Source organism: Labeo rohita, chromosome 5, assembly GCF_022985175.1.
Source record: "Labeo rohita strain BAU-BD-2019 chromosome 5, IGBB_LRoh.1.0, whole genome shotgun sequence".
Classification (NCBI taxonomy): domain Eukaryota; kingdom Metazoa; phylum Chordata; class Actinopteri; order Cypriniformes; family Cyprinidae; genus Labeo; species Labeo rohita.
In genome coordinates, this window is record NC_066873.1 from 14083978 (window position 1) to 14372335 (window position 288358).

Below are 288358 nucleotides of genomic sequence, written 5' to 3' on the forward strand. Positions count from 1 at the left end.
CTCTCAGTTTGGTTCACTAGGCTACACAATCATGGGGAAGACTGCTGATCTGACAGTTGTCCAGAAGACAATCATTGACACCCTTCACAAGGAGGGTAAGCCACAAACATTCATTGCCAAAGAAGCTGGCTGTTCACAGAGTGCTGTATCCAAGCATGTTAACAGAAAGCTGAGTGGAAGGAAAAAGTGTGGAAGAAAAAGATGCACAACAAACCGAGAGAACCGCAGCCTTGAGAGACTTGTCAAGCAAAGTCGATTCAAGAATTAGGGTGAACTTCACAAGGAATGGATTGAGGCTGGGGTCAAGGCATCAAGAGCCACCACACACGGAGGTGTCAAGGAGTTTAGCTACAGTTGTATTCCTCTTGTTATGCCACTCCTGAACCACAGACAATGTCAGAGGCGTCTTACCTGGGCTAAGAAGGAGAGGAAATGGACCCCAAAGTCCTCTTTTCAGATGAGAGCAAGTTTTGTATTTAATTTGGAAACCAAGGTCCTAGAGTCTGGAGGAAGGGTGGAGAAGCTCATAGTCCAAGTTGCTTGAAGTCCAATGTTAAGTTTCCACAGTCTGTGATGATTTGGGATGCAATGATTGGTGCTGGTGTTGGTCCACTGTGTTTTTTGAAAACCAAAGTCACTGCATCCGTTTACCATTACATTTTAGAGCACTTTATGCTTCCTTCTGCTGACCAGCTTTTTAAAGATGCTGATTTCATTTTCCAGCAGGATTTGGCACCTGCCCACACTGCCAAAAGCACTAAAAGTTGCTTAAATGACCATAGTGTTGGTGTGCTTGACTGGCCAGCAAACTCACCAGACCTGAACCCCAAAGAGAATCTATGGGGTATTGTCAAGAGGAAAATGAGAAACAAGAGACCAAAAACTGCAGATGAGCTGAAGGCCACTGTCAAAGAAACCTGGGCTCCACCTCAGCAGTGCCATAGACTGATCACCTCCATGCCACGCCGAATAAAGTAATTAAAGCAAAAGGAGCCCCTACCAAGTATTGAGTACATGTACAGTAAATGAACATACTTTCCAGAAGGCCAACAATTCACAATAAATTTTTTTTTTTTTTATTGGTCTTATGAAGTATTCTAATTTATTGAGATTGGTGTGGATTGGTGGGTTTTTGTTAAATGTGAGCCAAAATCATCACAATTAAAAAACCAAAGACTTAAACTACTTCAGTCTGTGTGCACTGAATTTATTTAATACACGAGTTTCACAATTTGAGTTGAATTACTGAAATAAATGAACTTTTCCACGATTCTAATTTATTGAGATGCACCTGTATGCTATGTCTACGTCATACGTTACCTGCTGGAACGCCTTTCTCTCATGAACACACACATGACAGTTAGCGGAAACTAGAGATTACAGTTAAATATGTAAATATGTTTTTCTTATACAAATGCATTGATTCACTTCAAAAGGCCTTTATTAACCCCCGGGAGCTTTGTGAAGTACTATTGTGGTGGATGGATGCATTTTATTTTGCTTCAAAATCTCAACAGCCATTATAAAACTTGAAAGAGCCAGAATATTTTTAATGTAACTCCGACTGTATTCATCTGAAACAAAAAAAGTCATATACATCTAGGACGGCTTGAGGGTGAGTAAATCATGGGGTAATTTTCATTTTTGGGTGAACTATGCCTTTAACACAGTGGATGCATTCGAAATGGACCCATAGTGTGTGTAGACCGCTTGAATCAGCATCAGTTCCAAGAACTAGGCTAAGATCTACCAAAGCTTCCTGTTGCCTGTGAAATTGATGTCAGAATGAAATGTCAGTGGAAAGTGGAACGTCATACACTGGAAATCATATTTTACACTAAAGATAAGAGCAACGGCTAGAGAAGAATTCCAGAAACTCTCCAGCTACAGCTCACAAAGATGACTCGATCATAAGTCATGCGGCAGCAGATAGAGGGAATGTGCTATATGGAGTGTCTCACATATGGTAAAAACATCAAACATACGCTCAAGAACAAAGGCATCTTTCATGACTTGTTTAAAACATGATGGCTGTTGCATTTCATTAATGTCTGACACAGAAGCACCATATGTTACATGTACATGAGTGAGTTAGACTGAATGTGACGGATGATACGAACCTCCCACTACATAAATTCTGTACAGAGCAGATGTGGGAATACTATATACACCTTAAATAAGAAGCAACACATTTAGGCCAAAAAAGTGCACATAGCTACTCAATGCTGTACAAAGCACAAAACCTCAATTTAAGTGCCAATGCAGTAACAGACCACCAGCATTATGTACGCTAGAAATAAACACAGGATGTATCCAATTTTAAAAACTCTATACTTCGACAGTCAGTAAACTCAGTAACTTCCAATCAGGCACAATGCCATTCAAATGCGGTTGGAATCAAATGCAAAACATATAGAATCACGCAAACGATGGCTTTTGTTTTAACACAGAAAAATAACCAGACTCAGACCAGTCATATGTTGTTGATCAAATATATCATCCCAGTATTGTTAACTCTGGCAAATAAGCAGCACCCTGTTCTGAAAACATAGTACCTGTAGCCTCCTTCACCTCTGACTAATGGAAAACTCCAATGGATTGTAACATTAGAGGTCTATTTATCCAAGTCCTGTCAAGTCTCCTCACATTTTATTGCAAGGCAGTGTGAGGTCTTTGGACTTCAGTGGACCCATGTGCTCATGTAACATACAGGGTTATGACACAGATGTCATGACCATGGTAAAACTGAACAGACATTTTGCAGATGCACATTTCGCATGATGATCAGGCACTAAAATTCTGTTTGAAAATGTACATGTTTAGGAAATTCAGACTTACCTGCAGACTGTGCTTGTGCAAACCTCAGACAGCATGTACAGTAAAGAACCATGCAGAGAAAGACAGCTCTCCTGTGAAAAAAAGAGAGAGAAATTAATTACAGTTACAAACTGACCAGAACAAACATTTAGCTGACATTGATATGTAATTTTACAATGTGTTTTGGCAACTTCATGGCTCAATCAATAACATAAACAGTACATAGAACTTAGCAGCTTGAATTTACCTGGAACTATAATGATTTATTTCCAGTCATTTTGATTTAGCTTTTTCTAAAGTTAATTCTCAGGCATTACCCACAGTTTTAAACCACTGGAGAACTATACGGTCAGTGCATCTGAAATAAAAACAGGCTTACACAATGCCGTTCAAATGTTCGGGGTTGCTACATTATTTATGTAAATATTATTTGAAAGAAATCACTTATGCTCACCTGCATTTATTTGATCAAAACAAAACAGTAATATTGTGAAATATGATTACAATTTAAAATAACTGTTTTCTATTTAAATATATATTTAAAAATTATAATTTATTCCTGTGATGGCAAACCTGAAATGTCAGCTTCGTTACTCTAATCTTTAAAGTCACATGATCCTTCAGAAATCATTTTAATGTGCTGATCTGGTGCTCAACAACATTCATTATTATTATCAATGTTGAAAACAGTTCTGCTGCTTACATGTTTCTGCCTGTGATACATTTTTCGAGATTGAAAGTTCAAAAGAACAGTATTTATTTGAAATATTTTGAAATCTGTTAAAACTATCGACTCACTTGTGATCAATTCAATGTGTCTATGCTGAATGAAAGTATTAATGTCTTAAAATAAATCTTACTGACCCAAAACATCTGAGCAGTAGTTTATATCCTGAGAGTTTAATAAAGTTCAAACATTTCCCGCATGAATGCTGACAAGAAATCTGTAATGAAAGTGTATGTGTCCAATTTGTCAAATTAAGCTTAAATCTCCAACCAAACTGTATTGCAACACAAAAAATCAACAATGCCTCTGAGAGAGCCATTTGAAACCAATGAAAGGTCAAACCAAAGACTGGTCTTTTTTCTCTCAGCTACTGAAAGAAAACAAAGTATTGGGATCACATTGTTCCATTCTACACTAAAGCATCACCATATCCATCTAAATTACCAGTCTAGTCAGTGTCCAAAAGCAGTGCTCCATCTGCCTGTAGGCCCAGTAACACTTGGCAGCAGCAGCAATCTTTACTGTAAAGCCTTAACAGCTGTTTCTGCTCAGTAGGCAGTTGAAGCTTATCATCTGCCTGGATGCCAAAAATTTGTGATGCTCCATATAGAATGTGAGTGTTTCCTCTCAATATGCCAAAGCTGTGAAATTCAGAGAGCTTCATTCTTAAGAGTTTTTCATCAATCAGATCAAATAATAAGTGACCCTGGACCACAAAACCAGTCTTAAGTAACACGGGTATATTTGTAGCAATAGCCAAAAATACATTGTATGGGTAAAAATGATCGATTTTTTCTTTTATGCCAAAAATCATTAGGACGGTAAGTAAAGATCATGTTGCATTAAGATATTTTGTACATTTTTGATTAGTAATATGCATTGCTAAGAACTTCATTTGGGCAAGTTTAAAGGTCATTTTATCAATAATTTGATATCAATTTTTTGCACCCTCAGATTCCAGATTTTCAAATAGTTGTATCTCGGCCAAATAACCTATCCTAACAAACCACACATCAATGTTAAGCTTATTTATTCAGTATTCAGATAATGTATAAATCTCAATTTCAAAAAATTGACCCTTATGTTTTGTGGTCCAGGGTCACATATGTATGATCAGTGCTAAGACCATTAAGGTAAAACCCTTTTAAAATATTTAGATTAGTGCTAAACCAATATTGATTCCAGATATAGTTCACCCAAAAATTAAATTCTTCATCATTTCCTCACCATCAAGTTGTTTAGAACCTGTATGAGTTTCTTTTCTGACAGAAAAGAAAGAAACTCACAAAAGAAGATATTTTGAAGAATGTTGGTAACCAAAATTATAGTATGGGTCAATGGCTACCAGCAACGGTTTGGTTACCAGCATTCTTCAAAATATATTATTACAAGTTCAACTGAAAAAAGAAATTTATACAGGTTTGGAACAACATGAGGGTGAGTAAATGACAACACATTTCATTTTTTGGTGTTCTATCGCTTTACATTTGATCTACTAAACCTAAAAAGAAGAAAGAAAGAAAAAAATGTGCACTAGGTTGTTCTGCAATGTCATTAAAATTTTAATGGAGCCTCCAAAAATTGTCTTGACGAGTGCAGTTTTCTTTCCTGTGTTGATGTATTTCCAATTGTAACAGGAAGTTAAGGTTGAAAAGGGCATGCTGAATGCCCATGTCCAAAAATACCCAATATCCTTTAGTTTACAGCTGACAAACGTGATTTTCTATTTGCTATTGCTAGCCAGAGGAGGTATTGGGGAAGATGTTATCATTCTTGCGAGAATTTGAAGACTCTTAGCTGCTAAATTTTTGAAAACATTTAGGAGCACACTGGCATTTAGAGGGCCTTAAACCTAAAACACATGGTTTAAAAGCCAAAAAAGCTCTTATACTGAAGTAATTATTTATAACGAGAGTTGATCAATCTGTACTATGCAGCATGAATTGTTGGTTTAATCATAAGCAAAGGTCGTTTTACACGACTCTTTTCCGCCACTGTGGAGTTCAGTTAAATATTCTTTTTCTGCCCCCATGTGCTGACAGTGTGGATGTGGGGATGGCATTCGTGACTAGATGTTGTACTGTATGTAGTTTTGCTTTAGTCAGCATTTTCAGTCATAGCCACAAGAACTATACGCTTGCCATGCTGCCCCCCTCCCACTCATATCCATTTTCATCCAGTCCAACAATGGAGCATGAAACAGTTCAGAGAGTGCAAGAGAGAGACAGCTCTCATCTAAACACAAGATTTTACCCCGTCACACCTAACAAAGTTTACTATAACGGAAATTGTATCCGAAGGCAATCAAAGTTTGTAACAGCTGATCTCTCTATGCCAATTACACATATGCGAAAAGTTAGAAAATAAGGGAAACTCATATTTTTTCTTAAGGAGCACAGTTTTACAAGGGGGTGAAATATAATTAAAATTAAAATAATGAAATAGTAATAAAAACAATAATTCCACACATATTCACAAGTCTGTGTTACAGTTTTCTGGGTTTTTAGATATTTTTACATCAAGATAAAAATACTGAGTGAAAAATCATGAGAAAATAAACAGCTGACCTGGTCATTCATTCTAGAGACTAAATCAATAAGTAGATCATTTCAACTCTAAAAGACTGGTTACGAAACATAACAAGCTGTTAATTTACTCATTCTAAAACAAACAGGTACAATTTTCCTCAACAAATTCTCTACTTCTGGAGGAAGTCTGTTCAACAAAGTTAAACAAGTTTTCTGTGTCCCATTCATTCATCAAGTTTCCCGAAACTCCAGAATGGACATCATAACGGACCTCCCTTCGTGAACTCATTCTTCCTTATGTAACGGAGCTGACAGCCAGCAGGCTAATTTATGACCCATTTTTTGGTTTGTGTGAAATCTATCTATCTATTGTCATGACATGAGAGCGCTGTACTCACCCCCCGACTCCAGCTGCTTTGAGTCTGGAGTTCGGGGCATTGTCCGGCTCCATCGCGCTTACTTCATTCTTCCTCGGTAGTGTTTGCTGCTGCAGTCAAGACATGACAGAGTTGCCGAATTACTTCCATATCACAATGTTCCTTTAATAGCCGCTGAAGCTCTTAATGCTACACTGTAGTACAATACTACATGCCGTAGTCTTTCCCAAGTGCCAGATGTAGTAGTTTCCAAAGAGAGGAACCTGCGAGGCGCGATGCAGACTTCTCCATCTGACAGCAATAGATCCGATGATGCTGAAAACTGGAAAGTTAAGTCCAAAGCGACACAGACATGACTTGCTGAGGTGAAGTACAAGAGCTTAGTCAAGACGCCGACTAAATCTGAAGTACTTAGTAGGCATGCTGAAGATTTGGGACACTGGAAGCATATTTCCCTCTGTCGCCCTCAGCTGTCTTCTGCGAAAGAAACACTTCGCTCTGGAAACTAGAAGGGATTCAATGGAAGGTGTGTCTTTCCAAAAGGAAACCGTTTATTTTTGCTTTCGTCAAAAATAGAGTGGAAAAAAAACATTGAGGATGAAACAACGTCACAAGACAATTTAAATACAAAGCTGGTAATTTATCACAGATGTGGATCATTCTTCAGCTTGCTTTTTATGCTGATTGTGCTTTTTTTTTTTTTTTTTTTTTTGCTCTTGTGAAATTGTATCTTGTAAAGGGTTGTTTAGCTTTCAACAAAAAGAAATGAGTCCGCAGTATTTTTTAAGTCTTTTATGTCTTTAAGTGCTTTCATTCTGTACACATAAAAAGGAAGTCCACAGTTTGACATGACAGCATATTTCAAATGGAATATATATATATATATATATATAACTCATTTAAAAAGGAAATTACATTATTTACAGACATTTTGAAAAGATTAAAATATAAACTGCACTTTCTGTAACTATTATGAATCCATCTCGCATTTATTTTGGTACTTATTCAGATACATTGTGGTGTGAAATGCAGAATTTATCAATTAAAAACGACTTTTTTGCTGCTACTGACTAATTCATTTTTAACCAAATTTCACATTTATAAGTACAAGAAAAAATAAAACTAACCTTATGGTTTAGGCTACATATACAGAATATAATATACTCTACCAATCAAAAGTTTTTGAACAGTAAGATTTTTAATGTTTTTTTAAAGAAGTCTCTTCTGCTCACCAAGCCTGCATTTATTTGATCCAAAGTACAGCAAAAACAGTAAAATGTTGAATTTTTTTTACTATTTAAAATAACTGTTTTCTATTTGAATATATTTTAAAATGTAATTTATTCCTGTGATTTCAAAGCTGGATTTTTAGCATCATTACTCCAGTCACATGATCTTTCAGAAATCATTCTAAAATAATAATAATAAAAAAAAAAATTATTATTATATTATGTTGAAAACAGCTGAGTAGATTTTTTTTTTCAGAAGACAGCATTTATCTAAAATAGAAATCTTTTGTAACATTATAAATGTCTTTATCATCATTTTTGATCAATTTAAAGCATCCTAGCTAAATAAAAGTATTAATTTCTATAATTACTATAATTTTTATCTATAAATTCTATAATTTCTATAATGTTACAAAAGCTTTTTATTTCAGATAAATGCTAATCTTTGGATCTTTCTATTCACCAAAGAATCCTGAAAAAAAGGTACTCAACTTTTTAAAATGTTGATAATAATAATAAAAATGTTTCTTGAACAGCAAATCAGCATATTAGAATGACATTGAAGACAGGATTAATGATGCTGAAAATGTAGCTCTGATCACAGGAATAAATTACTTTTTTAAATAAATAATAAAAAAAAGCAGTTATTTTAAGATATTTCACAATATTACTGCTTTTGCTGTATTTTGGATCAAATAAATGCAGGCTTGGTGATAATTCTTTCACATTCATAAACAAGATTCATATACATTTTTTTTATTATTATCATATATATTATGTATGTATGTATGTATGTATGTATATATATATATACATACATATATACATAGAGACATAATTTGGGAATCATTGGCAAAGTATGTATTTAGTGTGGGTTTTTCCCACTGGGATGACAACTTTTTTAATGTCATAATCCTGCTCAGATCCTGTGTCTGAATGTAGTAGTGTGATGGTGCCATCCTGTGCTGTGAAATTCCTCCCTCAAAAGGAAAAAAGAAGAAGAAGAAGTAGAAGAAATCCCTGGCCAGGCTGCTTCAAACACAGCTGACAGTATCCAGCCTTGTTCCAACATAGCACACATTCAGCTGTGACACAAGCAGAGTGAACAAAGTAAAAACCAATGATTGAGGCTAGGTGTAACAAAGGCTTTCAAAAATCCAGAACAACACGTGTGTTATCCCTAGCAGTGGTTTTGTATCTTGGCTTGTGCAGCTAATTGAAACCTACCTTAACTTATAACGATTTTGTGAATGCTCCAAAAGTATATTTCCAATGTTTCTGTGCAAGGATACTGGCAAAAAGCCACGTGAGAGAAGGCAACGCCTCTACTTTGCTGTGATTGGCTGATTACTTCGTCTGCTACAATGCTTGCTTCTACTGGCTAGCACGTCAGAAACTGTAAATTGCGTTCGTATTTTAGTGAGCACACAGCTTGGTGAAATTAAAGTGGCACCTGCTGTATTTACCCAGAATTTAATGAGTAATGGGTCCGAAAAGAAAGAGACCGACAGTTCTATTAAAAATGAAAAATATGTTTGATACTTTAATATTGTAATTAAATTTTTTTTATAGAAATGTAAAAATGTTTTAAAACAAACTTGATAATTAATAATACTTGAAGATATTATGGTTTCTTTAAGCAGGTTGTTCCACAACAACAAAAACAGCCATACAATCACGCTGCCACCTTCACAATTTACTACTGTAGATGATGTTCTTATAGTGGAATGCTTTATTTTCTTCACCCAAGGCATAAGAAGACCTATGTCCTCCAAAACTGTTTTATTGTGACTCATCTGTCCTTAAAACAGTATCCCAAAAGTCCTAGCCATCATCAAAATGTTTTTTAGCAAGCATGAGAAGAGCTTTGTTGTTCTTCTTGGTAAGCAGTGGTTTCTTAAAGTTGAGTTATGAACATTGACCCTAGCTGATGCCTGAGAAGCCGTTGGTGAAATTTGACAGTTTGGCCTCTTCTGGGAATAATCTTCTCCATTTAGTGGTAATGGCTCACACAGTGGTTCAGATAAGTCAAAGAACCTTAGAAAAAGGCTTTGTAAATAGATTTTTCAGTTGCTCTGGAATGTTGTTTGATTATGCTGAAGCTTTGTGATGATTTGTCATTCATGAAAAGGTTCAGTACAATTTTAACTCAACATGACAGGTTGCAGCCAAGCCTGACTGTGTTAATCTCCCAAATCCAATTATAAACTCTAACCTGCCTGTTAAATCTTTTAATTGCTGGTTGGATTATAAAATGGGGTAATATTATCAATAATGCAGATATCAGCTAGACTGGCTTAGCTGTGAATGTAAAACTGATGCATATTTTAGCCTTTTACTACCTATCATACAAAGGGAAGCATAAAGATTTTTGTAACTACTTAGAGGTTTGTTTTATTTTAATTTTTGGCAGGAGTATAATAATGGAAGCTTGTTGATTTTATGTCTTATTATCTTAATGGATTTCATAAGTTTAACCTGTGCTTAGAGGGCTTTGTATACAGATATGACAGAGCTGAGGTTGAACTCCATAACAAATGTTGTCCATTAGTAAAATTACAAAATTGCATTCACTTGCATATATTGATGGCAGATGATGTTTATAGTTTGCACCCAGGGCGTTTCCTCCGAGGAGGTAAGGGAGGCAGTGCCTCCTCAAAATATTGGATGAGAAAAAAATTAATAGTACAAAAAGAAAATCTGCAACTCTCTCGCTTCCCCTGAACCCACTGAGTTTTAACAGACCCCCTAAAGTGTGCGGTGAGTTTGGTGGGGTGTAACTGAGAATGAATGGGGGAAAGTCACATGAAAGGAGGCAATGCCTCTATCACAATATAATTAAATATGACTGCTTATGCAAGTTCGCAAATCAGTTTGAATGAACAATATAACGGCCTTCATGGGAAGACTAATTTAAAAAAGTAAGTAAACAACTCACACACTTAGACATAACCACTCTGTTATGTCAAAATAAGACATTAAAATGTAATGAAAACATGGTCTCTGGAAGTTTTTAGTGAGTCATCCTCTGAATGAGTAAAATATAACAGTGCTACATTATTACAGGCCTATAACAGTGCCTTATTATTAACTGCACACTGTAAGACAAAATTAGTGTAACATTTTTTTACACAAACACTCTGTAACAGCAGTAATCACCATTTTAAAAGAATAAGACTTTAACTGCAGCTTTTAAAAAGACCTGAACTTTGGTGAACTTCATGCACAGTACCACCACACAGCTAAAGCATCTGTCTGTGGTACAGCTGTACTCACCAAGTCCACTCCTGTTGGACTATTTATTCTTTCCACATATGTAAACAGGAAAATTGTCTGCTTTCCCACTGAGGTAGATCTACAAAGGGCAGAATCCTAGCCCGGCAATGTTGTTATTGTCTGAATTGTGAATGTACCAGCTGTGACTATTGACCTACTTCCATAACTCCAGGATTTTTAAATGACAAGTTGAGAGTATTGAAGTTCTGAATCGCAATAAGAGGCAGTTTGATCTTCAACAGGAAGTGTGTTTTCACTCAGGATGAAAAATCATAGTATTATGTGTATTTTTAAACATTCATCCCATGAAAACCTGTACTGCTTTTAAAATACGTATCCCTTCCCGTCTGTTTACAGATTTGCTTGACCTGATTATCGGACACTGGAAGCTTACGATGTCAGCTGGATCAGAAGGGCCTATGAAGTGGCTGTTTGTCAGAAAGGCATTTCAGGCATTTGGGGCTGTAAGGTATTTGCATAGATCCTACTTGTGAGAAGGTGTAATGTTGAGCCAAAGTCAAAGAAAAAGGGGTTAGTGTGAGGTCATTTCTCCTTTTGAGTCAGGCTCCTCTAACAGAATCAAAAATGGTGCTCATTTTTACAAATCTCAGTCATGGTTTAAATCTCAATCTGTTTAAACTGACTTAACCTTAACAAATCCACAAGCCATAAAAGCATGACTTCAGTTATTTCTCATATTCAGTTATTGATGGCTTCTATAACTATGTGAAGATTCAAAGAGCAGAATAAAACTTAGTGACTTGATTTTTTTCTTTTGAATAGGTCTTAGTTGTCTTATATTTTAATGCAGCCAAACAAACTTGACAGTAATGAAGAGGTTGATGATTGCTTTGTCTTGAGGAAACTTGGACGTATTCAAGAGTTGAAGCAACTGTTTACGCAAAAATTAAAATGCTGTCTTTAATTACTCACCCTCATTTCATTTCAACCCCATAAGACCTTCGTTCCTCTTCGAAACACAAATTAAGATACTTATGATGAAATCTGAGAGCTTTCTGACCCTGCATACAGAGCAACACAACTACCACGTTTAAGGCCCAGAAAGGTACTAGAGACATTGATAAAAGTCCATGTGACATCAGTGGTTCAACCTTAATTTGATGAAGCTGTGAGAATTCTTTTTGTGTGCAAAGAAAACTAAAATAATTAATTAAACAATTTCTTCTCTTCCGCGTCAGTCTCCAGCATGTGTTTACGAGAGTACCACAACGTATGCGAAAAGTATTCTTGTTGCTTCATAAAATTACGGTTTAACCACCTTTCTGGGCCTTGAGTTTGGTAGTTGCGTTGCTGTCTATGTAGGGTCAGAAACCTCTTGGATTTCATCAAAAATATCTTTATTTATGAAGATTAATGAAGGTCTTATGGGTTTGGAATGACATGAGGGTGAATAATTAATGACAGAATTTAAAATTTTGGGTGAACTAACCCTTTAAGTTGTACAAAGAATAGATTAATTAGATGCTTTGACAATATATATTTATGTTCAATGAAAACATTCAGTAATTTAAATTCTCATTTTCCATCCACATGTTTTTATGGTTCATCATTTCTTACTACATTCTACAACAGTCCTCCCAGTCTAATGAATACATAAATGTTCCTCTCTTTGCTGTAAATTGATCCTTTACAGTGGTCTGTCAAAAATGAGCCATGCGGATTCACATAAAGATCAAGCAGCAGTGAATGGATGAAATGGAAAGAAAGGTTTTTGGAGAATGCCAGAACGTAGTGAAGACCCATGAGACACTGTTGCAGGAAGAAAAGGTTTTCGTTTTTTCCGTAGGCAAATCCAAACAAAGTCTGTAAGAATTTCAACCTTTTCAGAATATGAACCACATCACAGATCAACCTGAATTTATTGTCTATGACTTTCAGTTGGTTTTCTGGCAGCCCAGTAATTGTGTTCAAAATAAATGTAACATTGTCTGGCAGGTCAGCACTCAAAATTCAGGTAATCCTGTTGCTGACTCACATCAGTACCACTCCAAGAAACGATTTAAAATGTAAATTTAACATGGATTTATCATATCTGGATTTGAAACGTAATAACTTTTAATCTCAAATCAGTGATGCAATGCAGAAAAATGCACTTTATCGTTGATTAGAGCTTCTCAGCCACTTCAACATTTCTTCATTTCAGTCTAATCATTTACATAGTCACCCAGGCATAACTTAAACTCTACAAACAGATGAGGACATTGTATCATTTTCCAGTACAGTGATCTAGAGCTAATTGGAATTCATTGGCAGGAAATTCAATTTCAGATTAGCTGTCTGGTAGCTGGAACAAAATTAGGCCCCCTCTATAAAAAATCAGACAGTTCACAAATCCATTATACGACTTCCTATTTCATAGATTTTGAGTTGAATTCATGCCAGTAACGCCATGCTGATAAATCTCACAGATAAACCGCCTCTCTCTCATCTTCACCCAAACCCACATTGAACTCTTCCTGAGAGGTGTGTTTTTCATTAGGCATCTGTCTAGTGCTACCACAGAAATATATTTGGTATAAAAACTTTCTGAATAATGAGTTTACAGAAGAAACAGTAATAGCTTCCTTGGAAAATACACAGGATATTATTGATCCCGCTCGGGTTTAAGAGGATTCGCTTGTTTTGTTGTGGTAACGGAAATATGAATTTGGCTGCTTTAGTTGCACTTGCCCATGAACAAGCTCTGTGTATCAGATTCAAGGCATTCCTCTGAGTGTTTCATCTTGTTGCAGAGCACTTAATGGCTTATTTGGATGTCAGTTATATCTTGGCAGTGACCTGACCTAAACAACAAATGTCTTGTTTGGATTTGGCTGCAGTAATATGCAGTTAGCCACATGCCTTGAAAATGTTCACAGAATCCTTGTGAAAACTGCACTTGCTGCAGTCTGGATTCTGGCCTGTGCATTTTAACAACATACCACGAGTGAAAGGAGCATTTAGATTTTGAGGAAATATATGCTACTTCATACAGTCCCCAGAGGATTTTGACAGATGTTTGTGGTTAAAATAGTACATAATTGTGTGTGTTTATGAGACCAAATACTGTCAAATAAATTTCTTATGACCCTGTGGCATAAGTTAAGCGCGTGCAGTGCTGTATGAGCATATGGACGCTTTCATTTAGAAGGGTTTATTTAAAAGGTTTTTTTTTTTCTCACCTTCATGTCGTTAATTTCTGACTGACTTTTGCATGTGGAACATGAGATTTGAGAAATGAGTTAGATATTTTCAATAAATCAGAAAAAAATTGTCTTATTTATGAAACGGACTGATTGAGGTTCAACTCACTGTCCAATCACAAAGATTAACAGCTCACTGGAGCAGAAGATTAACAGTGAATAACCTTTTTTAACCTGTTTTTGTTTAATATACAAATCTATAAATGGCTTCAGAAGTCCCGGGGCCTGGATTAGAAAAGATCTTCTTAAGAAATAGGTCAAAAATGTCTTAAATTTCAAGAATTCCAAGAAGAATGTTCCTAAGTGCAATTCTTGAAAAATTCTTAAGTTGTTCTCAATTATGTTCTTAAGAACATCTTTTTTTTTTCTTAAGAAGAAAACGGCACTCTTTATCTGATATAAATGCAGTTTCTTGTCAAGTGATTGAGGTGTTTTGTTGTTGGATGTAATAATGAACATAGCAGTCATCATTTACTCCCGATATCTGAGCTGCTAAAGACACAGCGGATTACTTTTGTTTTGGAAGGGAATGCACCCCCGATCTACCTAAATGTGTATAAGTTTGCACAAATCATTTGTGATCCAGCTTTACCTACAGAAGAAGTGAGTATAAGGTTTTTTTATGAATCTTTGCAAATCGCCTTTCCTAATAATGTGCTAGTTAGCAAATTTTGCGGCTAAATGCGGCTAAAGCAAACAATCTTTCAGAGAACTGCTCGTCACCCCACGGAAGACAGGGGCGGGGTGAGCACAGCTCATTAGCATTTAAAGGGACATGCACCGAAACAGGTCGCTGTGATGCATCCGTTTTTGACAAGAAAAAAAATTTTTTTTTTACACTACAATAAAGAAATTTTAACTAAAGTATGTTATAGACTTTTCATCAAAACACTAAAAAATCATATCGACTTGTGGAAAATGGGCATCCGATGACCACTTTAATAGTCCTACTATGTATTATATGTAGCTGGTGTTGCTATAATGCTTAAATATAACACTTAATGAACAATGAACACATAACGATGGACACTTTACTTTCCCATGAGGCCACAGGAGAAGATTTGTGAATGGCAGAGAAGTATCTCCAGATGGCATACGTAAACACACATTTATACTACAGAACATACTTTTGCAGCAGTTGCAAAGTAATTAGTTATTCAAAATAAGTATAATACCTACTCAAGAGTATGTGATTTTGGATGCAACCTTGGAATATAGTTGTATGAACCACTTTTAAAGGGGTCATCAGATGCCCATTTTCTATTTTCATATATTTGGTCACATCATCCATTAGGGTTTTAATGAAAAGTCTATGGTTTCTCAGAGGTAGTGTAAAAAACACCTTTTTTACCTTGTCAAAATCAGCTCTTCAAAAATCAACCTGTTCTGGTCGATGTTGCTTTAAATGTTAATGAGCTCTGCTCACCCTGCCCCTCTCTTCTGTCTGTGGAGTGACAAGCCTGTTTACTTTAGCCGCATCTAGCCGCATTTAGCGACGAAACCTGCAACAACAGAACACCTCAATCGCTTAGGGCCAGTCTTATCTACGTCCCTGTTCCGGCATCGAAAACAATGGCAATCTAACTGTTACAGCTCATTAATGTGGTGCCTCTGTCGGTCACACAGACAAGATCCTGAGAATGGCTTGATCTGAAAAAGGGGAAATTATTTTTACAGATTGAATAAAAACCACTGGGTGGATTTTTATCATTATAGGATGTTTGTGTACACACATTTATGTTCAAACAACATGTAAAAGTAAAATCCGATGACCCCTTTATAAGATTTATTTCACACACAATCAAAGACTGAACTGGTATGATACCATTTCAAACAAAAGTGGGGCAAAACAAAGCTCTTTTGGATTTTGTCATTTTTGTTGTATGTTTAATTTGTTATTGAAAGGAAAGTTTACATGTTCAGCTAACAGTATACTGCTGCAAATGTATTTCAAACTTATTTTTACTCCAAACAAAGAACAAAAAATATTTGCTGTTAGTACACTGGGGAATTTTAAGCTTGAAAACATCAGTTACCATTCAGTGTAATTATATTATATTATGTTATATGTCTTGATGTTGAATAAATGTTAATTTTGGGGTGAATTATGACTTTAACCAACCTTACTTTTGGAAAATAATGTAAAATATAGCAGAATGTTACCAATTTCACTATTTTGCACAAGTTACAAAAGTTTTACAAAGTTTTTTGGTCAAACCTTTTTCCCTAATTATAAGAATAACACATTTCAGACTGATATATCTGTAAAGCTCACACTTGCGTTGTGTTTAACACTAATGCAAGGAATATATTTAGAGTTGAAAATGAGCTCTGCAGGCCCTTTTAGGATGGTGTCTAGCAGCATGAGATTCACAGTTCACAATTACTATATAAAAACAGAAGAGCTTCTACACGAGTCTAGTAAACTGAGGAAGCAAACAGAGACTCTGCTGTCTGCTGTCTCAGCAAACAAAAACACATGCCAACAGAAACTACACAAACACACTCTCCACACCAAGACTCAAAGAAACGCATTTATACTAGCTCACTCACCTTGCTTTTTAGACAACTGTCTGTTGAAAATGCGTGGATTCACTTTCCATGTTCTTACACATCCCTACCATGGAGAGGAATGATGCAAACAAACAGTTGTTTATGTTTTAAAATACCGCAAGTCTTCCTAAACCACATTGGCTTACAGCTTCCACCCAATCTATTTAGTATAGATCCATGAGAAAAAAATCATCTCAGTTCTTTTCTTCACATTTTTGGTTTTGGTATAGATATTTTTTTAAACAAACACATGTTTTTGCTATTTTCCAAGCAGATTTAATTTCTCATTTTGATTTTGAATGTTATGGCAGGAGCCTTTTATTTTAAACTGCTCAAAACCTTTGCATACCCATGAAGGCCATGGATGAAGAGAGCGTACTGTCTCTTGGCACAGAAGTTGAAAAGGCTTTCTCTTCAAAGCAGATTAATTTTTTGAGGTATTAGGATCAGAGCTTTGAATCCAGGAATGCCTCAGAAGTTGGGATCTTATTTCATTGCTTTTAAACTTAAAAAAAAAAAAAAGTTTTGCTTGTTAAGATTAATAAAACATTTTTGACTTGACATTATTAATTGGATTATTTATACTTAAGTGCTACATTGGATTTTTTCCCATATCACCAGTGATGTATCTAAGTTCTTTTGCAAATCCCTAGCAGTCACATGATACGACTGAATATTCACATCTTATTGACCACAATTTCTAGAGCTTTAAACTGACGGCAGACGGTCTGGACTTCATAGCAGCCAAGGACTGCTCAAGAGGACATCTGACTGACAGACAAAGCAACCAATCACAGTTCATTTGTTCAGCATCATATTTAGGGGTGTGAAAATATAGTCAATGTACTTATAATAACAGACTGGCATACAGTTCAATCAATAATGTTATGCAAGGTCTTGTTTATTGCAAAAATGGCACAACAATAGTGCTGTGAAGTTCACATACTTTTGAAGATTTTTAGTTGTGTTTAGTTGATCATGAAAAGCACTCTTTGTCACAGTTGTAAACACAGTGTTCCTTTTCTTCCAGGGGCTTTGTTTCCAGATGGGCCATTAAAGGCATCCTATTATGCTGTTTTACAAAGTCTTGAATTTGTTTTGGGGGTGTGCTAGAACATGCTCTTATGCTTGGTGGATTGAAAAATGCATTATTTTTCACATAATTTACATTATTACAATACCTTTCTCCCCACCCTGGCACAAATGGCTCAATTAGTTCCAGGTTTAATGAAGGCCCGCCTTTTGAAAAACAAAATGTGTTGTGATTTGTTAGCTGTCACACTGCATTGTGATTAACGAACAGCTTAGATGGTGTTTTCATCCTGCTACACCCCTTACCAAAGCAGTTAACTCAAGCTAGATTAAAATGATTTTTACGTTTTAAATATGGATATTTTTCTTACAAAAACACATCAATTCACTACAGGAGGCCTTTATTGACCAACCCAGAGCTGTGTGAGGCACTTTTTATTATGGTTGGATGCACTTTATTGACTTGTTTTGGACTGATGAAGAGAAACACCTGTCAACAATTCGAATTTCCGTAGGTGGGATTTATTTTAATGATTTTCCAATGGACTGCATTGTGATATCATAGCATGCAGAAAAACAAACGCTGCAGTTCAAAGGAGCCATTCATTGTAGATCTTGAAAAGAGATTTTTTAAAAACGAAATATCTCCCTTTGGAGTGGACTTTGAGATTTGTAACTTTGTAGATCTTTTTTATGCCCAAAGATACACACTACGATTTTCGAAACGTGATTGGGCTAGTTTGGTATTGGGGCAGTGTTAATTGCATTGACAAATAATTTCCATCATAATTCTCATCAATTACTTTTTTTACCAACGAAAAAATGCAACAATAATGAAACAAAAACTTGTTTTGAATGACAAAAACTATGACGAAAATCTACTGAAATTTAAGTCAACAAATATAAACGAGATGAAAATGCTAGGGAGGGCTGGTTTAGGAAGAGATTCATTCAGAACGAATCTGCTGCGTGGTCACATGGTTAGATGCATACATTTTAACTGTATTATAACCTATTGATCTATTTGGTGGGACGTAAGCTAGCATACATTTGCTGCGCGTCTCATAAAATGTTCAAAAATGTCAATATCTGGGAGTAAGAAAAGAGCATACAAATGCATGAATTGAGCGCACACACTGAAGCAGCGCCTTTTACACAGCACACAAATACTCTTTTGTGTTTCATGAATGGAGAAATACACACAAAATGATGTCGAATTGTCCGCTTTGACGAGTATTTACGAAAACACATTCAGTTACGTCTTAGGTGAACGTAAACAGTTGGGAGAATATCAGACGTGTATTAATAGATTGCATCCGTGCATCCGGTTTTAAAGGGACAGCTGCCTAATTTAGTTGCTGTTGTCTGTGGCATTGATGTTAGGATAAGGTACTTTCATGCCATGCAGTATGAAATACCTCTAGTTTTGTTTTATGTAGCCCTAATAAAATAAATAAAAAATTATTTAATAGAAAAGAAGGCCATGTTTCTTTTTTTCTTTATGAGAAGAATTTTAATTTAATTTTAATATAAAGGCATTTTGTGTGTCACAGCAGTTAAATCTGTATCTATCATGATAAAATGTAATATCAAACCTATACAGTGAGTTTGGTAATTTTAGAGAAATGCTTAATAAATGCATTACACTGTAACAAAACCCATTAGACTATGACTTAGACTGAATCAAAATTTGCTGTCAAAATTAACACTGTTTTGGGGTAGTTTTGAGTAGCAGTTGGGCAAGTTTTGTTGTGAAAACCTGGCAACACTTCTAACTGTGAATATTATTATGAAAATGTTCAGATATAAATGAATGCCATTTTTTCCCATTATGCCATTATGGGAGAAATGTCATTAGAGATTCTCCATCTCTCACCTGAAGCTTTGAAGGAGACCTGACATGATACTTGATCAGCAGATAAAACGAAAAGGAACTTCCAGACAAAACACAAAGGGTACACTGGTGTTTCTTCCTGGCACAGTTACAACCTCCAGCAGAAATTACTTCTGTGAAAAGCTTTGATCAAAGTTTTTCCAAATGTCCTTGCTGATGGAACAATGTCATGCCATTGCAACGTGAATGTCTGAGACTCATTTAGTTGTCTATGAATCAAGGCATTGTACTCAAGGTTTCAACAGAAGACCCCAGCTTGCTTGTGAATTATATATTGTTGGAAGACTTTCATTCTCGTAAATTTTATTTCAGTTAAAGGTGAAATCACACAGAATAGTGATAATGTGCGTATTTCATCTGAGAAAAAGCTCCCACATTGTTCCATCAAAAACTCTCAGTATTCACACTGTGAATATTTGTCCCAAAAATTACACTTTCATACTGTCATCTCTGATAGATGTGGGTCAGGCGGTGAAAGTACATGAAACAAATAGTATCTCTCAAGTATTTTAGTATGTAATTTTTTTACATCCAAAAGTGGTTTTCATCAACTTTTAATCCATCTCATCATCTATGAACACAACATACACAACCAATCAGGTTCATCAAAATGATGATTTTTCTTTTATGATGTTAACCTAATGGATATACTGTATCAGACTTACAGTCCACTACAACAAATTTCAATGAGATCTCAACCACTAAGGCAAATTCTGATCAAGACCTGTATTTCTGGTCTCCAGGTACGGCTCATTTTACATATCATCCAGCAAATGGTATTTCTCAAATTACCCTGAACCAAAATGAACATCTCACCTTCCAGATGCACGGACAATTCACAGACTTTAAAGACATGAGTGGGAGAATCTGTTGGCTTGTAGCGTAAAGACCGGGTCAATAGCCCAAGCAAATATTTCTCTGAAGTTTTGCCTCCACTGTTTAAACTCCCAAGTAGATGGATCACTGAATAAAGCAATTCATTTAGAATTATTGGAAGCCACCCACATGCTGACCACAAAGTTCCTTCTCTCTGTCCTGCATTGAAGACGTTAGGCTTATTTACTGTACATCCCACCTGCAGTTTAAGTTGTGAAGCACAAGTTAACTGATGATACAACTAAGTTTACAGAGCAGCTGGTCTGTTAGATTCAAGCTCCTGCTGTATGTTGGCCATCAGTGCGGTGCTGATGTAGTTCCCCTCCAGGCTGAGATGCTCAAGGGAACGTTTTCCTCCAGAGCGTAGAGCCTCCAGGAGACACTGTCCTCCAACTTCGCCGAAACCATTAATATCTAAATCTACCTTTCTCAGGGTCTTATTTGATCTCAGCACCTCAGCAAACAGCTTGATACCATTGTCCCCAAGGTTGCTTTCATCTAAGATGATGTGTGTCAGCGTAGTGTTCACTTTTAGGCTTTCGAACAAGACTGTCCAGGCCTCCATGTCTGAACACGATGTCTGTGCCAGGCCTAGATACTGAAGGTGGGAATGATACCTCATAAAAGTGGCCAGCACCCTCAGGCCATCGCTGCCAATGCTGTTTCCACCTAAGTCTAACTCTTTGATCGCAATGCTCACTGGAGGGAAGTGGATCTGTTCAGAGTTTCCATACAGCGCTGCTGTTTTTTCTTGAAGTTCAGCCAATCCACTAAGCAGGGTCTGCACTCCAAGATCGCCAAGTTGGTTTCCAAACAATCTGAAGAAGAAAGAAAATGACCTTCATTATTCATAATGATTTATGACAACTTTCAAGAGTTTTTGTATCAGAGCAGTTCTGTAAAGTCAGCTTATTTTTAGACATGTTTAGAAGGTCTGCATGAAACGTACAGTAGTTCTTTGATCTGTGGTTTGGCCTGCAGAAGGTCTAGTAAAACATTGACTCCAGGGGGTCCGATTTGGTTCAGATTAAGGTTAATCACCGTGACTTCGGATGGGCTTCTCTTGAGCGCTGTTGCCAAACTCTTGAGCAGTTCATTCGTCAGACCTGTGTTTCTTAGTATTAGTTGCTCCACTTCATCAGAATTGCTCAGCACTTCTGTCATGGCATCCATCTGAAGCAACGACAGCAGATTCTTCTAATAATATATTGTTACAGAATATCTAAAAGATTCAGTCTTGTATTCCGTCATGAAATGTGTTAAGAATAACAGTAAATGTCAATAAATACACCAGTTTCCCATGAAAAAAAAGACAATTATTTATTAATATGCTACACCAAATCCTTCTTAATCTCGGAAATCCAGTCAAATCAAACTTAGAGAAAAGGACTATCTGGTTTATTCAATTCTGTGGCTTTCTGCCTATTAAATTTCCTATCTTCTAAAATCAAATTATTGGAATATTAACCGCCTGGTGTATTAACTTGCATATTTTCCAGCTAACACCAAAAAGAATTTAAACTGCTCCGTCATTTTTGATTGGATGCATAAAAGTAATACATCACTTGCATCACTTGTATTACCAGAGGGTTAACCTTGTAGCATAATCTAGTACTCTTGAAACTTACTGACTGTGAAGACTGTATGTTTTATAGAGAGGATATAAGATACTGTTAAGCAGTGTTGGGTGAAGTTACTTTTAAAAGTAATGCATTACAATATTAAGTTACTCCCTAAAAAAGTAACTAATTACGTTACTTAGTTACTTTTTATGGAAAGTAATGCGTTACTTTACTTTTGTTTTACTTTTCAAATCTGGGCAGGGCTTGCTTGTTTGTTTTTAATATAAAAAGTTCTATTTTTGGCAAATGTAAAAGCCTTTTCACACCAAAAGCCTCAGGCTATAAGAAAAGTAAATTCACGTCTGGACAGTAGACCGCAGAGAAAAAAAAATAAATTCAAATCTTCAGCAATAAAAGGAAATCAAATGTTAGATTATCTTGAGTCATTTTTACTCAATAAATGGGGGGGAAAAGTAACTGGCATTACTTATTCGAAAAAAGTAACTCTGATATTTTCTTGTCAATTAAAAAGTAATGCGTTACTTTACTAGTTACTTGGAAAAAGTAATAATATTACGTAACTCACATTACTAATAATGCATTACCCCCAACACTGCTGTTAAGATATAAGAATGTTTAAGTGAAGCCAGACTGATGTAGTGTGACTGTTTTCTTTCTTGGTATGAAATCATGTGATGTCCTTTGCTAAACTGTGCAAAACAGTAGCAGAGCCCAGTAAGACAAGGGCTTAAGACATATCAGCTGTATCTGTAGAAATCTCTGTTGGATCTGATTTGTAGGCGGGGCATTTTAACAATTAATTTTTAGAATTAAGATTACCTGTTTTTGTAAGTCTTGCTCATCAGATGTGGCATCCTCTGCACCTTCATAAAAAATAAAGAGAGAATTTATTGATTGTCATTATGTAAAGAGAACATACTGTATATGTATATTTTTACATGTGTGTCTTTATAAATACTTGATTTTGTTTCTGAAATATTCTTAATCTACATCACTCAAAATTTGAAGGAATATTAGCTGTAGGTATACCACTGTTCTATTAGCATGTTTGACAAAATATCCAAGGCATTTCAGCAATAACCTTTTTTTGGGGGGAAAACACAGTGATCAAAATTAGAGAACAGTAACCACTGTAGCACCATAAATAAGATTACAACTAAAAGTTTGGAGGGTTACAGCTGTCAGAAATTAGTACGTGTAGAGCAGGGTTCCCACGCATCCTGGAAGATCTGGCAAATTGATGACTAATTTTCCAGTCCTGGAAAACACATGGAAAATGATGAAAAATGGAAAATGTCCTGGAAAATCTTGTAGTTGTCCTGGAAAATTATTATTCAAAAAAGCATAAAAAAAAGGAATTGTATATCCTTTAGCCAAGCCCAAAACAAATAATGCTAATAGCAGAAAATGTTCAAACTGACATAAATCGTGACTGGCCAGTTTCTGCTTAATTAGCAGTCAGCTATTTTGTTTTATTTCAGCCGATCTCTGTTCTGGTGTTTACTACGGTAACCAGGGAAATTCTGCATCACTGTTGTTATATTAGCACTGCCTGCTGTCGGAGAATGAATTTATGCTTTCAATCTGTTTTTGTTTCCTGCAGATATTTTTTATGCAGAATAATTGCACAAAGATAAAGTGCGACCATTCTGTTTTTACTTCAGATTTTGAAATTAGAGCAGAAAACTTCTCATGTATGTAGAATCTTTCTTTGGATCGTAGGACTGGGCGATATGGCCAAAGTTTATATCACAACATATTTCTTAATTTCGGCATGATATAATTCTGATATCGATATAAACTACATTTTAAAAAGCCTCAGAATTATTGCAAAGAACGCCCACAACAGATGTCTATACAAACTTCTATTTGTTCTATCTAAAACAATTTTAGAAATAAAAATAGTACAAATAAATTAATGTTCACCTTTTATTTGTATTTATCCTTTAAATACAAATTCATTATCCGCCAGTAAGAGGCGCTTTTGGAGCGGCAGAAACAATGGTTTCCCCAGTAACGGCTGTACACAAAGTAGCGCTGTGCTCATGAACCCTACATTATCAGATAAAATGAAAATAGCATTGAAATTTTTCTGAGGACAGTCGCTTCCCTTCAAAGATACATTAATCTAAAACACCTGCACCATGTTTTGATTTTGAAACGTGCAGCACTCATGTTTGTTTAAAGTCGTCAATCAATGTATGGGGAACACTAGTAATGTATATTGATAATATCGAAAATCATACCACTGTTATTGAAAAATCTTTGAATTATTCAAATATTTGAAGGATACATGCCAATATTTAAAAAAAAATCTTTTTTCAAGCAACCACCACCAGTGCGCAGCATCCATCTGGATGATGCGACGGCAGCCATATTGCGCCAGAATGCCCACCACACACCAGCTTATTGGTGGAGAGGAGATGTGAGTGATGAAGCCAATCAGAATATGGGGTCAGAGGCCAGTGGGCAAATTTGGCCATGAGTTTGGTTACACCCCTACACTTTTCCTGGGATTTTTTTTAATGACCACAGAGAGTCAGGACCTTGGTTTAACATCTCATCCGAAGGACGGTGCTCTTATGACAGTATAGTGTTCCCATCACTACACTGGGGCGTTAGGACCCACACAGACCACAGGCTGAGCACCCCCTGCTGGCCTCACTAACACCTCTTCCAGCAGCAACCTATTTTTCCCAGGAGGTCTCCCATCCAGGTACTGACCAGGCTCAACCCTGCTTAGCTTCAGTGGGTAACCAGTCTTGGGCTGCAGGGTGATATGGCTGCTGAATATGAATTTGTTGTAATATATAATTAAGAGCTCATATTAAAGAGCTTAGTTTATAGTCAATTCAGGGGCCCTACACAGCTTGCGTATTTTGCGTATAGGGAGGATCAGCTCTAACCCTGTCTTCTTGTGCATTTGTCTTACATGGATAACCAGCCTTTTTGGGGGACTTGAATAAATTAGTGTCCTTGCAAACCTTCAATATTCGAGAAATCACAGAGTTGGAATGACCAATTTCTCTTGCAGTGGCTGAAAGGGTCATCCCTTTTGGACAACCTCTTGTTGCAGGGTTTCAGTCACCTTAGAGCAGCTCGCCATCTTTCAGTCTCAGTGAAAATTGGAGTAATGCTGCCAGTTAAATTTTTGTCAAATAATTTAAGAAATTAGCACCAGGGCCAGATTATCACCAATAACTTGGAGGTATCTGTAAGTGTTCTCAATTCTTATTCAGACATCACATTTAAAGGTCATCGGATGCCCATTTTCCACAGGTTGATATAATTCTTTAAGGTCTTAATGAAAAGTTTATAATATACTTTGGTTAAAAATTCTCAGTGGTAGTGTAAAACAACACCCTTTTTACTTTGTTAAAATTAGCTCTTCAAAATTCATCCCATTCTGATGGATTGTCCTTTTAAATGCAAATGAGCTCTGCTCGCCCCGCCCGTCTCTTCTCTCTGTGGAGTGGCGAGCCTGTTTACTTTAGCCGCATTTAGCGCGTTTAGCCATGAAACTTGCTAACTAGCACGTTATTAGGAAAGGTGATTGCAGAGATTCATAAAAAAAACCTTATACTCACTTCTGCTGTAGGTGAAGCTGGATCACGAATGATTTGCGTGAACAGATGCATTTTTGTAGATCGGGAGGCGCATTCCCTTCACAAACAAATGTAATGCACTACATCTTCAGTGGCTCAGATGTCGGGAGTAAATGACGACCACTATGTTCATAGTTAGATCCAGCAACACAACACCTCAAACGCTCAGTCGGAGACATTTTTGTCTAAGTTACATCCCTGCTCCGGCTTCAAAACAATGGAGGTCGGACTGTTACAGCTGATGTAAGGCGGTGTGACGCCACACCGACAGGCATCTGAAAATGACTCAGTTTGAAAAAGGGGATATTATTTTTACAGATTATTTAAATCTGTAAAAATATTTTTATCATTATAGGGTAGGTGTGTACATACACTGCCAACACACATTAATGTTCAAACAACATGTAAAAGTGAGCTTTGTATCCGATGACCCCTTTAATATAATTAATATAACGAATATAGGATATAATTAATTTACGATATATGCTTAAAAACTGGCCTTCTACTCCTTTTAACTTCAAATAGGACTAAGAAGTGATCTTGAAATTAAGGAAATTATAGGCTGTTCTCTAATTTTGATCTCATAGGAAATATTGATCATAAATCAATGGCACACACTGCAGAGCTTCATCTTATCAATCATACCAACCTTGCTTGTTTTTAATTTTAGGTTTCCTTGCTTCGTTGACACTGCTGTCACTTTCCTCACTAAGCTCCACCTCAGATGCTGAGCCGATGGCAGTGAGTCCTGAAGTGAGCTGCTCTTTGATTTTGTTCCTCTCAGACTCTAGCATATAATACAAAATATATATCTATTTCACTTTTCATCAAATGTCTCAGTGTGATAACATCACAAATTGGGTTTTGAGAAATGTTTAATCTATCCTTTGTTGACAGTGTCTGATTGGGAAAAAGATGTCTGTATGTTCCTGCAAGTACATCAACTGTGTCATCTGGTACCCTCAATTAAAACGTTTTGGGTCTTTTTATAATTATTATTCTTATTATTCAGCTGTGAAGCAGTTGTTTTTGCACTGCTGCCAGACTTATTCATTTATTATGAATAATCTTATCTTTTGCTTTATGTCCATCAAGTTTCAAATAAAAATAAGATAATTGACCATATTTATAAAGTATGAAATTCATTATTTTTAAAAATCAGGAGTTTAGATCTTGAGACTAAACTGGGCTTTCTTTGTGACCCTTGTCCCAAGTCGAGTAGCCCGTAGGTAAATTAATGGGACGAATTCTCATGGCCTTAAAATTCACACTAACCTTAGTATATGTTTAGAAACAACGTTTTTGTCATAACCTTTATGGTAAAATGATTGACTCCCACTAAATCAGGCTAAAAGACTCAGGGGAAGCCCTGTCTGTGAGCAATGAGCTGCCGTTCTTGACTCACTGTTTACTTTGAACCACCTCTGTTGGTCTAGGCCTGATTCCAGACCAGCGCTCATTTCAACACATTCTTCATAGAAGTCCCTCAGTCTTCCCCTGTTCCTGCTTTTTCCATTAGATTTCGAAGCATCCACCGTTTTCTCGCCGTCGCGCTTAGTCAAGGTTTTTCCTTCCTGCAATGAATCTTGAGAAATGCAACTGCCTTGATAGTGCTGTCTATAAAATAAAATACAACCTAGTGATTTACAACAAAGCTTTCGTGAGACAACTTCAAAGTTTTACACTGTGCTGGCAAGCAGCTCTATCCAGCGGCCTTGTCCGCTCAGAGGCATAATAAAGAGTGGCGAACCACATCGCTGGAAAAGATTTGCACTCACCTTTATTTTTATTTTCGGTCACTGAATTCTCCTGACCTTGCACGTGTTCTTTTATTGATGTTTGCAGTTGTTCTTTGGTGTTGGAAGGTGGTTTGTCTTCGGGTTCATTGATATTTTTATGCGCTTGCGATTCTTCCACGCTTTTGCCGTGTGGTCCTTTATGGCGTTTGTGAGGTTTTCTTTCTTTTGGAGTGCCATTTACGTCTTCACTGTCTGTTGACAAAGCACCTCCATCTTTAGAGAGCTTTCTGGTCTTCTGCACCGATCTTTCCATTCCAAGAGGGACGAACAAAGGGGAGGAAGGGCACGACTCTATAACACCTGCACAGAAGGCATGATTACCGTCAGACATCTGGGAAATAATGTGCCCTTGTAGATCATTACTTTGAAGAATGCCAGTGGGAAAATCTAACAGCAGTCGCATTAACACCAACCTTCATTAGAATTGATGGCTGGTTGCAAGGCTGGAGCTGGACTATCGATCGCTGGGGTGCCTATTCCGTGCCTTGAATTCACACATCTGAAACAGGAGAAAATGTTTGCAATGGCAAACAATTTGGTGTTGAGAAGCAAACCCTGCTTTAAATCTTTTCTTGATCTTGCATGCCATCATTTCTCACTTGTAGCAGGGTTTTCCTCCATTTAGACGGGTCAGTCTGAAGCAGCTCCTGCGGCCTTGCTGGAAGCCAGGGGCGTATCTGTACTCACAACAGGAACTGATCCTGGCTGCCATGATTCCATTCACGAAGATAGTAGCACTGAAGGGGAAACCTAGATGTCGCTGGGATGTGAACTGAAACTGCTCTATTGGGGGAAAAAAATAAATAAATAAAAAATGTTCATTTTCAAATTCACATACTTTAAAAAAAAAAGTTTATTTTAACATTTTATTATTATTTGTTTTAACATTCATTTATTTATTTTTATCTCTGTAAAATGTATTTTAACTGTATTTATTTATTTATTTGTTTTCAAATGTACTTACCTTGAAAAAAATGTATGTTAATTTGAACAATTTTATTTGTTTTACCATTTATTTATTTATTTATTTTAACTTTGTAAAATGTATTTTAACTTTTTACTAGTTTGTTTGTTAGTTTGAACGTGTATTTTAGTTTGAACGTGTATTTTTACTTTATTATTTATTTGTTTGTTTTCAAATTGTACTTACTTTTTAAAAAATGTTTGTTTTCAGATGTACTTACGTTTTAAAAATTCTTGTTTATTTTAGCATTTTGTTATGTTTTAACATTAATTTATTTTAACTTTGTAAAATGTATTTGAATTTTTTATTTGTTTGTTAGTTGTCACTTTTTTTACTTTCACTTGTTTTCTAAAATGTGTGTGTATGTGTGTATATATATATGAACATTGTATTATTATTTGTTATTTGTTTTAACATTAATTTATTTAAACTTTGGAAAGTGTATTTTAACTGTATTTATTAATTAGTTTGTTTTCAAAAGTACTTTTAAAGAATATGTTTGTTTTAACATTTATTTATTTAAACTTTGTAAAATGTTAAGAATACATTCCCTCGTTTTAATTAAAAGGTCCCACTCGAAGGCCCCCCCGCTTCAGCCTGGGCTCTTATGCATGTGCATACCCTGGATACCCAGTATGTCTTTATTTATTATTAATTAATTTATTTATCTGTTTGTTTGTCTGTTTTCAAAATGTACATACTTTTTTAAAAATGTTTTTATTATTTATTTATTATTATTATAAAAATACATTTATTATTTGTTTTAACATTCACTTATTTATTTTAACTTTGTAAAATGTTTTTTAACTGTATTTATTTGTTTGTTTTCAAATTTCACTTAATTTTTTAAAAATGTATGTTTATTTGACCATTTTCTATTATTATTATAATTTGTTTTAACATTCATTTATTTTTAATTTTGTAAAATGTATTTTAACTTTATTTATTTATTTTCAAATTTACTTTTTAAAAATGTATGTTTATTTGAACATTTTATTATTTGTTTTTAACATTCATTTATTTGTTTTAACTTTGTAAAATGTAATTTATTATATTTATTTATTTGTTTTCAAATGTACTTTTTTGTTTATTTGAACATTTTATTTGTTTTAACATTTGTTTATTTATTCTTTATAAAGTGTATTTTAACTTTATTTATTTATTATTTGTTTGTTTGTTTTCAAAATGTACATACTTTTTTAAAAATGTATGTTTATTTGAACATTTCATTATTTATTTTAACATTCATTTATTTAACTGTTGTTTGTTAGTTTGTTTTTAAAATTCACTTACTTTTTTATAAATGTATTTAAACATTTTCTTTTATTATTATTATTATTATTATTATTTGTATTAACATTCATTTATTTATTTATTTTAACTTTGTAAAATGTATTTTAACTTTTTATTTATTTGTTTGTTTTCAAATTCACATACTTTTTAAAAAGGCATGTTTGTTTGAACATTTTATTATTATTTGTTTTAAAAGTAAATTAGGTAGAAGAGTTTCTTGCTAGTTTCATGTGGCCAGACGTTAGATTTGAGAAAGATATTCCTTGTTTAAAATTAAAGATTATATAATAAAAAGATTATATAAAAAGTATAGGCATAGGAGCTCAAGCAGTGTATTCAGTGTGGTAATAGGATAATGAGCTTTTACCTCCAGGTTGAACAAATCCTTTAAACACACAGATGTTCTCCCCTCCACAGATCTGCTGAAGCACTTTCATCTCATCCTGAGTGTTGCCAGGAAGCCCCTGTCCCAGGTATATCATTGTCACAGTCACATTTGACTTCTTGGACTCTTTCTGTGCTTTAAGGTAACTCTGAAAGACAGAAGTCAAATATTCTTCACATACAAATCATTTAGAAGGCACATTTTTAACAAATACACCAGTGAAGATGTCCTGAAATGGTTTCAAAATGATTTTTCTCCCAGCAAAAGAGACTGTCAATCAGACAGACCGACTGAAACTTATAACTCAACACTTACAACTGGTTCAAAGCTGCAGTGTAATCTCTCAACAGAGCCAGAGCCGACTCACCTGCTTGCTGTTGAAGTCAGGAGCTCTTTGGGAGTTGATAGAGGAGGTGGAGCCGCGGCGTCTGCTGGTGCTGAGATAAGGACATGAGTGACTGAGTCTGGCCCTTGCAGCCTGCAGGTTTGACATCGTTCCTGTGATAGCAGGAAGGTACAAGTCACTCAACTGTCCACTGATCGCTGACTGGCTCGTCTTCTTGGGCTTCACAAAATAAAGCAAAGAATTTCACCATGGGAGAAAAAAGAAGAGTTCTTCACTTGTTACTTGTCAAATGAATTTCTCTGTTGGTGTGAATCACAACATGCAAGTGCTGTATCTGTTGCATTACTTTATAGATTTCCACAGCATTGCTTCCATCCAGCAGAATGAGGCTGCCTTTACGTGTGAAAACGCTATCCAGAGAATTGTGCCATTTGGGAGTCAGAGGCCTTTCGCCTCTACGACCTCGAGGACGAGTCTGCTGTCAAATACAAGAACATTGTTAGTTATGCCGAAATGAGTTTTAACTGGAAGAATAAACAGACAAAAGAAACACGCAATATGATTTCTAACCAAATTAGGCCTATATCCAAATATATGCTAACTATTAGGGCTGAGTAAAAAAAAAATATACAGGTGCATCTCAATAAATTAGAATGTTGTGGAAAAGTTTATTTATTTCAGTAATTCAACTCAAATTGTGAAACTTGTGTATTAAATGCATTCAGTGCACACAGACTGAAGTAGGTTAAGTCTTTGGTTCTTTTAATTGTGATAATTTTGGCTCACATTTAACAAAAACCCACCAATTCATCTCAACAAATTATTATTACCATTATTGGTCTTCTGGAAAGTGTTCATTTACTGTATATGTACTCAATACTTGGTAGCGGCTCCATTTGCTTTAATTACTGCCTCAATTCGGCGTGGCATGGAGGTGATCAGTCTGTGGCACTGCTGAGGTGGTATGGAAGCCCAGGTTTCATTGACAGTGGCCTTCAGCTCATCTGCATTTTTTGGTCTCTTGTTTCTCATTTTCCTCTTGACAATACCCCATAGATTCTCTATGAGGTTCAGGTCTGGTGAGTTTGCTGGCCAGTCAAGCACACCAACACCATGGTCATGGTGCTTTTGGCAGTGTGGGCAGGTGCCAAATCCTGCTGGAAATTGAAATCAGCATCTTTAAAAAGCTGGTCAGCAGAAGGAAGCATGAAGTGCTCTAAAATTTCTTGGTAAACGGGTGCAGTGACTTTCAAAAAACACAGTGGACCAACACCAGCAGATGACATTGCACCCCAAATCATCACAGACTGTGGAAACTTAACACTGGACTTTAAGCAACTCTTTGGACTTTGGACCACTGGGCAACAGTCCCTTTTTTCTTCTCCTTAGCCCAGGTAAGACGCCTCTGACATTGTCTGTGGTTCAGGAGTGACTCAACAAGAGGAATACGACAACTGTAGCCAAATTCCTTGACACGTCTGTATGTGGTGGCTCTTGATGCCTTGACCCCAGCCTCAGTCCATTCCTTGTGAAGTTCACCCAAGTTCTTGAATCGATTTTGCTTGACAAGCCTCTCAAGGCTGCGGTTCTCTCAGTTGGTTGTGCATCTTTTTCTTCCACACTTTTTCTTTTCACTCAACTTTCTGTTAACATGCTTGGATACAGCACTCTGTGAACAGCCAGCTTCTTTGGTAATGAATGTTTGTGGCTTACCCTCCTTGTGAAGGGTGTCAATGATTGTTTTCTGGACGACTGTCAGATCAGCAGTCTTCCCCATGATTGTGTAGCCTAGTGAACCAAACTGAGAGACCATTTTGAAGGCTCAGGAAACCTTTGCAGGTGTTTTGAGTTGATTAGCTGATTGGCATGTCACCATATTCTAATTTGTTGAGACAGTGAATTGGTGGGTTTTTGTTAAATGTGAGCCAAAATCATCACAATTAAAAGAACCAAAGACTTAAACTACTTCAGTCTGTGTGCATTGAATTTATTTAATACACAAGTTTCACAATTTGAGTTAAATTACTGAAATAAACTTTTCTGCAACATTCTAATTTATTGAGATGCACCTGTATATATTGATTTCTCGATTTTAATCGATTCCCATTTTTATGAAACAGTATTGATTCTTAAATCCCAAGAATCGATTAGTCTAGCCTGTTTTCAGTTAATGAACGTAACATTGTAGCAAACCTCCTATCCAATTAATCGTAATAAGCTTTGTGCTCTGTTCCTTTTGATATGAAACCAAGTCTCAGAATTCAAATTCTGCCTATTTTATTACAGTATTCAAACAATAAAGGCTGTTTTGGTGCTGTTTAATGTGGAGTGGCAGATCGCTGTTGCGCCTCAGTTCAAGAGAAGCAGCATGTGAACTGATCATCTCCTCCGCTTTAATAAGTTTCAGCATGAAATAAACATGAATGAATATCCAAAGGTATGTTAAAAGGAGGAGTGCAACTTACTGAAATTCATATCCTGTCTCATGTAATCGCTCAATCAATGTTTTAACCATGCAAAGACCTCAATATAACAGCTTGTAAACAATATGTCAGGAAACATCACATTTACCTCAGAAAAACATATTCTGTGACAATTAACTCATTAGTCAGCTAGAAAAATGAATTCTAGAGAGGAGCATTTTGATAAATATATGCACCATATAACATATTTATTCAGGGGTGCAGCGTCTGCATAAGGGCCCAGACTGATTAGGGGCCCGCAGAGTGGGAGCTTTTGATTAAAACGAGGGAATGTATTCTTAATTTGTGGCATAAATAAATAAATAGTCTGCATGTTATATGGAGGGCTCAGTAATTTCTTGTGTACATTTGTTATGTTGCTGCCGTAGAACTGCATGGTTTTTTAAAACTACATGCAAACGTTGCATTGCCAAGGCCAAATAAAAAAAAGAAAACCTGTGTAGCTAGCTATTTGAGAAGACTGTATCACAACTCTATCACATCTAGCTTCAGCAACACCTGCACCGGTTTAATTGTCTTTCTTTTATTTTAATTTTTTTTTATCAAAAGACTATCAAAAGCATCATTTTTTTTCCATTGAAATACACAAAGCCGCAAGTTAAACTCCAAGGACATTGTGGATGAATTATCCGAAAGATTTTATATTAAATTAAATTAATAAAAAAAGAAAAGAGAGAAACGATTGGTTATCTGACTGATTTATGAAAATAATAATACAGTTTTGGTAAAGTTATATTGTTGGCATTTCTGAAGTTATTTTTATGGCTGTTATGCTATATTTACCAACGATTTTCAAACACTGATTGATCATGAAACATTCGTTTTTATCAAGTTGTTCTGATTTTTTTCACTTAAGTTTTTGGATGCTGTATAGCTAGATTTGAATCATGAATTTGAAGTGTTTAATTCAAGACAACAACACAAGAATCATTCAGTTTCAGCTCTGAGTTTATTGCATTTCATTCAGTATCATTTTATTTATTTATTTTTTTACTCTTTGGTCATTTATTTTCCTCAGTACTTTAAATGTGTTTGATTTCTATCTACTCATAAATATGGTTTATAGCAGGTGTTAACAGTGATTAACAACCATTACTAATGAAGGGCGGGGTCGGGTGGGGTTGCTATAAACCATTAAAGCTCATTTGGTTAGAGAGAATAACGACCCCACTCTCTTGTTGTCAATCACCGTGTCACACCCCCCACCACACACAACGCACTACACCACACCTGGCATTTACGACTCTACCCGGCCCCCCCTGCACACCTACAGACCACCACAGCCCGGCAGGGGGGGGCAACTATACCGACTTCACGTGCGTCTAAATACATGAAGCTGGGTGCAAACTCGTGCCGGTCAGCAGGTAAAGTACCACGATAAAGTACCACCAACTACAGATGAGAACAGGTACATCAACCGCTGAACATCAGCTTTGAACTTAGCAAGAGTCATTTAGAACGCTTCTTTCCAGATCGCTTTAATAGCTCTTTATGACGTTATATTAAGTCGTCTCGGAAGGCCGATTTATTTATTTATTTATTTTTAAATAAGTAATGTCTCCAATATAAAGGACTGCACTGCTGACATATTAGACTATAAACACCAACATAAATGCCAAGAACAAATGTGAAAATCACGTAAAAATGTGATGTAAACAAAGGATAAAATAAAACATTTCTGTATTTATTTTTTAAATATGATTTAGATACATTTTTCGAAAATGTCCTTTCGAAAAATGTATCTAAATTCCCATTTATACCGTCAGCAAAACAGCTTGTGAATAGCTATGTAATGTGATTTACCTCAGAAAAGACAACAATAATGAACTTTGCAGCCCACATTAACCTGTAACGTTTGGGGGCCTCTGCAAATATTTTTGCATATGGGCCTGGGGCTGACTTGCTACAGCACTGTATTTATTATAATTTTTACTGTTCTTTAATGTTTAATTATGTTTGAACAAATCCATCAAGTTTTTATGACAGCCACCATTTAAATGTTTCTATTTCAAATGAAATGCAATTATTTAATTGTAACTTTATTATTATAAAAAGTAATTTATAATAATAATAATAGTGTAATTTAAGCATTTTATATAAATCAGTTAATTTTAACCTTCAATATTATAGTAATGTAGTACCAACTGACTCTCATGTATATTTTACAGCATTAGTTGAGAGATTTTTTTTCCTTGAGAAAATTACTGCACTTGTATATGAATATATATCCAAAAATATTTAATTGAATCAGAAATCCAATTGAATCACATGCTTTTAAATCAGAATGTAATTAAATCATGAAATCTGTGTTAAAACGCAGCCCTACTATGTCATAAACAGTGTGGCTTAACAATTTTTTTTAAATGTATTTAATTTAAGCCTTCCAGTGCTAAAACATGAACATAAAATGTGCTTCAAGCAGTCAGAGAACATATCTTTAATCTTAAAATACATTAATTAGCATTGCTAAAAGCAAATGGACAAAGTATATAAGGGAAACATACTTGATATAAAATATGATCTCAAAGTGTAATGTCTGTGCATATATTTCAGTGACTCTTTATGATGCAAATGAGTGTAATTTTATTTTAAAGGGGTCATCGGATGCCCATTTTCCACAAGTTGATATGATTCTTTAGGGTCTTAATGAAAAGTCTATAACATACTTTGGTTAAAATTTCTCAATGGTAGTGTAAATAACACTTTTTTTACCTTGCCAAAATCAGCTCTGCAACCCTTATACTCACTTCTGCTGTAAGTGAAGCTGGATCACAAATGATTTGTGTGAACATAGACGGATATACAGTGGGTATGGAAAGTATTCAGACCCCCTTAAATTTTTCACTCTTTGTTATATTGCAGCCATTGCTAAAATCATTTAAGTTCATTTTTTTCCTCATTAATGTACACACAGCACCCCATATTGACAGAAAAACACAGAATTGTTGACATTTTTGCAGATTTATTAAAAAAGAAAAACTGAAATATCACATGGTCCTAAGTATTCAGACCCTTTGCTGTGACACTCATATATTTAACTCAGGTGCTGTCCATTTCTTCTGATCATCCTTGAGATGGTTCTACACCTTCATTTGAGTCCAGCTGTGTTTGATTACACTGATTGGACTTGATTAGGAAAGCCACACACCTGTCTATATAAGACCTTACAGCTCACAGTGCATGTCAGAGCAAATGAGAATCATGAGGTCAAAGGAACTGCCTGAAGAGCTCAGAGACAGAATTGTGGCAAGGCACAGATCTGGCCAAGGTTACAAAAAAATTTCTGCTGCACTTAAGGTTCCTAAGAGCACAGTGGCCTCCATAATCCTTAAATGGAAGACGTTTGGGACGACCAGAACCCTTCCTAGAGCTGGCCGTCCAGCCAAACTGAGCTATCGGGGGAGAAGAGCCTTAGTGAGAGAGGTAAAGAAGAACCCAAAGATCACTGTGGCTGAGCTCCAGAGATGCAGTCGGGAGATGGGAGAAAGTTGTAGAAAGTCAACCATCACTGCAGCCCTCCACCAGTCGGTTCTTTATGGCAGAGTGGCCCGACGGAAGCCTCTCCTCAGTGCAAGACACATGAAAGACCGCATGAAGGACTCCAAGATGGTGAGAAATAAGATTCTCTGGTCTGATGAGACCAAGATAGAACATTTTGGCCTTAATTCTAAGCGGTATGTGTGGAGAAAACCAGGCACTGCTCCTCACCTGTCCAATACAGTCCCAACAGTGAAGCATGGTGGTGGCAGCATCATGCTGTGGGGGTGTTTTTCAGCTGCAGGGACAGGACGACTGGTTGCAATCGAGGGAAAGATGAATGTGGCCAAGTACAGGGATATCCTGGACGAAAACCTTCTCCAGAGTGCTCAGGACCTCAGACCAACAAGACAATGACCCTAAGCACACAGCTAAAATAACGAAGGAGTGGCTTCACAACAACTCCGTGACTGTTCTTGAATGGCCCAGCCAGAGCCCTGACTTAAACCCAATTGAGCATCTCTGGAGAGACCTAAAAATGGCTGTCCACCAACGTTTACCATCCAACCTGACAGAACTGGAGAGGATCTGCAAGGAGGAATGGCAGAGGATCCCCAAATCCAGGTGTGAAAAACTTGTTGCATCTTTCTCAAAAAGACTCATGGCTGTATTAGATCAAAAGGGTGCTTCTACTAAATACTGAGCAAAGGGTCTGAATACTTAGGACCGTGTGATATTTCAGTTTTTCTTTTTTTAATAAATCTGCAAAAATGTCAACAATTCTGTGTTTTTCTGTCAATATGGGGTGCTGTGTGTACATTAATGAGGAAAAAAATGAACTTAAATTATTTTAGCGAATAGCTGCAATATAACAAAGAGTGAAAAATTTAAGGGGGTCTGAATACTTTCCGTACCCACTGTATGTAGATTGGGAGACACATTCCCTTCACAAACAAGCGTAATCCACTGCATCTACAGCAGCTCAGATGTCGGGAGTAAATGACAACCACTATGTTCATTATTACATCCAGCAACACAACACCTCAATTGCTCTATCGGAGATATTCTTGTCTAATTTACATCCCTGCTCCGGCCACGAAACAATGGAGGTCGGACTGTTACAGCTGATCTGAGGTAAGACGCTCATGTCAATCAACTATCGTGGGAGCGGCCTCTGTTGGTGTGACGCCACAACGACAGGCATCTTAAAATGGCTCGATTTGAAAAAAGGGAATATTATTTTTACAGATTAATTAAAAACCACTGCATGGAGTTTTATTATTATAGGGTAGATGTGTACATACACTGCCTACACACATTAATGTTCAAACAACATGTAAAAGTGAACTTTGCATCCGATGACCTCTTTAAATGATTTGGTTTTTTTTACCACTGCATAGTTGGTAAAAAAGACCAAAAAAAAAAAAGCAGCTAATCAGCTTTAACTCTTTGTTCAGTAAGATGCATGTAACATGTAACAGGGTCTTTAGTGATTTAATCAGGTGCTCAGTGCCAGCAGCAGGTATTGCATATAGTTTGCTCTGTCCCACTTTTCCACATTTAAAAATTTGATGAAAAGTTTAACAAAGGCCTGTAGCATCAACAAATCTAAAAACAAAATTACATAATTGCTCATTTATTTCAGCCAAATGGTGTATCAAAGGAACTTTCGATTGTTTCAGTCAAACCCTGGGAAAAGTTTTATTGCTCAGATGTTGTTTTTGTGAGCTCAAGGAAAAATATTTTTATATGATTTTTTTTTTTTTTTTTTTTTTTTTTTTTTTTTGCCATGATTTTATATGATTTTTTTGCCATATGGGATATCTTACACAATAGCTCAAATTGTCTTATTACTTACATCTTTGACTTCATCATTGAATCCTTTGATGAGCAGGTCTTGAAGGACACTCTGACTGTGCCTGCGGATGCGTTTCATGGACTCCTTCTGATATGTTTCCATCCTTGCTCTCTCTTAAATGCAAGTAAGTGTCAGTTTAGTTTATATAACCATTTTTATTCACACTTTAGGCTGCTAATGAAGTAAACGATTCAGCTACAGTACAATAAGATGCATCTGACGTGCAACAGAGTCTTGAGTGTTTTCATCAGGTGCATAGTGTCAGCAGCAGATGGCAGGAAAATAGCCAAGGTGCAGACACATGCTTAAATAATGCATGAATGCCTAGAATGCCTGATGAAAACCGTACATGTGTTTTTAGAGAGATAACAGTCATCTGCCTAGAAGGACACCTAGTCAAATCTAGTTTGTAACTGCTGATTCACATCTGAAATTGTGCCACATATTTTTGTTAATTACTTGAAATTCTTGATTACTTGAAAAATGCTTTTACTGTATTAAGTATAATTTTGATAAAAAGACATTAGATTTGAAGACTTGTTTGTAAAACAGATAACAGCCATCCATCTCAAACAAAAGCATTCATAGAGTGGACATTTTCCAGACTACAAAACACAACCAAGTCCACTTTTAAACTTAAGTCACATCTAGATTATGATTACATGCTTCATTTTTCTAGTACACTTACCAGAGTTTCTTCACAGCTTCATTTGGATAAAGCAGAAATAGTGTGGTTTTACCTGTTGTTTCTTTCTCTGTCGTCAAGGAGTCATCTGATACCTGGATGGCTTTGACGCCCAGGTCTTACACTCTACATTAGCGTCTCATACATGTTTAAATAGGTAGTGACCTGCTGTCTTCTCTTCAACTGGCTACAAAGGCCATTTGAAGGACAGAGAAGAAAGTATGTTGTACTTCAGGTGTTGCTTAGTGTGCCCAATATCACTTTTTCCACATTTAAAAGTTTTAAGCTTTGTCAAGGCCTGTGGCAGCGACAAATTAAAAAAAAAGTGACATAATTGCTACTTATTTCAGCCAAATGCCTGGTGTACTATTACAGGCATTTGTGATTGTTTTAATTAAACGCAGATGGAAATTTCATTGCTCAGATGTTTTTTGAAGCTGAGGAAACTTGGAATGGAATTCTGAGTTATGTTTTGTTTAGCTGATTTTCATAAAATTCCTGAGGGGACACAAATGAGGCAATTGTTAGAACATATTAATAATGTTGAGCAGTAGTTGTCAATCGTTTTGACTCCAAGGCCCCCCACTGACCGCAACAGTATTCAAAGGCCCCATGACTTTGAGTTGTTTTACTGGAGTAAAAAGTAGAGTAAATTTATTTTTCACTCACAGTTTCTACATGATAAATATTTTAGAGCTTAATTAGAATAGAAAACTCATTATCAAATTAATTTGAAAAATGCCTATTTTAATGTTTTAATAAGATAAGGTTTTGGTCATTTACAATACTTTTCCAGTTTTTGGGGTCACACTGATAAAAGTTAGTCTCATATATCCAGGTTTTTCAGCACATCAGGGCCTGTATTTACAAAACATCTTAAGGCTAAAAGTAGCTCATAACTTGCCAGTTTAAGGAGAAAATCTTAAAATAATACGCTATAAAAGCATTTTTGCACAAAAACTTGCTCCTAAATCTGTGAAATGTTAGGAGTAGTGAAGATGACTTTTAAGTCACTAAGACCAAAACAAAAACTATCCTCCCTGCTGATACAAGCCATCACAGAAATTCTAATGGTTTTCGCTACAATATCATTATAAACATTACAAACCATCAACCTTTAACCATTAAAACCATGAAAAAAAGGTTTCCTGTGGTGTGTTTTGGGGCATGTTAGGATTTAGTGGTTTTAACAAGCCACCAATAGTTGACCATTTACCAGTAGAGACCAACAGACACCATTACAGTTACCATTAGTACAATTCCCATTATAACCAGTAAAACCATTAAAAATTCTTTGGTGGTTTCTGTTGATTTTCAGTTGTTTGTTTCTTTTGTTTTTCAGCAGGGCACAGTTACCAATCCTCGCAAACCTGAAGACAATGGGTAGGTGTGTAGGAGACAAAAAAAAAAATAAAAAAAATAAAAATAAAAAAATAAAAATGCTGCACACTATCACTGAAAAAAAAAAAAAACAATTTGTTGAGTCAACTTAAAATAATTTGTAACCTGGCTGTCTTAAAATTTTAAGTTCAGTCAACCCAAAGTTTATTCAACTTAAAATGTTAAATTATACCAAGTGACAACTTAAATATTTGAGTTGAATCAACTTAAAATTTTAAGGCAGCTGGGTTACCCATCTGTTAAGTTTAGCAAACACAAATATCTAAGTTGTTACGTAATACAACTTAACATTTCAAGTTGAATAAACTTATTTTAGTTGACTGAACTTAAAATTTTAAGGCAACAGGGTAACAAATTATTTTAAGCTGACTCAACAAAATGTGTTTTTTTATTTTTTACAGTGATACTTGCAAAAGTATCAAAAAGTTTTATTTACAACGTTTCGGTTTCATGATGAAACCCTGTTTACCAGCAGGGCTAAAATGGCTGTTGCCAGCAATATGCCTCGGAACGTAAACATTTTAGAAACACTCTGCATTTATTTGCACATATGTTTTCCCATGTATATTTTTTGGTTTTGTAGGTTAACCCAACTCCAGATTTTCTGTTGATTATATCCTTGTTTTTATTAATAAGTTATGCAAGAAGTAACAGCTGTTCTTTTATTAAAATCTTATTTTATTAAAATCTCAGTCAGAAGTGTTTCTGTTACCTAATTTCAACATTTCAAAAACAAATTTTTGTTGTTTGATGGAAATTTAGACTAGACTTTTAAAGCTATGCATCTGTGTTCTCCCTTCACACAAGCCTTTTATCAATGCTTTGTTTCTGTAAAGTCACCGCAGGCCCTCTTATGCAGTTGCTGTGGATGACTAGAATTGATCTGCTCTATTAGCCTCAGAGAGCCTCTGGATTGGGCAGCTGCTGGCTCCCCACTGCGCTCGTTATGTCCATAAACAGGCCTGGGTTTCTTGTTGTGCTTGGCAGATCTTGTCACACTCCCTGCCAGTCCCACTAAAGCAAGTTGTCAGTCAGTGAAAGAGCTGGCCTCTCTTGCCTTACAATAAGAAGTTATGCATTTTGGTTTGCAATTTGTTTAGAGTGTCTAGATTTCCTCTTTCGCTTTAGGCAAAGAAATGTTCCGGAGCCGTCAGAGCTATGTCAGAGGGATTTGCTTTTATCAGAACATTCACATGTGGTAGTCATTTTGTCTTGAGTGCCATCAGACAGGCAGGAGTGCTGGCCACTGGTGACAGCGATGAGGGATCTGCGCTTCTCGTTTGTTTGGAAATTTAGCAATAACAAATGCAACCACTAGAGTCTGCTAGAGAATCGACTCTCTGTGCTGTTGGCCATTACTGGCTCTTTCTGCTAATTTTCCTGGCCTGATCGTGCTGTATGGCGTTTTAATTTCTGCCAAGGGAGTGAAATGAGATCTGTTTAAAGGGAACATCTTCAAAACAGGAAGAGCTGAAAGGCTTAAATGATGTGCAGTCAAGTCTGAGGTCATATCCAGTGTTTTTCCAGTGTTGTTGTTTTTTTTATTTTTTTTATCTGCAACAGTAGGTGCTGAACTAACAATAAAAACCTTTTCGTAATATGATGTAGCTCATGCAGCTGACAGATTTGACTAATATATGTCCTTATGTGAATTGCCAGTGCACAGTGAGGAGAGCGAAGACCTGGCTGCCCTTCAGGCGCTCATGTCTCCTGCTGCTTACAACACATGGCACAAATCTTACCTTTCTCATCGAGAAATGAGTTATTCACGTGTCGTGAGCTCAAATGTGTTCACTTTTTCTTGTTTAACTGAAGCGTCTGATGAGTCACGTCGTCACTAGTGTTTCCGAATATTTTTTTGGCCTGTGTAACTCCCTCTTGTCCTATCAGTATGGCTTAAGTTCCTCTTCACTGACATTAAACCAGAAATGTGTTTCTTTGAGCTCTTATTCGACTGGAGATTGTTTTGATTGGATTATAATGACCATTGCTTCAATACCTCACTTTTAAACAGTTGTTACTGGGAGTAAAAACAGACACAGTAGCTTCCACTTAAACTAAAGTGGTCTAAAAATATAGAAAATTTGTTTTTTTTCCAACATTGATGTTGGTTTGGCAAATAGGTTTGGCAAATAGGCAAATAGTTTTGTAAATAGGAAAGAGTGTTTTGTGTTGCTGTTGCTTTCCTTGAAGAGAAGTGAAAATTGATTTTGCTGCTGTTTTTGGCCAACTTCTTTGTAGAAAAGACAATCACATAGAGCATTACTGTCTAAAAATCTAGCTGAAATGTTATAAAAATGTTCTTTATATTTCATAAAACAGCATAAACTATCAATAAAATAGGTAAATGTTAAATAAAAGCCAACTATTTTACCCAACATTTGTTTTGCTATAGTTTTACTTGGTAAAGTTACAGACAAATTCTGGAAAAACAAAACAAAAACAAACATATTAATTATATTAAATTATATTATATAAAATAACTTTACTATTGTTATTATCATTATTTTAAATATTTTCAGATGTTCTGTTTTATAGGTTTTGCAAAGCACACTCTAAAAAATATTGGACAAACCAGTGATTGGGTTGTTTTGACCCAGAGGTTGGGTTGAATGTTTAACCCAGCCTTCTGGGTAGTTTTATTTAACCAAACTATTGCTTTAAAATGACTATATTTCTTGCTTAAACCCAAAATAGGTTGGAAATTAACATTTATTAATATGTTCAATAAATGAACATGTATTAAGTTGAATAAAAAATAAAATAATAAACTTTTATTTTGAAAATGCTTTCAAAATTTTGAATTGCTTATTAAAACATTTTCACCTTTTGATTATTGCTGATGCCATGTGTCTGATTTTTAATTTACAACCTATTTTGGGTTCACTTTAAGCCAGCCACATAGTAATTATTAAACGACAGTTGATAAAATAAATAAATAAAACTGCTCAGAAGGTAAACATTCACCCAACAACTAGGCCCAAACAACCCAATTGCTGGGTTTGTCCATAATTTTAGTCAGCACTGGGTTGTTTTTAGTCTATCTAAATCTGACTGTATTCCAGATTTCCTTCTATATATACAGTATGTGACGCTGGACCACAAAACCAGTCTTTAGTAGCACAAGTATATTTGTAGCAATATACAAAAATACATTGTATGGGTCAAAATTAGCAGTTTTATCATTAGGATATTAATTAAAGATTGTGTTCCATTAAAATATTTTGTAAATTTCCTACCATAAATATATCAAAACTTAATTTTTGATTAGTAATATGCATTTCTAAGAACTTCATTTGGACAACTTTAAAGGCAATTTTCTCAATATTTAGATTTTTTTTTTTTTTTGCACTTTCAGATTCCAGTCCCATCCTAACAAACCATACATCAAGAGAAAGCTTATTTATTAAGTTTCAGTTTCAAAAAATTTACCCTTATGATTGGTTTTGTGGTCCAGGGTCACATATATCTTATCTATATATATCGTATTTACTACTCTCTTCTTTAGTCCTCAAATGCAGTCCACTTGTAGATGAGTGAATGAAGATGAGTTAATGTAAAGTTGCTACTTAGTTAACTTATATTAAATGTTTTATATTAAAATCTGTCTTGGAAAATAGCTAGCATAAACCTTAATCAAACTACACTCTAACAAATGCTGGGTTAAAAACAACCTAACTTGGGTTATTTGGCGACCCAGCAGCACTTTATTTTGAAATAAAATGTAATTAAATAAAATGTATACAAACGTTTATTTCACTGAAGAAGTGCACCAAATTGGTGGCACTCTCTCCTGTAGAGGACTCAAAACGGCTGTATTGTTGTTGACTGTAACTCAGCAGCTGGGTATCGTCTGAGACAGGCTTAACCCAGCGGTTGAGTAGAAAAAAATATCCCAGCATTAAAAATGACCAGCAGCTTAGTTACAGAAAAACTACCCAGCACCTGAAAATAACCCAATAAAATGACCCAACAAGCTGAACCTAGCATTTGGTGCAGAAAAACTACCCAGCACCTGGATAAAAATATTAAAAACAACCCAATAAAATGACCCACAGGCTGAACCCAGTATTTGTGTTAAAAAAATAACCCACCATTTTTTAGAGTGTATGGACACCATCTACTGCTTTATAGGCATTCTCCAGCGCTTGAGTGTATACTCTCATTACTGTGGTGCATTATGGGCTATATCGAGTGCTCTTGATAATATGTGGTATGGTTTTGGACACCACCACATCCAAATGGATGTCCCCTTAAAGTACACTATATAAGGATATAGAGGGCAATTACGGACCCAGTTTGTTGGGCAATAGACAATAAGTTGGGAAGGATTCAGCAAGTCTGCTGTCTCACGTACATAGTGGAACAGTTGCTTTGATACTGCAGATCCAGTTTCATTGCCATCAAAATCGTAATGTAACACTGATCTAATTGTTTAATTATTCTCAGTGACTGTTGTAAATGAGAATGTCACCTTTCATAGATTTTGTAATAGGATAATATTATTAAGTGTATTATTATCTTGATGATTTCACAGGGCAGTTACTAGTTAAACCCATTAGTTTGGAATATTAGACTAGGTTTATTCTGGATATTAAGGGGCCAGATGCAATGAGTGTGAGATATTCACAGATGGATAGTAGCAAAACAAATCAGACAAAATCCAATTTTGTGGTCTCTGATTTTGATATGAATTCTGGAATTGATGTTACTTCTCTATAACTGCAATAAATGTAACTACCAGTTTCCTTTATTAAATAGATTTTGTTCAAATAACATACTTTGCAGAACACTTTGATTAGTAAACACTATTCACTCTTAACTTTGCTTATTAGCATTCATATTACTAGCATGTTTATTAGTACTTACAGCACCTTATTCTGCATGGCCATATTCTAGATCACTTAACTCTATCCAATACCTAAACAAAACTGCAACAAATACTATAAATAAGCAGCAAAATATGAGTTTACTGAGGGAAAAGTTTTATTTGATAGTGAATATGTTCTCTAATCTAAAGTGTTACCAAACCTTCTAACATTTTTAGAAATCTCAGGAGGAAGACCTACTTCCAGAAAATAATTTAGGTCATCAGGGTTTATTTTGGTTATTATTCCACACTCTTTGGGAAGCTGCCATGGGAATTCAAGGACGTGATCATAATTGCATGTCGTATGACTGTAAACCAAAATGGATTTTATGAGGTGAAGGGATTCTTTTTTCCCAGAATAACATTTAAGATGGAGGAGGGTAGAGCCGCTGCATCACGCACGGTTGTCCCATGTGACTAGGCAAGCATTTGCAGGTCATCATATGTCAGGGAACCTCCTGTTCCGTTTTGCTCAATATAGATAGTGCATAAATGTGAGTGGTTTCTATTGCGTTTAGTGACCTCATTAAGTTATCCCATTATTTATGTAACACATTTCAAGGCAAGATACTTTTCATATAGCTATCAAAGTACTTGAAATTGCCCGAAATGAAATACTGTCAATATAAATAGAAATTAAGCAGTAATTAAACAGAATAACATTTTATTGAGGATACAGAGTCTCAAGTACTTAGAAATGTGAGAGAATTTAAATCTCAGTGAGAAAAACGTACTCGGTTACTATCTTAACCTTGGTTCCCTGAGATACGGGAATGAGTACTGTGTCGCCGGACGCTATGGGAAAAGTCCTTTTTTCTCCTTGACTGAAGGCTTTTTTAATAACGCAGTGAAACTGCATGGACATTGGATAGTGCAGTGAAACGAAATGAACCAATGACTCGGCAGCGGTGCTGCACGAGCCTATGGCGACGAAGGCCGCCGCAGCCCGCCAGAAGGGGCACAGCTAGTAACGCAGTACTCGTTCCTGTATCTCAGGAAACCAAGGTTACGACAGTAACCGAGTGCGTTCCCTTTCGAAACGGAGTAAAGGGCACTTTAGGTACGTATCCATGTCTCGGTTTCAGGATGACTTTAGAGTCGCCTGGTCCGAACTCAAGACAGGTGGGGTTTACAGAGAGTGCCTGTAAATCTCCCATACGGTTGACTGACGCTAAAGCCAGCAGCAGAGCAGCTTTAAATGTCAGGGGTCGAAGGTCTGAACCCAGTAATGGTTCAAAAGAAGAGGGCCTTTCAGCACCCTCAAGACCGTAGAGAGGTCCCAAGTAGGGATAGTGAGAACCCCATCTGCCTGAGAGAGGAGGTCCCGTCTCAGGGGAATTGGCCAGGGGGCTGCCACAAGCAGCTGGCACAGCTCTGAGAACCAATGTTGCTTTTTCCAGAGAGGGGCCACCAGAAGAAGCTTATGTTTTTGTTCCCTGACTTGCTCGATCACTTGAGGGATCAAGGACGTTGGGGGAAAAGCATAAAGGAGGTTGGGCCAGTTGTGGGCCAATGCGTCCCTGTCCTTCGAATAGTAAATTGGGCAGTGAGAGTTGTCTTCTGAGGCAAAGAGGATGACCTCTGCCTTGCCAAAGATCTCCCAGATTTTCTTGACCGTCCGTGGGTGAAGCGTCCACTCCCCAGAGTCTTTCTTCATGACCGTATATCCGCACCGCGGTTCAGTCTGCCCGGTACGTGACTCAACCTCAGCGAACGCAGGTTGAGTTGAGCCCACTCCACACTGCATAAGTATTCATACCCCTAACTTAGTACTTAGCTGAAGCACATTTCCAGCCTTAAGTCTTTTTGGGTATGATGCGACAAGCTTTACACATCAGCATTTAGTAATTATCTGCCATTCTTCTCACCTCTTGACCTCTCAAGCTCTGTCAGGTTGGATGGGGGCTGGCAGACATTTTCAGGTTTTTCCAGAAATGTTTGATTAGCTTCAAGACCTTTCTGTGGCTGATCCATTCAAGGACATTCACAGAGTTGTCCATAAGCCACACTTGCTGTGTGCTTATGGTCATTGTCCTGTTGGAAGGTGAATCTTCTGCCCAGTCTGAGGTTCTGAATGCTCTAGACTGGGTTTTCAGTCTCATCTTAGTATTTTAGTGCACTGAGCTTTTGTTCTACTCTGACAAGTCCTTCAGTCTGAAAAATGAGGCTGCTGCCAGCACACTTTACTTTTGGGATGAGACTCTGCAGGTGATGAGCAGTGCCTGGTTTCCTCCATCCATGATGCTTGGAATTGAGGTTCATCAGACCAGAGAATCTTGCCTCTCACAGTCTGAGCATCTTTTAGGTGCTTTTTTCCGAATTACAAGTGTGTCTTCACTGAGGAGAGGATTGAGTTTGGACATAGTGCCAAAAAGACCGGATTGGTGGAGTGTTGCAGAGATGTTTGTCCTTGTCATCACTCTAACCAAAGCATTTCTCCATCAATTGCACAGTTTGGCCAGGAGGCCAGCTCTAGGAAGAGTCCTGGTTGCTTCAAACTTCTTCAATTAAGGGTAACGAAGACTACATAGTTCTGTGAACCTACAATGCAGCAGAATTTTTTTCTGAACTCTTCCTCAGATGTGTGGCTTGATGCAATCCTGTTTCTGAGCTCTACAGGCATTTTTTTTTCTTTTTTTTTTTTTTTTTTTTTACCTCAAGGCTTGGTTTTTGCTCTGATATGCATTTTTACCTGTTAGACCTTTTATTAAGATGTGTGTGCCTTTTTAATCATATACATTCAATTGAATTTGCTACAGTTTAACTCCACTCGAAGTTTAGTAACATCTACAAGCGATATGAATGCTCCTGAGTAAAATTTCAACTGTCCTAGATAAGGGTATGAATACTTATGCAATGAAATAATTTAAGTTTTTAATTTTTAATAAATTTGCAAAGATGTTAAAACCCTGTTTTTTGCTTTGCCATTGTTGTGCGTGGCATGAGGATTGACATGAAAAAAAAGTAATTTAAAGCAGTTTAACATAAGGCTGCAACATAAAACTTGAAAAAAAAATGAAAGGGTATGAATACTTTCGCAAGGCACTGTATATAAAGAAGAAAAAATTTTGGTTTGGCAGAATATATTGGCTTAATGGGAGGTTTTGGATTTAGTGAATCCGATTCAAATTGGCTACAAAGTAGTACTGAAGACATTTATTAAAAACTTTTTGTATTAATTTCTTAAAGCATTTTTATTTTATCACACTATGATAGCAAAAACTGTTCAACTATTATATTTTAAATGTTCTATTTTTCTTTTTTTCTGAAATTTACTTCACAGAAAATGTAGCAATTTGTATTTATTCTTTAGATTCTTTATGGCTCAATTCTTCTGTAGTCTACAGTATTGGCTTGACGATGGCCTTTTGATTATACTAATAAATTCAGGCACTCAACAACACTCACCAGTTGGTCTGTTTGACAGATTGACTGTGAAAATAGCTGCCTGTTGACATTTCCAGCCTCAGGTCTTCTAGAAGGGCCAGCTGATGATTAACGTCTGGTTGACTTGATGGATGCGCTTGTATGAATCACTCTGTTATTATGACTCATGCGATCAGAGCAGTCGTCTCACAGACTAGCCCCCGTTTCGTGATATGGTCACTGCCTACTTCCAGTAATATTGGTTTGTTTATATTTGACTCTGTCACAACTCTGAATGCTTCAGCCTAGGCTGACAAGCCATTATGCTCCACTCACTTTATAGGATGCATTCAGATAAATTGGGCTGCTTTTTGAAAGCATCTCAATGTTAAAAAAAGAAAGTAGCTCCATTTTGTTTTATTTATGAATTTATCCAAAAAGATTTCAGCTACTTGCAACAGAAATGTGAAACTATCACCAGCTTTCTATAACACGTACATCCAACAACAATAATGAAGAAAATTCAAGGGCCTATTACTGCTGCCCAGGAGGTAAAAAACCTACTGCAGGGTTTTTTGGCACATCTTTATATTATCATCTGCCTGAGCTGTGAGAGACTAAGACAGCTGCTTAAGTCTTTGGCATTGCCAGCAGTGCTTCAGTATTTTAGATGTCCCGCATGCTTCAGTATGGTGTGTCGGTTGTCCTGCTAGGATAAAATTCATTAGTCAGAACATACAGTATCTCACATAAAGATGTAATGTTCTGGCATATGCTGTGAGATGCTACGTCAGAGTAATTTTTAGTGTGTTGCTGTGCAGTTGGTAGGGTGTTACAGGTGGTCAGACATAAGCACGAAGCCACAGGTTATAACAGATGTGCTGATACTTAAACCACGTATGATTGCATCATATTACTTTTTTATATTCTAGAAACAAGAGGTTAATATTAAAGGGTTAGTTCACTCAAAAATTAAAATTTTGTCATCATTTACTCTCCTTTATGTTGTTCCAAACCCCATAAGCCCTCTCTTGATTTTCAAAACAAATTTAGATATTTTTTTATTAAACCTGAGAGATTTCTGTTCAGTGAAAGTCCATGCAACCAAAACTTTGATGCTTCAAAAACATAGGTAATCCAAATGCATTGAAAACATTAATCCAAATGAATCAAGTGGTTAAAGGGATAGTTCACCCAAAAATGAAATTTACTTACCCTCAGGCCTTCCTAAGTGTATATAACTTTCTTCTTTCAGACGAATACAATCAGAGTTATATTAAAAAATGTCCTTGCGCTAAACTTTATAATGGCAGTAAATGGCTGTTGAAATTTTGAAGTCCAATAAAAGTGCATAAATCATCATAAAAAGTGCTCCACATGGTTCTGGGGAGTTAATAAAGGCCTTCTGAAGCGAATCGATGCGTTTGTTTAAGAAAAATATCCATATTTAAAATGTTATAATGCATAATCTTTAGCTTTCACTATCTGTCACACGCATGTTCACAAGAGAGTGGCATTCTAGCAGATGACGTGGTCATAGGCGAACGTGGAGGTGATGAACGATCTAAGCCAAGTGGAGGCTGGTTTTCCTTAGATGTGAACAAAACGTATTTTTTGCGAGACTAGCCTACTCTCACCAGAGCTTGCACTATGCAAACATCCTCTCTTGTGAATGTGTGTATGACAGTTCACAGAAGCTAGAGATTACGGTTTATACAATTTTAAATATGGATATTTTTCTTACAAAAATGTATTGTTTCACTTTAGAAGGCCTTTATTAACCCTCTGGACTCCGCACTTTTTATGATGGATTTATGCATCATAAATCTTTTACTGGACTTTAAAATCTCAACACCCATTCACTGCCATTATAAAGCTTGGACGAGCTTAAATATAACTCAGACTGTCAACCTGATCTAATGACGAAAACGTAGTTGTGGGAGCTGTTTCATAAGATGCATTTCATAAATACATAGCGCCATGGACGTTTCGTGACATATTTGATGTGAAATATCCACTGGGTGTCCCATTCTTCTGAAGAGGTACAATTGCTTTATATGATAAATATATTTAATTCATACTTTTATTCACATGTAAACATTGCTGAACACACATACAAATATGATTAACAGGAGCTCAACCTTGATTGACTTATGAGTCTTAGTAGTTTGGAGCAATGTGTATGTAGGAGACATAAATGAGAGAATTCTTTTAAATTCTGGGTGAACTAACACTATGTAACTTTCATAGACACAATATTAACCGTTCCTTTGAGTGCTGTTGCTCAGCCAACAAGGATATTTACAAATCAATCCACAGTAGAATCAACTATTATGCATCTCCTTGAGCAACACACAGTAGTGGTGAATGAATCAGTGTTTTTGAATGAATCACTCATAAAAGCAGGCACTTGTTGCCACCTTTTGCTGAGTCCAAAATTCCCTACCACTAATGCAGACCGGCAGCTTGTCTGGAATGTGTAAACACAGAAAAGCACAGTGATACAAACTGTGAAAAGCCCCAGTGCTGTTGGATAGCGTATCAAATTTGAGGGCCATAACTAAGTGTTATTTAATGCTAAACAAATGTGGAACATTTCAAGGTTGATGATTTCATAATTTGGTTTGACCTTTATCAAATTATGATTAGCTCAGAATACTTATGAGGTGCTAATAATTTGATCAGGGGTGAACCAAAATATGAAAGGCAGCCACCCGTGTGGTCAAAGGGGGATTATCTGTAGTTAAATTTATACAGTCATGTGGTCTCATCTCAGGATTACCCAATAAATTCTACGTCACATCTAAGTAGCACATTAAATCCTTATGGCCGCCTTCCCCTTTTCTCTCTATTAACGTGGCCATAAAAGAATACAGTGAGCTCTCGTTTTGCAATAACAAGATGACATTTCTCCTGCTTCTCTGGTTTTGCTCCTTCTTGCAGTATTCGAAAGAACACAAACCTTTTGTTCTTAAACCTGTTACCTTCCAACTCCCTGCTGTGTTCAGAATTGAGGATAACTCATTCAGTCTGGTTTTAAATTGTTCTGACATTCTGTGTCTTATATAAGCCCACCTCTGTTTTTATTTATCTCATAAGCCAACCCCCTAGTGAGTCCTTCCAATGGATGCGCTTTTGTTATTGCGATGTCTACTACACATACATCAAATACACATGCTGTGTAAGCAAGCGGCACATTCAGTTTCATCGAATCTCTCAGAAAGCCAACATAAATAGTACATAGCAGTGGAGTGTGATGGTGTTCTGAAATGAGGAGGCCTCACAGTTTCTTTTTTTTTTTTTCAGCCACATTCACATTTTTGGGATAGTTCACCCAAAAATGAGAATTAGCCCATTATTTACTCACCCTCCATCATCCTAAGTGTATATGACTTCCTTCTTTTAGACCAATCCAGTATTAAATATTATCCTGGCACTTCCAAGCTTTAGAATGGCATAGACTTTCTCTGGGTCGATGTCTTACGTCATCCACCCAGAGCTGTTTCCATGTATGACTAGTCTGCGTAAGCTAGATCAAAGTGATTCTTAATTTTTAAATATGGATATTTTTCTTACAAAAATGCATTGATTCACTACAGGAGGCCTTTATTCACCCCCGGAGCTGTGTGAGCCACTTTTTATTATGGATGGATGCACTTTCTAGGACTTGTTTTGGACTGATGAAGAGAAACACCCATCTATGCCATTCTAAAACTTGGAAGTGGCAGGATAATTTTTAATATAATTCCGATTGGATTCATCTGAAAGAAGTAAGTTGTATACACCTAGGATGCCTGGAGGGTACGTAAATAATGGGCTAATTTTCATTTTTGGGTGAACTATCCCTTTAAAGTCAAGTATGAATCTCATTAAGTTAGTGTTTTTAAGCATCTTACATTTATTCCAAAATTAACTCAAGGAAATAACAATTTAAACATTGAAGTTGTGAACTTATGTTCCGTTATTCTTTTTAATAGTTAACTTTTAACTATTTTTGAATTTTTCAGATCATCAGTCATCTAAGCTCAGTAAATATTGGTCACAGACATGGAGATTTTCTTTAAAATTTTAATTCTTTAAAGCTGATTACTTACTAAAAACTCCCAGAGATCATGTTTTCATTTCCATTAACATTATATTGTTCATTCAGACTGATTCGTAAATGCAGAACATGCACCAAACACAAGAGGCAGGATTTATTGCATGAACCAATCATAGCTGATCATATCTAATTATATCAAGATGGAGGCATTGCCTCCTCTCATGTACTGTAACTTTCCCCTATTCATTCTCAATTACCCCCAACCAAACTCACCACATGCTTTAGGAGGGTTGTTAAAAACTCATTAGGCCCAAGGGGGCGAGAGAGATGCAGACTCACGCTGTAACTTTACCTGCTGGTGTCGCTGTTGGACAGTGTTTCTTTAGAAAAACAAGTGATTCATACACTTTTTATGTCATATTTTGTAATATTGGTGTTTTATTTTTGTACTACAAATTTTTTCTTATCCAGTATTTTGGGGAGGCACTGCCTCCTTTGCCTCCTCTGAGGAAACTCCACTGGGTAAATACTCTTAAGAGAGAGTCAGGAAATTGCAGATGACTCATCTTTAGTAAGAAACATGCCAACCAATTTTTAGACACAGTTATTTTTGAAATAAAGGCATTACAATATTTTTTGAATATTTTGAATGAAAGCATCACATTATGTTTCAGTACAGGATTATATATACAGCTTGTACCCAGTTCAGTCAAACACCCAAAAGCAGATCAGCCAAATGTAGAATGCAGGACAAGAAGTTAATGATGGCCATATGGAGTTTACACTCTGGAGACTCACTTGATCAAAACAGAATTTACTTTCAGAAAAAGCACAGTGGAAAAAATATTCAAATCATGTACAATAAATGCCTTGGATGGATGATCATAGTAATACATTTTTTTTCCCCTTAGCATACTGATTGCTGCTTTTAAAAAAAAAAAAAAAAAAAATCTGTTGGGTTTCAGTTTTCACTCTTCTCTAGGCTCTAGCCTGTTAGCAATTTTATAACAAACTGCATTCATCAACAAGAAGAATATGCAGATTTACAGCTGCCTGGTGTATGCAATTCAACAATGAATCCTAAACACTACAGGCCTTGTTTTTAGTCCTTGTTGTAAATCAGTTGATTTATATTTGCAATATCATAAATGTCCAACACTTGTCACAAGGGGTTTCCTCACTCTGTTCATTCCAGTACACGCTGTGTTTGTCGTCTGATATATGGTTGCATTGCTTGTGATAGTAACCCGCTGTTTTTCAGACTAACAGAGTTTGTGAGGAGATACATGGAGACAGTCTTTGGAAAATCAAGGTTGTGGACAAGCTGAAAGGTTTGTCAGCAAAATATCGAAAGCACTGAAGGGATTTGTCTGCAGTGAGAGTGCGTATGTATAAACATGTTGTGATGCTGTCAGAACAAAAAGTGACAAATCAACAAATGGCCCAAGGCACAACAAAACACTGACAACAAATGTCAGCACTGTGAATTGTGTGCTGTGATTTTGCACACACTTTATTCTTTCTGGACACCAAACTACACTGGAAACTAAACATTTTGGAACAATATATCTGTGCTATTGTCATATGTTTTAAGGAGAAACCGTGTTAAATCATGTTAATTAACTTTCCATGCACTGTTGGGTGACATATTAAGTGAGGATGACTTTGAAATTAATAAAACTGCTTTATTACATGTTACAGCTAGACATTAATAAATAAGTATAAGAAAATATTAGAAAAAAGTTAATTAATAAAATTATTAAAACTTCAACATAGTGAAATAGTGGATTTAATAAAATACACTGACCAAAATTATAAACGCAACACTTTTGTTTTTGCCCCCATTTTTCATGAGCTGAACTCAAAGATCTAAGACTTTTTCTATGTACACAAAAGGCCTATTTCTCTCAAATATTGTTCACAAATCTGTCTAAATCTGTGTTAGTGAGCACTTCTCCTTTGCCAAGATAATCCATCCACCTCACAGGTGTGGCATATCAAGATGCTGATTAGACAGCATGATTATTGTACAGGTGTGCCTTAGGCTGGCCACAATAAAAGGCCACTCTAAAATGTGCAGTCCACTCTAAAAAACCAGTCAGTATCTGGTGTGACCACCATTTGCCTCACGCAGTGCAACACATCTCCTTTGCATAGAGTTGATCAGGTTGTTGATTGTGCCCTGTGGAATGTTGGTCCACTCCTCTTCAATGGTCCACTCCTCCTGGATATTGGCAGGAACTGGAACATGCTGACGTATACAGAGCATCCCAAACATGCTCAATGGGTGACATGTCCGGTGAGTATGCCATCTGCCCTGTACAGTGAAAATCGGGATTCATCCATGAAGAGAACACCTCTCCAAAGTGCCAAATGCCATTGAATGTGAGCATTTGCCCACTCGAGTCGGTTACAACGAAGAACTGCAGTCAGGTCGAGACCTCGATGAGGATGACGAGCATGCAGATGAGCTTCCCTGAGACGGTTTCTGACAGTTTGTGCAGAAATTCTTTGGTTATGCAGAAGATCTTGGAGGTGAAGATGCTGGATGTGGAGGTCCTGGGCTGGTGTGGTTACACGTGGTCTGCGGTTGTGAGGCCGATTGGATGTACTGCCAAATTCTCTGAAACGCCTTTGGAGATGCCTTATGGTAGAGAAATGAGCTGGTGGACATTCCTGTAGTCAGCATGCCATTTGCACACTCCCTCAAAACTTGCGACATCTGTGGCATTGTGCTGTGTGATAAAACTGCACATTTTAGAGTGGCCTTTTATTGTGGCCAGCCTAAGGCACACCTGTGCAATAATCATGCTGTAATCAGCATCTTGATATGTCACACCTGTGAGGTGGATGGATTATCTCGGCAAAGGAGAAGTGCTCACTAACACAGATTTAGACAGATTTGTGAACAATATTTGAGAGAAACAGGCCTTTTGTGTACATAGAAAAAGGCTTAGATCTTTGAGTTCAGCTCATGAAAAATGGGGGCAAAAACAAAAGTGTTGCGTTTATAATTTTGGTCAGTGTATATAATGCATGAAACCTGAGACATAAGAAATGAAAACCAGTATCAAGTCAAATGTTTATCAGTGATGTTAATTTATTAGTCTTTAACTTTAAATAAATACCATTACAATATATTAAAGTATTAGTAATAATTTACTTTTTAACCACAAATGGTAATGCATTGAACTAATCCTTTAATTAGGATTTTTTCCATTATATTCTAAGTGTACTGATTTATGATTATTTATGGGCCCAGCACACTCTCTGGAACATATTCCATTCCATATGACATATCAGATGGCTTGAGTTTTTATGGTTATAGACTGCTAAACCACACTGCAAATAGGATATGTATCTCTAGGATTTCTCCCACTCATCCAAAGGTCAAAACATCGTCTGGGGGCAAGAAAAGGACACCATCTTCTCAAAACAACCATGTACATCAATATATCTGCGCAGCACCTCAATAGACTACAGACTACAGCCACATCCACTGCATCACAGTAGTCAGTGAACAGAAACGCAGAGGGCATGAGGATACTCAATGAACAAGGGTAATTACCTCTCTTTATGAAAGCTGTGGTTGGTTATGTAAAGGGGCAATTAGGATATTACTCATGTGGTTGTCTCTTATCTAGTGCTGATTCAAATCTTTGAAATCCCATGAATATTATGAAATGATTAAGATGAATTGCTGTTAATGAAGAAAAAGATTCCTCTGTCAGTGATTAAAAGTGCACTTATGACCCAACAGATACAATTATATTGTTAGTTGTTTTAAAAACTAACAATTATTTGAATGATAAACTCATTTAGGAATCTTTCTAATAAGCAAAATGTGATCTATATTATAAAGGGGTTTATACTTTATTTAAAGGGACATTGACCCTGGACCACAAAACCAGTCATAAGTAGTTCAGGTATACTTGTAGCTATAGCCAAAAATACATTGTTTGGGTGAAAATTATTGATTTTTATTTTATGCCAAAAATCATTAGGATAGTATGTAAAGATTATGTTCCATGATGATATTTTGTAAGTTTCCTACCGTAAATATATCAAAACTTTATTTTTGATTAGTAATATGCATTACTAGGAAACTTTTCTCAAAACATTGATTTTTTTGCACCGTCAGATTCCAGATTTTCAAATATTGTCCTGTCCTAACAAACCATACATCAGTGGAAAGCTTATTTGTTCAGCTTTCAGATGATGTGTGAATCTCAGTTTAAAAAAATAAATAAATAAATAAATAAATACCCATATGACTGTTTTTGTGGTCCAGGGTCACATACAATAGGAGTTATATTAAAAAATGTCAGTGAATGACGTAGAATATGCTAGTCTCGCAAAAAACAAGTTTTGTTTACAGCAAAGGAAAACCAGTCTCCCCTTGGCTTACTCTGAAATCCTTTCTTTACAAATCCTCATTTTGTACTTCTAATTCGTGACTGGTGTTTTGTTTTGCTCTCTCCTCTGTGCTTCCACATTCGTCACTTCTCACCAGGGGTTACGCTACACCTACGTCCTACGCCTACGTCCTAGGTTATCTGCTGGAACACCACTTTCTTGTGACAGTTAGTGTAAGCTAGAGATTACAGTTTATAAAGTTTTAAATATGGTTATGTTTCTCACACAAATGCATAGATTCACTTCAGAAGGCTTTTATTAACCCCCAAGAGCCGTGTGGAGTACTTTTTATGATGGATGGATTCACTTTATTTTGTTTCAAAATCTCGATCACCTTTCACTGCCATTATAAAGCTTGTAAGAGATAGGACGTATTTTAATATAACTCCAACTGCATTCCTCAGAATGAAGAAAGTCATATATGCCTAGACTGGCTTGAGGGTGAATTACCATGGAGACATTTTAATTTCTGGGTGAACTATTCCTTTAAGTTACTTGTCAGCTCTAAAAATCTAAATGTAACATAAGTGCTTTTTACCCCTCAGGGCAGCTGTCAGTGGGACAGTCACCGACCTCATGAAGCAATCTGGTCAGAAAAGCCCCCAAGGGAGCCGTCGTCCTCTCAGCCCACACATTACCTGTGTCCGTTCGTCCAAATCTTCTCCTCAAGAGCAGCTCACGAACACAATGTTCATTGGTCGGGGTCTCTAGATTCTTTCAGTCTTTCTATTCTGTTTTCTTATTGTTAGTCTATTTCTCTGTTATGCTATATCATAGTATCAATATGCCGTTATATCGTTCCAAACTGGTAGAACACAAAATAAGATATTTTTAAGAATGTTGGTAACCAGACAGTTTTGGTGACCATTGACTTCCAAGAAAAAAAAAAAAACACTAAGTATCTCCCAAAATATGTTCTTTAATGTTCCAGAAGAAAGAAAGTCATGCAGGTGTGAAACATCATAACGGTGGGTAAATGATGACAGAGTTTTCATTTTTGGTTACACTTTGCATTAGTTGACAAAGGAACAGTTCAATGCAATAGTGAGAAATTCTATTGCAAACATAAGGAATAAAATAATAATTCTGCAACTGCAAAATTACATTGGATTGACACTTCGTATATTGCGAAAGAAGCAACACCTAACAGCCAACAGCCTCTGGCAGACATTCAAGCAGTGATCATCTATCTACTGTGAGGTTCAAAAGTCTGAGAGCACACTGGCAATCTGGGAATTAATCAAACCCTTTTATAATTAAAAAATGAAAACAACACATTAAACATTTTTTTTTAAATACTGAGTATTTTAATCTAATCAAATAAGCTTGTTTGTGATCATCTTGTTTCAGAACATAGTGATCCAAGATATGTCCTTTCATCAAATTAATGATTGTAAAAAGATTTTAAAAAGCACTTCTTGTTTTCTTACAGTCTCTTTCCCCCCCTTTTTTTTTACAGTTGGTGGTTGGACCCCAACATCTGCCTCATGCGCTGTGGAACGGTTTGATCGTTTCTATAATGAATGGAGGACAATGGTGCCGATGCTGAAACGCTGTGGAGATGTGGCTGTCTGCTCACTGGATGGAATGATCTTTACTACAGGTGGACGCGATAACATCACATGTGTGAGCAGTGTGGAAAAGTAAGACCATGATAAAATGTATTCTGTAAATGCATTTGAAAAGCATGTAAATATCAATAACCTTCAAAAATCACAAGCTAAGAGCTAAAAGTCTTAGTTATTCTGATCTTACTACACTTTTCTCTGATCTATGCCCATCAAGGGCACACTGTGAAGGGCAAAATAATTATTAACATTGAGATTTTGTAGATAAACAAGGTCAGAGCTCTCTTCAGCCTGTAAATATCTCCACAGTGATTAATTTTAAAAATGGCAAAGAGATAAATGTGCTGGTCATCACACAGGTGTGAAAATGAGGTATTTTTACTCTTTGATATATCATGACCCATTTTAGGTCAGTCTCTTTCATCATAAATCTCATTGCGTATTTCATTGTAATTTAGGTTGAACTCAAGTCGACCTTCAGAGAGTATTTTCGTTGAACCTCTGTGATAAGTTTAGTTTTACTCATAATCTGTCAGTGATGTATTCCATTCACCTTCTATTAAGGAAATAATGAAGCATTGCTAAATATGTAAAGGGGTTAACAGTCTTTTCTGTTCAAACGTAATTGATTTGATTTCCTGAAAACTCAATCTTTCTGGTTTCCTTCAGCTGCAAATGCATGTGTGTGTGTACAGGATTGGCTGTACTTTTGAAGGCCAGGTTTTTGAAAGTAAAGTGATAAGTCAAAAATAGACTTGTGAAGACATCTGAAGTGGCCTTCGCTATTTGAAAAGCTCATAAATCAGCCAAATCATGTTTTGATTTGAGTCTTTTGATATCAGCAGGTTTCTGTCAGGGTTGTTAAAGGGTTTAGTTCATCAAAAAATGAAAATTCAGTCATGAATTACTCACCCTCATGTCGTTCCAACCCTGTATGACCTCTGTTCATCTTCGGAGCACAAATTAAGATATTTTGGATGAAATCTGAGAGCGTTCTGACCCTGCATAGACAGCAACGCAACTGACATGTTTAAGGTTTAGTAAGGGCATTGATAAAAAGTCCATGCAACCAAAAAGTACAAAACGTAGCGAAATGATTGGTTATTTTTTTAGAAAAAAAAAAAAAAAATTAATTTAACTTTTTAAGCACAAAAGCTTGTGTAGCACAGGCTCTGAGATGCGCGTTCACAACACTACGTACTATTGAATCACGTCACAAGATCACGTGAAACTACAGACCCAGTGTTGACAAAGCGAAGGCGCAAAGACCAACAAAGTGCTAGTAAGTCAAACCCTGTTTACAAACAAAAAGCTACAATTATGTTGGACGATTCTGAAGTTGTAGGAGAAAATAAGATGGAGTTTTTCACCACACTCTACCTTTTTGAGCCGGATGCACAGGCAATGAACTTAGACGTGATTCGTAGTAGTGATGGGAAGTTTGGATCATTTTACCGACTTTGACCTTTGAGTCTCGTTCAGCAAAATGAAAAGCCTGAAGACTTGAAATAGGTGAACTAATTCCAGTACAGAATCTAATAGGATATTGCGCATACGCGACTGAACAAATCACTCCCCGAGACGACTCGTCCTTCCCGAGTCACATTAAAGATCCGTTCAAAATGAACGAATCATTCAAGAACTTACATCCCAGAGCCTGTGCTACACAAGCTTTTGTGCTTAAGAAGTATACAGATTTTTATTTTTCAAAAAAAATGGCAGATCGTTTCGCTAGATAAGACCCTTCTTCCTCGGCTGGGCTCATTTAGAGCCTTTTGAAGCTGCATTTAAATTACTTTTTGAAAGTTCAAAATCAGGGGCACAATTGAAGTCCATTATATGAAGAAAAATCCTGAAATGTTTTCCTCAAAAACCATAATTTCTTTATGACTAAAGACAGAAAGACATGAACATCTTGGATGACAAGGGGTTGAGTAAATTATTTGTAAATTGCTGTTCTGGAAGTGGACTTCTCCTTTAAGAGACATGATCAGTTTAAATTCTGAAAAGATTTAATTTAAGCTTTTATTCACATCTTTCTTTGACTTATGGATGTGACACAAGCGTAAGTATGACAGAATTTTCAGTTTTTGGGTGGATTATCACTTTAAGGTTTAGCAAAAATCATCACTTCGGTATGAAAACCATTGAAAATATGAGATGGCCTTAATATAATGTATATATGTGTGTGTGTGAATGTGAACTGAATGCGTAATAATGACACAATCCTGACATATAGAGATGGGCTCCAATTAGCAGCCTGAAGCCAAAAGCTGAAAGCATGACTGCTTCTGTAGTTCACATAGCAGTGTAATCAACAGACAAGTATACATGCTAATACCTCATATAGTCTTTATAAAAAACATGCATCAACATTATTAAAATGTTTTATAAAAAAAATGCCAATTTCCCCAGCAACTGCACAGACACACAAGACAGAGCATTTTTCCCCACTGTCGATATGGCTTGATGAGTGAGTGATCAAATTATGTGATAATGACATCCTGCACTTCTCCTTCATAAAGATCCTCTTCCTCTGTCTCACAGCACAGCAGCTCTAAGGACACACTCATTTAGCAGATACTGATTCTACACTCCATTTGTATTAGAAACCATCGTTACAGTGATGTCATTCAGTCTGAATGAGATGTACTTTTTCTTTTTATTATAAGCTTTTGCCATTTGATCTTTTTAGCTAAGACCTGATGTCACTGCAAAACATGGTCACAAAGTCCTTTCCTTCTCTACAGTCTGACTCATCTCACACTTAGCAACACTAGAAACATGTTGATTAGACATCCGCACTGCATTCTAATTCTTCTTCAGGTACGACCCCAACATGGATCTGTGGAGCAGCGAAGTGGCATCCCTCAGCAGCCCCCGCAGCGGTGTGTGTGTGGTGGAGATGGATGGGTTCATGTATGCCCTGGGGGGATTTGATGGAGCAGTCTGTACCAGCATTGTAGAGAGGTATTTTACACATAATGCATGTAGACATGTGTCAGGCAACAGTTCATGATTGTTATACAACATACTGTAACAGGAATGTGTTTTATAAACTGCGTAGACAAAAATAAGTTTTAGATATTTGGAAAACCCTGGACTACAAAATCAGCCATAATGGTCATTTTTTTTAAACTGAGATTTATACGTCATCTGAAAGCTGAATAAATAAGCTTTCCATTGGTGTAATGGTTTTATAGGATAGGACAATATTTACGGTAGGAAATTTACAAAATATCTTCATTAAACATTATCTTTACTTAATATCCTAATGATTTTTGACATAAAAGAAAAATCAATCATTTTGACCCATACAGTGTATTTTTGGCTATTGCTACAAATATACCCGTGCTACTTAAGATTGGTTTTGTGGTCCAGGGTCACATATGGAATATATGACATTGTGAAAGCCTCTGTGATACCTTTAATTGGAAAAATCAAATTATTTTGTTCAGGTATGATCCTGTGCTGAACTCTTGGACCAAGATGGCTCCAATGCACCATCATCGCTCCGGGGCGGCTGCAGCAGTACTGGATGGGATCATATATGTCATGGGAGGAACTGATGGAGACACTCCTTTGAATTCAGGTCAGAATTGTAATCTGATGTTTAGTTGATGTTTTTCAACCATTTTTCCAAGTTAAATGCAATGTTGGGGGTAACGCATTTCAAGTAACGTGAGTTATGTAATAATATTACTTTTTTCAAGTAACTAGTAAAGTAACAAACTACTTTTGAATTTCTAAGAAAATATCTGAGTTACTTTTTCAAATAAGTAACACCAATTACTTTTTTCCCCACTTATTGATTGACAAGTCTCCTGTCAGTAAATTGGGAATAAACATGATGTTACTGTATTTTAGACTAAATGTGAACATGCATTCATTCAACTCACTCACAAAAAACAGATTCAGTATTCCTCAAAATGAATAAAAACAGTGAAATGCGAACTCAGAATATGACACAACCCTGCAATAATTAAATATGTTAAATAAAACAAATATCCTTCATGTATTTAATCCCATTTTATTAACCAGTGTCTTTCCTGCTGACCTTCAATGATGCAATTCAACCATACTAATAAGCAAAAATTACTTTAGATTAACATTTGTGCTTCATTTTTTTATAGCTGAAGAGTGATCTCATGCATAAATGTACTTTTCTTTCAGCCTGAGGTGAATTCATTCCACTTTTTGTGTAAAAGGGCTTTTACATTAGAATTGTTTTATATTAAAAAAAAAACAAAGAAGCAAGCCTAATAACCCTAACTAATAGGGTTAACAAAAGCCAAAATGATCCTGCCGCTTCCAAGCTCTGTCATGGCAATAAACAATGGCAATAAAATGTTTCTCTTCATCAGTCCAAAGTCCAAAAAAGTGCATTTATCCATCCATTAAAAGTGCCTCAAAAAGTGCTCTGGGAGGTGAATAAAGGCCTTCTCTAGTGAACTGATGCGTTTTTGTAAGAAAATCATCCATGTTTTAAATGTAATAATCACTTTAATCTAGCTTGGCAAACTGCTTGGAAGCTGCTTCGGGTGGATGACGTAATACGTCAAGGTTGCGCATGCACTGGGGAGAAGTGATTAACAGGAACGCACAGTGGAGAGATCAAAATAAAACAATGGTCATAAATTAGAAGTGCAAAATGAGGATTTGTAAAGAAAATTGTCTGAGGATTTTGAAATAAACTTAGAGGAGACTGGTTTTCTTTTGCTGAAGTAAGGAAACTCTTTTTCGCTTTCTTTGTTCCTGTAAACAAACGTTGGTTTGTGTTAAACTCACTGGCGCATGTGCAACGCCAACGTATTACGTCATCTGCCCAGAGCTGCTTCTGTGTACAACAGTTAGCACAAACTAGATTAATATGATTATAATGATTATTATTATATAAGTGATTATTAAGTTTAAAACATGGATACTTTTATTATAAAATTCTTTGATTCGCTACAGGAGGCCTTTATTCACCCCTGGAGCCGTGTGAGGCACATTTTATTTTGGATGGATGCACTTTATTGGACACGTTTTGGACTGATGAAGAGAAACACGCATCTAATGCCATGAAAGAGCTTAGAAGTGCCAGAATCATTTTTAATATAATTCTGATTTGATTCCTCTGAAAGAAGGAAGTCATATACACCTAGGATGCATTAAGAGTAAAAAAAGGGCTAATTTTTATTTTTGGGTGAACTATGCCTTTGAGATTCGCTGGATGTGTACCTGAGCACTCAGCATCAGAAGTTCAATGTTGTTCCGGGTGAGCTACCAAGCAAGGTTACAATATCAGAAATATTAAAAGTATTTTTAGGTCATAACATAGAATTGTGGAAGTATTGTATTAATTAATAATCCCCATAGTCATATTATTATTATTATTATTATTTTTTTTTTTGTTTGTTTTTTTTTTTTTGTGAATTGAAATAAAAGGTGGTATTTTACTGGTATTTTACTGCCACTAGTTTTTATTTTAGTTTTGGGAACTGCAGTGAATTGTAGGTATGTTTTTGGACTTTAGCAGAAGTGTAGGTATAGACACTTTTTTTCCAATGAGCCTGTGTTGGTTCAGTATCTACAGTTGAGGTCAAAAGTTTACATACACCTTGCAGAATTTGCAAAATGTTGATTATTTTACCAAAATAAGAGCTGTCCTCTGTTCTTCAGAAAAATCCTTCAGGTCCTACAAATTCTTTGTTTTGGGGTTTTTTTTTTCAGCATTTTTGTGTATTTGGACCCTTTCCAACAATGACTGTATGATTTTGAGATCCATCTTTTCACACTGAGGACAACTGAGGGACTCAGATGCAACTATTACAAAAGGTTCAAATGCTCACTGATGTTTCAAGAGTTGTATGAATGAATGAATGAATGAATCTTCTGTACATTCAAGGTCCATGAGCATTTCTCCTTTGTATCATCTTGAACATCCTTATTACTTTGTCGTAAACATGTACAGTAAGTATCTTCTGTAGCTTCTGAAGGGCAGAACCAAAAAAAAAAAAAAAAAAAAAAAAAAAAAAAAAAAAAAGGCAAAATAAGAAAAAAATAATGTACACATCTTCATTCTGTTCAAAAGTTTACACCCCTGGCTCTTAATACATAATTTTTCCTTTTGAAGCATCGTTGAGAATTTTAAGCTTTTGTAATAGTTGCATATAAGTCCCTGGGTTGTCTTCAGTGTGAAAAGATAAATCTTAAAATCATACAGTCATTGTTGGAAAGGGTTCAAATACACAAAATAGCATACAGTTTAACTGTTCAGGACAAACAAGGGACTAAGAAAAAAAGCTGGGGATCATTCAGGTAACAACACAGTATTAAGAATCAAGCGTATGTAAACTTTTGAAAACTGAGAATTTTTTTTTCTCTTATTCAGGTCAGTACTAAATAAAAAAATAACATGCATTTTGTATGACCCCACTTATTTTGGTAAAATAATTCACATTTTGCAGATTCTGCAAGGTGTACGTAAACTTTTGACCTCAACTGTATATGATACCCTGGTTGTCTTATGTTTAAAACAGCGGTTTTGTCCCAAATGGTGTACTATGCTGTAAGCATTTTTACTATGTACTTTCTGTATAAATTTAAGATGGTTTGTCACAAGTGCATAAATATGCAAATTGGAAACACCTAAGGTACTGTAAACTATTTTAGCTTCTCTCCAAAGAGATGTCCCTGAACAATGCACAAAATGAGAGCATTTCCTGATTTGTTAAAAAAGGCCAACTCTTCAGTCTGTTATTTAGTGGGAGGGAAAATGGCAGGGAGTGAAAGTAAGAATGGGGTTGGGAAATGTCACAAACTACATTTGAACTTGCATCACCTCATGGGAAGCAGTGCTTAGTGTGTCAGAGTGTGTATTTTCACATCTAGACCACAGCTCTCACAGTTAGTTATTTTGTGAAGGGCTGCTCCACAAAGCCAACCAATGTCTGTAGTGAAATTTATTCAGGACTTCAAAAAGAATAAACAATTTGATTCCGACAAAGCACACTACATAATGCTGTCATCCTGCACTTAATAATAACAGGTCAAAGTTTGTTGATGTTTTTACAGCACTAGTGACCTGAAAAGCTTGTAGACCTCTGCTGCAAGCTTGTAGACACTCACACAAACGCAAAAAAATGGTCATAGCTATAAATATATTTCCAGAGAACAGGGGCAAATATAAGTACTGCAGTTGAATGTATTAATGCCTGTTTTGGTTTGTGAGAAGTGAGGGTCAAGAGAACTCCCACAACCTTTCTCTGGATATTTACTTATCAGTGCACTGGGAACACTGTTTTATAGTGGAAAAAAGTAAATGTAAATTAAATAAATGTGAATCCTGTATATATCCTGAAATAAAGATAACATTTTGTAGATGACTGTACTGAGGATAAACACAATGTGCTGCACTATACATTATTTATATATTTAAAAAATCTGTGAATCAGTTTGGTCAGCCAAGTCAGTGTTGAGTAACCAATGTATGGAAAGGAGCAGCTTGCACATTCTTTTAAACATCTTCTTTTGTGTTCTACAGAAGAAAGTAAGTCATACAGGTTTGTAGCAACACAAGGGTGTACAAATGGTGACAGAATGTTTTTTTTAAGTGTTTAGCATACCTTTAAATGTCAAGTATGCATAACAGATTTGTCTATGTTTTTCTGACTAGTTGAGTGCTTTAACCCGCTGGAAGGAACATGGCGGCCTTGTCCTCCCATGCGCACTGCCAGAGAGCAGCCAGGTTGTGTGGTATACTTAGGACGCATCTATGTGGCCGGCGGCAGAGATGAGCTACGTTTGGAGCTAAGCACGGCAGAGAAGTTTGACCCTGACAACCAAAGGTGGACCCCTGTCAAACCCATGACACACAAACGCTTTCAAGTGAGACTATTTTCCTCACAGCAGCCTGTTTTCAATTCTCCAGTGCCTATTGACATTTTAGTACACACCTATTGACTTTTTTGACTTTCATCCTGAAGTACGCTGCAGCAACAGCTGACACTTTATTGATAATATAGTCTTGCCTCCTGGCTGACAGGATAAAATGAGGTTATAGCTCTAAGTGTTTTGTTCCATCTGTTGTCATGTCGGCGGTTTGGAGGTTTCACTGGCGGTGTTTGGTGGGATGCTGCTGGCAGTAGGAGGTTCGGATGGGATATCAACTCTTACATCAGTTGAAGCTTATAACCCTGATTCAAATACTTGGAGGTATGAACTATACTCTTACACATCCATCAAGTCTTGTCCTCTTCTTTTCCTTAGATTTTTCGTTTTTCGCTTTCCTCTCTTAACAGACACTTCGGATGTATGAAGACTAAACACCCAGGGGGAGGTGTTGTCTTGCTGAAAGCACACAATAAGGACTTGTTCTAAATGTGTGCTACTAAACTCTTAGTTTGCTCTCTAAGTGAAAATGTATTTGATAGATCTGTGATGGTAGTAAAATGTGTTATAGTAGTTGATTGGTGAAGCTAATAAGTTAGGTTATAGAGGTGAGCAATGAAAAAGAGAAAGAAGAAAAATAATTTAATATCAACCATGGGAGAAACCATCCATCACATTATATGGGCCTCCCTGGGAAGGTTTTATTTACAGACAGAAAGACTGGCATGGAAAATGAGCACACACTTACTGAAAGTGCTTTGTTATGGACACTTACTAATGGACAGTCCCTCTGGAGCAATCTGGAGTTACAAGCACTGGTCGTTGGCACTGTAATAAAAGTAGATGCTAATACTTCTTCGTTTCCTCTTTTAGGGTATAAACCACATGCCTTTGGGTTTCCATCCCAGATCTCAATATTACAACCACCCTATTTAGGTACCAACATCTTCCTCGTGTATGAACTAGACAACTTTTGACATCGCTCAAGGATTTTAAGCATAAGACTGCGTTTCTACTGACAAATGTGTAATTTGTTATTTATGGTTGGAGACCACAATTTTATTTTTACTCACTCTGTTTATCTGAAAGTTTTTTAAAAATACATGAGGCGGTTCATAGAAAAATTATTTTAAACGCCTTTTGTGTGTATAACTTGTACATTTCTTAATTAAAAGTATTGGGGTATTTAAAGACATAGTTCTCCCAAAAATGAAAATTCTGTCATTAATTATATCATTCCAAACACGCAAGAGAAATTTCAGGATTTCTCTCCATATAGGGGACTTCTATAGTGCCTGCGAGTTTGAACTTCCAAAATGCAGTTTAAATGCAGCCTCAAAGGGCTCTAAACAATTCCAGCTGAGGAAAAACTCTTATCTAGTGAAACAATCAGTTATTTACAAAAAAATGTACATTTTATATTAGGGCTGGGAGATATGGCCTATAAAAAAAAAAAAATTATGATTTAAATAGATTTTTTTCCCCCCTACTACTTTCACCATGAACCCCATAAACCCCAGCTTTTCCACAATATATATGAACTCCATATCTTTTACAATATACATTGCTTGCAACTGCATCCGTGATCGCTTTCCACCGGGCCCCATTCTTACTATAAAGGATACAGTTTGTAAATCTTTGTAAGACAAACCCTCCCCCACAATCCAATCTCGCCACATCCCAATACCGTGTTCGGAAAGAAAATGACGGCGTTCTACAGAACCCCAAAGGGGATAAATACAAGATGGAAGGAAAATATATATATTTCAATGCTTTTTTCTTGCAGTTATATCTTTGGGTAATTACACTATATAAATTGCAGGCATCAGGGAGATGCTATTAATATGCGGGACATTGAAACTGCTTTTGAATGCACAATCGCTTTTTTACTTTCACTTTCGAATTTCGCGATCGTAACTACGGGAGCCCAGAGGGGAGTATCGGCAGATGTTAAAGAGAAAACCGATTTTCATTCAGACAAGTCGATGTAAACTACACATTCAAGTTAATCGATTTATCGCCCAACCCTAGTTTATATAATTTTTAACCTCAAATGCTCGTCTTTTCTAGCTCTGCAATGCACATGCGTACTCTGTGTATTCCAGGTCAATAAAGTTTGGGTATACTCCCATCTCATTTTCTCCTCCAACTTCAAAATCGTCCTACATCGCTGCAGAGGTACCGACCCAATGAACATGCAAAAAAGATCAAACACCCTTTACAAAAAAAGGTAAAACAGTGATGTAGGATGATTTTGAAGTTGGAGGAGAAAATGAGATGGGAGTTTTTCAACATACCCTAACTGTATTGAACCGGAGTGCACAGAGTACGTATGCACATCAGACAAGCATTTGTGGTTAAAAAGTGTATAAATTGTACTTTTTTTTTATTTTTTAAGAAAACAACCAATTGTTTTGCTAGATAAGACCCCTCTTTCTCAGCTTGGATCGTTTAGAGCCCTTTGAAGCTGCATTTAAACTGCATTTTGGAAGTTCAAACTCACGGGCACCATAGAAGTCCACTATATGGAGAGAAATCCTGAAATGTTTTCCTCAAAAAACATAATTTCTTTAAGACTGAAGAAAGAAAGACATGAACATCTTAGATGACAAGGGGTGGGTAAATTATGTGTAAATTTTTGTTCTGGAAGTGAACTAATCCTTTAATTACAGAATTTTCATTTTTCAGTGAACTACACCTTTAAATAAAAAAGATTGTGTCAGATGGCACAAACAATTAAGAGACTAAAATTCTTATTTAGAAAAATCCTATACATATGTAGTGTGGCATAATCTTTTATTAATAATTAAAAAAAATGGTGAAAAAGTCAAAGTCAGATAATCAGTTCCTGAATAATCAATATTCAGGATAACATTTTGTTATCATGTGCATAGAATAGAATAGAATAGAATAGAATAGAATAGAATAGAATAGAATAGAATAATTGGCTCATTTTATTTTTTATTACCTGCTTTGAAACGAAGAATATGGTATTGTCTTGATTTATGTATTTAATTTGAATATATTCTTAGTGGATGCCAATATAACATGCTTTTTTGATTCTTGACTCTTGATCTGTTATTATTTATTATGTCAGTGTGTTAGTAAAGAATTACTGTGATTACTATATTTGATAGTAAAAGATACGCTCTAATTCTGCGTCAATGGTTTTATGGAAAAGAGAATGAGTTCTTGCCCTTTGTATATGGCTGAAATTAAACCAGCCAATGAAATTAATTACACCTAAAAGTTAATGACCTAATCAGGGTCTTGATTTTGATTGGTTAGCAGCTCATAGTAAGAAAGCGCATAGCCTGAAATGATTGACGTGGATGGGAATGTTTGTGGTGCATGGTTTAATTTCATTTGGATTACACGCGCGTAGCTGTCTCTTTAGTGATGTCCGTGTTGTCGAGGATTTCAGGTGGTCCAGGAGATGGCGATGTAAGCTTTGAAGGAGAGAGAAGAGAGGCTGCACGGATGACTTAGTGGCTTTACCTAACAGATGCAGAGGTGACAGCGTCTCAAACATTTCCCTACATCTCTTCTGACGCGCAGCAGTTGCCGTTTTCTTCTCGTGAATCAAGGCGTTGGGCTCTCTGGATACAAAGAGACTGAACACATGAATTGAATGAGGACAACATATTATCATTCTTTAAATAATAACCTAACCAACATCACATCTCATGGATGCAAAGTTGAATTACACGCGACAAACAGAAACAGAGATGTTGACGGTACTGAGTATTGCACCCAGCGGTGCTCTTCTGTAAGAGGAGGGCTTAATCAGGGTCGTTATCCGCCCCTTTAATACAAGTGTCCATGGAGGACGGAGCTATCAGGAGGACATTTCCATCGGAAGTCCTTCACGGACACTTCGCAGTGGCTTTTGTTAAAAATGTGCGGCGTTTGGGTCGCCAGTAACACGATTATTTACAATGATGGGACCGCGCAGCCAGTCTCAGGCAGGTGAGAACATCATGTCATGTCACGAATGACTAATTCGTGTTCGTGTTCAGTACTTTTGACATTTATCATATTGTTTTGTAAAGATGGCTTTGATTTTGGGGAGAAGTGTTAGTGCTGTGGAAATTTGCTAGTGGAAATAATACATAAACAGCAGCACATCTGATTAATATTGCTTTATATTTGAATTATGTTTGAAAAATAAAATAAAATAATTAAAAAAATAAAGATGATAAAAAAGCCAAACAACACTTTAAAAAAAGTGTAAAAATGTAGTAGTAGAGCTTGATAAATATTGAAGTGAGTTTTATTTTTACTGTTATTTTTGTTGTTATTGTTTTAACTACGTGCCTAATAACTGATATGCAGAAACGTTTTTCATTGTTTTAATTTTAGCATTTTACATACCTATTTTTGTTGTTGTTTTTGTTTTAACTGTGTGATTGATAACTGATATGCAACTGATTTTTTTGTTTAATTTTAACATTTTACATAACTATAATAATAATAATAATTATTATTATTATTATTATTATTGTTATTATTATTATTATTATTATTATTATTATTATTATTGATGGTGGTGGTGGTAATAATAATTTTGCTAGTTACAATCTTGTTTCTATATGCAAATGTTTTCATTAAATGCCATTTATTGTCATTTTTATTTCTGAGTTGTATAATTTATTGAATGTGCTATGCATTTTTCATTTCAAAATAAACTGCTTTTATATAAAGAGTTAATTCATAAGAGATTTGTTTCCTTTGTTAGACTCTGTATAGCTCTAACAAATGGTTCTAGTTAATTCTAGACAGAATTGTAAAAAGCCAGTAACAAATACATCACTTAAGAAGCTGTTTATACTTAATTAGACTTGGAAAATACTGTAATATATGTGTGATTTGTTATACTGAAGTCAGGTTCATTCTGCTTCATTTAATTTTATTTACAAAACCAGTTATTTTTGGTCTTACTTTATGAGTAAGTATTACTTGATTTTATTGGTTCCTTTTCAAAACATTTATACTGTGTCTGCAAGTGCACACAGATGCATTTTTTTGTGTTGATGCCATTGCCTCCACCGCACCCCACCCCCCCCACCAACCCCCCAGCCCTCCCATTTTTTAACATCCTCAGCAAAGTTCTTTTTATTAACGTCTGAGCACTGTATAACCCATTTTAGTCTGAGTTTTATGCACTGTGCTTCATTGTACCCCTTGGCCAACCAAATCACCTTCCACCCACTCATCAGCGATTTGCACACTAATGCAGTCGCTCACTACTGTCATTACACACTCATGTATCGCTGTGAGTGCTAATAGAAACCTTACAGGGAACATTCTAGATGATAGTTTTCACAGTGTACAAAATGTGACAAGAATGACATAAAAGGTGAAAATCAGCCTGTGGATTGTAGTTCCTCAAGGGTATAATTATAGCCAAGGGTACTGGAGAACTATCTGTGAAAGATGCCTTGTTATTGGATAACTGTTAGATAGAGACTTTTACAGCTTAGAAGTTATTCACAGAGTTACAGGACAGATGAGTAAGCCTACAATAATGTATTCGTTCTGTAACCCTGCATTAGCCTATAACAGCATGGATTAATTTTATATGCTTACATTATTGGTGTGTTTCATGCATGTGACTGTAATGTTTAGCATTAATGCTTTTCCTTTCTCTCTATATTGTCAGAGCCAAGCATGACTCCGCCACGAAGCTCATCCACTGCTGCTGACAGGTAATCCAAAAGCTATTGGAGTACATATTCAAGAAAGCTATAATAGCTTTTTTACTCAAACAGTTAACATTTAAATTAATGTGTTACTTGCTGTTTTCATAATTGTTTGTGCAATTTCTTAGTGGAAATTGTTTTTACACCATGTAGACTTTTAATTATGCTAAACGGACTGTGTCCACACTCTTACAAGTGGTTAGCTGTAGTCCTGACAGTATTAGTGAATAACATATATAGTATGTTTCTACATGCATAATGTATGTTACATGATTGTATTTACTCTAAGATTTACGTCTGTTTCTTCAGGTCGCCTACGGAGACTGTTCAGAGGAATAACAGCAGTAATACTGGTGTTATTCTGGACATTTCCACCCTGAAAATGGCCGATGTGGACTCTGAGGTCCCTCCTCTACCTCCACGATACCGCTTTCGAGATTTGCTGCTCGGGGATCAATCTTTTCAGAACGATGACAGGTAAATTCATACTGCGTGTCCTCAGCGGGTCACTCTCATAAAGCATTCATAAGGCCTGCATATGCACTGGCACTGCAGTCCACTTGTAGAGATTTTCTCAGCATTGCTTATTAATTAAGAGCTGAATAATTAAGATAAGGACATTGGTGTACTGTAAAATGCATAAGTGGCATTTATTATAGCACTGTGAATATGTAAAACTACATCATCTGACCTCTACACTTTTAAAAATAAAGGTTCATTCGGTTACTTGAACTTTGGAAGCTTTCCATGCCACAAAAGCTTCACCAGTCAAAAGTTTTTGAACAGTAAGATTTGTAATGTTTTTTAAAACAAGTCTCTTCTGGTAACCAAGCCTGCATTTATTTGATCCAAAGTACAGCAAAAACTGTAAAATTCTGAAATATTTTTACTATTTAAAATAACTGTTTTCTATTTGAATGTATTTTAAAATGTAATGTATTACTGTGAATTTTTAGCATTATTACTCCAGTCCTTCAGATCCTTCAGAAATCATTGTAATATTCTAATTTGCTGCACAAAAACATTTATTATTAGTATTATTTATATAATTATGTTCAAAACAGCTGAGTATATTTTTTCAGTTTTTTTTTTTATTAATAGAAAGTTCATCAAAGCAAATGTAAAGCATCCTTGCTAAATATAAGTATTAATTTATATATCTAAAAAATTATACTGACTTGTATACTGAATGGTATAGTGTATATGTTACAAAAGTTTTTTTATTTTAGATAAATGCTGATCTTTGGATCTTTCTATTCATCAAGAATCCTGAAAAAAAGTCAACTGTTTTGAAAGTTTGATAACCGTAATAATACTAAAAATGTTTTTTTGAACAGCAAATCAGCACATCAGAATGATTTCTGAAGGATCATGCGACATTGAAGACTGAAGTAATGATGGTGAAAATTTAGCTTTGATTATAGGAATAAATTACATATTGAAATATAAATTACATATTCAAATAGGAAGCAGTTATTTTAAATAGTAAAAATATTTCACAATATTACTGCTTTTGCTGTATTTTGAAACATAAATGCAGGCTTGGTGAGCAGAAGAGACTTTTAAAAACAATAAAAATCTTACTGTTCAAAACCTTTTGACTCAGTGTTTTTCAAAGCAACTACTAATTTTTTTTTGTGTTAAATGTATTTAATGAGGGAAAAATTACTAAGTAAACCGTTAAATTATATATTTATTCAAATAATTAATGGCTTAGATTAAATTAGAAATGAATGAATAAAATAAATAAATATTTAAATCAATATTTGTTACCACCCTTGTATGAAAATACAATACAAATAAAACCTTAAAAACATGGTTACTATAGTAAAACCATGGGAACTACAAATTAACCATGGTTTTGCTGTGCAAACCATAGTTTAACCATTTTATTAGTAGTAAAACTGTGGTTATACAAATAGTAATCAATAAAATACAAAAGAGACCGCATTTCAGACATTTTTAATAATTAAGCATTGCAGTACCACATCAGCAAGCATACAGTCAAGCTATTGGACCGATCAAATCGGTGGACGGGAACTAACTGTTATATAATATCGTACATAAAATGCAAGTTGGCAAATTGTTTATGTACATGTGGTGTGTGTTCTGTGTTTGCTTTATAGATATATATATAGGGTAAGTGTATACTGTAAATGTGCTTGTGTCAAGAATCAAATGATGTGTGTGTGTTGGCTTACGGGGAGCTGTCCTTCACTGTGGTGCTGAAGTTAAATAGAGGCTGAGATGCAGAGCTGAAGCAAGCACTGTAAATGTTTCTTCTGCATCTTGCTCAATGACTCAACGCTTTGTGTTGGATTCAAGGCCGTGACATGCAGTACAGTCAAGACTGCCTTGGCATATCAGAGCCATTGTAGCTTATTTAAATAGCTGTGAGCTGTTGTCTTTGATCATGCATACAGAGGTGAAATTCAGGGGCACCTTTACGTTTTCAAGAAAACTTTAGCATCCTTAGGCTTTGAGTGGGATTTCTGTTTCTTTGAATGCTTCTTTACAAGGGTTTACACAAGAAATACATTGTTTCTGCATCATTTAGCTAACAATAACAGACATCATGACTGCTCTCATTCTGTAGTGGAGTTTTTTGGTTTATTCCTTATTGCCACAGTATCGATGTTCCCACTGGTGAGTAAAATTTGTGCTGTATTATCCCGCTGTGGCGTAAGCCACAAATTATTGATCTGTTTATTTGAAATCAATCTGCTTTTGTTCTTATTTTCTGTTGCATATCTCTGCTTGTCAAAGCAGGTGGTCACATTTATAAGATTTACTGGTTTGGTTTATTTGCCTTGCAATGCTTATGGCAACTATTGCACACTATTATTTGGGCCCTCTCTGGCAGGTTGTAAGTGGTCCATAAATCTCAAGGGAGGCTGCTAACCTTCAAACTTTTCCCTTTCTAAGTTTGTCTTTTTCAGGCTAGGCCAGGCCAGGCCAATTTAACGAGGACACTACATTATTTATCGTCAGCTGTGACTGAAGCTCTTTTAGAAACGAAGCACACAGAAAGCAATATCCTGCTGTGTGTGTTTTGTAATCACGGGCTTGTTCCATCACTGATGACTTCTTTCACTAATATGTGACCCCGGACCACAAAACCAGTCTTACGCAGCACAGGTATATTTGTAGCAATAGCAAAAAATAAATTGGGTCAAAATTATTTATTTTTCTTTTATGCCAAAAATCATTAGGCTATTAAGTAAAGATCATGTTCCATGACCATGGTTAAAAAACTTATTATTTAAGTAATAATATGCATTGCTAAGAACTTCATTTGGACAACTTTAAAGGCAATTTTCTCATTATTTAGATTTTTTTTGCACCCTCAGATTACAGATTATCAAATATTGTCATATCCTAACAAACCATACATCAATGGAAACCTTATTCAGCTTATTAATTAAAATTAAAATAATTAAAATAATTGGTTTTGTGGTCCAGGGTCACATATGTCCTCTGTGAAGATATACACTAGACAAAATGCCATTTCAAAGTCGTTTCTTAGAATAAAAAACTTTTGACAAATACATATGCTCATCAAGGATGCTTTTAATAAATCAAAAATAGGCAGATGGTAAAAATATTAATATTGCATTTTTATATAAAAATAATATTGTTTGCTATTTGAATATATTTTGTGTAAATATATGTAATTTGATCATGCAATTTATTCCTGTGACAGTAAAGCTACATTTTTGGCAGCCATTACAGTTTTCAGTGTCACAAGATCATTTAGAATGCATTTTAATGTGCTGATTTGCTCCTCGGTAAAGATTGCTTCTCATCAATGTTTGCTGAAACATCATCTTTTCCAGGATTATTTCATGAATGTAAAGTTTAAAAGAACATCATTTATTTGAAATTAAAATCTTTTGAAACAATGTAAAAGTCAAGTAAATGCAGAGGCAATTCAAAAATTCAGCTAAGGGTATAAAATTAGTAAATTATGCTTATTTGTGACTCTTTGTTTACAAACTTATCTGGAATCAATCAAAGCTCTGTGCAGTCAGATAGATCTGAATAATGACCAGTAATAGCCATTTTCCAGGACAAAATGTTTTATAACAAGCCACCCATTTTGGAAACCTGTATTTTTGTTCAGTGTCTCTGCAGCCTCTACACCTACAATTATATTGAATAATTCATGCCAATATTTTTTGATTTGGTATAATGTAAATGTAAAAAAAAAAAATAATAATTGCTGTACATTATCCCTTACTTAATTAAATTTCCTCCTGTCATTTCATTATTATGAAGTACTATTGTAAAATGGACAGAAATGTAACTAGTTGGCAGGAACATGATACATTCAAATGTTTTCCACTGTAGTTCAGTTTATGAAATGCATGCTGTCTGAGCAATTTTGGTCATTAGAGATTAGAGTGTGCGTGTGTGCTTGAGTCAAAGGCTAATGCTTCAGCGTGGTGTGAAGTCGGGAATCTCCACATGCTGCTGTCATTTCAATTATGATATTGCGTGTGGGAAAGTGTGTTTGTATCTGTTCTGATTACGAAGATGAAGGCTGTTTGTGTTTATGTGTATGTGCATGTATGTTCTGTGATTATCTTGGAGGTTATCCAGAGGTCCTTTCCTTTAACTATTTTGCCTCTCTGTCTCTGTTGCATTACTGTTCCCCATTTCAGTTTCAGTCCATCCCATGTTTTCACAGTTTATGTGTGTATATATGCACCTATATACTGTGTGGGAGTTGAAGAGGACAGTGGACATTTTCTCATGCCAAAATGACAGCATCAGCAGTGGTTTGTCAGTCTCATCAGACAGTCAGAGGTGACTTTGCTCCAGCAAATCACGTCAATCTCGCTTTTTTATGGTTGTGTCTGTGGATGTTATTGTGTCCTCATCAACAGCAGCAAAACTAATGCACTCTTTGGGTCTAAACAGTCTCTGTACAAAATATAATGGAGTGTTTCTATAGATGCTTTTATGTCTGTACACTGGAAAAAAGATGGTGCAGAAATGGGTTTCATTCAAAATTGCTGGTAAATTTAAAAGAAATGGCAAGTGACGCATTAAAGCTTTGAAGAAGAAAAACTGAAATGGATGCAAACATACTGCAGTAATCTCTCAATTTTTTGTTTACAAAAAAAATTATTTTGCACTACATGTATTCGTATCGAACCGTCACAGTATGGGCATCTCGGTTCGATGCATGAGGCCTCACACTGAATACAGGCAATTCAAACTCAATCCAGAAGGGGGCGCCGGCAGTAATGCAGTTCTGTTTGATAACCGCTGGCAGAAGAACAGCGAATGCCGTGAGTTGCGCACTTTCCTCACACCAGCAAAATCAGCTTAAAAAACAAATAGAATGTCGCTTTCTGACATTTGAGTTTCCTTTCTGTCACAAAACTGAACTGAAACTCAGTAAATATAGGCTACATTATGTGCGGCACAGTTTTTTTCCCTTGTCAGTTAACTAAATTAAATACATTTCAAGTATTTATTCCTTGAATGTATATATGTACTGCAGATTTTATAGTCTATATATGACATTAATTTTATATAATATTTAGTATTTTCACATGTAGGTGGAAATTTTTTTAATTTGTACTACTGTCTGTTTAAAATAAATGAAAAGAAACCTAGCATAGAAGTTTTTTTTTTTTTTTTTTTTTTTCCTGTTGTACCGAAATCGTATCGAACCGTGACATCTGTGTACCGTTACACCCCTATATATATATGGATCACGGAAGCGGGGGGGCCCAGGTAACTTTTGAGGTACAAATTATGACATACAAAAATACATAGGCTATAGACTAATATGGATTATTCATTAAAGACTGCGATATCAATTCAAACACACGCAATCTTATTGCTATATGATGATGATTTCACCATGTCTATAAAACCTTTGAAATCGCAATCACATTGGAATACTTAAACCTGCTTTCGCGCAACCGCTGATCCAGAGAGAGCTCTGGTCATGTAAGTTCAGCTTTATTTTTGAACAAGCTTCATGAGCAGGATACTCGGTATAGGCTACATTTCTGTGTTGCAAACATTAAGTAATAACTAAAGAATTGGGAGAAATGTTCATTAGAGCCCTGCACGGGCCTTGTATATATGCCCTATCCCAGCCCTTGTCCGACAGCTTATTAGAATTGTCGGCACGAGCCAGTCTTTTCCCCCCTTCTCCCAGAACAGCTTATACTACTCTTTCATCTATTGAAATAGTTCAGTTTTGTATGTAATGGCAAAGTGATTATATTTCGTTTCATTCTTTTGCTAAGTTAATTTAGAAAAACGTTTGGAGCATTTTTGTTCATTAAATATAGGCTAAGTTTTTGTTTTTTAAAGGGGTCATCGGATGCCCATTTGACGCCTAAGCTGATATGATTCTTTAGGGTCTTAATGAAATGTCTATAATATACTTTGGTTAAAAATTCTCAATGGTAGCATAAAACAACACCCTTTTTTACCTTGCCAAAATCAGCTCTGCAAAAATCATACCATTCTGGTTGAGGCTGCTTTAAATGCAAATGAGCTCTGCTCGCCCCGCCCCTCTCTTCTCTCTGTGGATTGACGAGCCTGTTTACTTTAGCCTCGTTTAGCCGCTAAACTTACTAACTAGCACATTATTAGGAAAGGTGATCGCAAAGATTCATAAAAAAACCCTTATACTCAGTTCTGCTGTAAGTGAAGCTGGATCACGAATGATTTGCGCGGACATAGATGGATATATGTAGATCAGGAGGTGCATTCCCTTCACAAACAAATGTAATCCACTGCATCTCCAGCTGCTCAGATGTAAATGATGACCACTATGATCATTATTACATCCAGCAACACAGCACCTCAATTGCTCAATTCTTGTCTAACTTACATCCCTGCTCCGGCATCAAAACATGGAGGTTGGTCTGTTGCAACAGATCTGAGGTCAGATGCTAATGTCAATCAACTATCGTGGGAGCGGCCTCTGTGGGTGTGACGCAACAACGACAGGCATCTGAGAACGGCTCGATTTGAAAAAGGGGATATTATTTTTACAGATTAATTAAAAACCACTGCATGGATTTTTATCATTATAGGGTAGATTTGTACATACACTGCCAACACACATTAATGTTCAAACAGCATGTAGTGAATTTAGCATCCGATGACCCCTTTAAAGTAACAACCCAAGCGGTCAGCGGGAGACTGATTTGACACATTGACACAGTCTGTTTGATCAATTTTGCCTTCTCAAATCATTACGACTTGACTAAAATAAAATCTATAGACAGACCTAAAAGAGTTCAAGTATAAAACAATGTTAGTTTCAACGTTAAACTTAGATAAATGTGCGCAATTAGACGCATACCCAATCATTTGTGTGGAGAGTGGAAGCTAAGGCAGCATTGCAGGACACTGAGGCGCCAACGCGATCACTTGCATTTTTTTCAGTGGAAACCATTTAAAATATTCCGTCATTTTTGCTCATAAAGGTAAGAGTAATACATCATTCGTATACTGTTAAGGGTCTACTTTTATTTGTGTGCACTCACAATATCAACAAAATGTTGCAAACGGTGCTTTTATTAAATAAAGAAAACATGATGCGCTTTCTGTTGCCTCAACAGGAACGATTCAGAAAAATGAACCGAAACTCAGGGAATACATACCCGACAGACATGATACATATATATACATATACATATGCATACATATATAGAAAGCTTGAAATTATTATTTAATGAAATAAACAAATACTCTTTCACAAAAACAAAAACTTTCAATATGTAATCTGTAAAGATGCATTTCCCTAAAGGCGCGACCAGAGAGGAGATGGTGAGTCAGGATCGGCAACTTCCCCCTTGCTACACTGACTCTGAAAACACTGGTTTATTAATAAATAATTCAAACATCTCCTTACTATTTCCCCCGACACATTCATAGTAATGTAATAGTTTGCCGGTGCTTTGTGGCAAATTTTAACCTATTGCGTGCACTTGAAATGGACATTTTTAACTAATAACTATACTATTAATATTATTTTTAATATTAAAATGTAGACTAGCATGTGAAATGTACAATCTTACAGTCTTTGTAGACATATATATATATATATTAGAGCTGTCCGTTTAACTTGTTAACTTAATTAATTAATCACTGACAGCCCTTATATATACATACACACACACACATATATATATATATATATATATATATACACACACACATTTTTTTTTAATTTATATTAGAAATGTCTACAAATAAAACTGATGCTTTAGATCAATTTAATGCATCCTAGCTGGAAAAAAGTAATACACAGCAGTGATAGATAGATAGATAGATAGATAGATAGATAGATAGATAGCCCATAAACAGCAACTTGTTGGATTTGTTTTAATGCAGTCACTATATATACAGTAGTCAACATTTGAAGTGGATCAAAACCTTTCATAAAAGTTGTCCTAAAACCAAAACAATACCCATTCTTGTTTTAGAACAACTTTGATTAGCTTTTTTGATCCACTTCAAATGTTGACTACTGTATATCAGTCAGAATTTCATGTAAATGTATTGCTGTATATGATTTATACCGATCTTCGGGCATGAAGTAATCAGTCTGGAGGCTTTGAAATGACGTCATTCTGACTGAATGAATGTGGAGGTGTTTTTGTAATGTGCTAATCTGAGTCTGTGCTGGCATGAGTATGAAAGGTGAAGGGGCTTTGGGGCTGTTCTTCAGCTGTTCCTCCTGTGATGCAGTCTAGACTAAAGGCCAAAGTAGCCTCTGCATCACAGTGAGTGGGCGACTGCCATTTATTGTCAGAATATCCGTCTTTCACAACGGCCACTGGCTGCGCTGAACGGCATTCACTGAAGTTCTTCCCTTATGTAAATCATATGTTTAACTTTGTATGTCCACAATGTGTTCTCAGTGTGGCAAATTTACATTGATATACTGACAATAAAGTCACAGTTACTCAGGGAAGAGAGTAAGAGATATGGATCTGTTTGCAGTCTTTATTAAACAAAGACAATCCAGAAGAAATCAAAACAAAGAGGAAGCACCCAAGGACAGGCCAAACAGACATGTCACCATAAACACAAAAGATAAGGCAACAACGATCAGTGAAGTAAAATAGGATACACTGAAAATATTTTTCACTTAGAAATGTAAAAAAAAAACAGTTCAAAATAAATTATTTCACCATAGTATTTCCTAAAGGATCCATCCTGATATGTTGACACTACCCTTTCCCCAAATAAAAGATTGTGGCAGAGCTGCAAATGAGACCTCTGGCTTGACAATTAAATTAGATGACATTGTTGAAGCCCTGGCTGTCGAATGTGATAAGCTGGTTTAATGAAGGTAGCGAAAGAGCGAGCATGAGCGAGAGAACAAGTGTGTATGTGTGTGTCACGCTGCTCAGCGAGTGTGAAGAGATGTCTCAGAGGTTAGCCAGAAGAGCCATTCAGCGGAGGGGGAGACATGCTGCTTAGTGGAGGTGGAGATTTCAATCCTCTCATTAGAGCCTGAGTAATTTTCCCCAAGACCAGAAAATAAAACCGCTTGCATTTAATCTCATATTATATTGGCGTCTCATATTACACAGTACCAACAGGTGATTTCATGCTCGTGTATATAATCTAGTTTCTGTTGGTTTGTCAGATTAGAGTTCAGTTTAGCAAGAAGCAATTAAGGCAACAGTTTTTCTGTACCCTGGACAGCACTAAAAAGAAACTTCGCAATTAAAATCATGCTGATGTTGAGATGTGGTTAAAATTGTGTAAATGTGACTAGATTGTGTGAAAAGTTCATTTTAGTTCACCTAAATATTAAAATGATGAGAAGTCCACTTCCAGAACAACAATACAAACAAAATAATTTACTCACCCCCTTGTCATCCAAGATGTTCATGTCTTTCTGTCTTCAGTCGTGAAGAAATTACGGTTTTTGAGGAAAACATTTCAGGATTTTTCTCCATATAATGGACTTCATTGGTGCCCCGATTTTGAACTTTCAAAATGTAGTTTAAATGCAGCAAAAAGGGCTCTAAACAGTCCCAGCTGAGGAAGTGCATCACTTGACAGCCCCATAAGATGAACGAACAACTCGAAAAACCCAAATAATCGAAACAGGTGAACTTATTCCAGTACAGAACCTAATAGGATGTTGCACATGCGCGACTGAACAAATCACTCCCCCGAGACGACTCGTTCTTCCCGAGTCACATTAAAAATTTGTTAAAAATGAACGAATCATTCAAAAATGACCCATCACTAATTCGTAGCATTGTGGACGTGCATCCCAGAACCTGTGCTACATGAGCTTTTGTGCTTAAAAAGTACACAAATTTTTATTTTTCAAAAAAAAAAAAAGACTCACCCTCATGTCATTCCAAGACTGCAAGACCTTCAATCATCTTCAGAACACAAATGAATATATTTTTGATGAAATCTAAAAGCTTTCTGGCCCTGCATAGACAGCAACGCAACTGACTCATTCAAGGCCTAGAAAGGTAGTAAGGACATCAAAATAGTCCATGCAAGTCCTCAAAACAATTGTGCATGATTTGTAAACAAATTTTGCATTTGCATCACATAACCAGCTCAATATATATGGCTTTTCTGAATGTCTTGCCCATTAGAGGAATAACTCAGGGTGTGCTAGTGATTAGATTATGTCAGCTCATTCTTGAAGCAAAGTTTTGTCTGATTGATGGTTAGATTCAATGTTTTGGATCACTGCATTTAATCTGAGAATGCACACAAAGAATTATGCCTTTGGTGTCTAGTAGAGTAAACAGTAATAGCAAGTGCAATGGCAGCAGCAGCAGCCTCCCCTGGGTCCTAATGCCTGTTCGGTAAGGAGTTTTAATTCCGTAGGGGGGCGCTGTTGGCTTACTTCTAATAAAATGAAAGTAAAATACACAAATAACATTTAGACAATTTCTGATTAAATTATGCAGTAATTGATGTCATAAATCATGAGTATGTTTTGATTTAAAGATCAGAAGCTATAGCATACCCTCACAAATATGACACCTTTAAATTAAATAATTTTATATATACTGATTTATTCATTGTGTAATATGCTATATTTTTTTAAACAAATTATGACCTCTAAGCGATTTTTCAGAATTTTTACAACTCTTTTGGTTTAGACCTTCTACAAATGGTAAATCTTAAAATGTTATAAAGTTATTTATTTTATGGTTACAACTGCATTTTCCTGGAAAAAAAACAAATGTAGCAATTGATTATATAGTTTATTAATAGTTAATAGTTATATGCTTCAGTGTACTGTCATTATAAAAGAACTTCATTATTGTTTATTTAATTCTAACAAATAAGTTCTTGTTAAAAAACTAACCAAAATTAAAAATAATTTGCTTATAATTTCCACACAGGAGAGATATATATCTGCATCGGCTATCGGCCAAAATGAGTTGGAAAAATATCGGCGTATCGGCAAAAATCCAATATAGTGCATCCCTATTTTGATTACCATTGCCTGTGGTGACATTTCTGCAAAATAATGCTAAAAGATTAAAGTGTTGTACGTATCATTGCTGTTCAGAAGTGAAACATCTTTTGAACGCCGCTAACCGGTTAATTATTACGTTTGGTAATAACGTACCACCTACACTAAACCTAACTGATATTGTTTACAAAAGCCATACTTGAAATAGAAATGCATTAGCGGAAGAAACCATGCTATTTTAGCTGTCTTCCTCAATTTTTTGAGCTTTGTGTCAAATTTTGTGCTTTGTGTCGCAAATACAATGTTGTACCAGGTGTGCTACTGAGTAAGTTTACTACATCAGAAAAGCCATACATATGGAACTGGTTTTGTGATGCAAATGCACTGTTAAAAATCATGCACCTTTTTTTTGACATTATAATATGTTGTGCAAGTCTTTTTTTCAATCACATGTACTGCTACTAGTGTCCTTTTCAACAAAAGTGTTAATGTGGCAAAAGAGGCATAAATTGAACCTAGGTGGCAACCAACACTGAGACATTTTTAAAAATATAGAAGAAAGTCAGTCATACTGGTTTGGAATGACGTGAGGGTGGCAAAAGCCAAAAAAAAGTTTTAATTTTGAGGTGAACTATCTCTTTAAGGGTATTGTGCACATCAGATTTCATGACCATGAATAAACAGTGTTATGGTCACTGAGTGTGTGTTGTGGCCATGACAACTTATATTAGTGAGAAGCACTATGATACCTGTTATCTCAGTTTAAACAGGCTGTCTGCCTCGTTTGTCATTTGAATTGTATACAAAGGCTGTGATCATGAATGTAACAGTGAGGCCGAGGCCTTCTCTGATTATGTGCATGTGTTCATTTCAAATCACTGTTCATTTAAAACAAAATGCAAAAGACGACAGTACAATATCACCTTCCTGATTAATTATTCAATCCCCCTTACTGAAAAATGGCAGCCTATTAAGAGATTAGCCAAGAAATCTCATAGGTATTTTTGGAATATTGTGATGATTGCATAGCAATTACATGCAGACAGTTCTCTGCTAAATAACATTCTGTAATGACACGGTTGTTTAATATTCATTTTATGCTCAGTTTTTGTATCCCTTCATTCTCCTGAAGGAGTTGTTTTTAAAAAATAATTAAAATAATCTCAGAGTGAATGCTTTGGTTATGGAATTACATGTTTCCACAATTAACATTTGCTGTTTAAACATGTTAAAAATAATTAACTCAATTAATGCTGCATCTGATTTTAATTAATGAAACGTATACTGCTGTCCAAAAGTTTTGGATTAGTAATATATTTAATGTTGTTGTTGTTGTTGTTGTTGTGTGTGTGTGTGTGTGTGTGATTAAACTTTTATGCTCATCAAGCCTGCATTTACTTGATCAAAAATACAAAAAAATATTATGAAAAAATGTATTAAATATTGTTACAGTTTAAAATAATGGTTTTCTATTTGAACAATTTTTTAAATATAATTTATTTCTGTGATGCAAAGAATTTTAAACACTGATAATAAATCATTGATTTCTGAAGTATCATGTGACACTGAAGACTGGAGTAATGATGCTGAAAATTCAGCTTTGCATTACAGGAATAAATTGCATTTTAACATATATTCCCATAGAAAATTGTTGTTTTACTTTGAAATAATATTTCACAATATTGCTGTTTTTTTTCTGTATTTTTGATCAAATAAATGCAGCCTTGATGAGCATAAGAAACTTCTTGAAAAAAACATTAGAAATCTTACTGATTACAAACTTTTGAACAGCACTGTATGTGCAGTTAGGGCCTGGCTTTCAAGTATACTGTAATGATAAATTGCTATAATTGCTCAATTTATCCTCAAAAAAAATCAGTTTCTAAAAAGGCATACTGTTGGTATCAGTGATACTGGCCTTCATTTATTGTAATTTGTAAAAAAATATGCCAATAAACAAACAAACAAACAAAAAAATAATCTCAAATGTCTAAAATACAGCCTTTTAGTCATTTTCACATTAAGAGGATTCAATGCATAAATATATTTATGATTACAAATTGAAATGTTAGGTATGATCAATCATGATTAGTTACAGAAACCTGTGCAATTATTTTTGTATTATTAATCTTATTTATTTAGTTGTTTATTTATTTGTGAGTGTTTTTGCACACATTCTCACTCGTTTAATTTCTTTTTTACAGTCAATTATTCATGCTTTTCTCTTTGTAGTGCTTCTGTCCTCCACCAAGATGCTCAATTTTCTCATGAAATGTGCCATGAAATGTCAGAATTACAGCTAGCAATGGTTCCTCTCATTTAGATGTCTATTTTACTTTGTCTTGATTTTTCTGTCTCTGCTTCCCTTTAATAAAATGCAATAACATGGAACTTGTGTAGCGCGTAGAGCCATATTCTGAATCATCCATCTGTAAAATCCATCGGCTTTCTCCGCATGATTCTCCCACCAGACCCCCAGACTGAAGCATCTTGCACATGCTGAATAAAGCCTCGATAAGGTTGTCATATTATGCCTGAAGGCATGAAGATTCCAATACTTTGCTGTATATAATATCTGTAGAAGAGCGTTAGAGGCATTGCAGCATGTGCTGTTTCTCACAGGCGTGTTTGCTGCTGTTTTGGCTGGTGCTGTGAGCTGACTGCGCCCGGTGGGGCTCTCGCACTGAATCAGGCAGCTGCTGGGGAAATCTGGAGCTCTGAGCTCTGTGCTAATGTGTAGTGACATGAAATCATCTCTACACTCAAGACTTCCATCTGCTGTTCTGAACGGGGAAATGGTTTAGTGATTAGTGGTCTGTTCTGTCAGATAGCTTTGCTGAGAATTCTCTGTGGCGTTCATTCTTGAATTTACGTAACATTTGTTTGCTTGCCTTCGGATCATTTGTGGTTAACAGCAGAAAAGAATAATACGCCATTAGACATCCATAAACAAGTCTGCAACATTTAGTTAATGTGTAAGATAAGATAAGCTACCACCCCAGTCATATATTTCCAAATTAAATCTTCATTTAATTGTGTTCTTTGTTTGTGATGTAAATATGCAGTTTTTACCTTAAGGAGCTGTTTTTATTTAAGCAGACTTTAGATTGTCCGGTCATATGACATTTACTTTTAACAGTGGGTTGCTTATCCATTTTCAAGCCTTTTTAGTTTAGACAGTCAGCACAACAGCTGGACTAAATTATGGATCATTTTGTTATTGTTTTATTCGAAATATATTCAGAGACCAAATCGTTATTAAAGGAGAAGTCCACTTCCAGAACAACAGTTTACAGATAATGTACTCACCCCCTTGTCATCCAAGATGTTCATGTCTTTCTTTCTTCAGTCGTAAAGAAATTTATGTTTTTTGAGGAAAACATTTCAGGATTTTTCTCCATATAATGGACTGGTATGGTGCCTCGAGTTTGAACTTCCAAAATCCAGCCGAGGAAGAAGGGTCTTATCTAGTGAAACGATTGGTTATTTTAATAAAAATAATACAATTTATATGCTTTTTAATGTCAAACATTCGTCTTGTCTTACTTTCCCTGAACTCTGTGTATTCTAGCTCAAGACAGGGTATGTCGAAAAAACGTATTTTCTCCCTCAACTTCAAAATTGTCCTATATCACTGTTTTACCTTTTTTGTTAAGGGTGTGTGATCTTCTTTGCATGTTCACTTTGCCTGGGTCAGAACTTCTGCAGTGATGTAGGATGATTTTGAAATGATTTTTGAAGTTGAGGGAGAAAATACGGTCTGAGTTTTTTGACATACTCTAACTGTCTTTAGGCAGAATATACAGAGTTCAGGGAGAGACAGACAAGACAAGCATTTGAGATTAAAACGTATTTGAATTGTATTTTTTTTTAATGAAAATAACTGATTGTTACACTAGATAAGACCCTTCTTCCTCGGCTGGGATCGTTTACAACCGCATTCGAGATCGTTTGAAGCCGCATTTAAACTGTTTTTTGGAAGTTCAATATTCATATCAGTCCATTATATGGAGAAAAAAATGAAGTAAGAAAGACATGAACATCTTGGATGACAAGGGGGTGAGTACATTGTTGTTCTGGAAGTGGACTTCTCCTTTAATATTCATGCAATCACATTTCACTCAAACTCAGCGTTAGCAAAACTTTATCTTCTGTACATTACATTTTCACAATTTTAACTTCTTTAAATTTGTTTGAAAAGTTTGCAGTAAATTAATCTTAATTGCACATCGCTGTGTTTTACTCAAAAACTACAGGAAAGACTTTTTTAAATTATCGATCAGTTTTATTTTATCAATTTCAATTTTGTCTTTCAAAAGGGTTCATCTTTGATAGTCCAAGTAAAAATGAAAATTCTTTTGTTCACTCTTATGTCACTACAAACCTCTATGACTTTTTAAAAAAAAAAAAACAACAAAAAATCTTGGACATTGCTTTGTTTTCACTGGAAATCAGTGGTCACCAAAACTTTTTTTCTTAAGTATCTTTCTTTAAATGTCATACAGGTTTGAAACATCATGAGGGTGACTAATGACAATTTACATTTTTGGGTGAACTGTCCTTTTAATATCAAGAGACTGTATCACCAAAGACACATACAGTACAGTGTGATGTTGATGAGATGAAAATCTGTACTGTGTACAGTATTTACAGATGAATATGTTGTATGGGGATATACTTATAATATGTTGTACAGTTTTAGAGTTACTAAAGGTTATTAGAAGGGTTTTTATTTTGTATGTTGTACTTTCTATACAAAAAACATAAGAACAGTGTAAATTTTGTTATTTACTCCAGTAACATGTACTGCAGTACATGAAACACAATAAAGAAACATAACTTGCAGATTTATATTCTATATATTTATATTCTCTGAAAAAAAGTCTAATCTTTTACAATTTAACTTCACATACAGATCAGTTTTCAATGTTTGCAAACAGTGATGACGTTTTCCAGGGATAGTACCGGTTTTTGATGTCCTGTTTCCGACCGGAGCTGTCCCCGGAAATGTCCCCGTTTTACAGCACGTTCAAAACTACCCGCAAATAACGTTACACTGACAGGGCGAAGTGACAGAATCACTGAAATATGACAGCCATTCAGAAGCGCAGAATTGCACTGCACTCCTAACCAAATGGACAAATGGAAGTTTATAATCTAATTCATAAATATTAAACCTTTTTAACATTATTGAAACTACATACCTAGTGACTGATTCCATCTTTGTCATGGGAAAACACTTATTGGTTTGTATTGAGTTTGAAGTTTTAATGTAGGCTATATGTTTGTTTAAATTTATTTTCAATATCTGAGGTAAATTATCTATTGTTGCTTTCAGTACGGCTATAACTGTCACGCAATATGATATTCAAACTCACGTTTGACACTTTTAATACTGAATAAAGCACATAATCAGTACCTGAGATTATAAATGTCATAGTTTGTATGCTGTTGTTCCAGCCGTGACGTAGCAGAAATAGGCACCTTTTCAGTCATGGCTAGTTAGGACAAAAACTCTGATTAACATGGAAAAGATACCTTTTATTGAATGTCGCGGCATTGCATAGTGTGTAGTTAGAACACTGTGTTACACCTGCACAATTACATTTGCAGAAAGCGCATACTTTGTTGTCAAAATAAGCCTAAAATGCAAAATAAGCCTGATTAGAGATAAAAGATCCATTTACAAAAGCATAAACATACAATTTGAAAAGTTGTAATTATTGTACTCACAGTTGTAAAAAAGTTAAATACAGTTTGAAAATAACATATTTGTTAAAAACAGTTGTAGTAACAGTAGTATTTGTCATATTTGTTTTATTTTTAATGTGTTTTTCTAAAGCCATAATTTTGTTATAATTCTGTTTTGATGCTTGCTATTTGCAATAGTTACTAATCTATTGTATTAAAAAAAAAAACTATGGTAAGTTTGATCCTCAAACGTCACTGTAATTATCAGTTATGATATTAATATATGGAACTTACAACAATTAAAAAACAACAATATTTTGTCCCTGTTTTTTAATTTGTAGATAATCAGAAGTGAGATTTCAGTGATGTTTTGACCACTAAACTAGGAAATGTCTTCAGTTTTCATTTCAGAAATTTGGTCACCTTACTATAAATCCATCTTGATTTCAGAATGTTTATATATCTTCAGAATCAGAAAGCGGTTTATTGCCAAATATGTTTGACAGATACACACGTTATATATAAATAAACAAGAAAAGATAAAATTGTAGTACAGGTTTGCTATATAGATGGAAGAGGTTAGAATTAACAAAAAATGGAATAAGATAGTAGGGTTTTATTTTTTTTTATTAATGTATTTATTTAATTTTACTGGAAGACATTGCAAAAAAAATATTTTTGCAGTGAACATTTTAACTTGATTAGCTTAAACAAAAATCTTTCTTTAGCATTCCTTTTTTATAAAAAAAAATCTGGTTAGTGGTGTGAATGTCCAAGATCTCATTGAGATTTCTCCTCACGCCTACTGAACTCATAAAAATCAATAATTCTTTGACCGTAACATTGTCTTGGGGAGGATTGGGGAAGATAAGTTTAGCTCTTCCTCTGACCACAGGGTGTCACTGTGATGTTTCATTGGTGGAATCCCCTGTCTGCTGTTCTCATAATCTACTGTTACATAATCACCATCCTCAGTGCAGAGACCAAGAGAGAACAGAGACTCCCACTCAGCCAGTGGGCCGTTCTCTCTATTCGTAAAGATTTAATGAGAAGATTGAATGCTTACAGCAGTGTGTTGATGTGTGCTTTCCAGCACATGTGCTGTTATTATTTACTGTATATGAAATTGTTTGGTCTCTGGAGGTACACTATGCAGAAGGTACATTAATAAGTCTGAACAGTTTCTTAAGGGTAAATGCCATCTTTTGGCCAATTTTCATTGAATGTCATAGCGAAAAGGACAATACCGTATTGAACCGTAATTTAAATCTCTCACTTTATCAGTTTAACAGTGTGATCAGTAAATCCCACAACAGCTAAACACACACAAATAAACATGGCTTGACTTGACTTGAGGAGAGGTGTGATATTATGTTTCTAAGCGCTCTTACTTTTCTCTTACTAATTTTCACTTGGAAGACCATATGGGATAAAATCCCATAGACTTTACACCCTTGCAGTGTCCTAGCAACTACCCAGTCACTATAGCAACCACATAGCATCACACTAACAACCACCCAGAAACTGCATAGCAACACCCAGGTGATCAGCGACTACACAGATCACCCAAACAAACACACAACAATGTGCTAACAACCACTCAGAATACTTTAGGAACTGTGTAACAATTCTCTGGACACCAGAAACTGCATAAAACGCCCAAGCAATGCCCTAGCAAGCATAGCAAGGTGCTACCAACCACCAGAACACTAGATCTACTAAACAGAACAACGCAATGTAAATCACATTGCGTGATTTATTTGAATACTCTCCTCCAATAAATTTTGTGCCTGAAGCAGAAACTCCTACAAATTCATATTCAATAAGGTGAGTTGCAAAAATAAATGTCTCCACGCCTTTTCAGCACTAATTCTTCACTGTGCGTCTTTAGTAAATCCTGACAGTACTACTTTAACACCAAAAGATGGTTTGTGCTGGTGCAAGCTGTAAAGTTTAATGCACAGCATAAGCCTGGTGGCACGTTGCATCATTTTCTTCAGAAAATGTTAAATTCCAAAATTACCAGAACGACTTATTTTCCGGTAAATAGAAAATTCGCTGTTCACACAGGCAATGATGTTCTGTCTTTTTACCGGTAAAGCCCCATTCACACATCCATTTCAAAATACCAGTTCTGTGACATCATTAACCAAAAATGACCTCTAAATGGCTCTGCCTACCAGTCTTGTGTTTGTAAACATGTACACGGTCATTGTTTTTTTTGATGTTTTCATTTTTGTGTTAAATGTTCACATTTAATGCAGATGCTTTTGGCCTAGAGATGTCGTATTAGGGTGGTCGCACACCAGACAAGAAGGGCATCACTGTGTCATGTCACGCCATGCCATGCCATGTCTTTAAAGAGCAGGTCATATGGTATTTTAAGTGTCCTAATATTGTTTTAGAGTCCCCTGCAACAGGTTTCAATGCATCCAAGGTCCGAAAACATTGTCATTTTCTCAGAATATATATTTAATATTAGAGTTATTTTCAAGTTCTGAGCTTAAGGTCTGTAAACCCCTCCCTTTCGATAAGCCTACTCTGCTCTGATTGCTCAGCTAGCCAAGAGTGTTGTGATTGATCTTTCCGTTTACAATGCATGTCGGAAACAAAAGATCCATTACCATAATTCATTTTTTCTTAAGGTTAAAAAAATGGCAATGATATTTAAAATGACCAGAACTTTACAGAGAAATAGAAAAATGCGGTGTTCACACAGGCAACATCCATTCCATCTTTTTACCGGCAAAGCATCATTCAAACATCCATTTCAAAATACTGGTAAATTCTGTGACATCTAAAGGAAAAGTCCACTTCCAGAACAAGATTAAAAAGTATTTAAATTGTATTATTTTTTTATGAAAATAACCAGTCGTTTTGCTGGATATTTTGTTATCAACAAAATTCATATTTTCAATATAGAGGAAACACAAATGCTGCATCTAAATTGGCATTTAGATGTATTTACCCACTGTTTAGTGCAGGACATGAATGCATTTAACCTGCAGTTTTTTAAATGCATGAAAAATGTTTTAATATTTTAATCCTAAAACGTTGAATGCTGATATTTATTGCCTCCCAGTGTTGTGTTTGTAAACATGGAGGGGTAAACGCGGTCAGTGTTTTTGTTGATGTTTTAATTTTTGTGTCAAACAATCACATTCATTCAGCTGCTTTTGGCCCAGAGACATTGTATTAAGGCGGTTGCACACCAAATAAGAAGTGCATCAATTTCGAAAAGATTCGTTTTAAACAGTTTTGAGCTTAAAGTCTGTAAACCACTCCCTTCCATAAGCCTACTCTGCTCTAATTGGTCAGCTGCCCAAGTCTGTTGTGATTGGTCTTTCCGCATACAGTGCGTGTCGGAAACAAAATGGCCATTAACATACTTAATTTTTTGCTCCGGACAAAGATACTATAAGGTTAAAAAAAAAAAGGCATTGATGTTACCTTATCAATTCGAGCCCAAGTCCAAGGATGATACCGATGCAGTTGCTCAACCGGACATTTCTCAGTGGTAAGTTTAAACTTTGTATGGGGTATGAATTGTATCATGGAAAAAAATAAATTTTAACCACTGATTCCTCATCTTATCATCTTTTGGCAATGAGAACTAAACGAACTTGCTTTCACAGCGCAGAACACAGCATCTTCTCGACATGATGTAAACACACAGTGTTTGTGGGCAGGTCAGAGTGTTTTTCGCAGGGAGGCGGGGATTATGCAAATGTGTTATCCAGTGACGTATATCAGTAACAGGCAGAAGATTCGACAATATGATGATTCGTTAAGGTGGTTCAGAGTCGACTCTTTCTTTTGAGAGACAATGTCTTTATTTATCATGCATTTATTTATTTATTTGTTTTTTCATTTTGATTAACAACTTTGCAGAATGTTTACATTGAAGGATAGCTACGTTACAAACTGCAAAAAATATATTTTTTTGCAAAATCCATATGACCTGCTCTTTAAAATTTGAGAGTACACTATTATTCAGCATCTCTCCGCTGCGCCCAGCTACGTCTTGTTGTAGAAGTTGTGCTAGACTCTTGTCTGGTGTGCATCTGCCATTAGACAACGGCTGCATCCGAAAACTAAACAGCTCTTCACAGCGATGCCACAGAAGAACCATTTTTGAATACACAAAGAACCATTCAGTCGAAGGTTCTTTAAAGAACTATCTTTTTTTTTTTACCTTTTTATAATCTGAAGGACCGTCTTTCGCCACAAAGAATCTTTTGTGAAACAGAAAGGTTCTTCAGATGTTAAAGGTTCTTTAAGGAACAATTTAGACAAAAAAGGTTCTTCTATGGAAGGGGTGGGGAACGTTGATCCTGGAGGGCCGGTGTCCCTGCAGAGTTTAGCTCCAACCCTAATCAAACACACCTGAACGAGCTAATCAAGGTCTTCAGGAGACAGATTGGTATTTTTTTTTTTTTTAGGGTTGGAGCTAAACTCTGCAGGGACACTGGCCCTCCAGGATCAACATCCCCCACCCCTGTTCTATGGCATCGTGAAGCACCTTTATTTTTAAGAGTGCAGCATAGATACTTCACTGCCTTTGATATCCAACAATACGTTCTATTCCGCAATGGCTGAGAAAAAAAAATAAAGATGATGTCTGAAAGCTGCGTTTAGTGGTCAGTTTGAGTGTACATGTATGTTTCTGACCAACTTCTTGCCCTTTTGATGTTATTTCTAGAAAAATCAGTATGATAATAATTAAGTATTTGCTTAGTTATCACAAAGCTCGTTCTATTTTGTTGTAGATCATTAAACGCTGCCTCAGAAGCATGTCCGCAATCAGTTTTGTGAGGTGCCTTCTTGCTCAAACGCTGCCTGTGAAGACAATGCCGGATAAGACAGAGAGGCAAAAAGTCAACTGCCTAGGTTTTCAGATGCAGCCGCTTTTAAACCGAACTATACAGCGTCAATGCGTAATCTGCGTCAAAATGTTATGATTGGTCCTGAGTAGACGTTAGTTTGTTCATGCTCATACCAGTAATCTTCATTCTGCGTTCACACACAGCATCAAACTGGTAATTTAATGGTAATGCCACAGCTTCCCTTACTGGTAAATTGCCGGAACGAATTTACTGTTTTTTTGTTTTTGTTTTTTTGAAAAGGTCCTGTTCACACATGATCTACAGTAATTTACCAGTAAAGACTTTTTTGTATGAATGGGGCTATTATTAATCTGGATAAAAGCTAGTCCCTCTTTACTAAGTAGGCTAATATAATTTTTACTGTGTTGCAGTAGCAGTGTTTGGTTGAATTTGTTTAAAAATCAGTTTCTTTCTGGCCTCACTTTTTATTATTAAACATTTCCAAGTCCAGATAATGATGTTGTTTTTTAAAATGCATATCATATACAGCCCATTATCTTCACCTTTCATCTCTCCATTGATTTTTGTACCGGAAAGGCTGTATTATTCAGCGTTATTAAAATGTGTGAATCAGCTTGATGTCTTGGTTTTGATGTGGTAATGTGATTCGGTTCAGATACACTTGTGAGCCGGAGTTGAGGCTGCGCAGTTGAAGCTGTAGGCTGGAGAATCTTCAAATCATATTGAGCACTTAAGACTCCACGCGTTTCACTTCTTCAGTCGCGGGAGTGTGTGATTACCCTCATCGGCGTCGTGAGTGCGATACGCGCGTCCGGCAGCAGGTGTATTCTCGGATGCGACGCGCAGTGAAGTGAAGCATGAGCCCGCGCTGACAGCCCTCGTCCGTCCATCTCTGCTGGTGGTAACTTGTGAGCCTGAAGAAGAATGGCAGGTGCCAAAAGAACCGAGTCGCCGTCCGAAATCGACCCGGACGTGAAGACCGAAGCCAGGAAATCCTTCGAGCACATTTGGCTCAGTTCGGCGGTGCCGGTTCGGACGATGGGTTCTTTTGAAAGCGATGCTGGCCAAAGGTACCGCAGTCCCGTTTCAAGCAGCATGTGTGTGAACACTGTTTGATAACAAAACTGCAGCATCCTCCAGCACGCGGCGCGTTCACTGAGAATAACTCAAAACTGATGCGCTAATGGCGATTTATGATGCATGAAACGATCAATAAATCATATATTTAGTGAAGCTTGCATGTAAAGGTGGGCGATTTTGTTCAAGTAGTCTTGAGTGAATCGCATTGCACATTGCACACCAATACGATCTAATACAGGAATGTGCCTGATAATGCTGTAGCAGTATTAATCTGCCACAAAGATTACATAAAGCCACCTAAAACGTTTATAATTTAATATGACTGACAGGAGGGTGCTGCATCTCTTTCTCTTTTGTAAGTCTTTTACCTCTACTCATCCAGTCATCTAATAGCTCTTTATTACATTAAGAAAAGAAACTTAGATAGTTGTAGATATTGATTTTATGTAGCAGCCTAATGCAGACCACCAGTCTTTTTTTTTTTTTTTTTTCAACAACTCACGAACCTCTACTATTTTGTTGTCATATACTCATTTGACAGCCAAATATGATGCTTTGTGCAAATCACGTTGTTCCCTTATAAGCAAATGACTTTCCTGTGGCTTTTAAAGTGCTGGTGAACTAGCAAGCGAATGTATTTTCATTGACACATTTGCTCTGTGTGGCCTTTTATACCATATTCCTGTTTTATTTGTATTTATTTTCTTAGTACACGTCGGTTGTTACTTTTGAATCAGTGTTTATTTCCTGTCTCATTGTCGAATGTTATTGGATCTGACTGACAGATGGGTTTACCTATATTAATGAGTTTAAAATAATACAACCTTATGGATATGTAATTCAGATTATCGACTGATGCTGAACCTGAACATGAGTTTGTAAAGCATACTATCACTCATTAAGATGGTCAATATCTCAGTCTGTATGCAAATTGCATGTAATATGATTGTTTTGTTATGGTTTGTTTAGACAAATTAATCATTCATAATGATTTTCTTTATTCTCAGTCCACACCCTGCTCTCATCTCACTCTAAAGCAGTTCTTTCAATGTGGACCTAATGCAGCTTCCTGCGGAGCTGGTTTCATATCTGTTCAATGATGTCCTCTAATGTAATCCACTCCAACTGCCCATTCAGCCTATTGCCCTATTGTGTACTGCAATAATGGTGCAAAAAAGGCACTTGTATTCGCAGTTGAGCTGAATATGAGAGATGAGCAAAGGGAGAGCTTTAGAGTTATGAAAAATATCAAAATATTTTTAATAAGGAGCATAGAGCATTTTCCCCATTATATTAATGTGCACAGTAATGTGTTTTATATGGTTTAATTGCTATAAAATATTTCAATATATGGGTAGTTGACAAATAGGCAATATTTTTTTTTGTAAAAGTCAATTTTTAAAGAAGAAATGCTTATATTTATGTACTGTGAAGTCAGGGTCACCAACTTTGTCAGTTCTTTTTTTCTTTCTTTCTTTCTTTTTTGTTACATTTTTACTGAACTGTACCAGAAATTTTCTTGTGGTGTGACAATACTATACAAATAGCATGAGAGAGATTTATCTTCATTGTTAGAAACTTATTTTCATATTGTGTTATTTATTTAATATGAAATTATAGTTAACATAATTTATTCCCCAATGACTTGCTGGACAATTTCAAGACAAACTTTAACAAGACAAACTTCTCTGTCATTCATTCAAAACTGCTGAAACTTATACCATTTTGAGATAAAAACAAATCTGTGGTTCTTTTGTATGTCACACCACAGGACATTACGTCACACTAAAGGACAGAAATTATAGTTATTAAAGTATTTCTATTTAATTTTAAATGTGTTAAAGGAGAAAGAAAGTTTAATTTTGATACAAACAATATCAACATGTTTGTTTAAACAAAATAAACAAAAAAGTCTCTTAGTCAATCAGTATGTTACTGAAACTCTTCTAGCACAACAGGATCCCTGTTCATTTTAGGTTAGGTTAGGTTAACTTTATTCGTCTCCCGTGGGAGAAATTTGGCTTGGACAGAGAGCATTTTGCACAAGAAAGACATAACATGGGAAGAGAAAAAAACAAAACAAAACACACATTTCACCAGATAAATTTATGCAATTAACACTCCCACACTAATCCATCAGCCTCCCACCTCCCTCCACCATACCCACAAAAATACATTCACTTTTAATCATTTAAAAACTTAATAGACAATGGAATAAAATAATATTTATACCTATTATACCTACACAATGGAACCCTAAACCTCCTCCCTGAATTCATCAACCTATATTCAGGATACAGCACACGTGCATTGTGCTGTCTGTATTTCCGTGTCCTCTCTCTTCCTCTAATTTCTTTCTCTCAGTTCTTTCTGTTTCAAAATCAAAGTATCACATTTTATACTTATTTTCATGACACTTTATAACAGTACATGTTTTCTGCAAAAAACATCAGAAAATAGTTTCATTAATGTAATTTGCATTTAAGGACACTGAAAATGATTTAAAAAAGAATAAAAATTAGTTAAATCTTATTTGCTTATTTAAAATGCTTTTTAAAGAGACCTTGTCCTCTGGTGTGACATCTTTGTCCTATGGTGTGACAGTACAGGCGTCACAGCGGAGGACATTATCTGTCACACCATAGGAAATTTCAGCTTTTTGTGTCAATTATTGACCCTGCTATTCCGAGCTATCCTGTCATTAGCGGTTAGCAAGAAACATTTGCATAATTTTCCATGATTATATAGTTTAACATACAGTTTTTAATATACTAATAATTATAATTATAATAATAATAAATATAAATAATAATAATTTAGGGGTGTCACACCAAAGGACAACAAAACGCTTTTTTAGTGGTTCCAAAAAAGTTAAATATTTGAATAATTCTGAGACAAAAATTGACCATGTGCACATCTCATGGGCTTCACAGGGGGCTTCAGTAACATGATCATTAATGTGGTCCTGCAACTAATTAAAGTTTTTTTTTTTTTTTTCTGGAATTGGTTGATTTAAAAATCAGCATATGATGTCACACCAGAAGACGTGTTTCAGAAAAATATGGATGAAAAAAATGATTGCCATTTACTAAAATAGACACTTGTACAATTATGGCGGAGGTATTTATTAAATAAATGTATTATTTATTTATGCTTTTCATTTTAGTTTATAAAATTTGAACCATGCTTGAGACAATCACACCATAGGATATGGTGTTTATAAATTGAATAACACTGCAGCTTTTATAACAGCAGATCCATGTAGGACAAAGAACTGTTTAACGATTTACTGCATTTTAAGTAACAACAATATTAATTATATTCATTTTTATCTTGTGGGACAGTGAAAATGCCATGTCACGTCAGCAACCCACATGCATACATCTTCTACTTTGGAGTGCACATTTCATGCAGTTCCCATGTATAGATCATCTTAAGTGTTTATGATATTTTCTTCTAGACCTTAATTCTCTTGTAGCACCTTTTTAAAAGTCTTTAAACAGTGGAGATGGAGGCTTTTAAATTGGTGACTGGTGTCATGTTGTCTAAACCCATAAACCTGTGAACCCCTGAAGGTAAAAAAGGTTTTGGTGGGCAGCAGTATTTAATTACCATATATTGGCTTTATAAATAAAATATGATGTTAATGTAACATCTTTTCAGGTCCTCCAGGGCTTGAAAGAAGGAAATATGTCAATCCCTCTGTCTCTCCATTGATCCGCCCAGTGGATGCCTTAACAACACTATATAATAGGCAAGTCTTTCTTGGCATTGGTTGCCAAGAGCAGACTATAAATAGGGCACAAGCTTACACAAGGATGAATAGGAATCTTAATTAACTGTCTTTCGTACCAGCTTCATGTCCAGTAATTGTGGTAAGGAAAGAAGCTATGCTTTTAAAAAATAAAAGTGCATTGACACTTTCTTGATGTGACACATTTTGACAAACTTAAGTCTTAACACTGCTTTAAGCCTCAACACAAAGCATCATGGTCTACAACACAAAATTGCTGACAAATTGGCATACATTTCAAACATCTCATAGGTCGTTTATACACACCACTTTGGCCATATGTTATTTTTATGCCATAGGTTGAAAAGTTTACTTTAGTTAGGGTTAGGTGGAGTTAATGGTGATACCCACACTTCCCTTGACCTTAATCTGACATGCAGTATTAGAGTTGTACCTGAATTAGTTTATGACTGGTCTTTCAAAAGACTTTTTCACAAGTAGCAGTTTCAAAAACTGCACCTTTGCTAGTGACTAATGCAAAATGTACCATGACACAAATAACCACCTCTGCTTCATGATTCTAAACAACCCAAATATTTTTTTAAGAAACGATCTGAACGATCTATGATGACATGATTTCAAAGCTACTTTTAGACCACTTCGTGATATGTTTTGATTATCCCCGAAGGACATTTCTCTGCCCTGTCAGCTCTATCCATTTCTGTTTTGAGCACTTAGTGAAGACAGAAAGAAGTGAAGGAGAAGGAAATAGTTTGCATGTGTCAGAGGACACCTTTTTGTGCTATATAACTCTAATATCTTTCATAAATTCCTGGCATGCTGTCAAACAAGAGACTTGCATGGGCAAACCCATTGCTTTTGTACAAAAACAATCAGAGCAGCCTGCTGCATTTTAGTTTGACAATTTGACATATACAGTATCACTTTTTTTTTCATACACTGAGTCAACAATTTCTTGAAAATGAGTATTACATAAGTGTAGTACACAGTGTATTGTGAGCCAAAATATGAGGGGATTGACACCCGTTACATACAATGAAAATGTAAATGACTCATCTGCGATTGTGCATTAATCTGTCAACAACTCCCTCTCTGAGCTTCACATAGATCAGCTTTGTAAAAGAGCTAGAGCTTCAGAGCAGCTCACAGCGAGAGTGAAATGTTTGTGAGGGTGCTGTGAAATGCTGTGGTGCAGTGCAGGGTTTGTACTGTATGTAGGTGTAGGTGTAGCTTTAGACAAGTGAAAAATCATCCAGTCCGACAGCAGCTACACTCAACAGTCTGAAATCAGAAATGAGAACTGTGTTCCTTCCTCACACACTCTTATTTCATCAGCCTAGAAATTTTCTTTTTGAAAGTAGATGTATTAAATCAGTCATTGTTTTAGATATTTTCAGTATTTCTCTAGTTATGACAAAGCTGCTTGTTTTCAAACTTTTGGTCTTATGTATGTGAGGAATGTGATGCAAATCAGAGGTGCTCAGTTCTTGTGCAATCTCATGAGTATGTATTTTGCATAAAGTGTGGTTCTGCCACACATACATTTACTTACGTTTGCATAGGCAATAAAACTTACAATACTGACCTACTGACAGTGTCTAAAACGTAAATCATTCAGTGTAAAACGTAACAGTCAAGTTTACCAACAGAAACAAGTTGATTTCACTCAAGTACTACTAAAAGTTTATTGTACTTAATAAAAAAAAATCAATTTGAACTCAATTATTGATTATATTAGGCATAACTTAAATTAAATACTTTTGCAACTTGCAAATATTTAACACTGAATCATGTTTCTCAGTAAATAAATGACAAAGTATATGGTCTCATTTGTTTAATTGGGTTCTCTTTGTCAACTTTCAGGACTTGAGTGAAAATCTGATGATGTTTTGTGTTATATTTATGCAAAAATGTAGAAAATTTCAGTAACTGTAATTATGAAGTTTTAATAATCGTCCTAATTCTGAATAATGTTTGAATCACTTTCAGAACTTGACATTTGATAGCCAGTTAGAATCCACTTTAAAGATCTCAATCATTTAAAGTGACAGACAATAGAATTGCAGGGAGTGCTTATAATAAACAGAACGTTGTCATCTACTGGTGTGGACATTAATAGTTATCATTGTGTTTATAGTTACAGTTCTTGGTGGGAACAAGCCTGGAATATATACAGTGGCTTGCAAAAGTATTCGGCCCCTTTGAACTTTTCCATATTTTGTCACATTACAGCCACAAACATGAATCAGTTTTATTGGAATTCCACGTGAAAGACCAATACAAAGTGGTGTACACGTGAGAAGTGGAACGAAAATCATACATGATTCCAAACATTTTTAACAAATAAAGAACTGAAAAGTGGGGTGTGCGTAATTATTCAGCCCCCTGAGTCAATACTTTGTAGAACCACCTTTTGCTGCAATTACAGCTGCCAGTCTTTTAGGGTATGTCTCTACCAGCTTTGCACATCTAGAGACTGAAATTCTTGCCCATTCTTCTTTGCAAAACAGCTCCAGCTCAGTCACATTAGATGGACAGCGTTTGTGAACAGCAGTTTTCAGATCTTGCCACAGATTCTCGATTGAATTTAGATCTGGACTTTGACTGGGCCATTCTAACACATGGATATGTTTTGTTTTAAACCATTCCATTGTTGCCCTGGCTTTATGTTTAGGGTCGTTGTCCTGCTGGAAAGTGAACCTCCGCCCCAGTCTCAAGTCTTTTGCAGACTCCAAGAGGTTTTCTTCCAAGATTGCCCTGTATTTGGCTCCATCCATCTTCCCATCAACTCTGACCAGCTTCCCTGTCCCTGCTGAAGAGAAGCACCCCCAGAGCATGATGCTGCCACCACCATATTTGACAGTGGGGATGGTGTGTTCAGAGTGATGTGCAGTGTTAGTTTTCCGCCACACATAGCGTTTTGCATTTTGGCCAAAAAGTTTCATTTTGGCTCATCTGACCAGAGCACCTTCTTCCACATGTTTGCTGTGTCCCCCACATGGCTTGTGGCAAACTGCAAACGGGACTTTTTATGGTTTTCTTTTAACAATGGCTTTCTTCTTGCCACTCTTGCATAAAGGCCAACTTTGTGCAGTGCACGACTAATAGTTGTCCTATGGACAGATTCCCCCACCTGAGCTGTAGATCTCTGCAGCTCGTCCAGAGTCACCATGGGCCTCTTGGCTGCATTTCTGATCAGCGCTCTCCTTGTTCGGCCTGTGAGTTTAGGTGGACGGCCTTGTCTTGGTAGGTTTACAGTTGTGCCATACTCCTTCCATTTCCGAATGATCGCTTGAACAGTGCTCCGTGGGATGTTCAAGGCTTGGGAAATCTTTTTGTAGCCTAAGCCTGCTTTAAATTTCTCTATAACTTTTTCCCTGACCTGTCTGGTGTGTTCTTTGGACTTCATGGTGTTGTTGCTCCCAATATTCTCTTAGACAACCTCTGAGGCCGTCACAGGGCAGCTGTATTTGTACTGACATTAGATTACACACAGGTGCACTCTATTTAGTCATTAGCACTCATCAGGCAATGTCTATGGGCAACTGACTGCACTCAGTCCAAAGGGGGCTGAATAATTACGCACACCCCACTTTTCAGTTCTTTATTTGTAAAAAATGTTTGGAATCATGTATGATTTTCGTTCCACTTCTCACGTGTACACCACTTTGTATTGGTCTTTCACGTGGAATTCCAATAAAATTGATTCATGTTTGTGGCTGTAATGTGACAAAATGTGGAAAAGTTCAAGGGGGCCGAATACTTTTGCAAGCCACTGTAATAGGGTGGAAATACCCAAGTATATTTTGAAAGTAGATATATTAACAAGTTGATTTCACTCAAGTACTACTAAAAGTGTATTGTACTTAATAAAAAAAATCTATTTGAACTCAGTTATTGATTATATTAGGCATAACTTAAATTAAATTAGTTACAGCACATTTCATCTTTGCTGCATGCTGTGCTTTGAGCTAGAGGTCGACCGATGTATCGGTTTTGCCGATTAATCGGCACCGATAGTTGATTGGCGGAACCAACGGTTATCGGCAAAAATCCATGCCGATAGATAGTTTTTTCTGGGTTGGGTCCATTGCTGGAGCGGCTGAGAAGGTCTTCATTATACAGCAATGTCCCTATAGTCTTTGTTATACAGCACGAAAGCAGCCTCTAGTGGTGGAAATCATTGACAGCAGGTGCAGTTTGTTTAGACACGTGACACTGCGCGCTGCACAGAGCGGGACACTTCAAGGTGGATTTAAAACATAGACAACGAAGCGGTGTGTACAGTATACTGTAGTGTATGTTTTCATGTCATTACTAAGCGATGAATTTGTTGAGTAGATGCATTAGTGGAGAAAGGACATCAGCATACTTTTGCCCGTTTGGTGATCAAATAAAATCTTGTAGACCGCCGCTTGAATTGAACGCGACGCGTCCAGCGTGTGTGATACCGGATAGCTGCGAGTTCTTCTAGACATGGCGCTGCACTTTTGCCCGTTGTGTGACTAACATATTTTCAAATTTTGATTAGATAACCACAAACGTCTAGAATAGAAGGAGTTAAATAGTGAAAGTACACAATATCCATATTTATGCAATTTCAATACTGTGGCCTTTGTGTAGATATTTAAAGATGGTCATCTTTAGCTTGATTGTTGATGTAATGGTAGCACTTTACAATATGAGTCCATTTGTAACATTAAGATTGATAAAAGTTGTAGAATAGAAGTATTGCTATATTATTCCTTGTTAGAGTGTTAATTTCAGCATTTACTGATATATTTAAAAACTTTTAGTTGCTTTTGTTAACATTAATGAACAATGAACTGTATAAATATATAATTAATATTAATATTTTTATTCATTTACAAAGTATGGTTCAGTAGACTTTTTTATAAATAGTAGAGCACTATTAATTTTCCGTTTAGTATCCATTTTAAAAACTATCGGTCGATTAATCAGTATTGGCCAGTGTGGTCCAACCTAGTTATCGGTATAGGTAAAATCCAATATTGGTCGACCTCTACTTTGAACTGTTAAAGGGGAGTAAATGTTGAAATTGTTATTTTGTGTTTTTTGCCCAATGTTAATATAGGGAGACATCTGTTAGTGTTCAGTGTTTTGTTTTTGGAGGGTTACCATTGTGATAAAGAGTAGAGCCTGTGGTTAGGTTGAGGAAAGGCCAAATAACATTAAGACTAGATGTTGGTGTATTCAAAAAGCAATGAATGTGTGCAGCAATTGTCTTTGCTAATTATGTTAGCATACATATTTGTGTTGTTGCTTTAGCTAGCTACTTAGCTGGTAGTGATGGGAAGTTCAGATCATTTTACTGACTCTCTTTGATCAGAATGAACAAATCTTTTTTTTTTTTCTAGTCATTTCATTTATTTTGTTAATTTCAGCAGAATATAATTACAATGTTACAGGTTGATAGCCAAATTACGCAACACATCTTATGTGATGTTGATCAAATTTGACAACACATCTAATTAATAGGGATGTAACGATATGAAAATCTCACAATACGATAATATTGCGATATGAAGTCCTTGATACGATATTTATTGCAATATTAAAAAAAAAAAAAGACAAATGAAGAATTGGAATAATCTTCGTCGCTCAGTATCTTACAATAAACACAAACATTACTTGTTAAGTGTATGCTATTTTATATAGGTATCCTTGTAGCAAAGTGATTTTTTTTTTTCCTCATACGGAAAAAGTTTAAAGCATTAACTCTTTATTACCACATTCAGTGTTAACCATCATGACAGAAATTCACGAATGTATAAATTGTAAGAAACATCAGAAACTAAAAATTTACCTCATTTCTGTATCCAATCCAAACTACCTGACAAAAGAACAACCGACTCAAACCCAAAGACTCGGGAGGTGAACTAATAATTAAACTCAATGTTCCAGAGTCATATTAAAGATTTGTTCAAATTGAACAAATTATTCATAAACGACACCTCACTATTAGACAGCAAGAATTGAATGTTAATTTCTCTATCATAAGCCGTCTCCAAAGGCATTTCAGAGAATTTGGCAGTACATCCAACCGGCCTCACAACCGCAGACCATGTGTAACCACACCAGCCCAAGACCTCCACATTCGGCATCTTCACCTCCAAGATCGCCTGAGACCAGCCACCCGGACAGCTGCTGCAACAATCGTTTGCATAACCAAAGCATTTCTGCACAAACTGTCAGAAACCGTCTCAGGGAAGCTCATCTGCATGCTCGTCATCCTCATCGGGGTCTCGACCTGACTGCAGTTCGTCATAACTGACTTGTGTGGGCAAATGCTCACATTCTATGGCATCTGGCACTTTGGAGAGGTGTTCCCTTCACGGATGAATCCTGGTTTTCACTGTACAGGGCAGATGGCAGACAGCGTGTATGGCGTCGTGTGGGTGAGCGGTTTGCTGATGTCAACGTTGTGGATCAAGTGGCCCATGGTGGCGGTAACGAACACAGGTGCATTTTATTGATGGCATTTTGAATGCACAGAGATACAGTGACGAGATCCTGAGGCCCAATGTTGTGCCATTCATCCATGACCATCACCTCATGTTGCAGCATGATAATGCACGGCCCCATGTTGCAAGGATCTATGCGAAGATGTGCTGTACTGCGTGAGGCAAATGGTGGTCACACCAGATACTGACTGGCTTTTTCGGATCCCCCCAGACCCCCTCAATACAGTAAAACTGCACATTTTAGAGTGGCCTTTTATTGTGGCCAGCCTAAGGCAGACCTGTGCAATAATCATGCTGTCTAATCTTGATATGCCACAACTGTGTGGTGGATGGATTATCTCGGCAAAGGAGAAATGCTTACTAACACAGATTTAGACAGATTTGTGAACAATATTTGAGAGAAATAGGCCTTTTGTGCACATAGAAAAAATAAATAAATAAATAAATAAATATATATATATATATATATATATATATATATACACACTACCGTTCAAAAGTTTGGGGTCAGTAAGACTTGTAATAGTCTTTAAAGTAGTCTCTTATGCTCATCAAGGCTGCATTTATTTGATTAAAAAAAAACAAAAAAAAACAGTAATATTGCAAAATGTTTTTACAATATAAAATAATGTTTTTTATTTTAACATACTTTAAAATAGAATTTATTCCTGTGATGAAAAGCTGAATTTTTATCAGCTGTTACTCCAGTCTTAAGTGTCACATGATCCTTCAGAAATCATTCTAATATGCGGATTTATTATTAGAATGATCAGTGTTGGATAATATCAGTTGGTGAATAAAAGTATTAATTTCTTTAAAAAAAAAAAATATATATATATATATATATACATATATATATATATATATATATATATATATATATATATATATATATATATATATGTGTATGTATGTATGTATATGTGTATATAATATTATTATTCTTTTAAATATTATTCTTTTGTTCAACAGAGCTTGCCAGATTTTGGAAAACATGACAGAAATCATCCAGTATCTAATTTTATCTGTATCAAAGCATACATTTTGTGACACTTTGGAACAAAGTGTTAGATATGCTATTTGGATAATGGTTCTGTGAAGCTTTATAAAGATGCCCCAGATGATATTGTTGTAACTTTGAACACAGGTGCTAAAAAAAGCTTGAAAATCTGCCACCTAGCCAGACTCACAGCAATCAGTATAATGGGAGTGTGTTTGTTGGGATGGGGGTGGGGTTCATCCTCTCAGCTTTTGGAAGACTTATTTTGTAAAATCATTCCTACACAGTATTATCCTATTGTATGTGGCTCTCTGTATCACTTATTTTGTTCAGGTCTCTTATTTGGCTTCTGGCTGATTTTCTGGGTATGTAAGTGGGAGCAGTTCCCTGTAGAATAAAGTGGCCGATTGAAGACTAAAGTTCTGACAGTTTCTTGGATGGAGCAACAGTAACAGTTTTAGCCAATTATTTGGTCTCAGGGGTCCGTACAGCAGAGTCTGCTGCTTTAACTGTCTTTGCTAATTTACTACTTTGATGAATGTGAACTTAGCAGATGTTTCACTCTGTTTTCAACCTATTAAAGGGAAGGTTTCGCGTAAAATTGTCTCCTCATTTACTCACACTCTAGTCCTCTATGACCCTATTTCTTATGTGGAACACAAAAGGTCTCTGGTTGCTTTTTTCAATGTAATAAAAGTGAAGAAAGACTGGGAGCTCAAAATGACAGAAACTATCATAAAATGGATTGTAGCACATGAGCCGTCTGGATCACTTATGATTTTTAATAGAGTCTTTTTTTTGTCCTTTTAAAGCTCCATTTACTGTAATTACATGGAAAAGAGCAACTAGTGCATTTTTAAGATTTCCTGCTTTAGTGTGTTGCACAAAAGAGAAAGCCATACTGGTTAAGATATTGTTCTAATCATGATTTTAAAAACTGCATTTGTGGTTGGATGCCTTAATTAGTTCTGCAGGCATTGTGGAAAATTGACTGATCTGAAATAACAGATTTAATCTTCTGTCACCTGCACAGTAAATTAGACGGCTCTCTGGAATACTCCATTCTAATTGGCTAAAACTTAAATTGAGCCTCATATATTTTTATTAAAACAAAATGATAACAATATATTTGAATTTTGACACCCTTTTTTCACCCTTAGTAAATGGATGTTTACGGGCCAGTGTAAATACCAATGTGAAGGCCCAAGAGAATAATTATAAAGATAACTATAATGATAACTATATTAGAGTCCACACCAATGGACGCTAACTTTGTGGCACCAATGTGCCACTTTAAATGCTTAAATTCTAACACATCAACTTTTGAATGTTATGTATAAACTAGTGATATACACTCACCAACGATTTTATAAGATACACCTTATTATTATGGGGGTGGACCCCCTTTTGATTTTTAACCATATTGACGTGATACCAAGTTACCAGTTGCTGCAGATTTGTTGGCTGCAATACATGATGAAATTCTCCAACACATTCCAAAGGTGCCCTACTGGATTGAGATCTAATGACTGTGGAGGCCATGGAGTATGGTGAACTCTTTGCCATGCTCAGGAAACAGTTTGAGATGATTTGAGCTTTGTGATGTGGCATGTTATCCTCCTAGAAGTAGCTATCACAAAATGGGTGCATTGCAGTCATAAAAGCATAAAGACACTGTGGTCTTAAAATCGATACAAGGCAGAATGGTTCCATGCTTTCATGTTGTTTACGGCAGTGCTTTCTTGTTGGTTTTGCCACGCGGTGTGGTCCTCCGCTGGTGTATCAGCTTCAGGATTTGCCATGTTGTGTATTCTGAGATAGGTCTACTCTTCTGCATACCTCGGTTGTAACAGCTTAAACCAGTCTGGCCATTATTCTCTGACTCCTCTGCGTTTTTGCCCACAGAAGTGCTGCTCACTGAATATTTTTTCTTTTTCAGACCATTCTCTGAAAACCCTAGAGATGGTAGTAAGTGAAAATCCCAGTAGATTAGCAGTTTCTGAAATACTCAGAGCAGCCCGTCTCTTATCTCCAGCTGACACTAACAACCATGCCACATTCAAAGTCACATAAATCACCTTTCTTTCCCGGTCTGATGCTTGGTTTGAGCTTCAGCAGATCGTCTTGACCATGTCTGCATGCCTAAAATGCATGGAGTTGCTATGATTGGCTGATTAGATACTGTAACTAATCTGTAAAAGGCTGCAAAATTGCTATAATAAAAATGTAACATAAACACGTTTACATATAGCCCACAAGAGAAAGCAATAAGTAAATTTATAAAAAACAATCCCGTTTAAATGTTTACATACGTTTGATTCTTAATACTGTGTTGTTACTTGGATGAACCGCAGCTGTTTTTTTTTTGTGACAGTTGTTCATGAGTCCCTGAACTGCCTGCTGTTCTTCAGAAAAATCCTTCAGGTCCCACAAATTTTTTTGGTTTTCCAGCAACATTTGCATATTTGCAGCAATGACTGTATGATTTTGAGATCGATCTTTTCACAATGAGGACAGCTGAGGAACTGATATGCAACTATTACAAAACGTTCAAATACTCACTGATGCTCCAGAAGGAAAAATGATGCATTAAGAGCCAGGGGTGTAAACTTTTGAGCAGAATGACTTTTATCAGTATGACTTTTACGTACTTAACTTTTTGCATTTATAAGTTATAGAGCTAGAACATAACACTGATAATATCAGCGAAGCACTTACTGTACTTCTGACTAGCCTTTACTGGAATAAAGTGAGTACATTTATAAAGACTGATTGAGTAAAACATTCAGTAATGAGGAAGAGTACAATCAGTAATTGAGGTACTGCTCTCATATCAGTGACCTTAACTATATAGTTAGATCATAAAGACATTAAGTATAGGATAAAAGGTTTTTGAATTTGCAATGAATAAGTATGCAGTGAACGCACAAGGTCCCAGGAGAAAACTTACACAGCAGTCTTTTGGAGTTTGGGGTTATTCAGGGTTATGGGCTCTTGCCTTTAGTCGCTTAATATACATTTCTACCAGTAAAATGGATCAGCTACACTGTATTGTTTGTGTCAGTGAGATGCTGCAACAACGTAATGAACCCTTCACAGCCTCATGGTTGTACGGCTGTAATACTGCACTGCTCCCCACACAGAGGGAATATTTAATGCAATCCATTCGCAGAGAATATTTACCACATAAGTTCAGAGAGAATATGCAGTTCATACTGTATGACATGGATGTTCACTCAGCCTATTCCTTCCGGAATGCACATTTCCCCTGCTTAGTCTAAGATTTTGATTTGCCATTTTCTTTGGTTTTACAATTGTTCCTATTTGACAATTGTACACACCAATATGTGGTGCATTAAAGGCATATCACCATCAATTTCTGATCAAGTTGTTTGTGATAATGCAGTCATCATCTAACCTCCATGTGGTCCACATCACCATCATCCATTGTTGTGTCGACAAAATGGCCACACAGAGCAACCCTTGGGCTATGAAATCTCCATCCTCCTGTGATTTGCATCCAGACTGTGGAACCGGTTCAGCGCTTAAAGCTTTCAAATGGCACTTTAAATGTCACACGCTAAACACATTGTGAAAATTCAGTGTGTCACAGCACAATGACACACATTTGACAAAGCTGTCTGTCAAATGTTCCTTAACAGTGCTTTTCAGAAGGACTGTGGTCAACCCAGACTTTTCCAGCATGTTTTTGCATGCTTGTAATTTGCATGTCTTTTATTGAAAACTCTCTCCCCTTTTGTGTCGTCCATGTCTGCTCTGTCCAGGTACACAGAGGAGTACAGTATGGATTCAACCAATGCACAGTAAGTCAGAGCGGAAGCGTGGTACATTCTAGCCTTCCGTGGCGAGTTAAATCGGTCTTATTGGGTGTCGTCACCTCTATTTAGACTGGAGAGTCGTGACTCATTTACATTTAGCAGACACTCTTTTTCTGAGTCATCAATTTAGCCCCACAAATGAGACTGTGATGAAGGCAATTAAAAGCTTCTTGTACACATAGAGAAAAGCCTACTGTAAACATATTTGAAACATGGATTTCTAAGACCTCTATATTATCAACACTATCAAAACTTTGATGAAAAACCTGTTGTACATAATCTTCTGCATGCTTTCTGTTATGTGATGCATAGTTTATGCTTTTTAGCAAGTAAAAGGCCTTAGGGCCACATTTGCTAAACAGGACAAATTAGTTTGAGATCGCAGTCGTGCCATTAAAGTGCCAATGGGAGTGTAAAGTTCTGCGGCTGATGTACTGACAGTGCGCTAATTAAAGAAAACAGATGCAGCTGGCTAATTTTCATAATGGCCATCGCAAACAACAGCAGCGCAAAGTAGGATCACAAAAAAAAACAAACAAAAACAGGGAGAATGATAATCAGGTGTGGGTAATCTACTAACACCACAGCTGCAGTATTGGTTAAATCGTTGGCTGGGCAATTTCGGTCCTAGAGGGCCACTGTACTGCAGAGTTTAGCTCCAACTCTAATCAAGCGAGCCATTTTGTTGCAAGTTTCTTTAAATGCTAATTAGCTCTGCTCACCCCTTCCCTCTCCTCCATGGGATGTCGAGCAGACTGTAAACTTTAGCCGCGAAACTTGCTAACAAGCACATTATTAGGAAAGGCAATTTGCAAAGATTCATAAAAAAAACGTATACTCATTTCTTCTGTAGGAGAAGCTGGATAATGAACGATTCGCACAAACATAGACGCATTTATATAGACCATCGGGTGCATTCCCTTTAAAAACGAAAGTAACGTTAATCCTCTGTATCCTCAGCGGTTTAGATGTCTGGAGTAAATGACGACTGCTATGTTCATGATGACGTCCAGCAACAGTAAATTGATTTACTACCTTATTAAATCACCTTGCATAATTCTAGGGCTGCCCTCGACTAAAGATTTTTCTGGTCGATTAGTAGTTATTTTAAGCATTAGTCAACTAATTGCATGTTTATTAATAAACCATCATTATCTGTAAATTTTGGTTCTGGTAGTGGACTTCTCCTTTAACAGATGAAGTTGGCGACTCGTCATCTCCGCAGTAGTGATACGCCTGTATGCATGTTTCATACAAATTACATAATCTGAGAATATTTGTTTTCCATTTTAATTGGTTCATTTAAAAGTAGACATTTCACTCTCTATAGATATATTTTTCATGTCTGTAACAGAGTTTCAAAGTGACTCACCTAGCCCAAGTTCACAGAGACCAAGACGGCAGAAAGCACACCCTGTTTGCTTTCATTATTTTACAAAAGTGCAATGTTTTGTTGTTACGGTGAGTGCACACAAATAAACATAGAGTCTTTATAAATTTGAAAGATGTATTACTTTTATCTGTTTGACCAAAAATGACAGAGTATTTTAAGAGCAAGTGACCGCACCGGCGCCTCCATCTGTCATGCAGTGAGCACTACTGTTCAGCTTCCGCACTCTGCACAGACACTTGAATAGCGCACATTTTTTGGTTAACATTAGAATGAGCACCATGTAAAAACTACTACTTACATATTTTAGATGATAAGCCATATTTGACGTTGATGAATGATAGGTGAGCGCTTGGATGTTCTGCCCAATCTACTGTACCGCATAGACCAGCTCTTAACGATCTGTCCGTCATGGACTGCGTGACTTCGCCACTCGCTGTGGATTTTTTTTTCCTCCGACTAAGCAACTAATAAAATTTTGTCCATTCTTCAAGCCAATTCTCTTCGACTAACGGTTAGTCGACTATTAGTGGGCAACCCTACATAAGTAATTTAAACACTGTCCTACTGTAAATTTTGCATCTAAAAGGTAAATTCCTAAAAATATGCATTAAAGTTGCAAATGAAGCCCTTAATACTGTAAATCTGTCCCTTAGTGTCTAAAAACATAATTCTAAATACATTGCCTTCAGGTTGAGGTACAACTGGTATTCATGTGCATTTTATGTAACTATTTTGCTATACTGTTATAAAGATCTTACTGATTTAAATTATAAAATGTCAGAATTTAATCTTATTTTCTGGCTATATACGTCAGCAACAGGACTGAATTGCATAATTGTGGTCTTTTTAATCCTGTTTGAGTGTTGACCTCCATATTCTCCTTCGAGCCATAAATGCCTGATGTATCGAATATGATTCTCAACAAGGGCATGTATGCAAGAGGCGTAACTTGTATAAGAGGTTGATAACACCATTTGAGTTTGAGGACTTGCTGCCATGGTGAAACAGGAGTTTGGCGGATGTTGTGCGAGTGCTTGCCTCGATTGTGGTTGGTATGCAGGCTGCATACATCACATTATCTAGTTTTACTTCCTGTTTCAAATGTCTTTGACTCAAAATAAGATTATTTAAATGTGGTTGTTGTTTCTGGTGCCATTGCATGTTTGGTTGCTGTATGTGTTTGAAATGTCTCTAGTGAGTTGTGAGTTGCAAGTTACTCTTTGACCCATAAAGATAAAGAGGTTTAAACGAGGGCACAGGTGCTCTTATAAAATGCATTTGTTACACAACACATCTCCAGCCTCTGAAAGTCATGCCACTCTTCGAGCAATGACTCATGACTCGCTCTTTGTCAGTAAAATCTTTGAGTCCAGAGCAAAATGAGTGTGATATTTCTTTTAGTGATGGAGTTTCTTTTGACATTTAAGCTGCACAAATGGAAGTAATACATGCATATGTAAGAAATACCTGTACTGTATATGTTTACATGCAACAAGGTAATTTTATATTTTTAACTTAACTTAAAAAAATAATATCAAATCTGGAAACCCAAGGCCCAAAAATGGTTTTATCAAGTATACTAAATGTTATTACCTTCTTAAATGTTATCACCTTTTTAATTTTAAGTCGTTCCAAACTAGTTAGACTAGGAAGACAAAAGAAAATGTGTGTATTTGACCGTAAAAATTCAATAAGCCATGTCTGACAGGTGGCTTTTTGTGTGTGTGATTTTAGGTGCATCTCAGTCAGTTTTTAATCACTGCTTATTTTGATAAGTAACTTTGCCTTGCTTTCTCTCATTGGAGTAAGAAAATCAAAAGATAAAGAGCCTCCTCCTACACTTCCTGTTGCCATCCCACGTCCACTCCTTTGTCCCCCTCCCTCCCCTTTTTTTTTTTTTCCTCTCTCTCTTTCTTCTCAGGAGGAGAGAGTACTGTCACACCCCTAGACTATTTGTATTGTTTTTTTTCCCCCTCATGTGTCTGTATATGGTTGTTCCTGTCTTCATTGAGTCATTATTAGTTAATCACCATCACCTGTTTTGTGTATCATTAGCCACCCTTTATAAGGTGTTTGAGTTCAATGCTTTGTGTCCGGTCTTGTCAATGAATGTGTGTGTTCCTGTCTCCCTTGTGTGGATTTACCTGTGTGAATTATATTAAAGACTTTACATTGCATTTCATTGTGGTGTTGTGCCTTTCTCATCACGTGTTGTGACACGCACTATGTACTTTTCTTTTTTTCTATATACTTTACTAGGTTCAAATTCCATTAAATTCATACATGTACAAAATATAGAGCCCCAAGATCCAAACAATCAAGCCAGTAGTGCAAACATGGCAAAACTCTCCAAGATGCTAAAACAAGCAATTTCTGCAATTAGCCGTTCTATGTTTGTACCGCTCATAATTGAGAACAAGCCCTCGGAGAACTATATTGTGCAACTATATCACCTAGTAGGAAATTGGTTTCCAGAAATGCCTAATTTCTAAACTTACAAACTTTATCTTTTGATTTTCTTACTCCAATGCTATGAAAACTCTTGCTTTACAAAATGATATGAATGTCCCCATTCTAACTTTTAGTGTTGTTTCCCTTGGAATGCTCTGTAAAGTAGGCTGACATGAGCACACAGGCTCTGAGTCTTCAATATTTATGGCGCTCACACTATAAATAGAGCTAACACAGTATCTGTCAGTTGGAGAGCTAGCATACGTGGGTGGATTGAAGCTATATTTTGGGCTGCTCAAATCAAAAGAATAAAGATTTTTACAGTGACTAAATAACTATCAGTTGAGCTATTATTGACCAGCCCTATTGTTCCATGTTGGCACGAAGTGTTATGGATTTCCTTGCAATTATAATTTCAGTCTTTTCTTATGTGAGAAGCAGTTTGACAGTCAGGCAGAGCAATTATTTCTGGCACAGTGAAGACTTGCAGACAAGTTTTGTGTGTGTGTGTGTGTGCGCGTGTGTGTGTCTGTTGATCGGTTCTTGCGTATATGTAGGCTCAAATCCACCAAGGCGGACATCCATAAGCAATCTGTAAGTGAAATTCAGTCGGGTACTATATCAAGAAGCTGGTATTGTTTGTTTGTTTTTTTTTTCTAATGCATTACAGCAGTCGTTGTATTATGATTGTAAACTTAGTGTTTTTTGGACTTCAACAAAACAGCCCTCATCTCAGTAAACATCTACCGTATATGTGTCACCACAGCCTGTTTTAAAGGCATCGCCATGGAGACAGAGCAGGGGAAGCAGAAAACAATGGCTGTTCTCTAGGATCTCTCTCTCTCTTTCTCTGCTGGATATGGTGCTCATAATTACTGCCTGCAATATACATCATGTCATACCCTCGACAAATGTAAAGGGCTTTGGGAGGCTCATAGCCTACCATTAGTATGATGCTTGTGACATCACAAATAGCAAACATACTCAGTATAATGATTCCCATAGTGAATGCCCACCACAGTGATTTCAGTTTTAAAGGGCAATTGTAAGTGTGAAAGTCATGTATTATTCAAGCTTTACGATATTATATGCCTTATCATCATGAAATGTGCATTAGTGGAGTAATTATTTGCAAGTGTGGTTAAATGGAAAAAGCAAAAAGGCTTTACCAGTGGAATTTTTTATATTATATTTTAACAAATTTCTGTGATTGTTAAAGATGCTGTAAATTGTTAAAGGTGTGTGTTTGTTTGTTTTTAAGACTATGCATAAAATGTCTCTGTGCCTGACAGATATGACTAAAATACCAGTTGGTGTCCTGGGAAATTGCATGTCTCTGTGACAGCCATCAGTGCTGTGTATTCGCTCTCAGCTGCGAATCATTAGCTGTGTCCGAAATCACATTCTGTCAAATGTACAAATGACTCAACTGTAAAGTGTATTCTGTGCATGTAGATTTCAGAATCTCTTTGGAAGCAATGGGAATTTTTTTTTAACTTTTCTTTAATGAATACTGGATATTCAGGCATACTACTTTTTTGGTGTGTTGATGTTGGTTTTTTTTTTTTTTTTTAGAATTGAGTATTGTGCTGAATATTCAGTTTTACCATCACAGGAATAAATTACGTTTTAAAAGATAAGCCCACCTCCAGAATAAAAATTTACTGTTAATTTACTCACCCCCATGTCATCCAAGATGTCCATGTCTTTCTTTCTTCAGTCAGTCGAAATTGCAGTTTCAGTGGAGCTTCAAAGGGCTGTACACGATCCCAGCCATAGAATAAGGGTCTTGTCTAGCGAAACAATCTGTAATTTTCTAAAAAAAAATAATAATAATTTCTATACTTTTAACCACAAATTCTCATCTTGCACTAGCTCGACCTCACGCATTACGTAGTCATGCATGCATGATGTAGGTGGAAGTACCGACCCAGTGTTTACAAAGCGAGTGTGCAAAGAAAGTCCAACATTCTTTACAAAAAAATGGTAAAACTATGATTTTGGAGACCTTTTTGAACAAAAATACTCAAGACAAAGAACAAACCTTGCCTTTGACTCCAACTTTTCCAATGTGATTATGGAATCTGTGAAGATGCACATGTGCAAGACAAGCATTAAAAGGTGTGTGTATGTATATATATATATATATATATATATATATATATATATTATTAGTATTATTATTATTATTAGTATTATTGTTTTTTTATTTATTATTATTATTTTTGTAATTTATTTTATTTTTTTAATGAAATAACCGATGACCAAACACCCTTTGAAGCTGCACTGAAACTGTAATTTGGACTTCAACGCGTTGGCCACCTTTGAAGTTCGCTATATGGAGACAAATTCTGAAATATATTTCTCAAAAACCCTAATTTATTTCTGACTGATGAAAGAAGGACATGAACATCTTGGATGACATTGGGGTGAGTAATTAATCAGGGAATTTTTAGTCTGGAAGTGAACTAATCCTTTAAAGTATATTCAAAAACAGTTATTTTCAATTTTAATAATATTTCACAATTTTACTGTTTTGATCAAATAGATGTAGCTTTGCTGAGCAAACATTACAAATGCTTAATTATTTAACATTTTGACCAGTAGAGAGATAGGATGAGATGCTCACATAGCCTAGATGCTGTAATGTTTTGTGTTTGCGAGTCCAGAGATTTTGTTTTCAGGAAACAAAATGAGAGAAATTAACAAAATGTCTGAAATCGTTTATTGCGCCATTAATCACACACTCCAATTCTCTGCAGCTTACTGTAATTAACAACAACACTATTTTATGCTGGTTTTAATTTTTAAAAAAAAGTTTTTAATTTAAAAAAGAATGTTTTTACTGCAACATTACAGCAATTATTTTTTATGAAATTAAGCTTTATTTTCTGTATGCAAAAATTAATTTCCTTTGAGTTTTCTTCCTGAAATTCACCCAGAAGCATCTCATTAGTGATATGCATGATGAGCAACTTGATTAATCATTATTTTACAGCATTGTGTGGGTGGTGAAACTGCAGATTTCGTGAAGCTACCGACAGTGTTGTGTGTTTGGGTTAGATTCATAGATGCTGGATTTTGGATCATGATGGATGCTTTGCAATATGATGATAATATATAGAAATTCAAGCTTATAGACCCTGAAATAGTACTTGGTGAAACAGTCATATAGAGATGGGAGAGGCGGATGTCTACTGAGAGAGCATCAGAAGCACCACCGTTGCTAATGTTCCTTGTCAGATGTCCTAAAAGATTTGAAACGCTCTCGTACATCTTAAAGATGGATCTGGAGATTAAAAAAGTTATTTAAACTAGCTGCTTTTTTAGCTGCTTGAAGTTTTATATTTTGCTGTTAATAGTTTTTCACCAAACATAATGAGCTGTGGACATGCTTTACAATTAGCATTCAGTAGTGCATTATGAAATTGCTTTGTGAATGTTGCACAACATATTTTGAATGAATGTTAAAAATTAGAAATTTTTAAATGTGTGATTATCACTGCATTATTATTATATATTTTGAGAGGTCACTGTATCATACATTTACAATGTCTGCATGTAAAATGAATTAAAAAAAATTCTATTAAGCATCATTTTATGTCCTTTCCACAGGGTGCAGGTGGAATTTTATGTAAATGAAAACACATTCAAAGAGAGGTTGAAGCTTTTCTTCATCAAAAACCAAAGGTCAAGTAAGTAAAACCTTTTGACTCTTTGAGCCATTTACAACCACTCGGAAATCAACAAAACGAAATCCATTACTGCAATCATAAACAATACTCAAGGTTTATATGGATCTCGAAATCACTACACTGTACGTGCACATGTACAATGCCTCCATATTTTTTACTTTTACGTTTTTCTTATTACTGGTTAAATCATCATAACAGTGAAGGTGACTTTGTTTTAACAGTTTGTGTGGATTTATGATGGTACTGTAAGTTTGCAGGATTGCCGAGCCCGCTGAATTATTTATAATACATTTTTCAGATGGGTTTTCTATGGTATGAAGCTCCACTTTATAATTTACTATATTGCAGGTCTCAGAATACGCCTCTTCAACCTCTCCTTGAAGTTGTTAACATGCCTCCTCTATATAATCAGAGTCTCACTAGATGATCCAACTAACCAGGTCACATGTGCACGGTGAGTAAGCATGATATTTAAAATAGATATTTCAACCAAATATGAAAATTCTAGCAGTCATTTACAAGGTTGGGTATCGAGAACCGGTTCCATTTTAGAACCGATTCCAAATTTCCAAGAACCAGGTATTCGTTAAGACACATGCATTTCAGTTCTGCTTAACGATTCCTGTGTTCGCATTTTAATTTGATTTTAAAGATTAAAATAAAACATTTTAAGCGCCAGAGGGGAAAGAAGTTGTGCACAACAGCGTTCCCGGTGCAGGTTCTCGAACCATTCTGTGCATTTCCACTGCAGAAAAGGTCGTCCCAGGCCGGATCTGACTTTTCTTTGACATTTACCGCCCAATATGCACAAAAATAGGTCAGTATACCATCATAAGTGGAGCCGTTTTTTGTCGAAAGTGAAAGTAAACAGATGAGAAGGAAAACGCATGTGTAACAGTATTTTTAGATCTGGGTGCATTCGGTGTTAAAGAGACAATAGCCTAATAAACGTGCTGCCTAATTTTAATCCAAGAACAAAAAATCATTCACTGATCTTGACGGAGTATCTTTCGTAACTTTAATGAGGATTAATCTATATTTTATTTATGAAAAGAAAACTATGCAGTGTTTATAAACTTTTGATTTAAATTTCTGTACCTGCAATTTGTCCAGTTGTATTTATTTATGCTATTGCTAATTTATTTGCTTGTTCCTATTTTATTACTGACGGTTTACTTGTCTTTAACAATTTAATGTTTGAAATTTATATTAGTCTAGTTGTTTTTGCTATGGTGTTAAAACCATAGGCAAAAGTTCCTCTTAGGCCTAAGTGTTTTGTAGGCTCCTGCTTTTTGCTCATGTTATTCAGCTGCAACAGAAAGCTTTGTAAAAATACAGAAATAAATGTCTGACTTTGATTTATTTATTTTTTTTATTGACTTTTTTATGCTATTGGAATAGAAACTAGGAATCGTTAAGAATCGGAATCGATAATCAGAATCAAAATCAGAATCGGAATCGATACAGTTCAAACGATACCCAACTCTGTTTTCATGTAACACAAAGGATCACAGCATTTTCAGTTTTGGGTGAACTGTTCCTTTTAACGCGTGTAACAGCACTCTTGCTTGTGTGATATTTCTTTTATACAGCAGTCCATTTCAGCTCCACTTTGGAATTAAAAAAAAAAAAAACAGATGCACTGAAAAAATGGTCATTGTTTAATGCAAAATCAGAAAACTCCACTTCCACTCACATTCGGTCTGGGATAGAAACACAGAACAGCAGAATGGTTCAAACTACGAAACCATTCACAACGTGTCACGCAAAATGTCAGCAGTAATGAAACACTGCTTGTCCAGTCATTTTAGATGACCTGAACTTACTGCAGTATAATGATTTTTTTTATGTCAACACGACAACAGCAGCACACCGAAGCAAAACGCATTATAGTATGTCTCAAAAGCAGCGCTTGAGAGTAACTCTGGGGATCAGCCCAGAGTCCTCAATCTGAAGTGTCCATTAGAATCGCTTTTAATACCAGCCACAAAAAACATTCAGGGACAGAGTGTGTGTTAGTAAGTGACAGAAAGAGAGAGCAGTGTGTACTTGTGTGCAAGCATGCTGGGAAAGGAGATGGTGCCCTACTAGCAGCAATCAAATGAGAGAGGCCATCTCACACTGTCATTTATGTCAGAGCCAGCAGGCATGATCCCTCAGTGTTTCAACCCTGATGTCTTTCACTTTTATGTCTGTTATGTACTAACTGCCTGTTATCGTGATTATAGGAAACACTGCACAAACATCACAGATGCCCTTTGCAGCAAAGCCTGTGGCAACTACACAACAAACCTGACCACAGATCCCACACAAATAAACTGGTGCGACCTGTCTGCACTTAAATATCATGACAACTTATTAATTGATTAAAGTGTTTGTGCTTGAAATTTTTCTGTTTTTGTTTCTTGAAGGGAGTTAATATTTTGGGTGAATAGGAGAGTTCCTGTATGGGCGATACAGGTAGGTAGAGAATTTTTTTGTTTTTAAATTGTACAACGAACCTTTTAGAATCTATTAACAATTTGGTGGCTTAGAATCATAATCTAACAAGCTTCATTGGCTTTATTGGATTTTTGTCTGGTGCTGAGCACTTACATAGATTAAATATACAAGATCTATTACAAGAATAAACATCTAAGCAGAGAAATATTATGGAAATGGAAATATTAAAAGCTTATAGAGAGTTGTGTGCAGATTGGCTCAGTGTCAGCATATGTAAATATATGAAAGAATATGAATACCCTGCTGGAATTCAGACCACTGCACTGTTGCAAGTACAGTATTACTTTAATACTTCAATAAGCAAGAATGCATTGCTTAAGTTACATTTTGGACATAATATTGACAGATACTTTGTCTGTTTTTGGTCCAACAAACAAATGCGTTCTAAGACACTAATCCAAAACAACTGTAGAAGTGTTTAATTCCTGACTGAATCAGTTTTTGAATGCACTGCTTGAGTGAATGATTCAGTGATGAATTCATTAAAACGTGAACGTGTTTTATTCCAGAATGGAATATGGTTTGAACAAAATCGGTTAACTGAATAAAAAAATGACTCTCTTCCGTTTCATTTTGAACTAATCTGTTCAAGTGCAGTTTTATTGTCCAAACAATAATCCAACAATGACTTGATGACTTGACTTGAAAACAGACTTGACTTGGCATGGACAGACTTGGCTTTACATGAACAAACTTGGCATGGCATGAAACAGACTTGAACACAACCATAGACTCAGCAACAGCATGTTTACACTTCAATACATGACAAAGAACAACGGGAACATGAGGGCTACGTGTACCAAACAATAGGGGTCACATGACATAAACCAACCAATGAGAACATGACACATGACTTGAACAACCAATAAGAACATGATACATTGAACTAAGGAACCAATGGCAGGACTACAAGAGGGCAAGGGAAGCAAGACACAAATAAGGAACATGGCAAAACTTCAAAATAAAAGACATGAAAACAAGAACATGAACAAAACCCAAACCCCATGTTACAGCTTTAAACAAATCAGTTAAGAAATGAATCAATGAATCACTCATAAAGAAAGTCACTTTAATTTTGAACGAATCAGTAGAGTGAATAATTCAAAGACTGTATAAACTCAGTCACTTGTTTGGTTCCTTAAATCAGTGTGCTTTGAACAAATCGGTTAAGTGAATGAATCAGTGACTCACTCGTAAAGATAGTCGCATGTTTCATTTAGAATGAATTGCTGTAGTCAATAATTCAGAGACTATAAAATCATAAACTCGGTCACTTGTTTGATTCCTCAATAAATCAGTTTGCTTTGAACAAATCAGTTAAATAAATGAGTCAATGACTCACTCATAAAGATAGTCACTTGTTTCATTTTGAACAAATCGGTTGAGTAAATGATTCCAAGACTATAAAATCATAAAATCAATCACTTGTTTGGTTCCTTAATAAATCAGTGTGCTTTAAACAAATCAGTTGAGTGTTTCTCTCATAAAGATGGTCTTTCCTCTCCAACAACTGGGGTAATGATGTAACCTGCAGAAAGAGTCAAGGAAAAATACCCCCCACTACATAGACTGACAGTCTGTGTGACAGTCACAGACAAACAGAGTGATGTAAACAGTGAAAAACAGTGCACCAATTATTCTCTCAGTGGTCCTGACTGTCCATTGCAATTTACTTTTGTCCTGTTTGCTGACTAAACTAAACCAGACAGCAATAAAGGTGCACAGGACAGACCCCAGGAGGGTTTTGCATTACGTAACCTTTGTTTTAAGAGTTTATATTGCTGTTCATGTCTTTATGACAACTAATTGTTTCTCACTCTCACTCAGTACTCAGACTCTGGCAGTTATTTCCTGAAATCTCATTATACATTGTTATTGATACTCCACTCATCAAAATTATAATAATGTTTCTTGCACCACAGGTGACAGTGGCCTTAATTAGCTTCTTGCAAGCAATGCTCCTGGTGTATCTCAGCTACAAGGTAAGATTATTGTCATTACTGTTCTGCCCTTGTGAGACCACTAATCTAAATTAAATCAGACTATTTCAGCTTCTCTTGGGTTGCTTAAGGGCCAGTTTGTGTTTTAGTTTCCCTATAATGGGAAGTGTTCTTCACTTTTGACAGTGAAAAAAACTTATCCAACTTTTTTTTTTGTTTCTTTATTGATTTAACAAGAAAAATGCAGAATTTTCTGCCGCTGGGAGCTTAATCTTTGTTGTGATTAAAGGCTGCGTCCCAGTTTGCTCACTTGCACTATGCAGAAAGCTGTAATGAACTGTTTTCTGAACTCTTATGTTGTTCTGCACAGAATATTTTAATATAGGAAAACATATTTACACACTTTCCCTTTGTCATAATTTTAAAATCACTTTAAAATGTTACACAAAGCCTGTTTCCACCACAAAATATATCATAATTCAGATTTTGTTTCTGAATTGCAACATATAAGCTCAGAATCCAACATTTTCCAACATCTGAGTTTACCTCACAGTAGCAATTACCTTTTTATTATTTTGCTATTATTTTGCTATTCAAACTAGTATACAGTACCATCTAAGTACATCTGACATGCTATTTTCACACTGTAATTTGGATGCAGTAATTCCAATGTCACATACAGTTGAGGTCAAAGGTTTACATACACCTTGCAGAATCTGCAAAATGTTAATTATTTTACCAAAATAAGAGAGATCATACAAAATGCATGTTATTTTTAATTTAGTACTGACCTGAATAATATATTTTACATAAAGATGTTTACATATAGTCCACAACAGAAAGTAGTTGAATTTATAAAAATGACCCTGTTCAAAAGTTTACATACACTTGATTCTTAATACTGTGTTGTTACCTGAATGTTCCAAATTCTTTGGTTTTTCAGCATTTTTGTGTATTTGAGCCCTTTCCAACAATAACTGTATGATTTTGAGATCCATGTTTTCACACTGAGGACAACTGAGGGACTCATATGCAACTATTACAGAAGGTTCAAACACTCACTGATGCTTCAGAAGGAAAAACGATGCAGAGGGTGAAAACTTTTTGAAGGACCAGAGTAAACTTACCTTATTTTGTCTACTGGGAAATATGTAAGTATCTTCTGTAGCTTCTAAGTGAAAAAAATATGATATTTTGGAAAAAAAAAAAAAAAGTACACATCTTCATTCAGTTCAAAAGTTTACACCCTCCACCCCCCGCCTCTTAATGCAAAATGTCTTTTGAAGCATTAGTGAGCATTTGAACTTGTAAAAGTTCGATATGAGTCCCTCAGTTGTCCTCAGTATGAAAAGATGGATCTCAAAATCATACAGTCATTCTTGGAAAGGTTTCAAACCAAAGGACCTGAAGTATTTTTCTAAAGAACAGCGGGCAGTTTAACTGTTCAGGACAAAAGGAGTCATTAACATCTATCACTAAAAAAAACCACACACACACACAGCTGTATATCATTCAGGCAAGACAGTATAAAGAATCGAATGTATACTTTTGAACGGGGTAATTTTTATAAATTCAACTACTATTTTCTCTTGTGGACTATATGTAAATGTCTTTTATGTGAAACCTCTTTAAGGCCAGTACTAAATAAAAATAACATTAATTTTGTATGATCCCTCTTATTTTGGTAAAATAATTAACATTTTGCAGATTCTTTTGACCTCAAGTGACCTCAACAGATTATTTTAGATTATGTGTGTTTGTTTGTTTGTTTGTTTGTTTGTTTGTTTTGTATGCTTTTGCAGTAAAACTTTTATTTAATTTCTAGGGGAACATTTGGGAGCAGATTTTCCAAATCTCCTTCATCATTGAGATGATCAATACAGTGCCATTCATAATTACAGTAAGTAATGAAGATATCCAATGGACATAGAAGCACATATCCAGTTGCTGCCTTCATACAATCACTGCTGATAGTAATTGTTGAGTACTGTTGGGATAGTATTGTTGTGATTGATGGTAATTATATGAGTAGCCATTGACATTTGAAAGCCAATTGTGAGAGGGAATGATTATTATTGAAATGTAACAATTAGCCAAGTAACAAATAACCATTTTTTGACCTGCAGTCAGTGGGAGCAAATTATAGGATGTTTATTCCTTTGTGCTAATGGCATTACAGATGTAAAAACTATGGAGTGGTACACAACACAATTATGCTTTTATGTTATAAATGTTTTTTTTCTTACAGTAGATTGCTAAGGACATAATTTTTTTTTTTTTTTCCAGATTTTTTGGCCTCCACTAAGGAACATATTTGTTCCCGTATTTCTTAACTGTTGGCTTGCCAAATCAGCGCTGGAGAACATGATTGTAAGTAGTTTTTGCAGCTGTGCAATGCATTTCACATGCCTACGGGAAATCGGTTTGGGTGTCTAGGAGAATAACATTGCTGTTGTTTGATAATATTGCTATGTTGGGAAGCTTTACTTCATTATGCACTTGACAAATTAAATTGCATCATCAATGAGCAAAAATCTGAGAGGGTGCCAGCGTTCCCTTCCCTGCCAGATGGTCGGGTCAAATGGCCAGAGAAAGCCTGGCAGGGGGAATGTCCTTTTACAAATGCTTTAAGCAAAGATATTGGTAGAACAGAAATGCTAACAATCACTAAAATGTAAAATGGCATAAATATTTCTCTATTTTACCCTAAAGCTTTTCTAAAATATATTTTCCTTTTGAGATGAATAAGGAAAGCCTGATCTCTTAGGCACAACATTTTAGTTAACATACACGTGTATCTCATGTATAATTGAGCAGTACAGTTATTTAGAGTATTCACATTTTTCTTAGTATATTTTCTCTGTTACGTTCAGTGGATATTACGTTATAGAGGAATTAGTGATTTGGGGAGCACTAGACCTTCATTGTACAATGAATGAAAGATAATGGAGGTTATTAAGTTCTCTTTAAGCGGACACTTAAATGGTCCGTCTTTCTTTCAAAACAAGGCTTTTACAGTTATCTCACGTTGCCTGCATTACATGTGCTTTATTCTTTGTACTTGTACTTGTCTTGGCTTATTCTCTGAGGGGTAAGATCTTTTTCACGTATCTCTGTTTCTTTTTAGAATGATCTTCATCGTGCCATTCAGCGCACACACTCTGCCATGTTCAACCAGGTCCTCATTCTGATCTGCACACTGCTCTGTCTGGTCTTTACTGGGTAAAGCTCTTTGATCTCTCATAACCCTGATGGGGATTCAGCCTTTTACAGACCTGTATCTAATGCAGGAAATCTAAAACAGTCACACTCAGATGAAATAACTGTCTTGATCAATAATGCACATCAGTTAGTCCAAAAATATTTGCACCCCTGCTGTGTCAAAACAAGATGCTACTGTTTTATTAGAAACATTGAAAGAAAATATGCAGAGTAGTTAATGGAGCACAGCAGTCATGCCTCACTTCTAGAAGGATTTTCCCATTCATTTACTCTGTAGGGATTTTAAAATAAATCCTTAGTAAGGAGCTGTAAGCCATAAACTGAACCACCCAGCTTTAAAATGAAAGGTATTACAAACTTTGTTTTAAAGCAAAAAAAAAGTATTTAAAAATCAGAGAAAAAGACAAAGGTGCAAGACTGTGAACTTAACGCTTTAATGCTTGTGAACTCAATACAATGGAGGTCACGTAACACATGAAGAAGAAAATCAGCCGCCATTGCAGGAATAAATTACATTTTAAAATAGAAACAGAAATAATTTTAGATTGTAATAACATTTTGCTTTACTTAAATTAAATATTTTATTTGTTAAAAAAATTCTCTCAAAGTTAAACAGTATTTTGAGTTTCAGAACCCAGCTGTTGCTCTGTATTTGGAAGCATGAATTATTTAAATGAAACAATTAAAAATTAAAACATGAGTCAAATTTCAAATTTTGTTGTTTTACAGCAAAGTTACAATAGGTGGTTAATCTAATTTTATTTTTCTCAGGAGTTCAAGCTACTTATTTTGTATCAGCATATATTTGCATATGGACCACAAAACCAGTCATAAGGGTCTTTTTTTTTAAACTGAGATTTATACATCATCTGAAAGCTGAATGAATAATCTTTCTTAGAATCTGAGGGTGCCAAAAATCAAAAGCTTCAGAAAATCACCTTTAAATATGTCCAAATGAAGTTCTTAGCAATGCATATTAATCAAAAAATCATTTTTGGATATATTTGTGATAGTATATTTATCTTCATGGAACATGATCCACACTTAATATGCTAATGATTTTTGGCATAAAAGAAAAAATGATCATTTTTACCCATACAGTGTATGTCTGGCTATTGCTACAAATATACCCATGCTACTTATGGCTGGTTTTGTGGTCCAGGGTCACATATGTATCAGATACACTTTTATCAATATATTGGGACATGTCTGAATAAAGTTCTTATTTGTGGACTACATCTACTGCAGAATGTAATAAATCAGACTACTAAATTAATTTTGTTATAATGTAAACCACACAGTGGTTTTAAAATTTCCATTTTAGACATGACGTCTAATTTATGTTGTAGAACAAAATGGGAAAGCCTTAAAATAATGCTAACCACAGACCTGATTTTGCTCAAATCGAAAACCACTATTTTAAAAACCCATTTGAAATTCCTGAGGGAGCCCATGGTGAAATGGCCTTCTGGGCAAGCCTACAAATTGCCACCATGACTGAGCAGCTACTGAGCCCTATTCAGGGAAAGAGCCTAATGTCTTTCTAATAAAACTGTAACAATACCGTGAAGTAGGGTTGCCCTCCACTAAAATTTTTTCTGGTTGACTAGTAGTCATTCACTTTAAGCATTAGTCGACTATTAGTCGCACGTTTATTAATAAACCATATAAATTATGGAACAAAAATAATGCCAAAAGTATTTGAAATAAAAAACTTGTTGAATTACACAACTGGGAAAAAAATGCATTGCAATTAACAGTGCTTACATTTTAATGCGTTGTATTTTCAGGGGTTCCATTTTTGTGCGCTGCATTTTAACATGGTTGTATATTTAAGTAGTGAATATTTCAATCGGAAACATTTCACCAACTTTTTCATTGTTAAAAATTCAGTAATTAATATTCACCTCACAAAGTCCATTTCCAAAATATTCAGTTTGTTTAATAATTCCAACAATAACATTCGTCAGACAATTTTCGGTTAATTTTATTTCACTTTACAAATTCGTTTCCGAAAATTCAGTGGTTCAAATTCGACAGCTCTTAGCAGCGCACATCCGGGAACTGCAGGAAAAGCAGTAGAGTACCGGTAGAAGATCACCATCTGCTGTTAGACGTCCTCACCAGCAGGTGGTGCTAGCGGCTGTAAACGGCTTCATCAACAGGCCTGTGCAAAGCGATATGTGGCCAAGATGGACTAAGCGGTGAGTATTAAATACCAATTAAGACATAAAACCGAACTTTACTTCTTCAATTGCCTATAGTAATATGTCATTTCTTTTTACCTCGTGTAAACATGATCTTCTTTCACTGTAACGTTAAAGGTGATATAACGCAATAAATGTAACACATCACATCCAGTTTTCCTGTAGTTGGCAGTTACGTTTTAGAGAAACCAACGTAATTCGCAGAGAACGACTTGTCTTTGCTATTGACTTTTATTTGCAACAAAAATGTGCACTACAAAAATGTTTTGTTGTGTTTCCAGTCCAAATACTGTAGCATAAGATTCTTAAATCGAGAAGTTTTTAGTAGACAAGCAACAAGTAGTCTATTGTTTTGTTTTCTGGGGAAAAAAAAAAAAAAATATATATATATATATATATATATATATATATATATATATATATATATATATACACAAGTCGTTCTCTGCGAATGATGAGCAGATTGTGATCTTCTACCGGTACTCTACTGCTTTTCCTGCAGTTCCCGGATGTGCACTGCTAAGAGCTGTCGAATTTGAACCACTGAATTTTCGGAAACGAATTTGTAAAGTGAAATAAAATTAACCGAAAATTGTCTGACGAATGTTATTGTTGGAATTATTAAACAAACTGAATATTTTGGAAATGGACTTTGTGAGGTGAATATTAATTATTGAATTTTTAACAATGAAAAAGTTGGTGAAATGTTTCCGATTGAAATATTCACTACTTAAATATACAACCATGTTAAAATGCAGCGCACAAAAATGCAACCCCTGAAAATACAACGCATTAAAATGTAAGCACTGTTAATTGCAATGCATTTTTTTCCCAGTTGTGTAATTCAACAAGTTTTTTATTTCAAATACTTTTGGCATTATTTTTGTTCCATAATAAATCATAATAATGAGCCTTTAATTGCCTACATAGCCTAATAAGCGCTAAAGCGCACATAAAGCTTGCCACAGCACACTGGCAGAAGTAATGATTATGAAAGTGTCAGGGAAAAACAGTAAGGAGGCTGCATTAACGTTTGAATAATTTATTGATAAACTAGTGTTTTCTTTGTTTTCGGCTAAAGAGATGAATTCAGCAACACTGACTCGTCATCTCCGCAGTAGTGATGTGATGCACATTTCATACAGATTACATAATCTGAGAATATTTGTTTCCTATTTGAATTCGTTCATTTAAAAGTAGAAATTTCACTCTCTATAGATATATTTTCATGTCTGTAAAGCAAGTATACACAGAGTTTTGAAGTTTCGTGCTCAAGTTCACAAGTATCCAGTTTGCTTTATTTTACCAAAGCGCAATGTTTTGTTGCTTTTCTGAGTGCACACAAATAAACTTAGAGTCTTTACAAATTTAAAAGATGAATTACTTTTATCTGTATGACCAGAAATTACAAAGTATTTTAAGAGCAACTGACTGCACCATCTTCCACACTCCGCATAGACACTTCAACAGCGCACATTTTTCTAGGTTAACATTAGATTGAGCTGCCATGTAAAACTGCTACTACATACATCTTTCAGATGAAAATCCATATTTGAGGTCGATGAATGATAGGTAAGTGTTTGGATGCATTTGCCTGATGTACTATAATACCACATAGACCAGCCGTTAACAATGTCTTCGTCACTGACTGTGTGACTTTGCCACTTCCTGTGGATTTTTTTTTTCTGCAACTAAGCGACTAATAAAATTTTGGTCGACCAAGCCTCTTCTCAACGATTAACAGTTATTCGATTATTAGGGCCAGCCCTACCATGAAGCTAAATTTAAGACTTATAATCTATATTTTAAGAATTGTTTCCTGAAGTTCTTTTGTAATACTCCGTAGGGCTTGTGGGATTCAGCATCTGGAACGGGCGGGGAAGAATCTCACCCTCTTCGACGCTTTATACTTCTGCATCGTCACCTTCTCGACTGTCGGTTATGGAGACGTCACACCCAGAATCTGGCCCTCTCAGCTACTAGTGGTCATCATGATATGTGTGGCTCTGGTGGTGCTGCCATTACAGGTGATACGACCAGCCTACAAACAGCACAACCATTAGCCTTCAATGTTAAAAGAATAATTCACCCAAATAATGAAAATTTCCTAAAAATGTACTCACCCTTAGGCTATCCAAGATGTAGATGAGTTTGTTTTGTCATCAGAACACATTTGGAGAAATTTAGTTTTATACTGCTTGCTCACCAATGTATTCTCTGCAGTGAATGAGTGCCAACAGAATGAGAGTCAAACAGGAGATAAAAAAATCAGTTAACATCTTGTGAAGTGAAATGCTGCATGTTTGTAATAAAAAAAAATCCATCTTTAAGATGTTTTAATCTTTAAAATGTTGCTTCTTTCTAAAATACAAATCCTCTATCCATAGTATTGTTTTCTCTAGTGAAAAAGTCATCTTACCTGAATCAGGAGAGAAATATGCACCGATCAAGCACAGTTTACGAGTAAAAAAAAATGTTCTAAATAAATATGTTGGTAGATTTTGATATGAGAGGACAGCAAGGCATGGACTTTTTCACTGGAGGAGTTTTTGGCTAAAAAAGGACATCTTAATGCTGGATGTGTTTCTTACAAAACATGCAGCTTTTGACTTCAAGATGTTAATTGCAGGCCTGGAGTAGTATGGCTTACATATAGACTATTGTGATGTTCATCAGCTTTTTGGAGATCTCATTCCGACGGCACTCATTCACTGCATAGATCTCTTAGTGAGCAAGTGATGTAATGCTAAATTTTTCCAAATCTGTTCCAATGAAAAAACTCATCTACATCTTAAATGGTCTTACATCTTAAAGGGTGAGTAAATGTTCAGCAAATTTTCATTTTTGGGTGAATTATTTCTTTAATGCCCTGCCATGATTAAATTTACACAGCTGAATGGAGATCCAACCTCACTGAGCACTTTTTGCTTTTAATTTTTTAGGTGATTAAAGCAGAAATAAGTGGAACTATTAATAATGTACTGCGTTTACACAGTACTTTCTTTCTGTCTCTCATTTGGACACCAGTTCGAGGAGTTGGCGTATCTTTGGATGGAGAGGCAGAAGTCAGGTGGAAACTACAGCAGACATCGTGCTCAGACAGAGAAGCATGTGGTTCTCTGCGTCACTTCACTCAAAATAGACCTGCTCATGGATTTCCTCAATGAGTTCTACGCCCACCCAAGACTACAGGTACATACATAATCACATATATGTAAGTGTTTATTGCTGCTGTGTGTATTCCAGTAATCTATATTATAATCTAGCTCAGTACCTGTGATGGTGGTATAATTAATTCTCAAATGTCCTGTAGGATTATTATGTGGTGATACTCTGTCCCAGTGAGATGGACATCCAGGTGCGGCGTATACTGCAGATCCCGCTCTGGTCTCAACGGGTCATCTACCTCCAAGGCTCTGCACTGAAGGACCAAGACCTGATGAGAGCAAAGTGAGTTGTTTAAAATGTTGGTTTTTGCCTAAAATGTCCCTTTACTACTTGGTCATGCCTTATGAGCCAGAACCTGCTGCTGATTCACCTAAAAAACTGGAGGCCGATGAGCCTACAGTTAGATTTTCACTGAATCAGTCACCTTGCTATTTGAATTGAGGTTCTTACTCTGTGTTTGAGTCTATGAGAGAGCCATTAGACTGATACAGACATCAGTGCAATGTATCAGCAAACTTATCTGTTGCTGCAAGTGATTAAGTCCTTAATAAATACTTTAATACTATCTCTAGATTACTGAGAACATTTGAGAATTGACTTCGGAATGAGATTTTAATTTTCCATGTAGCCTGTCATCGATAGCTCTTGTGCATTCAACAGTATATTAAGAGTTGCATTCACCAAGGACCACGGACTGAAGATATGGATTGCAGTTCTTTATAAATGAACTGTTTTTATATTGAGCAAGGCGACTTTAGTGTCTATAAAATGTAGACATCAATAATACAGCTTGCTGGAACGGTACTTAAAAGCATCAGTTGTGTTGGACAAATAAAGGTTTGCTATAAAGTGCACAGCAATGCTTCACCGTTAAGGTTTGGCTTAATAGCAGGCTAAGCTGTTTAGCTAATTAAATTAGCATAATCTCATTATTCTCTGTGAAAGACAACTTGTGTTTCTGGCTTTTAAGAGTCTGAGAGTGAAAGAGCTGTTAGAAAACTTAAGTCATAAGTCATTTTTTTCACAGCGATGTACAGTACATGAGTGTGGCATTTCTATAATTTAAACTTGCATAGTATACTAGCATACTGATGAACTGTTTCCAAATGGAAGCTTTGGACAGGCTCCCAAAAATACAAAATTAGTCTTTGTGGAGATTAAAGGAGTCAACCTGCAAGCTCCACCGCCAGAGCCAAACCTGACACCAGTCTCAAGCCCATCTGTTCCTTATTAATGCAGCCCTGAAATTTAAGGGTAATATATGTGCTTCTTCCTGCAATGTAACTGCACTTAAAATCCTACTATATAGCTTCATTATAAATGCAGTGAATCTGTCTCAATATTCCCACTTCAAATTCTAGTGCATGAATTTCTCATAAAACTCAGTCGGTCTAGAGTTCCCTGGCCAGACGTGTAATCTGTGTATTGTAATGGGAAGGTAATTTAAATGACTTCATGTTGTTAAGTCTTTATGTGAACATTTTTTAATTATTAAGATGTGTTCATTGCTGCTGCATATTGCTGGATGAGTTACGCATGTTGTGAGTACTTTACCTTTTTGCCAGTAGTTATTCCTCACAGTATCTTTCACTTTTGAGAAAACACCAAGAAGTCATGGTTTATCTAGTTAGTATGATCCAGGTTGCCCCTGCTGCTGGATGCTGTAACTACACCAGCTGGTTAAAAAAAATGCATATTGCAATCACTGTTGTTGTTAAATAATTTTCCTGCTTCTCCAGAGAAATCATTCAAATTTTTAACAGTGTCTCTCACAAATGCTGCAGTTTACACATAAAACTGCACAAATATGTACAATTGAGGTCAAAAGTTTACACCCCCCCTTCAGAATAATTAAAAATGTTAATTATTTTACTAAAATAAGAGGGATCATGCAAAATGCATGTTATTGTTTATTTAGTACTGACCTGAATAAGATATTTCACATAAAAGATGTTACATATAGTCCACAAGAGACTATAATAGTTGAATTTATAAAATTACCCAGTTCAAAAGTTTACATACACTTGATTCTTAATACTGTGTTGTTACCTGAATGATCCACAGCTGTGTTTTTTTGTTTAGTGATAGATATTCATGAGTCCCTTGTTTGTCCTGAACAGTTAATTATTAACTGTTATTTATTAATTATTTGGTTTTCCAGCATTTTTGTGTATTTGAACCATTTCCAACAATGGCTGTATGATTTTGAGATCCATCTTTTCACACTGAGGACAACTGAGGGACTATTACAGAAGGTTCAAACACTCACTGATGCTTCAGATGGGAAAAAAACATGCATGGAGATGTGTACATTTTTCTTATTTTGTTAATTTTTCTCATTTAGTGCTGCCCTTCAGAGGCTACAGATGATTACATGTTTTCCAGTAGACAAAATAAGTGAAGTTTTCACCTCTGGCTCTTTATGCATTGTGTTTCCTTATGGAGCATCAGTGAGTGTTTGAACCTTCTGTAATAGCTGCATTTGAGTCCCTGATTCATTCTCAGTGTGAAAAGATGGATCTGTAATAATTGTTGAAAAGAGTTCAAATACACAAAAATGCTAAAAAACCAAAGAATTTGTGGGACCTGAAGGATTTTTCTGAAGAACAGTGGGCAGTTTAACTGTTCAGGACAAACAAGGGGCTCATGAACAACTAGCACTAAACAAAAAAAAAAAAACATAGCTGTGGATCATTCAGGCAACAACACAGTATTGGGGAAGAATCATTGGGGCTGTAAACTTTTGAACAAGGTCAATTTTTATAAATTCATCTATTATTTTCTCTTGTGGACTATATGTAAACATGTTTTATGTGAAATATCTTATTCAGGTCAGTACTAAATAAAAAATAACATGCATTTTGTATGATCCCTCTTATTTTGGCAAGATAATTAACATTTGTAATGAGTCTGAAAAGGGGGGTGTAAACTTTTGACCTCAAATGTATTTTATGAAGCTGATAATACTGCACATTCCACAAATACACACAGGTCATTTTGTATCTGTAATTTAATCCACAAATAAGCTGTTATATTTGCACTCTTTGTGAATGTGTGCTTTTGCATTTTTAATGAGTTTGGAGATTTAGAGACCGTTAGATTTAGAGAGTGTGGATTTCCAAATATAAATGGTTGAGTCTGTTTACAAGCACAGAAAGCATAGTGTTAGTAAGGCTGGGTTTACTAGTGTCTTGTGGCTGTTCTTTAGATGTAGTGTGTATTTTGTGACATTTATACTATTGCACCACAGACTTCCATTGTAAAAGCATTACATTCAGTTTTCTCTTGTTTTTACAAGCTGAGGGAAGAGTCAAAATTATTTACTGTGGTAATTGACAGCATGTCAGACGCTGTAGACAGAGTTTAACAAGAACCCGGAACACGTCCAGAAAACATTAAGAGTGTGAAACCAGCAGAATGTTAATAGCAGCTTTTCCAATGAGAAGAATCAACTTAAATCTATAGTGTTTTACTGGACGTGAAGTTAGTATGCCGTGAAATTGACCCTCAGTACTGACTATGAGAAACATGGCAATGATTATCTATCAGCACATTAATGCATGCACACATGTGCAGTCCTTCTGGAGGAATTCACTTCACACCTGAGTGCCACTGCTGCATAATGATGTTTTGTGTCCTGCAGGATGGACGATGCAGAGGCGTGCTTTATCCTCAGCAGCAGAAATGAAGTGGACCGCACCGCAGCTGTAAATATAGCCTCCTCCTTGCCAAAAGTTGCCTAAAAGTTATTAGGGCTGCAACAGCAGCTCAGTAAATAACTAAGAAGGAAAATAATCGTAAATCATGTCTTATCGATTAGTCGGGTCTTAGAGCTGTGTATAGAAGACATCAGTGACGCCACTTCAGATGATTAAAATAAACCTAATTTCTGTTAAAAAAGCACGCTTTTTTAAAATTCAACTTGCATGGGAAAAATATACAACATGCGTTTTCCCAAGCACAGGTACTTTTTAAAATAAATCAAATGGAGTGCAGCAAAAACAGGAAACCTAATTATTTTGATCAAAACTGTGTTCATTGTTACACATCAAATTTACTTTTAAATTAAGCATAATAGAAACTCTAGTATGGAATCTAAGTCATATTTTTAAAGGGGTCATCGGATGCCCATTTTCCACAAGTTGATATGATTCTTTAGGGTCTTAATAAAAAGTCTATATTATACTTTGGTTAAAAATTCTCAATGGCTGTGTAAAACAACACCCTTTTTACCTTGTCAAAATGAGCTCTGCAAAAATCATCCCATTCTGAGGGATTATTCCTTTAAATGCATTTAGCTCTGCTCGCCCCGCCCCTCTCTTCTCTCTGCTGCACTGAGAGACTGTTTACTTAAGCCCCATTTAGCTGCGTTTAGCCGCTAAACTTGCTAAGTAGCGCGTTATTAGGAAAGGCGATCGCAAAGATTCATTAAAAAAAACCCTATACACACTTCTGCTGTAGGTGAAGCTGAATCACAAATGATTTGCGCGAACATAGATGGATATATGTAGATCGGGAGGCGCATTCCCTTCACAAACAAACGTAATCCACTGCATCTTCAGCGGCTCAGATGTCGGGAGTAAATGACAACCACTATTTTCATTATTACATCCAGCAACACAACACCTCAATCGCTCAATCTGAGATATTCTTGTCTAACTTACATCCCTGCTCCGGCATCGAAACAACAGAGGTTGGACTGTTACAGCTGATCTGAGGTAAGACGCTAATGTCAATCAACTATCGTGGGAGCGGCCTTTGTCGGTGTGACGCCACACCCATCTGAGAATGGCTCGATTTGAAAAAGAGGATATTATTTTTACAGATTAATTAAAAAACATTGCATAGATTTTGATCATTATATGGTAGATTTGTACATACACTGCCAACACACATTAATGTTCAAACAACATGAAAAAGTGAACTTTGCATTCGATGACCTCTTTAAATGAACAGTAACTTAAAGCTAGTGGGAAATTTGAAATGTACATCAGAATTTTATTCATACTTTGATTAGTGAAATTATTCTTTTGTTTTCATCTTTGAAAATACGATGAGACTGTGAAGTTTTATCACTTTATATTATAGGCCTAACCATTTCAACTGCTTTTGTTTAACCATGTAATCAAAGAAATAATCAACAGATTGTTAGTAATTGTTAGTTGCAGCTCTAAAAGTTATTTTTGGCACTTTTTGCATGTACAGAATGACTTTCAACAGTTGTTTTTTAATTGTTTTTTTGTTGGTTTTGTTTTAACTGTAATTCACTTCACAAGTATACCAATATATTAAGTAATCTTCCTGAACTTGAACTGCTGTTAATGGCAAAATGAAGTGTTCATGATATATTGTAAGAATGATATATGTTCTTACAGGATCATCAAACCATTCTGCGAGCGTGGGCTGTGAAGGATTTTGCTCCAAACTGTCCTCTATATGTGCAGATTCTCAAACCTGAGAACAAATTTCATGTCAAATTTGCAGGTTGGTTTTTTTCTTCTTCTTCATACTTTAATATGCAGTCAGTAAACATTCACCTGTCCTTCATAAATCATATTCAGATTTTAACAGACATGAGGTAGTTTGTTTACATAATTCATCATTTTAATTCATAATTTTTGTCTAAAATTTTGGTAATTTATATAGTCCATTACTTTTAATAAAACAGCAAATCAACAGAAAACCTAACATTTTTAATGCATTTTGATATATAAACATAAAATCCAACACTAAAAGTATAAAATGTGAAAATTGTCCTGACATGGACTTATTTTAAGGGCAATCAGCAAATGTATAGCTTCTTGAATGTGCTATAGATAGTAGTGTGTGTGTGTGTGTGTGTTTCCTGTAGGTGTATGAATAATAAATATAGATCCATATGGATTCTACACCCTCTTTTTCCCAAGTTATACATCCTCTTTGAAGTGTTTCATGGTCGTGAGCAGCTGTTTTGTATGTATGGCATGGCCTCCGTCTCTCGGGTCACTGCGTTTGCATTTACATGTGTTCATTTAGCAGATGAGATGAAGTATTCAGATGGATTAATTTGCTTTTTTTTGCATGTGCAGTGCTTCAAAAGCATGTGGTAATTCAATCACCTTGAGAAAAGTAAATAATGAAGAGAAAAAAACTGTTTACTCAATGAAATATTAAAACTTGCAATTAAAGCAAGATTCTTGTTTAGTTTCTAATTTTTGTGAGTAGCACTGAATTATAATCTTCACATGTTCAGATAAGAGTGATCCATGCCAATATAACAGTAGCCTTGATTAACAGTACAGTGTGATTTTGTTTTTATTATGAAAAAAGTTAAATGTTGAATGTGCTATCAAATTATGTTTTTGGGTTATGTAAAAACAGTGTTATATCATTGCATTTAAAGTGTAAGGGTTATATGCACGCACACACGAATACAATATATATATATATTAAGGTTATTAATGTTACCTAAACCTAACCAAAATATTTTCATTACTAAAATAAAATACTGTAAACATTAACTGAAATAAAATATATAAACTTTGTATTTCAGCTAGTTACCAATGCAGCATATTTTCAGTTTAAATGTTTAACTTAATGTACTAAAATAACTAAAACTTAAACAGAAGTAAAAAATTGACAAAAATTACAAAAACAACATACAACGTAAGCATATGTTTTGTAAAAAAAAATTCTGCATCTAAAACAAAGAAATAAAATGTAAAAAAAATATTTGAAAAACTGTATTCTCTTAGATGATAATGTTTGATATGGAATTGTAATGTTGGATTTATATTGGTTTTGTAGGTTTGGAGATTAGGGCAGTTCACTTGTGTGCTGAAACTGAGGTGTTTTTAGTTTTACAGTGTCTCCAAATTTCACAAGAATGACTGGTGTCCTAGAAGTGTTTATAGAATTCAGCAGGGAGTCCATCTGTGCCCGGTGCTTTGTAATTTGAGAGCCGTTTTGTTTGAATTCATTCATTTTTAAGGGAACATCAATATTTAATATTTTTACATTTACTTTCATGTTCCAGGGTGATTTGAGAAGTATGAAATGAGTATCTGTCCAAAGTAATAACAACCAGTGCATGTTTGAATTACATTATACTATTTTTTTGATTTTTAGATCATGTGGTGTGTGAGGAGGAGTTCAAGTATGCCATGCTAGCCCTGAACTGTGTGTGTCCAGCCACCTCTACACTGGTCACACTCTTGGTGCACACGTCTCGTGGACAGTGAGTACTGACACTTTTCCTTTTTCCTCTGAAACTGATGTAAGAGAAACTTGAAATGTTGTTTAGTTTATTGAAGCTTTTAATAATGAATAATGGCACCTCACGTAACCTTTCCAATTCCGTGATCCCTGACAAATGATACTGCCACAAATATTTACTCAGAGCAGATTTGCGAGGAGAGCCGATCAATGCCGTTAAAACTTCCCGTTAGCATTTATCTGGGGAAGACTGACAATGCGGTCACCTGAACTTGTATTTTTTAATGCAAACAAAACTTTCAAATAATCCTGCAATAACAGTAATATCAGATTTGCTGAAACAAGGTTTGGAGTGCCATCTTTGTGCTGGTGTTTGAACTGTCTGCTTGGGGTTTCAGGGAAGGACAGACGTCTCCAGAACAGTGGCAGAGGACGTATGGTCGTTGCTCTGGGAATGAAGTTTACCACATTCGTCTGATGGACAGCAAGTTCTTTGGCGAATATGATGGGAAGAGTTTTACTTACGCCTCCTTCCATGCACATAAAAAGTGAGTGTGTGTGGAACATTTTTATTGAGCTGCACAATTCACTATTGGGATGTATGTGAAGTGAACGTTTTTGAATTTTATTAATGATAATTTTGAACCACAAAGTTTGTAGTGGTGAAGAAGTCTCTTATGCTCACTGAGGCTGCATTTATTCAATAAAAAGAAATAGTGAAAACTGTAATATTGTGAAATGTTATTAAGATTTGTTTTCTATTTTAATATATTTTAAAATATAATTTATTCCTGTGATAGAAAAGCTGAATTTTCAGCATCATTACTTCAGTCTTCAGTGTCACATGATCCTTCATGTGAAATCACAATATGCTGATTTGTTGCTTAAGCAACATTTCTTATCTGTGTTGAAAACAGTTGATACACTTTTTCTTCCAGAACCCTTTGATGAATAGAAAGTTCAAAAGAATAGCATTTATTGGAAATAGAAATCTTTTGATACATTGTTAAAGTTTTTACTGTCGCTTTCGATCAGTTTAATGCATCCTTACTTAATAGTACTATTGATGTCTTAAAAAATAAATTTACTGACCCCATATTTATAAACAGTAGTGTAATTCACACTCTGTTGGCCACTTTACTCAGTCTGTTATGGCTTAATCTCATTTGCATTATAATGGTCAATTGCACTTTATTACCATGTGTAGTGTACCTCATTTGCATCATGTTTTTATTCACATGATATATTACTATATGCATTTCATTGTCTCTGTACTTGTACTCTACAGAATGACAATAAAGTTGTAAATATAATATATTCAGCATCCTCAAAGCAGTATCAGGGTGTATATCCTCCCGAATTAAGCACTGCATTTTATTTGGTTAGCTCTGCAATGATTTTATTATTATTATGCCTCTTTTTACAATATGTACAATAAGTCTCATGTGTCCCCAGAATGTGTCTGTAAATTTTCAGCTCAAAACACCCCACAGATAATTTATTATATCATTTTGAAAATGCCTATTTTGAGTGAAGGCAGAAACGCGCTGTTTTTGTGCATGTCTCTTTAAATGCAAATGAGCTGCTGCTCCCTGCCCCCTTTTCTAGAATAGGGCTGTGCTTTTACAGCTCCTACCTCAGATACTCTGCCAAAAACATCTGTTTGGTTTTGATTATCATGTCTAGCACAGTACAATCATGTTTTTATTTAAACTTCTGATACACGTTTTTCTGAGCGCACACATCCAAAGCACATGCGCAGAAAGCGTCTGTCACATGGCATGTGAGTAATAACCCAAATTCTCTTTTATGTCTTCTTGTGCTTAAACTGTCACATACACACAAGTTTATGTTTAAAACATACAGGAGTTACAAAAACTGTCTGTAAAGGTAAACAACTGGGAAAGAAATTGCATGTCTATATTAGATCTGTGTGGCAGCAGCATAATATACAGTAAATAAATAAATCCACTGCTCTTTTGTCTCCTCTGAGGCTGGGTCTCAAAATAGTGTTCTGTGCTCGTCTGTGCAGCCAAAGACAGAACGGTTAGCATGCTTTCCTCAAACTTTCGACATGGCGTTAGAATCCCCTTACTACATTATGGGGGAGTGAAATCTGAGCGGCTCGTTTTTTCACATGCTTGCAAAGCAAACAAAGTTACTGGGTTGTCCTTTTTCACGTTTTATGAGTTGGTAGATGCACCGGGGACCCGGTTATAGCACTTAAACATGGAAAAGGTCAGATTTTTATGAAAAGTCCCATTTAAACACCAAGTTAAACACACCAATATCATCTGTTCCTTAGGTACGGTGTCTGCCTAATCGGCACAAAGAGAGAAGACAATAAGAGCATACTTCTGAACCCCGGCCCTCGTCACATCATGTCCGCCACCGACACCTGCTACTACATCAACATCACTAAAGAGGAGAACTCTGCCTTCATCTTCAAACAGGAGGAGAAGCACAGCAAAGGGCTGTCGGCCTCCGGCGTGTATGACGCCCCGTCTCGTCTCCCTGTGCAGAGCATCATCGCAAGCATGGGTGAGGGAACAGATAGTAGTGTCTACCTGATAAAGTAATGTAATCTTTAAACTTTTAATCACCGAAATACTGAATTTCTGGAAAGCTGCAGTGTGTAATTTCTGGAAATCCCAAAATAATGACTGATTTAAACATTAGTGATGTTGTTATTGATACATAGCACAGCCTAAACAAATGGAGCATGAGTTTTAATTTGTTTACATCAGTGTAGCTGCTGGTTGGTTTAATGGATTTTCCGTACGGATGCCGGTTAGTGTTATGAGAGCAACATTCAGAAGTAGGGTGAATTAATCAAAATATAGAAGGTTTAAGTCATGCTCATGATAAAATATACTTTCTTTCATTGTTTTTCCTTTGTTGAAGTTGATCAGTCTACTTCATATGGTAAGTCTGAGCATGCGGTTTAGAGACGGTTAAATCATAAGACATCATTAGTGGATGTCTGTGTAAATGTTAACATTTACAGAAACCTCTCTGTCCCTTTCATCCCCGTTACTTTGTGAAACTCAAAGGCTCAAGACTTTTGTCCTGCAAGCTTTTTTACTTAGAATTTTAAGATGGAAACTGCTCTTGCATGTGTAAAATATCCCTGGCCTACTCTCTAACATAATTAATTATATATAAGAAATTAGTTCTTTATATTTCTTCACTGATTTGTTTTCATAACCGCCTTTAACAGGAACAATCTTCTGCGTAGCAGCAGAATTTCCCTTCAGAACATTTTCTTCCTTTGAGCATTTTTAAATTAAACCTCACAGTGCTTAAAGATTTTGTTTGCAAAGCACTGATTTGAAATGCGCAAATCAGTGTTCATTCATAAAAAGCAATAAATCAGGGTTGAGGTCAACTTCAGTGCGTTCAACAAATATTGTGCTAAAATTAAACATTTTTACCAGCTACTGTTTATGTAGGCAAATTTTCCTAGTAATTTACACAAGTGTTTTCATTTTATTCATTACGCTAATGGAAATGAACTGGAGTTGGCCAAAATTCTGAGTCATCAAAAGTTGATGTTCATAATGCAGTATTTCTTTGGCCGTTTTCATTGCACTGAAAAAATCACAAAAGCAACTGACATTTCAGATGACAGTTTTTAGATAGCTTTTTTCACCGGTGGACACATGATTTTCCTCATGCTGCACCTTCCCAAAGCTCACTTGAAGTGCAAAACCTCCACTCTTCATGGCTCATTTGTGTTGTATTACAGGAACTGTGGCCATTGACCTGCAGAACCCAGATCCCCCGGCTGACAGCAGTAAACTGGCCCTGCCCACAGAGAACGGAGCTGGGAGTCGTAGGCCCAGCATTGCCCCTGTGCTGGAGATTGCCGATTCCTCTGCCATCCTGCCATGTGATCTTCTCAGCGACCCCTCAGAAGATGAGACCAACCAATCGGATGAGGAAGGAGCACCAGCCTTAGAGTAAATAATCTTTTTAAAAGTACAAAATCTATGTGAATTCTCAGGGGAAGTGCAGAGTCATTTGTCTTTGACTTTTTAAAGCCTTAAAGGATTAGTTTCATATTTCCAGAATAAAAATTTCCTGACAATTTACTCTCCCCCATGTCATCCAAGATGTTCATGTCTTTCTTTCTTCAGTCGAAAAGAAATGAAGGTTTTTGAGGAAAACATTCCAGGATTTTTTCCATATAGTGGACTTCAATAGGAGCCAACAGGTTAAAGGTCCAAATTACACTTTCAATGCAGCTTCAAAAATCCTGGAATCTTTTCGTCAAAAACCTTAATTTCTTTTTGCCTGAAGATGAAAGACATGAACATCTTGGATGACATGGGGGTTAGTAAATTATCAGGGAATTTTTATTCTGGAAGTGAGCTAATCCTAAATAAACTGGCTCATATGGATAGCTGTGCTATTAATTTTGTAAGCAACCCATTTTTTGACTGGCAGATGATAAAATGATAAATAAAATATTCAAGTGCAGACAGGATTGCTGAACCCTAAAAAACAACCAAGGGCAACAGTGTAAAAGTAACCCAATTCCCAGACATGGCAACCCTGAGTACAGAGCCAATAAAAAAAACCCTATACACTTACACTTCTGTTCAAAAGTTCTGCTCACCAAGGCTGCATTTATTTTATGAAAAATACAGAAAAACAGTAATATTTTAAAATATTATTACTATTTAAAATAACTGTTTTAATGGGTTTAAAATGTAATTTATTCCTGTGATGGCAAAGCTAATTTTTTAGCATAATTACTCATAGGATCACATGACTCTTTAGAAATCTTTCTAATATATGACCCTGGACCACAAAACCAGTCATTAATAACACGGGTATATTTGTAACCAACAATACCAATAGCCAGCAATACATTGTATGGGTCAAAATTATCAATTTTTCTTTTATGCCAAAAATCATAAGGATATTGAGTAAAGATATTACATATTAGATATTTTATAAATTTCCTACCGTAAATATTAAAACGTAATTTTTTATTGTAATATGCAGCATTGCTAAGAACTTCATTTGGACAGGTGATTTTTTTTTTTGCACCCTCAGATTCCAGATTTTCAAATAGTTGTATCTCAGACAAATATTGTCCTATCTTAACAAACCTTACATCAATGGAAAACTCATTTGTTCAGTGTTCAGATGTATAAATGATGTATAAATCTCACTTTTAAAAAATTGTCCCTTATGACTAGTTTTGTGGTCCAGGGTCACATATACTGATTTGCTGTTCAAGAAACATTTCTTATTAATATCAATATTGAAAACAGTTGTTTTGCTTAATGCTGTGGGAACTTTGATATTTTTGTTCTGGGTTTTTTGATAAATAGAAAGTTACAAAGAACAGCATTTAATTGAATGTAAATCTTTTGTAACATTGTCTTTACTGCTACTTTTGATCAATTTATTACATCCTTGCTCATTTTTTTTTATCTTAACTTAGCCATATGAATTCTAGTTATGACTTTACTGTGTCCTATTTCTAGTGTGATTCTTGAATTACATTTTATACCTTTGAGGAAGATCAGATGAACCTTAAATGTATTAGTTGCTATCAGCCTTTCAGCGGTCATGCTGCAGAATAATTACAGCGTTTGCTTATGTCAGTCAGAGCCAGAGGATATATGTGCGCTCCTTCTCTCTCACAGGCACTCTCTCTCTCTCACACACACACTATTGATAAAGACTAAATCTTCTACAGAACAGCACTGAGTCTTTCTCGCCGCAGGACTCTGTTCTGTTCATGTATTTTCTAATGCTTTCTCTGGTGAGTGAATTGGTGAAGATCCCTGCTGTACTGAGCTGCTGAATCTTTAGTGCTCTCACAGTGCCATCTACTGATCACTTAAATGCAGTGCTTTCAAAAATAAAGCCTTTGTAGACTGAGTGATGCCAGTGAAGGGTTCATGTACTGTATATGCATAAAATAGAAGTAATTGTAACTAATACTCAGACTTGTCACATTTGATATCTTTCTGCTTTTTCAAGGTGTGTTAAAGGCTACCCTCCAAACTCCCCTTACATTGGAAGCTCCCCAACTCTTTGTCACCTTTTGCAACAAAAGGCACCATTTTGTTGTCTACGACTTGACAAGGTAAGTGTATAACACTTAGTTCACCCCATCAGAAATAGTGATGGTAGTTCAGGTCCATTCAAAATGGGATAGTTTAATGATCTCCGAAAACATTCTAAAGTTTAAAGTCTAAACAAGTATGTTCTCACCTAAAAAAAACTGTTAAAACTACATTCCGTGACACCAAAACAACATTGTTTATAAAATAACAGTGGATTTGGGTGTCCGCCACGAGACTCGCTGTGAGAAATATTGCAAGTGATACAAAAGGTGAAACGGTTGGGGTTCTGTTATCACTAGAATATCACACTCCTCTCAGCCAATCAGATTCTAGGACCAAAAAGAACTGTTGTGTAAATGAAAATAGTTCATGCATTATTTATTTATTCCAGTTTACAGTATCATTTATTTCAGTCCATTAAACATTTCACGTTTTCGATTGCAGGGTTGTCGGCACAATAGCTTTGAAGATGCCAAGGCATATGGTTTCAAAAACAAGTTGATTATCGTTTCTGCTGAGACAGCGGGAAATGGCCTGTACAACTTCATAGTGCCGCTGCGTGCCTATTACCGACCCCGGAAGGAGCTGAATCCCATTGTGCTGTTGTTGGATAATCCGTGAGCGAGCTGCCTCATCAGTTTTTCACTGCATGTTACTGTTCATAGTGATGACTTCAGACTTGGAAAGTCAGTCAATAGCATTGCTTAACCTGACTTTACCACTTAAAAATACTTCCAGGCATATGCATAAAAACAAATCCCTTTATCGACTGTTCACACTTGTTTTGCATTAGATGGAAATCTTATTGTATTATCTTTCTCTCTAGTGCTAAACGCTTTCAAAAGTGTTGTTCATTATGCTCCACATATTATTCTTCCTTTCAGTAATGCAAAATAGTGTACACAGTTGTCGTCACATTGTAGATTCTTCCTCAGAGTTTCCATGGCAACTCTTGAAATGTGTCAAAAGGCTTTTCGCAATTACCTGCTTATGCATTTTGCAAAAGCTTTTACACTGAGAATACATTTTTATAAGGTTGTTTGCCAGTGCCAAACCTCTAAGAACTTTAAAACTGCAGCTGTGAGTGGATTAGCATTGTCAAACTGCTTTCTCCTCCATTTCCAGGCCTGATAATCATTTTCTTGAAGCCATCTGCTGTTTCCCTATGGTGTACTACATGGCTGGTACCATTGACAAGTAGGTTTTAAAACATTTCAGCACACATACGAATCCTGAAATGGGTTTTCGTCCAGCCTGAATGGTCCATTTGTGCTGGTTTGTTGTAGTTTGGATAACCTGCTGCAGTGTGGCATCATCTACGCTGATAACCTGGTGGTGGTGGATAAGGAGAGCACTATGAGTGCAGAGGAAGACTACATGGCAGATGCTAAAACCATAGTCAACGTGCAGACCATGTTCAGGTACGTTTTATGCTCTAACAGCAAAATGGTTGTACTGTATATGTCTTCAGGCTGATGTCGTTCTCTACATTAGCTAATACTAATTACTTTGTTGGCTTTCGTCTTTGTTCTCCTGTTATTGTGTCCTCTACTAGGTTGTTTCCTAGTCTCAGCATAATCACTGAGCTAACCCATCCTTCTAATATGAGATTCATGCAGTTTCGTGCCAAAGACTGCTACTCCCTGGCTCTCTCCAAACTCGAAAAGGTGTCATATCTTAACAACCACAACATTTGACTTGCATTGGGGTCCAAAAGTCTGTGTTTTTGTTTTTGTTTTTATTTTTACAATGAATTCTTTTCACATTATTTAGAAATGGTTCAGAAATAATACGTAATGATCTAAATTATTTCTTAGTCATTTCTTGTATTGTTTTTTTTATGTTCTGGTTTAAAATAGATTTTGAGTCCCAGATTTTCTGTGTGATCTCAGACTTTAGGACTCCGATAATTTTTCTTCCTTGCAAGTAGACAGTTTAACTACTCTAACCAGGCCTAACATTAACATAATTTCAGACTTTTCTGTGATATGAAATAACTTTGCTTGAATGCTACAAGTGTATTATGACATGATCCGATCTTTCTGAGTGTAAGAATCTTTCACCTATAAATGAAAATTCTGTAATGAATTAATTACTCTCATGTGGTCCCAAGGCGTAAGACCTTTGTTCATCTTCTGAACACAAATTATAATATTTTTTATTAAATCAGAAAGCTTTCTGACTCTTGATAATGATGCTGAATTGTTGAATTAAGTTGTTATTTCTGTTTTGTTTTTTGCACACAAAAGTATTCTCGTAGCTTTGTAAAATTACGATTGGACCACTGATGTCACATGGACTATTTTAACAATGTCCTTACTGTGTTTCTGGGCCTGGGAACATTTCAGTTACATTGCTGTCTATGGAGGCTCTTGGATTTCATCAAAAATATCTTAATTTGTGTTCTGAAGATGAACGAAGGTCTTACGGGTTTGGAACAACATGAGGGTGAGTAATTAATGACAGAATTTTCATTTTTTGGGTGAACCCTTTAAGAATAGTGTATTTGTGGTGATTGCATGCTTCAAATGGCTGAAAATTCTGAAACTAGGATAAAGCTGCATCACAAATTGCCAGATGGTCTCAAAATCTCAAATTATCAGCGGTAGAAAGAGCCATCAATCTTTTGTCGTGATCTTTTTTTCCCTTTTCTCCAGATAGAGAGAGATAAGGGCTCAAATCTGGCATTTATGTTCCGCCTCCCATTCGCTGCAGGCAGAGTGTTCAGTATTAGTATGCTGGATACTCTTCTTTACCAGGTGGGTAATAGATCAACTTCTACTAATTCTCTACAAGATATGAAAAAGTCTTGTGCCACCTTGTGGCACTCTAATATCTTTGAATATGTTTTACGTATGCTACTGTTCAAAAATTTGGGGGTTAGTAAGTTTTAATTTTTAATGAATTTAATGTTTTTATTCAGCAAGGACAAGTAAATGCTATTCTTTTGAACTATTCAGCATGTTAGAGTGATTTCTGAAGGATCACTGTGACAGCGAAGACTGGAATAATCATGCTGAAATTTCAGCTTTGCCATCACAGGAATACATTACAGTATAAATATATTAAAATAGAAAAAAAGGTATTTAATTATTTTTTTGAAAACTTGGTGAAAACTTTTTAAATTTGAAGATCAGGGTAAATGTAACTTATTTTGTCTTCTGGGAAACATGTAAGTATCGTCTGTAGCTTCTGAAGGGCAGTACTAAATGGAAAGAAAATATGATATTTAAGCAAAATAAGAAAAATGTACACATCTTCATTCTGTTCAAAAGTTTTCACCCCCTGACTCTTAATGCATCGGTTTTCCTTCTGGAGCATCCATGAGCATTTGAACCTTCTGTAATAGTTGTATACGAGTGCCTCAGTTGTCCTCAGTATGAAAAGATGGATCTCAAAATCATACAGTCATTGCTGGAAAGGGTTCAAATACACAAAAATGCTGAAAAACCAAAGAATTTATGAGACCTGAAGGATTTTTCTGAAAAACAGTGGGCAGTTTAACTGTTTAGGACAAACAAGGGACTCATGAACAACTATTACCAAACAAAAAAAAAAGTTTTAAAGTAGAAAAAAGTTGTATCAACCCCTCATTTGTGAACAGCAGCGTATGTATATGAAATATTTTTAAGGGTCTTCAACAGGAGGGCTGTTAATTATTAAATATAAATATACAAAATATTAAAGGGGTCATCGGATGCTAAGTTCACTTTTACATGCTGTTTGAACATTAATGTGTGTTGGCAGTGTATGTACACATCTACCCTGTAATGGTAAAAATCCATGCAGTGGTTTTTAATTAATCTGTAAAAATAATATCCCCTTTTTCAAATTGAGCCGTTCTCAGATGCCTGTCGTTGTGGCGTCACACCCACAGAGGCCGCTCCCACAATAGATGATTGACATTAGCATCTTACCTCAGATCAGCTGTAACAGTCCAACCTCCATGTTTTGATGCTGGAGCAGGGATGTAAGTTAGACAAGAATTGAGCAATTGAGGTGTTGTGTTGCTGGATGTAATAATGAACGTAGTGGTCGTCATTTACTCCCGACACCTGAGCTGCTGAAGATGCAGTGGATTACGTTTGTTTGTGAAGAGAATGCGCCTCCCGATCTACATATATCCGTCTATGTTCGCGTGAATCATTCGTGATCCAGCCTCACTTTCAGCAGAAGTGAGTATAAGGGTTTTTTTATGAATCTTTGCGATCGCCTTTCTTAATAATGTGCTAGCTAGCAAGTTTAGCGGCTAAATGCGACTAATGTAAACTAGCTCGTCAATCCACAGAGAGAAAAAAGGGATGGGGCGATCAGAGATCATTTGCATTTAAGCAGCCTCGACCAGAATGAGATGATTTTTGCAGAGCTGATTTTGACAAGGTAAAAAGGGTGTTGTTTTACACTACCACTGAGAATTTTTTAACAAAGTATATTATAGACTTTTCATTAAGACCCTAAAGAATCATATCAACTTGTGGAAAATGGGCATCCGATGACCCCTTTAAGTTAAATTCAGCCACTGTTAAAAGATAAACTCAAGTTCAGCTTAATGTTTCATTGTGCCTCCCAATTAAAGTGTATCAAGTAAAATTAAAATGCACAATTATACTGACTCTGTATATTAATAATTATCATCTTTAAAAGCCTTGCAATGTAAGCAAGATCATAGCAAAGTATATGAATTCATTAGTATAGTACTATATGTGTGTTACAGATAAAATAAAATTTAGAAAACTTGATGAGCATTCAGTCATACAGTGTTGTCTTGGGCTTGCCAGGTAATAAAATGTAATAAATAAATGTAATGACAAGTAAAACATAATATATAAGACCACAAAAATAGTGCTTTATATTTATCTCTACACATTCGAGGATTGAAACTAAAGGCACCTTTCTGTGAGGTAGACGGAAACAGAGAAGTTTGAGTGGCATTTGCAATAGGTTGTGATCCTGCTTTACTCCCCTCAGGCACCGAGTCTCTGTGGAGTCTTTATTGATTGTGTGAGGTCTGGAGATCATCTGTGTGCTCTGGGGACCTTGTCTGTGCTTATATTGTTTCTGTTTATCCTCTAGTCTTTTGTGAAGGACTATATGATTCTCATTGCAAGACTTCTGCTGGGTCTAGACACCACCCCGGGCTCTGGCTACCTCTGTGCTGTAAGTGCAATCGCAAACAAAAGTGCACCCACACACCCTCAGCAGCCAGTACGTCTGGCTTCATTGCATGCCATTGTTTTGCATACATTATTCAAGCCATTTTTCAGTAAAAATGCATAAAGCTGGTTATTGACCTTTTCCACCCACAAATCTGTTGGCGCTAACAGCAGTGCTAGAGACTGTGTAAAAATATCATCACGTTTACAAGGCAGAGTTATATGTGATATGATCATTTTTCATCCCGAATCTGCTTTTTCTTTTTTATTTAAAAATATTCATATTTAAATGATATAAAAAGCTAAACATAATAATTATCATTATTATTAGTTTAAGTTTTTAGTTTAGTTTAGTTTAGTTAAATATGGCCTGGATGTTTCACATGAGCTTCACCCTTTACTTTTGAAACAGATGAAGGTAACGGAAGAGGACTTATGGATCCGGACGTACGGAAGACTATTCCAGAAGCTGTGTTCATCCAGTGCAGAAATTCCCATTGGAATATACCGCACTGAATCTCACATGTTCTCCTCCTCAGAGGTAAGATGAGATAAAGGATCAGAGTGTTCAGACACGGCTGAATACGCTCGTTTTGTACGGTTCATCCAGCTCCAGATGCTTGCACAGCAGATACGATCTGTCACTGTGCCTTTACTTAATCTTGTGCCGTGTTGAAGATTTACAGCTTTGTTTTGGTCTATATCATGGCTTTGCTGGCTGCCTTATTAGCAGTGTTGTGACCTGAAGCTTGTGCAATACTTGTGCTAATCATTTCTCATCTCATTCACATCTATTGCTTTTTCCAGTTTAAGGAGGTGTGCAAACAGGTAAGAATACAGACTTCACCCCATTTCGCAACTACATTCTCATATGTTAACAGCAATGTTTCAGCTGTTTGTTGTCTGTCCAATGTCCATTACTTTATCTCACTTATTATGTGCTGTCAGTGATCTGTATATTTGTTAATGAATACTATTTTAGTCATGTAAGTGGGTTTATTAAAAGTCATTTTTCACTCAGAAAAGTTTTACTACCAAATAATAGCTTTCTGATGCTAAGGGCCTGCAAATATGAGTATTCCTTTTCTAAAATATAAAGCCAGATGTATATTTTTATTTCTAAATATTATATTCTGTGAGGGGGGAAAAAATCCATAATTACATAATTGGCATTTATTATAACTGTACTAAAGCTAAATCAAACATTTAAATGTATTAAAAATGTATAATTATTATTATTATTTGGAAAATATTTATTTTTACAAAGACTTTATTCTATATTACTATATTTTATTGTCATCATATGGACTTACACTACCAGTCAAAAGTTTTTGAACACAAGATTTTTTTAAAGAAGTTTTTTAAAGAAGTCTCTTCTGCTCACCAAGCCTGCATTTATTTGATCCAAAATACAGCAAAAGTGGTAATATTGTGAAATAATATTTTTACTATTTAAAATACCTGCTTTCCATTTGAATATATTTTATAATGTTATTTATTCCTGTGATCAAAGCTACATTTTCAGCATCTTGAGTCTTCAGTGTTACATGATCCTTCAGAAATCAGTCTAATATGCTGATTTGCTGTTCAAGAAATTTATTATTATTAGTATTATTATTATCAATATTTAAAACAGTTAAGTCAATTTTTTTCAGGATTCTTTAATGAATAGAAAGATCCTAAGACCAGCATTTATCTGAAATAAAAAGCTTTTAAACCATTATATCATTTATTTACAATATATATATTTATTTTTTTAATACTTTTATTTAGCAAGCATGAACTTTCTATTCATTAAAGAAACCTGAAAACACAGTTTTCAACATAATAATAATAATAATAATAATAATAATAATCAATGTTTTTTGAGCAGCAAATCAGCATATTAGAATGATTTCTGAAGGATCATGTGACTGGAGTGATGATGCTAAAATTCAGCTTTGAAATCACAGGAATAAATTATACTTTGAAATATATTCAAATAGAAAGCAGTTATTTTAAATAGTAAAAATATTTCAGAATTTTACTGCTTTTGCTGTACTTTGAATCAAATAAATGCAGGCTTGCTGAGCAGAAGAATCTTCTTAAAAAAAAAAATCTTTTTTTTGACTGATATCGTACTACCTTAAAAATGTTTGTTTTTGGTGAGAATTGTTAATATTTTGAGAGGCTGCATTTAGTAAAAAACTGTAATATTATTATAATTTAAAATAACTCTTTTCTATTTGAATTTAAAAAAAAGTAATTTATTACAGTTATGTAAAGCTAAATTCTGAAAATCTTCAGAAATCTTTTTAATAGGCTAATTTGGTGCTAACTTATTTATTATTATTATTATTATTATTATTATTATTATTATTATTATTATTATTATCAATTTAGAAAACAGTTGTGCTGCTTAATATTTTTTGTGGAAATCGTGACACTTTAGTTCTTTGGTGAATAGAAAGTTTAAAAGAACAGCATTTATTTGAAATAGAAATCGGTTCTAACATTATAAGTCTTTACTGTCACTTTATATCAGCTGAATGCATCCTTGATGAATCAAAGTATGAATTTCTTTAAATAAATCTCACTGACTGACCCCAAACTTTAAAATGGTAGTGTTCCTTAAACTTAGACAAGGCTAATGGCATCCTGTCAGTTGGTGAATTAGAGCCAGCTAAATATATATATGTGTAATTAGGCCTACTTAGTGCTACTTTCCAGAGTAAAGTTGTTCAACTGCTAACTGGTACCAAAAAAAAAGTACACATAATGACTTCAGCCATCAGACAATGAAAACATCGGCCCGCCACTTTAAGCACTGTTAACCTATTGACAACCTGTTTCCATGCTGAGCAGTCTCAGGTGTCTGTGGAGGACTGCGAGGACCAGCGGGACCGCAGGGAATCCTGGAAAGAGAAAACCGCCCACAGAAACTCCACAGGGAGCGACCAATCAGAGCACCCACTCCTGCGCAAGAAGAGCATGCAGTGGGCGAGACGGCTGAGCAGAAAAAACACCAAAACGCCCAGTCGAGCCGAACGCATCAATCAACAGCGTCTGAACCTGTACCGGCGCTCAGAGAGACAGGAGCTGTCAGAACTGGTGAAGAACCGCATGAAGCATTTAGGGCTGCCCACTGTGGGATACGGTGAGTTTGACAAGAGGAAGTGAGTATTTCAATTTGTGCCTATAAAATTATAGAAGGTTCAGAACCCCTTACATTGATGTCTTTAGTGCGTTATTATAAATGTACTACGCTAGAGATCTGTTTTCACAGTGTTTCTCTTTCTAAATCATGTGATGGTGCCTCCTTGTGTCCCCTGCATCAATCATTATTCATCTGAAACGTCCTTTATCGGGGTTCACAGGAAAATGACAGATTGAAGAGAAGGAAAATTCAGTTTACACGCCACTATAAGGGAACATTTTTAATGTCAAATATTTATTTGTTTTTCCAAAATTTACAGTGGGGTCAAAAAGGTGTGAGGCCACTAGTAAAAATACTTATATTATGCTTTACTTTCTAATTCTAAACCATTTTAGATCCAAATGATGTAACTGACATACTGTTTTGAGCAGAATTATGTTTTTTTTTTTTTTTTTTTTTTTTTTGTTTTTTTTTGATTAGTGGAATTTATTCAAGCTATATAAATTTCACAAACGTGTGATCTAGAAAACATGCAGAATCCTACATTTTATCATAATTTTGCATCATGCTATTTTATTTTATTTTATTTTATTTTATTTTATTTTATTTAAATGTATTTTATTTTAGTTAATTTTTTTTATTTAAATTAATTTTATTTTGCGTCTTTATTTTTATTTTATTTAAATGTATTTAAATTTTATTTACATTTTTAAATCTACTTTAGTTTCGTTGCTTTTTTATTTTAAATTATATTATATTGTTTTTTTAATATAATTTTATTTACATTTTAATTTAGTTTAGTTTTGTTTCTTTATTTTATTTTATTTTAATTTACATTTTTGTTAATATAATTTAATTTAGTTTTGTTTCTTTATTTTATTATTGTTTTATTTTCTTCGTTTTATTTTTATTTTTCTTATTTAATATAATTTAGTTTTGTTTCTTTATTATTTTATTTTATTTTATTTTGTATTTAATTTTCATTTTTAATATAATTTAATTTAGTTTTGTTTCTTTATTTTAATTTAGTTTTGTTTCTGTATTTTATTTCAATTTATTCCATTTTATTTTAATTTTTTTTTAAAGTTATATATCTTGTTTTGTTTCTTTATGTTATTTTATTTTATTTTATTTTATTTTATTTAACTTTTTTTTTTTTTTTTTTTTTTTTTTTTTTTTTAAACAAATTTCCCAAAATGTATTTCCAGAAATAAAGAGATTTTTCAATAGTCTCAAACCTTTGGACTTCACTGTATATTGTAGATGTTTATAAGAAGAAACATTTGCTGTTTTATAGCAGGTGGGTTTTATAGTGTCAAAATGAATATGATTTGTTGCTGAAGGGTAGATCACCATTGACTTCTTTTTTGTGTGCCCTGCATTGTTTATTCTATTCACTCTTCTAGAAACTTTACTCACTTTCTATCCTCCATGTTGCAAAAAATCATTCTCTAAATTTTCACTAATCAACCCTGAGAAATACTGTTGAAAACTGAAGTGTGTATTTTTTCATGTTAAAACTACTTCCTATTTCTTAATACACAGAAATTTCCTCACTTTATCTTTAAAAATGAGATGTAAACCATCTTGTTCTGTTAGTAATGACATTTAATGTAACTATAACAAATATAAACATTAGCATTCATAATAGTATGGAGTAATTTGATATTTTGAGAATGTGTTTTTTGCATAGTGAACTTTTCTTGATATTTCTCTTTAAAAAGTGCTGCTTTCTCTGCTGCTTGCTTGACCTTTTCTTTCTTATCTCTTTCTACTTTGGCTTTTCCTCCGCACGCTGTAGAGGACGTAGCTAATTTAACCGCAAGTGATGTGATGAACCGAGTAAATCTAGGATATTTGCAAGGTAAATCCACCCAACATCACTGTTCCTGTAGTATAGGATTGTTCCAGTCGATCAAGTCACTGGATTAATGAGCTGAATGAAACCTGATGTTCTGGAGACTGAAGAAAATAGGAAACCCCACTGCTCAGTTTGTCCAGTGACATTGATTAGTACAGCAGCAGCAGTCTGTGTTTAATAGGATAAGCACTGAAAGTCCAAAGAAAATGATCTGTGGCGTTTTAAAGGAATAGTTCACCCAAAAATTAAAAAATGCTGAAAATGTACTCACCCTCAGGACATCACTTGCTCACCATTGCTAATAAAAACATCACAATAATCCACATGACTCCAGTCCATCAGATAATGTCTTGTGACAAAGCTTCCTGCTAAATGAAGAGTCCTCTATCCATAATATTGCTTTCTCCAGTGGAGGTCATCTAGTGTAATTCAGGAAATAAATACGCACAGATCAAGAAGTGAAAACTGTTCTAAACAAATGTGTTGGTAGATTTTGAACTTTTTCACAGGAGGAAGCATTATTATATATTATGGACTGATATTTTGGCCAGAAGCACTGGTATAAAACATCTTAATGATGGATTTGTCTGAATCTGTTCTGATATAGAAACAAGCTGATCTACATCTTAGATGGCCTAAGGGTGAATACATTTTCATCTGTAGGTAAACCATTTCTTAAATAGGCCTTTATTAATAACTTTTCTTTCAGTTGAAAATTAAGTGTTTTTTAAAAATGTAACTGATTCTTACATTTTTTTCTGGCTGACGGTTTCTTACTAAAGCTACATCAAAATGTCTGAAGTCTGCTGCTTTGCGCTTCTCCTGTTTCAACATTTTTTCCAAATAACATCATCACTAGGCTAGTCTGTGTCCCATGAGTCTTCCTCTTATCTTATTAAAAACAGACCGCAGGAAACTGCTGGCCATTGACTTTATAATGAACCTGGACAAAACGAGTATGATTTAGAAACATGGTTGAACGGCCCTTGTGCTTATCTGTACAGCCAACTGATGTCATTATAATTGAATTTGCATTTATGTACAATTCATTATTACACAGCTCACTGGAATACTTGATTCTGATTGGCCAGTTGCAGAAGTGTTTGTATAATAACCACTAAGCTATTTAACTGACCATTGTCCCATTTGAGTTTCTGAGAAGATTTAACCCAAATTAATATTTTACATCCATTTTTTTGAATAGCTGTGTTATAAGCGGTATAATGCACAGTCAGCCGGTCATTATTGCAAAATAAAACCTTCAGCTTTTTGTCAGCGTCCTAATCACCCTGTCAGGATTTGTTTAGAAATGATGACTGTACCTTATTCTGTACTTATACTGTACATAAATGCAAAAAGTAAAGCTAAAGTATAGCATTTTAATTGGATTGAAGGAATAGTTCGCCCAAAAATAAAATTTTTGTCATTAATTACTCACCCTCATGTTGGTCCAACCCTGTAAGACCTTTGTTCATCTTTGGAGCACAAATTAAGATATTTTTGATGAAATCCGAGAGCTTTCTGACACTGCATAGACAGCAACGCAACTGACACGTTCAAGGCCCAGAAAGGTTGCAAGGACGGCATTAAAATAGTCCATGTGACATCAGTGGTTCAGCCTTAATTTAATGAAGCTACGAGAATACTTTTTGTGCACAATGAAAACAAACATAATGACTTTATTCAACGATTTCTTCTCTTCCACTTCAGTGTTCGATGTGTGTTCACAAGATTACCACGACGCATACGTTTGGTTCTGCTGATGCAGGGGCTGACGTTCTGATGTAGAACGTCCATCTCTCTTAGTTCATCGTCTGTATATTCTGGTTCAAATAAGAAAGGCTGAGCAAAAAATTACAAGTCATCCTCTGTCGAAATCTTCAGACATGTTATTAGGGCTGCCCTTGACTAAGGTTTTTTCTGGTTGGCTAGTAGGTGTTAATTTCAATTAGTCGACTATTAGTTGCACGTTTATTAATAAACCATATAAATCGTAATAACAAGCCTTTAATTGCCTACATTGCCTAATAAGCGCTGAAGCGCACAAAAAAAAGCTTGCCACATGCGTGTGGTGCTGCTGACGCAGGAGCCGGTGTTCTGAAGTAGAACCTGGATGTGCTGTGGCTTGTTTACAAGCAGAAGATGACGTCTTGACGGACAGTAAACATTAGGGCTTGCCCCTAATAGTCAGCTAACCATAAATCGACGAGAAGAGGCTTGGTCGACCAAAATTGTATAAAAACATCCACAGGAAGTGGCAAAGTCACACAGTCCGGCTAGTCTATGTGGTAAAATAGTACATCTGGCAGAACATCCAAATGCTCACCTATCATTCATCAACCTCAATTATGGCTTTTCATCTAAAATATATAAGTAGTAACAACTTTACAAGGCTCAATCTAATGTTAACCTAAAAAAATGTGCGCTATTGAAGTGTCTGTGCGGAGTGTGGAAGCTGAATAGTAGTGTGCATACTGCATGACAAATGGAGGCGCCGGTGCTGTCACCTGCTCTAAATATACTCTGTCATTTTTGGTCATATAGATAAAAGTAATCCATCTTCTGAATCTGTAAAGGCACTGTTTATTTGTGCACACTCACAATAACAACAAAATGTTGCGCTTTTGTAAAATAATAAAAGCAAACAGGATGTGCTCTCTGCCGTCTTAGTCTCTGTGAACTTGAGCATGAAACTTAAAAACTGTGTAAACTTATCTTACAGACATAAAAAATACATCTATAGAGAAATGTCTACTTTTAAATGAACCAGTTCAAATAGAAACATATGCCTGTTCTCAGATTATGTAATCTGTATGAAACACGCATACATGCGCATCACTACTGCAGAGATGACAAATTGGTGTTGTTGACTTCATCTCTTAAGCCAAAAACAAAGCAAGCACTAGTTTATCAACAAATTATTAAAACGTTAATGCATTCTACTTGGTGTTTTTAAAATTATTATATCTGCCGGTGTGCTGTGGCAAGCATTTTTTGTGCGCTTGAGCACTTTTTAGATTGTGTATGTAGGGAATTAAAGGCTCATTATTATGATTTATAAGGATTATAAATATAAAGTGCAACTAAAAGTCAACTAATGCTTAAAATTAACACCTACTAGCCGACTAGAAAAATCTTTAGTCGAGGGCAGCCCTAGTAAACGTGTCTGAAGATTTCGACAGAGGATGACTTGCAATTTTTTTGCTCAGCCTTACTTATTTGAACCAGAATATACAGATGATCCATCTCTATAAGCTAGCTAAATAGGCAATGTTTAACACGTGAATTCTTGTTAAATATGCAGTTATATTATGAGTCGTTGTCATGAATTGTACTCGTGATGGAGCGATGCTGGAGCGCTCTTGGAGCAAGTAAAAACCACAACGCTCTGACTTTTAAAATTTCCGCTCCTCACTCCGATCAAATACTCTGAGCAGCACCAAACGCATGTGTCGTGGTACTCTTGTAAACGCAAGTCGAACACTGAAGTGGAAGAGAAGAAATTGTTGAATAAAGTAGTTTTTTTTTTGTTTTCTTTGCATACAAAAAGTATTCTCATAGCTTTATAAAATTACGGTTAAACCACTGATGTCACTTGGACTATTTCATCAATGTCCTTACTACCTTTCTAGGCCTTGAACGTGTCAGTTGCTTTGTTGTCTACACAGGGTCAGAAAACTCTCGAATTTCATCGAAAATATCTTAATTTGTGTTCTAAGGATGAACAAAGGTCTAATGGGTTTGGAGCAACATGAGGGTGAGTAATTCATGACAGAATTTTCAGTTTTGGGTGGACTATCCCTTTAAATGCAATTATGGATAAAGTCTACTATGTGTGAGTATAATATACAGTATATGCAGACTTTGTAATTTTTACATGGCTAGTAGCCACATTCTTTTTAAGGAATGCAGTATTATGATTTATTATTATTTATTCAATAATATATTTTTGTAGTTTAGGGCAATATCACACCTAACATTCTGTCTGATTATGTTTGCAAAAACATGCTCCTGAACAACAATGTGATTTGACAGCAGTGCTGACCTGTTTCTGATTTTATAGTTAAATTAGTGATGTAGTTGTCTTTTTCTCCTTTGGTACGAACTGAAGAGGGTACTTACATGACAGAGGGTACTGCAGGTACTCACTGGCATCTGAGCATTGATATAAGACTTGATGAGTGAGGGCTTTTGATTCCAGGATGTTTGGACAGAGTGGAGTAGAAAGCATTCAGTCTTTGTCGGAAGGGTCCATCTAGCGCAGGTATTTAGGCGTGCTAATTTACAGCATTGTTTTTCAGCTTTTTTCATTCTTTTAAATGAGGTGACACTGGGAGAAGTATTTGGGGTTCCCATTGGTGTAACTGGGTGATTAGCATTTGACTGTTGACTCCTCCCAATCCCACACTACGAATGTTTTTTGCTTCACTCTGATTGGTTGAGCCTTGGCTTGGTGGGCCTGACAGATCCTCTAAGCATGCTTATATCTGTGTGTGTCTGTCTTATGTTTGCGGACTTTGGGCTGTGTGTTGGCATGGCAACGAGCAACGTTCGTCGGGTCAGCTGTGATTATGATGCAGTAGACGGATGGATGGATGGATTGAGAGACTGAATGCGTGGGTGGATGCGGACCCTGTCTGCATGCGTCCGCGCATGGGGGAGCGCTTGCGGTTGCATGGGCGTTCCGTAAATGCAGCCATGCCCTGTCAGTAACGGTTAGCCCTTCTCTCTCTTTTACCTGGCCTGGCGCTATAAGTGGCTCAAACAGGTGGGTTTGGAGAAGCAGAGGCACTTTGTCCCAGTCTTGAGTCCCTTATTCCCAGACCTGCAAAGGTTCACACTTCTCAGTCATTTACAAGCAGGTAAAATACAACAAAGCCTCAGAAACCCAGCCAACAAAATCCTAACACAGTGGGGTTACACAACAACCGCCTCCCATATTTCTTTGACATTTTTATTTAATATATTTTCTAGTTTTGCGGTTTTTTGGGCTATTCTGAGTTAGTCAACAGCATCGTTTTATCAGTTGTAGGAACAGAGATAATGTTACGGATAATTTCTCAGAACTTTGTTAAATGAATGTTTTGGATTATTAAGAACTTAACAGATTAAGTATGACAGTGACGCTATGTTTTGTTTCTTTTGCAGATGAAATGAACGATAATCAGAACACGTTGTCATATGTGCTGATAAACCCTCCTCCGGACACCATACTAGAACTCAACGACATTGTGTAAGTGGCAGATATTAAAGGTGAATTGTACAGAATTATTAATGTTAATAAACTTATTTCCCCACTTAAATGTGACAAGTAAACAGTTCAAAAATCCAATGATGTAGTCAGAAAATAAACCTTTTTTTTTTTTTTTGGCCAATGCTATTTGCCAGTTCAAATTGTGTTAAATGCGGTTTTATTTTAGTTCATTTTCTAATATTATCTATTGGCCAATGCTATTTGCTATTTATCTATTCTTGGCTAATGATATTTGCCTTTAAGTACAAATTGTGTTAAATGCTACTTAATTTTGTTATTTTATTTTGTGTGATTTAATTTTTTATTTGATTTGACTTATTTGCCAATGCTATTTGCCTAATAAGTGCAAATTATGTTAAATGCTATTTTATTTTATTTTATGGCCAGTGATATTTGCCTATAAGTACAAGTTGTGTTACATGCTACTTAATTTATGCATTTTATTTAGTGTAAATTATGTCAGATGGCATTTATACTTAAATTATATACTTAAGTTATCAATTATAGGCCAGTGAAACACCCATTTGGCACTTTCACTTTTTGAATATTTTCTTCATTTTTATTAAAAATAAATGCCTCTCCAAAATGTGATTTGTCATACGAACAAGAAGAATGTGACTGGAAATTCATCTGGCAGACTGACGCTCAGGGTCGGTCACATTAATTTTGTCTAGTTTAACCAGACAGTGATGGGTAGCATGTAAATTGGCTTTGCAGTCAATCCATCATCAGCATTTTTCCATCTTATTACCTTATTACCTCTCAACCAATGGCATGCACTATTAACTATGACTTTTGCCTCAATAAATGTATAGTTTCCTGCTTATTCATAGCTTGTAAGGTAGTTGTTAAGATTAGGTATGGGGTACGATTAAGGGACCTAAAAAAAAATGCCCATGGCAAAGTATGGGCTTTATAAGTACTAATAAACAGCCAATATCCTAGTAACATGCGTGCTAGTTAATGTTGAGAATTGTTCCTTAAAGTGTTACTGTAAAGTTAACCACATTAAGGTTATGCTACAAAACATGAACTTTGCACTGTACAAATATACAAATTAAGATATTTTTGCAGATACATTTTCGTGTGGCTACTGAAATTCTTCTTTTATCCAATCTGACTTTCATTACAAATCAGCATTTGATCAGCTTTAAACAGTGTGCTGGGTTCAGCTGGCTTTTAACCATACAACTTGTTTGCCACCTTTCTGTAGCTACATCATCCGCTCTGATCCGCTGGCACACGTCCCTGAGAATCTCCCAGGGGCTCCGGCCGGAGCCAAGCTACGGCAAGACTATGGACCTGAGACGAGGGATGAGACTCATCTGTAAGAACTGGAAGTCCTTGTTAACCCTCTTTCCCTCCCTCATCCACCTTGAGCTGCTACAGCCTGCATGAAGAGCGACAGGACACACAACCGACCACACAGACACGACCCATGTGCCAACACATTCACTAACCAAGCTGCCCAGCCAAGCCCAACGGCTATAACTGTACCACTGAAACACTTTACAGATTCCTCTTTTCTACAAAACAGATATAAAGAATCCTATGGCACATTTCAGACTTCTCTGAATGTGGCTGGTTATTACATTTTTGTATTTAAGACTTGGCTCAGTGCGCGTGTGGGGTGTTGAATCACTTTGGACCAAACAAGCCGTCCAAGCACTTTGGATTTATAGGGCAGTATATATCAGAAACATTACGTAAAGCAGTATTCAAGAGGGCAGCTAAAGACAGAAGGAAGAAACAACTATTACATCAGTCAGCTGACCCGAGTGGACCAGAACACTGGATAGTGCCCCGTCATAAATGTGAGGTATTTCAGTATGATATTGAACAGTTAGTTTACAACAGTGCTATATTTTGTACATATATAGCACAAATACAGTATATATAAATATATATTTGTACATATCATAAGTTAGCCACATATTCTTTTACATGCTCAGTGACCTCTTAGTATTCACAGTATTTTGTTGTGATTTCGTCCTTAAAGCACAAGGGTTTTGTTTTAAATTGCTAATCCCAAACTGAAGCTTTTACATGTGATTGAACACCATGATGAATTACTATAATTCACTGTCAGTTACCACTATGAAAGTCACCACACTACCAGTTTACATGTGCTGAGAAAAGAAGCTTGATTCTTTGCCATAAAATTTCAAATTTACAGCAAAAAATGAAACCTATTCTACAGCAAACATGTGGTCCTGAAGATTCACAGGAGCTGTCATGGATTTTGATTAGGTATCGTTGAAGAAATGGTAATATACACAAAATTACTGAAACAGGTTTGGGTTATTCACCTTATGCTTCAACGCTGAAGTAAGCCTATGAGCGAGACTTCCGGTTCATTAGCCGCGAACAACTGAAGTAACCAGAAGAATAGCAACGTGCCGTAGGATGAGACCGGAAGCCAGACCCATATAATTAACAAATGGCCACAACCTCTCTTACGGGAAAAATTAGGTTGGTAAGCATAGCTTTTTTTTTTTCACTGACCACAACAGCGTTTGTACTTATAAACTATTCGATATTAATTTTAATTGTTTTATGTATTATTTCGGTCTGCAGTCAATGTACCTTACTGCTCATTTAAGACAAAATGATAAAGCTATTATTCGATATATATAGAGAAAGCACGAGAGAGATTATCCATAATTTGAATTTGCCGATTTTCTTGCACTAAGCTCTGTTAATAGAGCAGTACATAACCCTTTAAACTACATGAAAACATTATACATTTTACTTAAATATGTTTGGTTTTGCCTTCTGTATTAAGACATTGCATTGTTCAGTGTCATTGCCATCAGTATAATCTGACGTTTAAAGCTATCGTGGAAAGCTGCTTTTGTTTTTACTCTGTTGTTTTAACAGACAGAACAGAAAATGTGAATGCCCACATTGCGCAAAGTAGCTAAGGTTGAATACCTCTCATGTCATTCTTACTTGTCTGTCTCCGCCAAGAAATGCGATAGATGACAGTAAAAGCATGAAACGGGAATCCTTGTAGCTATTGTTTAAAATACTTTCTGTATTATTCATGTTTACTGCGTATTTAAGGCGTTATCTTAAATACAGTATAGTTTATTTATCGTTAGCACCAAGACGGTCAGTCTGTCAGTAAATGGAGGTGTCAGCTTTGACATGTTGAGAGGAATACTGTACATTTCATCAGAGTATATTCCTATTTTGCTTGCGTAAAGATGTTGTCACCTACATTCTGTCCATCGGTCACTGTTTTCACGCAGGTTGCTTTGGGAATGTTTTGTAATCATGTTTTTCGAAATTTCCAGCCATAATTTGGAAAGGATATGCATAATGTGCATGTTAAAAATATCAGCCTGCAGATTCTATTTTTACTAGTTCCCTAAGATTTAAATCTGATATATTGATCAGCTGATCACAGCTGTTGTAATTTACTAAATTTCTTTGTGTTATTTTTCCAGTAGTTTTAGAAAAACATGGACCATGCATGTCCTAATCTTGCCAAATGTGTCAGAGACCCATGTTTACATTTGCTGGCTCCTGTTTTTGGATTGTGCTGAATACATGAACTTCTAAAATTTTGTACAATTTCTTAAATGAAGTCTGTACTAACATGTAAGAATGAATCAATAAACGCTGCATGCAGCCAGAGAAATGTGGCCGGGTTTTCCTACCAATGGATACTTCAACTCTGTTGATGTATAGATTCACACATTTTATTTTGCATTTAAATGATGCAGTAAAAAATTGTTAATTAATCCAGATGTCTGTACATACCAGGTGCATTTTTACATGTCATAGCCATGATTATATTTTGCATAGTTTACAGTGTGTTTTTCCAGGTTTCACTTACAGAGCAGGAAAACTGATTGAGATCTTTTTCATAATTTGTAAATATTTAACAAAAAATATGTTTTATTTTACAGTTGTGGCACAGACACAGTTCGGGGGGGGGGGGGGAATCAATTCTATACACTACCAATCAAAAAAAAATGTAACTGAGATTTTTAATGTTTTTTTTTTTTTTTTTTTTAAGAAGTCTCTTCTGCTCACCAAGCTTTTTATTTCATTTATTTTTAAATGCTGATATTTGGATTTTTCTATTTATCAAAGAATCCTGAAAAAATGTACTCAACTGTTTTAAATATTGATAATAATAACAGCAAATGAGCATATTATAATGATTTCTGAAGGATCATGTGACACTGAAGACATGTAATGATGCTAAAAATTTAGCTTTGATTACAGGAACAAATTGCATTTTAAAAGATATTCAAATAGAGAAGAGCTATTTTAAATAGTATTTCAAAATTTTACTGTTTGCACTGTACTTTGGATCAAATAAATGCAGGCTTGGTGAGCAGATGAGCATTCTTTAAAAAAAGAAAAAAAAAAAAATCTTTTGACTGGTAGTGTGTTTAGAAACAAACGTCCAGTACCTAACGACTCTGTTTGAGTTTGTGTTTGTTTTTTTGTGTTTGTCTCCACCTGTCTCTTGTCCAGCGCCCGTGATTTTCCACTACCTCGTGTAGCAGATCAATAAAGGTGTACTCATTTCCCAGCAACAGGCTGTCATCTTTTGGAGAACCTCCCACAGGGGGCGCTCTTGGGTCAGAACCATCACACATCTGACCTTGCCCTTGCCCTTGCCCTTGCCGTCGGTCTCTGTGAGATCTCCGTGCAGCTTTCCCTGCTCCCCTGGACTGCTTCTGCAATTCTGATGCAACCTGCTCACTTTGGTGAACTCTGTGTGTCTTTGTTTTCACGCTCTGTGTTTTCTCAACATTATCTTTCTTGCTTATCTCCTCTCCAAAAGCAGGCTTTGACTTGCTGCCACCAAAAGTTGGATTAAAACTGAAACTGCTGAACAATTCAGAGCAGGCCTCATTTTCATCAATAGGCGAGTTCTTGGAGGACAAGTCGGAAAAGATGGTCGACTCGAGACCTGACCTCCATGTTTCCTCATTTGTAATAATTCTTCCATCCTCCCTTGGTGATAAATCAGTATTAGTGAAGCATTCTTTTGCACTGAAATGCAGGACTCTTTGATTAGATGACTCAAGACTTGCCCTGTAAGTGTCCTCATCAATAGCAACTCGGACATCTTCCATTGGGGACAAGATTTCCGGCAGAAACTCTAGTGCATTGAACTGTGAGGCGGTTGGGAAGATTACAGGAGAAATACCTGGATGAAGTGGTCTGATTTCATGCCTGCAACCGGTTACAAATATTAGCTGAGGGAACACATTGAGGACTTGTTGATTTTGAGCCCACTGCTTCTTCCACTGGACCGCAGTCGGAGGCCAAGTCAGTACCCGCCGGATAGGTCTTAACGGTCCATCAGATGTTCTTTTAGCAGTACACTGATCAACTCCAGAGGTCTGGTTTTCTGGATCAGCACCAATTGTGAGATAAGGCAGGTTCTCAGCAGTCTCCTCAGACTGTTTTACATGGAGAACATCTTGACTGCTTCCTGCTCCAGGAAGGTGATCCAACACATGGTTCTCCACACTATGCTGAAGAACATCTTTGTCTACATTTGCACTCTCATCAGCATCTTCATTTTTCTCTCTAAGGTCCTCGTGTGACTTCTCATTTTTCTCTCTAAGATCATCGTGTGACTCTAGATTGTCTGTGGTGTTACTGACCTCATCAGTGAATCCATCATTCTCCTCATCTGCAACGTCTTCTCCATCCTCCAACTTCTCCACCTCCTCAATATTAACACACATATCGTCCTTTTGTTTTTCTGAGGTCATCCATCCATTGTAGTACTCATCATTCCTTACCCCGACTTCATCAGTGGGCGCTTCTGCTTCTGTCGGTTTAGAAAACATCTCCATCCTGCACAGCACCGCCCCGGCAGATCTCACTCGTTTAATGGCTTCTCTGGTGTCGTATTGCCCTGATGAATAAATATGATAAATCTGTGATATCTTCTCATCTCTAGCCACCATCTGGTTTGTCCTCAATAACACCTCTGTTGTGGCAATTTGTGTTTTAGTAGCCATTTCAGATTTCACTTTCCTGTTTTCTTGTCCATTGCTCTTTGCAGTTGCTTCACTGGTTCGGATCATTTCTGATTTCTCTGAAGCAGGTTTTACAGCATGTAGATGTTTCCTCTCTCGTTTCCTGTGGTACAACGCTGAAAGGACACAGATGACAAGTACCAGGGCACACAGTACCACTGGTTACATAATAAAAGGTTAGTCATCCGTAGCACAAGCTACTGGATGTAAAGTTTCCCAGCTGAGGGCTGAATAAAGGCAATGAATTAATTTCACCTACCAATTAAAATGATTAAAGTTGAGTGTCCAATTGTAAGAGGTTTGCTTATTAATGCAGTGGCTGTGTTCTTGGTGCCAGGACTTCCAGTGGTCAGGCTCACAGTGGTCGGGGTCATGGTTGTGAAGGTGTCACACTCTGGTACCTGCCATACTGGCATAGCTTTCAAATGAGGAGGGCTATTACAGCACACCTGCAGTTCATTCTCCAGAAGAGAGGCATTCTGCAGACCTGCATGCATTAATGCAAGTTATTTACCATTTTACCCAACAATAAAGATACTATTCAGTTTGGAGTTGGCTACTGTTTTTAAAATTAGTCTCATGCTCACCAAACGTGCATTGATTTAATCAAAAATACAGTACAACAGTAACACTGTGAGCATTAGATAAGTACAAGATGGAAATGAATGTATACCTCTCAGGTATTTGGCAAAGTCATAAACAGAGCAGGAGCAATCCCAGGGATTTCCATCCAAACGGATCTTTGTGCCATTAAGTGGAAGAAACACATCCGTACTCAAATGTGTCAGTGCGTTGTTGGACAGGTCTAACTCCCTCAGTTTACCAAGACCGAGAAAGCTATTCGGGGTTATAGTGTGAATCTGGTTCTGAGATAAGTTTAGGTTGAGCAGGTTTGACATTCCATCAAAAGAATTATGATCCAGTGTAGTGATTTTATTTTTTGTCAGTCTGAGTATCTCAAGTGTAACCTGATGGCTGAACCAGTCTGATGAGACTTCGGAGAGATGATTGTTATCCAAATTGAGAGTTTTGAGGTTTTGAAACTCGTCAAAGGTCTGCGGTCCTATTGCTGTGATATCTTGGTCTGCCATAGTCAAACTGTTCACAGAGGCCAAATTGGTGCTGTTAAACATAGACAAGCTGATTTCTCCTAAACCACCCACAAAGATAATCACAGAGGTCAAGCCAGCAGGATAATCTAGAGGGGAAAAAGGAATAGTTAATCTAAAAAATATTTGCTTATTAAAACACCTTTATGACTTTCTTGTATAGAGCACAAAAGGAGATGTCAGGCAGAATGTCCAAGCTACACTTTTCCAAATAATGAAAGTCAATGGTGACCAGGGATCAGGCAAGATTTTCCGTGAGTAACTTAAATTTCAGTCATTTTTGCACATAAAGCAGTAGTATGGCATCAAAAGACTGAGAATATAGTGAATTGCTTTTCTACCAGAGCTAGTGCCAGAGCCCAAGCTGGTGCTTGGGAAAAGTGGCACCCATTCAGAACAGACTAGCGTTTCCATTGGCAGGGAGCAGAACCCTCTCCGTCACCAACCTGTGACCGAAATCGCTTGTTATTTCTTGTGGAAAGAACAGATTTCTTCTGCTGACCACTGCTAAACTGACATATTTAATTTTTGTAAATGTTGTCAATTTATCTGAACTCTGACGGCTTTTAAAAATGTTACATTTCAAACTGTGTACTGTAGGGGAAGCTCGGCCTATTGACATCCTAGGTTCCATTGTTGCAAGGTTTTATTTTCTGAGTGGAAATGCACCAGTTGGGCTCCGGCTCCAGTTAAAAAGGGGGGGTTACGTTTTTTTTGTTTGTTTTTTTTTTTTTCCTTTTAAGAGCTTGACATCCACTGGTTATCATTCACTTTCACGGTTTTTAAAAGTGCAGCAATAACATTATTCAAAACATCTTTTATCATATGAGTTGGAATGACATGAAACTGAGTGAACAGTAACAACTTTCTTTTTTGAACTTAATTATCCTAACTTTTATATGAGCCATTCTACAGAATTTGTGCAAACTGCTGTCCCACAAAAACAAAACAAACAACAACAACAAAAAAACATCAAGTATTCAAACCTACAATGTTTACTAAGATCCTTCTATTATCTATTGAAACCCTCAATAAAATTTAAGATATCAGTAAGCTTAATATATATAAAAATCACAATTTTAGGGTATGTTTAATTGGGAAGTGGCTGTCCTGAAAACAAACTTATGAAAACAAAATTGAGAGTTTTTGCGTTTTATTCAACTGCTGTTTTTAAAAATATCTTTTTTTTTTTTTTTTTTTTTTTTTTTTTAAAAAAAGAAGTTAAAAAAAATAAATAAATTTTATATCTTCTTTGTAAATCATTAAACTTGAAATATGGGGAAAAAAAGTGTCACTACAGAAACAGTGCAAGTTTTAGTCCATTGTCTGAGACTGATTTTAACTACATTTATGAGTTTGTGAGTAGATAAGCCCTATCATTTTGAGGTAAATGTGTTCAAAAGTCTGAAAATCTGTGTGTAACTTTAATAAACATCAATACCGAACACACTTTTTTTGGGTGTTATTCCATAACATTTAGTTTTTGTGTGTACAACTGTTCTGAACTGAGCTAACCATGTGCTGATTAGCATCTTTGATCTAGTCTCTAAAATTGTCACTAACAAGACAGTCACTAACAAAAAACTTAAGAGTTTCTGTAGTGACAAAAGGAAGTACATAATCCTTTTTTGGGGGGAAATAAATGTTTTAGTGTGCGAGTTAAAATTCTGTGTGATGTATGTGATTATGTGATGTGGTTACTGCTAAAATATTACTGTCACTACTGAAAATGCGCTGCCATGACCAAATCATGGGGTGTTTTGTCAAAAAAAAAAAAGTATACTGAATGATCAACAAAGATATGATAGTGTTTGGTTTGATGCACGTTTAAACTAATGAATCCTTAGGTTTGAAATATGTATGATCAACTTCTTGCCTTGGAAAATCGAAATATAACAAATCTCATAAATCACACTTTTTACATAATGTTGAAGTTGTAATTACTAATTTACCTCTAAAAACTTTTAATAAAATAGTAAAAAAAAATATACATTTTCAAGGTAGATGTAAAAAAAACAATTCCGATTTAACCAATTCTGAATAATGGCCCATGCATATAATTATGATCATTTATCTGAGCATGTTCTTTAACAGATAAGCATTCTTTTTATGAACATTAAGTGTCTTCAGAACACCCTACCTTTTGGTAATGCTTTGCAAACATAGTCCGTTCCTGTGGACAAACAGGACTGAAACCATGCCTCATGTATGCACTGGAACACCAAAAAAATAAAAAGATCTAAGCAGAAAAAAAGAAACATTCATTTACATCACAATTTACTTGATTTTGAAGCCAACATCAAATCAGAGTGCAATAATACTTACTGCGCATACTGACAAACATCAAACAACGTCTTCTAAGCTCTTGTCTAATGACCATCCATCCACCGAATGCCTGACCTGTAGAGCCCCCCGCTGAGGATAAACTGGCAGTTGCCAGGATACAAATGTGTCTTCAGTGGACTGTCAAGGATACAGTGCTCATCGATGAGGCACGGCCTGTGGTGTTCCACTTGGCAGAAGTTGGGACGCCCATCTTGACAACACAAGTAATTAGAATGCCATCATTTCTTGCAATCACCCAACAAAAGTAAAGCTATTAAAGGATTAGTTCATTCCAAAATAAAAAATTCCTGATTATTTACTCACCCCCATGTCATCCAAGATGTTCATCTTTCTTCTGTTGAAAAGAAATGAAGGTTTTTGAGGATTTTTCTCTATATAGTGGACTTCAATGGTGTCCAAAGGGTTGAAGATCCAAATTGCATTTTCAAAGCAGCTTCAAAGGCTCTACACGATGCCAGCCGAGAAATAAGGGTCTTATTTAGAGAAATGATCACCCATTTTCTAAACAAAAGGTCAAATTTATATATTTTTTAATCAAAAATGCTCATCTCGCACTAGCTCGCCCTCACACTTTACATAAACATGTAGGCGGAAGTACTGACCCAGTGTTTACAAAGGGAACGTGCAAAGAAAGTCAAACGCCCTTTACAGAAAAAGGTAAAACAACGATGTCAGAATGATTTTGATTTTGAGTTTTGCGCCTTACATTTTTGAACAGCAGTACACAGACGAAGAACTACGTGTGATTACACAATGCATGAAGACGCAGAAGCACATCGCAGGGGTAGTGCAAGATAAGCATTTGTTTTTAAAAAGTATATACTTTTTTTTTTTTTTTGAATGGCTGATTGTTTCGCTAGGTAAGACCCTTATTCCTCAGCTGGGATCATGTAGAGGCCTTTGAAGCTGCACTGAAACTGCAATTTGGACCTTCAACCTGTTGGTCCCACTGAAGTCCACTATATGAAGAAAAGTCACAGAATGTTTTACTCAAAAACCTTAATTTCTTTTCGACTGAAAAAAAAAAAAAAAAAAAAAAACAAAAGACATGAACATCTTGGATGACATGGGGGTGAGTAAATCATCAGGAAATTTTTATTCTGTAAGTGAATAATGTAAATCTTTAAATGTAAATAATGCGAACAATGGCTTTAATGTAAATAATGTGAATAATGTTATTCTTTACTGTAAAAGTTTATCAATGAAAGATCATGGAATGTCAATTCTGCCCAATACTCAACACTAATATTCATTACTATGAGGTAAGCTCACTTACTGTATAATGCAAGAGGTGTTATAAAATAAAGTGGAAGAGAGATGACAATGTCAATAAATAAATGGGAAAAAAATGAGAATGAATTTATTGACTTGAAATATTTATTAATTCTCAGAGTCTTATTTAAAATAAATAATAGTATGGTAAAGGAAGCAAAATGACCAAGAATGAATAGTAGTGTTTAAAAAACAAAACAAAAGAAAAGAAAACAGGTGATCAACATCAATACAATCTTTTAGTTAAGATATAAAAACACACATATACAAAACTGCAATTTAAAATTCAACAATGCAGCGACGTATAGACAAGTCTAACACCTATTATTTGGAAACAGTAGTTTAAGAGTCATTAAGGGGCTGTCAGTGTGCTCTTTTTTAGGTGTTAATAGTGTTTGAGAGATGTTTCTCAGTGTATAACAGAGTACCTTCACCTTTCAACAACTAGCTTTAGGAGCAAAAACGGTTTAGTAAGCCCTTTGAAAATCTACCCCAGCTATACACCTTCATGAGCAAAAAAATAAAGTGCATGTGCAACACTCAACTGATCTCGACACCAAACACGAGGCTTTTATGAGTGTTCTCAAACGTCTAAACTCAAGGATGTCGGCAGTGTTGACACTTCTTTCGCTGAGGAATGTTTTCAACCTTGGTAAATAATTAGACAGCAACTGCAAGGGAAGTAACCGATTATGAATATATTAAATACTGTCATTCAAATCGTTTACAGCGACACTCTTCATAACAGAGCATGCTGCTCTTCTGCATGAGGAAAAAGCTCCAGTGCCAACATCAACATGGTTACATTGCATGATAGTATTACTAAAACATGATCATAAGTGCACCATAGTACAGACCAATGTCCAGTGGAGAGGCCGCTACCGAGAAGAACAGAAGAGAAGAACTGCATTTGACACACATCAAGGTCTGTTTCCTTATTAGGACCATCGAGTTTCCAAAAAACGGGCTACAGCCGAGCTGCTTTTTTTAAAGCGCTGAATAAACAGACACGGTACCACAATGCATGAAGGCCAAAAGTATGCAGATCTGGGATTGTCCCAGTGACAACAAAGGAGCAGCATGTTTTGGAGGCCAAAAAAAGTTTAGTTGAGAGGCAAGTCAGCTATTTTTTACATTAAATCGAGTTCTGGCAGTCCTTAGAGTCAGAAAACACGTTTCGAAGACGTTAAGAGGAAAACGTGTGTCCCTCGCAAAAGGAGGAAACGAATCGAACAAAAAAAAACAATCATGGGGGAAGTGCTTCGTTTAAACGAGCTAATCAGTGCCAAACTAATAAATACTTCAAGTAACAAAAAACTTAATCATGTAAAAAGACCACAGGATTGTGGGTAAAGGACTACTTCAACCCAAAACACATTCAAATGAAGTGCATGTTGATTCATGCCTGTTTGTTTGTCCAGCGAGCCTCTTCCATCTAAACTCTGATGGAAGCGGATTAAGTGATTACGGGCCTCGATGCGTCGGACTTTACTTTCCGCTCTTTTTTTGGCCCTGCGGGTCTTTTGGCTTGCCACAGGTGGTTATGGATAGTCAGCGCATCTACACTAACGGACACAGTCTTGGCAGGGATTACAGTGAACTGCTTGCGGTCCGAGCTGTACTTGTAGAGTTTGTCGATCATCTTCTTAGTGATGCTCTTGGGCCCTGTGCCAGTGAGCTTGTGGATCTCCTCTGTGTCAGGGAAGTAGGAGTAAAGGGCTCTGAACTGGCAGCCACTGTCCCGGAAGAGAATCATCAAGTGGTTGGATTCACACTTCTCCAGCTCCTACCAGTCAGAAAAAAAGAGGCAATTATTTACTGTAGTTCCCCTTAAGATTGATTGGTTATTTCTTCTAACCTAAATAAATGTATGCATAACCTTTTCAATATCAATATCAACTCAATTTTTGTTTGCAATGCAGAGGTGCCACAAGATCTGCATCTCAAGTGGCATTTAGATACATTCACACATATTGTTAAATGCAGATCATACATGCAGTTAACATAAATGTATTAATGTTTTAAAAATAAAACACTCAACAGTGATATCTAAAATGATTTTGGGAAAAAAATATATTTCATAAACCTAAAAATCGCCAGTAGGTGGCAGCAAATCACTAAGTCCAACAACTCATCAGCACATGAGTGAGTCATTAAGTTATTCTTTCAACTGATTCGTTCAAATGGCTGATTGATTTAATAAAGCACAGTTGTGTGTTGCTCAACGACGCAAAACTGTTATGGTGTGGCTTTATTTATTTATTTTTTTTTAACTATTTTCGTTGATGAAATAGAGCAAAAACAGGAACTTGAGTCTAAAATGTAAGTAAATTAATATTAACTTCTTGTTTAAGGGGCTGTTTTAAACAAAAAAAAAAGTATCATATTTGTATGGAAAAGACTACATGTATGATATTAACGTTATCAGATGATATAAGACATATAAAAGTCGTACAGGGCAATTATATACATCACACAGTGAAATTATATACATCACACAGTTATATACAAAGAAATACATCACACAGTGAAAGCGTAAACTAAATGCACTCGCACAATAGTCTAACCTACATCTCAGTCAGAGGTTCCGTTAGACTTTAATATTGTCCGTCATTTTAACAGTTGTAAAAATTCCGTCATATCTATTATTACTTAACATTTCAATTTTAATTTTTTAACTATAATAACATATTTAATTGCTTTTATTTTTGTTCACATTTTAATTTTGAATCGTGAACCTACAGGACGAACATATAGACCTTTTTCCTGAGTAAACGATGAGCGCCGCCATTACATATTCTAACTTCCGTTTGGATGCTCTTCTGTTCCAGTCTCCATAGGAACCCATTCAAATAGCGCCCATCTGTTTTTAATGTTGCTAACATCGGCAGCTTCGTGTCATCTACACACTCATTAAACTTTGAGGAGTGATGCACTAACAAACGACAGTCATTGCAACATTGAAAAGTGATGGTGCTGTGGAGTCATGTGCTTTTTAAAAACATTTGAATAGGTTTAACATTAGGTTATCAACTCTGAATATACATTAATTTGACTAGAAACATTGGAGATCGGAAATGCAAAGCATCCTTCCGGTTAAAAGTCAGGCGTGACTTCCGTGTTTCCGAAAATTGTCTATAGGCTTATTGGCTTATTTTGGAGAACGGATGAAGAGAGAATGTGCATCACTTTTCAAATTCAACACCACACCCTGCAGTGACAGTGGAGGCCACTTAAATGTAGGGCTGGGTAAAAAATAAAATAAATGTTTCAAAACCGTTTCACACTCACCACCAACTAGACAGGGTGAGAATTAGTTACAAATTACAATAGATCACCCTCAGTGTAATCTGTCAAAGTGACCGACGGCCTTCAGATTTTTCCGTCACTTCTAAAAAAAATTATTGGTTAACGCAACCTCTGATCTCAGTGTATGCATGCACTCCCTGGGTATTATTGTCAAATCTCATATTTTAAACAACAATTACGATATTATTGTAGATGATATATCTCGCACACCCCTAGTTACATCATAGCATGCACTGCCTGTTCAAACTGGTCACACACCTCAAGAATGGAGTTCTTCTGTGGCTCATTTACTTTCCCAGCCAAGCAACAATGAGAGATGGCGTTGTGGATTATAGGCTTGTTGGACTTTGCACTTGGCTCCTTGAAAAGCTTGGGTCCTACAGTGAAGAAATAATCATAGGAAAAACATAAAAACCCATTAATTCAAGAAGCATGGATGCCCTATAAGGTCATGGATTATTAATCTTTTTCTTCTTATTTTATGATGATCCATTACCAATTTTTTACATATACACTACGGTTCGGTAAGATGTTTAAATGTTTTCGAAAGAGGTCTCTTATCCTCACCAAGGCTGCATTTATTTGATCAAAAATAAAGTAAAAAATATTAATATTGTGAAATATTACCATTTTCTATCTGAATATGTTAAAATGTATTTTTTTCCAATGATGGTATAGCTCTAGTGTCACATGATCCTATAGAAATCATTTTAATATGCTGATTTGCTGCTCAAAAAATATTTTATTTTTCTGTTCACTGTACAAGTAAAAATGTTGTGGTATATGAAAAATCTTAACAGAACATATTAGATGTTTAAAATGCAACCACATGGAGCAGGAATTTGGATCAGTGAGATTTCATTGTGGGCGGGGCTACTACGTGTGACATAAATAGAGAACAACTGACTGAAAAAATATCATCTTGCAATCACGGCTGGTTAGGGCAAAAACAATCTTCCACCCTTGGATTTATCGCTTGCCAATTTGTTGTTTCATCTGGTTAGGTGTCCCTCTCGGAGCCCTATAAATCTCTCACTGATGCGCATTGGAGCTTCTCAGTCTCCATTATTAAAAGCTAAACTACCTCATCCATCACTTTGACATTCAACAAACGCCACAAACCTTTCTATTCTCCTTCTAAACAATCGTTAGCTTAAAAATGGTTCAAAGGGTCCCTGCAGTGAACATTGACAAGATCAAGTTGATTAACGCTAATTTAACCGTGCCATTCTGTACATTACTCAAATAATTGACATGAACCCAAATCCCTTTTTAATACATAGCTTAAAAGGATAGTTCTAATTTCAATGTATGGAGGATTAATATACAGCTTTTAATTGTGCATTGCACACTTCAGCTTTAGAGTATTTATTCTACAAACAAAGTTATTTATTATTTATTTATTATTTATTAGTCAACAAATTCTTCCACTATTCCCCCCACCACCCAAAAAAAAAAAAAAAAAAAAAAACTCATGTGTGCTTATGTACTCAAGCACACAAACAAACATATTGGCAAATGCATGGTCGAGATCACATCAGCACGCTGCTGTTTTTAACACAGGATGTCGTCCTGGAGCAGAGGAATCTAAAACTGTATAAATAATTTAGTATTTTAGAGCAGCATGTGGGACCCACACTTCTTGAGCATCAACACAAATATAAACCACTTGCATCCTACAGAATGGAATGTGAAAACTCACCAGTGTATTCCGCCATGGATGTTGATGTAATGGAAGACGCGGTGGAACCGTTGTCCCAGTCTCTCTCTGTAGTCCGACTGGAATTGCGACTGAGGCCTGGAAATGACTCTACCGATTCCCCCCTGTTAATGGAAAAAGCGAACAGCAACTTTAAAGCGCTTTGGAGGTCACATTCTGAACTGAGTCGATTGATTCTGAAAAGAATTAATGAAATGCTAGCACGCATCTGCACACAGCCTGTAGGACATGGGAAGGACTTACCGTTGAGATCCCGCCCCTCCTGAGTTGACACTGTCTGGTTCAGTGGTGGCCACAGAAGCCAGTGACAGACTAGAACCAGACTGGGCACTGATGAGATTCTCATCTGGTGAGGACATAATTTCATTATTTCAGTTTAAGTGCCAATGAACATTTCCTCTGTTAACTCTGTAATGAGTTTAATACTTACTGGCAGCAGGATATTTGGGAAGCGAATCAACTGAAGGTTCTTCTTTCAGCACAGACTTCGGCCTTTGTTTTTTAGGCTTAGTCTTGGGTTTGGGCTGGGGCTGTTCTTGCTCCTCACTCATCTCCTGCTGTTTCCTTCTAAGGTATTCCTGCTTTATCAACTCTCTCCTGTTTTTCTCCTCCTCTTTTCTGAGTCGTTCCTCTTCAGCTTTCCTCCTGGAATTAAACAAGAAACAAGGCTTTAAACATGAACTTCAAGAAAGAGTTACAAAGCATCTCTTTATCATATTTATATTCATGGAAGATGACACTTCAAAGGTTGTCAATACCTGGCCTCATCTCTTTTCAGCTCACTTTCAGCCTCCAGCTGTTGCTTGCGGAGCCGAGCTTCCTCTGCCTTCCTCTGTTGTTTCAGGAGAAACGCTGCTCGCTTTTTGGCCAATTCATCCTCTGCTTTTTGCTCGTCCTGCAGGCATAAACAACAAAATCAGTAGGAAAAGTAAGACTAGTAAAACTCACATAGTTTTTGTGTACTTAGTGGTTGCTTTTATAGTCTTGAGGGTGTTGCTCAGTGGGGTTTTGGCCACAAAGTGGGAGTGGGAAAGATGCCATAGTTTAATACTTTGCCAGGAAGTTTTTTTTTAAACTTTAACCCCAACAGCAGTGATGCCACTAATAAAATGTAAGTACTTAAAATAAAGCCAATCCAATCCATTTTCTTTCAGATGAATGATTTGATAATGTCTGGTCCACTGCACTCAAATTACCTTGAAAAAGAAGCCCATGCCAGATTTCTTTTCCCCATCACTCCCATCAGCGGTAACATCCGTTACATTGGTGTTTTCTTCATCTGGGTTGGCAGCCAAATCAGACAAGTCTACCTCAATAAGATTGACTTTTCCTCTAGAAATATCCTCTGAGGAGACATTATCCCTTGCCGGCCCATCGTCATATGTAGCCTCAGCGTCCTGTAAGGTACCGGACATAGACTCTTCGAAGGTGATGCCAAGGGCTACAGAACTTGGTTCCCTTGAGACCATCCTCATGTTAGCTTCATCATTAAGGTGGAATGTAGTGCTTTTTGAGTTCCCTTTGTCTTTGTTGAATGAGTCTGATCTTGCGGAGATTTGCACAAAGTCCTCAGGCTCAGCTTTGGGGGTCCTGCCCCCTTGAATGGACTTGGCAGAGGGGCTGTCAGTAGGTGTAGGAGTGGAGCTCTTCTGCATTTTGGCGTGCTCCTTAACTAGCAACAGCTCTGAAGGTTTGGAACGAGACCGTGCTGAACTTAGTTTGGGTGGCTTTCGTACCACGGGGCTGCCACTTGGTTCCACAAAATGTATAGAAGCTTTGACCCTGGGCTCAGATCCATTACTTTGGTCACTGCTGGGTGGTGAAGCTGTACTTGTTGGAGACTGGAGATTCTGCTTCATGAGCATTTCTTGCTGGAGCGAAAGCTGCATCATCTGCTGCTGAATGTTTCCAATGGCCTCATTCAGCAACTCAATAGAGCGGTTGCATTCATTAAGATCTATCTCTTCGTCCATATCTAAGGCACTAGGAGACACAGTCCCGCCACCTGCCCACTCAAGAGATGCCTTCTCTGGCTCTTCAGCCTCTTTCGGCCCATCTCTCAGAGAATCTACACAGGTGTCGTCTTTTGATGACTTCTCTTTTTCTTGACTGAGTTTTTGCCCATCTTTTAAGTGGTACTCTGACTTTGTAGGCTGAGGGAGAGTGTCACTCTTCCCTTTCCTTACTATGTGCAGGAAAGCTGCTTTCCCAAGCTTGAGCCGTTGTCTTGCTGTCAAGACCTCCATCTTCTTCTTTTGGGATTCAATTGCACGTCGCTTTTCTTCAAGTTGCATGTGGAGTTGAACGAGTTCGGAGGCCAGCATGTTGGCACTGTCCTTGTTCTGCGGTGTGGGACTCTGGTCTCTTTTCATCCTCCAGGAGGTTAGAGGAAGCAGGCAACTCTCCGAGCCATCTGGTGTGGTCCGCTGTGAGCTGCTTGTGCTGGAGCGGATATCTTGATTGCTACCAAACCTCTGCATCTTTCGTTCGGCAAAACTGGTCATGCGCACGCTGCCGCTAGCTACGCTGCTGACCTGGGACTGACCAGGACTTGAGCACCTGCTCCCACCATCCTTATCCTCATGTTCCTTTACATTCATGTCCTCTCGCAGCTTGGCTGATTCTTCATCTTCCTCATAGAACTGTTTCTTGTCTGGATGGAGCTCTTTGGTGAGCTCTGCATCCTGTTCCTCAATGGTCTCCACAGTCTCTATATCAGACCCTGGATGGATGTCCCATGCTTGGACAGGCCTCCTGTCCTCAGGCACTGATGAATGAAGGTAAAACCCAGGTGAGCGCTCAGCAGAAGATGGCTCAACACTACTTGTTGCCAGTGGTCTGAAAGCTTGTGTCTGCCCAGGGGCTGGAGGCACAAATTCACTGCATTTAGGCTCAATAGTTGCCTCAAGCTCAGAGCTAGTGTTAGGGGTAAAGGTCCGGTTAAGAGTGGATGGAGGTCTTCGTCTGGAAGACGAAACAGCACCTTCTGCTCCTGCTACTCTCCGTGCCGACCCTCGCTGCCTTCCCTCTCCCGACTCTTCTTCCTTATTTAGGCATACTGACTTCTCTTTGGCTGGCCTGAGAACTGCAGGCATCAGGGGTTCCAGGAAGAAACTGGCTGTTCGGGAATCTGAGGACGCTTCCTCCTGTCTTCCCCAAATGCCTGTTTTAGCACCAGGGGTAGCACTCTGTCGCTCTGCGTCCTCAGAGTTTACCAGGGTGGTGTCATTCTTGGATGAATCTGCCCTGGCAACAGTTACCAGCTCATCCTCCTCATCCATATTAACGTTGCCTAGCAGACTGTGGCCATTGACCCGCCTAACACTGCCCTGACCCGGATGGCTCTGGTGCTTGGGTGTGACAGTGGAGGCCAGGCTGTCCTCACTGATGGAGCAAGTCAGACTAACGCTGTCACCTGAAGCCAAGTCTGCATCACTGTCCGTAGCAGAGTGGAGAACATACCGATTTAGCTGAGACAGTGGCCTGATTACAATAATAAGAGAAGAATGACCAAACAAAATAAAGATTTAATGTAATATGTTAAAATATGTTTTAAGTACTCATATTTACTGATAATGTTGTACCTCTGCCGTTTATCTGACCAAGCCACCGATCCTCTGGAGTGACCTTCTTGCGTAAAAGAGTTGGAACGATTTCGACAGGCTGGTAAGAAAAGCACAAAAAAAGTCACATTCTAACTCAACTGCAAAAAGTAATATGATAAATCTTTTATTTTTTTCTTATAAAATCCAAAAAAAAAAAAAAAAAAAAAAAAAAAAAAACTTTTCTCAGAATTGTGAGAAAAAAGTTAAACTTGTGAGTTTATATCTCGTGATTCTGAAATATAAAAAAAAAAATTGTGAGATATAAAAAGACTTCATAACACAAAATTGCCAGTTATCAAGTCAGAATTGTGAGATACAGAATTTATATTGTGAGATATAAATTGAGAAAATATCTCAAAAAGCTGCATCAGAGATAAGTCACAACTACCTTTAAAAAAAAAAAAAAAAAAATTCTGTGGCTGAAATAGGTTTCCATACATTCACATTACCACAACGCAAAAAAAAAAAAACAGAGAACTGAAATGGACAAAGTGCCTTAACTGTCATAAAGCAATACTGTTTTTGGGTTAAAACAAACTTACATTTCAAATATATTTCATATATTTTTTTAAACATTCTGGTTAGTAGTTTTTTTTAACTTACTAATCTCAATTATTCGGCCCAAACAACTCCTGTTAAAGATTCTATACAAACTTTTTAGTTTGGTAAACTCAACATTTTTTCTTAAAGTTTGTGATTACAATAAAGCATTAAATAACCTATAATAAAGTGCTAAAATCATTTTCATTCCTAATCATTTCTATTACTGAAACTCAACATTTCTGGGTACCGCTTCCAAGTGAGCATGAAAACTATGATTTCATATGAATGGCAGCAGAAGCTTAATGCCATACCTGCGCTTTCCTCTCCTGGCTGAGCCTTCTTCTGTCTTTGTCTCAGTGGCAGAAGTGGGTGGGAGGGGCTGAAGCTGGAACTCCCCTTATTACTGAAATGGCAAGCAGAGGGTACAGTTGGCAAACCACCAGCACAAAAAAATTAGGACGAATGATCGCCAGGCCCCCAGAGGTCTATCCAGCCAAAATCTAATCGTAACTGACACTACGCATTTTCCATGTGGATGGACAAATATAGACAAGCAGCACTGCTCTGTTTAGGACCTTAAAAAGAATAACTTCATCGAAATGAATACAACAATTACAGAGCAGTATTAAAAGCACTAGCATGACATTAAAATGTGTTTTAGTTCCAAGTAACTGGCATTTTTTTTATTGCCAGTTAAACAAGAGTAAGCACAGTAAATTATTAAAATTCTAAAGTTAGGCAGGGCAGTGCAGTTCTGTCTCAGCATGTCAGAAAAACACAGGCACAACATGACAAAGCAAAGACGTTATGAGACGATATGATTCAGAGTGAATCATAATCATGCAAGTAAAGTTCCCTCTAATGTGCATGCATGCATGGCTGTGCACTCACGAATTGCAAACAAAATTTTCAAGCACATGAAAGCCCACATTATTAATTTTGTTCATGTATTGCTGAAATCATGACTAGAATATGCAAAACCAGTGCAAAATGTGATTTGCATGTGTAGCAGCGGTGCTTTAAAAAGATGCATAAAATTTAAATGACTATCATTAACCTTTTGTCATTTAATGTTTTATTTATTTTAATTATGTTTTTAATTATGTTTTTTAAAAAAAAAGATTGGGTTGGTACATGGTGTTTCTACTCTGGTGGCCCAACGGGTTTGGCAGAGCAAGAATACAAATTAGAGGGAAAATAATTATATGTCAGTTTAATTAGAAATAAATCTAAAAAGAACAGCTAGAGCATATTTTCACATTGATCACTGACATTTACACCCAAAGCTACACATGGAAGAGACAAAACCTTGAAGCACTTACAGAGGCTCAGATTCTTCAGGGTGCAGGAAGTACCTGTTACAAACTTCCGGGCTGTTCTGAACAGGAAGTGCCGGATCAGCCACACCAGGAGACACCAGGAAGCTCCGTTTGGTGGCGTTGGAGATGGGCACAGTCGGCCTGGCACTCTTGGGCTGAGTCATTGCTCTTGCTATAATACAAGTATTAATTGTTAACTCAAATAAGCAAAACAACTGGAAAAAATGAGGACATTGGTTGAGGCTTCATGCAAACTTCATTAGGGAAAGAAAAAAATAATAATTTTTTCACCATCTTTAAATTCCTGAACATCTCTCGGCTGGACAAATTCAGGCTTGACGATCTCAAACCACCAGAAGAGCTCTGCTATAAATACCATGACATTGTGCTGCAGAAAAAAAAAAATGAACAGCCAGAGAATCAAGAACAGCCCCATACGGAAATGAAACATCCTGTTAATGAGGAGACGCATTATGTATGACTGAATAAGGTACCTTGAGCACAGGAGGTGCATACAGCATGTCCTCCAGAGTCAAATAAAAGCTTTTGTTAAGGTACTCATTGGCGAACTCTTTCAGCAGCTGGATATTATAAAGGCTGTCTGCTATTGAGGTCACTTCTTTCAAGCAGATATCTGCAGATAACAGAAAACACAAAGTTAGCAAATAAGCTATCCAGAGGCATACACTGGCTCTGACATTCAGGAATGCTAAATCGAGGGCTGAATCCAAACAAGGTCAATATTTGCTTGAGAGTTGAAATATCAGAAAAGAACATTTCAAAGGATATTTACTGAGCTCAAGAGGCAGTGCACAGTTAAGCACCAAGGAAGTAAATCTTCAATCAATCATAAGTAAGAGAAAGCAAACAAACAAAACTCTGGAAATTTACCATAAAAAATTGGTGTGCAAAAGTTTACATACACCTTGCAGAATCTGCAAAATGTTAATCATTTTATCAAAATAAGAGGGATCATACATTATGCATGTTTTTTTTATTATTATTATTTAGTACTGACCTGAATAAAGCATTTCACATAAAAGATGATTACATATAGTCCACAAGAGAAAATAATAGTTGAATTCATAAAAATGACCGTGTTCAAAAGTTTATATGCACTTGATTCTTAATACTGTGTTGTTAATTGAATGATCCACAGCTGTGTTTTTTTGTTTGTTTAGTGATAGTTGTTCATTAGTTCCTTGTTTGTCCTGAACAGTTAAACTGCCTGCTGTTCTTTAGAAAAATCTTCCAGGTCCAACAAATTCTTTGGTTTTTCAGCATTTTTTTTTTTTGTATTTGTATTTTTGTAATTTCCAGCATTGACTATGATTTTGAGATCCAACTTTTCACACTGGGGACAACTGAAGGACTCACATGCAGAAGGTTGAAAAGCTCACTGATGCTTTAGAAGGAAAGACAACGTGTTTTTTTACATGTTTTTTTTTTCCTCCACATCTCTCCATATTCTACTATATGATCCATAAAAGCCTGATGCACCAAATAATAATAATAATTAAAAAAACACTTTCTTCGGATATTTCAAAATATATTTTGTATAAAGGTTTAATAAAAAATAAACTAGATTTTTATAACTTATTTCATATGTCCGCCTTAACAGGAGTAAAATGAAATGTAGCTTCCGACCTAAAGGGGAAGTGAGTTAAAATACTCTGTTCTTTCCCAGCTGAATGTGCACTAAACAACAGTAAGCAAACCATTCGTATGATTTCCCAAGGAATGCAAGCACTGTGGCGCCATCAAAACATGTTCTGTTTGTTTGGGCTGTCTGACATAGCAACAACAGGCTGAATCAATGGCGTAACTCTGAGGCAGGTCTACTCATAATAAGCTGTTTAGGAGGGTGTAGGGGGTGGGGTGAAGGAGACAGTAAGACTGTTTGGGAAACCTGATTAGGTTTGGTGCTACTAGCAGTGACTAGTCTAGTATCCCTAGTGTTATTTTACTCTACCATCAAGCTTCATCAGGTCGGGGCAGTAGTAATGGACCACGGTCAGCAGTGCAGCACCGTCACACACATCCCTGATCAGGTCCTCCAGCAGGGGGAAGTAGGGCAGCTGTCTACCTGAGGCATGATCCCGCCGATACCGTACCTACGGGTGACAAAAGAGGAAGCCAAACTGTTAAAACCTTCAACAAGAGGCTGTATTCAACAAAGTAACCTTTGGAATAAGGCACTGGCATCGAGTAGGCAAAAGAGAGTTTTGTCAGAAGGATCACTGAGGCTGTATTTGTGAGAATATTTGCTGATCTAATAAAACTAGATAGGGTTACAACATAGGCGGCTAAGACTAAAAGACAACGTAAAGGAATAGTTCACCCAAAAAACGAAACTGGCTTTATTTACTAATCCTCATATTGTGTCCAAAGAAGACAAAAAGAGATGTTTAGCAGAATGTTCAAGCTGCTCATTTTTTAAATAATAAAAATAAAAATTTGAATAAACATGGATAAAAATAGAGCCATCCAGGCAAAAATATCATAAGAAATAAAGGTCAACCAATTAACCTGCTGGGCAATAATCGGGCCGATTTTTGGAAGTGGAAATGTGGAAAACTAGGAAGTGGAAATGGTAACTGAGCTAATGAGTGATCCTCTAGGCAATTTTGTTCATGTGAATCTTTAAAGTGAATTTATATATATATATATATAAATTCACTTTAAAGATTCACTGTGTCTACTGCTCTCTACAAAACTACTGTGTCCGGCATTACTATTGTTTATGTGAGTTTACACTTTTTTGTTCTCAGAAAACTGATAAATGCTGCTAAGTAAGCTAAGTTTTTATTGACTTTGTTGATTGCTTGAGCACCTGTTTTACTTAAAATTATAAGAGAGTTCAGACTCAAATAAGTAGTCAGCACAACTTTTGCACTAAAATAAAATTAGTTAAGTTGCCAAAATCATTGCTCCACTGTAGCTCTAAAATGTCCATGCCCAGTTCTCATTTAGTTTAGTTGTGCAGTCAAGAGCAGTTTGAACATTCTTCACAACTACTCCTTTTGTGTTCCATAAAAAAGTAAAATAATACGGGTTTGGAACAAAAATCAGGGGGATTGAAAGATTTTTATTTTTGGGTGAACTGTTCATTTAAACAACAACACAGGAGAACAGCGATTAGCCACAACACACAACTCAACAGCAGCTAAGTATATGAATCACAAGATCAGAGCAAGAAACACAGATACGCTGTTGATACATATAGGACTACAATTTTACTTCGTTATGAATCTATGCAACACGGTTGCATAATATGCCTGCATAAACAAAAACAAACAAACAAAAAAAAAAAAAAAAAAAAAAAAAAGACGAACAATTTGCAAACGTAATGGTCGACTGATATGGATTTTATCCATTTTTTTTTTTAACCTGTAAGACCTTCGTTCATCTTCGGAACACAAATTAATTTTTTTTTTTAATGAAATCGGGGAGCTTTCTGACCATGCATAGACAGCAATGCAAATGACACATTCTAACGGCCCAGGAAGGTAGTAATGACATCGATAAAATAGTCCATGTGACATCAGTGGTTCAACCTTAGAATACTTTTTGTGTTCAAAGAAAACAAAAATAACTTCTCTTGAGCGAGTTCTACATCAGAATGCCAGCTCCTGCATCAGCAGCACCACACACATGCGTCATGGTACGTGTCAGTTGAATTGGTGTGTCTATGGAGGGTCAGAAAGCTCTTAAATTTAAACAAAATTATCTTAATTTGTGTTCCGAAGATGAATGAAGGTCTTGCAGGTTTGGAACGACAAGAGGGTGAGTAATTAACAGAATTTAAAAATTGACAATTTTTATTTTTGGGTGAACTATTCCTTTAAAAATGCCAGTAAACTAATGTAGACAAATAATGGTTGCTTATACTTTTCTCAGACCCTGTTCAAATCCCATTTCCAGCTCTTTATCAGCCAAAGGGAGGAAAAAGGTATCTGGCAATGTCAGTAATTAAAAAAAAAAAGCCAAATATTTTTCCTGATATATCGGTCGACCACTACACAAAAGCCCTTTACACGTTAATTGTGGCAACCATAATCATAATCTTTAAATTTGTTCAATCAATTGTGCAGTCCTAACATTCACCATGTCTAAATTTCAGACAGGACACAAAAGCTAGACAGCAGATCTAAAGAAGCAAGAGAATGGAGACAGAGGATCTCTGTGCCATTCGTGAAATCCTAACAGGCTCCAGCATGCAACGGGCCAGTACAAACATAAGATCAGGCTTAAGGACCACACGTAAAGGAGACCAACAGAAAAAGGAAGAGACAAATGAAGATGGAAATAGCTGCAAGAAATGAGAAGATGAAAGCTGAAATTAGAGACTCACACACACAGACGCTCACACACGCACATACACAAGAACGCTCAGCGGCATGTGTTAGCTCATAACTGCATGTGCTCAAAGGGTGAAAGGCAGATCATTTTGTGCGATTACAGCGTAAGCCACTGGATAGAAGCTTTTCCCAGTGTGCACTGATTAGATAAAAGCGTGGCCTGAGTGGTGATGGCGTACGTTGGGATTGACACACACTACTCGTGCAGTGGAGAGGAAGCACTCACAGCCAACTTACAGGTACTAGTTTCCAATACCATTTTGAGGGAGACTATCCCAGTAGCGAGGGAGGAGGTTAAAGGGAGAGAGACGGGAAGAGGAGCAGAGAGGATGTAAGGTCAGGGAAGAAAAGAGCAGACAGATGTGACCCTGCTATGAGGTTAGAGGAGAAACAGGAGGAGTGATGCCACTGAAGATATTAGATCATTTCCATAAGGCTGTTGTTACATTAGTACCATATACTCAGATGTGAGTCTTGCCATTTGAGTTCACACCTGTTTATGAGCTTGTTTACACCTGGTATTAACAACTGTTGCATTTGATCCCATCAAGTGGTCAGCCAATTCTGTGTCTTGGTGAACACTTACAGGGATTTTTCACACAAACACGAAAATTCTCATTAATTATTCACCCTCATGTCGTTCCAAACCCGTAAGACCTTCGTTCATCTTCAGAATACAAATTAAGATATTTTTGATTAAATCTGAGAGCTTTCTGATTCTGCATAGACCAAGAAAGGTAGTAAGGACATCATTAAATAGTCCATGTGACATCTGTGCTTGAAGCTACGAGAATCTTTTTTGTAAGCAAAGAAAACAAAAATAACAACTTTATTCAACAACTTCTTCCGCATCAAGTCTTTGCACGTCTAAGACTGACACGGGCCTACTGGGCCTTTAACGTGTCAGTTGCACTTCCGTCTATGCAGGGTCAGAAAGCTCTCAGATTTCATAAAAAATATCTTATTTTGTGCTCCAAAGATAAACAAAGGTCTGAGAGGTTTGGAACAACATGACGGTGAATAATTAATGACAGAATTTTTATTTTTGAGTGAATTAACCCTTTAAAAGTCAAAAGACAAGGGGGATATCAGATTGTGATTTTTTGGATAAAAATTGCGACTGAGATTTCAAATGCAAGCAAGGAAAAATTATCCAGGTTTGCTATGACTGTTTGCAGGGCTGTACAATTTGGCCCAAATTTTGTGATTAAATATCAACACACAGGGCTCTACGCTTACTTTTCTTTTTAGGAGCACTTGCGCTCCCAACTTTAAAAATTTAAAAAGACAGTCAAAATTTTAGGAGCACCTTCTAACCACCTTATTTTTCCCATAAGAGTGGGTGCATACATTTTTTGTGTCTGGCTTCTGGTCTCATCCACTTCCAGCTATTTTTAGCTGCACAAAAAGCTTGTTTTGCTGCTTGATATTGCAAATTGGTGTGTCTTACCATATTATTTTAATGTATTATCTTAATTATGAACACACTGGTTTGTAGTGCAAACTGTTTTACCATTACTGCACTTCGATATTCTTCTCGTTATTTCCCTATGGTGGATTATGAACCGGACATCTAAAACATTACCAGAAAACAGCTTACTGCCGCACTGAAAAATAAGGTGGAAAAAAAAAAATCAGATCAAAAATTTGCCTTCCCATTACGAGGTGATATATGACTCAAAGTGAGTCATAATTTTTGCAATTTTTTTTTTTTTATAAAATAATATATTTTTTAAAATTATATTTTTATAAGCTTTTTAACATTTCTAATTAAAACAACAGAATAAGAGCAAGTAGAATAAGAATAAGTTACCAATCAAATGAAATCAGTATTAATAAACCAATCAAATTCATAAATTCATGTTGAGACTAATGTTTTGAATGTAACATTTTGAATATAGAAATATTAAATGATTTAAATAACTGCCAGTAGGTGGTGGCAAGATACTGATTTAATTATTGAATCATTTATTCATTTGATTTGTTTGAACAGCTGATTAACTCACAAATAAAGCAACTGACTGTCTTTATGAATGGGTAATTGAATCATTGACTCACTAGATTCATTTAAAAACGCACATTCATTCATAAACAAAACACTGCTGTGTTTAAATGGAGATGCGCAGCGGCTCAGTTGTGATTTGTTTCAAACTATTTTTGACAATGAAATAGAGCAAAATCAGGCAATTGTGTTATAGTCAGACAATGCAAGTCACTTAATATATTAACTTTAACTTTATTTAACTGTTGTATTAAATCAGTCTCATTTACAAACTCCCTTAATAATCATTAAAAGCTCTCACTCATCTTAGTTCATTACGGTCTCACAAAGTCCCATTATAATCAACGAAGCTCTCTACACCGCACAATGAATCTCTTATTTAAACTCTCTCTACACTTTTTTTTTTTTTAATCAAAGGATTCATGAGATCTGTCTGTGATGCATTACTCAACATTGCAAAAACACATAGCAACCTTTGAAGCTCCCATCAGCGCAAACACAAATATGCTGATCGGGTCAGCCGCACTGGTGCTCCTAAATATTTTTTCATAATCACACGCAGTGGTCGCACTGTAAAGCCCTGACACAGGAACAAAAATTATTATTACTACTACAAAGTTTTCTGTAAATGCCCAAATGGAATTTTTTCCCTTCAGTGTAGTTTAAACTATGTTTTCTAGACACATACAACCCCATTTACAGGTGACAGATGTTAAAAACCAGGTCTGAACAGCTCCTGAGAATCAGAGTTTTACAATACATGTGTGAAACTCTTGTGCTTGGGTGTCTGGTACCTTCTGATGACTTGGAGATTCCAGCAAATGCTGCTTTGATTTGTGTTCCTTCTCTGTGATCTCCCTCATTTTCAGGTTCACCTACAACACAAAGAAGGGGTTGTTATGATACATATAAAGAATTCATAATGAACATCTGAGGTTTATACAGCCTTTTTTTTTTTAAAAAGTGTTGGCATGATTAGACATGCTCGAGCCAAGGACTGAAAGCCCAATACAGGACTAGACAAATACAGGTAAGCTATTAGTACATCATGTAACACAATGTTTACTCAAACGTAACCTTCACAGCTGGGCAGTTTAAAAGTTAAGCTGTTATGATCACTTCTGATACACCAAGGATAGTTCTAATACAAACATGACTTCACCAAGGCTCACACCCTTAAAAATATACACAGATGCACACCTTGTTGATCCAGAACACCATAGCATCCTCAAGGTCAAAGGGGAGCTCCTTGGAGGCACTGAATGTGGAGAAACGCTTCACGCAGGTCACAACCTTCTCAATGCTGATCATCTCCACGGTGTAGGCCATCATCAAAGCATCGATCATGGGGATGTGGGAACTCTGTGCCACACAACAGAGAGAAAAACAAAAAAAGCATCACACTGCTGTATTAAATGTAGAATAAAGACCAAGAAAATATTGCATTTTAATCAACTTTATCAATTTTTATTTTTACAAATAAATTTGATGAATATGATGTATATTTGTAAATGTAAGATTGTCACACTAAACATTTTATCATCACAAGTTGCATGTTGTAACTTAATTTTTTAAATTACATACTACAAATAAATAAAATATGGTTATTACTATTATTATTAGCTGTTATAATCACCATACACTAAAGGCAAAAAATTTAAAAAGCTTTTTCGGAATGTTATACGATCCAGACTGTCTTTTACCTTTTCTTTTTTTCCCCCAAACAGGACATTGACAAATATGGTATTTCATAAGCTAGCAAAAGTAACATCCTTATACTCAAAGTCCTAATGTTTAAGGGAATGTTTAAGATTTTTCCCCAGACCAAGAAAGGTAAAAACGTGCACACAGTTCTGTGGGAATAATCACATCCTATTTAGCCCAAAGAAGGTCATACTGCTCTTAACAACAAAGTTCAGTAAATCTGCCAAAGTAAAGCACAGTCAAGATGAAGTAAGTAACATAATATTTCACATTTGTGATGAAAACCCCTTTACGTAACTTTCCTCATGCTGGCTACAATCCTGAACACTATCTCATGATTTGAATAAACTATTACAAAGTACACCAAGTATTTCATTACATTCAGTCTTTGTCTGAGACTATAAACTGTTATACAAAGCCCATCCAGTTACCATGGCAACCCCAACACCAGTCAACTACTGACTTGTTCGTACGGGCTCACAGTACACGTCAGCACAATCTCAGCAGACTGATTCCTGACTCAAGGCAATAGTGTCAGCAAACTTTCACAGAGTGTTTTTCTCAGATATGCATGTAAGACGTCTGACAAGCGTAAACCACAAGACTGGAATGTGAAGAGCTTTGGACTCAGATAAACACAGTAATAAAGCAGAAAAGCACACTATCACACTACTTCTACCATTTCTGCAGTGTGTACACTGCACAGTATGCAACTTTCATGAAATACTCAGATGACCTTACTACAATTGCCAATATGTGGATTATCCACCTTCTTCCTAATGAACAATCAATTTTAACAATCAATATACAATATATGAAAATATATAATGTATGTAATATATATATGAAATATTTTTCTATAAGAAAAAAAATACAACACAAACAGGGCATTTGTGGTCTGTTTTCCCAATGGAATGTACTAGGAATCTCTCATTTTTCCTGCCAAATCCTCAGGCCTTTTCCCAGGTTTGTTTTTGCACGGATGCTTTAAAATGTAATTGTTGTCGGCACCAATAGCCTTGTGGTTAGTGTGTAGATATATACAGTGCAGCTGCGCTCACGCCGACCCGAGTTCGATGTCCGTCTCGAGGTCCTTCACTGATCCCGCTCCCTCTCTGCCTAATACTTTCCTGTCATCTCTCTTCACGGTCCTATCGGAATAATAAAGTTAACAAAAAGCCCAAAAAATATAACTTTAAAACAAACAAAAAAAGTAATTGTAAATGTTACATCGAGCTTTAGGGGTTATTAGGTCCCTATAAAATCTGTTTTATTTTTTTCACAAATTCTTTTTTTTTTCCTGTTTTAATTTTTCTGAATTCCATTTTTTCCATTTTAATTTTTCTGGACTTTTATTTTTAATGGTTAAATTATATTTTATTAATCAAAAAAAATCAAGTCCAATCAATTAAAATTAAGAAACTTGTACAATTTAATATCAATTTAGTACAAAAAAAAATAAAAATACATGTGTAGGGCCCTATGAAACATTACATTTTTTTATCACCTTCTGTTTTATTGTAATCAAATTCTGTTTAAGAATGACTAATTATTAGGATGCATAAAAACAATTTATTAAAGTTTATTTTTACAATATTTACATTTGTCTGGTTATCAAATGAAGGCATAAAATACTAATTGAATTTATCTTTTAATCAAATGAAAATCAAAACTTTATTACTTGGCAAATGAAAGAAATATTGTGTGACTATACCTTAATAAAATAAAGTTTAGAAATAATAGTAGTAGTAGTATTACGTACATTCTACTAAACAATAATCATATATGTCTTCAAGTTAAACCAAACTTATATTTTGACAGGTTGCTATGAACACCTTTACATTTCTGTGTGTTTATGACATGACAACAGTTTCTCTCAAAAGAAACGGAAAAATGCTCAAGAAGAAACTTCATACTTCATAGCAGTTCCGGAAATGTTGTATTTGTGTACAAATTTACACATGTACATGTATTTATGTCATTTGGTGAGACACTGAAATCACCTTGAGCATCACGCGCACTTCAGTATGTGTATAGTAAACAAAACCACATGTCTGCGATATTCATATACACACGGCACGCAAAACATGAACGATTCATATTTAAAGTCTTTTTGCTCAGTATTTAGAGATACTAGTCCATATCATGATTTAAATTAAGTGTAATGACCTACTACTGATTAATTCATTCAAACTTCAGATTCTGGTATGAGAACTTGTAGCATTATCAGTAAATTACCAGTAATGTGCTCTGTGTGAATGCAGAATAAGATTATCGGTAGGAGCACGTAGAAAGCGCTGACGAATGAAGTCTGAACTTGTTTTCTATGTAAATATGCACTAGATGGACATCTTTGACCATTGTGCCTCGTCTCGCAGCTTCTTCAAAGCGTCACGCTCAAGACCCAGCACCCTCTTCCATTCATTAGGGCTGTGGTTCAGCAATTGGACACTATTATGCACATTTTGTGTTTATAAGCACCGTTTCTAAGAGTTAAAAAACATTCTTTTTGATCACCCCCTTATGCCTTATACTTCAAAAATTGGGAAACTGGACAGATAGTGAAACTAAAATGCTTCTACTCATGCAGGCAAATGAAGACAATTGTTTTAAAAATTGTTTCCGAAGACTGGCATCACAGAATTTACAGGCATTTTGGTGCTGAAGTGCAAATGGTCTCTTACCAATAAAAAGCCAGAACGCTGTTGCCTGTGTGAACAGTATATCTATGTATTTACTAATTACATTTTACAGCAATTTATTGGGATTGCTGTGTGAAAGTACTGCGTTGTACTTTCACACAACGCAATACTATCAGCTTGATCAATAAACTAGTATCTAGTAGGCCTGGGAATTGATTCCAAAAAGAATCGATTCCTCGATTCCGAGGCGTTGGGAATCGAGAGTCGATTCCAAAGGTCGATTCCGTCGGGGGAATCGACTCCCCACTCAGAACCGTTTTCAGTTCAAACAAAGCTTATATGGGCGCCTCTCAAACGAACGGCTGCATCATACGAAGGTTGCATATCTTGGCTGCTGTCATCAAACGTCGCTGAACGTTGATTCACGAAAATAAACTGAATGAAAGGAGTCTGCACTGTGCATATCTGAGTTTGAAGATGCAGCTTTGCTCGTTAATAATGATTAGAAGTCTGATTCGTTTCCACAAAAAGGTTCTTTTGGATAGATCGTTTTAATGAACCAGTTCAAAAATGATTCAGAAGTTATTTTACGGTGGAACTGGCTTATGTTGTCCACATGAGCGCTGCACAAAAGAATAGATCATGACGTGATCGAGGGTCTTGATCCTATTTCCATCTTAAATAAAAAGCTATTTTTAACCTTTCTATCAGCCTGTGATCATTTTGAAAGCACCGATAAGTGAGCACAGATAAGTGGCGGAGAGTGAGCGTCTGACTGACAGATAAACCACAAGCTCTTATAGCAATGTTGTTGTTAATGTTCTGGTTATTTTGTTTCAGTGTACAGTTTGTTAATTTTGTGCAACGCATACGGTTGAAGTAACATCATTCAGCTGAACCGTACACGTCTTGTTTCATTCATGCAATAAACGCATGTACACTGCTGTGGGCTATGACTAATTTCATGGGCAACGCAGATAATAATAATTTAAATACAGAAATGTATCATAATTTATAAAAACAAAGCTTCATATTATGAAAAGGTTACTTTCTAAGATCCTACAGTGATGGCGAAATTAGGTTCCTCCAATCTAAAAAAACAAGAATCGAAGAAGAATCGAAAACAACAGTGAGGAATCGATTCTTGGAATCGAATCCCATCAATCCCAGAACCAGGAATCGGAATCGGACTTGATTCCAAAATTTTCGGAATCGAACAGCCCTAGTATCTAGCAACTGAACCAGTAGAAATATCAACTTAAAAAAAAAAAAAAAAAACCTCATAATTTGATCAAAATACTCACAGCTGAAACTACATCATGAATTAACGCTTCTGCATTTGACATTGAGAGCGTAGGTCATAATTTAGATTTAGAATTTTTAAGCTGGAAAAATGCAGTTTTACAAACGCTAGAAATGGCTTTCAAAAGACTGCCATCACATCGCACACCTAGGTTCTTAACTGATGACAAAGAATTGACAGAGCAGCCATCAGGTGTTAGACAGTGTTCTAAGTTTTTGGTCTGATAATCAATAACTATTTTTTAGAACTTAGCAGCAAGAAATTACTAGTCATCCAGTTTTTTTTAGATCAACTATGTATTCCGTTTTTCAAATTGGTATGCTTTACCAGGCCGCAAAAAAATATAGAGCGGAGTATCACAAGCATATCAGTGAAAGCTAACAGCATGTTTCCTGATGATATCTCCCAAGGGTAACATGTAAAACGTGAAAAAAGCAGCAGCCCTAGTGTTAAGCCTTGTGGTACTCAAGTTGAAAACGGTCATGCTGCTTAACATTTTTGAAGAAATAGTGACCGATTCTTTCAAAATTATTTTTTTGCTCTGTAAATTGATCAAAAATAACAAACATATCCTTGACGAATAAAAGCATTAATTTGATCCCAAACTCATGAATGGTAGTGTACAATGAAGCAAGCAATGCTAGTATTTCATTCCAAATTTGCCTGTGTGTGCAGTTACATAACAGGATTTAGTGGTCAACCAAATTTAGTGGTCAGTCCAAATGGCATTAAACATTCATGTCACGACATGTAGCAGATAATACAAAAGCTGCAATGAGACTTCAAAAGAGTATGGTCCCTAAGGATGAAATTAACACAGAAGCATCTACACTTAACTAAATAGGATGTGAAACATTATTTTCATATTACAGTATATACAAATCATTCACACAGCACAAAGCTATACTAAACTATATTAAAAACAGCACTGTGTCAAAGGTTGTAAACCACTGTTTTGACTTTCATTAGTGATTGTACTGCCTTCCAAAAACGTAATGCAACGCATGCAGCACTGATGCAATTACACTGGTTCAGGGCAAACAAATGACACCTATGCCTTTTAAAGTCAGTAAGCTGTATCTACACGCCTCACAAAGCCATTCTGTTCAGTCTAACAGGTTTGTGTGGATCACACCATACTAAGCTCTGTACAGGGTGTGGGCTCGACCACAAAGATTTGCATTTGAATTGATAAAAGCACGAATGAGTGTACAATGCTGATTCACCAGCATCAGTGATTGCCATTCAATGGAGGAAGCACATCACTGGCTGAAAGAATACGGCAGCAAATCAGTGAAATCCACTCCGCACTGTGTTACTTTCGCTCAAGCGCTGATCTCACTAATTGTTTGGACAGGTGATTGTAGTAAAACACATGCTGGATATGCCAACAATAGCAGCTTTCTCTCATCAGTGCAGGAGATATCTGCAACAGGAAGAGCTCTGCAAACCACAGTTTCCATGTCACACTTGCTTTTTCTTTGTCTGGATTTGGACTGTAATTAGTACTTGCTAAGACAACCATCACTATTATCATTTCTTCCTCCAGATAAAACGCTGGTGCTGCCGCTTGTGCTATGCATGCGAATAATGCCTCAAATCACGCAGCTTATTGAAAAGACTGTTGCTATTACTACTTTATAATAGAATTATATTTTTTGCCCTATTCAGACGGGACTAGTTTTTTAGAAAGGGTCATTAGAGAAATTTGTTTCACCAACACATTTTGCAATTTTTATCCCTTGCCTAGAAAACACACAGTAATACAACCCAGCCATATCTTGGCAGAAGAATATCAGAGATTTGGGGATGGGCTCTTTTGACCTGGGGCTGAGTACTGAGGTCCATACGGGACCCCCACCATATCTTGGCAGCAGAACATCAGAGATCTGGGGGTAGGGATTTTTGACTTCTGGCAGTGTACAAAAGCAAACATCTCAGCCGTGACTTCCACTAGCAAGCAAAACAAATAGAAAATGTAAAAATGTAGTTGGGGACTGCTAAGCGAAAATATACAATTGGACTACAATTCTGAATACTAGCATATTTCTCTATATAACACTTATTATATACAAAAAAACCTAACATTAAAAAAAAAACCCACCTAACATTAAAACTTTTAAATACACTTTACATTGCAATAATTTCACATTCAATCTTCAAATTAACACATGTATATTTTTAATATTTGTTAAAAAAAAAAAGTTATGACTGAACGTGAGTATCACCTTAATGTACTGATACCAATATTACTGATGTATCTAGGAAATTGTTCTTTTTTTCCTAATATTTGACCACTGACTATAGACCTTTTTCCTGAGTAAACGATGAGTGCTGCCATTACGAATTCTAACTTCCAATTGGATGCTGTTCTGTTCCGGTCATCTGCACACTTGTTAAACTTTGAGGAGTGAGGCACTGACAAATGACAGTCATCACGACATTACAAAGTGATGGCGCTATGGAGCCACGTGCTTTTTAGAAACATTTTAATAGGTTTAACATTAGATTATCAACTCGGAATATACATTAATTTGACTACAAACGCTGGACACCGGAAATGCTAAGCATCCTTCCGGTTAAGTCAGGCTGACTTCCACTTCAGGAAAAACATCTATAGCCATTCTACATTACAGTATAACTGAGAGCTACCAATTTTAACACTTATTATACTTTAAAAAAATAACTTCTGATTTAAGTAAACTTAAAACAATCTTCACATAAATGTTTTTTTTTTTTTTTTTTTTTTTTTTTACCTGTGCCCTTTACCAAGTAGGAAATATACAGAAATTGAATAAAGTTATCAAACACTAAATTAAATATAGATGAATCCTTAAAGCTACGAAATTTATTGATTTCCCCTATTTGTTCTTTGATTAATGGACATCATCAGGTTATTAGGTTATTTGGCTGCTATTTCTTTAAGAGCTGCTGCTGCTGAATGCAAGACGGATCTGACACGCATCCTTGTAGTTTCATTTTAACATGCAATTTAACATGATACAGGCTACAGCACGCGCCACCGCATTTGTGCATGCAACTGAAGCGTATGACTGACAGGACAGGTAAATTTGTTTTACTGACATACGGCCTGACAAAATCTCATCTAACCGCAGTTCACTGTTGTTCTACTGAAACTTTCTTGTCACCTGTACCTATCCCCGTGCTCATTTGACTAGTGCCTTGCGCTGAAGTGAAGTTGGACTGCACATCTAAAAAGTCTCCTATTTGATGTGGTTGTAAAGACGTTGTGACTAAATAAAAACACTTCTTGTCAAGACAAGAGAAAAGAGACAAAAGCAGCAGTTGTGAGTGGGGTGGCCAACCCTAACCCCACCCCTGCGATAACTGTGTTAACTATTATTAATCACCTCTGTCAACGTGCTGATTTTGACAGCACTATAATAAATACATTATCACATACGTACACATTTCATACATTACGCTTACTGCAAAAATAGTATGAGCAGTGTTCCAAACACATCCAAAGATATAAAATGACATAACACATTTTGAATGCATCATTGACGCACCATTTTGATTGGCTGGCAGGTCAGATCTGAATCGGTGACAGGCGTGTCATCGCCCTCCATGACATAGATGCCTTTGCGAGACAAGGCCTGGATTACTGACTGGTGGGACTGCAGAGAGGCCACCTGGTCTCCTTTGAGAATGAGGGCGCACACGCGACAGTACAGCTCACAGGACAGCAGTAACCGGATCACCGGGGGCTTAATGTGCTCCTGGTCATACTGGTCTGTGTAGAAAGGGTCTCGCAGGTCCTCTGGGATGTGATCTGATGGGAGGAGAAAACAATAAATTAAGATATAAAGAAATCAAGCCGCTGATGAAATACTAAGGCTGTTTTCAACAGTTACGATCGCTACAACTCTGCTGCGTCTGGCATTAGTCGCAATCTGCCAGCAATCCCCTGCTTTGTTGCCATCTAATGCACTATGTGCTAGACAATAGCGTGATGGTGTGAAAAGCAAGCCACAGGGCTCTACTCTCTTCACGAGATCTCCTGTGCAGACGCAGATGAGCTGTGGCAGCTGGGGTCCGGCTGCAACCACAAAGCTCAAACAGAGGGGAGAAAGGCCAGACATGTCCCAGTCTAGCCTAGCTATTGCTCCATCCACACCCATCACATATACATCCACACCCTCTGCATGTGTATCCCCCAGGAGAAGCATATCATTAAACATGAAGGCACTGGGTCCAATAATCCATCATGCATTTATGCACACACACCTGCCCCCTCTGATGTACCACGTGGAGCTGTCTGCTTTGTTCCAAACCAGCATGTCTGCCACAAGCAGAGGTTGTTTCTTAGGTTGTAATATATCAAAGCATGTATATAAGACTTAAAGCATGAATATTATACAATCATGACACAGGAAAACAATCCTAACATTGCATTAATGTGCACAGGGATGTCTATTTACAGCTGGCATACAATAATAAATGATCTTCAAGGTATGTATATGAATGTATAAATGTAGAATCTACATTATGTCCTATAAGAGATCAGCATTTCTTGCAAAAGACATGACAGTCTTTAATAAGGACCTCAGTTGCAATCATTTGCATTTATCCTGAACCTCAGATTAAAAAAAAAAACAAAAAACGGAGTGGACATTCAAAAGGACATTCAAAGCAGTGATTAGCAGAATGCAAAGAAGCCCTCCAAATCTGGGCCACTTCTGACAGTAAAGTGGCACATGGCCTTCATCGCCATTCAGGCCAATTACTGGGCCGAAACAACTCCGCTTTAACTGCAGCTTTACTGAAGGGAATATCCTGAATAACAGCGGAGCGAGGATGGGGGAAAAAAGGACAAAGAACTCCACAATAATGGTAGGATAAACTGTATTTGAACCACAACCCACAAACAAGCACATATCTGATCCTTCAAGAAACGCAATAAATCACCTCCCATATTTACATAATAAATTGATATCCATGTTATTATTGTTACTCATTACTATTATGGCAAACTGACACACCCTGCATAGACAGTTCAGATAATTAAACATTCAACAGCAGAGAGAGACAGTTTCCTCAGCTTTAAAACAAGGTCAGAAGTCTTACACGCCACATTTCTGTTTCAGCCACTGATGATGGCAGACTGGGGTGCCTTTTTGTTAAAGGGGGTACAGGTCACATATCAGTGCACGCTTGAATACATCCTCCAATAGGATTTCATTATACAGTGCCAGTCTTATGAGGTGATCTAACATGAGCCATATGCTCGAACAGATCTTGCGTGCAACTCTTCTGGGTTAATACCATGAATCAACACTGAATCAATTGATACATGACAAGAAAAAGTGATTAAAAAGTTCCACCCATTAGAAGTTTGATGTAATTTGGCCACACACAGCACTGCTCATATGTAACAGTCATTAGTGACTGATACTAGAGCAGAGGCTAAAAATATATCTGAAGCAAATATGGCTGCTGGTCATTGCTTTTTCCATATGCAGGTATTCAGACTGTTAACTCAGAGTACAGAATGAATAATTATGCCTAGTTATCTGTGCACGACCACAAGTCAAATGCATCCTAAACACTGCCATTGTACATATTTGATCATTACACACGTCAAAGAAACAGGAAAGCTTCCTATTTTATGCATAAAGTGTGCATGTTCACTTGAACCAGGTTTGATGTTTTATGTGCCATGACTGAAAGTACTGAAAGGTATTGTATGGCTTCAGAAGTATTGCAATGTAATGCACAAGCTGATGTACTTTTATGCTAACTCCTATTAGGGCAACTAAACGAAGACAGAATTACTAATCTTGGAGGGAATTATTAACTTATGAACAGATGAATAAATGCTTTTTAAAAAAAAGAAAAAATTAACATATACAAACATAATACACTTCTTTGGACAGAACTAACAAAACTGACTCTTAATGCCCTTTGCATACAGCGAATGCTCCATATCTGCTGACAGGGGGTCGCTGGCATTAGGAAAACTCTTCCTGTTCATCCACAACATTTCAATAGTGCAAGCACTGCAGATGGGACAAATGCTTGTGGATCCTCACTGTCAAATACCACAACAGTGGACTCAGACTGCTGCCCTCTCATCCAAAACAACTACACTCCCCCATAAATCCCACAGACTGCTACTTCGAAGATATTTACATGATTAAACTGGACAAAACAATAAAATAAGGGTGATCAGGCCTTCTCAGAAATAATATTTGTAGGGCATATATTGTAGTAGATACATTTGTTATATTTCTTGACCTGTCAAGTTGAGTAGTATTTCCATAAACCCTAACTGGTATTTGTTTTGTGTACTGCTTAAAGGGATAGTTCACCCAGAATAATAGTCTGTCATTAACTACTCACCCTCATGTTGTTCCAAACTGTAAGACCTTCGTTCATATTCAGAACATTAAGATATTTTTTTATTTAGTCAATCTCTTTACTATCTTTCTGGGCCCTGAACATGGTTGGACCCTTGCGGTCTCTTACAGGTTTGGAATGACATGAGGGTCAGTAATTAATAACAAAACTTTTAATTTTTGGGTGATATATCTCTTAAAAAAAATTTAAAAAAATAAAAAATAAATCAGTGCCCTATAAATGACAATAACAAATAGTACTGTGTATATGTATATATATATATATATATATATATATATATATATATATATATATATATATATTTATTTTTTATTTTTTTTTTTTTTTTTTAACATACCCTGACCATTTCTGTATGATAGCAACACCGTATACTGTATATTTAATTCTTACAAGTGAAGACTATGCAGTGTTTTATGTTACATCTGATCGCTATTTTCAACTTGTGTAGTATTTTCTTAAATACTGCTGTTAGATAGACATATACAGAGCTACTTAATTTCCTGTTGCGTTCAACTGTCTTTTATTTTCTTTTTTTTTATTATTATTACTGACTGCTGTTGTATTCAATAATTATAATTAATTTATTTATTTTACTGTGGTATCAAAATTGGTATAAAATAATTCTGAAATTTCAGTGGTATCGAAAACATTGGTATCGTAACGACCTTGTTTTCAGTTTAAAAAAAAAAAAAGTAGTACCATGCTACTTTCATGTTAGTTAAGATATTTATCATGGTATTCTTGGAAATACTATGTAAATAACCTGGAAAATTACTTTCAGCAGCATCCAAAGGACCACAGTTTTATCATCTGATACCAGTTCAGTTCAGTGTCTCCATGCTTTTGTTGTAAGGTGAGGCAGAGTGGAAATACCATGGTATAATATCCAAATATCATACCATGGTATCCTTTGAAGTACTATGTAAAGACCATAGTACGTGTTTAAGTAGTGTGGAAATACCATTTTGGACATGTAACACACCTAAGTTAATGATTCCCATAATTATTGCTCAATACCATAGTACAGTGATGGTATCAGGTGGCAATACCATAGGGGAGCAGCAGCACACATCTTCTGTCTGTCTAGCCAGCTGTCTTTGATTACATATCACACAGAGTCGCTTAATAAATAAAGAGTCCCGTTTTCATTCATAAACACAGTCAAACCAACTCACCGATACCGAAGGCTTTGGCGAAGAGCCATCGCAGATTAGCCGCTATTTTGGCTCGGGCTGAATCATACATTTCCAGCGGCACGATCTCCAGCGCCTCGCCCGCCGCCTCCATCTTTCTGCGGGCGCTGTCAGCACCCAGCTCCGCGTCCATCCTGCGACCACCGTCTGCAAACACACAAGCAAAAGCACATTCAAACAACCTTAACGACTCTCTTTTGAGGGCATGCGGCGTTTCATAAGCTGCATGTCAAGCATTGGTGTGTCAGGAGCTTTGGAGCAATAACTCAGTTCTTTAGCGTCCAAGCTAGCTAGCACACGAGAAGCTTTTATTCAAACACTACACACTAAAAATTGTAATAATCATAATCCCAGACAAAAGCGACATGTAACGTTACATTTGTTACAAACAACTACTGAACAAAACAAACCTGACCGCCTGGATCCTGACAAGATAAGCTAGTCTGTGATTAGTTTATATGCAAAGTAACTAGCTAGCCGTCGCCCAGGTAGCTAATAAAGATTATAATAATTTATTAAATGTTCAAACACTCACATGGAGAGGTAGATTTAACCATTTCTGAGAGCTGCTGTGCAGACCGTAAGCTGGTTTGCATGTTTTGACTGAAATACAGTTAACAGCAGCTAACAGCTAATGCTGCTTAATGAGATGAGGACTAGCAACCCGCAGCTAAACAACAGCCCCTTTGTCAGCAATTAATGAAAACAGCCACATTTACCGCCACGTACCTTCCAGATAATGAACTATCAACAATCCACTCTGGCAAATCTGTGGGTGAGAAATGAGAGAAAAGGGTAAAAGGCTCCGGCGGGAATCATGAGGCCACGTTTAGTCCGAGCAGATACGAGTGTCGGTGGATGAATGACAAACCCTTGTGAGTGTGTTACAGCCTTCACTACCACCACACTTCAAAATAACAGCAACAAACAAACCGTGTAAATGTAGTTTAAAATACGAATTATTCACGATGTGCTCTTGTATATGAGAGTTATGCAGATAGATATTGTTATTAGGCCTAAGGTTGTGTTTTGTTGAGAAAAGCACGCACCTGTTTTACCTGTGTTTTTAAAAGATAACTGGAAATGCTTCTAGGATGACGCTAAATTCTTATGGAGGTGAGCTGAGCTCTTGATCTTTCCTAATTATATCACGATAATTGTTTGGTCTATTATTTTTTGGTAATGTTTTGGACATTCCAGACATATGGGTCAAGTCAATCAGGTTACACATAATGAGCATCACTGATAACACAGTGTGTTTTTACTGGTTTTTATTGCCCTGTCTGTGAGTTGTGATAGCCAGTTATAAAATGTATTATTTGCAGATGAATTTATGAAGCAATACAAAATATTCAAACTAGGTACTGTAACAATGAGATACAAGTGTGATATCCAGTTTATTTATTCATCTATTTCATTATGCTCACTGAAGTGTTTATGTATGTATTTATTTAATTAGCTATTTATTTGCCATCTTTAAGCAGCAAACAAAATATTTGTATTTATCAATTTGTATATATGGGTCAAAGACGGAAAGGGATTTTAAAGCATTAAAATAATAAATGTATAATACAGTTTTTTCTGTATATTAGAATGTGTCCTGTTTCATTCATTTAGAGAGGAAAAAAAAGACATTTTTCATAAATTTTTACCATGATTTACAGAAGACACTGAATGTCATTCAGTGAAACAATAGGTAAAAAATCTTGTCAGGCATATTTAAAAGAGGATTTAAAACAAGAATCATTAGATGATGTTAAAAGGCTTAATTAAAATAATTATTTGTCATTTTACAAATCCTTGCCTTCAAACCACTAGGTTTTGTCAGCAGTCTTAAATCATTTAAATAATAATAAAATTTAGTATGATCACTTTTTCTTTTATATATTTCAATAAGTATAGGTTTAAATAAATATGTTGTTTCATTTTTACATGAATATCTGTTACACTGACAACAGAATATTGTTTCACCCAATTTATGACTTTTTATTTTCAAAAATTGTTATTTGAAACTTTAAACTAAACACTATACTTGCATTTAATATACTTATATATATATATATATATATATATATATATATATATATATATATATACTTTTGTAAATTTAATTTACAAAATGGGATGTGTTGTCTTTGACCCATATAATTATATTTACTAATAACACACTATAATACACTTTTGTGTTTACATATGGGCTTAGAAACAGGTGTAGTGTTTTTCATGGCACTACTGTTACAACTGTTGTAGAGGTGGGTTTAGTTAGTGTATTATATCTCCTTTACACACATGCAGTGTATGTTTTTGTTTGTTTGTTTGTTTGTTTGTTTTTATTAATAAAAATAATATAGTATAAAAATAATATAGGTATAAGTTCTTTGACTGCTGAACTTTTCCTAAAGTTTACAACTTTCTACCACCAGCTTACTGGACCTAGATTTGTACAGGACTCCCTGTCAGTAGCCGACCATTAGTCTGAAGTCTCTGACGAATCACTCTCATTGGCTGGATGCATGTTATGTTAACTTAATAACAAAGATGTTATTGAGAATGAATGTATTAGTGATACATTTTGGCATTGTTGCAGTTGCAAGCAAATTCAATATTCTACATTGAATAATAATTTATATTTTCTATCTATCATCTATCTGTCTATCTATCTGTGTATCTATCTTTTTTTTTTTTTTAAATGACATTTCCATGACACTTATTCATCTTGAAATATTTTCATTAAACAAACACTCCCTGCACTGCCCTGCTCTAAGTCTTACAGGCATTACAAAACACTACCTTTTACTTCCAGTGTTTATTAATGTGAAGACATTATACGTTGGGTGAAGTCTTTACCCTATGTATTGTAAAAACATGCAGCAGAGGTGTGGTCATTGACGATTATGGTACTTTGTGCTGGTCTGATGCAGTTTAAATCTTTGGATTAATAAGAAAATATAAGCATCCATCTTTCTCAAGGCTGAGAGTTAACAGGGAGTTAACAAAATGGTAAATAAATGAAAACAGCATTAATTCTGGCTAATTTTATCCTGATGTTTGTTTTAAGACTGGGTGCTCAACCCTGGTCCTGGAGATCGACCTTCCTGCAGAGTTCAGCTCCGACCCTGACCAAACACACCTGAACCAGCTAATTAGGATCTGAAGGAGCACTTGATAATTACAGACATGTGTGTTTGATTAGGGTTGGAACTAAACTCTGCAGGAAGGTCGATCTCCAGGAACAGGGTTGGGCACCCCTGTTTGGTCCATTGTCTTTTATCAAGTCCACAGTCAACGCAGCTGTCCACCAGGAAATTTTAGAGCACTTCATGCTTCCTGCTGCCGACAAGCTTTTTGGAGATGATGATTTTATTTTCCAGCAGGATTTGGAACCTGCCCACAAAGCCAAAACTACCAGTACCTGGTTTACAGATCGCCTTCATGCCACGCTGCCTTAATGCTGTAATTAGTGCAAAAGGAGGCCCAACAAAGTACTGAGGACATAATACAGTACATTAACACACTTTTCAGAAGGCCAACATGCGTTTAAGATCCTTTTTTTATTGGTCACATGAAATATTCTAATCTTGTGAAATACTGGATTTGGTTTTTTTTTTTTGTCTTTAATCCATAATCATCAAAATTGAAACAAATAAAGGCTTGAAATATTTCACTTTGCGTGTAGTGAACTAATATAACATACAAGTTTCACTATTTAAAACAAATTATTGAAATAAATGGACTTTCCCTCGATATTCTAATTTTTTGGCACATACCTGTATATTATAATAGAACAAAGGAAGCAGATGATGGGTTATTTTAAAAGGTAATACATTTTTATAATACACTTTTTAATGTGTTTTTGATTAATGCAGCCTTGGTGAGGATGAGATGTCTTTCAGAAACAAAAATCTTAGCAACCCCAATCATTTGAATGGCAGCAGTATGTACTCAGTGCACGTGGGACAATAATGTTACAGTCAGTTTACTTAGAATGTGTATTTAATAGTTGTAAAAAGCACAGTACAGTAAGTGTAAACTGCCATATTCATATTAGAGGTTGTGTCATTATGGGAATAAATAAACAATAGTGTCTGACAAAAACAGAAAAATGTGGAGAGTATTACATTAGGTGACATTTGCTTTTGACGTCCACATGTTAGATTCACAGATATTTTAACCGAATGTTATGAGATGCTTTTAACTTTATATTGTATACATTTTACAAAATGAGAACCTAAAACAGACATATAAAAGCTGTTTTGTCCCCGCTGTAGTTATAGTGAATAATAGGCCTTCGTTTACTGCGTTTGTCCTCTCAGCAGCAGATGGCGCTGTTTATAGTCATAAGCACTGCAGCAGATGGCGCTGCAGGCTAATGCAATAAAACGATTAGCAGCCTTTGATATGCTCGTGTAAATTTAGCTTCTGCAGTAAATAATTTCATTATGATATCAAAAAATGCTTGGTATAGCATGAGGGGGCAAAAGCACCATTTTAATGTTAGTTTCGTCAATATATCTGTTTTTAGCTGCTTTGATATTACATAAACTAAAGAAATACAGTTGTTAAGCTAGAGAGGCCATAAAGAAAGTGTTTGCAGACTGAAATTTTAATACACATTGGTATCTTTTATTAATCAAAGAAACTTGTACAGACAGTAGAACTGACAGAAAATACTCTGCATGTAAACTACACATTTGCAGATAGGTAACGTTAACATTTACAGATACTTTATACTCAGTGCTGTTCAAATCTGAAGAACTCGAAGTACTGATCTCTTAAACAGGGTATATGACACCACCACGTCCCTTTATGGGGACCTTTTAACATATTTTTGTGATTTTGTGGGAAACTATTGGTGGTCAATAAATAGTGAGTCATAAATCATCTAATTATGTTATTCTGTATGTCATATCCTCTAATCATTTGTGTGTATACATTTCTTATATTTGTCTCTACCCCAGTGATACTGAGAGAAAAAAAATATACGATCTGCGTATGATAGAAAACATAACTAGCATTAAAATATTTAAAATTTCCATGGCACACTTTAAGATTTCTGAAACAAAATCCTGTTTACATGACAAACGCGTACAATATATCTATTTACATTAGCCATAGGCTCAAACGAAGATACAAAACTGAAGTACAGTGAAGAGAAGTTCAATTTGAAACACCTCCATAAAACCCCAGACACTTTTGGCCACGTGACCAGTTCTACAAAATTGGAGGAAAAAGATACAGAGCACTTGATATCGCCACCTGTTTTATACAAGTCAACATCAAGTATTTCCTGTAAGTAGCTCAGATCCTCACTTTCACATCCACACTTACAGTGAACGTTAAGAAATCTGCTTATGCAGGAATTTAATATACAAGAAAAAGGAAAGAGAACGAAAGAGCAAATCACTTTGAACTATACAAATGTTCAAATATAATACCACTACGTATTTGTAGTATAAACCTTGTAGCACAAAGTGTTAAAAAAAAGGAAATGAGAACCTAACCATAACAAATATCAGAAATAACACAAAACAAATTCAATCATTCATCTGATAATAACGGAAAAGCAGCTTGTTTCAAACAACATAAATCTACTTAACACTGAAGTTTGTTGTATAAAAACATGCTCGCTGAAATGTCCGTACAAGAACTTTGCGTTTTTACAAATTTATACAATATTAGGTATAATTAATCGAACAAAAATGAAGGCCGATCCACTGAATAAAAAAACAGGCATATTTTAAGACCAATAAATACCCAGTGTGTACAATTGAGTACAGTGTATTGCGGTCAATAGCATTACATTATAAAGATTTATCTTCTTCATTATTTTTAAGATCCTTTCTTTTGCCCAAATTTCGAAATAAATGGCGAGGAAAAAATATAAATAACAAAATATCAATAAATTAAAAAAAAATATGGTTAGTACAAGAGGCATATAAAATCCCTTCAGTAAGCAGGCTTATAGTGCCTTAATTTTTACTTGAACTGCTCTGGTATGTGTCCGATTTGCGACTGCATGCTAGTGGGAGGACTTGAAATACCCTCTGACCAGTCAGACATGTTGGAATGGGGTGACGAGCTAGACCACTGGTCCGGTGAACCCGGAGACGGCGTGAGAAAAGGGTGATCAGGCACTTGAAGTTGATGACTTGGGGTGTTGGCGTCCATTGCGCCTCCTGACTGACTGTGCTGGGAAGGTGGCGTGAGGAATTGCGTTCCCGCCATGCTGGGGCCCAGAGAGGACGGGTTCAGCAGCTGGGTCTCCTGGGGGATGATGGTGTGCATGGGCATGCTGTTCCCCACACTCTGCTGGAGCTCGGGTCCACCCAATTCCCCGCCGAGTAAGTTCTGGCTCAAGCCGCTGGGTGGATTGGAGCTCTGGTGCTGCAGCTGGACGCTCGTCTGCTGGGGTCTCTGTTGCATGGTTTGCTGCATCTGCTGCATGAGATGCGGCTGCGTGGAGAGGTGTGTGTTCTGCAGGCTTTGATAGTTCATCATCTGAGAGAGTGTTGCGGGACGACCATTGTGAAGAGACGTCATAAGGCCGGACTGGTGAAGGCTGGCCTGACCTGAGGCGTTCCTCATGGCTGCGAATTGATTTTGCTGACCCATGCTATTGTGCATCCGCCCGAGCCATTCGCATTGGCCGTTCATGATGTTTGAGCCGTTCGATCCGGCCACTGGAAGATGGGTGAGACGTGGGGGTAACGGATCGAACTGTATATGGGCCAGGTCTTGCTTGTTGCCCATTCCCAGAAGGCTGACTCCCATGTGGGCGTCCGAGATACCCTGTAAGTGATTAAGCGACATGGAAGGAGACTGCTGGAAGGGTGACGTCATTAGAGGTGGGGAGGCGACGTCAGATATATACCCGTGGGGCGACTCCAAGGAATCGACCGGCGAGAGCACAGCTGAGCTGTCTAGAAGGTTTCCCTTTCCATCCTGTGCTTTTTTCTTCTTGACTTTCATGTCTTTGCCGTCCTTGCAACCGATGCCTTTTGCGCTTGGCTTGCGGGGTTTTTTACTTTGTACGGAGGGCTTCATACTACCCATGAAGGCGTTGGGCGAGCAGAGAGGTGGGGAGAGGGTGGTGCAGAGGGGTGCGCTGTGCATGGGAGGGCTGCGGACCAGGTTGTATTCGTCGATGAGCCGCACAATGTCGTGGTGCATTCTATCCTGAGCGATATCCCGCGGGAGCCGATCCATGTGGTCTGTGATCTCCCGATTAGCGAAATGCTCGAGAAGAACTTTAGCAGTCTCGTAGCTTCCTTCTCTTGCCGCCAAGAATAGAGGAGTCTCCTCCTATATATGGGAAAATTGTTGGTGAGCCAACAGAATTTTGAAAAAAGTCTAAAATTATTTGTGAAACAAACTAATTAGGTGCTGCTTACCTTATTGTTCTGCATATCTTTATTTGCTCCGTTCTTAAGTAATACCATCGCTGCATCTACATTGTTCACAGCTGCTGCCCAGTGAAGTGCAGATTTACCTGTAGCACAGACAAAAATGACTTTAGCATGTGCTCTGTTATATTCAATGAGAAAAACAACAATAGCATTAGATGGAAATATATCTAATAGTAATAAAATCGTTGTGCATCTAAAATGTGACCCTAGACCACAAAACCAGTCATAAGTAACACAGGTATATTTGTAGCAATGGCCAACAATACATTGTATGGGTCAAAATGATCAATTTTTCTTTTATGACGAAAATCATTAGGATATTTAGTAAAGATCAAATATATCAAAACTTAATTTTTGAATAGTAATATGCATTGCCAAGAACTTAATTTGGACTTCAAAGCTTCAAAACTTCAAAGGCCATTTTCTCAATATTTCGATTTTTTTTGGCACCCTCAGATTCCAGATTTTCAAATAGTTGTATCTCGGCCATATACACCAACTGAAAGCTTATTTATCCAGCTTTCTCAGTTTCAAAATTTACCCTTATGACTGGTTTTGTGGTCCAGGGTCACAAATGTATCTTGTTAAAGTATACTTTAACAGTCAAATTTTAACATATCACTTTACCAATGTTTGGACACACCTACTCATTCTAGTTATTACTATTTTTCCACACTTCCATCAAAACAAATTATGCAGATTATGTAGTGATGTGATGATGCAAAAAAATAATAAATCAAAACATATACAAGCCTAGGTTTGAGGTCAGTAAGTTTTTTTTTTTTTTTTTTTTTTTTTTTTTTATGTTTTTTACAGTAATACTGTAAAAACATTATTACAGTTTAAAATGACTAAGACTATTTTTATATATTTTAAAATGTAATTTATTCCTGTGATGGCAACACTGAATTTTCTGCAGCCAGTTTTCAGTGTCACATGATCCTTCACAAATTATTATATGTTAATCTATTGCTCAAGAAACATTTTGAATTTTGTAAACACTTAAAGCAATTAATATTTTTGTGGAAACCATCATACACTTTTGAAGATATGTTGATGAATAAAAGTGCAAAGGAACAGTATTTTTTAAATTAAATTAAAATAATCAATTTAATGCAGAATAAAAGTATAATTACAAAAAATCTGACTTAAATTTTTGTATATCTTATCTTGTCCCAAATAATAATAATAATAATAATAATATTACTGTTGTTATTATTATTAACAATTTTTTATTTATTTATTTATTTATTTATCTATCTATCTATCTATCATGTATCTATTTATTTTATTTATTTAAAAAATGGGACTTTTTTGTCTGCAAAATTATTTTTAGATTCTTTGCCACTGTTGCCTCTGGTTTGCCTGGTTGGGGACACTTATTTTCCTGCGATATTGTCAGCTTGATTGCACAGATACTATTTAAACTGAACTGAGCTGGATGATGACATTGCTGAATCAATGGTAAACTAACTTTCACTGAAAACTGAGTGTTTACTGTTGTCCTTTTGCATATTACACACTATTTTTCCTATTTAACACTGTAAAGCTGCTTTGACACAATCTGTACTGTTAAAAGCGCTATATAAATACAGGTTAAAAAAAATTTAATAAATACATTTTAAAAAATCAGATCATTTAGAAAGACTTATCAGTTAATGAGAAACATAAATAAAAGGCATTTTCAAACATTTGACTGATAGTGTATGCTGCATACAAGTGAATCAATAAATGTGGCAATGTAATAATCATACCAGAATCATCAATGGCATTGACATCAGCATGGCAGTTTATGAGTTCCTCCACCATGCCCTCGACCGCAAGTCTTGCTGCTAGTATTAGAGGAGTAGTGCCATCATGCATGCGGGCATCCAGATCTGTGGCGCGGTTCCGTATCAAAATCTACATAAGAACAACAGGTAACATGATGAGATAATGATGCATAAATCAATGGAAATACTCATTAATACATATGCAATTGTGGCTCACATACCTGGAAGACCCCTTGTGCATCTGCAGCCACAGCAGCGTGTAATGGAGTGCGTCCCATATTGTCCTGGATGTTGGCATCTGCACTGGCCTCCAGGAGCCTTTTTGCAGCATCTGAACGGGCATAGCGTGCAGCCAGGTGTAGGGCTGTTTCACCCGTACGGTCTGTCTGGTTGTGAAGGTTGGCACCTTGGTAGATGAAGTCATTGATGACGTTGGCTGAAGCATCCTCCTCTTCCTCGCTGTTGCCTGTTTCTAGTCCGCCTCCACTACAGGACGCAATCATGAGAGGAGTAAAGCCATCTAGAAAGAAAAAAGAGAGTGGAGTTATGTTATGTTATGTTATCTTTACATTATTGATGTAGCAGAAGCTTTATATTAAGGAGACCTTTCAATGACTATTTCAACATTTATAAAAATATTTCAATGACATTTCAACATGTATAAAAATATTCCCGGTTTCCATTGTTATTTCTACTGCGCAACTTGAAGAGAAAACCTAAGACAAATGAAAGTCCACTGAAAGAGCAAAATGTTTCTTTGAGTAGAACTAGTCTGAGGGCAAACTAAAGAAATGATGAACCAAAGAAACAAACAAATCGAAGTTGGATTTGACGCGCTGCCTTTCTGAATCGCCCCAGATCGCTTCGAAAACGGATTGTAATCAAGCGTGGAGGTTTGGTAAATCTCAGAGACGCGGGCCACGCTTTGAAATTTCAACCGCTGGTAAAACAGAGTATTATCACCTCTAAGAAGCTGCTTTCTTTGCTGACTTCGACAGGGGCTTCTCGGCTTCAAAAGAATAGCTATTCCCAGATCAGGCCTGATTTGGTCGATTTAAAAACATCAATCCACACAAAGAGGAAAAAAGGAAAAACGGCTTGCAAAGAGATAGCACAAAAATGTTGCCTTTGACCATCTTAAAGTGTTGTCAGGGGTATGTCGGTGCTTATAGAAAGAGAGGATGAGCATATCATAAAGACTTTTAATTAACAAAACACATGTAAGCAGAATGATATCACTGGATGAATCGGTAAGACTGGTAAAAATGTGCTCAGTCCCCAGGGTTTACAGCTTTCAGTCAGAGCCTTTGAAGTTGATTCTTTTCCCCACAGGGCCCAGAGCATTAACTCCTACTTAGAGCTCAATTCAGTTCCTCATCCCAGCATGACAGCACGCACACACAAACCGGAGAACAGGTATAATTCATAAGCAAAGAATGCCTTTTACGCTGACTGAGTTCTCATTAAAAAAATCTGAATATCTCCTTATGTCTGTGTTAATTACACAAGTAAAGTAATTCCCTTACGTAGATACACCAAAATACACAAAATAATGAATATTGTAAAATAATTTCACAGTATTCCTGCTTTTGTTGTATTTTGGATTGAATAAATGCAGGCTTGGTGAGCAGAAGACCAATCTTTATAAATCATTAAAAAGCTTACTGTTCAAAAACTTTTGACTGGCAGAGCATATTTATATATGCACTATATATATGAAATATTTTTTGCTATTTAAAATAACTGCTTTCTATTTAAATACTTTTTAATGTCATTTATTCCTGTGATTTCAAAGCTGAATTTTTAGCATCATTACTCCAGTCTTCAGTGTCACATGATCCTTCAGAAATCATTCTAATATGCTGATTTGCTGTTCAAGAAACATTTTTTTATTAATATTATCAATATTTTAAACAGTTGAGTACATTTTTAAAGATTCTTTGATAAATAGAAAGACCCAAAGATCAGCATTTATCTAAAATAAAAAGATTTTGATTATGGAGTCAGTATTTTTTATATTTTTTTTGGAAAGAAATTATAGTAATGAATACTTTTATTTAGCAAGGATGCTTTAAATTGATCAAAAGTGATGATAAAGACATTTATTATGTTACAAAAGATTTCTATTGAAGATAAACGCTGTTCTTCTGAACTTTGTATTCATGAAAGAAACCTGAAGAAATTCTACTCAGCTGTTTTCATCAATAATAAATATAATATTAATAATAAATGTTTTCTGAGCACAAAATCTTAATATTAGAATGATTTCTGAAGGATTGTGTGATCGTGAGGCTAAAAATTCAGCTTTGAAGTCACATGAATAAATTACATTTTAAAATATATTCAAATAAAAAATAGTTATTTTAAATAGTAAATATATATAAAAAAATTTTTTACTGTTTTTGCTGTACTTCGGATTAAATAAATCAGGCTTGGTGAGCAGAAGAGACTTAAAAAAAAAAATCTTACTGTTCAAAAACTTTTGACTGGTAGTGTGTATATATAATAAGCATAATAAATGATATAATATAAATTTATATGAAAATTGCATTCTTTTGTTGTATTTTAATATAAATTATAATCAAATTATATAATTATAACAAAAAAAATGAATGAATTTGAATAAATAATATTTTATTACATTTATATTATATAATATAAAAGTCATCAATAGTCAATAACAAAACCACTAATACAGAATATGAATACAACAATGCCTAACCTGGTCCTCGGGCATTGACATCCATGCAGTCGTTCTCGATCTCGCCCTGAGGGGGTGTGGGAGCGATGGATGGGATGCGTAGATCGGCTGCGTCCAAGTGCTGCTGCGTCCACTGCCGGTGATCTGGCTGATCGTCCAAATCAAGCATCGCCTGCTCTTCAGACTAAAAGAGAACATTAACAAATCGAAAACAAACATTTGAATGAATATTATTAATTAATATCTCTGTTCTGTTTTTTCTTCTATCCTGTCAGTGAGAAATGCGTTGCTCTGCTCACCCTGAAGCGTTTGGTATCTGAAGGTTCCTCTTCTCCCCATTCATTCTGGTTGTCATCCATTAATGAAATGTCTGAACAGTTCTTAAGTGGCCTGTTTTCAAAAAATAACCCATTAGATATGCCAAAACAACTTAGTAGCTAAACTACTTAAACAAATACCGTAATTGATTATCAGCCTCCACCTAAATCCTAAACCCACTCAGTTAATGAAATGAACCTCAACTGAAGATCACTACTTCAAATGTAAAAGTTTTCCTCTGTAACAGTTTGTCTCTTCAAATAACACCACTGACCTCAAACCAACGGAGTCTTCGCCGACCGGCTCCCTCCTCTTCTTCTTGCTAGGCTCGCTGGTCTTGAAACCCTCCGGAAACCAGAGTTGACCGTGTTCACGGCGGCGTTTTCGGGACGCGACCATTCCCACGGCGACAAAGGCCAGCAGTGCCAGTCCTGCCAGAACCACGTAGACGGGATAGAGCTCTATAGGCGCCGGTCCATCGATCTTACCTGCCACAGGAAAAACAGTTGACATGTCAAACCCACAGAAGGGACGATAAGATGTTCCTCACGCAACGATGAGGCACAAATTGCTTGAGATGGGGCGGACAAACTAGAATGAGGCACGCGTTTGAGGTAATCAGAATTGCTAACCGCTTCTCATCAAAAAGAAGGAGCTGGCAAATAAGAAAAGGAGGAGGACAGAAAAAAAAGAAGAGAAAGAACACCTCCTCTCCCCTTTCTCAGCCCAGGGTACCAGGAGACAACTTTACCAGTTCTTCTTTAAGGGAAAAAAAAAGGGAGGGATTAATGAACTTCAAATTACCGCGCACACTTTAAGCTGTAAAGACGAAGGATTTATTAGGATTTTCGAGATAACAAAGACTCCCAACTTCTAGCACACTCCCGATCAATTTTTCTCCTCTCTTTTTTCATGCTCTCTCCACTAACGATTTTGAAATGATAAACTCTGCTCACCTAAACCCTTGGAGATGCATTAAGTCCTGGTACATTCAACAAGGTTAAGGTTGCAGCAGCCCCCATCATCTTAGATTCAAACCATGAATGGGTATATGCACGTATGTGAGAGTGTCTTGTTGGGCCAAATGAGTTGACATGATTTGCATCAATTAACTATTTTTGGTGCCTGGAGCCAGCGGATCTGCCCTCAGACGGTCGCATTGATTGTTTAGTCTGTCTAATGCACAAAGAACATTTGCTTCATTGTTATAAGGAAGAAACGCACAAACTTCAAAGTGATCCCTGTAATCCGCGGTAGGAGGTGGTTGGGTTAAAGGTTGGGGAAGGGGGGGGTTGGTGCTGAATACATTGAGTAAGATGGGAGGCCTAGTCTTGATTAAGGGCATTATGGGAAGACGTGAGGCACACGACAATGCTCGTGCCAAACACTCACTTGTGACGGCCTCGATGACGTAAGGCATATTCAGATTGCCGCTGGAAGCCAGGGCTCCGAGGAAAGCCGCCACGTCGTTCGCACTCTGGAAGCATTCGGAGGTTTGTTGGTAGCACTGGCGGTTGTCAATCTCGAGATACACCACCGATCTGATGGAAATCAAAAGCATGGTTTTTATTAAAACATATTCTGAAAGGATTAGAAAAAATAATTCCTGATAATTTACTCACTCACATGTCATCCAAGATGTTTGTGTCTTTCTTTCTTCAGTCAAAAAGAAATTAAGGTTTTTGAGGAAAACATTCCAGGATTTTTCTCCATATAGTGGACTACTATGGTGGCCAATGGGTTGAAGGGCCAAACTGCAGTTTCAATGCAGATTCAAAGGGCTCTACACGATCCCTGCCGAAGAATAAGGGTCTTATCCAGGGTTGCCAGATCCCAGAAAAATTTCCAGCCAAAAGCTTACTCAAAACCTGAAAACTAGCCCAATTTTTGTCCAGTCACAGCTGACAGCAGCTTTATTTCATTAATTCCCTTTAAAATAAATATTTTGATTCCATTTATTGTATGTTTTGAATCTTAGCAAGACTTTTGTATATGTAGTATGTGCATATGAAAATATTTCATCTGTATTTTTTTTTTTACCCTTTTTCTGACATTTAAATTTTTAGCACTTTTCATAAAAAATTTTCAGCACTTTTTCATAATAAAATTTAAAATTAGGGCTAGGTGATATGTCCAGAAATAACTGAGACAATATTTTTTCCCTTTTCATATCAATATTTATCAGAATATTCATTTAGCATTAATTCTTTCAAGCTGATTTTTTTTTTAATTTAGTGCCTCATGAAATTCACTTTATTTTTCCCTGGATTCTGTTTTATTTTGTGTTTTATGATTTTTTTTTTAATTATTTATACAAATTTATCATGAAAAATCCTGCCTAAAAACTTTAACAATTGAAACAATCTTTTAAAATATAATATAATATATATTTTTCTTTTACCCTTTTTCTTACATTTTAATTTTCAGCACTTTTCATAATAACATTTTTCAGCACTTTTCATAATAAAATTTTAAATTAGGGCTAGGTGATATGTCCAGAAATAACTGACAATAATTTTTCCCATTTCATATCAATATTTCTCAGAATATTCATTTAGCATTAATTCTTTCAAGCCCATTTTTAATTTAGTGCCCCATGAAATTCACTTTATTTTTCCCTGGATTCTGTTTTATTTTGTGTTTTATGATTTATTTTGTATTATTTATACAAATTTATCACTAAAAATACTGTCTAAAAACTTAAAAACAATTTAATCAATCTTTTCAAATATATATCTGCCTGAAACTCACGTAATAGTTTGTACATTATAAAAGTAGCCCAATGCTGTCGGACATTTTTGAAGCTGGAGGAAAAAAAAAAATTTTTTCACCCTACAGTACATTTTTGAACCAAAGTACACAGACGAAGAACTAACCACATGTGACCTTTCCAGCATGATTATGTAATGCGTGAAGATGCGCATTGCAGAGCTAGTGCAAGATGAGCATTTGTGGATAAAAAGTATATAAATTTCGATTTTTCTTTAAAAATGACTGATCGTTTCGCTAGATAAGACCCTTATTCCTCGGCTGGGTTTGTGTAGAGCTGTTTGAAGCTGCATTAAGACTGCAATTTGGACCTTCAACCCACTGATCCCCATTGAAGTCCACTAAATGGAGAAAAATCCTGGAATGTTTTCCTTGAAAACCTTAATTTCTTTTTGACTGAAGAAAGAAAGACATGAACATTTTGGATGACATAGGGGTAAGTAAATTATCCAAAAATTTTCTGGAAGTGAACTAATCCTTTAAAGCATACAAGGGCTCAACTGTCACATACGTACCCTTTGATCTGCATCTCGTCCAGTTCTCTTCGTTTTCTCCCTCCTTCCACTACTATGTTGTAAATGCTGCTTTTTACGGAGTTTAGGACATTGCTAGAAGGGTCGTTCCAGCTGTCTAGCGATCGTTTGATGTTGTGCTTTCTCAGCTCCTGCTCGTTGCCGTAATACGGGTAGATCATTTCCTCTCCCTTGCCGTTGCGCCGGAAAACCACGTTGGTGTGAAGCACTCGGCTGAGCTCCCGCAGAAATCCGAAGGAGTTGTTTCGGAGCTGGTCGGGCAAAATGTGCACCACCACTACCAGGAGTCCAGTAGCTAACTTCTCGGGTATGTTGCTGGCACAATCCAGTCCGTCCCATTCACACTCTGCATTATTGCAGCCCTGGTCACAGTGGCCATCTGCATAGTGGTCTTTGCAATACTGGTCATAGAGTGGACTATGAGAGAGGACAGCAGAGATTAGAATTAGTGTTCAATCTGGAAAACAGAGGCAAAAAGCTTCTGATTTTAAGATGGTCTAAGATGGTCATTTATGGCCATTAGCTTTTTGAAACTCGTCCAAGCTGGCCTTGACAGCTGGACTACAAACTTGTAGACCTGATTTCGACCTGTTAGAGGTCTCTCCAGTTTGACCTATTAGAGGTCTCTCTAGTTTGACCAACTAGCAGTTAGCTAAAAGACAATCAGATAGTCTTACTTTTTATTTTCAGATTAAGTTAGTCTGGGACCAGTGTGTAATTGAGATACTATTACAGTTTTCATTAATATTATAAATTATTTATTTTTATATTTTTCATTTTCATTTAATTTTTTAGTTAAAATTTTAGTAATCCTGTTGGGTGTTTTTTTTTCTTTTTTTTTTTTTTTTTTTTTTTACATTTGTTTTTATGTGTTTTATAATTGAGATACTATTACAGTTGTTATTACTATTATAAATTAGTATTTATTTTCATATTATCCATTTTCATTTTCATTTTAGTTAAAGTTTTAGTAATTTTGTTGGGTGTGTTTGTTATTTTCTTTTTTCTTTAAATATGCCTTTTTTTATTTTTATTATTTATTTTTATTTTACTACATCAAATTAAATACAAAAGATAAAGGATGCCTAAAATAAATAAAAATAAAATGTTGATTTATTTTTTTATTCATTTATTCTCATATATATATTCACTTTATTTCAGCAAATGTTCATTTTAAGTAATAAAAATGTTTTTTTTTTATATATATATATATATATATATATTTAGTCTTATGCAGTTTATCTAAAAGGTAGATTTCATCAGTAACAATGCTGAAGAAACTATTGTATTCTGCATTACATAAAATTAAAAAAAAAAATGTAAAATGTCAATTATAATCTAAATTTTATTTATTTATTTTTATTTTTTAAGTGGGTAAGACTGGATTTTAAATACAATTTGATAAAAACTTAAATTAAGGGGAAACAATTATGAAAATAATACTTAAGAGCTAAACTTCACTAGAAAAAAATCCATAATTTTTTAAGATTCCTTTTTTTATTTCCAGACCTGCTGAAGAGAAATTGTCTGGAGGTTTAAACATTGTGATTTCCAATTAAAGCTCAGAAAATTTATCTTAAAGGGATAGTTCACCCAAAAATAATTCTGTCATTAATTATTCACCCTCATGTCATTCCAAACCCATAAGACCTTCGTTCATCTTCAGAACACAAATTAGGCGACTTTATTCAACAATTCTTCTCTTCCTTGTCACTGTCCGTTACCATTCACGAGAGTACCTTTCTGGGCCTTGAACGTGTCAGTTGCATTGCTGTCTATGCAGGGTCAGAAAGCTCTCGAATTTTATCAAAAATATCTTAATTTGTGTTCCGGAGATGAACAAAGTACTTACAGGTTTGGAACGACATTAGGGAAAGTAATTAATGACAGAATTTTCATTTTTGGGTGAACTAACCCCTTAAGCATGATCATTTTAGCTATGTTAGCTATGATTACAAACACGCAACTTGTACCTTTTCCTGAAACTTGTGTAAAAATTCTCAAATAGCACTCACTTGCACTGGCCCTCCAGTCTCTGGCAGTCAAATCCATCATAGAGACATCCAGCATTGTGACACTGTTCATCACACTTCCCATTATTAAAATAGCGCCAGCACTGCAGCGCAGCTGAACAGTTCTGCCACGGGTCGTTGAAGTTCAGTGAGCAGTCCCCTCCATCCCAGTCGCATTCGTAATTATTACATGCGCTGTCACAGATCTTATTGCCTTTCTTATTCTCACACTCCGGTATCTCGCACCTCACTGTCGGGCTTGCAGGTGTGATGTCTCGAGCAGGGCCACCTGGGAAGCTGTAGTCCAGGATGTGACAGAAGAGGCCATTGAAGCCAGTAGGACAGATGCAGTGGTAATACGGGGCCTCTGAGATATACTCGCACGTGCCTCCGTTGTAGCATGGATTGGTGGTACAGTGACCCTCAGTGGGATACTGGCACTCGGGACCAGTAAAGGCAGGGGTGCACAGGCATTTGGGACTCTTGTGACCGGAAACGCACGTACCCCCATTTTTACAGTGGAGACTCCCACAGGCATGAGCGTCATACTCGCAGGTAGAGCCTGTGAAACCCTAAACGAGATATACGCAAGTTGTAAAATGTATCACAGTTTACTGACATCTATAGGTATAAGTATTGCATTCATTTGTAAAAATACAGTAAAAGCCGTAATACTTTTAAAATTATTTACAATTTAAAATAACTGTTTTCTATTTTAATATATTTTAAAATGTATTTTATTTCTGTGATGGTAAAGCTGAATTTTCTGCATCATTACTCCAGTCTTCAGTGTCACATGATCCTTTAAAAAGTATTCTAATATCCTGACTTGGTGCTCAAGAAACATTACTTTATTTTATTTCATTTTATTTTATGCATAGACCCTACCCGATTATTTCATATTCTATGTGATGGATATGAAATAACACAAAAGAGGTATTGCAAAACTATTCAAGGCAGGTTCAGATGACCGTGGCTAAATATATCAGAGAGTATGACTAACCGGTGGACATCTGCAGATAAAGCCATGAGGAGTATTACTAGCCACAGCACAGGTGCCCCCATTACGGCAAGGTTTCCCTTTACAACCATCAAACACTTTGTCACAGCGCTGACCTGTAAAACAAACAAGGTTATTACACATTGGACAACATGATCAGAATGTGGCGATGCTCTCAAAATCAAAGCAAAATGGTCCGTAGTAGCCTGTGCTGTACCTGTGTATCCCGTGCGACACTCGCAGCGGTAGTTGTTTGTGAGCTGGATGCAGCTGTGTGTGCCACGGGGGTCACAAGGGTTAGACAAGCATTCGTTGACGTCACCCTCACAGCGTTCTCCCACATATCCGGCCGGGCAGATGCAGTGGTACCCACCCACGCGGTCCACACAGCGGCCCTGGTTAAAGCATTTGGGCTCCTGGGTGATGGGGTCGGTGAAAGGTGTGCAGTCGTCAATGTTGATCTCGCAGTGCACACCTGAGAGAGAAAGCAGAGAGGAGAGGTTATAAAATCTGGCCTTATTGCAGAGGAGTAAATATAGTTGCAAAAGGTAGTCAGTGGAAGTGCAATGTGTCATAATTTTCGTCAACGATTTTTTTTTCACAGACGAAAACAAGATGATAAAACAAAAACTCATTTTGAATGACAAAAACTATGACGACGTTTTCGTCAATGAGTAAAAATGAAATAAAACACATTATTTACCCCCTGGAATGCAATTGGGCTAGTTTTAGACTAATTTTGAGAAGCAATTGGGCGAATTTTGTTGTGAAAACCTGGCAACACTGTTTGTATTGTTTTTTTTTTTTTTTTGCGCAAACAGGTCAGTTCAGAACCATGATCTGTTCACACGCAAAATCTGATTTTAGCCACATTTAAAACAACAATGTGAACAGCTATACCAAAAAATTGAGCACTAAGGCTCGCAGTGTGAATGTAGCCTAACTGACTTAGAATAGACAGTAATATAACACACTGTTTGAAAGTTTCTGTCCAATTTATAAAATAAAAGTCTGTCTATGCAGCTGTAATTAAGCATGACTACATCAATCAGAGAGAAACGTCTAAGCCTGCTGATAACAGTTAAGACCTAATTAATGAAGTGTGGAATGGGCAAAAGAGCAAACCAGAGGAGGAAGTGATAGCTGACCTTGTGTTCCCCGGGGACAGGAGCATTTGTAGGTATTGATCAGGTCGATGCATGTGCCTCCGTTCTGGCAGGGCTGAGACAGACACTCATTGATCTCATCAGAGCAGTTTACTCCATGATAACCTGGCACGCACTTCAAGAAACGAGAGAAAGAGCGAGGCGAATTAACGCCGAACATAAAACAAGCCTGTTTCTGTTTACTTGGCGTTTTTTTTCCTTCTTTGCCAAACAAGCAATTCTTTTACAAAGACGGGAGATTTAGCAGGAATAAACCTGAAGTGTCTTCTTCTAGATACTTCTGTCCCTAACCACCAGATTTTCTTTACTTACTTCACAGGAGTAGCCGCCAAGGTAGTCGGTGCAGGTTGCTCCGTTCTGGCAAGGATTGGGAATGCATTCATCCACCTGCTCCTCACAGTAGCTGCCCGTGTATCCGGCCTGACAGTGACAATAGTGTGTGTTTCCAGCATCCAGACATTGGCCAGAGTTACGACACAGCCGGGCCACCTCTACGCCTAAAAGTGGAAGAAATAAATATTACAGCAGATTTGTGAGACACTGAACATCCCCGGAAGAAATGTGTGGTAATTGACATTGTGGTAAAACATATTTTAGTCTCATAACATACAAACAAACCTACCTTGCTGTTTGGCGGCCACCTCACAAGAAACACTGGGGACGTCACAGTATAAACCAGTCCAGCCTGTCTGGCACTGGCAGCTGTACCTAGTACCGCTCTGTCTGCAGTTACCTCCGTTCTTACAGGGAGATGGCTTACACCAGTTCACCAGCTCCTACAAGGCAGGAATTCATCCAGTGTTTACATTTTAACTCATGCATCCATGAGTTCACATCTCTTTAAGTGATGATAAATATTTCATTTTATTTTGTTGTATTTGACATAAAGTGCTGACATGAATCAAAATATTGAGAAAATCGCCTTTAAAGTTGTCCAAAAAATGTTCTTAGCAGTGCATTTTACTAATCAAAAATTAAGTTTTGATATATTTTGGTAGGAAATTTACAAAATATCTTCATGGAGCATAATCTTTACTTAATATCCTAATGATTTTTGGGATGAAAGAAAAATCTATAATTTTGACCCATAAAAATGTATTTTTGGCTATTGCTACAAATTTGTCCAATGTTTCTTAAGACTTGTTTTGTGGTCCAGGGTCACATTTTATCAATTCATTTATTTAACTGAAAATATTAATTTAACAGGAAAATATTCAAAACACAGTTTGGCTCATAGCTTATAATTGTTTAACAACAAAATCTATCTTTTTTTGATGTTAGCATGTTGTTAAGCTAACAATGTGATACTCTAAACATAAAAATAAAGAGTAAACAAAAAAAAAATTATTATTATTATTTTTTTTTAAATTAGAGAATTTAGAAAATGGGAAATATGGGAAAAAGAAATGTGTCTATATGATTAACAATTACATTAAAATTACAATTTAAACATTTTATACATTCATACATTTTATAAATGTTACTAGTGTAATTTTTTAATATAAATAAATTAATTTATGCATGCACTGCCTTTCAAAAGTTTGAGATCAGTAAGATTTTTAATGTTTTTTAAAAATGTCTCTTATGCTCATCAAGGTTGCAATACAGAAAAAATGGTTTTCTATTTTAATATACTTTAAAATATAATTTATTCCTGTGATGCAAAGCTGAATTTTAATCAGCCATTACTCCAGTCTTCAGTGTCACATGATTCTTCAGAAATCATTTAATATGCTGATTTATTATACAAAAGCTTATTATTGTCATATCAGAATGAATTCTGAAGAATCAACTGACACTGAAGACTGGAGAAATGATGCTGAAAATTAAGTTTTGCATCACACAAAATATATTAAAATAGAAAACCATTATTTTAAATTGTAATGACATTTCAAAATATTATAGTTTGTTCTGTTCCTTGATCAAATAAATGCAGCCTTTGTGAGCATAAGAGATATAAAAAAACATAAAAATTTTTACTGATCTCAAACTTTTGAATGGCAGTGTATACTTATACTGACATTTATCCTGCAAGAGAATAGTTAACTTTATTACTGTGAAACTGTAAAATATAACTAAAAACGAAAGTTTTCTAAAATAAAAGTCTATCCTTGAAATGTGATTAAGCGTGAGTACTAAGATCCAAAAGTGCTGATTTGAATTAAGTACAGATGAATATATAAAGTAATACAAAAGTGGAATTAACAGAAATATATCCAAAATATTCATTATTTACAGCTAACTTTACAATTATACTACAGAATCAGAACTGTATGCTGAAACACTGTAAGCTATGAATGTATGATGGATACATACTAAGTTTTGTCCGTTTCACATGCTGTCTAAATCTGTGATTTGTTACCTGACAGTTAAGGCCATGGTATCCCTGAGGGCAGGTGCACTTGTATGTGCCATAGCTGTCCTGACAGGTGCCTCCATTCATGCACGGTCTGGAGTCGCACTCGTTGATGTCATGCTGGCAGTAGTTTCCAGTGAACCCCTTTGGGCACAGGCAAGTGAAGCTGTTGATGCCATCCACACATGTGCCGCCATTAAAACAAGAGCTGTTTAAAAAAAAATTAAAATCATGATTAGCAGTCATATTTACTACATTAATTTAAAATCATTTAGTTTCAATATCTAGTATAACAGGATGTAATGCTTCACTGATTGCATTGTCATTTGATTACCAGAGGGGGCACTAATGGACAACACAGGAAAAAGTGCTAGAGGCTTTTTTTCTAGTACACTTTACCACGAGGCAGATCAGTTGACTTGCAAGACTAGACTTTAAAAAAGAGACTCTGAAAACAGAGCTGGGATCAGCAGTTTCACGATAGCTATGTTGCATGGAGACATAATATTAATTTCTCTTTCCATGTCAGATATTACAGTCTACATTACAGTTCAAAACTTTGGAGACTGTAAGATTTTTAATGTTTTTGAAAGAAGTGTCTTATGTTTACAGACACTGATCTGATCGAAAATACAGTAAAAACAACAAAATAACGTAAAATACTATTACAATTTAAAATAACTGTTTTCTATTCTAATACATTTTTAAATGTAATTTATTCCTGTGAAATCAAAGCTGAATTTTCAGCAGCTTTTACTTCAGTCTTCAGTGTCACATGATCCTTCAGAAATCATTCTAACATGCTGATTTGCTGCTAAAAAACCACATATACTTTAAAAGAACAGCACATATTTGAAAGTATTTTAATTCTGTGAAAACAGCATTTTTGGTTGCTGGGGACCTTCCTTAGTAAAAAATAGTCACAGTGGTCAGGTATTCTGCCATGTTGCAGTTTGTAAATACAGTTTGTTTAGGGATAATTTGTTTCTATCCAATGTGTTTGGCATTTTAAGTTCCCTTGTAGAGTTTCTCAGGTATTTTAAGGTCCTTGTTTTGTCCCAGGTTTGCCCAAGACATATTGACACCTCTATTGTTGTGCAGAAATGGCGTATAGGGTTTGAATTTTAGGTTGGCCAATTGTTCTGTGGTACATATCTGTTACTGCTTTGTTGGCAAGTGTTTCTAAAAGAGTGGAAATGGGTTTGTCTTGTTGCCTCTTGATTATAACAATTGTCTGTTGCAGCCAAAACAGTTGCAGACTTTTGGCAAAGGTCAGTGTTTATACAAATAAATTAAAAATTTATTGTTACCTCTCAGTACAGTCTGGTGTGTTGTTCTCACAATGAATCCCACTGAATCCAGGTGGACAGGTACAGGTGTAACTGTTCACACAATCAGTGCAGTTTGCACCATTTTTGCATGGGTTACTGTCACATTCATTAATGTCCTCCTCACATCTGCTGCCCCGAAAACCTGGTAAACAGGTGCAAGTGAAGGCGTTCACAGCGTCTTTGCAGAAGCCTCCATTACTGCAAGGGTCTAAAGGAGAAGGATGGGGTTAGACATCAAGACAAGATCAAGCAGATTGAAATAAGGCCAAACTGGGACACTTACTAGGCTTGCAATCGTCAATGTCCGTCTCACAGTTCCGGCCCGTATAGCCTGATTTGCAACTGCATTTGTAGCTGCCGATAGAGTTTTGACAGATGGCGTCATTTCGACAAGGGTTCTTGACACATTCGTTGATGTCCACCTCGCATGTTTGGCCTAAAAAGAAAGGAAGTACAACAGGTATGAACACAGATGTGCATAATATTGATGCTAGGACAGAATTTCTGGTTAGTTTTGTGAATGTTGTACCTTGCCATCCTTCAGGACACACACAAGAGAAGCTCTCGTAGTCTTCGGACTCCTTACACACGCCTCCATTTTTACACGGTTTAGGGCTGCATGGGGCCAAAAGGGTTTCACAGTTCTCACCTGGAAGATAAAATATTGAAATACAAAGCATTAAAAACCTTCACATTGCATATATTTGACATTTCACTAGGTGTTTTACATTTAAGATGTTCTTAGGAGACGTTCTTCCTCTAAGGAGGCCTAAATTTAGAAGGTGACACTATGTTTTACTACAGGTTTCTTCAGTCTTTTCTCTGTTGGAGATTAGTCTGTCAGTCCTAGCAAAGCAAAGCACATTTGGCCTATCTGTTTCCACGACAGCCGGCCCCTGCAGGAAGCCAGCAGGTTTTCCTGCTATTGTCTGGCCATTTGCGTTTCTGTGAGAGAGGAAGTAGGGCAAACAGGAAACATGACAGGCTACTGTTCCCACCCTGGTACGACTAGATTTTTGTTATTCTTGATATAGCGCTGTGTGGATTTTTCCAAAAAGAAAGACACTGGGAATTAATATGATTTCTGTTCCAGAGGCAGAACATCATTATCTGTTTTGTCAAATAACACATTGATAGGAAAGAATGTGTCGTCTGCTGGAAACACATCTTCCTGTATTGTCAACAGAGATACTTGCAGGGCTCTTGAGGGGCCACTGTCAACAATCTGTGACTAGATAAATGGAAACGAGTCTGCTGTTACTCATCATTTAAATTACTACTCATAATTTGAAATAGTTTAAGTATAGTAAAACCAGCAAAAACTAACAAAATGTAGTAGCCACACTGAAATGTAACGACTCCATAAAAAAAGGTAACAACGTTTAGTTTTGTTTTGCAGGCTTTCGCTTTAATAACTATCTAATTTTAACTAAATCAACTAATAATGTATTTTTTAGCTTTAAGGTGCTAAAATTTACTGCAGTTACTGCAGAAGATTCTACAGACAAAAAGGTTTTCTTCATGTAAATGCACTTAAAATATTGACAAATCATTTTGCACTTTCAGGCATATCTGACATTTTGTTCAATAAAATGCTCATAGAATGAGAATCATTCATGTACTTAGCGAATCATTGTTCATGTTTGTGTCTTAAACTAAAGGGTATTGGCTACTTAAAAGAAAGAGCCCACCACAACTTCCTGTTTCAATCAGAAATACATCAACAGGAAAGAAAGCTGATTGTCACAATGTCATCATGGTCTCCAAAATATCTTATAAATAAACATATACAACCAGAAGATCTCTTTTTCTGTCAGTACTTAAAATAGTTTACATCAGGTGTTCCGTTTGAAGTAAAATATGTACTTCAAATCCCCTGTTAGAGTTCATATTTCAATAATTTAACAACACATTTGCATGTCCTGTTATGTTGATCAGGGGTCATATGACATACAGGTTAACTAATAAAATATTAAAGGAGAGCTCCACTTAGAGAACAACAATTTACAAATAATTTACTCACCCCCTTGTCATCCAAGATGTTCATGTCTTTCTGTCTTTAGTCGTAAAGAAATTATGGTTTTTGAGGAAAACATTTTTCTCCATATAATGGACTTCATTGTACCCCGATTTTGAACTTCCAAAATGTGGTTTAAATGCAGCTTCAAAGGGCTCTAAACGATCCCAGCCGAGGAAGAAGGGTCTTATCTAGCAAAACGATCTGTCATTTTTTTCAAAAAATAAAAAAATTTGTATACTTTTTAAGCACAAAAGCTCGTGTAGCACAGGCTCTGGGATGCGCGTTCACGATGCTAAGAATTAGCAATAGGTCGTTCTTGAACGATTCTTTCATTTTGAATGAATCTTCAATGTGACTCGGGAAGAACGAGTCATCTTGGGGAGTGATTCGTTCAGTCACACATGCACAACATCCTATTAGGTTCTGTACTGGAATTAGTTCACCTGTTTCGAGTCTTTGGGTTTTTTGAGTCATTCGTTCATCTTATGGGGCTGTCATGTGATGAACGAACGACTCAAACCCGAAAATTTGTCAGATAAGAAGTGAGGTGAGCTAATCATAGACTAATGACCCAGGTTTCTTATAGCACTACAGTTTTGTCTTGTTTGTAGTGTGATCAACGTTTGTGTAAGCAGTAGATGTGTTAGGGAAGTAATACATTTTAATTATATTTTGGTAAAATGAACAAAATTACTCAAAGAAAGATTTGTTCATTTTGCTGAACGAGACTCAAAGGTCCGAGTCGGTAAAATGATCTGAACGTCCCATCACTACTACGAATCACATGTAAGTTCATTGAAAAACTCCATCTTATTTTCTCCTACAACTTGAGAGGAGGACATCGTTGTACCTTTTTGTTTGTAAATAGCGTTTGCAAACTTACTTTCACTTCCTTAGTCTTTGCGCATTCGCTTTGTAAACACTGGGTCTGTTCCGCGTGACCTTTCGACATGATTTAATAGTATGTAGCGCCGTGGACGTGCATCCCAGAGCCTGTGTTACATGAGCTTTTGTGCTTAAAAAGTATAAAAAAAATTAATTTTCAGAAAAAAATGTCAGATCGTTTCGCTAGATAAGACTCTTCTTCCTCAGCTGGGATCGTTTAGAGCCCTTTGAAGCTGCATTTAAACTACATTTTGGAAGTTCAAAATCGGGGCACCAATGAAGTCCATTATATGGAGAAAAATCCTGAAATGTTTTTCTCAAAAAGCATAATTTCTTCACAACTGAAGAAAGAAAGACATGAACATCTTGGATGACAAGTGGGTGAGTAAATTATTTGTGAATTGTTGTTCTAGAAGTGGACTTCTCCTTTAAGTTTTTTAAAACATTTTATTTATTTTTTATTTTTATTTTATTTTATTTTATTTTGATATATATAATTTATAACGTATAATGATTTGATTGATTATTAACTTTTCTCAAACTCTCAACCTGGTTTAAACTACATACTGGTGAAAAATATCACAGTCCACAAATAACAATCTCAAAATGTCATGAATAAAGCTAAACACATACCAGTGTAAGGCAGCAAACAGTTGCATTTGTATCCAGCCACGTCATCAATACAGGTTCCTTGATTCAAGCAAGGGTTGGAGGCGCATTCATTGATATTTGTTTGGCAGTTGGGACCTATAATCAAATGTTAGTGAGACACAGTGTGTTTAAGTGGGGGTCAAAGGGCATACCACATAGTTACAGTACGTAAGTAGAATCAATGATACGAACCGCTGAAGCCAGCACGGCATGTACAGACGTATCCGCTGGTCATGTCCTTACAGGTGCCTCCATTCATACAAGGGTTGGACTCACACTCATTGTTATTGATGTCACAGTTGACACCACTCCAGCCAGAGTCACAAATACAGTTATATCTGTAAAAAAACAACATCTGCATTTTACATTCGGCTATTTTTTCCTTACAGATTTGGAACCGTTCACCGCTTGGAAGATCCAATTAAAGTAAAGCGGTTAAAGGCTGGTCATAAGCTGATCTAGAGCAGTTCTTGGGCCTGATGAACAAAACATCAGGTCTTAACCTGACTTGAGCTGGTTTGCTCGTCTTAGCTGGTATAAGGTCTCATGTCTGGACAGGACATCTGTTTTAGCTGGCTAGCAGGATGGTCTCCTAAGTGCCAAAGCTACTATAAAACTAGCCGAAAGACCAGCCAGATCAGCATAAGCTGGTTTAAGCCATTTTTGTTTGTTTGTTTGTTTGTTTTAGCAGGGTTGGAGGCAATAAGCTAAGATCATGAGGCAAAAAGCCTTTTTAAACTGTATTAGTTTCTTTAAAAAATATCTTACTGTCACCAGTCTTTTAAATGCCAGTGTATGCACAGTGCCATTCAAAAGTTTGGGATCATTAAGATTTTTAATGTTTTTTAAAGAAGTTTCTTTTTCTCATCAAGGTTCCATTTATTTGATCAAAAATACAGAAAATATATATTATTGCAATTTAAAATAACATTTTTCTCTTTTAATAAACTTTAAAATATAATTTATTGCTGTGATGGCAAAGCTGAATTTTCAGCATCACATGATCTTTAAGAAATCATTATAATATGCTGATTTATTATCAGTGTTGGAAACAGTTGTGCTGCTCAATATTTTTTGGGACCTGCGATAGTTTTTCTTTGATTCTTTGGATTCTTTGATACATAAAAGGTTAGAACAGTGTTTATTCAGAATAAACTACTATTAAACTACTATTCAGAAGTTGGGGTCAGTACATTTTTTCTTTCTTTTTTTAAGAAATTAATACTTTTAATCATCAAGAATGTGTTAAATGGATAAAAAGTGATAGTAAAGACTTACATTGTTAAAAAAATCTATTTTGAATGAACACTGTTCTTTTTTACTTTTTTCATCAAAGAATCAAAGAAAAAGTATCACAGGTTCCAAAAAATATTAAGCAGCACAACTGTTTAACACTGACAATAAATCAGCATATTGGAATCATTTCTGAAGGATCATGTGACTCCGAAGACTGGAGTAATCGCTGATGAAAATTCAGCGCTGCATCACAGAAGTAAATTATATTTTAAAGTGCATTAAAATAAGAAAACAATTTTAGAAACTGCAATAATATTTCACAATATTACTATTTATTCCATATTTTTGATCAGACTTGATAAGCATAAGAGACTCCATTAAAACATTAAAAGTCTTCCTGATCCCAAACTTTTGAACGGCAGTGTATGTAAATGATACACACCCGTTGACTTTGTCTTCACAGTGTCCATGGATACAGGGGTTGCTAAGACATTCGTTGAGCTGTGATTGGCAGGTGGTGTCATGATACCCTTCTCTGCACAAACATTTGAAGCCATTGACTTCATCAACGCAGGTTCCACCATTGTGACAGGGGTTGATGGCACATTCATCAATGTTGATGTTACACATTTTCCCTGCAAAAAAACAACACATCATTATGAAAAGTGTCACATGTATGCTAGTCAAAATAACTCCTGAATCGACGACATTCATTTAGCCATTCCTTGTTTTTCTTGAAATCCTAGGCTTAAGGCCTAGCTTTTAGACTCCACTTCAGGCAGCACCACTATTCACTGAACGCAATGCCAGCATAAAGGCAGAGGTTTCATTTGTCACTTGTCTTTAAAGCACCAGCCAACTTCCCCCTTTTAAAAGATCGACTTTCACAAATCTTTTGCAAATCTTTTCTCCTTTCAAACTCCCAGATGTCCTGGAGATCTCTGGCTGAATGAGGGAGCGGGCTGGCTTGTGTGTCTGCTCCACAGGCGGGGGGATTGGGCGAGACTGTAAGCCAACACCACGGCCCAGGCCGAATGTGTGCTCGCTGGCCAGCTGTCTCTCCCCACCCTGCTTTGTTGCCTGTCTCACCTGCTGAACTCTTTGTTGACTCCCCATCTCTTCTACACTGATAAAGACCTGGGCTCAGTATACCACCTAGACTGCCACGATAAAACCACATACGCCGTGGCTTTTCCAAAGCTTAAATGACTTGGTGGAGTATGTTTCAGTTAAGTATCAATTTTGTCCCACATGTTTCTATTAAAAATCTTAAAAATAGACAAAATGAGACTTGTTGACATGCAGTTTGAGTTATGCAATGGATGTGGTTAGTATAGTCTTGTCTTAAAAAAAAAATAATGTTTAAGTTTATATCGAAATGCCTTTGGTATCTTGGCAAATCAGAGCACAGTTTGAGACACTGTTTAGATCTCATGAAATTCTAGAGGAGACATGTTGGAGTATGAGGTTCAAGCGCTTTAAGACATTTAAGCAAATATGAAAAAAAGACATTACATATTTTTTAGCAAGGCTGTAACCATCTAAATCAATGATTGAAAAAAGCATTTTGGGCAAATACAGGTAACTTGCCATAGAAATATGATTGTTTTTAACGATTATGACTGTTATAGTACCAGTTGTGGTCTGATATTCTTAAATCAACCAGGTTTCCTTAGGTTTTGAGTTTTCCTTAAGGCTTTATAGGATTTTGGGTAAATTTGGACAGGCCCCTTTTCTAAACAACCCCATTATAACCTCCCAAAGGGTATATTTAATTGACCTAGGGAGTCCAGAGAATTGTACTGCAGTGCTTTTTTCCAGATTAAGCAAAAATCCTAGGACTAGTTCACAAAAGTAGATTTTTTACATCTTCTCAATCATTTAAGAAACAATTTTGAAAGATCATGAAATTATTGCAATAGAAAAATGCAATATCGCACTAACTTTTCTTGACAGGTGACTGAATTGATTAATAAAAATGGCTGCAGGGCGGGGTTTATGCTTAACTGATTTTTAAAAAATAGGGACAATGGTTGTATATTACATAAAATCACCTCTAATCTTATCGCTGTCTACAAGAAAATATTGAGATTTAACTCAGTATAATATATTTTATAGACCTATTTGAAGCTTGACAGCCTATGGCCACCATTAACTGTTGTTGTGTGGAGATATTTGTAAAGATTTTTTTTTGTAAAGATCTTGAAACTTGAAGAGCATATGGGTTTAAAATGACAAGAGGGTGAGGAAATAACGACTAAATTTTCTTTGCTGGGCGGACTATTCAAGTAAACTTGCATTTCAAATCAATTGGACTATTTTATTGCCATTTATTGATGTATGAGGCACATGATCTAAGACCACTCACCTGTGTATCCTGGTTCACAGGCACACTCATAACCATTTATCTTGTCAATGCATCTTCCAAAATCGCAGGGATTGCTTTGACAGTCATCTAGGTTTACCTCACAGTTAGCACCTGTTTACACAAAACAGAATTAAAGTAAATGACTAGAAGAGCTTTTGACAAGCTGGACAAGTTTACATGTTTGGCCATTACAGTAAAATAGGCACCTGCAGTTCCTTTAGGGCAAATGCATAAGTAGGCGTTCTCACGGTCCTGGCAGGTGCCTCCATTTTGGCACGGCTGACTGAGACACTCATTAATGTTGATCTCACACAGACGGCCCGTAAAACCAGCACGGCACATACAGGTGAAGGACGCCAAGCCGTCTTTGCAGGTGCCGTAGTGACACGGGTTAGATAGACACTCGTCGACATCTGTTTCACAGTGTTGCCCTGTGTATCCTAAAAAGGAAAACAGATTCATTTATTATATTTATTATGACATGAGTTTCCTCACATTTAGGCCTTGGAATTTCCATGTTTTTCCATGACTCAGAAAGAAATTTATAGCCAAATAAATACTTCAGAGCTGCAAAAAATATATTCACAACAGAAATATAATGTTTTATTTAATACTTTTATGATGGTGTCTTCATACCTTCAGTGCACTGGCAGGTGTACATGTTGGGTCCGTCAATACACTTGGCCCCATTTTTACAGGGGGTGCTGGCGCACTCATCAATGTCGAACTGGCACTGGCTACCCGAGAATCCTGAGAGGGGGGCAAGAGGAAAAAGGAGGGGGTCAATACAAAGATTCCTCCGGTCTGCACCCACTTCATTCCTCCACACTCGTCTATACAACACGGCCTGCGTTCATTAATACCCAGCTGCAAGCTTTACCCCTCTCTCTCAGGTTTTCAAGCTGCTTTTCAACAAACCATCAGAGTGAGAGGGGGAGAAGGGTGTAAAATGGCGGTAAAAACCTTCCAAGGCCTCCTGACCAAGGGCACCAGACAAAGAGGAACTGTCTATTCAGTGGCACGCCAAGCCATGCCGGTTGCCTCCTTTGTCCCGTAGAAGTTTTCCATCACAATGTGCATTCTCCCATCCAGCCTTTGCCCCCCTTTCTGAGTCTGTCTCACCAAAAGAGCCCCACGCAACCCCTGACCTCATACTATTCAGCAACCCCATCGCTCAGGAACCCCCAACATTTGTGCTTTCTCCCTCAGTTATTTTAATCCCTCGCTAAAGACGTCTGCTGTTCAAATATACAGTCCGAACACATTAAGGGCTACAAATCCATCAGTGCAGAGACTTATGGGACATTTATCATAGTTAAAGCAACAATAAAACAACTAGATGTTTATTCATTTACTTATTTTTTTAAGAAAATTGTCCAGACAGATGATATTCTCATCTCTAGATATGGCTTTAGTAGACATCTATTCCGCAGACGGAATGGTGGAATCCAGTCATAAAAATGGAATTTACTGTATAATGCGGAATGTCACAGAATTTGCCAAATTTTGGATATATAAGTCAAAAGTAGGTCAGCACACTTAAATCAAAACGCAGTATAGACTAGTGTCTGAATATTAAGCTGCAAAAATACTATTCATATATAAATCCTACATGTTTTGCGTGTCTCTGTGTGAATGAATGGCGCAGACGCACAGTTTCACTTACTACACACATTCTGAAATGTGTGTGAAACACATGAAACTAGAACTGCAAAACAATTAGTTGTGATAAATCAGTTCAAAATAAAAGTTTGTTTATATACTATATGTGTGTGTACTGTGTATATTTATTATGTATATATAAATACACACATACATGTACTGTATAAAGGAAAAGTATGTTAGATTTATATGTAAAATATTTATATTTATATATAATATAAATGATATACAAGTGTTTACATACAAATATTTTGTATAATATATACATATATGTGTGTATTTATATACACATAATAAATATACACAGTACACACACATACATAGTATGTAAACAAACTTTTATTTTTAATTAATTAATCGTGACTAAACGTTTTGCAACTCTACATGAAACAAAGTCTATAGAACTGCTCTAAGCACATTCATTTTACCATTTGTTTTGAGAAAAACGATCGTCATATACACAAACAGACACATAAAGGTCTTCGCAGCAACCTGTCAAAATAAAAGTTTGTAAAAGTTTGGTTTAACTTGAAGAAATTGTGACAAAAATATATTACTCAATGTAATGATAGTACTACTACTACTACTGATTTTTACACACTGATTTACACATTATTTCTGAAAATAAAACAAATAAAAAATATATAAATAAATAATAAAAAATATATTTTTTTTATAAAATCAGTCAATTAGGGATGTTTTTGAGTATTAAAATTTAATGAAACCATTAAAAAGGCATCCAGAATAAATAATTCAATTAATTAACATAATTTTTGTTTAATATTTTTTAATTTAACCATTAAAGCAGAGTCTAGAAAAATTAAAATGGAAAAAAAAACAGAATTTGGGGAAAAATAAAACTTCATAGGGCTCTACTTTAATGTAATTCTATGAGATTTTTCTGTCTTTTTTATCATCTGCCAGGTTAGAATCTAAGTCTGATCACTTAAAAAAATAATTACACGTCTTGTATTATTATAGAGATAATCCTGATAACAAATTCTGAACTTGCTTATGCCATTCCCTGAGAGCCCCTGGCATCGCTAATCAAGATCTGTCCCATGCATCTTCAGAAAAACAGGAATTTCTTCCGAGCCTCTAAAATGCCACATTTCAAAAAGCACCCATTGTGGTTGCTAAGGATTCAGTGTGTACACTACTGAAAAGGATCCCTGCGCCACATGCTGAAAAGGAGCTCTGATTTCCATCTGAAACAGTGAAGGGGCCTAGCTTCCACTTCTTCAGCTTACCACCTCCCATAACACCACTCTTGGGGGTCCCCGTAGGCCCCTCTCCTTACACAACCTCATCATGCCTAATATTGTACCTCCGCTCTACCCCCATTAATTTATGCATGAATTCCTCTGCATCCTAAATGTGCTGTTTTTCTACAAGAAGAGCCTTTCACAAACCTACATTATCAACAAAATTAGTTTCAAGTCACTGGAACTGGACAAAGGATCAAAGTAGGGGCAAATGCAGACAGTGCAGTCAAAACTTAAATTAATTGTAAAATTAAAAATTAAATGAATGATTACACATTGCAATATATATGGAATTTCTACATTAAAATTTCTCTTAAACATTAAAAAATCATTTAAATTCATTTTTAAATATAAATTGTATAAATGTTTCTATAAAAATGATTTAACAGAAATATTTGTGCACTACTTTTGTTGAAAAACACTGACACTGTACCATGGCGGCACTATTAATACAGTAAGCAGGTTTTTGCTAGATATCATCTTACTCAAGCAAAAACTGTCTGAAATTCTAACTTTCCTGAAGCTTTCATATGGATTATTCGGAGAAATTTTAGCCGGGGCTGTGTAAGCCCGCCTCAGGGCAGGGATTAGTGTTCTCCACTCTGTTCTGTCCTGGGAGGTGATTGACCCCTGCTTGCTCACCTGTGGGGCACTCGCATTGGTAGTTGTTGATCTTGTCGATGCACTTCCCATTGTTGAGGCAGGGCATGCTGGCGCACTCATCGGTATTGATCTGACAGAAGACTCCCTCGTACCCTGCCAATTAACATAGGGGAATAAGCTCCAGACTTAGCGAGAAAATTCTGCATGTCTTAACAATCCTATTAGTGCTTCTTATGTGTACAATAAACAGAATATATTAACTTCATGTAGTCAGGCATCAGTATCATTAGTGTTACAGCCAACAGAAGAAATTTACTGGCTATGACATCACCAGCATGGGGTAATATATAGAGAGAGGCTGCGTCCTAAACCAAATACCTGGCATACAGATGCAATGGAACCCTCCAATTTGATCCAAACAGGTAGCGTCATTTTGGCACGGGTTGGACATGCACTCGTTTATGTCCAGTTCACATCGAGCTCCCACGTATCCCTGGAGACATTTACACTGGAAGGATCCTTTTGTGTTTATACACTTTCCAGCATGTTCACAAGGGTTTGCACCTAAAAGGAGGAAAAACACCCATTAAACATTTACAATTAAAATACTCCATTGTAGTAACTAGCTTAACCAACAATAAACAGCCATTTTTTACCTAGCGAGCATTCATCAACGTCTTGGTCACAGGCTGGGCCGACGTAACCCAGAGGACAGGTGCAGATGGCCTTGCCGTTGACTGGATTGGTGTCACAGTTGGAGCCTTTCTGACACGGGTTACTAATGCAAGCATCATCCAGGTGACACAACAGACCTGAAACACAAAGACACACAATGAGAATCAGTTTGTGCAGGAGTTTATGACATGAAACTTTTGTGAATGCCTGTTTTTTAAACAGTATGTCAGATTTTAAAGACACCGTGAAATCAAAACAGATGATTTATCCCACTTAGTTCATAGCTATTAACTTTATATAATGTATGTGAAAGTGTCTTTTCCTAATAAATAAATGCTTTTTAGCAGATTAAAAATACAAGCAAATTATAATATATCTCATTCTAACTTTCTGCTTGAGTAGAAAGTAAGTGAAATGTATGGAAGCCTGTTTACGCCACTAAATAAAAAAATTAATTAAAAATAAACTTAAAAAAGTAACTGCGAATTCTGACTTTTTATTCTTGCTATTGCGAGTTTACATCTCAAAATTCTGACTTTTTTCTCAGAACTGCATAATGCAAACTTGCAATTACAACTTTTTTTTCTCAGGATTGCGATATATAAACTGCAAGAAAAAAAGTCTGAATTGCGAGATATAAATTTAGACTTTTTTTTTTTTTTTTCAAAGTTGCGAGTTTGTATCTCACCATTTTGACTTTTCTTCTCGCAGTTCTAACTTTTTTCTCAGAATTGTGAGATATAAACTCGAAATGCTGAGAAAGAAAGAAAAGAATCAGAATTGCATTCTGACTTTATTTTCCTCAGAACTGTGTAAAATCGCAATTATGAGAAATTATGAGAATTATGAGAGATTTTTTTCTCACAATTCCAAGTTTATATCTCGCCATTCTGACTTCTAACTTTTTTCTCTCAGAATTGTGATTATATAAATTGGGAACTGCAAGACAAAAAGTCAGAATTGCGAGATATAAACTCTTGATATATCGCAATTCCACGTTTTTTTCCTCAGAACTGCATAATACAAACTTGCAATTCTAACTTTTTCAGAATTGCGATATATCAACTCTGAATTGTGAGAAAAAAAGTCAGAATTGCGAGATATAATTTTTCTCAGAGTTGCGAGTTTGTATCTTGCCATTCTGATTTTCTTAGAATTGTGATAAAAAAAAAAAAAAAAAATTTTATTCAGTGGCAGAAATGGGCTTCCATAGAAATGAGTGGTTTGTTAAACCAAAACATGTAATTCTCTTCAGTGCATTTGTTCAGAACTAAATCTAATGCTCAACGAACAGAATGAGTCTATATAATTCATGAGAAAAAAAGCACACCTGTGCGCCCATGAGGGCATTCACACAGGAAGGAGGCCACCCGATCGTGACATGTGGCTCCTGCATTGCAGGCTGCATCTGCGCAGTCATCGATGTTCTCACTGCAGTCGTCCCCTGTCCAGCCGTTCACACAGACGCAGTTGTATCCACCCTGTGTGTTCAAGCATGTACCACCATTCTGGCAGGAGTTGGGCATCAAATCGCACTCGTTGACATCTTCGGTACAGAACTGACCTGAGGAATTAATATATATAGCCATTCATTTTACCATTTTTCTTTTCCAAACACAGATCAAATGCCAATAAAAAGAAATTTGACCTATTGAAGCCTAATTAGTCTTTCTGATTCAAAAATGTCTTTGTTTGTAATGGTAATTATAGTGTGGGGTTTGAGTAGACAGTTGGTACCTGTCCATTCTGGCTTGCATTGGCAATTGTAGGTGTTCACTCCATCCACACAAGTCCCTCCATTAAGGCAGCGATGGTCTGGACAGTCATCAATGTTCTCCTCGCAGTTCTGACCACTAAATCCTGGAAAGAAATAAGTATAGTTTTAAAAGCCGGAACTGACAAGATTGTTCATGTACCCATTTCAAACACTGCCTGTTCAAGGTAACACTCCTAAAAAATGAACTATATACAATACTGTTCAAAGGTTTAGGGTCATTTTTGTTATTATTTTACTTTTTTATTTTCTTTTATTTTTAGAAATAAATGCTTTTATTCAGGAAGGATGCATTAAATTGATAAATATTGACAGTAAAGACTTTTACATTGTTACAAAAGATTTCTTATTCAAATAAATGCTGTACTTTTGAACTTTCTATTCAACAAAGATTGAAGATATCAAGCAGCACAGCTGTTTTCAACACTAATAATAATAAGAAAAGGACCAAATCTGCATATTAGAGTGATTTCTGAAGAATCATGTGAAACTCAAGACATGATGATGCTGAAAATTCAACTTTGCCATCACAATTTTAATTATATTAAATGGAAAACAGTTATTAATGAAAATGTTACTGAACCCAAACTTTGAATGGTAGTGTACCTGTCCAATTTTCATCCAAAAAACAGGAACATTGCCTGTATCTTTCCAACAGTGTGAAATAAAAATCAACACTTAATACATACCCCATATTGTTAAATATTCTAGCCATGGATAAATATTTGAGCAACTGTTTGCTGACAGAATTCATGTTTCCTCAGAACGAGCTAAATATTTATATCAGATTGCACAGCACAGATCCTTTAACACAAACATGCAAATTCAATTGTTTCCAAGTATAAACAGAAGGATAAAATGTTGTGAAACATTCAAAAACAGTCGTTACTGTTGTTGCGGTCAACAGTCTTCCTTTTCTGAGAAGACTGGCAGAACCAGGATTCTGTTAGAGGTACCAACGACAACAACTCAACTGATTCTAACCACAGTTTCCTACAGTTTAACTCCAAAAAGTGCAGTTATAGTATATTCCCTAACTGATCACAAAATGAATTCTTCCTTTGAATGCTTGGAATAAAAGAGGAAGAAGTAACTTTAGTGATGTTTCCTCAACACTGAGGTTTAGGTTATGTCATCTGGCATGATATGAGATCCACACAGGTCAAAGGGAATAGTGATGGGAGGCGAACACACACGCACACACACATGCGCGTTCTCATTCTCCCAACACTGACTCTAACCCAGGGACACCAGCATAAGGATGTTGTCGTTCAGACATTTCCTCATGATAAGCGCAAATATTTTCCTGCCGGCCTGTTCGCACACACACATGCAGACAGAGCTGCAGCAGGAGTGGAGATACTATAACTAGGCCAGGTTTAAATGAGGCTGAGAGAAAGGCATTCTGGGAGAGGTAGCCTATCCCATGTTCCAAAGTTGTGGGAAACACTGATACTACATTGTTATTGCAAACTCACTGAGCTCATCTGAAATCTCTACCTTCACTGTTGACCCGGATAGAAGGCCGATATCTTACTGCTGGAACAGATGTCGTCAACAGGACACTTGTGAGTCAAAATAAGCTGAGTGGATTTCCTCTGAGAGATCAAAGTTAAGAGGCTGCCATTGATCCGTCATTTAATGAACTCATTTGTTACGTAGCTAATGTCAGTTAAAGCCCTCATGATGATTAAAATGATTCAAGACCCCATAATCATGAGGAGTATTTAAGACAAGTCTTTGAATATTAGCATGGTAAACAGCTCTTAAGCCACGAAAGGGTATATGTTAGAACAAGTCTGCAAAGTACATAATCACATAAGCCTTAAACCTAGGCAATATTTCAAATATTTACAACATGTTCATGGTGATTTAGCTGGGAACATTGTGAATATTCTGTTGATTTGGGTGCTTTTCATTAGCTTTGTCTCATGACTTTGTCTCGATCCAAACCATATTAGATCTGGTAGGTTTTATTTATTTCCATGAATCAGTTCAAACTGTCCATTTCAATCAACGAAACTATGTTTATGTTATTCTACGTATTATAACTATGTATTTGTGTTTTTATGTATTATTCTGTTGTAATTGTATTATATGGCAGATCATTTTTTTGTACAACAAGATGCAAAACAGATATATATGTGTGTATATATATATATATATATATATATATATATATATGTGTGTGTGTGTGTGTGTGTGTGTGTGTGTATTAGTTTTCTTGCATTTTATGTTGGTGCATTCACTACCAGTCAAAAGTTTTTGACCAGTAAGATTTGTAATGCTTTTTAAAGAAGTCTCTTCTGCTCACCAAACCTGCATTTATTTGATCCAAAGTACAGCAAAAACATAAAAATATTTTTTAATATTTAAAATAACAGTTTTTTGTTTGAATATACTTTAAAATGTAATTTATTCCTGTGATTTCAAAGCTGAATTTTTTGCATCATTACTCCAGTCACACGATCCTTCAGAAATCATTCTAATATTCTGATTTGCTGATCAAAAACATTATTACTATTCTGTTGTAAATAGATTTAAATGTTTAAATCTAAAATATTCAATAAATAAAGAATAAAAAAAAAATATATTATTATTATTATGTTGAAAACAGGTTTATTTGATGAATAGAAAGTTTAGACAAAAAGCATTAATCTGCAAAAGAAACCTTTTGTAACATTATAAATGTATTTTTCATCACTTTTGATCAATTTAAAGCATCCTTGCTAAATAAAAGTATTCATGTCTATAATTTCTTTCCCCCCACCAAAAAAAAAAAATTATACTGACTCGAAGCTTTTGAATTACTTGGTGTATAATGTTACAAAAGCCTTTTATTTCAGATAAATGCTCTTTGGGTCTTTCTATTCATCAAAGGATCCTGAAACGGTTTGATGATATTGATGATAATAATAATAATAAAAATGTTTCTTGAACAGCAAATCAACATATTAGAATGATTTCTGAAGGGTCATGTGACACTGAAGACTGGAGTAATGAGGCTAAAAATTTAGCTTTGATCACAGGAATAAATTACATTTAAAAATATATTCAAATAGAAAACAGTTATTTTAAAGAGTAAAATATTTCAAAATTTTACTGTTTTTGCTGTACTTTGGATCAAATAAATGCAGACTTGGTGAGCAGAAGAGACTTCTTAAAAAAAAAAACATTAAAAAATCGTACTGTTCTTTTGACTGGTAGTGTACTGTAAATATGAAAATGCTTAAATATTAAATAAAGAAAAATATTTAGATAATGAACTAAATTGTTACTGTAATTTACATTTTGAATTAAATAATTTCAGGTACATAAACACTGAGACAATATCATCAAAAGGTTGAGTAATATTAATATATATATACTAGAACAATGTTATATTTTGCTGACTTGTTAAGGACTCCTACCTGGTAAACAGGAGCATTCGTAGCTCGTCTCTCCCTTCTGGACACAGGTGCCTCCGTGGTAGCATGGTGAAGGGTTACAGGGCTGATAGAGGGTCTCGCAATGTCTCCCTGTGTACTCCGCAGGACAGTTGCAGCGATACGTGCCCACCTCGTTCTCACACACGCCACCGTTCTTGCAAGGAGAGGGACTCTGGGTGCACTCGTTGACGTCTTGTTTGCAGTTTTGGCCTGAGAAGAAGGGCGTGCAGTGGCAGATGTAGTCGGAATCAAAGGGACTACACTTACCGCCATTGGCACATGGATTTGAGGCACAAGGATCAGCTTGATGGCAGTTCTTACCTAGTGATGAAGAGCATTTTAAGGTCAGAATATGCTCAACACTGTCGGGATTTGAAATGTTAGTTCATACTCCTTATATACATTGTTTAAAACTGGATGGTGGTCTTACCTGACCAGCCTGGTGGGCATTTGCACTTGTAACTGTGGATGCTGGTGAGTTCACACGTGCCTCCGTTTCGACACGGGGAGGTAAGGCACACGTTATTGGTGGGAGTGAGACATAGTCGGTCTGTGTAGCCCAGGCTGCAGTTGCACACAAAGTCCACCTTGTTGACAGAAGTAATCAAACGGCACACGCCGCCATTTCTGCACGGGGACTGGAAGCATGGGTTGCGGAACTGGCACGCCGTGCCCGCAAACATCTCAGGACACCTGTAGAGTGGAAAAGAAGCACAGGTGGAATTAGTACTGTATATATACACTCAGTATATGATTTACACATCACAGTCATAAAGTCACTTTCAGAGTATTAATCAAACTAGCTGGACTGTGATGTTTTGAGAAACAGGAACTAAGAAAGAACATTGAGATTGTTGGATATTAGTAGGTCTCTTGGATCTACTGGAAATACATTCCAAATTCACCCTAATGAATAATGGTGTGAAACCGTTACATTTTAATTAAGCTTTCAACATCTCTTAACAAACAGTAACTAGTAATGTTTCTGTGTCGAACTTGTTGCAAAATGTTATTTTTTATTTAGTACTGACTTGAGTAAGATATTTCACTTAAAAGACATTTACATACAGTCCACAAGAGAAAATAATAGTTTAATTTATAAAATAACCTTGTTCGAAACTTTACATTTACTTGATTATTAATACTGATTCTTTTTCCCTTTTTTTTAGTGATAGTTGTTCGTGAGTCCCTTGTTTGTCCTGAAGAGTTAAACTGCCTGCTGTTCCTCAGAAAAATCCTTCAGGTCCCACAAATTCTTTGGTTTTTCAGCACTTGTGTATTTGAACCCTTTCCAGCAATGACTGTATGATTTTGAGATCCATTTTTTCACACTGAGGACAACTGAGAGACTCATATGCAACTATTACAGAAGGTTCAAACGCTCAATGATGCTCTAGAAAGAAAAACAATGCATCAAGAGCTGGGGGGGTGAAAACTTTTTGGATTTGAAGATAAGGATAAATTTAACTTATTTTGTCTACAAGGAAACATCAAAGTACATTTTGTAATTTCTGAAGGGCAGTACTAAATGAAAACAAATATGATATTTAGGCAAAATAAGAAAAATGTACACATCTTCATTCTGTTCAAAAGTTTACACCCCCTGGCCCTTAATGCATTGTGTTGCCTTCTGGAGCATCACTGAGCATTTGAACCTTCTGTAATAGTCGCATATGAGTCCCTCAGTTGTCCTCAGTGTGAAAAGATGTGTCTCAAAATCATACAGTCATTGTTGAAAAAGGTTCAAATACACAAAAATGCTAAAAAAAACTAAGAATTTGTGGGACCTGAAGGATTTTTCTGAAGAACAGTGGGCAGTTTAACTTTTTAAGGACAAACAAAGGACTCATGAACAACTATTGCTACACAAAAAAAACCCAGCTGTGGATCAAGTGTATGTAAACTTTTCAATGTGGTGGTTTTTATAAATTCAACTATTATTTTCTCTTGTGGACTATATGTAAATGTCTTTTATATCTTATATGTCATTATATCTTATTCAGGTCAGTACTACATAGAAAATAACATGCATTTTGTATGATCCCTCTTATTTTGGTAAAATAATTGACATTTTGCAAATTCTGCAGGGTGTATGTAAACTTCTGACCTCAACTGTATCATACCATACATCAGAAGTCAAACATGTCCATATATAATTAATATGAAGACCAAAAGTGTAAAATATCTGGCTGTATTAAAGTATATAAAAAGGAAAATGATTATGCTTTTTTAAATGTTTAAGGTTTTCTCACAGATTTGGATTGTGGTTCACAGGTGTAATCCTGTTTCAAACGGATTTATGAAAGTCAGCCATCCATCAGCGGCTCTTAGGAGAAAATTCGAGCACCTCAGTCTTTCTGAATGAATCTGAATTCATTCACTGCAAAGACAAGGCAGTGTCTATACAAGGGTCTTTGAACCCAGGCCTAACATTATCAGGACTTCAAAGCTGTCTTCCTCCACCTCAATGCCTGCTATTCTTCTACAGTAGAGAGTCTCCGCAGCATCAATCAGGACCTTGGGAATACAGAGACGACACAGCGAAAACTGTAAAAGAGCCGCGCAGATTTCATAACAGGTTTTTCCTGGGTTGGCTTGAAAGTAATCTTTTGCCGATTTTACTCTGCGACACAAAAGGGGCCCTCCCTCGACATGACTATGCTGAAATAACCTTTTGCAAAAAGCTAAAGCCATCCAGAGCCTCTGGAATACCGAAGCCATGTTTTTGGCCTCGGGGGGCAGCCGGAATATCTCAACACATTCCCAATGCACTGTTCTCTGATCCAAACAGGGCCCCCCTTGGTGGGTTGGATGTTTTTACTGTGTCTCTCCCAGGATTAGGATGGCCAATAACTTCAACCAAGAAAAGAAAACACAGGGGACTGAGAACCAGGCACGACAAAACCATTAAGTGCACGGTGGGAACCGCACTGTTGCCCACAATGCTACCTTTCCTCCCATTGTCCTATGGCCACTCCGGCACATTTCTGGAGGTAGTTTAGGTTTTTGTGATTATTACACAAACAACACAAACATCTTACGCATCGCCAGCACAACAACAAACTCTAACGTTACGTAAGTGTCATAAATCTTGACATTGTAATAGAAAAGAAAAGGTTTCTAGCCTGTGGAACAGCCAGAAATGTTCATATTTAAAGGGTCGTAGCATACATTTTTTCATTTAATTCTCTTCACTGGGGTGCTATTATTAAATTGTTGTGCCAAAAACTATTTCACAACCATTTTCCACCTTCTTTCTAACCCTGAGGATTAAACAGTCTAAAACAGATTATAGTTGTGATGAAAAGTAAGCAGCGACAAATCTTTTCTTCCATACTGTGACATACATCCAAGTTAAACAGGTTATTGAAAAAGAAAAACTGTAGTTTGGGAACATAGTTGTAGACAGGATGGAGGCAGATCTGAAGCTTGCAGTCGATTGTAAGAAAGAGCAGGTTTTAAGTGGACTATATTGCTGTTAACTATAATGAGTGCTGGGTACATTACTTACAAATTGCATTCCATTATTGATTACACATTACATGATGAAAATTGTAGTTTGTAACCTAATCTATCAGATTACACATTTTAGGTCAGAACTACTTTTTGATCACTTTTAGATTACTTCTGACCTAATTTTTTATCATAGTTTATCACATAGCTTCCTTTACTATCAACAACATTAAGTGCATTAAATTGTTTCCCAGTCTGGGATTTGTGAAGGAATTGGAGAATTTGTGAGTTGTATACTTGTATTGTATACAAACAGTACTTATATATCACAAATAGAAATGTTTTATTTGTTGACCGGTATGTCAGTGTGACCATAAACTTACATCAGAGTAACTATGAACATGCAAATGTGTCATTAAATTATTGAAATAATTGCTTAAAATCTTAAGAAAATATACCAGAATAAAATATTGTATGAATAATATGTAATCATGTAATCTTTAAAAAGTAACTGTAATCTAATTGTAAGCATTTTACAATGTAATATAATCTAATAATTAATGTTTGGAATCTGTTTAAGTAATCTGGATTACATGCAATCACCCACCACTGACTATATGAACAGAGCCGTATGAAATCCGTTTTACTTTTTTCATAAATTCAGTTTTATTTTTTCCAAATTCCATTTTTTCCAAGTTTTATCCAGTTTTAATTTCTCTGGATTTTGTTTTTTTTTTCTATTTTAATTTTTTAACTGTTTTGATGGTTAAATAAATATATATAAATCAAAAAGCATGTCTAAATAATTGAAATCACGAAATTTACACAGTTTAACAAAAATGACATTTTCAAAGGCTCTATGAAATGTTTATTTTCTGTCAAATTTAGTTTATTTTTACCAAATTCTTTATTTTCCAAAAATTGTATGTTTTCCATTTTCATTGAATTGTAATAATCAGAAGCATCTCTAATTAAATAATTATACTGAAAATACAAATTCAGAATTATTTATTTATTTATTTTTCAGAAATTCTATGTTGAGTATTTACATTTTTCTGGTAAATAAAATCTAGTAAATATTTTTCTAGTAAATATTCCTTTAAAAATAATGTTTTAAGAATAATTGTGTTAGCAGTAGTTGTACTATCATTACATTGAGTAATATATTTCTGTCACAGTTTCTTCAAGTTAAACCAACCTTTCGTATTGATGAGTTGATGAGCTTAATATTCACAGACCCTAGTCCATTTCACGTTTTGATTTAAGTTTTGAGTTATTCAGCCACAATTTGGAAATTTCCATGACGTTCCTTTTTATACTGTAAATTCCACTTGAATCCACCTTTTTCTTCCCGTATGAGTGGGTACGGCCATTTGTAAAGTTTATGGGTGCGGCTCCCGGTCTCATCCGTGTCCAGCTTTTTTTAGCTGTACAAAACAGTTCATTTTGCTGCTTGATATTGCAAATTGGTGCATCTTACCATATTATTTTAATGTATTATCTTAATTATGAGCACACTGGTTTAAAGATCAAACAGTTTTACAGTTTACTGCACGCTGTTATTCTTCTCGTTATAGCAGATAATGAACCCGGAAGTCTCACCCAAAGGCTTACTTCCGTGTTGAGGAAAAAGTTGGATAACTGAAATCCGCGATTCTGTCCTTGTTTTCCACATCGCAGAAATCATAGGGCCCTAACTGAAGTTTGACTTTCCCATCCTACTATAACAGCCTCTTTGCAAAATGACATTCATGAAGAAGTTTGCACTATATGTGCTGCATAACAGCAGACATTAATGTGTTGATGCTAAAAATAAACTTTCTAACTGTTATCATTTCTTATAAATAACATTTATATATATATTTAATTTGACAGAATTAACTTACAACAACAAAAAAAAATTACGTCACACCTTCAATGAGAATTGAGATCCGATGCAGAAAAATTAGGCTGATTTAACCCAGACAACACATCGCTGTGTGCAGTTATGAGCTTGAATAATGCAACGAGGGCCTGTGTCGGCCTTCCAGAAAGGCCTCAGGGAGCAGGTGCGCATGCTAATGAGGGAGCGGCAGCTGCTGGTCACAGCGCACCCGACTCCCTACTCATAAACTCCCCTCACACTTTCCCAAAGAGAATAAGAGGGCCGAGGCAGCAGGCAGTTGAATGGTTTGCCCACCACAGAGCAGAGCAGACAGGCTCCATGAGAAGGCCCATTGTTCCTGCCGCCATTCAGAGCGGAGCTGACCGCAGTCTGGGTGCCTCTAACCCCTCTGAGTGTGCATTCAGCTGTTAAACCTCCTCTTCTTTCCCCTCCCTTCCATCCCATCCCTCGGTCAACTCTCTATCCCTCTTGTTCTCATCATGGCCTCCCTTTTTAATCTTCCAGCCTCCTCTTCACTTCCTTCCTATTTGGCGGGGCTAGAGATGTAGTCACACTCCTCCACGTATGCCTTTCTCTGCCTCCCGCCTTCTCCCATCATCTTTAGCAGTTTCTAGTATATCTGAATGATGAGGTCATTTCTGAATCACACACCTCAGCACTGGGATGAAAGCAACTCCCTTTACTGGTTTTAAAAGTTACACAATTTTATGGGTTCTTTAATGCAGTATCTGTTTGCATACTACCACTTAGATTATAATACTGTGTGTATATATACACATATATATATATATATATATATATATATACACACATACATACGCATACAGGGTTCCTACCCATTTTCCATTTTAAAACTTTAAAACTTTAATTTTAAAACTTTAATACTTTTCCAGACTACAATTTTAACATAAATGGTTGATAGAGCATTTTTCAGTTATATATTTGGAATATAGTTAAGTCATCTGAAAATAATTTTATTTTCTTATGGTTTTTGTCATTGATTTTTCTTGTGACAACATACAGAGTCTTTGAAAAAAAAAGAATAATACATACGTATATAATTTGTTTAAAAAATAAATATATATGAGGTTATTTAATAGAATCACTAAAGAACCACTAAACAGCTGATTAATTAATTTTCTATGATAAAAATAAATAAATAAATAAATAAAAAAAGTGCTAAAGTCTGGAAACACAAATATTTTTCCATACTCTGCCTTCTTTTTTCCATACTTTTCCAGACCTGGAAAATACTTAAATCAAAATCAAAAGAGTATATATATATATATGCACACACTTTTTTTGTATTTTAGATTTTAATAGAAAGTTTAAAAAATCAGTATTAATTTGAAATAAAAATATTTTGTTACATTATAAATATCTTTAGTTTCATTTTTGCTCAATTTAAGGCATCCTTGCTGAATAAAAGTTGCAAAAACTCTTACTGACAACAACATTTTGTACTGTAGTGTCCATTTAATATATCACATTTATGATGTTTCATATATACAATATTGTTGTAAAGAAATGTATGGCATAAACAACATTGCTAAACTTACCACTTATTTTACATTTAATAAAATACTCAAAAATATACTTAATCAGTATAGATGCACAATATAGGTACAATTTATTGGTTATCAGACAGTGTTAAATATAGGCCTATTTCAATTTTCAGTAGCAGATTATTGGATATTTTTATTAATCTTCTTATTTTTTTACATTTTGATTAAGTGATCATTAATTAACAACGTTATTCTAGTAAAAATTGAATGTAATTTTTAGTCTTTTTTACCATTTTCATACTATACATTATAACACTGTCATGTCTAACTTATCTTCACTATTTTATTTTCTTAATTCATATACAGAAAATAGAAAATAATTTTTATATTGGCCATGTATCCATTTTAAGCCATAACCAGAAAATATTTACTAATACCAAACGAAATTTCAATATTGTTGTTTTACAGGGCTGATGCCAATTATTTCCGATCAAGTAGACCAATAACCGATATTTTGAACCGATATATATGTCTGGAGGAAAAATGAAAATTAACATTAAAATTAAGAATAACAAGGGCTCTGACAAAAACTTTCTTTAAATGCTTTTCAATTATTTTATATGCAAATTGGTTTTGAAAATGACCGATACCTATAACCATAAAAATGCTTGATATTGGCGCCGATAATTGGTTGACCTCTAGTAATGACACATCTCTTCTCAACCAACACTATTTTCATTGCGGAAGTAATATTTAGAGCTGGTGGTTATGTTTGGGGATAGAGATGCTTCTTAAGTACAGTAATTAATAACTGCCTACACTTTTAATCAGAATTAAACATTTGTCTAGCCCATACCATATATTATGTTGTGTGGAATGAAGAAAACTTTCCAAACACTTTCAACAGCACACAGCAGTCTGACAAGTCTAGTTCACTAAAAGCCCAAATTCTTTTGTTGTTCTTCAGTTTAATTTCCCAAAACAAGTCTGGTAGGATTCCATGATGGATGGACCTCTGACTCACAAGCTTTCTGAGACAAAGAAATTGAACCTGGTTTAAGGGATTTTTGCATTGCCTGTGGAGAGGAGTCCATGACCTTGCTGGAATGTAACCGTTTACATTAAAAATTCACCCCATTCTGTGTCCCCATCCCTGACAGCACTCCTCAATGGAGAGTCCTGGCAGCCGCACTTAACGGCACCCTGCGGAAAATCACACCACCTTTGAAAGTCTACCAGACCTGCCTGTCCTGGCAAACAGTCCCACTTCTGGAGGGGGTAAATACATAGGGCACTTAGTCAGCCTTGGCTCCTGCTAGTAAAGCACACATTAGGGAATTACGGTGAGTACACTGAGGACCTCAGTTGGAAACCCTGCCAGTTTGCTCTTTAACTTGGCAAATCCTTGCACATTAGCAATCAAGATACTTAAAGTGGCATAAGGCCACAATGGAGTAGCCTACTAAGATAAAAATACATTAAAGAGGACAAAAGAATTGATGCTGGGTCTGTTTTCTGAACCTTATTTACAAGATTTAAAAGCTTTTAAAAGAATATTTTTGCTCTGTAGATGTGCAATTTCCTCCACTAAATGCTTCTCTCCTTTGTTTTTAGTTGAGAGACACATTAAAATTCTTATCAATGGTAATTGACAGCATATACACTGTCACAAGTTTTTTTTTTTTAAGTTGTAAATAAAACACTGGAGATTGTTTTATAAGAAAACACTATTTTCAAAATGTATTATGTTATTTGCTGTTAGGGAAAGGGAAATTAACTAGCAGTTAAGTGAAAGTGTTTCTATACTATTTGTCAGTGTAGTGTTCAAATGTATCTCTAAAAGCATACAATGTGATGATTTACTTTCTCAAATCTCTTCCTCAAACCTCCTGTTTTGCTTTGCTTATAAAACACAATCAGTGCATTTCTTTATCCCTGATTAAAGCCAGATTTGTAATTATGCATTTTAAAAACGGCAGCATCCCCCAAAACCTTCTATCCTTAGTGAAAAAAAAAAAAAAAAACTCCACTTACAAATCTCCATCCTTAACTCAGACAGAAAAAGCCCATAAAAATAAATCACTTTTCTGTAAACAGACGTAGTTCGTGTTTGATTCTGTGACCACAGAATGACCCCGAACTGTTATTCTACCTTCACTATCTTCACAAGAAATACCTTTGTCCTCTGGAAAGTGATGGGATTCATTCTGTGGCCACCAGTAGCCCATGACAACAGGATTTTACTAGTGCTGCAATGCTGGCCCAGGCCAGAGCAGATGTTTTGTTGACACCTGACCCTCAGCCAGATGAAACACAGGGGGGTTTCCACCCACCGCGCTCCAATCTGCCATCTGCCATTGAAAGGTCACAAAGTGAAGGGGGTTGTCTCTCACAACAAAAAGTTAAAGTCTAACTTGAAGGCCCTTTCATGGTTGAACTACAGGAAAAACAAGACTAAATACAGAATACTGTAAATATTAGCTGTAAAGACAGTGAATGAATGTCCAAAACAGCACTGTGTTGTTCAGATATACTACAAGTGTAAATGTAATTAATTTCATTCCTCATTTTTTTTCCTTCTTTCTTTCTTACTTACAAAAAGCAAATATCACAGTTACAGTAAGGCAACTAGAAATGAAGCTAGTATTTTTGTTTAAGCATGAATTCTTGATTAAATGTTTATTAACTATTTAAGCTGACAGCTGGGGTTGGGATACGGCTGTGTTGTTCTCTGTATAAAGTAATTCTATATAATTCAAAACCCCAAAATGGTCATATGGGTTTTCGAAAAATATATTTTTTGCAGTATGTAACATAGCTATCCTTCAACGTAAACAGTATGCAAAGTTGTTAATCAAAAAAGTGCATGATAAATAAAGATACTGTGTCTCAAAAGAAAGATTCCACTGTGAACCGTCTTAACGAGTCGTCATATTTTCGAATCTTCTGCCTGTCACCGATATACGTCACTAGGTAACACATTTGCATAATCCCCGCCTGCTCACGAAATACGAACACTCTGACCTGCCTACAAAAACTACCGCTAGTTAGCGTGTTTACATCATGTTAAAAAGCGTATTGTGGTGTGAAAGCAAGTTTGTTGTTTTTATTGCTGAAAGATGATGATGTGAAGAATCAGTGGTTAAAATGTATTTTTTCCACAATAGCACAGAAATACAATTCGCACCATGTACAAAGTTTAAACTTACCACTGAGAAACGTCCACTCAGACTCGGACTCGAATTGATAAAGTAATATCGATTCCGTTTTTTTAACCCTGTAAATCTCTGTTTACAAGTAACCCTCCAGGGCAAAACATTAGTTATATTAATAATTATAGTTTCCGACACGCATTGTATACAGAAAGACCAATCACAACAGACTTGGCCAGCTGACCAATCAGAGCAGAGTAGGCTTATAAAAAGGAGGGGTTTACAGACCTTGAGCTCAGAACTGCTTCGAATGTATCTCTTCAAAATCATTGAGAAATGACTCTAATATTAAATGTACATTCTGAGAAATTCACAATGTTTTCTGACCTTAGATGCATGTAAATCTTTTGTAGGGGACTCCAACACAATATTAGGACACTTTAAAATACCATATGACCTGCTCTTTAATTACTCACCATCGTGTCATTCCAAACTCATAAGACCTTCGTTCATCTTTGGAACATAAATTAAGATATTTTTGATGAAATCTGTGAGATTTCTCACCCTGCATAGACAGAAGTAAGGACACAGATAAAATAGTCCATGTGACATCTACCTTAATTTTATGAAGTTACAAGAATACTTTTTGTCTGCAAAAATTTCAACTTTATTCAGCAATTTCTTCTCTTCTGTGTCAGTCTTTGACGCACGTTCACAAAACTATCAAGACGCTTGCGTGTGGTGCTGCTGACACAGGAGCCGGTAAAGTATTCTCGTAGCTTTATAAAATTATGGTTGAACCACTGATGTCACATGGACTATTTTAACAATACAAAGTTACTACCTTTCTAGGCCTTGAACATGGTAGCTTCGTTGCTGTCTATGCAAGGTCAGAAAGCTCTCAAATTTCATCAAAAAATCCTTAACTTGTGTTCTGAAGATGAACGAAGGTCTTACAGGTTTGGAACGACATGAGGGTGAGTAACTAATGACAGAATTTTCATTTTTGGGTGAACTATCCCTTTAATCCATATTACTCATGTAATAGATTCCATGTCTATCTAAAGTTGATAAAATGTTTGCACAATTTTATGAAAATTACATACATCATTCACAGAAAATCTTAACGTCTGCCCTAGCTCTAGCCATGCAAATAGCCATGATCCAGTTCACAAAACTGGTCTGAATGATTCTTTCATAAATCAGACTGATCCGGTTGCAGAGCTTCTCAAGTTAACAGCTCACTGGAGGGGAAGATTATCAGTAACAATTTAAATTTCAGCCTGTTTCTAACGCAAAGCTATCATATGACTTCAGAAGACCCATTTATGATACATTTATGGTGCTTTTCGAACCAGTTTTAGACTGCAATTTCAACTACATTGACTTTTTTATATTTTAACAATTCATTTCCATTGTAAGTACCTTACTAAATGTTGGTTGGTTGTCAGCATTATGCCTTGAATGCCTTTAATGTAAGAAACCCAGAACATTCCTACAGGCAATTAGCTAGCATTAGTTGTTTGTGTGATGACAACCTGTAAGATAGTTGTTAGGTTTTGTTAGGAAGGTCGTTGCACCGCAAGCCTGTTTTGTCCCCTTGGGCTGTGCAACAATAACACAAAATCTACTCTCTTTTAAACCCTAATTTCCTGTAGTCAGAGGTTTAACTTTGAGGAGTCTTTGAGTCTTGTCTGTTCTTTATGAAACAACGGCCCCGGGCTCTTCGCACTCTCTCTGTAATCACCGGAGGAGACCTGATCCTCCAGGCTCACATCTGTTAGTGTTCATTACGCCTGTGTTTATTTGTCCCTAGTACTGAGGGACCCTATGGGAACGACAGTTCCGCTGAGGGACAAGGAGCAGCCATTAACGGACCCAATACTTTTCTAATGAGTGTTGCTCCTGGTGGTTTTATGAGGCGAGGGACTGGGTTAATGTTTTCAGATGTCCTTCACGGCACTAAGTAATAATTTTGAGGGGAAATGATGCTGGACTTTTAAGAGGAAAAGGATTTATTTATTTAAATATTCTCGTCAACCCCTCTGACAGTGTGAGAATGTGAGAGGAAACTTTCAAACATCTGCCACTGCCAGGGATGAATAGAAAAACCACAGGCATTAGCTGGTATTATGCTGTAAGTAGTAGCCATTGTACACGGTGAATTATTTACCTTGATACTGATCACTTGTAATGCTGTGTTCCACAGGCAGATGGTTCAGGTCAAAAGCATCAAACAAAAACAACACACGCCTGGTGTGTTTTGCTGCGTTTTTTGTCGTCGGCCAGCTGTACATACAGAACACAATCTAGCAATAACAGAACGTGCAATCAAAGTTTGCTGAATTCCTTATAAAGAAATAAAGCAGAATCAGATTTCAACTCGCCAACACAAGCCATTATGAGACATTATGCCATAGAGCTCATGCCAAGAATGGGACACTCAGCATCTTCATGAAGATATTAGTTCTCTGTAGTGATAACAGACTACAACTTCTCTTCCTTTGGCAATGGTGTCCATTTCCTGTATCTAAATGCAGTAAGGAACTGAGAGGAACTCATCTCTAGGAAGTAAACAGAGCTTGTATTGAAACCGTCCCGCACAAACAAGTGGTCATTCTGGATGACTGCATTAGAAACACCACACATGGCCCAGGTTGTGAATTACAACCATTTTGGCTCAAATTTACAAACTTGGGATTATAACTCAAACTCAAATTAAAATGTGTCCAGCATATACCAACTCTAAAGGGATAATTCACCCAAAAAATGAAAACTCTCTCGTCATTCCAAACCCGTAAGACCTTCGTTCATCTTCAGAACACAAATTAAGATATTTTTGAAGAAATCTCTGACCCTGCATAGACAGCAATGAACCTACCAAGTTCAAGGCCCAGAAAGGTAGTAAGGACATCGTTAAAATTGTCCATGTGAAATCAATGGATCAGTCATAATTTTATGAAGCTATGAGAATATGGATTTCATTAAAAAATATCTTAATTTGTGTTTTGAGGATGCACGAAGGTCTTACAGGTTTGGAATGACATAAGTAATTAATGACAAAATTTTCATTTTTTGGTGAACTAACCCTTTATATGTAAGTGATCATTTGATATTAATCTCAAAATCTTATGTCTGTAACATTTTGTTTACATAACATCTATTGTGTGTCTATTGTGTATATTTATTATATATATATAAAAACACACACAAACAGTATATATTTTGAAAATATTTACATGTATATATTTCTGTTCATAACATTAATATTATATATAAATATATTTAATATATAAACATAACATTGTTCTTAAATATATCCATGCATTAATGTGTGTATATATATATATATATATACATAATAACTATACATAGCACACAATTTATTTTGGATGTGATTAATCACAACTAATCATTTGACTGCACTAAAAAAATTCTAATTTTTTTTCTAGTAAGGATGCATTAAATTGAACAAAAGTGATGGCAAAGATCTTTGTCAACTTTTTATTCATCAACGTTTCTTGAAAAAATTTATCACTGTTTCCACAAAAATATTAAATAGCAATTGTTTTAAATATTGCTAATAAGAATTTCAAAATAAAGTCAAACCAACAATTATTCAGACACCAAAAATAACTTTTGATATTTTTTACTAGTGGGTGCAGGATGCCATGGGTTCATTTTTGTAAGTGAGGATAGCAAAATAAAGTAAACTGTGACATATTATACCCAAAAATTCTTCATACAGTGGACTACCAGTAAAACTGATAAAAAATTTGGGACCAAAAAATATTCAGACACTTTGACCTGATCATGTTTTTTCTTTAATTGCTTCTGTGAGCTTTTTACATCACAGACTGAACAAAAATAAGCATTGCTCTGTAATTGGTCAGCAAAGTATTGATATATATGTAAATACTGTCATACTAACAGTTATCTGATTTTTTGGGTGATTGTAATCCATAACATACCTTTTTATCAAAGTTATCTGACACAGTTTAGCTATGAGTTCTTGTCATATTTCATTACCATTTTCTAAACTATAGTGAATAAACTGTGATAATGTAAGAAATACTGAAGGTGTGTCTGAATAAATTTTGGCTCGATTGTACATTAAATCAGAAACCGATAAATTGTTGAATTGAAAACGCAAATTAATGTTTTTACTGTATCTTTGATCAAATAAATGCTAAGTCTAGCTGAAAATAAAGTTACAAATGAGGATGTAAGAAACATGGTCCATTCTCAGACAAGATGTTTTAATTCCGAACCACAAACACTGGAACTAAACTGCAATTATGTAACGAAGCTCTAAGTATGAGATGAATTATTAGATGGATATATGTTAGTGATGAATTAAAACAAGGTGTATCCCACCTACATTATTTTTTTTTATGACTCTTTTGGGACCCAATCGGAAGCCACTGAGCTCTTTTAGCATATTACATTAAGAGCCGCCCATCAAAGGCATAGTCGGAAGGTCTGAAGTTCGCATGTGAACTTCTCCTCATCTCCCTCCAGTCTTGCATCTCTCATCTCCTTGTCGAACACTAATCCTTTTGATTCAAATCTGCCGTCCCTCATACATACAAGGAATTTAGATGTGGAAGCTGGTTTGTATTACTGTCAGTTGGACTTCTGGCCTTGCCAAAGCGTCAAAGATAACGACTCACTCACTCCTTTACGAGCCTGTCAGAGCGCCAGATATGAGTGTTTGGTATTCCTGGCATGGAATGTCAAGTAGAACCAACACATCTTCCCTAAACAATATAAGACTAGATAAACAGCACTTGATTTGAAATGATCTACCTACAGTGACACTTTATATGTAGACTACCAATCAAAAGTTTTTGAACAGTAAGATTTTTTATGTTTTTTAAAGAAGCCTGCTTACCAAGCCTGCATTTATTTGATCCAAAGCACAGCAAAAACAGTAAAAGTTTAAAATATTTGTTACTATTTACAGTAACTGCTTTCTATTTGAATATCTTTTAAAATGTAATTCATTCCTGTGACCAAAGCTAAATTTTCAGCATCATTACTCCAGTCTTCAGTATCACATGATCTTTCAGAAATCATTCTAATACGCTAATTAGCTGTTCAAGAAACATTCGTTATTATTATTATTATTATTATTATTATCAATATTTAAAACAGTTGAGTATTTTTTTTCAGGATTCTTTGATGAATAGAAGCTTTTAATAGAAATCAATAGCTTTTGTAACATTATACACTATACCATTCAAAAGCTTGGGGGGTGATGATAAGTACATTTATAATGTTACAAAACATAATAATAATAATAATAATAACAAATGATTTTTGAGCAGCAAATCAGAATATTAGAATGATTTCTGAAGGATCATGTGACTGGAGTAATGATGCTAAAAATTCAGCTTTGAAATCAATGTAATAAATTACATATTAAAATATCTTTAAATAGTACAAACAAATCAAAATTGTACTGTTTTTGCTGTACTTTGGATCAAATAAATGCAGGCTTGGTGAGCAGAAGAGACTTCTGTAAAAAACATTAAAAATCTTACTGTTCAAAAACTTTTGACTGGTGGTGTATATAGATTTTTTACACTTAACGTGAAATATTAAATTACTGAGCCTTCATGTTTTGTCAATTAATCTAATGTACTTAATATTTAAATGATCTTATTTTAATCAAATAAAAAAGTTAGATATCTTGGCATTCAGATTAAAAAAAAAAATAAAACTAAATAAGTAATAAAATTAAATAAACTTGCACATTTTATGTAAGTAAATATTATGTAATATCCATTTAAACATTACTAATACTATTAATATAATTATATTTATTATATATAATTATATATAAAAATAATTAATGTATACTTCTTATATTATTTAATATTTTTACCTAATATGACTCAATCAACTAAACCTACATTTTCAAATTCAAGATGTTTTGAAGAATATTTAAACTCTAGTGCAAACCCCATTGACTTTCATCTATGGAAAAAAAAACATTTTTCAAAATATCTTCTTTTGAGCCTCAGAAGAAAAAAGTCATACAGGTTTGGAACAACATGAGAGGGAATAAATAATAAAAGAACTGAATTTTAAGGGAACAACTGCACATTTTCACTATTTACAGTGCAGTGAATAAAAGCACAAAGTATGTCATAAAGCATTTGAGGGCATTCACAATGGATCCATTTGATTAGAGGGACAGCGTGGCCAAAACTGACCTACGAACTCAGTTTTGGCCAAAGTTTGTCAGGCATGTTGCAGGACACCCAGTTCGCATTTGTTTGTCCACCAGTTGCATTTGAACAATAGATAAAAGGTACTAGACATAGTAACGTGCCATCCTGAGCGGGAGAGCGGCCTTCGTTTGTATCTCCATGTTTAATTAGAGGAGTCTGAGTATGATAGGGGACAATGGTGGCTTTGTGGCCTGACTGAGGCAGGGAGGCTGCCAGACAGAATTAAGATGTGGCTCACCGCCAGCGCGGCTCCATGTGCTCGCAGTCCACTGAGGGAGGCCAAAAACAGAGCCGCCACCATCCCGCTTCAAATGAGCCCTGCCAGTGTGCTCCTCCATAGCCACCCTGATAAACTCATTGATAGCCGGAGAAAGACAATGCAACCCTGGCCAAATGCATGCAACCCAATCCCGCATTCACATCAGAGCTAAAGTAAAAAGTACAGAGGGCCAAAGAAAGTTAACCCTATTAGAAAACCAACCAATGCAATTAGAGCAAAGAAGCATTTTGACCGTCATGCTTGGGCGCCGTAGAGAAATGAGAGTTATGTGATGCTATGCGCGCTGAGGCAACCTGTTTGCTCTTGATTTTCCACTGGTGCAATGCTACCAATTATGAAAACATCCAGTCCAATTACACTCTACTGCCATCTGTCCTTCTAATGTAAATCACAGAGAGTGAATGGGCATTCAAAATAGGACAAAACACCCGAGCAGGGGCAGGGCGTGCAGGGGGGGGCTTCAGGCATTCTGGGAAGCCTCAAACAGATTAGTCACACAGAATTAATCTAGACTGGAGAACAATAGTCGCCGAGCTTCTGGCAAACCCCAGCTGTCGTTCCATAAAAGAAAAGCGAAATAAGATTTAGGGCTCCGGGTGTCTCCGAGACTTGGGCTGGAGAAGTGGCCCGTACTCACGACCAGCCGGAGGGGGGTGATGCCCTAGACCCTCTTCATCAGAGGTTGTGTATGTCGTTCATTAGCCGAGGCCATGTTCTTCAAGGAGTGAAGCACACTTCGCTTTTGTTCGCAAGGTTGGGATTCAAATCGATCACATGTGTTCTGGTATGCAACAGTTTTTGCTGTATTTATGAAACTTTTGGAACCGGATCACAAGGAGATATTCAGAAACACTGCATAAAATTCCTCCGTATGGTTCAGAATAAACAATTTTATATAACTGAGTTCTAATTACTTACTTGCATTCTCCTCTCCCATCTGCAGTAGGTTCACATGTACCACCATTTTGGCATTTTTCTGAACATTCCAGGCCTGGAAACATAGAAACAGGGTAATACATTTTAATTGAGTGTTTGCTGATTTGATCATACCACTGCTAAAGGTGGTATCATACTTAATTTGAAAAGCCACAAATTGAAGTTTTTTATTTAAATATTAATAATAATATTTACTACACATTCTTTTTAATTTGGTTCCAAACTGCGCAAAAGTTGGGATACTGACTAGAAAACAGAAAGAAAGTGTGACTCTTAACACCTTAAAGTGATGTTTGTGGACAGAGGGACTTGACAGAGCACTGCTGTGAGCATTCTTGGTTCTGCAGCTGTTCTGGGGAATGTACTATGGCAAGCTGTTTTAACAATTATTTCTTACAACCAACTAATATCTATGTTATGTTAATTTTACTTTTAATTACAAGTAAGCAAAGCAAAGTGACTAGTATATTTTACATTTCACTAATGCCTATTCATTATATGCTATAGTAAATTTTCCAATACTGACTGTTTATTTAATTAGCCACTAGAACTATTTCTTATCTTTTTTTTTTTTTTTTTTTAATATGTCACATGTAATGCAGGAGATTACTAAAATTACTACCAGGAAGGTTCAAAATTTACTAGTAGTGACTGGGATATATACAGTACTAATTGTGACAAATCCAAATCAAATCTAATTTATTTATAAAGCACCTTAAAAAACACAGCCCTGAAAATGAACCATGGTTTTATTATAGTAAAAGTGTAGTAACCATGTTTTTTGCTGCATTGGTTACCATTTCTATAACCATAGTTTTACTACAAATGCCATGGTTAAACTATGGTTAGTGTAGCAAGCCCATGGCTAATTTGTGGTTACCATGGTTTATCTATAGTAACCATGTTTTCTTGGTTTTATTTGTAGTAAAACCACGGTTAGTTTTCATAATGGACTGAGAGAACTAGAGAATTAGAACTAGGAAAACTTCAATAAATACTGCTACTTAAATAGATACCAGAATAAAGGGCACCAGCAAAAACTGCAAGTGAATAGTTGTGAGTAAAAATGGAATAGCTACTTTTCAGAATTTGGTAAGTGACTAAGCAATGGAAATAAGTATTAGTGTGTAATGAACACTCTACTTGTTATAAAATTAATTGTAACCAATGGAATAGTCAATAGTTCCTAAACAAACTGCAAAAGTCAATACTCACTATCTGATTACTTACAAGTGTTTATTTTTTTAATTTTACACAGAAAGAGTAATAGTGAGTCAGCAGGCTCTTTGTAACAAAAATAAATACTAGTTGCATAGAATAAAGCGGCTTGCCATAAATGTACCTTAAGGTAGCATCTAACTGCAAAAGCGTTGAAACTTAAGTCAAACTGATCTACAGCAATATTTATCTTTATTACACTGTGTGAAGTCTAGCATTGAAACCGCCATGTGGTCTGACTGATTCAAAAACGCATTGTGATGCGGTAAATCTGTATCATTGCGAGCGACGTAGGAACGTAGCCAACTTTAGTGTCCTAAAAAGATAAATATGTATATTTTGCTTTAGAGTAAAAATAGCAACAAATTAGCAGGCTTAGTTTAACGTAGTTTTAAAAAACAATTTGTGATACAGTCACAGTTGAAGTTAAACTTCAATCTACATAATATCAAACGATTTATCATGTCTGCACTTTCTGTCGTTTAAAATAAGTGAGCGGACTGCTTACTGACATCAGTGCGCAACAAGTGATTCTTTTCGGACAAGGTGTTCAATTTTGCAATAAGTGTCAGAAATAAGCAGAGATCGAACAATAGCAATCATATTAATCATAATGTTAGTTGGAGTAGAAACTGCGACTGGCGGCTAATAAAAAAAGCATCTTCCAATGAAACGTACCTTGCGTCAAAGTATTGAGTGATATCAGAAGAATTAGTTTCACGAGGAAAAGATGCATTCCTTCTTATGGATAGTTGTGGGATTCCACGAGGCTTAACATATATCCAACATTGGTCTGTTCAAGAAAAGGAAATGAATCACGTAAGTATAAAAAATAGATCCCAAAACAGCACTTGTGGCTTGTCCTCACGATCTCCGGTGCTGCTCGTGTAGTCTCAGCTGAGTGAATGAGATCATGTATTCAAGGCTTCATTCTCCTGCTCTCATCCAGAGACTCCTTCCGCCACACCACTTCACGAGCTGTAGCCTTGGCTATTCATTTACTTGACAAACTTTCTGAAATGGCAGTGGGAAAAACACGCCCTCCCTTTAAACTCGGTTGGGGATTTCAAAACATGCAAGCGGGAAAGTCTTAGCACCAATTACTCGACGCTGTTTAAACAACAGTAAGATTTCAATCATTGTCGAAACACAAAGCATGAAATATCGTGTTTTATATGAGTTCCTTGATCAAAGAACTGCACCTATAGGAGAACCAATCTGCCAAAATAAAGAAAAATAATAAAAAAAAAGTTATTCAATTTTCATTTGTTTATTATTATTATTAATATTATTATTATGGGTGATTTTGTCCTTCATATACACTTTTTTTTGCTTGTTTTGTTGATGGTGCAAAGTAAATGCATAAAGTCCAAGTGCTGTTTTTTTTGTTTTTTTTTAAATAACTAATGTAATTTTGACTTTTACTATAAAAACTCTTGACAGTAACATACATAACCTAATTATTATCCATAATGTGTAGATACAGTTTAAGGCTACAGATTTTTCTCTGGTTTGATTTGCATGAGTGATGCTGGTTTCTGATAAAGCGCGCTTAGGGGTCGGAAACATGCTGTGGTTTGGGGGTTGACATTTTTCAATTGACAAACTGAATCTGATTATGTTTAGAAACAGCTCAAAATGCTCCAAACATTTAAAATGCCTCTGCAAACACTGGTAGTTGGCCTTAATTTTAATTAACTGCTTTAGGTGAAGTACAGTATTTAACGTAAATGCAGGGTGTGCCATGGTTTACATTCCCTCATGACAAGTATAAATGCTTGTTAAAAACTGTTAACGATTCAAATATTGCCCCTAAATAAAAATAAAAAATACAAATAAAGTTTGTTTTTGACACTGACCAATGTAAGCTTAAAAATAACTGCAAAACTCAAAAGGGAAAAGGTCTTAATTTCATTAAGATGTGAGAACTCTAGTCAGGTCCTAATTGCATCTCCATAGACCTACAAAATTAGGCCGCTGCTGTCTGTTTTTTATAGTCTTGTGCAATGCAAAGTCAGAACATGCAGTGATGAATCACAACACACAAAGGTTATTCACATTCTCACTTTCTCTGAACACAACTGGAAAGTCCCTGTGCTCCATAGCTGTGAACCACAGGAGGAATATAACAGATCTTTGGCGTATCAGGCAGAGATAAAACTGGACATGCTTTGCAGACATGCTGCAATTATATTTAACAGAATCAACTCCACACACTGATGAAAGCAACACTATTTAGACCATGAATGATCTTGTAGTAAGCCTGCTTGAGACCATACAGTATGAAGCACATCCAAGCTAACTACATTTAATCTTGGCTAAAGAGTGCACAGGTTATGATAGGTTAGGAAAAGACACTAGAAGCAGCAGTTATGATGGAGGAATGCTTATATTTACACTGATAAACTTTTACAGTTTTTTTCCAGAATACAGGATAACGTGTATTTCTTGAAAAATCAGTATCAGAGAATGAATGTATTGTTATTAAAGAGGTAGACAAAACACTCATATTAAAACAAATTGTAACATTTTGTACTTCTAAATACACAATTGCATTAGCAAGTTTTGATAAACAGTTTTAGAGATTTTAGTATTTCCTCATGCATGTAGATAAGAGATGTACTATGAAATATAAAGACATTTACTGACGAAGATAAAAGATACAAGAAACACCGTACACAGGAAAAATGACGCCTCAGTGCTCTTTAAAGGCGATTTTAGTTTTGGGAAACACCAAATCTGGGCTGTAGGGGGTCTGAGTCACCTGAATGATTTGATTTTTTAAAAAAAAAAAACTCTGTGCAAGACATGATGCATGAGTGGGTGCATTGTTGTGATGAAGCACAAATCACCAGTGACCCATTTCTGCAGTTGTTTTTATCGTATTGCATCTCTCATCTTGTATTTTTCATATTACATGGCTGGATACTTTCCAAACAGCCATCGTACTTACATGACTGGAACCAAGTTGGCCACTGACTTGCCCTTAAAACCTATGTGTCTGTGCCTTTACAGCTTGTAGCTCTTGTAGCTGAAATAATGCGTGTTAAACCATAGCCTATTAGTTTAAACTTCTGATATAGTGTTTTCTGAGTGCACACATCCGAAACATGCGCACAGAAAGCAGCTGTCACACTGCATGTGAGTACTAAACTAAATCCTCTTTCATGTCTTATTGTGCTTAAATTGTCAAATACACGTTTTTACAAATACTCGAGTTACAAAAACAGTCAGTTAAGTCTGTAAACAGATTAGATAGATCTGTGTGGCAGCAGTGTAATATACAGTAAATAAATCAATAAATCCACTGCTCACTTGTCTCCTCTGAGGCTGGGACTCTATAGTGTCCGGTGCTCATCTGTGCAGCCAAAGACAGAACAGTTAGCACGCTTTCCTCAAACTTTTGCCATGACGGTAGAACTGTATACCGTTGTCGCTTGTGAAAACAAAATGGCAGCGCCGTGGGTCAAAACGTGTAGATTAAGGGGCGGGAATATTATAATAAGATCCCCTTCCTACGTCACGGAGGGAGCGAAATCTGAGTGGCTCGTTTTTCCATATGCTTGCAGAAAAAGGCATATAAAAACAATTACTGGGTTGTTGTCAGATTGCCATGATATGTCCCCTTTAAAGGCACAATATGTACGTTTTCGCTATTAGAGGGTACATATTCAAAACAAACAAAGAAATAGAGGTGTAGTTTGATGACGCCATGAATAAGTGTGGAATCATGGGAGTTGTTGTCTTGCAATTGTCTGATGCAATCTAGGACTCGAGCAGAAATCATGTCCATGGATAAGCTAATGTATTAAGGACTTATTAAGGTCACTTTAGTATGAAGGACAAGCGCGATACACAACTCAAAAACACCAGAGCTTTTATTATGCCACAGTCGACTGCTTCAGCTTCTTCCAGTCATGTGTATGTAGGAAAAAGCAGTGCTGTTTTATCATACTAGAAAATTTTAAGTGTAATCAAAGTTCTTTTATAATGCTACTCTGTGCATTTGCCTAGTAAAATGCATAACAAAATAAAGCGTCTTCAGTGTTTCCATGTTTTCTACAAAATAAAACTGGAAAATCAAGAGTGTATGACGTCATTGGCAGGTGATGCAATGATATGGTCCGTTATACTAATTAAAATGACTTATTTCTCTGGATTTAAACATTCTTCAAAACATTTGGGACAATGTAAGTACACAAGTCAGCAAATATATAACGCTGTGGTTTTTGGATATTTTAATCAAAAACCTTACATATTGCGCCTTTAAAGGAGAACTCCATTTTCAGAACAACAATTTACAAATAATTTACTCACCCTCTTGTCGTCCAAGATGTTTGTGTTTTTCTGTCTTCAGTCGTAAAAAATAATGTTTTTTGAGGAAAACATTTTAGGATTTTTCTGCATATAATGGACTTCATTGGTGCCCCGAATTTGAACTTTCAAAATGTAGTTTAAATGCAGCTTCAAAGGGCTCTAAATGATCCCAGCCGAGGAAGAAGGATCTTATCTAGTGAAACGATTGGTCGTTGTTTTCGAAAAATAAAAATGTGTATACTTTCTAAGTACAAAAGCTTGTGTAGCACAGGCTCTGGGATGCGTGTCCACAGGTCGTTCTTGAACGATTCATTCATTTTGAACGAATCTTTAATGTGCATTCGGGAAGAACGAGTTGTTTTGGGGAGTGATTCGTTCAGTTGCGCATGCGCAACATCCTTTTCTGTACTGGAATTAGTTCACCTGTTTCGAGTCTTAAGGTTTTTCGAGTCGTTCGTTCATCTTATGGGGCTGTCACGTGATGCTGATTTTGCTAAAATGAATGAAATGACTCGGAAAAAGATTCGTTCATTTTGCTGAATGAGACAAAGGTCCGAGTCAATAAAATGATCCAAATTTCCCATCACTACTACGAATCACGTCTTCGAATCACCACAACTTTTTTCGTCTGTGTACTCCGGCTCAAAAGGGTAGAGTATGTCAAAAAACTCCATGTTATTTTTTCCTACAACTTCAGAATCGTCCGACATTGTTGTACCATTTTGTTTGTAAACAGCATTTTACTTACTTGCACTTTCTTAGTCTTTGTGCGTTCATTTTGTAAACACTGGGTCTGTAGTTCTGCCTACGTTCCGCGTGACCTTTCGACGTGATTCAATAGTACGTGAACGCGCATCCCAGAGCATGTGCTACATGAGCTTTTGTGCTTAAAAAGTATACAGATTTATATTTTTCCAAAAAAAATGACCGATCATTTTGCTAGATAAGACCCTTCGTCCTCAGCTGGGATCGTTTAGAGCCCTTTGAAGCTGCGTTTAAATTACATTTTGGAAGTTCAAAATCGGGGCACCAATGAAGTCCATTATATGGAGAAAAATCCTGAAATGTTTTCTCCTTAAAAACCATAATTTCTTCACGACTGAAGATAGAAAGACATGAACATCTTGGATGACAAGGGGGTGAGTAAATTATTAGTGAACTGTTGTTCTGGAAGTGGAGCTCTCCTTTAAGGCCATATTAATAGCACAGAGAAAGATATATAAAACTGTAGAACGCCTTGGACTTGTTATGAAACTTAAGCACTGAGGAGACAAAACTAGTGTGGTTGAAAAGCAATTGTAATGGTCAAAGACAGATAATGGAAAGAGCACTTATTGTGAATGTCCTGCATAAAGAAAACACTTGGATGAAAATATCAGACCTGATTCAAAAATCATTCTAAAGTTGTACTGATGAGAAAAAAAGGTGAATAATTATATGAAGGTGAATAATAATAACACATAAGAAGCCTGATGTATTTGTAGAGTTAGTAAGCAAAGGGTGTGACTTGCATATTTTAGCACCCGCAGGCAGAGTTTTGTGTTTCAAATCCTTGCGGTATTCTATAAACCTTTGTATGTGTGTGTTTGCGTATTTATGTCTGTATGTCAAAAGGCTCCAGGTAAGGTGAGGGTGTGCGGGAAATGTCTCGAGATGCAGTGTGACCTGAGGGCCAGGGAAAACTAAGAGGCTGTAGAGGAGGTGCTCACGATAAGGAGATAATTGGAGTTGTGTGTGGACATGTAGAAACATTTCCCACACTAAAAGCTGGCATCGGAAGCGTGAGAACTGACATCCTATCTGGCACCTGCATGTGCTTGCAATATTTGACTTTTGTTTGCGTTTCAATTTGTGTATTTCATTTTGTCAAGTAAGCAGCTTGTCTTAATTCCATGTGTTTTTAAAGGACTCCTACACCAGCCAGCTCACTTTTAAAGAATGCATTTCATAAGCGACTCTTTAAATCTGATGAATCAATTCAGAGAACAAAGACGAGCCTGACATACTTATTGAATCTACTTCAGGGAACAGGGTTAGTTTGCCCAAAAATTCAAATTCGGTCAACACTTTCTCCCTCAAGTTGTTCCAAACCTGTATGAGTTTGACACGAAAGAAGATGACAGCAGCCATTGACTTCCATGACTTCAACTGGTTACCAACATTCTTCAAAATAACTTATTTTGTGTTCAACAGAAGAAAAAAAAATAAGTTTTGGAACAGCTTTTCACTATTCCTTAAAAAAAAACTCAAATTTTAATTCCAGAATCACCAGGAAGTCATTAAACCCCAATAACCTCTAATTCCTGAAGCCAATCTGTTCCATGAGTCTATTAAAAAGCATTTGTGGTGTTCTTCATAACAATTGTCATGCTGAAAAGAACAGTAGGTTTTCTCCTCTGAGTAGAGTCTGTTGATGTGGACTTCTGTGCATATCTGTGGGGGATCGAGTGAAACCCACAAACCACAACATTCCAGTCGGCACTGTGCGCTACTACACTTGTCTATGACTAAAGACCCTCTAATTGGATATTTATAGACGTTTTATGTGTCAGGATAATCCATCGAGACATTTACTTGTAAAAGTGACACTAGCAAGCGGCTCAAATGGTATGAAATGGCCCACTTAAAAACATTCAAAACATTTTCCCTCACAATAGCACTCCAAAAATATCTGGCAGCATACTTCGTGACTTACAATGCTTGTTTGTAAACGTACAAAGATATATATCACAACTACAGACCCCTAAACCAATGCGGGTTTAATTTTACGGACCTACATTCTCATTCTTCATTGATAAACAAGTGAATGTGGAAGTAACATATTGCGAAGTAATTATCGTATTGTAGTGGAAAGAAAACTCTCGTGCGGAGAACTGTTCATATCAGAGATAAAAATCTATGTTTCCCACAATTGTTTTGTGACTCATACTGTTTATTAGCAACAATTATATATTATTAATAAAAACATTGAACTGACAGTCTGACAAGTTTTATACAATAAACGTAATGTTTTTGATATGGTACCATAGTGATTTTGATGTATGGACTTGATTGTTTAAAAGAAGAACTTATCTTCTAAATATCTATGAAACATATTTTGGTGCTGCTGAACAATAGTATGTTGTAAAGGAATAAAAAAAAAAAATGAGGAAAATGATTCATCTGTCTGTCTATTGGACCATAAAGTGGAAGTCAATGGTAACAGAAACTGTTTGGTTGCCAACTTTCTTCAAAATATCTTCTTTTGTGTTCCACAAGTCACGTAGATTTGGAACAACATGAAGCTTATTGTGAGAATATTTTCACTTTTGCATATTAATAGCACAAATTATTAAAAAAATAAACAACAAAACACACATTTCAAATTATTTAATAAAATACATAGACTAAAACTATAAAACACTTTAAATTTGAAGCTTAAAGAAGTTCACTTCTAGAATTAAAATTTCCTGATAATTTAATCACCCCCATGTCATTCAAGATATTCATGTCTTTCTTTTTCAGTTGAAAAGAAATTAAGGTTTTTGAGGAAAACATTCCAGGATTTTTCTCCATATAGTGGACTTCAGTTGTGGCCAACGGGTTGAAGGTCCAAACTGCAGTTTCAATGCAGCTTTGGGGGGCTCTACATGATCCCAGCTGAGAGATAAGGGTCTTATCTAGCAAAACAATCTGCATTTTCTAAAAAAAATACAAATTTATATACTATTTGACCACAAATGCTTGTCTCACACCACATATGTGTGACTTACATGGAAGTACCGACCCGCTGTTTACAAAGCGAACATGCGAAGAAAGTCAAGTGCCTTTTACAAAAAAAGGTAAAACAACAATGTTAAATGATTTTGAAGTTGGAGGAGAAAATGAGATTTTTGAATTGTACACAGACGAGAAACTAACCACAAGTGACTTTTCCCATGTGATTTTCCCATGTGGACCTTTAACCTGTTGATCCCCATTAAAGTCCATTATATGGAGAAAAATCCTGCAATGTTTCCTCAGAAAGCTTATTTTGTTTGCGACTGATAAAAGAAAGACATGAACATCTTCGATGACATGGGGGTGAGTAAATTATCAGGAAATCTACCTTCTGGAAGTGGATTTTTTTCTTTAAGCACTGAGGAGGCAAAACTATTTTTTAACTTATTTTCATTAAAAAAATACAATTCAAATTTATTCTCAAACGCTCGTCTTGCCTTGCTCCCATTAAACTCTGTGTATTCTGGCTCAAGACAGTTAGGGTATGTCGAAAAACTCCAATCGTATTTTCTCCCTCAACTTCAAAAATAATTTCAAAATAATCCTACATCGCTGCAGAAGTACCGACCCAGTCTATGCAAAGTAAACATGCAAAGAAGATCAAACACCCTTAACAAAAAAGGTAAAACAGCAATATAGGATGATTTTGTAGTTAAGGGAGAACATGAGATGGGAGTTTTTCAACATACTCTAACTGTCATAACCCGAAAAAAAAACAGTCCAGACAGAGTAAGACAAGACGAGCGTTCAAGATTAAAAAGTATAATTTGTATTATTTTTATGAAAATAACTGATCTAAGCCCCTTCTTTCTCAGCTGGGATTGTTTACAACCGCATTTGGGATTGTTTAAAGCCACATTTAAACTGGAAACTGAATTTTGGAAGTTCAAAATCAGGACATAATATCAGTCCATTATATGTAGAAAAATGCTGAAATTTTTTCCTCAAAAAACATAGTTTCTTTACGACTGAACAAAGAAAGGCACGAACATCTTGGATGACAAAAGGATGAGTACATTATATGTGAATCTTTGTGTTGGAAGCGGATTTCTCCTTCAAAGAACCTTTGACTGAATGGTTCTTTGTGGAACCAAAAATGGTTCTTCTATGGCATCGCTGTGAAGAACCTTTAAAGCACCTTTATTTTTAAGAGTGTTGTTGAGAAGCCATTTAAATGGTCAGATAATGGACAGAGCACAGTGAGTTCACAGTCATTTCCACTCGCCTCTATATCTTCAAAAATGAACTGATAATTCTTGATGCTTAGCAGACATATTTTACGTAAATTATTGTACTTGTGCATACACTGTTACTGCAATGGGTGATTATAGGCAAACCCCACAAACAGACTAGAAAGGACTTAGTGTTTGGTCTTGTGCATTCCTGCAGCTCTAGCACACCTGATTCAATTCATCAGCTTGTTTGTAGTGGTGTGTGTGAGATTAGTGAGGCGCCTATAATGTGCCATACAGGGGGTCCAGCAGGAATGGATTGAGAAAGGCTTGGTTTAAACCGACAGACGGATGGGGCACCTGGCCAGTGAAGGTGAAGGTCTCTCTCGCTGTGTTCACACTCTGGCAAAATGCCACTAATCACCAAACACTTCACTGAGGGTTAGACGTGTAAATAGCTTTAGGATGTGCAAAAGCCTTTATTACTGTGTGCGCCAAAAGACAGGACGTTATTTACAGTATTTACTTAAACTCAACACTTTCGATTGCAGGAACCACAACGGTGGTGTTACAGAGGTAATTATGGATCACACACCTTCAGTCTTCTGACTGAGAAATCTGACGCCTATACTGATGTCTGCTGAATAGCCGACAGGCCATATGTTATTGTCTTTTGTGTTATTGTCTAGCTTCAACATGGAAATCCTGTTGGTTTTAGGAGAAATTTCTGTACCATCCACTACCATTCAAGAGTTTGTGGTCGATATATATATATTTAATGTTTTCAAATGCTCACCAAGGTTGCATTTATTACATTTTATTACAATTTAAAATAATTGTTTTTATTTGAATATATTTCAAAATGTAATTTATTCTTGTGATGGCAAAGCTACATTTTCAGCAACCATACTCCACACGTCACATGATCCTTCAGAAATCATTCTAATATGCTAGTTTGCTGCTCAAAAAACATATTTTGTTATTATCCATGTTGAAAACAGTTGTGCTGCTTAATATTTTTAAGAACTCCATGATGCACTTTTTAGGATTTTTTAATATATGGAAGTTTAAAAAGAACAGCATTTATTTGAAATAGAAATCTTTTGTAACAATGTAAGTCTTCACTGTCACGTTTGTTCAAGTTAAAGGATTAGTTCACTTCCAGAATGAAAATTTCTTGATAATTTACTTACCCCCATGTCATCCATGATGTTAATGTCTTTCTTTCTTCAGTCAAAAAGAAATTAAGATTTTCGAGGAAAACAAATCAACTACATCACACATGCACGATTACATAATGTGCACGGCTGAGCTAGTGCAAGATGAGCATTTGTGATTAAAAATTACAAATCATTTTGCTAAATAAGATCCTTATTCCATGGCTGGAATTGTGTAGAGCCCTTTGAAGCTGCATTGAAACTGCAATTTGGACCTTTAACTCATTGATTCCCACTGAAGTCCACTATATGGAGAAAAATCCTGGAATGTTTTCTTCAAAAACCTTCATTTCTTTTCGACTTAAAGGGGTCATCGGATGCCCGTTTTCCACAAGTTGATATGATTCTTTAGGGTCTTAATGAAAAGTCTATAATATACTTTGGTTAAAAATTCTCAATGGTAGTGTAAAACAACACCCTTTTTACCTTGCCAAAATCAGCTCTGCAAAAATCATCCCATTCTGGTCGAGGTTGCTTTAAATGCAAATGAGCTCTGCTTGCCCCGCCCCTCTCTTCTCTCTGTGGAGTGACGAGCCTGTTTACTTTAGCCACATTTAGCCGCGTTTAGTCACTAAACTTGCTAACTAGCGCATTATTAGGAAAGGCGATCGCAAAGATTCATTAAAAAACCCTTATACTCACTTCCGATGTAAGTGAAGCTGGATTACAAATCGCACAAACATAGACGGATATATGTAGATCGGGAGGCGCATTCCCTTCACAAACAAACGTAATCCACTGCATCTTCAGCGGCTCAGATGTCGGGAGTAAATGACGACTACTATGTTCATTATTACATCCAGCAACACAACACCTCAATCGCTCAATTCTTGTCTAACTTACATCCCTGCTTCGGCATCAAAACATGGAGGTTGGACTGATACAGCTGATCCGAGGTAAAATGCTCATGTCAATCAACTATTGTGGGAGCAGCCTCTGTGGGTGTGAAGCCACAATGACAGGCATCTGAGAATGGCTCGATTTTAAAAAAGGGGGTATTATTTTTACAGATTAATTAAAAACCACTGCATGGATTTTTATCATTACAGGGTAGATGTGTACATACACTGCCAACACACATTAATGTTCAAACAGCATGTAAAAGTGAACTTAGCATCTAAAGACCCCTTTAATAAAGAAAGACATGAACATCTTGGATGACAGAGAGGTGAGAAAATAAAGAGGAAACTTATTTTTTTTATTTTTAAACTTTTATGTTAAGTATTAATTTCTTTAAAAAATCTTACTGACCCCAGATTTTCATATCTAAAACTCTTAGTATCAGGTTTATGCCTGATGTTTATTATCTGAAGTCTCCTGTTTTACTGAATGAATCCTGCCATTGTAGCTTCAAGGCTGTCTGTGGAATCTGCATATAAGGATTTCTGGTGTTTCTGGAGGACAGCCCACCTAAAATTACTACAATGTCCTATTGTGGTTCTATTGTAGTGTAATAGCTTCCTTAGTGAATCAGCGATTGATTTATGCATCCTGCTCCTCTGGATTCTTCTAACAATAGATGTCTGGCACCTTACTGTTTGAAATATTAGAACATTTTAAGACATGGGTTTCTTCTAGATATAGAGCTCTTGTGTTGTAAAGAGCAAGATATTAGTGAAGCAAATGGTAAAATTCAAATGTAGAATTCAAAAGCCAAAAATTTGAACCCAAAAGCTTGTGACATGTTTACTGGCTGGTTGCAATATGAGGCTTGTCTGTTTTAGAGAGGCCACAGCTGCTTCCCAGCATTGTACAGAGATACAGCGTGTGGACAGACACCCAGCGCGTATGTAATGCACCATAGATCTGTAACTGCAGGACAGTTCCCTTACAGGCTTTGTTTTTGGCTACATAATCACAAACAGGAAGTTGCTTTGGGCCAGTCACACAGAGGTACTTCCCCCTTTTGTTTGTTGGAGGTTGTGTGAAAGTTTGTGGTACAGACCCCATGTCGCCCCATTTCTCTTAATTCTCAACAATTTCTGCGTGCATCCTTGATAATTTAAATACCGAAATATGAGGCCAACATACTTAACATTTTAATCAGTAGATGTACGATAGAAATCTTTTCTGATTTTCAGATTTCCACCTGTCTCCATGTTGAGTAAAACCTGGGCCGACATTAATTCAGAGGACTAGTTTTAACTGTTTCTTGACTGTGAACCCCATACATGGCACAGACAAGCTTTTTCTTTTGTTATAAGACCAACCTGACTGCATGTAAAACCAACCTAATCTGAGAAATCTGTTCAGACTGTCTATTTTAATGCTAACATCAGGAGACAAGATGTGTATTATGTTATCGGTGAAGCTATGACATTAAAGGATTAGTTCACTCCTCAATAAAAATTTCTTGATAATTTACTCACTCCATGTCATCCAAGATCATGACTTGCTTTCTTCAGTTGAGAAGAAATTAAGGTTTTTGAGGAAAACATTCCAGGATTTTTTCTCCATATAGTGGACTTCAATGGGGTCAGTGGGTTGAAAGTCCAAATTGCAGTTTCAATGCAGTTTCAACAGCTCTACACAATCCCAGCGACTGGTAATTTTCTTTAAAAAAAAATAATAAATAAAAATAAATAAATAAATGATATGCAGTTTACAGTGATTTATTTTTAACAAAAAATAATTCACAAATTTTACAGTAGCCTGTTTTGTTTAATGTTTATTGTTTGTAAGGTACCATATATAAAAAGATGTTATATTTTTTATAAGACAATACAAGACAATAAAATACACTAATTCAATGTAAAATATCATAAGAAATGTATGCAGAAGTAAAAATATATGAATTACCTTATAATTTATGAAAATTAACTTTTAATAAATACTTATACTTTATGTATACATGAAAATACTGTTAAAATCACCATAGAGAAAGGGGCATTCCCAGAATTCCCTTTAGATTTTATTTTTAAAAGTATCTTCCTGACTATTATTGTCTCTTTTAATTATAGATTTGTTTCTTACAAACACAGATAATCACTTCACAAGATGTTAACTGATGGACTGTAGTCGTGTGGATTACATGTGGATTATTGTAATGTTCATATCAGATGCTTGGACTCGTTCTGACGGCACCCATTTACTGCAGAGGATCCACTGGTGAGCAAGTAATGTAATGCTACAATTCTCCAAATCTGTTTCAAAGGAACTAACAAACACATCTACATTTTGGATGGCCTGAGGTTGGGTAAAATGTCAGCAAATTTATATTTTTAGATAAACTGCTCCTTTAAAATGGTAGTGTAAAACAACACTCTTTTTACCTTGTCAAAATCAGCTCTGCAGACATCAACCTGTTTTGTTGCAAGTTGCTTTAAATGCAAATGAGCTCTGCTCACTCCGCCCCTCTCTTCTGTGGGGTGACAAGCTGTGCTCTTAAAAGACTGTTTACTTTAGCTGCATTTAGCTGTGAAACTTGCTAACTAGCACATTATTAGGAAAGGCGATTGCAGAGATTCATAAAAAAAACCCTTATACTCACTTCTGCTGTAGGTGAAGCGAATGATTTGCGCAAACATAGACGCATTTAGGTAGATCGGGAGACGCATTCCTCTCACAAACAAACGTAATGCACTGCGTCTTCAGTGGCTCAGATGTTGGGAGTAAATGATGACTGCTATGTTCATTATTACATCCAGCAACACAACATCTCAATGGACCTTTATCTCACTTCCTATGTCCGGTAAGCGAAGCAGTGTATCCCCACTTCCGGTCCCATCGCAACACAATGAAAACTAATGGGAGTATCCTCTCTTTCGTTTCTTTCGCTGCTTTTATTCTAAACAATGACACACTGCCTCAGTTTTCACGATTTCCGGACACAACACGGATGAGATGCGTGGGATGAATTAAGGTCGTTCTAAAATATTACACGGGAGCACTTTCGCATGGAGTATGCATTTCAAAACTGAGGATGTTTACGTCTATATCTCATATCACCTGCTGAAATGTTCCTATTAATATATTTCTCTTCTAAATGTGCATTCTGAATAATAAATAAATTTAACCTGCTGCAGTCAATTTCGTCTTCTCATTAACAATGTCTTTCTCATCATATTTTATACCTGTTTACATTAAAATACATTTTAAATAAACACCCTTACTAAATTAACCATGGATTTACTATAGTAAATGTAGTAACCATGTTATATTTTTATTTTTTCCGCTGACTGATTTCCAATTGTATTGCCATAGTTTTACTACACATACCATGGTTAATTTTCGTAAGAGCAGTATTAAAATAGATGAATGAATGCGCGGGCGTTGCCTTAAAGAAATAACAATGTTGAACATTTTAGCTAATTAATCTAGACAGTATAATGCGTTGACAACGTGATTTGAGTATTATTTAAGAATTTTGGCATAAACGTGAATTACATACAGTGAAATGACTGTGAATGAAAAATGACAGAATAAAGACTAAAATTTAATATAAATAAATAAATATGTTGATTCTGATTTTATTCATCAGGTCTCACACACACTGCACGCACTGACGCAGTGTGGTGAAATCACGCATGTTTATGAGCCATAGGTTTCTCAGATCAGTACGTTGGATTAAAACTACAAGTTCCATTGCGTTTGGAAATTATGTGCACAGTAATCATCAGAGCATTTCTTCGCCTGTCTCTGAAAATGTGTGGATTTTGAAATCAACCTGCAGATGCTCATTTTAACAGGCTTTTATTCAACTAGTGATTACAGCATATTGAAAAATATACATAACCGGAAGAACCGATACACTGCTTCGACAAGCGCTTCCGGTGTTCAATTCCGGTGCGATAAAGGTCCATTGCATTCTTGTCTACTTCTGCTCCGGCGTCGAAACAATGTAAGGTAAGACAGCCGTGTCATTCAACTATCGTGGGAGCGGCCTTGGTCGGTGTGACGTCACACAGACAAAAAGCTGAGAATGGCCTGATTTGGAAAAGGTGCTATTATTTTTAGGGATTAAATAAAAACCACTGGGTAGATTTTTATCATTATAGGGTGGATGTGTATACACACTGCCAACACACATTTATGTTCAAACTACATATAAAAGTGACTTTTGCATCCGATGACCCCAAAATAAATCAGTTAAAAAACACGAAACAGAAATGTATAGGTCATTTCCTGCCTGTGTCAGATGAACTCCAAAACCCTTATGATCTGACTCAGGTGTGTTTGATTAGAGAACTAAACCCTGCAGACAGGTAGATCTCCAGGAACAGTACACAAATGATGGGTGCAGTAGCTATACTAGCTTATGAGAATTAACATCACTCTTGCTCTGATGTCTAGCTGAAACCAAAACATCTGCTTAACTATAAATAATAAGTCATAAAGAAGCAGTTAAAAAAAAAAGACCAACATATCTCTGTCAACATATCACCTTGCTAGCCCCAAGACAACATGAAATGTCAAATGCACACACGGCCTGTTGTCTCTTAAAACTCAAAACAAGTGGTATAATCCCACGTTAAATTAGGTGTCTTTAAAGGATAGTTCACCCAAAAATGAAAATTCTGTTATTAATTACTCACCCTCATCTTCGCTCATCTTCAGAACACAAATTAAGATATTTTTGATGAAACCCGAGAGCTTTCTGACCCTGCATAGACAGCAGCAGGACTGACACATTCAAGGCCCAGAAAGGTAGTAAGGACACTGATCAAATTGTCCATGTGACATCAGTGGTTTAACCATAATTATATCTACAAAAATACTTTTTGTGCACAAAAAAAACCAAAAATATGCTGAAAATTTACACACCATAAGGCCAAGGTATAGACAAGTTTGATTCTTAATTGGAACAAATTTGGAGAAATTTTGCATCACTCACTCACCAATGGATCCTCTGCAGTGAATGGGTGCCATCTGAATGAAAGTCTAAACTGCTGATAGTCCATGTGATGTGGTATCCACAAGTAATTCATATGATTCCAGTCCATCAATTAACATCTTGTGAAGTGAAAAGCTGTGTGTTTAAAATAAACAAATCCATAATTCAGACGTTTTTTACCTTCAAATGTTGCTTCTGGCTAAAATATAATTCCTCTAACTATAATATTGCATTCTTCAATAAAAAAAAACTTTCTTGTCTGAATCTGAAGAGACACAGTTTAAGCATTCACAAGCAAAAATAGTCTGAAACCGTTTTAAACCAATATGGATTTTGATGGGAGACAACAATAGATAGTGGGCTTTTTCACTGGAGGAAGCGTGATTATGGATTATGGATCCATATTTTGGCAAGAAGCAATGGTAAAAAGTTAAAATGCCTTAATAATGCTTTAGTTTTTTACAAGCATGCAGCTTTTCATATTTCCACACATTAGGTAAATGAGAAGTCCACTTCCAGAACAACAATTTACAAATAATTTACTCACCCCCTTGTCATCCAAGATGTTCATGTCTTTCTGTCTGCAGTCGTAAAAAAAAATTCTGTTTTTTGAGGAAAGAATTTTAGGATTTTTCTCCATATAATGGACTTCATTGGTGCCCTGATTGTGGACTTCCAAAATGTTATCTAAATGCAGCTTCAATGGGCTCTAATCCCAGCCGAGGAAGAAGGGTCTTATCTAGCAAAACGATCGGTCATTTTTTTTTTAAATAAAAAAATGTATACTTTTTAAGCACAAATGCTCATGTAGCACAGGCTCTGGGATGTGTGTCCACGATGCTACGAATTAGTGATGGGTCACTCTTGAACAATCTGTTCATTTTGAACGAATCTTTATGTGACTGGGGAAGAACGAGTCATCTCGGGGAGTGATTCATTCAGTCGCGCATGTGCAACATCCTATTAGATTCTGTACTGGAATCAGTTCACCTGTTTTGAGTCTTCAGGTTTTTTGAGTTGTTTGTTCACCTTATGGGACTGTCACGTGATGCTGATTTTGCTAAAATGAATGAACTGACTTGAAAAAAGATTTGTTCATTTTGCTGAACGAGACTCAAAGGTCCAAGTTGGTAAAATGATCTGAACTTTCCATCACTACTACGAATCACAGTTCATCGTCTGTGTACTCCGGCTCAAAAAGGTAGAGTATGTCGAAAAACTCCATCTTATTTCCTCCTACAACTTCAGAATCGTCCGACATCGTTGTACCTTTTAGTTTGTAAACAGCATTTGACTTACTTGCACTTTCTTAGTCTTTGCACGTTCACTTTGTAAACACTGGGTCTGCAGTTCCACCTATGTTCCGCATGACCTTTTGATGTGATTCAATAGTACGTAGTGTCATGAACTTGCATCTCAGAGCCTGTGCTACACAAGCTTTTGTGGACTTCTCCTTTAATGCACTGGAGTCATGTGGATTGCTTGTGTATTATAATTGTAATGTTTTTATCAGTTATTATTTGGACTCTCATTCTGACGGCACCCATTCACTGCTGAGGATCCATTGGTGAGCAAGTGATGCAATGCTAAATTTCTCCAAGTCTGTTCCAAAGAAAAAACAAACTTCAAATTACATCTGGTATCCTACATGCAGATATTTTTAAATGCAAGTACAATGTAAAAACATACACAATAAAAGCATTGTATTTAATTACTTTAACTATAAGTTCATAGTAGTTAAAGACACTTCACATATCAATCCAGTTACCATTATATCCTAAATTCTCATTATTTTATTTGCAAGACGACGTAAGTGGTTTTAAATTCTACATAATTTTAGAAGTGAATTAAGTGGCGACTCAGTCTGATGTTTGTATGTCACTGAAGGATCTCTGATCAGAGAGAACACATTGGCTCCATGCAGTCTGGAACTCTGGGTAAATAACTACAGTTCATTCATGGGAATGAAGCTTAAATAAAGTTCCACCGCTGGGACTGTGACACATGGCCCCATAACAGAGATGACATTCAAACGGCCCTATCTTTAGCTCGTTTTCCCTATTGACTTCATCTGAATTTGATTTAACTGTAATTTATACAGTTTGACTTACTGCTCTCTTTGTATAAATAACAAATAACAGATGTCAACCTACACAGTTGTCCATAAACTTTACTAACCCGTGTGTGCTATTATGCAGGATAATGTTACTGCAATTCAAATGTTGTTGATGTAGTTCACTGTTTACATCTGAGGTCACGGTTCTCCGGAGAGATTTGGGCAGGGAATATGAGGCGTTAGTTTAACAAATTTAGCTGCTATGCTAACCTAGCTAAACGGTCTCTGTCATACCGTTTTTTGTCATTGGGCCATGAGGAATCAATGACGCAACTTCCGCTTCTTTCTTTTTCTCGAGACTGTTATCAGTCACTGTGGAGGGACCAAAGATGCCCGTGTCTCACTAGATGATAAGACTGATGTCATAGTTCAAAAAAAGCACAGCATACGTTAATTGTTCCTGTCGAATTTTCTTTGAAGTCTTCTCTGTTTACTTAAGTCCCTGTTATCTAATTCGGTCTTATCACACGTGAGCCACCTTTCTTAGATATTCTTATGGAGGTGCAGCTAAGCGTTTTCACAGGCTCCTCAAATGTCCGTGAAGATGCTGGACGAACAATGTCAATTTTAGTTTTGTCACCATTCAGGCCTGTTCTTGTTCAGCCAGGGAGTGGTGTGAAGTCTTGTGGAGGAAATGTCATTGAGATGGGAAACCACAAAGAAAATCTTTAATAATGAATGTGGGAGGGAGTGTGACTGTGAGAAAGGTGGACGGAGACAAAAGGCTAATTTATGTTTACTAATCCTGCGTAATTATTCTGTTTTACAACATCTTCTATTCAATGTCCATGTAAAGAGCCTCTGTTTGTGATTGTCTACCACTTTCTCAGTGAACAAACATTCACCCTTAGGAAAAACGGTCCATTAGGGTTTTTTACTTGACTCCAAAACTCTTTATGCCAAAAAAGTTCTATATAAAAACAAAGAAGCTTTTTGGCATGTGAGTTTTTTAGAGGAAAACAATCTAATAAATGATTACATAAATTAAATAATACTTTAGGTTCCAATAAATAATACCTTAATGTGCTATGCATATGACTACCCTGAAATATTTTGTCACTGAAACAACAAACAAATGTAAATGTAATTAAATTTTTTAACCCCTGTATGTAGGTTCTATATATAGAAGATTTGAGTATAGTAGCATCTAAAATCTGGTGGATTTTTTGTTTGTTTGTTTGTTTGTTTTAACACTAATGAACTATGGAAGCCTGTTTCTGCCACTGAATAATAATAATAAAAAGGTATCTGCAGCTTTTTATCTTACAATTCTGACTATTTTTCTCAGAACTGCATGATACAAACTCACAATTCTGAATTGTGAGAGAAATTCACAATTGCAAGTTATAAAGTCAGACTCGCAGGATAAGTTTATATCTCACAATTAGGAGTTTATTAGGAGTTTATATCTCACAATTCTGGAAAAAAAAGTCAGAACTACGGGATATAAGATAGCAATTGTGAGAAAAAAAGTCAGAATTGCGAGATACACAATTTTGGACAAAAAAAAGTCAGAATTGCAAGTTAAAGTCAGAATTCTGGCTTTGTTTCTCACAATTGCAAATTTATATCCTTCAATTCTGACTTTTTTTTAGAATTTCGTGTTCGTATTATGGCCTGTTTATATCTTGCAATTCTGACTTTATTACTCGCACTTCTGACTAAATAACGGTCTTTTTTTCCTCTCAGAATTGGACTTTATAACATACAATTGTGACTTTATATATCACAATTCTGAGAAAAAAAGTCAGAATTGCAAAATATAAACTCGCAATTGCGAGAAAAAAAGTCAGAATTGTGAGATACAAACAATTTTGAGAAAAAGTCAGAATTGCGAGTTAAAGTCTGACTTTATTTCTCGCAATTGCAAGTTCATATCACGCAATTCTGAGAAAAAAAAGTCAGTATTGCCTGTTTATATCTTCAAATTCTGACTTTATTGCTTGAATTGCAAGATACAAACATGCAATTCTGACAAAAAGAAGTCAGAACTGTGGGATATAAACTTGCAATTACAAAAAAAAGTCAGAATTGTGCATAAACTTGCAATTCTGAGAAAAAAGTCAGAATTGTGGGATATAAACTTGCAATTGCAAGAAAAAAAAAGTCAGAATTGCGAGATACAAACACGCAATTTCAATAAAACAGTCAGAATTATGGGATATAAACTTGCAATTATAAGAAAAGAAAGTCAGAATTGCAAGATACAAACATGCATTTCTGAGAAAAAAGTCAGAACTGTGAGATATAAACAGAAAACCGAGAAAATAGTCAGAATTGCGAGTTCAGAATTCTGACTTTATTTCTCACAATTACGAGTTTATGTCACAATTCTGACTTTATTACTCACAACTGTGAGTAGTGAAGTATTTCAGATTCTGCATATTTCTAAATCATTATCAAATATGTAAATTAGTTACATTAATAATGTGTTTTCTTTTATTGTTGCACAAGATGCACTTTGGATCATTTTAAATCATACTGGATAGCATGATCATCAAGTTTAGACACAAATCTGACTTCATGCTTCAACTCTTCACTCAGATTGTTATGCTGATAACATAAATTAATATTATGTATATATGTATATATATAAACACTAATGCTAAATACATTTTTAGTTTCTTCAGTTTGAGTCACTTTTGAATTTTTGTATCAAAGAAGGGTTTCGTAGAAAATTCTTAATGCATGACATTTTAGTTTCTTTTAGTTTCACATAATATCTTAATGATATGAGCATAATTTTAATGACATGGCTGACAGACAGAGGGAAACGACATCTGCATCGGCTCCCAGCAGGATTACTAACCTGAACAAAACAAACAAACAAAGTATTTCTGTTAGAGCTGCTTTCTATTTGCTGACTTAGCTGTGAGTGTGTGTGTCTCTTTGTAAATTGATTTCAGATTTGCCTCACCTGTCACCTGCCCACATACACCATCACAGCAAACGGCTCGCCGGTGAAACAAAGAAAGCAAGCTAAAGGCAGCGAACAGTGTTTATTATCCAACCTGATATCTTTTTTCCCAGCTTAGTTCAACTAGTTCTGCAACCAAGCCAAATTCCTCCAGAGCCTGGGAACTAAGAGGCATTAGCGGAAAATGACAACTAGCCAACCTTTCTATTTACAGTAAACACCCAGAAGCCCGGAGATGTCTTCTTTGTGAATGCGTGTTGTGGTTTCAAAAGTTAAGAGATAATGTCAAACAATATGTAAAACTCTGTTTGTTGTTCAAAACGGTCTCATCGGAACAGACCTTATAAAATGCAAATTCATGCAGAAAAAAACATATACCAGAGAACATTATCTATGCCTTATGCTGCAAGTTTTCTGTGAAATTTGGCAGTGGCATTTCTTAATATTAATTCTGAGATGTAATAGTGATCCGGGACCCCCATGGGACAGCAGCGGGATGCTAGGGGTCCACAGAGAATGATATTTCTACAATATATTAAATCTGATTCAGCCTCAGTAAAATGACAACATAAAAGCCAGTAACAATTATTGTTGAACTGATTATTAATCAGTGAAATGTCTTTGTTTGTAATTACTGTACACATAAGCCCTGTTTCCACTGCAGGAACTTTCCCCAGGAACTAGGGCCTTTGGGACAGTACTTGGTGTGTTTCCATCGCAGGAACCAGGATCTAAATAAAGTTCCAGGTAAAAATTTGCCCCTCAGGAAGCCCCTGCTCGTGAGGTAGTACTTTTTAAAAGGTCCGGAACTTTCGGGGGTGGGACTTGGGCGCTGAACTTGCTGATTGGTTCAGTTCACGCAACATTGTATTTCAACCACCATATATTTGCATATCTTTTTTAAATATTACTGTTATTGTGTCATGAAATGTAGTTTTAAAAGTTTTAAAAGTATTTCAGGTGACAATGTAGTTGTTTAAAAGTCAAACCTCGGCATGAGCTCCACATGGTCAACAGGCGCTCAGTGCTCATGTATCCCGACAAGAGCAGCCTAAACTCGTCTAGTCCTTCTGACATTTGCCGCTGGCTCTGATGTCTCTGTAATGGTTAAAGGAGAAGTCCACTTCCAAAACAACGATTCACATATAATGTACTCACCCCCTTGTCATCCAAGATGTTCATGTCTGTCTTTCTTCAGTTGTAAAGAAGTTATGTTTTTCGTGGAAAACATTTCAGCATTTTTCTCCATATAATGGACTGGTATGGTGCCCCGATTTTGAACTTCCAAAATGCATTTTAAATGTGGCTTAAAATGATCCCAAATGTAAACGATCCCAGACGAGGAAGAAGGGTCTTATCTAGCGAAACGATCGGTTATTTTAAAAAAATAATACAATTTATATACTTTTTATTCTCAAACGCTCATCTTGCATTGCTCTCCTTGAACTCTGTGTATTCTGGTTCAAGACAGTTAGGGTATGTCGAAAAACTCCAATCATATTTTTTCCCTCAACTTCAAAAATCATTTCAAAATCATCCTACATCAATGCAGTAGTTCCGACACAGTCTTTGCAAAGTAAACATGCAAGCAAGATCAAACACCCTTAGCAAAAAAAGGTAAAGCAGCGATACAGGGTGATTTTGAAGTTGAGGGAGACTGAAGAAAGAAAGACATAAACATCTTGGATGACAAGGGGGTGAGTACATTATATGTGAATCTTTGTTTTGGAAGTGTGAACATGTGACGTTCTACTCGGCGCTGATCACGTCCTCAGACTCGGAATTATGCTTCTTTTATGGCAACACTATCAGTGCCTAAACAGAACCTACGTTGGTCAGGTGGTACAGCGGTCATGTGGTCAAGTTGTAGCTCTCAGAAGACTCCCAGTTCACAAGTAGTAATTACGAGTTCTACGAGGACGTGAACGCTTTTTACAAGTTCGAATCTCGTAATTACAGAAATTCCGATATGGCGTGAAGGCACATTTGGTATTGAGACCTACGTCACCAGACTATTTGCCTAATCTTCTCTGTACTTTAGACCGTGATAGAAAACACAGACAGCAACAGTTCTGGGGGAAAAAGTTCCTGGGACAAATTGTTCCAGGTAATTTCAGTTTGAAGGACATCATATAACTTCTATTTAACTTGAACATTCATTGTATTAGTTAAGGAGTTGTGATCAGTAACTAGGCTAAGTTTTCATAATGTTTGTTGTGAAATCTGTAGAGGTTAAAAGGCTGAGGAAGGATATTTTGTTAGATGACAGCATCTGTAGAAGTTTGAGATAAAAGCACTGGCTAATCCATGCATGTGTTTGCTGACAGATAAGGGTGCTTTTGCATGGAGGGCCATGTGTTAAACCTCATTCGAAGGCCCTTGAGGAACAGCCTTGACAGGCTGAGAGAGATTGTTGTGGCCTTAGATGGACATCCAGTTGTTGTCTTTAACATATGAGAGACAGGTGAACAGGGCTTTAGTGCTGTCACTTAAAGTCAAGTCAGGCTTCTTTCTATGGCCTAATAAAAAGAGTATCGGATGTTTACGATGAGATCAGTTCAGCCACACATGAAATAGAGACATGAACACGAGAATGGGGGCCTCTGGGAAATTCAGTTACATAATTCAGTGATTTTTCTTTTTATTTACTAATTAATTAATTCATTAATTAATTAAATAAAGCTTCTTGGCGTGACAGACTACTGTAGAGAGCTCTGGAGCTTGTATTCTTGTCTGCATAGTCTGATTTCCTGCTTGTTGTTGTTCACCGGATGAATTGCTTCTGAATAAGCATATTGTTCTCCTCAATGATAAGCTGGAAGTGGGTTGGCTATAGTGCATTGACATTTAAATTTTAAATCTAAGACTGATGTCTTCCATCAATTGACTGTATCTGTCCAAAAGGAAATCGCAAAGGATGTCTGGGAACTACAATATGAGTACGAGGTGAATTAATTCATACAAAATTGCATGATACACTAGTCATGAATAAAACTAAAGGCAGGAACTGAAGGGTCACATTTCTGGTAAAAGCTTCAGTCTCTTTGTCCTCAAGGATGTATTTGCTATTGTTAACATCATCTACTAATTTGAGGGCACAGTGTCTCCTAAAGGCAGTTGTTGTGATGGAATCTACCGCCTGCTCTCTTTAACCTTTTACTTTGAAACCCAAGATGCGTCAAGAATGTGTTTATTGTTAATCTAATTTGTGCTGTTATGTTCAGTTCTCTTAGAAGGATGTCTGTCTGGTGGCGGTTTCTCTAGTGATGTCTCACTTCTAGAATAGGAATATGGACACTTTGTGTTTCACGTTACCTGTCTTTTTTCTGTGTTAACGTATTTCATACTTAAATAGGAAGTCAGGGCAGGATATATAGAAGGCCTCATCCTTTTTTTAAAAATAGCTTTGAGTTTTTTGTCACTTCCCTGCAAACCCATGATTTGCTACTTGCTGTTGCTACACTAAAAACAAATAAAAAATCAGATTTTTAATGTTTTTCAAAGAAGTCTCTCATGCTCTTTAAAACTTCCATTTATTTGATAAAAATTACAGAAAAATGTAATAAAATTTGAAATATTATTGCAATTTAAAATAAGAGTTTTCTATTTTAATATACTTTAAAATATAATTTATTCCTGTGATGCAAAGCTGAATTTTCATCAGCCATTACTCCAGTCTTCAGTGTCACATGATCCTTCAGAAATCATTCTAATATGCTCATTTTATTATCAGTGTTAAAACTGTTGTGCTGCTTAATATTTTTTTGGCACCTGAGATACTTTTTTACTTCTGCTTTGATGAATAAAAAGTTTAAAAAAATGTAAGTCTTTACTATGACTTTTTATCAATTTAACATCCTTGCTAAATTGATAAAAAGAAGAAAGAAAAAAATTACTGACCCCAAACAGTAGTGTATATTGTTAGAAATGATTTTACATAAATGCTGTTCTCTTTTAACGTTTGATTTGATAATACTGATAATAAATCAGCATATTAGAATGATTTCTGAAGGATCATGTGACACTGAAGACTGGAATAATAGTTCTGAAAATTCAGCTTTGAATTACAGGAATAAATTCTATTTTAAAAATTCTATTTTTTATATTGAAATAGAAACCCCACTATTTTAAATATTTCACAACATTACCGTATTTTTTTAATCAAATAAGCACAGCCTTCTTAAAAAAAAAAAAACATCCCAAATATTTGAATGGCAATGAGTGTATATATAGATATATATACAACTTTTTAAAAAATACTGTAATTTATCACATCCAAATGTATTTGTTTTTCTCAAGTTATACTTATGGTTTGGTTCAAACCTTAGGGGCCTGTTGTTTAAAAGTAATCTGATTGGTTTCGGCTATCAGATTGAATCAAACCTTGAAAATGTTCAAAAGAAAAAAAAGGATTCTGAAATTAGATTAGATCAGATTAGATTACAAATTTCGACTGGGGTCAAATCGTCAGTTTGTGTTGTTCAAAACTTTTTAGTAAGATAGGGAAACCTTTAATGCAAAAAAATCTGGATTATACTGATCTCAGCAGAATAAATGTAATAAAACTTTCCAAATGATCCAAAAATTCAACATTTGTAACACACACACATTATATATACAGCACATAGACATTAGACAGGTAGACATTAGGCTAAAGTAAAAAGGGAGTTTGGTGGCATAAAATAATACCAAACAAAAATATTTAATTTAAAGTGGGTTTTTTTCACTGTTTGTAAATTACATTGGCACAATCATCAGAGTTGAACCAGTCAAAAGTAGTTATTTGTGAGCGAACACAGTTTCTTGTGTGAATGCAATGCAAAACTTTACTGAGAGAATGCAAAGACATTTTTTCCCATCACCATTTTTCATTAGTAGTAATTGCTGATCTGGTATCTGTATCATTGTGATCCAATTCACTTTTGCTTTTGCCGGCAGAAAATAAGTTGGATTACCTGATCCTGGATAGAAAAACATTAGATTTCCAAATCCAGATCATTCTAATACAGATTAAGCTTTTTAAACAATGAGCCTTAGATTTTAATTTAATATTAATCAAAAATGTTTATTTTCCCAAAGACAAGTAAAAAGGTCATTTATTTTAAGGACACATTATTAGTATATTTTCTTTAGACATAAGCCAAAATGTACGTCATTATAATGTGTTTTTCCCACTTTTTCTCAATATTTTTCTGCTACTCACTGCTACCTATATCTGCCTAATAAAATATTTTTTTTTTTAAAAAAAGGATCTGAAACATGAATAATGACCTGAAACATCAATCTGAGGAGGAAATATGGTGCAAGATTTATGAGAATTCTAGTCTACAAATAGAAAAGAGCAAATTTCCTGCCATTGCTGAAAGAGAAGTTGGTAATGTAAATATAAATGTAAAAGAAAAGTGAAAGAGAATTATAGAGGAAGCATAAACGACAGGTTTAAAGAGTCTTTGGAAGAGTAATGAATGTATTCTGCATGATTTCTATTAAAATCATGTTTCTAAAATATATCTGTTTTTTCTATTTGTTTAAAATATTTTTATTTTAATATTTATTATTTTAGAAGTTACAATCATTAAACATTAATAATAATAATTAATTAATAATGATTGCAACTTCTAAAATAATAATACAATAAAACTTTCCAGTTATTCCGTTTTATTTATTCAGCAAAGGCTATGGCGAGTGTTAATTTTGGACCCTGCATATATATTTACCCTTCCACTTGCCTGATCAATTGCAGGAAGAGAAATGTGACAGGGAACAGAAGAGCATTAAGTGGAAGTTGGACAGTCATTGTATTTAACAGGATGTCAGTTTTCTTTGTACAGGTGTTGACACTAGTCACTGAAATGGAGCAATTTACAAACCAATTTTCACCTGCAGTCATCAAACATCCTGTAAGAGAATCACCACTGCCCCGCAGCAACCCTTGTTTTTCTCATGGCCATTTTTCACTTCACAGCCTCAAATAAATGTTTAGAAAATAACCATCGTGGGGGTAGAGGGTGGGAAAGAGAGAGCAGATGAGGGAAAAGGAGGAGCGATTGGATAGTGAGAGAGAAGAGAGAGAGACGAGTGAGTGATGTAGGAATGGCATAGAGCAATGTGGTGGCAGAGACAGGAAGACTGAGAGAGAGAGAAACATGTTGAATTAGTGCGGGTGGGAGGGACAGCGCAGGGTCCCAGAGCACAGGGAGGATGGAGGTTCCCATGCCCTGGGGGCCTCTTGAGAGCAGCAATGGCAGATGTGACGTCTGGGTCTCCATCCTGCAAGGACCACTATGGAAAAGACATTATCCATCAACCACAGGTCCCAAGAATCAGCAGTAAAATCTACACACATATACAACTAAAAAAAGTCCTGTTATCATCTCATAGCATAAACATACCATAAAAAGACCCATCTATGTATTCTGGGAATTTGAAGAGATTTGGGGGTGGAAAAAACATGAAAAGGTGAAAAGTTCAGGTTGAGAGTATCAAGGGTTTGGAGCCAAAAGAGCATAAGAGCAAATCTGTTTTGATATACTTAAGCCCATTTGACTCCAAACCATTGAAATGATTTCATGCGTTATCACAATTATGATCAAATGAATATTGATGCAGTGAGTTCATGAAAACAAAAGTTTTTTATGCTTAGCTTAACGCTGCATATGCAACACCCACAGCAATCCACAACAGATCTGGTCAGTGTTTACATGCCGAGACATGTTTCTCCATCTGACGTTCATGTGCATTGCAGAAAGGGAATAAAAAAATGCATCTCTCTCTCATTTTGTTCCAAATACGTATGGCCTACTTTATTCAATGAAACACAAAAGGAGAAATTTAGCAGAATGTCCAGGCTGCTCTTTTCATACTATAGAAGGTTTGCACTTGCATCTCCGTTTGGTCAGTTACCCAGATGCATGTCCATACTGGAGATACTCATATGTAAACAACAGCATGGATTGCCCGGTTAAAAGAGAAGTCCACTTCCAAAACAAACATTCATATATAATGTAATCACCCCCTTTTCATCCAAGATGTTCATGTCTTTCTTTCTTCAGTTGTAAAGAAACTATATTTTTTTGAGGAAAACATTTCAGCATTTTTCTCCATGTAATGGACTGCTATGGTGCCCCTATGCAGTTTAAATGCAGCTTCAAACGATCCCAAATGCAGTTGTAAACGATCCCAGCCAAGGAAGAAGGGTCTTATCTAGCGAAATGATCGGTTGTTTTAATTGAAAAAAAAAAATACAATTTAAATACTTTTTAATCTCAAATGCTCATCTTGCCTTTCTCTCCCTGAACTGTGTATTCTGGCTCAAGACAGTTAGGGTATATCGAAAAACTCCATTCATATTTTCTTCCTCAACAAAAATCATTTGAAAATCATCCTACTTCGCTGCAGAAGTACCGACCCAGTCTTTGCAAAGAAGATCAAATACCCTTAACAAAAAAAGGTAAAACAGCGATATAGGACGATTTTAAAGTTGAGGGAGAACATGAGATGGGAGTTTTTCAACATACCCTAACTGTCATGACCCGGAAAAAAAAGTAGTCCAGGCAGAGTAAGACAAGACGAGCGTTTGACATTAAAAAGTATATAAATTATATTATTTTTATGAAAATAACCGATTGTTACGCTAGATAAGACCCTTCTTTCTCATCTGGGATCGTTTATAACCACATTTGGGACTGTTTGAAGTCAATTTTAACTACATTTTGGAAGTTCAAAATCGGGGCACCATACCAGTTCATTATATGGAGAAAAATGCTGAAATGTTTTCCTCAAAAAACAAAATTTCTTTATGACTGAAGAAAGAAAGACATGAACATCTTGGATGACAAGGGTGACAGATAGAACTAGAGGGAGAAAAGTTTTCCAAGAAGCTGTCAGCATAAAGCAGCTGTGTAGAAAAGGCCTTTATCTTCTAACGCACTGTATTACAGAGTCCTCGGA

The 288358-nt window shown here is 36.0% G+C and overlaps 7 protein-coding genes across 24 annotated transcripts in view; 2 read left to right on the forward strand and 5 right to left on the reverse strand.

The window, feature by feature from the left end:
* Window positions 1-6938, reverse strand: part of col27a1b (collagen, type XXVII, alpha 1b) — a 103783-nt gene extending 96845 nt beyond the window's left edge. Inside the window, exons 1-2 of one of the 3 annotated variants that reach the window (XM_051110591.1) lie at window positions 6471-6936; window positions 2839-2909 (exon numbers count right to left, since the gene is read on the reverse strand). In XM_051110591.1, the coding sequence (XP_050966548.1) occupies window positions 2839-2909; window positions 6471-6523 (124 nt within the window). In that variant the 5' untranslated portion in view covers window positions 6524-6936. Of the gene's footprint in view, window positions 1-2838; window positions 2910-3064; window positions 3423-6470 lie in introns of those variants that run through there. The other 2 variants (XM_051110592.1, XM_051110593.1) reach the window with 2 other exon arrangements.
* Window positions 6939-21262: 14324 nt separating this feature from the next.
* Window positions 21263-30939, reverse strand: LOC127166126 (uncharacterized). The gene is made up of 11 exons (XM_051111214.1): window positions 30834-30939; window positions 30509-30639; window positions 30124-30289; window positions 28099-28282; window positions 27913-27998; window positions 27479-27799; window positions 27106-27317; window positions 26350-26487; window positions 22915-22958; window positions 21462-21685; window positions 21263-21330 (listed from the first exon to the last, which is right to left on the reverse strand). Exons 2-7 carry the CDS (start codon window positions 30632-30634, stop codon window positions 27259-27261), a joined length of 942 nt encoding a protein of 313 aa, XP_050967171.1. The 5' UTR covers window positions 30635-30639; window positions 30834-30939; the 3' UTR covers window positions 21263-21330; window positions 21462-21685; window positions 22915-22958; window positions 26350-26487; window positions 27106-27258.
* A 25158-nt stretch (window positions 30940-56097) lies between these two features.
* Window positions 56098-67380, forward strand: LOC127165083 (kelch-like protein 20). 2 transcript variants are annotated; one of them, XM_051109387.1, is made up of 8 exons: window positions 56098-56229; window positions 57631-57788; window positions 58545-58728; window positions 61480-61623; window positions 62112-62245; window positions 66314-66525; window positions 66746-66852; window positions 66939-67380. In XM_051109387.1, the coding sequence occupies exons 1-8, from the start codon at window positions 56207-56209 to the stop codon at window positions 67015-67017; spliced, it is 1041 nt and encodes a 346-aa protein (XP_050965344.1). In that variant the 5' UTR covers window positions 56098-56206; the 3' UTR covers window positions 67018-67380. The 2 variants fall into 2 exon arrangements, with proteins under 2 accessions (XP_050965344.1, XP_050965345.1); XM_051109388.1 differs by having other exon boundaries at window positions 57631-57782.
* A 1651-nt stretch (window positions 67381-69031) lies between these two features.
* kcnt1b (potassium sodium-activated channel subfamily T member 1b) lies at window positions 69032-162655 on the forward strand. 12 transcript variants are annotated; one of them, XM_051109374.1, is made up of 34 exons: window positions 69033-70497; window positions 72191-72236; window positions 72540-72707; window positions 117841-117920; window positions 118269-118374; window positions 120149-120241; window positions 120332-120380; window positions 122345-122404; window positions 124188-124262; window positions 124649-124732; window positions 125490-125584; window positions 129638-129818; window positions 130819-130983; window positions 131105-131241; window positions 134603-134666; window positions 136335-136443; window positions 138067-138175; window positions 138552-138701; window positions 140459-140694; window positions 141058-141078; window positions 141902-142115; window positions 144157-144262; window positions 144687-144859; window positions 145368-145439; window positions 145529-145663; window positions 145798-145909; window positions 146900-147001; window positions 149316-149399; window positions 149808-149936; window positions 150203-150223; window positions 152240-152531; window positions 154333-154395; window positions 159541-159625; window positions 160860-162655. In XM_051109374.1, the coding sequence occupies exons 1-34, from the start codon at window positions 70467-70469 to the stop codon at window positions 160975-160977; spliced, it is 3765 nt and encodes a 1254-aa protein (XP_050965331.1). In that variant the 5' UTR covers window positions 69033-70466; the 3' UTR covers window positions 160978-162655. The 12 variants fall into 12 exon arrangements, with proteins under 12 accessions (XP_050965341.1, XP_050965342.1, XP_050965331.1 ...); XM_051109384.1 differs by lacking the exons at window positions 159541-159625; window positions 160860-162655 and adding an exon at window positions 158504-158804 and having other exon boundaries at window positions 69032-70497; XM_051109380.1 differs by lacking the exon at window positions 154333-154395.
* Window positions 162656-163670: 1015 nt separating this feature from the next.
* Window positions 163671-169333, reverse strand: LOC127165084 (uncharacterized). 2 transcript variants are annotated; one of them, XM_051109392.1, is made up of 5 exons: window positions 169101-169333; window positions 168916-168988; window positions 166340-166864; window positions 165926-166153; window positions 163671-165824 (listed from the first exon to the last, which is right to left on the reverse strand). In XM_051109392.1, the coding sequence occupies exons 3-5, from the start codon at window positions 166797-166799 to the stop codon at window positions 164077-164079; spliced, it is 2436 nt and encodes an 811-aa protein (XP_050965349.1). In that variant the 5' UTR covers window positions 166800-166864; window positions 168916-168988; window positions 169101-169333; the 3' UTR covers window positions 163671-164076. The 2 variants fall into 2 exon arrangements, with proteins under 2 accessions (XP_050965349.1, XP_050965346.1); XM_051109389.1 differs by having other exon boundaries at window positions 168916-169014.
* Window positions 169334-170455: 1122 nt separating this feature from the next.
* Window positions 170456-201164, reverse strand: camsap1b (calmodulin regulated spectrin-associated protein 1b). Of its 3 annotated transcripts, none has more exons than XM_051109721.1 (19): window positions 201014-201164; window positions 200461-200625; window positions 196435-196697; window positions 188453-188614; window positions 188047-188127; window positions 185488-185520; window positions 182862-183003; window positions 181384-181523; window positions 181181-181277; window positions 180926-181061; window positions 179882-179973; window positions 179007-179085; window positions 176619-178905; window positions 176181-176317; window positions 175853-176067; window positions 175666-175768; window positions 175405-175526; window positions 173961-174079; window positions 170456-172179 (listed from the first exon to the last, which is right to left on the reverse strand). In XM_051109721.1, exons 1-19 carry the CDS (start codon window positions 201072-201074, stop codon window positions 171850-171852), a joined length of 4764 nt encoding a protein of 1587 aa, XP_050965678.1. In that variant the 5' UTR covers window positions 201075-201164; the 3' UTR covers window positions 170456-171849. The 3 variants fall into 3 exon arrangements, with proteins under 3 accessions (XP_050965678.1, XP_050965677.1, XP_050965679.1); XM_051109720.1 differs by having other exon boundaries at window positions 180893-181061; XM_051109722.1 differs by lacking the exon at window positions 185488-185520 and having other exon boundaries at window positions 180893-181061.
* A 3910-nt stretch (window positions 201165-205074) lies between these two features.
* notch1b (notch receptor 1b) lies at window positions 205075-260079 on the reverse strand. The gene is made up of 34 exons (XM_051109675.1): window positions 259756-260079; window positions 257842-257914; window positions 240840-241102; window positions 240392-240730; window positions 236945-237067; window positions 236538-236771; window positions 235189-235344; window positions 234911-235096; window positions 234572-234685; window positions 231639-231752; window positions 231209-231442; window positions 231003-231113; window positions 229077-229269; window positions 227591-227736; window positions 227381-227494; window positions 224372-224491; window positions 224126-224278; window positions 223822-224050; window positions 222518-222719; window positions 220778-220931; window positions 220468-220652; window positions 220138-220270; window positions 219207-219464; window positions 218993-219105; window positions 217993-218561; window positions 215960-216394; window positions 214068-214216; window positions 212950-213163; window positions 212657-212747; window positions 212379-212541; window positions 209878-210176; window positions 209639-209786; window positions 207870-207967; window positions 205075-207780 (listed from the first exon to the last, which is right to left on the reverse strand). Exons 1-34 carry the CDS (start codon window positions 259811-259813, stop codon window positions 206455-206457), a joined length of 7497 nt encoding a protein of 2498 aa, XP_050965632.1. The 5' UTR covers window positions 259814-260079; the 3' UTR covers window positions 205075-206454.
* Between the last annotated feature and the right edge of the window lie 28279 nt (window positions 260080-288358).

Coding starts and splice junctions, on each gene's coding strand:
- kcnt1b (XM_051109374.1), top strand. CDS start 70,467: ATGATGGGACCGCGCAGCCAGTCTCAGGCAG. Junction 130,984..131,104: donor ACGCCCACCCAAGACTACAG/GTACATACATAA, acceptor AATGTCCTGTAG/GATTATTATGTGGTGATACT. Junction 150,224..152,239: donor TTAAGGAGGTGTGCAAACAG/GTAAGAATACAG, acceptor CATGCTGAGCAG/TCTCAGGTGTCTGTGGAGGA.
- LOC127165084 (XM_051109389.1), bottom strand. CDS start 169,155: ATGGTCATTAGACAAGAGCTTAGAAGACGTTGTTTGATGTTTGTCAGT. Junction 166,865..168,915: donor TTGCAAAGCATTACCAAAAG/GTAGGGTGTTCT, acceptor TTTCCCCTCTAG/ATTATCCTGCTGGCTTGACC. Junction 166,154..166,339: donor CTTTGCCAAATACCTGAGAG/GTATACATTCAT, acceptor TAATGCATGCAG/GTCTGCAGAATGCCTCTCTT.
- LOC127166126 (XM_051111214.1), bottom strand. CDS start 30,634: ATGTCAAACCTGCAGGCTGCAAGGGCCAGACTCAGTCACTCATGTCCT. Junction 28,283..30,123: donor AGGATTTGTTCAACCTGGAG/GTAAAAGCTCAT, acceptor TTCCCCCAATAG/AGCAGTTTCAGTTCACATCC. Junction 27,318..27,478: donor GACCGAAAATAAAAATAAAG/GTGAGTGCAAAT, acceptor TTTATTTTATAG/ACAGCACTATCAAGGCAGTT.
- notch1b (XM_051109675.1), bottom strand. CDS start 259,813: ATGCATCTTTTCCTCGTGAAACTAATTCTTCTGATATCACTCAATACT. Junction 240,731..240,839: donor ATGCCCACCAGGCTGGTCAG/GTAAGACCACCA, acceptor CTTCATCACTAG/GTAAGAACTGCCATCAAGCT. Junction 219,106..219,206: donor GTGTCGCACGGGATACACAG/GTACAGCACAGG, acceptor TTTGTTTTACAG/GTCAGCGCTGTGACAAAGTG.
- camsap1b (XM_051109720.1), bottom strand. CDS start 201,074: ATGCAAACCAGCTTACGGTCTGCACAGCAGCTCTCAGAAATGGTTAAA. Junction 178,906..179,006: donor TGGTCAGATAAACGGCAGAG/GTACAACATTAT, acceptor TATTGTAATCAG/GCCACTGTCTCAGCTAAATC. Junction 172,180..173,960: donor AGAAGAACTCCATTCTTGAG/GTGTGTGACCAG, acceptor TCTGACTGGTAG/GAGCTGGAGAAGTGTGAATC.
- LOC127165083 (XM_051109387.1), top strand. CDS start 56,207: ATGAGGATACTCAATGAACAAGG. Junction 57,789..58,544: donor CACAATGTTCATTGGTCGGG/GTCTCTAGATTC, acceptor TTTTTTTTACAG/TTGGTGGTTGGACCCCAACA. Junction 61,624..62,111: donor TGTACCAGCATTGTAGAGAG/GTATTTTACACA, acceptor TATTTTGTTCAG/GTATGATCCTGTGCTGAACT.